General features: G+C 45.9%; 1 protein-coding gene across 1 annotated transcript; it reads left to right on the top strand.

Annotated features, from left to right (window-relative positions):
* The first annotated feature begins 3,980 nt into the window (after window positions 1-3,980).
* LOC147706984 (cytochrome P450 2K1-like) lies at window positions 3,981-237,267 on the top strand. The gene is made up of 9 exons (XM_086926216.1): window positions 3,981-4,276; window positions 51,734-51,896; window positions 55,618-55,767; window positions 106,923-107,083; window positions 130,271-130,447; window positions 142,845-142,986; window positions 156,763-156,947; window positions 174,024-174,165; window positions 236,988-237,267. The coding sequence occupies exons 1-9, from the start codon at window positions 4,091-4,093 to the stop codon at window positions 237,167-237,169; spliced, it is 1,488 nt and encodes a 495-aa protein (XP_086782342.1). The 5' UTR covers window positions 3,981-4,090; the 3' UTR covers window positions 237,170-237,267.
* Window positions 237,268-242,594: the final 5,327 nt, after the last annotated feature.

Raw genomic sequence — 242,594 nt, 5'->3', positions numbered from 1 at the left:
TGAGCCCTTCCTGGGGCTTGGGGGGAGCAGTGTTTGAGAATATAGGTCCAAAGCAACAAGAGCAGTGGGGGGTTGAGACACAAAGTTGTTGTGAAATGCATTCTGTGGATCCTGGGCTGCAAACTCCTGAACATGGGCCGCAGTAGGAAAGGAAGAGGCTCACCCACAGTAGAGGCAAACAAGCTCCCCCAGTGACCACCACAGACTGTCTTACAGTTCTGTCAGCAGAAAGAGAATTTTGGGGATCGAGGCTCAGGGTGCAGTCGAGTCAAGAGACCTGGGTTTGGTGAAAGGAGGTGCAGGTGAGTTTCCTTCCATAATCCCCTAATAAGGGTGGATCTCTACCAATCCTTTCCACTCAACACTACCCACGAGGTTGATTGTCGAACTATAGAGCAGCAGGGCAACGTAACACCACACAAATGGAAATTAACTCTATATCCTTAACCCTCGATCCAGTCCTAACCTATGAGCTTAGCTGTTAGTAGATCTTCTATGACCAACGAAAGCATTTTTAGGGACCCAGCATATAAGCAGGTGGACGCTTCTCTGAAAATGGTTTATGCTTGGTCTCATTTGGCACTTTTTGGTGGAAATTATGGAGCTTATACTAGTCACTCCTTGTTGTCCAACTTTACAGAACTGTTTAAGTCTATTCAAAAGGGTATGCCATGCCCAGATTTATTAGAGAACATGGAGAAGCAGGTGCAATTTCTGTTGGACATTTCTTTCAATACTGTTTGGATATCTGCCTTATCGTGTGGAATGTCTGTAACTGCTAGACAAAATCTTTTCGTGAGAGACTGGAACACTGACTCAGCTCAGAAGTCTGCTGTTTTGAGAATGCCATTAACGGCTTATAGACTGTTTGGTTCAGAGTTGGAAGAGAAATTGCATAGGATACTTAAAGAGCAGAAACGTTAATTTTCCTTTCACAAACAGAACCCATCTAAGAGTTTCTACCAATATAAAGTGACATTCTCAGTCAGCCTTCTAGGAGGCAGCAAAATGTTGAGCAGGGATCAAGATTCCAGAATAGATCATCTTAATTCAGGTTCCAAAACATGATGAAGCAGGATCCACAGAGTTCCAATCAGTGCTTCTGACTGTCACTAAATAGAGGAAGTAGATGGTTTCAAGTACGACATTGGTGGAAAAATCCATTACTTCATTACTTCCTACAGGCATTGCAATTAATGACTTTCGGACAGAAGGGTTCTAAAAATAAGGAGTATACAAAATTGAATTTGCCTCTCCTCCAGTTTCCCTGGGGAACATTCATACTCCTGTGCACAAATAAATAGAAAAGCAGAAGTCATTGAAGAAATTCATTCTTTCATTGGTTCAGAAGAAGGCCATTATTCCTGTCCCAAAGGAAGAGGAAAGAGAGGGGACGTACTAAATTGTGTTTCTTGTTACCAAAATTCAAGGAGGTTTTTGAATTGTCATAGACTTGAAGGCCTTGAACAGGTTTGTGGAAAAAATACCCTTCAAGATGGAAACACTTCAGGAGACTATTCCTCTAATAAAACCGAATGCCTTTGTTGCTCATCTTGACTTGATAAATGATTACCTTCATGTTCCAATCTACAAGCTGCACCAGCAGGTCCCACGATTCTGTGTTTGGGACAAACACTGGCAGTACAGAATTCAACCATTTGGGTCCCTGTGATCTCGGAGGGTATTCACAATGTTGGCAGCCCCGCTAGTGGCCCTCCTTCATCGCAAGGGTATCTCCATATTTCCATAGCTTGACGACTGGTTGGTACAGGCTCCTTCAATACAGATTTTGGAGCAGCATCTCTCTTTGAGCATTTCTACTCTAAATCATCATGGGTTTCTGTTAAATAAACCAAAGTGCCAACGACTTCCTTCCTCTGCAGTTAATAGGTGCACAATTCAGCACTACACTGGGTAGAATCATTCTCCCTATGGAGAGGATTGTTCGCCTTCTGAGTCTGTAAAGGATATACTGTTATGCAAGGAAGCCAAGCTGCTCAAATGGATGGCAGTACAGGACCATGTGGTAGCACCAGCATTTACTGTAGCATGGGCAAGATTATATTTGAGACCACTGTTGTGCCATCTGCAAAGCCATGAGCCCTGTCAGTCAGGAATATGAATAATGTAATTCCTGTCTACCAAAATATCAATTACTGTCTGCAGGGGTGGAGGAACATAAACAACCTTTTCAAGGGAGTAGTGATGCGCCCAGACCCAACAGAGGTTTTGACAATGGATGCGAGTTGATTGGACTGGGGATCTTCACTGTGACGCTTGACAGTCCAAGCAAAATGGTCTGGGAAATAGGAGAGACTTAATGGCAGTCTTCCAGCCTCTGCACTACTTCCATCAGCATTTGCACCACCGCAATGTGCTGATAAGATTAGACAACACAGTGATGGTGGCATACATCAATCATCACGGGAGTACCATTGCCGACCCCTGAACTAGTTGGCCTGCAGTCCGGGTCTTTCCTTACTAACAGTGCACATCAAGTGTCTGGACAATGTATTTACAGGTCGCTCGAGTCCAGATATTCCCTATCTCAGATCTTGGAACTGACCAGGTCCACCTTCAAGGCCATTTGAAGGACGTTCGGCACTCCCTTCCTGTATCTGTTTACCTCCAAGAACAATGCTCTTCTTCTGAGGTTTCGCTCCAGGTTTCCAGAACGGGAAGCTTTGGGTGTGGATGCACTGACTCTGGATTGCTCTCAGAGACTCCTATTTGCCTTTACTCCATTTCCTCTGATACAAAATCTCCTCTGTAGGATTAAGCAGGAGAAAGCCCAAGGCATTGTGTGGTTCTATACTGGCCTAGAAGACCTTGGTTCCCACTTCTGAAGCGCATGGCATGTTATTCTCTGCTGACCCTCCCTCTTTCCCCGCTCTATTGGCAGCTGGTACCCGCATGTATAGGTGTGGTACATGAATGCTAGCTTAACTGAAGTGCGTCAAAAATACACCAGTTATTGGAGCATGTTGATGGAAAATAGAGCAGGCCGTTTATTTTGTATATTTACTAATTTGTGCTGAGCGTTGAACGGGCCATTCCTTGAAGAACTTCGAAATAACTGAGTAAATGTTGAGAGGGACTCGTTTATTTATAAAATTATAAACACTACAGCGCACTAGCTATTGGCTATGCTTGAGACTTCTCTGCGCCTCAGCCTGAGGCTTAATGTGTTTAAGGTGCTTTACAGTACTTTAAAGATTTTTTTGTTGCGCAAAATTAATTTAATGTATGCTTTATTTTGCTCGCGAAAAAGTGTCACTCTTTGCCATGAAACTGTTACTCATAATCACACTGAAATTATGAAAATGTCACACATAGCAATATGAAACCTTGGCAGCTATGGGCCCCCTCTATGCAATGTGCTTATATGTACCCTCAGGGTGTTTTATATATAAAATAATGTACACATGTATGTGAACAATGAGTTCAAGATAAACTTATTGTGATACATACTCAATTACATTACGAAACCACAGATGGTTCAGGCAATCACTCCAGATGCCTGTGTGTGTAACCAGAGAATCACAGAATTGCTGTCAGTTCAAAACAGTGGGCAGTGGAGGAATTGTAAGTTTGTTACTTTATCGTGTCTCAAGGTCCTAAGGCCAGAATGTCATAGAAAGCCCTATAAAAATGAAAGTCATTATATGAAAAAGGTATTACACACATTATGACAGATACACTTTCAAAATAAAATAAAAATAAAAAATATATTTTAGTAAAACACAGACTGTACCTAACTGAAACGTTTTTAGAAATGTTCATTAAAATGCACACTCTCTCAAAAAGTGATTATCACTATGCACCTTCAAAGGACTCCTTCAATTAAGTCCTGTACTATTTTACAAGCAGTTTTTACACTCGCTGCAGAAGAATGAGAACTTGATTAACTTGGAAAACAAACTTGGCCACGTCCCTTGCCAAACGCCCCGCCCACCCTGCCTTCTGTACGTCGAAGCAGAAAGACGGGCATGTAAAAGGCATTTCATATGCGGATCGCGTTTCCACCGATAAGTGCGATTCGTTTCAGCCCCCGCGGCTCCGCAACCCTTCCTTGCCGTTTGAAAAGGACATGTATTTTCCAGATCCCGTTGCTGCCCTTCTTGCCTGTGTTTTGGGCGTGATTTTTGTTTTAAAAATTATAAACGGACGGAAGAGAGACAAATACAGCAACTTTCCTCCCGGACCGAGGCCGCTGCCAATCATCGGTAACCTTCATATCCTCAACCTGAAGAGACCTTACGTGACATTTCTCGAGGTGAGCGAACGAGACGACGTTTCGTTACCACACAGATGTCATAACAGTCAAATATGTGCGCCACAGGCTCCGATTTCACCTAAATTGAAGTTCGTTTTATACTGGGTACACAAAGAAGTAGGGTGGGCGTGGGCGTCACCAATCCCAACTCCTCCTTCCCCCACTTTCAGTGCACAAGAAACAACAATGAATAAGGGGTGAAGATCTGTGCCAACTTAGGGCCTCATTAGGATGGCGGTGAATCCGCATCCTCCAGGCCGGCGGAAGCCACCGCCGGCCCGGAGGATGCGGTTCACTGCCACGGCAGCAGAATGCACACACCGCCAGATTAGGATGGCGGTGGGATTGCGGTGGGACCAGCGCCGGACGGCAGGTCCGTCCGCCGCTGATCTGCGGGGTGTGGGGGCCATTTGGTGGCGGTGTCTGCAAGAGACCGTCAGCCAAATTAGGATGTGCATCGTCACATGCTTTTCCACGGCTGCTTTTCTGCCATGGAAAAGCATGTGGTCTTCGGTGTTTGGGGGCCGTTGCTGGCCCCCAGGGTGTGGTGGTGGTTGGGGGTGCACATGGGGGGTACCTATGGTACCCCCCAGCATTTACATGCACAAAGCGGCAGGCACCGCGCGGTGCCTGCCGCTTTGTGCATGTAAATGTTAAAGATGCATTTTTAACCTTGCAGCGGCTGCGGCTTCAAGCAGCACCCGCCGCAAGGTTAAAGATACAGGATGTGACCGCCAGGGTGGCGGTCACATCCGAATTGCACCGGAGGGACCGCCGCTGCCCCTGCGGACGGTCCCTCCACCTCGGGGCGTCCGTCCGCCATCCTAATGGGGCCCTTAGTTTGGAACTGGGGAACCAGGTTCAAGTCTCGGTGTCAGCTCAACATCCTGTGATTCTCGGCAAATCTCCTTTTTCCTATAATAGAACATGAATGTGTCCTTCTGGAATGTAACTGGTGCTCCAATACCTTCTAGGCGAGTTCGCGCTATAAACTGCAAACAAGCATTTGCAATGCAAAAGGTCTCGCATTAGAAAAGCTTGAGCTATTAGTCTTGTAAATGACAATTTTTTTATTTATGTGTTGGTTTTGAAAATAGCAAAATTAATAGCTTTGTCATTTACAATGCCAATAGTTTTAACTTTCGCAAATGTGACACCTATAGCATTTGTAATGCAATATGCATTGTATTTACGTGACTTAGATGTATTGATATTACAAATAACAATGGCTTTTCATTTTTTTAAAATAATTAATACTCAAATAAAAGTTATTGTAATTTATAATGGCAATAGCTTAAACTTTTGTAAATAACTTTTGTGAAGATTATGTTCAGTGTATTTTATTGTGACAAAAATCCAAGAACAGAAGTGAAATATTAACATCTTTTTGTGACACTTGTAATACAGCTTGAAACATTGAGAGAACATATTTGAACCAGTTGTTTGTGAATGGTTGCACAGATTGATGGTGTGGTAGCGCTGAGTGATGTTGTGGTGGTGACGAGTGATGCTGTGGCATTCAGTGATGCTGTGGTTGCGCATAGTGATGTTGTGGTGCCCCTGAGTGATGCTGTGGTGGTGCTTAGTGATGCTGTGGTGATGTGATAGATAGATAGAGTGAGTGCGATAGATAGATAGAGTGAGGGCGATAGCTAGATAGAGGGAGGGCGATAGATAGAGGAAGGGCGATAGATAGAGGGAGGGCGATCGTTAGATAGAGGGAGGGCGATCGTTAGATAGAGGGAGGGCGATAGATAGATAGAGGGAGGGAAATTGATATCTAGAGTGAGGGCGATAGATAGATAGAGCGAGGGCGATAGATAGACAGATAGATAGATCGAGGGCAATAGATAGATAGAGTGAGGACGATAGAGTAAGTGCGATAGATAGACAGATAGAGTGAGGGCGATAGATAGATAGACAGATAGAGTGAGGGCGATAGAGTGAGGGCGATAGATAGACAGATAGAGTGAGGGCGATAGAGTGAGGGCGATAGATAGATAGATAGAGTGAGGGCGATAGATAGATAAAGGGTGATAGATAGATAGAGTGAGGACGATAGATAGAGTGAGGGCGATAGATAGATATATAGATAGAGTGAGGGCGATAGATAGTTAAATGGAGTGAGGGCGATAGATAGACAGATAGAGTGAGGGCGATAGAGTGAGGACGATAGATAGATAGATAGAGTGAAGGCGATAGATAGATAAAGGGCGATAGATAGATAGAGTGAGGACGATAGATAGAGTGAGGGCGATAGATAGATATATAGATAGAGTGAGGGCGATAGATAGATAGAGTGAGGGTGATAGAGAAATAGAGTGAGATACATAGATAGAGTGAGGGCGATTGCGAGATTGAGCTATTGGCATTGTAAAAAGCAATGCCTTTTATAATATTAAAAGGCATTGGCATTTACAATACCAATTGGTCAAAGTTCGTTAAAAGCAAGACCTTTTAAATTGCAGAGTGCGGTGTCCGTTAAGCGAGCGCCGTGCTCACCATTAAAGTAAAACAAGACACCATTTTCATGAAAATAGGAGGGCATGCTGTAAATTGGTGATAATGTTTCAATAATGAAGCCACTTGTCAGTTTTAAAAAGAACACAAGCGTGTTGAAAAGACATCCAAAGAGTTATTCAGACCATGTCACGATAATAAACAAGCCTTGTAGTTAACGGCACAATACAGCCTTGTTAACGTACAGATGATGTTTTATAAATTTGTGAAGTAGTTACCTTGGGCTCCAAGAAGACGGACGCCAAGCTATACAGCTACTTTGAAGTTATATGTTTCTTCCTGCCAGTAAAGCACACGATGTGAAGAAGACCTGTGAAGTACTTGGGTGTGAGTTTAACACCAAGCCAAACATCAAGGATGCAATGATATGTTTGTATTGTTCAGTCGTTGATGCAAAGACACGGAGGAGGATTGTTTTAACATTTGTGCCACAGCAGCTTTTCGTTATTAATCCGGCCCTTAACCTGCGTTACGTAACAATTATTAGGCAGGTAATCTTGTTATTGTTTGCGAAAGTACAGTTACCAAAGTGGCCTATTAGTACATAAGTCAGATTGCAAAATACATACCCATTCCAAAACATTATAGGGCCTAATACCAGTTAGGTATTAACATAAGTATGAAAATAATATTGACAAACAACCAGCAGTCTGCAATTACTTTATTTCCACTTAGTAACAATAAGCAGTTGTACATCAAGGGAGGGGCTGTAGCTGAAACGAAAACAAAAAAATCGCCTCGCGATAAATGCTAAGTAGTTGATGCAGAGGCACGGAGCAATATGAATGGGATGTGGCAAATGCGGGGAAGCTGTGGCTAAGACGAAGAACAAACATATTGCCTCACATGGAAAGCAAACCTGTCGCTGCACAGTTTTGTAATAGGAAACACAGCTCAAAATTAAGCTACCGATCATGAAGCAAGCAGCAATGAAAACAACGGTGTAGCTGTAACTGAAACAAAAACATTGCCTCGAGCGAAATGCAAAAGTAAAAAAAGCTTGTTTTTAAGTTCGCTGCGGGTCTATAAATATGAAAATAACATCGGAAAACACCTAGCAATCTGCAATAACTTTATTTCCACATAATCAATCAATCAATCAATCAAAGCATTTATATAGCGCACTACTCACCCAGAGGGTCTCAAGGCGCTAGGGGAGGGGGGACCGCTACTGCTCGAACAGCCAGGTCTTGAGTTGCTTCCTGAAGGCGAAGTGGTCCTGGGTCAGGCGGAGGTGGGTCGGGAGGGAGTTCCATGTCTTGGCGGCGAGGTAGGAGAAGGACCGCCCCCCTGTGGTGGCTCTTCGGATGCGGGGGACGGCGGCAAGGGCGTGGCCGGTTGATCGAAGCTGGCGTTTGGGAGCGTAGAAGTTGAGGCGGCTGTTGAGGTATCTTGGGCCTTGGTTGTGTAGGGCTTTGTGTGCGTGGGTGAGGAGACGGAAGGTGATTCTCTTGTTGACCGGGAGCCAGTGCAGGTCTCTCAGGTGTCCGGAGATGTGGCTGTGACGGGGGATGTCCAGGATGAGTCGTGCTGAGGCGTTCTGGATCCGCTGGAGTCTCTTCTGGAGTTTGGCGGTGGTTCCGGCGTAGAGGGAGTTGCCGTAGTCCAGACGGCTGGTGACGAGGGCCTGGGTGACCGTCTTCCTGGTCTCTGTGGGGATCCACCGAAAGATCTTACGTAGCATGCGCAGGATGTTGAAGCACGACGAGGAGATGGCGTTGACTTGTCTGGTCATGGAGAGGGAGGAGTCCAGGATGAAGCCCAGGTTGCGTGCGTGGTCTGTTGGTTTGGGTGTGCTGCCTAGGGCGGGGGGCCACCAGGAGTCGTCCCAGGCGGAGGGTGAAGATCCCAGGATGAGGACTTCCGTCTTGTCCGAGTTCAGTTTCAAGCGGCTGTTCTTCATCCATTCGGCTACCTCTTTCATCCCTTCGTGAAGGTTGGCTCTGGCGGTGGCGGGGTCGTTGGTGAGGGAGAGGATCAGCTGGGTGTCGTCGGCGTAGGAGATGATGTTGAGGTTGTGCTGGCGTGCGATGTCCGCGAGGGGGCTCATGTAGACGTTGAAGAGGGTTGGACTGAGCGAGGAGCCTTGAGGAACGCCGCAGATGACTTCGGTGGCTTCTGATGTGAACGGGGGAGGCGGACTCTCTGTGTCCTTCCGGCGAGGAAGGAGATGATCCACTCCAGTGCCTTCTCCTGGATTCCAACGTTGCTGAGGCGCTGCACTAGTGTACGGTGGCAGACCGTGTCGAAGGCCGCGGAGAGGTCTAGGAGGATGAGGGCTGCTGTTTCTACGTTTGTCAAGCAGGGCTCGGATGTCATCGGTGGCTGCGATCAGGGCGGTCTCGGTGCTGTGGTTGGCCCGGAAGCCAGACTGCGAGAGGTCGAGGGATCCGTTCGTCTCGAGGAAGGCGGCCAGCTGCTTGTTGACGGTCTTCTCGATGACTTTTGCAGGGAATGGGAGCAGCGAGATGGGGCGGTAGTTCTTGAGGTCGGTGGGGTCGGCTGATGGCTTCTTCAGTAGAGCGCTGAGTTCGGCGTGCTTCCAGCTCTCCGGGAAGGTAGCGGTGTCGAAGGAGGTGTTGATGATGTCCCGCAGGTGGGGTGCGATGACAGCGCCGGCCTTGTTGAAGACGTGGTGAGGGCAGGGGTCGGTCGGAGATCCGGAGTGGATGGAGTTCATCGTGCGGATGGTGTCTTCGGTGCTGATCGGGGTCCAGGCGCGGAGGGTGGTGGTGGGGGGCGGTGGTTCGGTCGTGGCGTGCGCCGGTTGAGTGCTGAAGCTGTTGTGTATGTCCGCGATCTTGTTGTGGAAGTAAGAGGCGAGGGAGTTGCAGACGTCTTGCGAAGGGGTGATGTCGTTGTTTCCGGCGTTGGGGTTGGAGAGCTCTTTGACGATGTTGAAGAGTTCCTTGCTGTTGTGTGCATTGTTGTCCAGTCGTTCCTTGAATGCAGTTTTCTTGGTGGCGTGGATCAGTTGGTGGTGTTTTCGGGTGGCGAGTTTGAGGGCAGTCAAGTTGTCCGGTGTTGGGTCTCAGCGCCAGGCTCTCTCAAGGGCTCGGCAGTTCTTCTTGGAGCTCTTGAGTTCGACGGTGAACCATGGGGCTTTCTTGCTGCCGCGTCTGCTAGGCGGGGTCCTCAGGGGGGCAAGGTCGTCTGCGCAGTCGCTGATCCACTTCGTGAGGTTGGTGGCCGCTTGGCTGGGGTTCGTTGCGCTGGTGGGTGGGTTCTTGCTCAGGGAAGTCGCGAGCTGGTCGGCTGTGATCTTGTTCCAGCTTCTGCGTGCAACCTGTTGCTGGTGGTGGTGGATCGTGGTCCTTCTGAAGCTGAAGTGGACGCAGCTGTGGTCCGTCCAGTGGAGTCCGGTGGCGTGGCTGAAGGTGATGTCCTTGCTGGATGCGAAGACGGGGTCGAGTGTGTGTCCAGCGTAGTGGGTGGGGGTGGTCACCAGCTGCTTGAGTCCGAGGTTTGTGAGGTTGTCCAGCAGGGTGGTGGTGTTGCGGTCGTTGTTGTTCTCCAGGTGGAAGTTGAGGTCCCCGAGGAGGATGTAGTCAGCAGAGGGGAGGGCGTGCGGGCTGATGAAGTCGGCGATGTCTTCGCTGAATTGTGTGCGTGGTCCTGGGGGTCTGTAGATGAGGGTGCCTCTGAGGGTGGTCTTGGGGTTGATGTGGACCTGGAAGTGCAGGTGCTCGGCGGGTGTGAGGGTGTCGTCGGTGTTGGTCGTGGTGCGGATGGCGTTCTTGTGGATGATGGCGATGCCTCCTCCAGTCTGGTTGATGCGGTCCCTTCGGATGATCTTGTAGCCGTCTGGGATGGCGATGGCGATGTCGGGCGCTGAAGAGGCGTTCATCGAGGTTTCCGTGAGGAAGGCGACGTCTGGGGCTGTGGTGTCGAGCAGGTTCCAGAGCTCAACGGCGTGTCTGTGGACGGAGCGGGTGTTGAGCAGGATGCACTTCAGGTGGCTGCTGCTGTTGCTCGTCTTGGTCTTGGTCGGTGCTGGAGTAGTGCAGGTCCGGATGCAGGAGAACTTGCAGGAGTGGCAGCAGAAGGGTCCGTGGGTGCGTCTCGGGGTGGCTCGGTAGCAGCCCGGGATTCGGCCGGCGTTGAGTGCGTTGAGTTCAGTGGCGGCGTAGGTCCGGCTGGGGTCTGTGGGGGCCAGGGGTCCTGGCGCTGGGGGCGGTCCAGGCGCGGACGGGCGCAGACGGGCTTACCTTTGGCGCACCTTCGGCGCTCAATCGGTGCTCCCGCTGCGCGCGTCCGCTGCGCGGTCGCTCTGGGGGCGTCATAAGTAAGGAGCCGGGAGGGCGGGTCAGCTGGGTGGCGGGAGCGGGGTGGCCAATGGGCTGTTGGTGGGCGGGCCGCAGGGAGGCAGCGGCGGGACCTCTGGACGGCGGGCATGACCTCTGGACGGCGGGCGGCTGTACCAGGGTCAAGCGAGGGAGGCAGGGGGAGATCCGGGCGGCCCAGCGGCGGCTGGGTCGCACAACTGTAGAAGGAGGCAGGCAGCCGCAGGCGTGAGAAACGGGAGGGGAGGTCCGGGCGGCTCAGCGGCGGCTGGGTCGCTCAAAACACAGGAAGCAGGCAGCGGCAGGCGTGGGAAGCAAAAGGGGGTGGCCCGGCCTCGTTAAAGGCGCAGCGGTCACATAGAAACAATAAGGCGGTTCTACATAGGGGGGGGTGGGGGAACAGGCTGTAGCTAATTCAAAAGGAAAACAAGTCAGTTGTTCGCACCATGGAGAGCGAAAAATTCCCACCCCTTGCAGGGCAGGCAGTAGTAGTAGTAGTAGTATTTCTTTATTCGGTTTTTGGCATAAAAAAACATAAAAGCAGATTACAGTACAAAATTCATTTCTGGTACTAAAATAATCAATACATTTCCTAGTACGAGTTTAAAAAAGATGCCAAATATAAAAACCTTAAGAACAAAAGCGTAAAGAGGGGCAAACCCCTGGTTAGTTAAAAGTACATTTAGGAACGATTTAGGCCATTACAACGTATTGTCTAAAAGGGCGCCTTGACATAAAAGAGTATATATATGACATAGCAAAGAATTTGTTTATGGGAACTACAAATTAAGACGATGGCGGCGGACACATTTTAAAAATGTTACTATGTACTTCGATGACCATTCATTTGTCAAGAACTGTAATGCTAATAGGGCTGGACAACAACGCCTATATCCCATTACTTTCAATAGAGGAATCAGCCACATTTTCCTATGCCCACTATAATATTTACAAAAGAAAAGTGTATGAATCGTGGATTGATTAGAAGACCAAGCCTTTTTGGAAACACACATTTGTGCTTGATTAGAAGACTTATCACACGGGCAAGGTGTTAACTCTGTAGCCCAGTTGTTACTTTCAGGGAAGGAGACTAGTCGATGAAACATGTTCAATCGAAACCTAATCAAAAGAAATCTTTCGTATGTAGTGAAGTTGTGGGTTCAATAGGGCTCAATTGAAAGGGAAGTTTGTACAGTTATACAGTGTTGAACTGATGGTTTATGAACTTCGTCCATCAAACGTCGTTCTTCCAAGTGAGCAAGTTCAATGTCTTTTAGTTTCTTTCTCGATATGGAACTGGCCGTGGGCGGTTCCCAATACAGTTTTTCCAGACCCAGAACCTTAAAAAAACTTTTTACATAAGATAACCACACAATTTTTTCTGAGTTTTCCAGGCCCATACAGTCTAATATAATTTGTTTAGTGAGATTGTTTTCAACCGTCGTCCAGATACGGTGCCATAGGAGTAATGGCTGTATCTTGGCTAGGTCTGATGTGTATGGTAACCCCAATTCCATATGGCAGGCTAAAGTTGATGCAGTCCTAGGTAACGCAAGCAGAAATCGCAAAAAGACATTTTCCGCTGTTTGTAAATTTTTTGTGTCCGCATACCCCCATACTCCTGCCCCATACAGGGCTACTGATTGGCACTTTGCTCTATAGATCTGTGTGAGCTCGGTTGGGGGTCGCTTTCTCAATTTCTTTGATAACTTTACTAGAGCTGTATTTGCCCTAACAAGGTGAGACTTTCTTGACTCTATTGCGGCTTTCCAGTTAAACTTTTGATCTATTATGATACCTAAATGTGGGTATTGGGGAGTTGTTAATACTTTCTCATTATTTAGATAGAAGCCCCTTGTCCTTTTTTCACCCGGGCACGCGTTCATCACAAAGGTCTTTTTTATATTCATGTGTAAGTCCAGATTACCCATATATTTAGAGTACCTACGCAAAGCCTGCTGGAGCTCTAGGGGGGTGCGGGCGAGTATCACAGCGTCGTCCGCATAGAGCAGAGCGGGGATTCGCCGTTGTTTAATTTGAGGGAGGTCCTGGCTCCCTTCCAACATGGCTCATTCTAAGCCATTTGTATAGAGTGTAAAAAGGAAAGGAGCCAGGACACATTCCTGGCATACTCCCCTCTCTACCCGGAACGACGCAGATATCTCGCCCTTTTTCCCGTATCTCACCCTTGCTGATGCTTTTGTGTATAATTCCTGAACAAAGTTTAATAGCGGTCGATCGACCCCCATTTCTAGTAAGATGGACCATAGTTTAGCGTGCGACACACAGTCGAAGTCTACATACGCCATATATATACTACCTGCCTTGGCACGCACATATTTACCGGCTATTAAAGTCAAATTTAATGCCTGCTCAACTGTACCCAGACCCTCCCGGAACCCAAACTGGAGATCAGAGAGGATCCCACGATCGTACGCCCACTGCTGGAGGCAGCATAGAATGATCCTCCCCGCCACTTTCCACAGTGAGTCCAGTAGTGAGATCGGGCGGTAGCAGGATACCTCCTCTCGGTTCCCCTTTTTAAAAACTGGTACCATAATTGACTGTGACCAAGACTGCAATAAGCCCTCCCTACAAGCTGAGTTTACTACTCTGGTTAATACTGGGGCCCATAGATCCATATTTGATTTAAAGAGGTCTATGGGTACCCCGTCAGGGCCTGGTGCTCTGCTATTTTTGCTGGCCTTAAGGTCTAGGAGTACCTCGTTGTTGTCAGCCTCTAATGCTATTGGGTACGTGACCTCCGGAAGTTGCTGGTGTATGGGTTCCTGAGCAACTGTGTCCACCAAGCCTTTCTCAAAGATTTTTGAGAAGTGTCCCACCCAGGTTACCTCATTGATTGCGACGTCTAGACTTGGACCCCCTTTATCACTACTCAAAAACGGTGATTTTACTATGGCCCAAAATGCAGCACTATTTTTAAGGCCACAACTTTTGTGTAGTTGATCCCACAATGTTTGTTTCAATTCGTTCTTTCTATTCTTTAATGCCAAATTATATTCTCTTCTAAGGGTTGCTATGTCATGGGATGCCCTATCAGGAGATTTCAACGCTAATTTTAAGTTTTGGAGCGCTGCCGTACATGTGTTTTTGAACCAACCTACCTTTTTATCTTCTGTTGTTTTTATTTTGACTAGAGGAGCCTCGCTTATTGCTTTGAGGATGACGTCAAAGTTACTTAGGACATCCTCATCCGATGACTCTAGGTCCAAGCATTTGATCACCGAGGGATAGGCCATTTTAACAACTTTCCTTGTGATTTCCAACGGTTCGACCGTAGTCCATTTTATGGTGAATCCGTTGGTTTTATCTAAGCATACTAAATTTTGTTTTAGGGTACTTGCTATGCTAACACAGTCACAACCCTGAAGTAGATGAAATCTTAAGGTTAGTGCACTGTGGTCACCTAACAAATTAACCAGGGTGGCAAAGTGCATAGCCCTTCTCTCAGCTGTAGCTGATATCAGAATAGAGTCGACAGTGGTTTGTGTACCCATAGCAAAGAATGTAGGATCCAATGTCTGGGTTAGAGGGTTTTTGGCATTTACGACCTTAATGTCTAGCTTCGAAAGGATGTCATTTAGTTGGTCCCCAATACGGGAGTGTGAGAAATGAGTAATAGGGTCTTCGTTTTCATCTACAAACCCACAAGTTTTCTGACTACAGCGTGGGCAAGGATGTAGATTGAAATAGCCCCCCCCATATTATCGTAGACTCTAGACTTATCCCATCCATGGGGGAAAGTTTTTGTCTCCCCTTACTAAGGAGAATTAGGAGGTCCGCTTCTAATAAGTTGTTGTAGAAATTCACCACAAGCACTTCCTTAGCTTTATTGGCTTGAATGCGAATTATCTGATAATTTGATTTAAGTTCTATTATCTTTATTTTGACCCCCCCTATTGTGTTAGATATAAATGTCGTTAAACCACCCTTTGCCCTACCTGACGCTGACGGAATTGCAGGGGAGAAGTAAGTTTTATAGCCTGTTATATGGATTTCAGTGGTCATCCACGTTTCTTGAAGACAGATTATACTATTGTCTTTCATAAATTCCACTGCTGTTCCATTTTCTATCTTGGATCGGAGTCCCGCAACGTTCCAAAAAAGGAACGTTAACACGTTCCCATCCTTGACATCAGTTGTTACAGAAGGCGTTCCCTCCTTACCTATATCTAAATTGCCACATGGTCTAACTTCTTCTTGCATCTTTTCGTTTGGAGGAAAGCCATCCCCCCCTTATCTAAACTACAAATTGTCTTGTCTACTATGTATGACCCCTTATTCTTTTGAACCACCATTTGTCTACCTGTTTTAGTTAGTGATGGAGGATTTACACTGCGCTCAGTGACTTCGCAATCTCTATACAAGCAGTCATTTGATTTGGGGGTATCCCTCAAATCCCAGCAATTAAGTCAATCCACCCATTCCATCCCTGCGAACATAGAGTAATGATTGTATGTAGGTAAATTGAAGGCTGGGTTAGTGGAAGTATATCCACATATGGGGGAGGACGAGGGTGTCTCCACAATAGTGGCTGAGGATAGAAGTAGGTTAGGTCCCGTGTTGTTATACCTTCCACACCTCTTATATCAAACCATTCCCCTATGTGTTTAGTTACTCTGTGATCTTTAAAGTTCACTATGATTACATTCCCCCTAACGTCCTTGGGTCTATTGCCCAACCACCCCACTCGTCTGACACTGGGTGGTAACGGGCGGTTATTGACCAGCCAGTACACCACCTTGTTTTTTAAAGCTCGATCATCTTCCCATGCTCCTTCCTTTAGTTCCGGTACCCCCGTCAAAATTACCACATAGGGCGCTGCTTGGGGAGGAAGATCTACATTCCTGTGGTGTACCCAAAGGCTTCCAGAGTAAGCACTTTAATGAACAATCAATCATGCAAACTCTGTCTATGAAGCCTCTGGGGGGTGGTGGGTGTTGTTCAACTACGTCAGCAACTAAAGGGTAAAAAAAGCTTGGGAGGAAACATTAAAAAGATCATAGGTTCAAGTGTCCTCTACACTCATAGAGGAGTGTGAACTCGCTTGAGGATAATAATGTACTGAAGCGAAAGGGACAAAGCACTGGCAAAGCCAAAGGGTTTGGCCTTTTAAATTAACGCAAAGCATTTGTTTTTGTTATTCTAAAGTATAATCGTGTTTGCTATCCTTTGATATTAATTTATTTTACGTTAGCACCCGTGGGGTACAGGACGGTACTCCTTTTGAATGCTTTAACACGTTACTTTAATTGGGTGTTTAAGTGCTTTGGCTTCAGGATGTATATTTCCGTTTGTGTGTGAGCAAACAAATCATTGTAGAAGAGTAAAAATGATAGAAATAAGACTTCATATAGCAAAATACAAGGTCTATGGTGGAGCAACATACAGATGGAAAAAAACAAGCCAGTATACACACGCGTGGCCTCCCTATCCTCAATCGGCCTTTCACTATTTGGTCACATATGATACAGCGATAGCCTGAGAGCACAAGCCGGTAGGAGCAAAATAAAAAGCCTTTGAATGTTAATATGTATGGGTACCAGATAGGTAGCACTCGATTAGTTTCGGTGCCAAACTGCAAGGGTGCCATTTTGTCATTTTTTGCATTTTGGTTAGTGTGCCACCTAATTTACCAGTGCGAACTGGAGCCCGCACTGGCAGTTTTTCGAAAGCCCGTAGTCACACACATTTTTTTTTTTGACCAGAGGAGCCCTAAAGCCAGAGGCTACCTTTGAATGATCTGGAGGCTTCAAAGAGCATGAGGCAAGAAGCGTGCCACACCCAGAGAGAAACCGCACGTTCCTTTCAAGAGGCAACAGTCCGGTGAGAAGTTCCTCGCCCAGATGGTGCTAAATGCAACTTAAACAAGCAATGGCAAAGCCAACATTGACGCGATGTAAATTTGAAAAGAAGGGGTTTACAAACCCTAGGTAAAGGGACATCTGTACACTCTAGGAGTGGAGGCGGCAAATAACACCTATTTATTCACAGTATGACTTTTCATTATTTTATTCTCAAAGATAGGAGCTCTTTGACATTCAATTGAATATTTGTACCCTGAACTGCGACTCTGATTCCTTCCAGTCACGGAAAGATTAAGCGAATTAAAAAAAGTCAAAGTACATGTGGACTCACGTCGCTGCAGGCTGGCCTGGTGGTGAAGTGAAGGGCCGTTCAACGCCCACGTTTAGCTGCCTGGTCTGACCGAGGGGAACAACCTGCTTCATGTCACCTGGAGGAAACATATAGCGCACTTGAAACTTAAAACCACTGTGAGGGCCACCGGGTCATAATATTCAATTAAAATGTGAAATATGCAGCCGTTCCCAGGCTGAGAGGTGCCAGCTGTGCGCAGGGCGGGGTGGGGGACTGCGGGGGGAGTCCGGGAATGGAGGGCGGCGAAAGTGAGGGCTGCAGGGGAGCACGGGATGCGGGGAGGTGAGCAGGGTCCGTACGAGTGCGCGCCAAGAAGCAGCAAAGGGGAAGGTATATTACATAAAATAAGAGCGACAGGCAAGTTAACTGTGCATTGAGAGATCATGAGGGGGGCCAGGAGGAGTACAGGAAGAGCACGTAGGGAACTGGAGGGACATGGGGGAAAAACAAAGTGCGGACAACATTAACAAGCATTGGCTGCGCGGCAGGGCCGCAAAGAAATAATAAAAACAAGTGTCAGGCACTGTCAATGAATATACTGTACTTTTTTAATGCTTACTTCGTCTGAGTCAACTCAATCAAAGGTTGCCAGCCTAGTAAGGATTTGGCGAACCCAGTTGAAGCTTTACTACTGCACAGGATTACATCATGATTTAAAGACATTTTCAGTGGAACTTGCGTTATGCTATGTAAACATGAGGAGTCAACAAACGGTCGGGAGAAGAGCACGCAGTGTAAACAAAGCATGAACTGCCGGAAAGTTAAACAAGCTCTCTGCATTGGGTGGCGGGGGCGGGGGAGCGGCATTGTGGGGCGGAGGAGCAGATTCCTTTGAAGTCTGATGCCGAGGCTCAGACAAATGGTGTGCGATGTGTGATGTAACTTGCGATGTGCACGCGCCTTGCTCACATGCACTGTACCTAATCCGCAGTTTGGGTAGACTTTTGAAAGCCTTACTATAATCTCACCAAACAAGCATTGCTAAAGCAATGCTGTAGGCGAAACCTAAAAACAAAAGGGCCAGATTTCCAAGCCCTTTGCATCACTTTTACGCTGCCAACGGCGGCGTAAAAAATGGGCAAATTTACAACGTGATGCATCTAGGGAGATGCGTCACATTGTAAAGCCCTGCGTGACATTATACCTATGTCAGGTATAATGTATGTAGGGTAGGCATTCCAAAGCAGGAAAGCCTCATAAAAGTGTGGATTTCACTGCGTAACTTTTAGGAGGCCACTTCATCAAAACCTTATGCTTGCTTGAAGCAGGCATATGGAGTGACGCAGTGTATTGGGAATAAGCTGCAACACTCATTGCTGGAGTTGCGTCGTGCTTGCGACACAACTCCAGCAATGAGCGACTTTTCCGCCAACAGATGCGTCAGAATTTCTGAGGCATCTGTCAATCCTTGCGCCATAGTGCGCTGTATTGTAAGTACGGCGCATCTATGGTGGCACAAGTGTTTTTCATTCAGGCGCAGGGAAACTGACGCATCTATACAGATGTGTTTGTTTCTTGTAAATCAGCCCCAAAAGTATTTATTGTACTGCAGCTATTTATGCAGTCTCAAACATCTTTAGCTGAGGTCACCGGGGGGCATAGCTAACCAAAATATGCAAGCTTTGGTAAAGCAAAAAAGCCTGAGTTCTTTTTTACCCATATGTTTAACAATCTTCTTCACCAACTAACTACGAGTTTGTGTGGTTGCGTGGATGGGTTGGGTACGTTGGTGGCTTTAGCTAAGTAATTGCTTGAAAAATGGAAGGAGCACGCGTGGGTGCATGGGTGTATGAGGGAGAGCTGAGTGCATACTGTACAAAAAGACGTGGGCATGTTAGCAGAGCAGTCACAAACTTTTGAAGGGCTTGGGGCAAATACTAGTCTCAGGAGCAGACCCAGAGAACCTGGTTCACCCAGGCTTCAACTTCACCAAATTGTGTGACCCTGGAAAATTATTTTCCTTGCTGTTTCCTTTCAGTGACCGTCTCTTCTGAGTGCATCTTGAAGTAATTCAGTTCAGGATGCACACAGCACAAACCACTCAGTTGTGTTGCTCCTGAGTAATTAAGGCATTGTAAAGGAGGCTCTAGACAACTGACTTGCCTTTTGGGCCACTAATTAAGTTTTAATCTTAGCAGAAAGGGGAAAGTATGAGATTGCTTATGCAGTCCAGCCACTGCATGGCAATCAGGAAAACTGGTTTCAATCCTGTGTGACCCATACATAATTGCTTTTCTTAACTGTGCCTCCTTTTCCAAGATCTTCTCATATGATACCCTTTTATTTTGAATTTTTTTTTATTGAGAGTTCATAAAAACAAGATCAACATTACAGAATACATTTGTAAAAGCTTTAGTACAGTACATGGCATATGAATATAAATAAGTAATCAGCATTCAAGTATCCACAATATGATTATAAAGTGCAAAGAATAATTATAAAGTGCAAAAGTGCATAAAAGTGCATATAAGCAGACTGGTGGTTATGAAGATATATTTTACAATTCAAACACACTCCAAAACATTTCATATTTTTTGAGCGCCCCTGATCTAAGCGTGTATTTTCTTTCCCTGCCCTGGATTCGTAATAATTTAGCCTTCCGTGCCTGAAAGGTCGGTACTTGTTTGGTTTTCCAGGACTGCAGCACAAGCGATTTAGATATTAGAGAAGCTATGAAAAGAAATTCGTCGTATTGGGTGTTGGTCGCTGAACAGCCTAGAACAGGGACGAAATCATCGAATATTATAGAAGCTTTAAGCTCAAGGGAGAGGTATTTTTCAATTTCCTTCCAGAGTGGCTGAATTTTAGGACATTCCCAGACAATGTTTTTCCAATTCCCTTTTTCCTCACAGCGGAAACATTTGTCGGGAACTAGGGGGAAGATATTATGGAGATAAGAGGGAGTTCTGTAAATCAGTCATTTATTAAAAAATTGCATGCGTTTAAAGTTAGCGCCGCGGAAGATTGTTTTGTTGAATTTATTTATTTTATCCCATGCTTGTTGATTGATTTCAAAATCCTCCCTCTTTTTCACCTCTCAATAATCTTACTAGTGGATTCATGCTCCTTGTCCTCTTTTAGTATTTTAATCCAAATACTCATCTTTTTTAGAGTTTTATTATTCAACGCTGTAGAGATAGTTTCCTTGAAATAAAGATTTCCTATATCCAGCTCCCTGAGTATTAGATTCAGCATAAGAAAAGACCATTTCAGAATGGAATAAGAATGGTTCACCTGACTGGCTATTTGATCCCATGACTTCCACCTGTTACCGACCAGGAGGTCCTCAATTTTCTCAAAGCCATTGTCTTTCCGGAGGTTTATTATTTTACTGTCCATACATCCCTCTTCCCCTAGGTTAAAGTTATTCAAGTCTGTTGTGTTACTTATTCTAGGAATAGAGTGGAATTTCAAAAACAGGGTTTTCTGTCTAAAAATCCACTGAAGGGACTTGTAGCGAATTTTCTTTGGGTCTTTAGTGGCTCTAATCGGATCAATTATTTTTACCTCTGGCAGCATCTTCTTCATAAAAAAATTGTCTGCCTCATTAGTGTCTAAAAAGAAAAACCTAAAACTGTGGTGAGCAAAAGACGCAAAATAATATTCTCTAATATTTGGGAGGGATAACCCTCCTTGTGCAGATGGGAGATATAAAGTGCTAATGCAAGCCTAGGAGTCTTTTTGGCCCAAAGAAATGAGGAAATCAGGGCATCCATTTTTTTAAAGAAGGAGACCTGGATAACGCAAGGTGCTGCATTAAATAGAAAATTAAAAAGAGGTAAAATCGACATTCGTATCAGTGCTGCTCGGCCCATTATAGACAGGGGTAATAAATTCCAACTTTCTAAAAAAGACTCAACCTTTTTTAGCAGCGGTGAATAATTGAGTGAGAACAAGTCGTCTAAATTGTCCGATATAAATATTCCCAGATATCTCTTCGGCGTTGGGTTGTAAATTTGCCTAAATTCTGGTATTAACCCCTTCGCTGCTGATGACGAGCTCAGCTCGTCATCAGCCATGGGTGGCGTGTGCTGATGACGAGCTGAGCTCGTCATGTAACGCGGTAAAACGAAAAAAGCCGCACAGCGCAAAAATCGCCGCAGCAGCGATGCGGTTAAAGTGTCTACAGTGCAGTTTAATAAAATAATTTCCGTCTTGTTGACATTAATTTTATAACCCCCTAGTATTTGAAAGTCTGAAAATATTTTTAAAATTTTCGCTTGACCTAAGGGGTTAGAATCTAGAAAAAGGGCAATATCATCGGCGTACAATTTTATATTAGTCATGCCAGCTACCGGGACTGTATTCGTTTGTGTATTCCTAATCACAATCGCCAGAGGTTTAATATATAATGCAAATATTATTGGCGACAGGAGGCAGCCTTGTCGGGTACCTCTAGTGACCTTGCATGTCCCAATATTAGAATTGTTGATGATAATCTGTGCCCTAGAGTTCAAATATAGTTGTTTTAAAAGAGAGATAAAAACATTCGGGAAACTAAAACTGTGCAAAATAGCAAAAAGGCAGTCCCAGGACACTAGATTGAAGGCTTTCTCCGCGTCTAGGAACCAGATTTGGGCCTTCACTTTATTAGTTTAAAAAAAATCTATTTCCTCCAATACGAACTTTGTATTTGTATGGAGGTGCCTGCCTTCAATAAAACCGCACTGATCATTATCTACCAGACTTTCCACTATTTTATTCAGTCGGTTTGCTAAAAGCTTTGTAAAAATGTTATAGTCTGTGTTTAGTAGACTTATAGGTCGGTATGAATTTATATTCTCCCTATCCTTTCCCTTTTTTAGAATACTAACCACCACAGCTGAGTGGAAAGAGTCCGGGGGGATCCTCCTTGGAGTAAATCATTTACTAAGGTTAAAAGTTCTTTACGTAGAGTTCCTCCAAATTAAAAAAAAAATCAATCGGAAGAACATCGTCTCTGTTGGCCTTACCATTAGGGAGGGAACCGATCACCTCGTCTAATTCAGACTCTGAAAAGGTCTCAGTGAGGCATTTCTTGTCTTCATCATCTAATTTGGGAATTGTAAGTTGAGCTAAAAACTCCCCTATTGAATCAGATGAGGCCTCTTCTGTTGTTTGATAGATTCCCTCATAATGTTTCAGAAACCACTCACCACTGAGGCTGTGGTCTTAGCGTGTATTTTAGTGATCGGGTCAGTTAATTGATCTATTCTGTTGCAAGCCTTTTTTTCTTTGGCTTGCCAGGCCAAGAGCTTCCCTGTATACTCGCTCTCCTCGTACATCCTCTGAGCTTAGAAATTTCTATTGGTTTCGCCCAGGGCGTAGTAAAAGTCACTCATCCTACTCTTAGCCTCAGAGAGTTTTTGCCTAGAATATGTTGACCTAACCCTGTAGTGTTCTTGGGTTGCCTCTGTAAGATCAATTTGTAATCTACTTTTCTCCTCCTTTCTTGCCTTATGTTTTGGTATATCTTTAGATGTGATTAACTCCCGTAGAGTGGCCTTAAATGCATCCCAAGTCATGTTTAATGGGGCTGTACCTCTATTTCGTGCAAAGAACTCCTCAATGAATTCTTCAATTTCTGCACACCATTGAGGATCTAGGAGGTTAGATTTATTGAAAAACCATCGTTTTATGGGGCTTATGTCTTGTGGTCCCAGATTTACCTCCATGGAGACTTCCGCATGATCCGAAAAAGCATTAGGTAGATGAACATAGTTATGTAGCTTTAACTCATGGGAGGTTAGAAAAAAATCTAATCTTGAAGCAGAATTGTACTTTGCCGAAAAACATGAATATTCTCGTTTGAGAGGATTGTTGACTCGCCAATAATTCATGATGTCAAGGTCTAGTTTACAACTTTGAATCGCCAAAGCAGATTGGGGTTTATTCTGACGGCGATCTTTTTTGGACGAGTCCAATACAGTATTTTGCAAAAAAGTAAAATCACCTCCCCATACTATTAACCCGGGAATGGCCTGTTATAGCATTCTTTAACTGTAGAATTGGCTGAAATCGTCTAAGATGGGGGCATAGATTGTAGCAAGAATTATGTTTACATTGTGTAATTTACCATGAGCAACTGCCCATCTACCTCTGGGGTCTGTGGTTGTACCTGCCAGAGTAAAGCCTAGATGTTTTCCTATCAATATACATGCTCCTCTCTGTGTCAGTCCAGCTGAAGAGGATATCTTATGGCCAACCCAGCTCTTAAATATTTTATCTGCATCGACCTGGTCTCTATGATGGGTCTCTTGTAAATAGATAATGTCAGGGTTTAAATTTTTTAACCAACATTCGATGGCGGTTTTTTTATGAACATTGATCAGACCATATGCATTAAAAGAGATTAACTTCAGCATGCTATTTGTTTTTTAAGAAGGCAATGGTTAAAAAACATGCTTAGGAATGACTATGATAAATACGTATGCTAGAAGGGTTTTTAAAACTCAGCCTATACCCATGGGCATTAAGCACAGTATTTATATAATAATACATTTGTATAAAAGCAGCAAAATCGCTCTTTGTGCAAATTATGCAAGTATGAAGAAAGAAAAACCTCTCTCTGTGCAAATGAGCAAATGGGCAATGCAATTGTACATAATAGCAAACCCTTTCCTTGTACGAAATAAATCAATAAATACTGCAGTTATATAACAATATAGTAAGTCGACAATAGAGTTGTGTGATAGCAAAGCCTCTCCTTGTGAAAAAAAACTCTCTATGTGCAAATAGGCAAGTGAACACTACAGTAATGTAATAAATATCAAATACCTTTCTTTGTGCAAATAGGTAAATAGGCAAAGGCTCTTTGTACGTCAATAGACAAATATTCAGTACAAATGTAATAGCAGCAGATATAGGTAGCAGCATACCCTTACTTTGTGCAAAATAGGCAAATTAGCAGTGCAAATATTAAAGGCAGCAAACCCTTTCTTTTGGCAAACTAAGCAGATGAGCAGTGTACATATTACTAGCAGCAGTCTAAATCCTTCCATGTGCAAAAACGCAAAAGCGTGATAAACAGGGGCCTCTGCCATACCCCTTTTGCGTAAATGCTGAATCTTAGATTTAACCTTGTCCATATTAGAGCTATGTTAAAGACGGATAATCTTGTCTATGCCATGTCTGTGCTGATCTTAATAATAGAGCAAACAATTCATCAATATGTGAACTCTCTATTTTCCCCCTGCAACACCTCCCTTCACCACCCCAATCCCCCTCCCCCCCCCCCCCCTAGAGTGTACGGAACTCCCCCGTGTTCCACTTCCATCCTTCTCTTGTGTTTCTTCTTTTTGGATGCCATTGCATTGCATCCTTGTGTGCTTCCTGTCATCGCCTTACAAATCAGAATAGAGATCAGCTATAAGCTATACTCCTAAACCTACTAAAAAATACAAAGTAGAATAGAGATCAGCTATAAGCTATACTCCTAAACCTCCTAGAAAAGTCTGGGCTTCATGTATGATTGTAAAGATTAAAAACTTCCCTTTGGCCAGTACTTTGAGTTTTGACTGCTGCACAATCATCGCTTGGGCTCCCTTGCTTTTAAAAGAGCCAATCATTTTAACAAAGTCCCTGCGTCTGTGAGCAATAGCCGCCGACATATCTGAAAAAATTCGAAAATTATTTACACCTTCCGCGTTAAATGATTTCTCTCCTTTACCCTGAAATCAGAAAAATTAAGCAAAATTGTGCGTGGGTATTTCAAATTATTGGGTTTATATGCCGGGACTCTGTGTGCCCTTGTAATTGTTAAATCCCCTTGGAGCTCGGGTATGGCTTTTTTCAGGAGGGACTCTGACCGCTTGACTACATCCTTATCTTCCAGACCTTCTGGTATGCCTACCAGTCGTAGGTTCGACCTCCTGTTATAGTTTTCAAGGTCCTGCATTTTTTCTGCTAACTGGGCTCTTTCTCTATTGGCCACCAGCAGGTCTTTCTGCATTGTTGATAGTGAATCCTCCAAGGATGAAATCTGGGTTTCAGCTTTGGTGACCTTTAAAGGAAGATTCCCAAAACATTCTTCCATTTTCATGAGCCTACTGTGCAGCTGTGAGATCTCCTGAGCCTGGGAATGTTTAAAATCGCTTAACTCCTGGAGGATAAACCAAGCAATATTTCAATGGAGTTCGTTTTTGTAGTATTTGGAAGGGAAAATAACCCGTCCTCTTGGGATACCTGAGATGCCTGTAGGCTTAACTCTTGGCTAGGAGTTTTCGTGATACGCTTGTGGCTTGTGGCTTGGGCTGTTATCTGGAGCCGATGTTATAGGTGCTATAGGTGCTACAGAAATTACTTCTTCAAAGTCCTCCTGGTCTGCCCCTGCCAATAGTGTTGTCTCCGGTAACTCAGGCGTTATGGAGCTAGTTAACACCTCTCCAGCACTCAAGTCCTCTTGCACCAGTATGCCGCTTTTCCCCTCCTGATTTGTCCCCCCACCCCCGCATGGGGGTGCTCGAAAGTTTCCCCTGTTGGAGGAGGGGTTTTGAGAAAAGAGGGTACTGCTTTAGTTGGTTCCCAGTCCCATGGGCTGAGGATGTTTTATAGACCGCTGTGTCGTTCTGGCCCGTCTTAGCTCCTTTGTTATTCCCCTCCATATCCACCTCACCTTTCTCACCTTGCCCAGCGCCTTTCTCAGCGTCAGCTGTCGGGCTCGATTCTGTTGAGTGCTCAGGAAGGGACTGATTTTCAGCATCTTCGTCTCCCTCTCTCTCCTCCTGGTCATCTTCATTGACCTCTCCATTTTCTTCATCTTGTTCTCTTAGAACATTATATTTGTTTCTGCCTAGTTGCATATCTGCGGCCTTCTGTCTCAGGGCGTTCTTTTGCTGGGTTTTTTGTTTATTTTTTCTTTCCCCTTTGGCTACAGGCGGGGTTTTATTGATCGACTTCAGCAATTCCTTTACCTTCTAATGCTTGGCCTGCTTGCCCTTTGTTCTTGCCGACATAGCTGAGTATCAACTGCGTGGTAATTACCATTTTATTGGGCACCTATCTCGCACCGTAGTTGCTAATAATACCTGCAACGTCTCTGGAAGTGTCTTATAGATGCCCAGGAGGGAAAAGCGGCCATGGGTGGTATGGGTCGCCTAAAGATATCGCTTAGCAGAGGTTTTTTGATGTGGGTGGATGGGCGGGTGTAGAGTCCCAGAGCCTTCTGGACGCTGTGATCCCCCCGCTCGGCGGCCGCTTGGTGACTGTGTAGGCGGCGGCGGGGGGGGGACCAATCCAACACCAGAGGCACACCTCGCCGTGCTCGCAGGACTAGGATCGGCAGTGGAGTGACAGAGTTCACGACAAGGCACGCGCTCACAGTGCAAAAATCAGGCAACAGGGTGATGAAATTAGGAGAGGGCTCCACAGTTAAAGATAAAGGTGAGTTGAGGCAGGGTAGGTGCTGCGCAGAAATGGACAGGACTGTAGCATATATTCAAGGTTTATGGCTTATGCTTCTGCGGGAGGGTGTAAAACCAGGAAAACAGGGCGCGGGAGCCGAGAAGGCAGTGAGGAGAGAACTTGTAGATGAAGGAAGATGAAGCGGAGCAGAGCCCTCGGTACCTCCTCAAACTTGCTCAGGCTGTAGATCGTCGTCCCGTCCAGCCGTCCCGTCGTCCCGTCGTCCCGCAAACCCTGCAGACTGATTTGGGTCGTGGCAGCTTGGAGTTTCCGTAGCAAAGAAAGTACAGCGTTTGATCAACCGTTAAGCAGCGAAACGGAGCGCCAGCGTCTCGCCCGGCATTGCCTTCATAGGCGGGGCCTCAGCGCAACAGGAAGCACAACGGCGGCGTGCATGGATCACGTCAGCCGTCCATCTGCCAAGAATACCAGCTCATATGATACCACCTTGAAATAATTCAGTTCAGGATGGGCAGTGTACAAAAATCAGTATTGTATATAGTTTAATGACCATACTTTTGCTCCATCTCTCCCAATAAGAGCTTTTATAGGACAAGACAACTGACTTGCCTCTTGAGTCGTTATTAAATCGTCAGAGCAGAGGGGGTGTAGTGACTTATTGTAATAGAGGCCACTCAGTGTAGTGTTCTCTTTTAATGCACTAAAGTAAAATAGTCCCAAATGCCATATTCTTAACTTAAAAGTACTTACCTAAATAATGCCACAATCAATCAGTGACTCTTGCACCAAGATGGGGTTCCCATGCTGAGCTACGAGCTCTTCTTTTCATCCTCCACAGCCAAACTGTTGCAGAAAGATGTAGCAGAGGTTGGGCAGTGGAGAATGTTGGGATCTGTCCGTCAATGCTTCTCTACCACTGCCTTGTTGGCACTTGTAGTGAGGTGGGAGAACCTTGGATTTTCGGCAACGTGGTCCCAAGACCTCTGTATGTCCGCAGCCACAACCCAGTAAGCAGTGAGTCAAACCCAGTTTTACAAGGTCCAGGGATCCCAGTCCTGGATGGTTTTGCCCTGTATAGGTATAAGTAAGTTTGGAGGAGTTTCACTCAAGGCACTGGATCTCTCCAGCCTCAAAAGTGTAACTGTGGAGTATTATTTTGAGTGTGTGCCCCTCGTAATTTTTTTAAGTTTGAATAAGCAAGGCTGGTGCAGTTCTAGCAATGTGATCTCGAGAATATTTTTAAAAGCAAGGATGTAACCTTTCTGTTGGACCATACAAAGTATATATAAAAAACATTTTAAAAAACAGCTTTTTCTTACAAAAGGACTTGAGATTTCTCCTACCTTTATTCAAACTTAAAAAATTAGGGGGACACATTCAAAATTATACATCATAGTAAGCTGTGAGTGCAGTTTGTCAGCACCGGTACTGCCCATTTCATATCATGTGCTATGATTACAGTGACACACTGTGAAACATGAAATCAGTGCAGACAGCCTGGCCCATAGCACACCAAAGGGCCTCCCTGAAGGAGGGTGGTGTGGGGAGAAGGCCCCTACCCCCACCCCATTTTGATCATGTTGAGTGTTAATCTGACACCTTGCCCTGAATGTTAATTGTGAAGAGATTCAAGAAGGAAGCTTGGTGTACAGCATATCTGGTGTGAGAGATATCCTCTTTTGAATCCAGCAGCCTTTCGATCTCTGTAAGATGTAAACCACAAATTGCAATGTTTCAACAGACCTTGCTCCAATTCAACCTGCAAGATGAAATGCAGTTACACATGTGTAATAAAATGGACAAGTTATTTATCAAAAAAGCCAAAAAAAACTACTACACAAGGAGATTCTATAATGCAATATTCCCCAATAAAGAGGTTTTGTAAAATGCTATCATTATTTTGCAACCCTAAAAGCATCCAAGAAACCCATTCTAATTCTCAGGACTTGATAAACTGACAACTCTTTATATAGCAAAAACAGATATGTTGGATGCATGCTCGGGGCACAAAAGAACAACTGCCCCTAACCCACGTCAAACAAACGGTACCAATGAAAGGGTAACACCACCCTAAGTGTCTTTCCAAAAACTGTCAACAAGAGAATTATTGTATCTTGTGAAAGCTAGCAAACCACTCAGCTCCCTCTCTGACCCTAGTCCCTCACAAATCTTCAAGTCAGAAAGAGAATCAACAGCTCCTTAGCAACAGAATTTTTCCCACAAGACTTAAATAAAGGCATACATTTGCCCATTACAGTCTCAAACCCCCAACAATTACAGAACAATAGCAAAAGGACTATTTTTGTCCAGGTTATAGAAAGCAACTTTTTCTCAAATGTAAAAATGTATTGGGGATAACTCCAAACTCCGGACTTTCCAAACAGGACTCCACCTTGGAAGAGGCACCAAATCAGCCCCAATCACCATCTGAGATGACCTTTGAAAACAAAGTATAACAAAATGGGGCTGCTTCACTACTAACTTTGGCCAGTTTTGACTTCACTTGCTATGACTACACCGACGAGATACTTATGCCTGCGGCCCCTCTTGCTGTATATGCCGTCAACCAGAACTCTTCACCCATCTCTGTCCTGGTATTTTCCTTCAATCTGGAGCTAGTTGTTACCCATCTCCTTGTAGTCGGCCTCGAGGCCTCAAGCCAGGTGTTTCTTGCTTTCCTCTTTTCCTTTTCCCTTGAGGGTTTCAAGTCACAGCTTGCTTGATGTGAGCTTACGGAGGGTGTCACCTATCCAGTATCAGCATCTTTCATGATTTCTTCTTGAGCAGGGAGTTGGAAAGGCTGCTGCCATTGGTCTTTGTTGCTGATGGTGTTTGGCAAGCTGATTTGGAGGATTTTCCTCAAACAGGTGTTGATGAAGATCTGGACATTGTCAGTGGTGGTCACTATTACCGTCCCAGTTTCTGCTCCATACAGAACGACCAATTTTATATTGCTGTTAAAAAACCTGATCTTGGTTTGCAGCATTGGGTACTTAGAACCCCAAATTCTCTTTAGTCGAACGAAGGCAGCCCTCTCTGATTCTGGCTTTGACTTTGGCTTCTGTGCTGCCTTGCTTGTCTATGACACTGTCGATGTAGGTGAATGCCTCAACTCGTCACATGCATTGCCTGGAAGAGTGACTGCAGTGGGATGGCCATGTTAGCCTTCAGGGTCTTGATTTTTGTGCCTGTGGACATTGAGACAAAGCTGTGCTGAAGTGGCTGCCTCATTGTTGATCTTCTTTTGCATCTGCAGATGGGTATGGGAGAGTAGGGCCAGGTCATATGCAAAGTCCAGTTTGTTGAGCTGTATCCAAGGTGTCCATTGGATCCCATTTCTTCTCCTTGCTGTGGATGTCTTCATGATCCAGTCTATGGACAGCAGGAAGAGAAAAGTTTAGAGAAAACAACCCTGGAGTACTTCGGTCCTTACTTAGAAGGCTTCTGTGAGTTTTTCTCCATGGACTATCTTGCAGGTCAGTCCCTCGTAAGGTTTCCTGATGATTCTTACAAGTTTATTCGGCACACCGTAGTAGTGCGAGGAGTTTTCATAAGGTCTCTCAATTCATGCTGTCAAATGCCTTCTCATAGTCGTTGAAGTTGAAAGAGTAATGCAATTTACATTCGCTCGGCTGGTCAATGATGACGCGCAGTGTTGCAGTCTGGTCTGTGCAGTATCAATCTATGTGGAAGCTAGCATGCTGATCTCGTACGCGCATGTCGACGTGTTTCTTCATTCTGTTCAGGATGATTCTGTTGAACACTTTACCTGGTGATGATAGAAGTCATTCCTCTGTAGTTTATTCAGTTACTTAGGTCACCTTTCTTGGGGACCTTGATAAGATATCCCTCCTTTCAGTCTAATGGCAACTTTTCCTTTTCCAAGATCCTTCCAGACATTGGGTAGAGCATGTCTGCAGATGTTTCAATGTCTGCCTTCAGAGCATCTGCAGGGATTTTGTCCTGTTCTGCCTCCGACCCATTTTTCAGGTGTTTGATGGCTTGCCCTATTTCTTCCTTGGTTGGTCTGCTGCAGTCTATTGGCAAGTCCTTGTCAGCTGGCTGTATGTCTGGTGGAGACTGCAGCACGGGCTAGTTCATCAATTCTTCAAAGTGCTCCACCCACCTTTGTTTGTGGCCTACGTTATCCATGATTGTCTTCCGAGCTTTGTCTTTAACAGGTCTTTCTGTATCTCCCAGAGAGTTTCCTTGTTATGTTGTAGAGTTCTTTCAAGTTTCAATGGCTTTTTGCTTCCATGGCAGACCATTGATGAATCTTTGCTTGGCTGCTGTTAAGCTTCTCTTTGCTTTCTTGTTGTTTTTGGTGTATTCGCCTTGAGCTTTTGCTTTTTCCGCTATTTCTGACTGCAGCTTTCTTTTACTTTGTCTTATGGATTTTGCAGAGAGTGTTGGTAGAGATCCATTCTTTATGTTGGTCTTTTTTGGGATCCAGGACTTCCAGGACGGTTGATGTCACTGTTCCTTTGATCTTTTCCAACGTACATTTTACAGGGTCTCCGTCGTCCTTTTGTTCTTGTAGGACTTGAAACTTGCAACTAAGGATGGCTGAGTATTCACTCTGTTTCTGTGCATCTTGCATGAATGGCTTTATATTGCTGGTGTTGTTGTCTCATTTCCATCCATGCTTTCTTCATCTTTAGCCTGGCAACAGCAATGGTCTCATCTCTCTGAATTTCACCACAAGGCGTTATAGCTCTCTGTGAAGGAAATTCCTCTCTCATCAAGATTGGAATGCCTCTTCGTTTTTTGGTTGACATGTCTGTAGCTAGGATTGTTTTACATGGTGGGTAGCTCGCCCCATGCATAACCCTCCTCCTTTCGCAGCTGGACTAGGGACTGGCGATGGCGGAGGTGATGCACAGATACTTCTTAAATTGGAAAGCCCCAAGGGCCCTGGAAACTCATAAATCTTTGGTTGCCCCTTGACTAGTGGATAATATAGAATCACCTCAAATTAAATACCTCCAAAACTGAGACACATACCTGTAACGACTGAGAAACATGTTATCCTCCATGTGCCTGGCATGACAAACTAGAACCAGAACCAAAATTCTCCAACGACGTACATATCTTGGAATTACCGTAACTTCAAGCAGTCTTACAATGCCCAAGTGGATAATCTATCAATACCAGTATTTCTTACCATGAAAACACTGCTGAACATCTTCCGCGACATAGGATATTTCTTCAAAAGTTTCAAGCAACAATCTTATACTAACAAAACTAGACTACACTAGCTATCTACACCATGGCTCATCTCCTTTCAAAACTGAGATTACAGAGAATTAAGAACTCAGTTGATGGAAAATTCTTACATGTAAAGCCACTAGCACTTAACACCCCTGCCTTGAAAGCCCTTCACCGGGTACCAGTTGCCAGAACATCCACTTTCAAGTGCTTTGTATCACCCTAAAGGGAATAAATTCTAACAGCTCAATATTGGTCAGGAAGAAAGTCACCAAATACATCAACCGAGTAAACTACATCCCAGACTGGCACCCCTTCTCCCCAATCCCAGGGTACAAGCAAAACATTGGTGGCACAACTTTCTCTGTCCACGCAGAAAACTATGGAACTAGTTACCAGCAGAAATAAAGTCTACTGAGTTCCACTTCACTTTCAGAAGACAGGTTAAGAGCTTGCTCTTTTGTATATGATCTCAAGGCTCAAAAACAACAGCTTAAGAACAGGAAGAACAAGGTACAAACAAATCTTGCAGCTTAGGTGCTAGACCACTATCAGACTATGTGACACACCAGATGGGGGGCATCCCAGTCATAGAAAATCAAACCAACCTCATAAGGAACAGACTACCCCAAACACCCGCAGACACCCAATGGCCCAGTTTCATGGAAGGAGCACACACAGTTCCGTTTACAGAAATATATCTGTGTTTGTTTTGTGTTTGTGTTTGTTTTGTGTAAATAAACAATATATGTATCTTGACATGTTATGTACGCATAGTTATGCATAACATATACATTACCCAGTGGCAGTCTTAGTTATAATTTGGTCAGCTGTTCCATAGGAAAAGGACTCCCTGCCCCCCCCCCTTTCCTCTTGGACCTAGCAACCCGAGGCCCTACACGAACACGGACGCACATGGTCGTGTTTCTCGTATTCATCAAGACTGCCCAACCTGCGGCTTACATTTTACCCTTAAACCGGGTCGTAATTATCACCGGTACATCGATTCACGCACTCCGCCATTGCAGCCCTGAAGAGTCAAAGGTAATGACCTGGTGACGAAACATGTGTCGGCTGGCGTTGTTTTCCTTCTAAGAATATCATCTACATAAAACAACATTCATTTAAACTACTGGTGTCGACTTTCGTATTAACTACTTCACAGTATCTAAACTGTTTAGCCTATACGTGTGCCCAGTACCTATTGTGTGTTTGTAATGTAATGATGTCTTGTAAAGCACATGAATCACCCCACATGGGGTATCTCCGCGCTGTAGACCGCTGGGGAACCCGTCCTGGCTTTCCCTGTGAGATGGACCCTACTGGGTATCTCCAGGGTGAAACCAGGCATCCACGGCGTATGTGGGGGGCCGTTGTGGAGATGAGGCAAGCTAATGCCCAGATTTTCCGAGTGTGATCCATGGTTAGAGTAGGCACCGAGGCGAGAATTATCGAGTCCGCTGACCCTGGTCCACGACCCTGTCGCGTCGGGAATGGAACCCTGGTCCCGGGCCGTCCTCTGCTTCCGGGTCTGCCGCCTCTAACCAGTGAGCCACACCACTCCACTGTGTTTAAAGAAAATGAATTTGTCAGCATTTTCTATGTGATTGTAATAATACAGAATAGTGGAGGCCACCTTCTGAGTAAAGAAAAACACCACATGTGCAGGTATAGTAGTAATTTTCTTGGCTTAATCTCACCTGGTCTCACATTTTTTGGAAAATTGTATGGGTATCCGTTTCCATTGAAGCAGATTACAGAAAGCAAGAGTGTGTCCAGTAAGCAAGTGGTGTTTTAAGCAGACAGTCCCGCCTACAGTTAGTGTTTAAGTACTGCAGGCATAATTTTTGCAGCAGCAACAATGATTGGCACACTTTTTGAACTGTGTCATTTATTTCAACTAAAGAGCAGGATTTGGTGAGTGTCAACAGCGATTAGCATGCTTTATTCAGCAATATGTGGCATTCTCTACTGTTAAAAGCAGCACTTGCACAGTGTCAACTGCAATTGTCATGCTTTATTCTCAACTTACGAGAAGGATTTGGCGAGTGCAAACAGCGAGTGGCACGCTTTATTCAGCAATACGTGACATTCTCTGCTGCTAAAAAGGCGTACTTGGACAGTGTCAACAGCGATCATTATCACTATCATTTCTTTTGAAAAATACAAGGAATCTTGGTTATTACCACTGCCTTTGAGAGAAGCAGAATTCATCTGGTAGGGTATTTCTGGGCAGATTTAACTTTTGATGACACAACTGTTACAGGAAAGGTGTATGTAGCTCATAATGGCTTACCAGGATGGGGGCATGAGGCGGATTTTGGCATGATCATTAGACCTGGTCAGAAATGTCCGGCTTCACTGGTTGAAAAAAGAGCCAATCATTCCTGAAGAGAGAGGTTTCCAGAAGTCTCAAATAATGAGGTAGGCCAAATTTAGAAACAAAGCGCATACTATTAAGGTAAAAGAACAAGTTCTGCCAGTGAAACATAGTCTTCGCAATGTACCACATAACATAAGGCATGAATTAATGAAAATTCTGGAAGAAATGCAAGACAGTCGCATTATAGAACCTGCGGATGCCACGCTAAAGCTTTTGTCAATTGTTCTGGCCAAGAAAAAAACAGTATTTGTGCTTTTGTGTGGATCTGACTATTTGGGTTGAAAATGAGGCATTACCCCAAATTAAAGATCTTATCACAGCTGTACGTCAGTCAAAATCGTTTACAAAATTAGATCTACGAGCAGCTTACCATGAGGTGGTATTAGATGAAGAGTCACACCATATTACTGTCTTTTAACACATGATGGTACATTTCAATTTTGCCACATGCCATTTGAACAGGCCTCTGCTGCTTCTGTGTTTCAGAAAGTTATGTCTAGAATGATTGCTGACATGAAACATGTAGTGGAGTTCCAGAATGACATATCAATTCATGCTGGCACACATGAAACATATGAAGAAGCTGTAGAGGATGTGTTATCTGTCTTATAAGCCAATGGTATGATTCTGAGACAAGACAAATGCATTTTTGGTGTTAATGAGATTGAATATCTTTGGTCATGTGGTATCAGGTGAAGGAGTCATGCCCAAACCCAGTATTACTGACGTTATTATCAAAGCACCTCATCCAAATGATCAGGACAAGATAAGCAAGACACGAGACAGAAGGTCAGGGCACTCAGAGCCTTCTGCAGTCAGTTTAATATTAGATAGTTTGGGCAAGGATGGTGGTGCAAAGAGCTAGGAACATGACCTTGCTATGTCCCCACAAGTTTGGAAATCCAAAAACACAAGGTACAGGATGGCTCAGCACACACCTATTGTCAAAAGATACAGTAACAAGGACTACAATATAATATCCTGATTAGTGATTAATGAACAAGAAAAGATCTCTCAAATGAATCGAATGAGTCTTCAGAATACTTGAAAAAATATCCTTCTTTTATTTTTTTATATTGTTTTTCTTCAGACTTTGTTTGTTTTAAAAACACAATACAAAATTCATAGCCGACGCATCAAGGCTATAAAAATACATACAAGACATATATTACTAGTTATATTTACATTGAAGCTTAATTTCGATACATGCACAAAAACATTAGTGTATAAAATACAGAAAGCCACAATAATTTTTAAAACCTATTTGTACTCTCAATTATCGGACAAAAGAGTTTGGTTTGTGATGAAATAATTTGAATTTACAATATGTGCATTTTATTCTTAGGGAGATATCTTATTAGTAAAACTGAAACAAAGAGATCATAAACGTTGGGGAGATCTTTATGCTAATAGGAGATAAAGCCTGAAATATACATAACATACATATATAGAGTCAAGATATAAGTCTAAGAATAGAAACACAAACTTATATATATCATTGGAACACATTGTCATTGTATATAAAAAACACATCAAAGAATTGGAGCCGGAACAACGCTCCTGTACCGGACGCACAGCTTTTGATCCGGAAACTTTACAAAGATCCAACAAATTTATGCACTTTAAATCCATTTTATTCCTGATGATCCAAAATGTCATATTGTTAACCCCTTCGAAGCTAATGACGAGCTGGGCTCGTCATGGCGCTTACCTGCCGTGCGCTGATGACAAGGCCAGCTCGTCATAAAACAATGAAAAATAACAATTTGCAGCACAGGACGGGAAAACGCCTAGCAGCCATGTGGTTAATGTCACAAGAGAGACATCATGTATTCTGATATTTCTGATACAGCAGATATGCCCATCCAGGCCTTTTTCTGAGGCAGGAATAATACATGCATCATCCTCAGAGGTCGATATTATACCCAATGCATTTTGGGCTTTTTCATAGCCCTTCGTAAGGGGTTCACCAAAAGTTATAAAACATCAACTTTAGAATTTTTGTTCAGACTGCAATACATTCAAAATGCTACATAATACATCACAGAGTTCATGCCTGCTTTTAATACTGGCCCCATGGTCTGCGTTTTCCCTCTAACTGCGTGTCCTTACGCTGACACAAAAATGCCCAAAAAGGTTACTCCCAAACCACATAACTATCCCTTGTTTTTCCTCCACATTCCTTTAGAAACACATAGTAACCCTTCCCCATTAATACTCCTCCAATTCAACCTGTCCCCGTGAAGTAAAACATCAGCGTTCCCCATACCTTCATCAAATGTCAGCATAATCTCCTTCCCGACATACTCTTTCCTTTCGAAGGAACAAGGACTAATAACTAATTGGAGCTAGATGGCGTCTGAAGTAGTGGGTGATTGAAATTGTAGGCATGAGGAGAAGGGATGTGCATGTAATTGGTTCATTGGAATGGGTGGGGTTACATCTGAAGAGTTGAAAAGGGAGCTCTGTGCTCAAGTGAACACACATTGAATGAGGGTTAAAAAAAGACAGTACAAGATGTGTATTACAGATAGGCAATGGAACAATGTAAAATGTTGTTGCCTGCACTGCTTGAATCATATCTATCTAGACAACAAAAGAGCCTGTTTAAAGGGCAGTTCAATTGCCACATTTGTTTTGGGCGTTTGACCCACTATGATTAATGTGTCATCACCAGGACTTAACATTTATGAAGTAAGAGCCATATATTATATGTGTGATGCTTGATATATTATGTAGTCTCTGAACAAAAGTGAAAGAGGTGTTCCAGGGCTCTAAACTCATGTTGCTCAACATTTTTAAATGGATTTTCAGAAAATATTTTTATTGAGTGAAGGAATACCATCCAAGCTAATCTTTCATCCCTGACCTATCTGTCCCATGAAGGTATAGCCGTTTCTGTTCCTTATACCAGGGCTTTTCAACACATTTGTAATCATAATCATGAATTTGTTTCAGATTCACAGTTAACAGATAGGTTATTCAACCGGAATATTTGCCAAACCTTTAGGAATTCATTTTTAAAGTAATTGAAGAAGAGCCCTCTGTTCCTGCAGAAAGCCCCCAGGTGGATGTCTACACTATTGTAATTGTTGAGACACACCTTGATTACGGCAGTGACGACTGTTTATTCCCACTCCTTGGCTATTTTTTATTCCTGCACGAGACCAGTAAGTTTCATAAATATCCACCACAATACAATTTACCTCTTCTATTACAAAACCCTTCTAATCTCAAAAACAGCTCTTATACTCCGAAACCCCCAAAAAGTAAGAACTCTGTATGTTTCCACCTTGAACTATTATGGTGCTGGTGAAGGAGTGCCCATACAATGAAGCATGCCACATAACATGTGGGAGGCTTTGTATCCTATTTAAAAAAATATTTCTTGGTTAACCTATGATTCCCATGAGAATAGTATGATTAGTGACTACTCCATACATCCTCAAAATAGACATTTCACCATATTGATGGTAATTCTTGACATATGATAGATACTCTTGGTATGACAGTAACCACCCTTAACATATTGATTTTACAAGCATAATGGCGGCGATAAATGACATTCTTGGCACAATAGTGCCATCTTTGGTGTACAGTGCTATACCTGCATTAGGAGCAAATCTAGCCCCAGATCTTCTCTCTTCTTCCATTCTTTCACCTCCAGAAATTCTCCTCTCCCAGTTTCTGCTTCAAATTCTGACACTCTGTATTACCATTCACCCTTGTGCTCTGACCTGCCCTCTGTCTCAACTCTTTCCTAGCTCTAGCTCTCCTTCCTCAACTTACCTCCTTGTTCTATTATTCTAACATCTCCTTTCCCCACCAATATTTGTTCCCTTCATCTGGCTACACATAAATATGTTCCTATTGACCCCTCTTCTTTCCGCTTCTACCCCTACAACCTTTCCGCTCCATTGAAATGCATTCCTCTGACACCTCTAAAACACTTCTTTCTGCTTATCACCTTCTCACCTCGTTTTGCTGTGTTGAACCCCACTCTCCACATTAACCCTACCACTCCCCTAATTATATTGCTAAACGGTTACACAGTGTTAATGTGATAGATAATCAGTGCTTGATTACGATTTTGGTCGGAGTTGCCGTCTACCGACACTATCGCAGGACCAACCGACCTGGAGTCGGCGGTCCAGAAACCGCAATTAGAATGCAACTGCACATAATGTGGTTTCATACTTCCATTTCTCTATGGGAGCCTGCGCTGTGGCCGTTAACTGGCAGCAGTACAAGCTCCCATGGAGAAATGTGAGGTTTTGTTTATCTTTGCACCGCATGGGAGGCACCTCAAGGTGCCTGTCACACAGTGCTAGGAATCCCTTGGCCCCCAATCTGGGGCCGCAAGGAGAAGGGGACCCTGCTAGGCAGGCTTTCCAAGTCAGAAAGCCCGGCATGGAAACCCTGTCTGAAACCGAGCATCGTAATCCCAACGTGGGAAACGCCGTCCATTGGGATTACGAGTGGGCCTCCTTGAGCCTGTCAGAATCCAGCCGGAATGATCATCCGGTTTCAATTCTGACCACCTAGATTGTGATTAGGCGTTCGGATTTGAAACCGCGATGAGGCCCTCTGTCTCCAAAGGCTGATTACTATGTGAAGCACCCTCTGCATCAGTGGAGTGCGCTAGAAAAGATTGCAAAATAAGTAAACCAAGTAGAAAGTGTGTTGTATCTTGACTCTAATGTTATTCTTGCCCTCTCTTTGGAACCTTGCTATGATGTTATCCTACAGAATGTTAGGAGTCAAATCTTCACAGTTGACTGGGCTGAGCAGCCTGCTGGCTGCTCCTGGTGGGATCTATTGTACCATCTTGAATAAAGTTACTTAAAACTCTTCATGCGTACCTGACTCAATCAATACAAGTTTTTGGTGATGATCCTGAAGTGAACCTGCTACTGTCACCTCTTCAAACCTATATCAACTCTATGGTACAGACTCTTCTGTAACTCAAGCTGACCATCTAGTCAACTGGCATCCTTGACCCCACCAGTGACCTACCACCTGTCGCCCATAGCAATCTGCCAGTTGTTCCTGTACGTCTGGGGAAGTGCTACTTAAGGAGCTGCCCATCTAGTTAAGGGTGTCTACTCTCCAGAGTACTTCTCTTTGTTTCTGAGAAATTCTACGTCTACTTGTGCTGTGCCTTCAGCGGGGGAAGCCTGCTTGACTGTCTTCTGCTGTCAGACATCAACGTCTACACTGTCTGGTGAAGAAGTGTGCCTTTTCACGTGTGCGCAAGCCAAGCTCTTTCCAGTATCATCCTCTTCTCACATCTGCACTGTCTACTCTCAGCGAGGTAATCGGACTGCCTGATTTTGTGTCCTGATGCGGTGTATCTCACGGACTTTCGTGTGGCTCCTTTCGCAGAGAGCTTTTTCTACACCTTATATGTGTGTTTTTGAAGTGGTGCTTCAACTGAAACAGTCACAGCTTTAAACGGCCCTTGGGAACTTTCTCAGTCATTTGCTACATGAGGAGCAACATTTTGGGTAAGTGCATGCTCGAATTTGTGAGGGCAGAGACTGTGTGTTTTTCTTTAATTGGCCCCACCATGATAAACGGCACAGCATTGTTTAAATTCAAACCATATGCACGCGCACCTCACCGTTCTTTTTGTGCCGCACGGAGCATAGGTGAATCCTTGGTGCCATTATTCCCCTCTTAGTTGCATGATGACACCCTTCTCTCCTTGTTCCCCTTCGCTGCCTGGTGACGCCTGTATGCACCAGCATGGCGTGTGCCACCCAGCCCCGCATCAAGAAGCGCACCACCATCTTGTGCTTGAACACAGCATATCAACATTAAGGTGTTACCTAGCATTACCACCCTTGCCAACAACGTTGTCATTAGAGTTTCCTCAAAGGGTTCCGGTCCCCTGCAATTTCCTTCCATCTGTCTGCAAGCCCCGCAGGCCTTCCGCCAACGTCGCTCTTCAAGACATAAAGATGCTGAAACTGATCTACAAAACAAATTCAAAGCTGTATAGTCAAGTAGAGCGCCGTCAGCGTATGCATCCATACGTAAGCAACCTTCGCCGTCGTTGAGGGATTCCTTTGGTCTTGCTCCTTTGACAATTATAAGGGCCTTTCTCGTGCTGTTTGGTTCCATTGTGGGGCACCTTATCCTCATCAAAGCAACACTTTGCCCTTTGACGGCCTGCGTTAATTTTATTGTTTGTTCCGTCATGAAGCTCTAACTTATTTTGTTTTGGAGTTTCATCGTGTCAAGGGGGGCAGTTTAATATCTACAGCATATCTTTGGGTCTTCGTTTCTTGGCATGTTTACGTTTATTTCCCTTAGGCAAGGGCATTTGTTGGCTTGTAACGCTCGAGTGAGCAGTCGCTCACCGGTGATATCTCTTGAAGTTCCCATGTGGGATGTTACATGCTTTCTGTTTTCTGATGTACCTTGAACAGGCTATTTGTGTTTGTTTGCAATATGCTGTTTTATCCTTAACAGGATTGGACTTCATGTTTGTGTGTTTTCCCAATTGTTTATGGATCCTAGGTATACACCTTGTAGGTACACACCGTCCGGGTACACTCCGTCAAGAGACCATTGTTTCTTTGGTGTCTAATGCATACTATATGTTTCCCTACACTTTCAGTTCTCCCGTTTACAGGGGATCCATGCAAAGGTTTCAGTCTTTTTGCATTAGTACGGGTTCCTACTCACTTTCAGTTGAAGGGTCTCCCGCCGGTCGTCCACTCTACATGTTAGAGTCTGTCTGGTTTCCCATTAGTTTATGGAACTTTGGTTTACACCATGTAGGTACACGCTATCATGGTACACGCCGTCAAGAGTCCATTGTTTTCTCTACTCTCTCATGCATGATATAAGTTCCCCTACACAGGAATCGCAGTGGGTTTTAGTCCTATCTGCTCATTGTACATTCGTACATGTCTCAATTCTTTTCGCATTATTGAATGGGTCCCTATCCATATCTGTTTGTTGACATCACTCAACCTCTCTTAGTTTTCACTATGCGAAGGTTTCAGTTGTTTTTGCATTATTATATGGGTCCCTATCCATATCTGTTTGTTGACATCACTCAACGTTTCTCAGTTTTCACTATGTCAATATTACAAGGACTATTGTTTCTATGGGTCTTAGTCCCATCTGTTACCTCTTTTATCCCTTATCGTTTTAGGGGTTGCTGTTGGGCTATAGTCCTCCCAAACGTCCCATAGGTATGTTTTTACATTATATTTTTCTTTTGAATTGATGATGGTGTTTGACTTGGGTGAGGATTATTCTTTAGTTTTCTTCATCTTCCTTGTTTTCTACCTGCATTTCCGTTCTTTGTGTGATGTTTTCTTCTTATTTCATGTGTGGATTCTGAGCTTTCCTCTCCTTTTCTGCTGTGCTTTCTTTCTCTGTGTTTTCCACATCCTGTAGTCTGTAGTTTTGTTGATTCTTTCCTCTTCTGCCTTTTTACATTCCTGTTCTGACCAGTGGGTGTGTTTTGGGGCAGTTGTCTGTGCTTTTCTTTCTTCTCTTCTCTGATCATGTTGTTTCTTTCCTTTGCTGTTGTTAGTAGAAGTGAGGATGGTTCCTATGTTTGGTTCTTATATTTTGGTTTTCCGCTCTTCTTTGCTTTTCCTATCCTTTTCCGTTGCTCTCTTCTTTCAATGGTTTCATGTTTCTGATTTCCTCTGTTTCTCTTTACCCTAGGTTCTTCTTTCATGTTCCTTCATTGTTGTTTTTATTATATATAGAAGAAAGGGGGATATGTTGTACCTGGACTCTAATGTTATTCTTGCCCTCTCTGTGGAACCTTGCTATGATGTCATCCTACAGAATGTTAGTAGTCAGATCTTCACAGTTGACTGGGCTGAGCAGCCTGGTGGCTGCTCCTGGTGGGCTCTATTGTACCATCTTGAATAAAGCTACTTGAAACTCATCATGCAAACCTGACTCAGCCACTACAAAGTGTAATAAATAAACTTTTTTTTGCTGTGGCCTAAGACTAAATAGGTTATTTAGGCTCTAAACCAACAAAGCTTGTTTCAGGAGAAAACATATCCCTTCTTCCGGGTTTCACTGGAGCAAAATGTGTACATTTGATGTTTGTATTTTTAAATTTTACATTAATGAAGATGTCTAATTTGTTTTTAGACATCTTTGCAAGTAAGTAACAGGAATTCCATCACATTTCTCCTTAGTATTCTCTTTTTAGGTCTCTGCCTGATCCAGCGCATGCGCTGATCTGGCCGAGACATCTAGTGGGTGCTCTGGGAAATGCTACTTTGCGGCAATCAGCTTAATGTCACGCGCACAAGCACGCGCGTGACGTGTACAGCTGCTATCGTAAGCACGCACGCGCCACGTTTCCCTTCACTTTAAATTGGACTTGGACCTGGATATATAAAAATATAAAAAAATATATTCATGAAAGCCCGGTTCGGAATCCTGCCCGGAGAATCTCATGCACTGCCATGGAAAAAGCTTGAAAACAATATATCATGTCGGCTGTGTAATACAGGAGAAGAAAATATCATACATCTATTATGCCTCTGCCCAGAACTAAAAAATGAAAGATTAACACTATTAAAAAGGCACTTTCACAAAAGATCAATAAGGACATGTAGACAAGCACTAATCCAGTGTCTTTGCTTGGAAGATATACATATTAACTCTGCTCTCTTAAAATTCCTAACAAGTGCATGGAGAAAACTGGAATTTTTAAAACACTAATTATTATACTGTTTATAGTTCTGAATTTTTAACATTATGAAATTATCGCTTATTTTTTAAAATTATCGCCCTTTTACTGTATTCTATAAATGAAATGTTATATTGTGCATTCTCTTTTGGTAAAGATTTTAAATAATCAATCAATAAAACATTATCTATTTATCTATCTAACCTTCACTTTAGCGGCCCCGTAAAGGCGTGTGCAGCGATCATACCAAAATAAAATAAATTGTTTTATTTTCTGCTAACATTGTAATTGGAAGTATCCTTCATACATTTTACCATTTCTGTTTATGTTTTATATTAGTGACAAGATTAGAAAGAAGTGTACAGTATTGCGGCTAATAAACAGTGGCAGCATGGAAATAATGTGCTAGGTCGAAAATCCTCCAAGTCACCCCCGCTAGTCAGAGCAGAGCTCGGAGTTTCAAATGTTTCCCTTGGCGTTTTAGATGCAGGACAGTTGGCAGTTTCCCTTCTGCTGCAAATGTTCACAAGGATCTTCGCTGAAAACCTCAAGTTTTCCGCAATGCGACATTATGCACTTAGACCCCGGGGGTAATCCCTCTAGGACCCCCTTCATGGGCCAATGTGTACTCCTACCCTGCCCCTCTATATGTTTTTAGGTCTTGCTGGACTAGCGCTTCGCTTGCGGTCACTCACGGGTGCACGCGCGCAGCCGCCAGCTTTCAGCGCCCGATTAGGCACCATATGGAGCGCTATCAATTTCCTGCGCGCACACAAGTCCCAGGCTCCGATTGACGTGGTGTAGTTAGACTCTGGGAGGGTGATGAAAGCTTCCCTGTGTCAGTCTTTTATAGCTGGGGGCTCACATGGCAGCCTCTGACCACCGAGTAGAGAGGGAATGCGTAGTCGCTATCCGACTCCTCAAAATCCCTTGAATAAATTGTTATGTTGTGAAACCGGGCATGAGGTGCCTTATTTTACACACGTTCCTGATATTTTTACATGATACCCTCATTGCGATTCAGTTGGGCCGCATATCTCCTGCTTTTTGTAATCTACATATTTGAGAATCCTCACGTAGTGTAAAAGCAGAATCTATTAGACTGGTTTTAGTTTGCCTCATTGGCACCTGCGTGTTTTGAGGCTGCTTTGAGTCGCTTGTTGGTATTTGTCGGAGTGCTGGGGGTTCTTTCTTATCTATCACATAAGGGAAGTCTAAATGGTGAGGCAGCTGGTAACCGCATGTATAGGTGTGGTACATGAATGCTAGCTAAACTGAAGTGCGTCAAAAATACATCAGTGATTGGAGCATGTTGAAAGAAAATAGAGCAGGCCGTTTATTTTGTATATTTACTAATTTGTGCTGAGCTTTGAACAGGCCATTCAAGTTGAACGGGCCATTCCTTGAAGAACTTCGAAATAACTGAGTAAATGATGAGAGGGGGTCGTTTATAAAGTTATAAACACTACAGCGCACTAGCTATTGGCTATGCTTGAGACTTCTCTGCGCCTCAGCCTGAGGCTTAATGTGTTTAAGGTGCTTTACAGTACAGGTTTTTTTGTTGCTCAAATTTTATTTAATGTAAGCCTTATTTTGCTCGCGAAAAAATGTCACTCATTGTCATTAAAATGTCACTCATAATCAAGCTGCAATTATGAAAATGTCACACATAGCAATATGAAACCTTGGCAGCTATGTGGTGGACTGTTTTACACATGCTTCAAGATTAAGGTTGCATTGCATTTTCCCTTATGAATTGCAAATCCAGGTTTGGTCTCGGGGGTTCTTAAATCTTTGCTTTCATTTCGCGTATGCAGGTTTGTACCAGATGTTTGTCTAATTCTTACTGGTGCAGTTTACCTCCGCCCTCTCCATAAAAAACTGAAATTTTATGTTGTGGGTTCTTGTAAGTTCTGTAGGCTACAAGGAAACAGTAGTTACTAATTACGTACGGTTGCATAGTCCAGATTTCACAATGGACTTTATATTTGCTTCAATTTAGCGGCAATAAAGCTAGTTCAACAGCGTTCAGAAACCATTGTGTGACATCTAAGTGCTTGCCGTCAGAGTAGCTTTATTCATCAACAGTTAACACCAGGGGTGTGGGATTTTATGAAATATCTGCTTGTTCAGAAATCTACTTTTTCTGTAAACAAGTCAATTTATCCCTTTCGTTATGTAGTTGAAACATATGGCAGTGTTCTCATCCATAAGCTCTGATAGCCTTTCTGATTATGCGTGAGGTTACTTTTTTGTACATTTTATGAATGGATAGCAATTCAGTTATTTTGCCACCATTCAGACAGTTTACACATATCGCATGGAAGCAGGGTTAAGACGTCCCGTGGGTCTGCGCACATCCACAAAATAACATGTTCAATAGTATTCACCATCCTCTCTCCAGTCTGTTTGCGCCCTAAAAGGGGGTTGAAAATTACTCCTGACAAAGGCTGCAGGAATCAACGTTTTTCCATGGTTGGGATGGGGGAGGGGACCAGCATCGGCAAACTCAGCTAATTTTATATAAGTAGCCATACGCTTATGTGCTCATACAAAATTGGAATTCACTGAAAGTTTGCAAGGAGTAGTTACTAAATTGTTGTGAATTTGCTCCAATGCACAGATATATGCCTGCAGGTGCACTTTTGTGACTTCTTTAAACACTGGACCCCCTAATTCATTTTCATGTTGGTATAATTCTCAAACACAATTCTGTCATGTCCTCACAATAATGACAGACAAATATCTTATGGGTATAAGGGAGCTTTATTCTATACGTCCATCTTTGTCCCTGTCCCTACTCTAACTGCCCTAGTTCCTGTCCCCAGCTCCTCCCGTTCCTGCTCCTCCCTTTAACTCCACCTCCCAACCACTAGACTACATCACACACTCCTACATCTCCCCCTTTCTTAACAAAATGAGCTTAATGTCCTCAGTGTTCGCAATTCTTCAATCCAAAACACGGGTCGGCGGACAGCCTGTTCTTCAAGCCTCAGTAGTGTCGAATCAGTGGTGGGCTTGGCTTTGGTCAATCTTTCCGTTGTCTTAATCAGGGCATTCTTGACCACGTTGAGTGTGAACTGTTTACTCTCACATTCCGCAGTCATCATGTTTCCTTCCTGTGGTGTAACTGCTGTTGGTTCAGATGCTCGATCTCTTTCATGAGTGGATAATGTTCTGGTCCTCTTCCGAGCACCCGCATCTACTTTTACTTCCTTTTGTCTTGTCCGGTTGAGGGCAACACTGCCCTCCAATTCAGGGTCATGTATACCAAACAGTACGGTACTATCTGACGAGACTGTCTTGGTTTGGTTCGGTAACTCATTCCCAGCCTCGGGTTGTCTGGCGAACTCGTGGGCTATCTGTGCATAGGCATGTTTCTCTCTCATCAGATGATGATCTCTCTCTACTGACACGTCCGGCTTTCCTTGCGGAGTGACTGGCTGGTCCCTTCCCATCCGGTGACTAAGGTCCACTGTCTCTGTTTTCTTTTTGTAGGTCCTTTGAGTCAGCCTCGCGGACCCCTTCAGGGGTGACGGTGTATGATCTATGTCTGGATATACTTGTGACTGACATGACAGGTTGTCTTGTGGAGTGACTGAGTATTCAGAGACCTTAGTGTGTGACATGTTGCTCTTGACGGGAAGGATGTCCTTTGGTTCCATGGTGCGTTCGGGTGGTTGACGCCATGGCTGTTGTCGGGACAATGACTCGGTCAACTCACGGGATTGAACAGACGTGCTTTCTGAGTCAGAGAAGTATTTTGTCGACTTCCAGGATCGGGCAGACGCGCTCTCTGAATCAGAGGAGTTCCTGGCCATACTCCTTTTAAAGGATCGGACAGACGCGCTCTCTGAACCAGAGGAGATCCTGGCCACACCCCTTTTAAAGCGTTCCTTTGAGAGTGTATCGAGTAATGGATTTCTGAAATGAGTAGGCTGTGACACGTTGTTCTTTGACTCAGGGTTGTCTTTAAGACGCTTCTCCGGGCGCCTTCGTCGACTTGTCTTTGACGTTGTTTCATTTGAGAAGTTGTTCAACAACCATGTGCTTGTTCTTTGTGCTTTATCTCGAGGTTTTTCATCTTTGCCTTTCTCACATATCAACAACTTCTTCTCAGTTTCTTCGTTGTCCCGGGTGCCATTGATGCGTTGGTCTTTTCCTGTTCGTTGTTGGGGAGGATCAGTTTGTCTTATGCGACCTATTTCTTCTTCCCACTTATTTGGTGCTCGGACACCCATGATACGGGTGTGATGTGTTCTCCTGCTGGATGTTCCCTCAGACTCATCTTCACAAATTGGCGAAGAGTGTTCCTGCGCCGACTTCCAGTTTTGACCATTTTGATCTATTCTTCTATAGTTTGTCTTCCTTACTCTCTTGTTGTGCAGGTTGCCATCTTGTCCAGGGGTGCGATCTGTCCCACTTGACGCTCCCTCCTCGTCAGACTTTGAATGACACCTTGAGGGTGAAGAACTCCTTGAGGTTGTCCTTTGACTGATTGACTCGGAGTACTCCTTGTCACTTTGTCTCTCCCGTTGTCTTTTCACTGGTCTGCCTTCCCTCTCTCTCCTTTTTGTTTTGTGTATTTTCAGAGTTTCATCAGTCCAGGCATCTTGATATTTTGCCTTCAGAGGCAGGTCCTTTGATCTGTCTCTTGCCTTGACGTGTATTCCAATTTCAGCCTTCCTAATGATTTCTTCTAATGACCAATTCCCTCGCAAGATCTTGAGCTTTGTGTCGGGGTTTGCGCAGCCTTCAATTATCCGGAGTTGAACTGCGTCCTCATTCGTAAAGGTGTTGAAATGGCAGCCTCGTACCAGGTTTTGCAACCGAATGATGAAAGTTGGCAATGGTTCGCCTGGTTCCTGCCGAGCTGTGTTGAAAACGATGCGATCATGATCCACCTCTGCTTGTGCGGAGAGACGGGCACATAGCTTCTCTTGGAGTCTTTCATAGATTTCTGTGTCTTCTTTGGAAAATGTTCTGATTGGGCATCGGCCCTCAGGACCCACCAAATGGAGGAGCAGCATTAGACATTTTCTCTCTCTTTGTTCACCATAGGCGTCCAGGAAGTCACCCAATGTTGCCAGCCATTGGTTCCGTTTGAGACACAGACTCCAAGTATCCGTTTACACCCCTGGGGGTGGTACTTCAATGCAGGGATTGAACCGTTGTGCTACTTCTTCCCCCGCCATGAGAGGAGGATTCTGATAGATTATATTCGCAGGGCACGGGCTGTTCACTCGTCTTCTCGTCTTCTTAGCTGATCCTCTTTAGTCGAGGCCTTCGGTCTGGTCATTTGCTGGGACGTTGATAATCTTTGCAACCATCACAGTATGTGCCAGTGAATCAAACTTAGATTTCTTGCGTTCCGAAGTGTCCACCACCCAGCTGCACTGTACTAGACACAGGGCGCCTTCTCTTTCGAGTCGCATGCTAGTGGCAGGAGGTTACCGACTCTTCCGCGGTGATGCTGGGCACGTTTGACATCTTTGTTCGTTCGGGCTTTCCCTGTACACTAGCGCATGTCCTCCAGTCACTTCAGTGTATGTTGTGCTTGTTTCTGGGACTGTCCTTCGCAGTCTTGCCCTCTTCTGGACCTCGTGCGGTTCTGTCCAGCAGCTCCTCTCCCTTTTACGCTCTTCGGTATGTGTTCACCATCACCTTTACCCGTTGCTTGCGTTTGCTTATGCTTGTTTGCTTCTTCTCTCCAGTGCTTGTTTATGTTTCCTTATTACGCCCCTTGCGTTTGCTTGGGCTTGTTTTCTTATTATACTCCTTGCATTTGCTCATGATTATTTGTGTCCACTTGTCGTTTTTACCTGGCTCTTGCATGCGTCTGTGCTCGTTTCTTTTCCTCACTTGCGTTGGCCAATGTTTGTTGCATCACCTTTGTAGGTGCTCGTGCTGGTTTGCTGTTTCTCGCCAATGCTTGTTTATTTGCTTTTATCAATGCTTGTTTATTCGTTTTCGCCAATGTTTGTTTGTTTGCTTTTGTCAATGCTTGTTTGCCTCTTTCTGCCAATGCTTGTTGAAATTGCTGGATGCCTGACTTCAAAATGGCCGCCCTATAATCACTAAGGGGTCTGTCTCGAAAGGTGCCTGACTCTAAGATGGCCGCCGCCACCGAATTCTCATCTCTCACGAGGCTTCACCTCCAGCCATTCACTCTTCTGGACTCACCGGCAGCTGATCCCCGGGGGCAGCACGCTCCAGATTCTGGGTTCCTTCACAGCTGCCGCAGTCAGGTGAGGCTTGGGGTGGGCTCCCACTGCGCTTTACTAGGTCCCGCACTCACTCTGCGACCGCGTGCCAATGCTCACGCATCGGGAGTGAGGTTTCCAATGCCGGGACTCCTCGAGCTCCGTCTTGAGCTCAGCTTACGTCGCGCTCGTTGGCGCCTGCCAGCAGATCCTCCGGGGGCAGTCTCCTTTACCTGGGGCACTCTTCACCACTTTGGGGTGCAAGGCAGAGTCGGGGTGGGCTCCCGACTTCTGTTCTTTTGTGGCACACCAAGTTGCACACATCCGGCGTGAGTCGCGTTTTTGGCGCGATCGAGCATTTCTTTCTTCGGACGCTCGGGCGCTTGTTCACTCGGTTCTTCTGGGCTCCCTCGGCCTCCTGGCTGTGGGGAGAGGGTCTCTTGCTGCTGGCCTCTTTTTAGGCGGCACTTCCGCTCCACACAGCAGTGTTCTTTTCTTCTGGGCACTGCATGGGACAGGGTGCTCTCAGGAGGTTCTGTGGGTACTGGGCATGCAGATCCCACCCTCGTCGCCAGTTGTCATGTCCTCACAATAATGACAGACAAATATCTTATGGGTATAAGGGAGCTTTATTCTATACGTCCATCCTTGTCCCTGTCCCTACTCTTAACTGCCCTAGTTCCTGTCCCCCGCTCCTCCCGTTCCTGCTCCTCCCTTTAACTCCACCCCCAACCACTAGACTACATCACACAATCCTACAGATTCTCCCATGTTAACCTGCATCAAACTATGTTAAACTGTCCAAAAAAAACAACTCACATGTCGAGCACGGCCCACTTTCTAACGAAATCTATTAAACCTACGATAGCTTCTCCATAGAGCTCTTATGCAGAACTACAGCGCCAATTTTTGCAATACATGCATACACCCACCCATGCAGGTCGGATACACATGGGCACAAATTGGGACTTAGGTAGTTTGGTCTGGAGCTGTCTGCGGGACATAACGTTTTTCCACTGTACTATTTCATTTTAGTCTTTTGCCAAACTTTTATTTTGATGCAATAGAGGCATTTTTTATAGGTCCCATGTTTAAAACTGTTTGAAAGGGAGATTTTGTTTTTGCAGAATGTAAGGAAAATTATATAAAAACATTCAAGTACATATTTATTTTGCAAGGCAATGCATCTACCTGTTATAAATACTGCATGTATAGTTAAAATGGACATTCAGGCTTATATGGGTCACCTACAACGTAGACATAAAATTGAGATAGTGAAATCACGCTTTGGTACTCTGCATCAGTTCCACCAGTTCAGTTCAAAATCTTTATGCGCTCTTTAGAAAATGATCATAAAAGTACATGATAAAACAGCAGTACATTATAGCTTTAAAAAGTGTTGTCATAAATAACAGATAATCCAGCATATAACATCTACATTATGTACATATTGGAAACCATTAAAAACCAGCTGAAGTCCATCTATTTATACATGTGGACTCCAAATAAAATACATGAACTCAGCAAACGTCAGGCCTGCCCCCCCTAACTCTCCTCCAAAGACTTTCTGCAATGGATGGCCATGTTCAGAAAACAACACACATTATAACCAATATCTGGGCTATTTAGCATTTGAAGATAGATTAAATCCTCACTGCATTTCTGAAAGGCTAGCTTTTTCAATGTGAATTTAAGACAGCTGGAAAAAATTGCCATAAAAGTTGCAAAAAGAAAGTAAAATGCAACAGATTGCTATGCCATAACATTTTAACAGGGCCGGACTGAGAACGACAGACGGCCCCGGCAAAGTGCTCGGCCAGGCCCCCTCCCCACTCGGGGGGGGGGGGGGGGCTGCAGGTGCCGCCGAGCTCCTTGCCAGGGCCGATTTTAGAACAGGGCCGTTTTTGCTGCTAAATCGGCCCTGTACCAAAATCGGCCCCCAGGGGCCCAAAACCGGCCCCCACCCGTGCGGCGCACCGGAGGATTGCCCCGTGCCCGCAATGTCCTGTCCGGGCCTGCATTTTAAGGGCAAGGCGGAATGAGCTATCCTCTACCTTTGCCTTGCCAGAAAGGCAGGTAAAGTGCTAGATCGTTCCGGACTTAAATCTAAAGCATTGGCATAGCCAATAGGTCTCGCCTTTGGGACATTATATGTGTTTATTTATCTAGCACAATATCTTTGGTGCAACAACATCAAGTGTTGCATGGTTAAACACTTTTAAGGTCCCAAAGGCGAGACCTATTGGCTATCCCAATGCTTGTTTTAATTTGTAATTGCCAAAAGGTTTGCTTGCCGAATCTCGAATTATGTTAAAATTAAAGGGATTTGTATTCAACACAATTTACTTTGCCTTGGCCTAATTACAAAGGAGGGCTGCCTCTCAGGGGTGGAGCAGTAAGAGGGGAAGGTCATAGGCTCTCATGTAAGTCATATTACACTTTGGTCTCTAGAGGTCGCTATCAGTGACAACTACAGAATGTATTCGCTTTTATCCTTTCATATGCCTTCTTTCAGACTACAACTGAAACCAAGAAATGAAGAGGAAGAAGTGAGATCTATAAAAGAAAGGGCTCATGGAAGCCATTTGATGTGAGCCCTCTGGTAGAATGTTTTGGAAGAGTGAAGAGTTTCAGTTTTGTGTTTCTTCCCTACAGCTCTCCAAGAAGTATGGCTCAGTGTTCAGCGTACACATTGGACTTCAGAAGACAGTGGTGCTGGCTGGTTATGAGACTGTGAGAGATGCTCTGGTAAACCATGCAGAAGAGTTTTCCGAGAGAGCCCATATTCCACTTTTCCAAGAGACTTCAAAAGGAAATGGTACGTTAGATTTCTGCTTGGTTTTGAAACACAGGACGTTCTGTGGGTGCTGCATTCATTGAACTGTACTTGCATTGATGAGATGAGAATTGAATGAATGCAAGCAGAATGTGAACAGAGCAGCAGATTTCAGAATCATCCATCAGATTGACTTTAATAGATTATTTATGTATACACTGAAACACTAACAACTCCGTAACAATCATGCAATGAGCCACGTATTTGGCTCATCTTGACCAATCTACACCAAATTTTCAGAAAAAAATAGTTGACCATTTTTAGGTCTGGACTAGATGGTGTACATGCACTGTCTCGAAAAGAGACCTGTTGCATCTACTTTCAGGGCTTCTGCCAACCTTTCGGCATGCAATTTGCTTCCTCCATTGTTGCTCTCCCATTCTCTCTCCCCATTTGTCCCTGGCATGTATTTGTCATGCCTCTTCCTCTGTTTACTCCTCCCCACAATCCCTCGATTTATTACCAATTTAAGGACTTAATTTTTCTTCATTTACCAGCCCTCCTCAGAAGTGCTGGTGCTCCAAGCGCTGTTTATTTATTTTTAGGTCAAGCATCTGGTCAGTTCTTGTTTGTTTTTTATCCTCTCTCCATCGCTTTGTATTCCCTTCCCCAGCCTCCTTTTCTTTCTGGACTCGCAAGCTCTCTCCAGTTTTTTTTGTGCTCTCTTCATCTCTTTTATTCCTTCCCTCCTCTTTCCTTCCTACACCCCAACACTATCTGCACTTTCTTCTTTTGAATGATCCACAACACAAAAAAGCCTGGAACTCGCCAGCCTCGGAACAACGCCTAGAAGCAAAGTCACTTGTCAAGAATGCCCTGTGCATAGCTGCCAAGGTTTCATATTGCTATGTGTGACATTTTCATAATTTCTGTGTGATTATGAGTGACATTTTAATAACAATGAGTGACACTTTTTCGCGATCTTGACAAATGTCTACCCCCCCATTCTCGTTACGGATTGGACTACTCCTTCTGTGCTAGAGCCCAGAATGCCACTTTCAGCTCCAGGAGGCGGGAGGCTGGCCTGAATAACTATTCCTCATTAAACGAAAAGGGCGAGTTGTTCCCACCTTTCCTGGGAGGGGAGTTTAAGGTTGGTACCCACTATCGGTTAGGTAAAAGACTTAACAACTTCAAAAATTTCCCTGGGATAGTTTCCTGCTTTCCAGATTTTGGCATTGAAGTAGAGTTTTTTCTGATAGTTAGATTTCTTTGTGGTACTTCCCTAGCACTACTTTGTATTCTGCTTTTGATTTTTGGCAATAGGCAGTCCTCCATTGCCTTTCTTTATGTTTACATTGTAACTTTTATATTTTGATGAAATGGGTATACCAAGGACTCGACTCTTTGGTGCCGCGTTGCTCGGTCCTTCTTTCTAGGGCTAATGCTTCGATAGCGGACTCAACCAACCTCTTTTTGTCTACCTACTTCTTCCTCTTTCTGCCACTCTTTATCTTTCTTTCTGAATGTCATCTTCCTCTCTTTACCTTATGTCCCTTTTCTATTCATCAATCTCTCTAGCTTTCGCAGTGCCATTCTTATTACCTCTCTGACCACTCTGTATATTCTGCAAGAGGAGAGGAGGGTCTAGGTAGGGAAAGAAAACTACTGTGACAAGCCCCAGATTTTACTTGATTTAATGGTGGAATTATTTGGAGTACTGCTCTGATTTTTCACTGTTAAAGAAAGTGCTACTTTTGAAAGGGATATATTTGTCATTGCAAATATCCAGCAATTAAAGTTGCACCCAAAGTAGCATGTGGACATGTTTCTTTTTAATATTGTTCTTTAGACCACTAAACAACCACCACATCACCCTTACTCTGTCTTTCTTACAATGGAAAAAGCAGACTTTTTTAACATCTACTCTCTTGCTTCTCCAACCCCCTTGATTAGTTTCCATTGTAACTGATAACCGTCTTCAAATGTGTACCAGTTGTTCTGCATTGTCTGGCCACAAACAGCTGTTACCTCCTGAACCTATCTCTGCCCATTCTAGGATTTGTTTACGTATATAACTATCCCCTTCTTAGGCTGGTCTCCACATTCCTTCTCGTCATAGACTCCGCTATTGCAATCTTGATTAATTGAGCCTTGGTTGTTTTCCATTATGCAAAAGTATATGATACACACAGGCATCTGTGAATGGCTGCCTATCGCCCATCCTGCAGCTCTTTTTTTATACAGTTATTTTCGCATTGCCTAGAAGTCACCAGATAATTCCACTCCACAACACAGTTCCCCTACACACAGCATACATCCAATCCACCGCACAGAATTCCACATCATGCCACAAAAGTCAAAACCACACCACATAATTAAATTCCACTACATGCCACTCCACGATACACAGTACTACTCCGCATATTTATACTCCATGTCAAACAATTCCACACCACATAATCACCTCAGACTCGTTACCACACAATTACAATCCACATAATTCCACTGCACATCACTCCACACCACTCAATTCCATGTTACACAATCTCAGCACAAGCATTTCCAATCCACCCCACATAATTCCACTCCACACCACATACATCCACTCCACTCCACTCTATAACATCTGAGAACAAACTAGGACATTTACAATGCCATTAGCTCTTGGATTGCCGAGACCTATTGGCTTTGCCAATGCTTGTTTCCATTTTGAAGGTGACATCGCAATATACCAGGTGATCACTGCTGCTGTTGTTTTTCTTGCTTTATCTAAAAACTGTACCTTTCCCAGTCACGCTGAACACGATGTACCTAACCAAGGACAACCTGTGTGTCCCAGGCTGTTACATATTATGTATCATCATGTAACATGAATAGACTCTGAGAACATCTGAATCTAATGTTCTAGTATTATGTAAGAGTCTTTGAACGTATTCTGTATTAAACTGTATCTTCTTGCTTGTTTCCCAGTGGTTCATATCCTGGTAACCGTGCTCTTTTGTAGTGAATGTATGAAACCCTTTGTCTAAAATCTTATGAAAGGATATGTTTTCTCTGCCTGGAGAGCACACCTTCTTCCTACTTAAAAGGCACATCTATGGTGGATTTTCTGCATAACTTTACTGTGTCCTTCGTACATTTGATTTATATGCCATTATGCTAAATGATTGGTGATCCAGTTTATGTACTTGTGCACATGTATGCTTTAAGTACATTTTTACACTTTAGCCTGTGTGCGCGCCATTCTTACTCAATGTTTCAGAGCTTTAATTCAGTGTGCTAGATTTAATAGAGTAGAGACAAGTCCAATCGAGGAGCACCAAAGTCCGTAGAGGGACTACACCACTCCTGGTCTAAGTAGTTGGCGCACATTGGGTTAGCAAATGAGAGACAAATTTGTGCATCAACAAATCTAGTACCCCTTGTACGCCCCTCCCACATTGCAATTCAGTATGGGTCACAGAATCAATTTTGTGACTTGAAAAAAAGTTTTTGACTTGCATTGGTAATGGCCCTTTGTGGTCAAAACGGTGTGATTTTGCGAATCATAGAGTTTGTGACTGCAAAAGAGATTAGTACAACTACCCTAATTATGGAAGTGCAGACACTCCTTGAAGCTTGTCAGTGGAAGAAACCAAATTCTGTTTTGTGATTTACTAAAATGTATCCTTTTGTGGCAGTGATGGTATTCACTATTACTATTGTCTGTCGATTGGAAAGTATAAAAGCAGCCTGTTACACATGTTATTCTATGTTGCAGGTCTTATTTTTTCTCATGGAGAAAACTGGAAGGTGATGAGGCGCTTTACTCTGACTACCTTACGTGATTTTGGGATGGGCAAGAGAACCATTGAGGACAAAATTACAGAGGAATGTGAATTTCTTTTAAAGAACATTGAAAGTTACCAAGGTAAGCAGTTATAGCATAATGTAGTTCTGTAGAGTTTGAGGCTTTGCCATAATTTATGACACACAGGTTTCAATTCAGTTGCAATACATGTCAGGAACCAAATATGTAGTGTCAAGCACTTTCCATCTGTCCATTTTATAGTACTCTTTAAATACGGACCCTATATGTTCTCCCCTTTACCTTGCTGTCATAGTTCCAGGGCTCCACTAAGTGTGACTGAGGCGTTCGAGATGTTGTGTCCGAGTTTTGCTGGCCTCATGGAATAAATAAAAATCATAAAAGAAAAATGCAGACTTGGGAGGACTGTGGGTCAGACGTGTTCATCTAGTGGTTTGTCCAGCTGTCATTTGCATTTTGTGTCTGCCTACAACAGAATACAGCATGGGGCAATGGGGCAACCCGCTTCAATTGCCTCCTCTCTTGCATTGTGGCAGCATTTTCCACATCCCACCTAAAAAGTGGTGCAATTCAGTGGTAAGGCTGGTGGACCAAAACTTTATTTTGTCCATTACCGCATGTTTATTTAATGTTTTTAGGTTACAGTAATCAACATTTATGGTAGTATTTCTTGGCACCATATTTATCTGCGAAGTGCATTAAAAAAACGTACAAGGGTTTCTATACCTGCTCCAAGTACACCATCCTTCTAGGTAGCACGCATACTGTTCTATTAAAGTTAAATGTAGTGGTCGTTTTTATTTAAAAATGCTATTGCAAGGATAAGGTTGCCATTTTTAGGCAGAGGCATGTTTGTTTACTTCCTTTTTTTTTCGTGTCATCTATGCTGCTATCCACCTGATCAGTTTACCAAAGATTTTTGATAGCATCCCCTCCATCCAAGGAAAGTCTACTAGTTCCCTGTACTCATTGAATTTACCTTTAAAGATGACTCTCTCACCTTCAAGGTTGTACTGTCAGACAGACCCTCACCTCATCTGACAAGCAAGATCTATCTCTTAGGTGAATTTATTAAAATTGAGACCAGAAAATGTGTGAAGGGTCATATATAATTACTGGCCTTTTCCTCATGTACTCAGATTATGACCTCTATTCATGTCTGGTTTTGTAAGACTCTTCCCTCCTTTGTTTTGACAAGGACCTGAAAAATCTTCAAAAAAATCAACTTCTCATAGGAGTATCAACGCCTAGTTTAACTGATGTGATCCCCATCAGGCTGCATAGCCTTTTCTGCACCTTTGAGAATACCCTTCTTTCCTTCCAGAACCATAGTTTTAAGCCACATCTCTTCTTCTGTATCACACACGGGGCCTTATTTATGAAGGCCTTGCGTCAGTTTTGCGCCGCCGGTGCGTCACTTTTTGTGACGCACCAGCAGTGTAAAAAATGCGCCTCGTTGCGCCATATTTAAAAAGTGACGCATCTAGGTAGATGCGTCACTTTTTAAAACCCTGCGCCACATTATACCTGCGTCAGGTATAATGTATGAATAGGGGTTGTTCTCCCGCAAAAAGCCTCGTAATAGTGACGCAGTGAAATCTATGAGATTTCACTGCGTCACTTTTAGGACGCTGTTGCGTCAAAATCTTGCGCCTGCCTCACAGCAGGCGTAAGACTGACGCAAGCCCTTTCACATGGGGCTTTCCCAATGTGAAAGGACGCATTGCTGGAGTTGCGATTTACTGCCAGTAGGGCGTCCGTGCCGAAAGGTCAGTGCAAACATCACTATATGGTGCACAAGAGCGCACGTCAATTTGAGTTCATTTCATAGCTGCTCTAGTAGAAAATCTACTCAAGGATGGGCCTCTGACCATGACGACCCGCGTTAAAATATCTCGCCAGAAGCCCTCCTAGTAACTGAAAATTGTGCAGGGGTCACCAAATCTTGCTCACCAGCTTGCATTTCTGGAGCCTCGCAGGATAAAAAATACTGCCATACAGTAATTAGCTGAATTTGGCCAGAACTCTACATTACAACAGTTATGCAGACTCACCAGATTATGACAATTCTGCAAGCAGAAAGATAGTTTTTGCCTCCCGGCTAGTCTGAATCCAGAAATTTCAAAGGAAAGGTCCTGTGCACTCGCAGGTGGTGTAGCACAACTCCATATATAAGTGTCTCCGATGGGCACTCCTGGCAATTTCTTTCATAATCCGTCTATGACCTCAGATATACAGCTAGCTGACCAACAGAAAAAACTGTTTGCAGAGTACAAAATTGGGTAACCATACCACATTTCGAGAAGTAGGAGGACAGTGAGGCATCTACTGTTAGATATTGAGCAGCAGAAAGACTGTTACTGAAGGTAAGTCACTTTCGTTATAGATACCAAAGCAGTAGGTGATGTGTCTGTTTAATGGCATCAAACTAATAAGAATAGTTGGACCAAGTAGGCCAAATGCTCATCTTGACACACTTGACTGTTGAGGAAGTAGTGCCTAGTCAACATGTGTACCACAGCCCACGTAGTTGCCTGACATATACCCAGGTGGGATGGGTATGCCCAGACGTGGGTCCCTTGCTCACTGTGCCACTGGATTCGAGCTAGCCTGGCTGAAGAAGGGTGACATACCCTGAAACCGGTCCCAGGATGCTTGTTTGGGTCCAGGGAGGACCTGGCTCGACAGTTCGGTCTGGAATGTTCCCATGAGGCACAGGGTCAAGACTGATTTGCATATGGCTGGGTCTAAACTGGGGTGACATGGTGAGCAGAAGAACAATGGATTTAACCCAGATCTCTTGACTGGGGGAGAATGTTTGCATTGTCAGAATTCCGTCCATAATTTGTTTGCTGTAACACATATACCCAAGAGAGGCCTTTTTGGAGTGAACTTGCAAACCTTCTGGAGGCAGGTTCCTAGCCAATGTGTAGCATTCCTTGATGCAGAGAATGATAGATCAAGTGACAGTCTGTTTCTGTGTTAACTTGCCTGTCTTTGTCTCACATAACCCCACGAAGAGTTGATTCTCCATCTGATGTTCCTTGGTGCAATCAGTGTATAAGTTAAGCCCTCTCTTGGGGTCCAAATGATTGAGTCTCTCTTCTTCTTCTGAGGAACGGGGCGCTGCAAGGAAGTTTTGAAGTGTGATGGCTTGTTAGGCGTTAAACAGTAGCACCTTTGGAAAGAACGCTACACAAGGTCTTAGCACCACTTTGGCCCGAGAAAAAGGTGGTATAAGAGGGCTGAACCAAGACAGCCTGAAGGTAACTCAACTGGCATGCAGATGTAATTGCCACTAGGAAGACTGTTTTGAAGGTGAGCAGATGCAAATAAAAATGGTTTGAACAAGGTACACATCAGAAAGGTAAAGACTAGATTTAAGTTCCACTGTGGCTTTACAAAGAGTGTTGGGTCAAACATTTTAGAAATAGTATCACAATGGGTAATTTGAATAAGGGTGGTTGGTCCAGTGAATGTAAAAAGGCTGAAAGAGCCAAAAGGTAATCATTAACTACACTAACTGCGCCCAGAGCCAAGCCATTCTAGGACAAAAGCAAAGCAACACATCTGACAGCTTTGCCTGCAATAACTCTTATTGCTGATTGCCACAAATGTGTCCTAGCGCACGGCTACCTTTTTTTGTCTACCCAACTAGTAAAACCGATATGGATTGTACCAAAGCAATTCTTGCATGCAAGTTAGTGCACGTCAATATGTACCAACGAGCCTGTTGGCTTTGCTAGTTCTAGTTTGTCAGGCAGCACAGTGTTCCATAATGTTCCTCTCTCACTTACCATGTACGCAAGCCCCTACTTACTGCATCAGTACACTCAATGTGAATCCGTGCTCCAGCTCACAAGCTCATCTTCCTGTTCCCTACCCTCCCCGAGAAAAGTACATGAGCGTACTGCCTTGCTCCCGAGCTGATACATTAGGACAAAAGTGGCTTTATACCACGTTGCAACACTTCTTTGAACACTTGCTGCCTCTTCAGCTTTATTGACTCAGCCCGCAACCAATTCCTATATGCTGGCTGCCTGCTATTAGACATTCAGCAAACATTCAACACCCTGGGCTGGGATTACATGCTCGCAGCATTGAAACGGTAAAGGTTCCCTCCTGAATATTGCTGCTGGGTAGAGTTGCATTACACTATGCCCACGGCCAGAGCTATAACTGGCCAAACATCTCCCATGCATATTGGATATTTCGAAGGACTTGCCAAGGGTGCCCCCTATCGCCGTTTTTCTTTGTATTGGCAATAGAGCCCCCCGCCCAGCAGCTTCATCACGCTATGAAAACTTTTGGAATACCGGTGGGCTCGGTTACTCACTCGATGACCTTGTGCGCTGATGACATGCTCTTATATCTCAGGGATCTTAGCCTCGACATGCATACACTGGCCTCCCTGCTAACACGATTCTGCACCCTCTCAGGATTAATGCTTAATGCCTCCAAATCCTGTGCATTTGTTTTACTACTCATACACATTGCCCAACCTACAGTTTGGTTGGGTGCAACTCGGTGGAACCGATCAATTTCAGATACGTAGGCATTCAGATATATAGAGACACACAGGATGCACTGGAAGGGAATCTAGTTTGCACACAAAGGTGGATCAATTGGCAGTGGCCAAAATGGTGATGCTGCCGAGATTGTTATATAAATTTGTCAATTTTTGCAATAGTGATCCCTGATTGGGTATTGAATTTCTTGGACTCTATTGATAGACCTGATCTGGGGCGAAGGTTGCAGTCGGACAAGCCTCTCTACCAGCAACTAGGGGTGGTATGGGGACACCTGACTTTATAGAGCATTGTATAGTTGGATAGCTTCAGTGGTTGGTGTACTGGCTAGCAGGTCACAATTTGTTTGAGATCGGTTACACACCCACACAACTGCGTCTAGGGACGCTTCAAGCTCTACTCTGCCCAGACTCCACGATACGACAGGCAGACCCATTACTGCTTAAGACCGCTATACACTACTGAAAAGTGGCCCTAAAGTACACCAACAAGCCCACCGCCTATGCCCCAAATATTCCCCTTTGTGGGCTGATTTTTGGGGTGAAGTTACGGTATGCTGGTCACATTTATCTGAGATAACCTCCTGGTTATCAATTGAATCCTGTATCCTGGGCTTGTCTCCACTTCCCCGAACAGCTAAAGTACTACGCTGCTTTACCGACCTCTCCCTGTTATTAGCTAAAAGTATGCTAACCCAACGTTGGAAATCCTACAAGGCACAAAGAGAGGGAGCATGGGGAGAGGAAGGTATATGTTGGGACACAGCAGAAGGTGAGGCCCTGAGGCAAGAGGAATGCAGAGTGCTTCTTGAGAAGCCTATCTCAAAGGAGTGGGCTCACCTGCTGGAGCAGTTTGGGGCATATACCTCCTACACTAAAAGAGCATAGGGAACAACTATTCTACCCACCTGACTGCCATTCACTGGGGCTCGCGCCTTCTCCTAGCATGTACACTATACACCTACCAGACCGCCCAAGCTAGTTGAGGGAGGGAGATAGCGAGGGGATGGACTGCTTGATCCTTTTGGTTCTGACAGTTTTTTTGTCTCCTAGTAAAATTGTGTACCTGCATATATATTAATGCCTTATGTCATAATCTTACAGGCCAATCTGATATATCTGGAGCGCAATGTAACTTATACGCCTATCTGGAATAGATCAACAGTATGGTTGGAATTATTGTATGTACTACTGGCAACTTAAAATCAATAAAATACGTTATAAAAAAAATGTTGTCCTCAACTTGGGCTGATTTTTAGGTATCGCCTGTGCTAGTGCATGCACCTCTCTGGCGAGACATTTACTGAGTGGGCCTTTAAAAGTCCAACAACAGCTATTTCGGTGGCATGGAGCGTGCAGGTATGCACACAGGCACAAGCAGAGGCGCCATCTTGCTTTCCTCTCGCTCTCCCAGGCGCGCACACGCACCACTTGTGTGTTTTTTTAAATGTTCTTTTTGCTTGCGAGTGCGCTCACACAACTCCCAGTCGTGGCCGCACGTCTTGCTTGTTGCACGGCCAATCCTCGTTTTAAACCGGTCTCAGGCCTCATCCGCAGCTGCCACTAATCTCCAGACTAGCACGAATCTTAGCCTGCCAGTTTGTGGAGCAGCCACTACAACACGCAGGAGAAAGGTTCTCGGCAACCCTGTATATGTTTGCTTATCTTCAAATGTAATTCTTGTTTGCCTTCAATACACTGTTGCAGAATATATTTTCTTTTGCCTCCAGTTTCGCTCTGCTTCTTTACCGGCCATAGGCTTGTTCTACGGTTGCCACCGTATTGAGTCGCTCCGTCTGCCATCTTGTGATGCGGCTGCCGTTACACACCGGAGAAAAGGCACAATAACAATGTGGCCACCAGTGCTGTGCCAACTCCTGGATCGCTGCAAACAGCCCTCATACATGTTACTGATGCCTCCCACTATTGCCAGCCACAGGTCTCATCCTCAGCTGTCTCTTTATTAAGCAGCATTGTCCACCATTTTATAGTACTACCACTACAACACATAGGAGAAAGGGCACAGCAACAATCGTACCGCCAGTGCTGCACCTCCCTCATATGACCGCTAACACACCCACAGTCCTCAAGCTGGTTAAATTGCTCAAGTAGGCATCTAAGAAGTCAGGATAGCGATGAATGGAGGAGTTAGGCGTGGAGCGATGCAGAACTCAACCTACTACATACATTGTATGTATCCTTTGCGCGTGCACACAACTCACAGGCTTGTTGGTGATTGCGGTGGTGGGCGCACATGTACCACTGAAAATCACTTGGATTTGCTTCCCACCATCTGTTCGTTTCATGAGGAGGAAAGAATTGCAACAACTCCCGGGGTCCCTGTTTAGTCCCTTACTCTCCCTCCCAGAACTCTTACATGAACCATCTGCCTACACCCAGCGCGGCCAATGCTTTTTTAATTGCGCTTCTAGTCCAGGAATTATGCCACTGAAAGAAGGAGCCTGGCTGGGCCCCTTTAACTCCGTCCTGCCAAGGAAGTGGCTAATCACCTCTGGATAAAGTTGAATACGCAGCTCCAGTGATGAAGTAAACTGACCTGCAAGATCAAGCGGTGTAAAAAAAGATAAAGCCAATACCTTTCGAAAGCACATTAGCAAACATACGGAAATCCTGTGATTTTTTTCTACAGGAACGTCTGCGTCGCTTTCTAATCTTTTGATCTCTGGCTCAACGAGCAGAGCGCGCGCACTGATTCCCGCAGACTTAGAAATACTTCATTACCTCCTCGTCCGTCATCCTCGCCACAGTAGTAACACGTGAGCCTCCGGCTCCCACAGAAACTCCAAGCAAACTTTTTAGCATTCTAGTCTCCCTCTCCCTCCTCCAAGATGGCCCCCAGTGGCTACAGCTTATCCCAAAAAGGGATACAGAAAACAGCCTAACAACCTGTTTTTTGGTTTCTGCACTACTCCGAGTGCTGTCTGCCTGGTGTACAGGTGAGTGGGGGGTGGGGTCTTGCTGGAGCAGCCCCATATGTCCTTCGGTATATGGAAGGGGGGAAGTTAGTGTTGTTGTGTGTTCCAACTGTGTATTTTAATTGTTTTAATGCCCCCCCCCCTCTTTTGCCTGAGCACTCCGTGTCCTGCCCTAGCGTAATTGAAGGAATTTTTTTTGGTGCAGAGTGGCTTTAGACTCATTTTGTGGGGTCGCGCCTGAGGTTCCTGCTTAGCGGGAACTTTTTATGTGTGCGCCCTTTGCCGACCGCGCGTCCTGCTTAGCGGACGTGGCGCGGTCGGGTGCATTTGTTATGCCGGTAACGCGAGTTTACCTTGTAGTTGATTCTGTTGCTGAGAGGCTACAGGAGGCACGTTTCTATTCATCATGCTGTTGCTCTTTAGATGGTGCAGGTCCGGGACATTACGGAGTGCGCGCAGGACTTCCTCAGCTTTTATTGCTGTTGTGTGGGCGTGCAGTGGAAGGTTTAAGTTGGTTGCTTAGCAACCTCCGGCCTCTTTTACAGGTCATGTGTTCGGTGAGTTGCTCACAGGTGATCTCAGGCCTGTGATGGATTTGAAGTGGGTGAATACTTTCGTTCCTCATCAAAAGTTCAAAATGGTTTCGCTCCAGGTGATCCTTCCTCTGGTGTCTCAGGGGATTTTCTATCCTCGATATACTTGAGGGATGCTTACCCCGACTCTCAGAAGTTTAACTTTTTCAAAAGATCACATGTAGTCTGTTGACTTTGTGTGACCTTTTGAAAAAGTTCAAATTTAGAGAAGAAACTCCTTTGTTTCAAGTTGAATACGCGCATTCCTTAGTGATCTACAAACCACTACATCCGTCATTTATCGAAGGCACTGCTCGACACAGTGCGACAAGAACAGCGCCAAAGCGAAACAGTCTAAGAAATCGTGAACACCCTTGTGCACAGAGATATCATATATTCTATGTCCGGAGGGTGTGCCATGTCCTGGAGCATCACGGATTCCTGGTGAATGTTCCGAAGTCCTCCCTGGTTCCTGCACAGGAATTGACTTACATTGGGGCTCTTTTCAAGATTCAGTTGGGGATGGTGTTCCTGCCCCCTGCTCGGATTCTGTCCCTGATGTCTGCTGTTCGTTCCCTGTTGTTGGGGCCCTCTCATCCTGTGAGCCTGTGGTTGAGAGTTCAGGGTCTGATGTCGGCATCTTTGTTGACGGTACCGTGGGCTAGCCTTCACATGTATCCGGTGTTGTTTCACATTTTGTTGCATTAGGACCCCTGTTCCCTAGATATGGATGTTTTGATCCCTGTGTCCTCCGAGGTTCGGGTAGTCCTGGGTTGGTGATTGGACGAGGTTCATCTGTCTCGGGGTTGCCCGTTTCTGGTTATTCCAACTCGGATTCTCACTACCGATGCCAGCCTGCTGGGTTGGGGTGCTACTCTGGGGGATTTGACGACCCAAGGGGTTTGGTCTCACTCAGTGATGTCATGTTCTTCCAACTACAAAGAGCTAAAGGCGGTTCTGTTGGGTCTGTTGGCCTTCTTGGATCTTCTTCTGGGTCACCATGTGCAGGTCTGGACGGACAATCAAGTGGTGATGTCTTATGTCAACCATCAGGGGGATTGCAGGGTTCTGTCCCTCAGTTACCTCAGCCGTCGGATTTGTTCTTGGGTGGAGTTGCACCTGGCATCCCTGTTTGCAATTTACCTGCCTGGTCGGGAGAACTCGGTGGCGGACTGTCTGAGCTGTGTGTTTCCTTCCATGGGGTCTTTGTGCCTGACGCCCTTGATGTTCGGGAGGTTGAGGTGGATGTTTGGGTCTCCGATTCTAGACCTCTTTGCTTCCCAGTCCAATGCCAAGGTCCGCTGCTTTTGCACAATTATGCCTTGCTGGGATGCTTGGAGAGTGGATGATCTGTTATTCCTTTGGCCGAGAGGCCTCTTGTATGCTTTTCCTCCTGTTCCCCTGATTCCGGGGGTCTTGCAGAAGATCAAGATGGAGGGGTCCTTTGTCCTTCTGATTGTTCCGGGGTGGTGTCATCGCCCTTGGTATCCTCTGTTGTTGGAATTAGCTGTGACACCGGGGTGGGACTTGCCATTTGTGCCTTATCCTCTGTTGGGCCCTCTACTTCCTCTGCCTGTGTTCCGATCCCTGGCTCTGCAGGCATGGCTCTTGAGAGGGATTCGCTGATCTGTGGAGGTTGTTCGTTGGCTGTGGCTGTGGCTGTGGCTGGTGTTATTCAACAGTCCCGGCGGCCTTCTACGCTGAAATCCCATGCTAAGCATTGGGATAACTTTGCTTCCTGGTGTGTTCATTGCGATCTGTTGGTGGCTTCATTGGACCCGGCTCGTATTCTTGATTTTCTGAATTATGGTTTTGAGTTGGGTTTGGCCATTTCTACACTTCGTGCGCAGTGGGCCGCCATTCGGGCCTTTCATGTCCTTCCTCTGGTTTCGGTGGCTCCTTTGGTGGCGAGGCTTTTTAAGTCTCTGTCTTTCCAGCGTCTCCTTCCTATCCTGTGTCCTCCTCCTTGGGACCTTCCTTTGGTGTTGCGTTCCTTGCAATCGGCTCCTTTCGAGCCTTTGGAGTCGGTTGACTTGAAGTTTTTGACACTTAAGGTCATCTTTCTTGTGGCTATTGCCTCTGCCAGGCGTATTGGAGAGTTGGGGGCTTTCTTACGGTCTGCTCCGTTTTAGGTTAGGTCTAGTGGCGTTTACAGTGCGAAGCGCTGTCGCGCCAGAGACCTATTGTGAGCGACTCAGCTTTCCAGGAGACAAGAGATGGCCACGCGCATCTTCCAAAAGCGAGAACGCACAGGCTTTGGCCATCTCCTGTCTCCCTGGAAGCTCGAACACACATACAGCCACACCTCCCCCTGCTTTCACACACGCATGTGCACACACAGAGACACACACATGAGCGCACATACACGCACGCACACATACATAGATACCCCCCGCCGCCGCCGCACACATACGACACGTGCGCACACACACACACACGAGGGCACCGAGATCCCCCCCTGCTACCCCACCTACAACTAAGGCCCACTTACCGCCACTCCAGACTTCTGCAGCCTCCGAGTGGTGATGACGTTGCGCCTGACTGAAATATGTTCCTTGGGCTCTCTACGTGCATATGAGCATGCGCAGATTATTAGTTGAGCCGCTCTGCTGCTCGGGCTTTCCGAGCGTCTGTGTTGACGTCATTCCCGTGGGCCATGCCCCCGGTCCCCGCGCTCCTAGCTCCGCCCCCGGTGCCTGCACAAGCGCGCTGGCTGACCCCCGGTGTTCGAGCTGCCGCGGCCGCAGCTCTAGTGACTGTCGCGAAACCCCCTTCACCTGACCCCCCCCCGCACTGACAGATAAGGCAGCTCCCCCCGCACACCCACCCCGTGGGCTAGGTCGAGCTAGGATCGGATACTATGAGCTGAAGCGGACCATCGGCATGGGTAACTTCGCTGTAGTGAAGCTGGCGACACACATCGTTACTCGCACAAAGGTAAGCCCCCTTGCAACCCCACACCCAAAGGTGGACTGCTTCCTACGTAGACCTTCGAACTTCACTTTCCAATCCTGGTACTCCTAACACAGATAGATGAGTACACTGGTTAGTGCCAAGATGAACCCGTCAGTGTACCCCCTGGGGTGGTGGAAGAGTCTGCAGTATGACCATTGCACTTCCTACAGAGGCATCCTGCTGTAGAGCCTGCCTGTACCTGGAGACCCTTGCTAAATGATCAATAGATTTATGCCCAGGTGGTCTTTTCCTTTTTTTGCTACCTGGCTAACACCTATGCACACAGACCTATACCAGCTAGCCTCCTGGGACAGTTAATTCGAACAGAGATGTGAAACTCCATGCAGAGACTCTGCTCCAGTCAGCCTTCTCTTCCCTTATTGGACATATTTCCATAGAGTGTTCCTGCAGTATATCTCTGCAAAGAGGTAGTAACAGAGACTTGTACCAACATAACCTCCTGTACCATGCTTGAGGTCGGTGGTTGTGAGGTGCGGGAATGTGAGGGATGGATTGGCACCTTGTCATATTGCCCTCTCGTATTTTTTCCTGCTAGCATCAATGACAGATATATATCCGTAGACAGGTTAGTGTGGAGGTGGGTCCCAGTCATTCCTACTAGATGTGAACATGTGAAGACACTGCCTTCACCCCACTCACTTCCGTGCATACACCTTGCACACATCAGCAGAGAACAGAGGCTCATGTGCGTGAGGTGCATAATCAGAGCTGTGTGAATAATAACAGCTGTAAGCCCGTGCCTGAGGTGCATCATCAGAGCTGTGTGAATAATAACTGCGTCAGCCCCGTCCGTGAGGTGCATAATCAGAGCTGTGTGAATAATACCTGCGTCAGCCCTGTGCTCAGGTACATCATCAGAGCTGTTTGAATAATAACAGCTGTGAGCCCGTGTCTGAGGTGCATCATCAGAGCTGTGTGAATAATAACAGCTGTAAGCCCGTGCCTGAGGTGCATCATCAGAGCTGTGTGAATAATAACTGCGTCAGCCCCGTCCGTGAGGTGCATAATCAGAGCTGTGTGAATAATAACAGTTGTGAGCCCGTGCCTGAGGTGCATCATCAGAGCTGTGTGAACAATAACAGCTGTGAGCCCGTGCCTGAGGTGCATCATCAGAGCTGTGTGAATAATAACTGCGTCAGCCCCGTGCGTGAGGTGCATCATCAGAGCTGTGTGAATAATAACAGCTGTGAGCCCGTGCCTGAGGTGCATCATCAGAGCTGTGTGAATAATAACTGCGTCAGCCCAGTGCGTGAGGTGCATCATCAGAGCTGTGTGAATAATAACAGCTGTGAGCCCATTCGTGAGGTGCATCATCAGAGCTGTGTGAATAATAACAGCTGTGAGCCCCGTGCCTGAGGTGCATCATCAGAGCTGTGTGAATAATAACTGTGTCAGCCCCGTGCATGAGGTGCATCATCAGAGCTGTGTGAATGATAACAGCTGTGAGCCCCGTGCTGAGGTGCATCATCAGAGCTGTGTGAATAATAACTGCGTCAGCCCCGTGCCTGAGATGCATCATAAGAGCTATGTGAATAATAACAGCTGTGTGCCCCGTGCCTGAGGTGCATCATCAGAGCTGTGTGAATAATAACTGCCGACAGCCCCGTGCTGAGGTGCATCATTAGAGCTGTGTGAATAATAACTGCGTCAGCCCAGTGCTGAGGTGCATCATCAGAGCTGTGTGAATAATACCTGCGTCAGCCCTGTGCTCAGGTACATCATCAGAGCTGTTTGAATAATAACAGCTGTGAGCCCGTGTCTGAGGTGCATCATCAGAGCTTTGTGAATAATAACTGCTGTGAGCAACAGCATACTCTTGCACACACTCTCACTGCTCACCAATTCAAAGTTTGCTAAAAAATTTATGCAACGCATTGTCATACACAATGCCAATAACTCAAACTTTAATGCTGCAAGACCTATTGCACTGTAAATGCTTTTTATTTTGTTGGATCGGGTGGTCTTGCAAACTCATCCTACTTTTGTGCCGAAGGTTAATTCCTTCTTTCATCGGTCTGCGGAGGTGGTCCTTCCTGTTCTGTGCCCTGATCCCTCCTCGGCTGAGGAGTGTCTTTTGCATCTGTTGGATGTTCGGCGTGCCTTGTTGGTATATTTGTCCCGCACATCTTCCTTCTGTAAGGTGGACAATTTATTTATCAATTTTGGTTTCTCCCGTCAGGGCTTGAAGCCTTCCTTTTCCACGGTCAGTCATTGGTTTAAGGAGATTGTTTTGTTGGCATATGGTTCTGTTTCCGAGGTTCCTTCCCTTCCTGTTCAGGGCCGTTCCACCAGGTCTGTGGCTGTCTCTTGGGCGGCGTTTAAAGGGGTCTCCATGGAGGATGTTTGTAGGGCTGCCACTTGGTCATCCCCTCATACCTTCATGTCCCATTACCGCCTTCAGGTTGGGGGTGGGGGCTCTGTTTCCTTTGCCTCTTCTGTGCTGACTGCTGGTGTTCCTTGAGGGGATTTCTTTTGTTTATCTGCCTCTTGTTTAATAAACATATGGTTTTGCTGCCTTCCTATTGTGAGCTGTTTTTCCTTGCATGAAGCTGCTGGGCTTTGGTATCGGCTCACGTGTTACTACTGTGGCGAGGAAGACGGACGAGGAGGTAATGCCCCGGTTACTTATCGGTAATCTTCATTACACCGAGTCTTTGTCTTCCTCGCCACAGTATAGTTTCCCTTCCCTCCCTGCCCTCTTGGTGGCTTCATGTCTGCGGATTGGTTTTCAGGTCGTTAGGCTGTTTTCTGTATCCCCCCCCCTAGGGGGTTTAATTTTTTAGCACGCCTGTGACACCATCCACACCTGACCTCGATCTCATCATTATAGAGCTTTGCCACGTTGTGACACTACCTGTCTGATTCTGATCCGGATGTACTTTATTTCTTTCACCCACAAGAGCTGCCATTTAGTTGTTTTTACTTAATTTTGTTATTCGTTCATCGGCTAGCATGTTGTTTTATACTTCCATGTGGTCAGCATACAGTTAGCTATGCTGTGACCGTAAGGACCGGGTGTACTTCATTTTTTAATTTTCGTTTCATGAACTTGTACTCGCCCCGGCCGATTCTTAGACAATTACACAAGTGCATTCCGTCACCTACCATGTGTTTACTTTTGTCTTCTTTTAGATACAAACGGAGGTACCACCGGCTCCATTTTCACTTATTTCAATTTTGTCTTCTCTTAGATACATTCTACTACTAAGTACCAGGGGCCTTATTTATGAAGGCCTTGCGCCGCCGGTGCGTCACTTTTAACATGGGAAAAAGTGACGCACCGGCGGTGCAAGGCCTTCATAAATAAGGACCCAGGACCCAAATCGATACTGTACTATACCGTTTTCTTCATTTAGTCTCTTACACTACCAGTGGGTTACTACTTGTAATTTATCCCCTCTGCATATACGCATATTTTTGTCTTCTTTTAGACGCAGCCTATGTCTACATGCCATTGCTCTCGCCATGTAGAGCTTGTGGCTAGTTCACTATCAGTGTCCTCTGTTATTTTCTGGTTCCCCATTTTTCATTCAGCCTCACATGGCCTCCTGTTTATTTAATTTTATTTTGAATTTAATTGTTTTCCACGTGTACCTGGGTTGGTTGTTCCCACGCAATTCTCACATGTGTCACTTTATTTAGGTGCTCTACACTTGTTACTGTTCCCGGTTTTCTATCTTCATTTATGGTCTCCACTTTTAAACCCACTAACACACATCGTCGCATTTTGCATTTCAATGTACATTGTTGATATGCAGTTTCTAACAACCCTACCGTCTCTCCTTCCCCAAGCCCTGATGAGTCACAGCCGCTACACGCTGTGACGAAACACGTGTCGGCTTCATTTACTTTTTGTTTACAACTTGCTACTTGGATGTACTGAGCATTCATTCCATGATTAAATTCTATATTATTACCAGTCATTTCAACAACAGTGCTCAATTGAGGTTTCCACCTGGAGACAACTCGATTTTTCGTGTGCACAGGACTTTGTTCACATTAGTAATTATCTTGTCCAGTTAAGTTTATGAAAATTTGGCTTTCTTCCAAAACAATGTATCATTAACTAAGAGACTAGTGTTCTTGTTAGGGTTGGTTGTGTGGAGCAAATCAAGTCAAAGTACAGTTAAAAATATGTATGTACTTAACTCACGCAATGCAGTGGGAGCTGTCAGCAGAATGACACATTCCTTCTCCCTTTTCCAGCCAATCATTGAAAGCAAATGACCAATTCTTGTTATTTCATGTCCTTTGAGCACTTCAGGGACTTTGGAAGCTGGTTTTATGCAATGAAGCTTGTCATCAGGAGGCAGTCTTCCCGGCCGCTTTGTTTCTGTAGGGTTTTTATGTACCAGTTATATCCATAAAACAACAATTTTTCTACCAAAATGAAAGCAATTCCAGACAGATCTGAGTTCGGCTTAACACAGGCCACACCGCTTTTAGGAGACAGTAGATCGGTTCTGTGCCATCTGTAGCAAAGAACCTGGAATCCAGCAATGTATATTTTCTGTATGTTCTTTATGGGTTGGAGCATTTTGATTGACAGCAGAGGTAAAACGTGGAACCGCTTTTTGGAGTAAAATGCAGGTTGATGCATAACTTTTCTTTCATTGAGAACGTTTACAGTGGAAGTGATTTGAACCTGTGTGTGCATCATTGGGTTGATTCTGCATTACGCATTATGCTACACCATGGAAAAAATGAAATACACAATATAAATATCCAATTTATTCATGAATGTAAATAATGCCTTTAGCAACGTGATCATTACATTATTATACATTTTAAAAATAAGAGAGATTATGACTAGAACTGTGTTTGTTCCCAAACTTGGAGCATTTTTAACAGAAACTCTAATAGTGTGGTTACCATCACTGGAACTTACGTTTATAAGTAGTGGTGAAGGATGGTTGCCTCAAAGAGAAAAAGAAATGGGACCACAATTCCTGTATTATATACCTTAAACAGAATTTATAAATCAATGCAAGGAAAATCAGGGGTAATGCCAACAAGAACTTCACATGGAAAGTTTCGGAGGGTGTCGTTGGTTTACACATGTTAAGGCAAGGCAAGGCTTCCATGCCATCAGAAACCCCAAGAAGGCAACAATGTTGAATTCTTATCCCATCATTTAGAAGTGTACACCAGAGTTAAAGGAGTGAGGGTGTAATGTAAAACTAACTGGAACAGAAATGCTGTTAGGAAACACAGAACTTCAAGGTCCAATACAGGGTCTTACAGAACAAGCATTGGCATAGCCAATATGTCTCGCCTTTGGGACCTATTAAGTGTTTAGCCATGCAACAGTTGATGTTGTTGCATCAAGGATATTGTGCTGCATAACTAAATACTTATAAGGTTCCAAAAGCGAGAACTATTGGCTATGCCAATGCTTGTTCTTACTGTGCTTGGTGGCAAATCTATCCCTTGAACTTTCTTGGCCTTTTAATTCTGAGGGCACCTGATTGAGGTAGACTGCTAAACCTCCTCCCAAGAAATGGGAAAGGCTTTGGATTGCTGAGATACCAATGTAGTTGGGTCCTTTGCCCTGGAACCTCTTCCCGCATTAACATTTTATGGAGCCTCATAACAATAATTTCCAGTTTCACCATTTTTCCAAACCACGCAGGGTAGATAGGAAACTATTATAGTGACTACAATAGCTGCACTTCCCTTGTTAAAAACTCCATGGCTCATAGTGGAAAAGATTATTTTTTTACAGCAATGGCACAATGGCCCTACCACTGGGACTGGGAGGATGTTGCCTCCCAGGGTATTTGGGTCTATGGGGATATCATTTAGTCACACACCAGTGACTAAGAATGGACCATTCCCACAAATTCTGCTGTACACTGATATTTGTAGGCCCTCTCTATTCACAGTGACACTTGTGGTTTTAAATAAATATGTTATGTTTTATTGGTGTTTTAATAGCACTCTTATTACCCTTTAAAGTACCCAGGTGCTCTTTATTAGATGTGTGAGGCCAGCCCTGGAGAGTTGCTTGAAAAGGAGGAGGCACTTATGAGTTGTGGGAGGTTTTTTCAGACTTAACGTGCCAGGTACTAGAAAGCGTGCCCCCGCTCTTTTTTTTGTGCATGTCTGGGGTGTGTGATAGAGATCAATGGAGCGGAGATGTCTGCAAGGTTGCTGGAAGAAGTGATTGTGGCTGTTCAGCAGCAGAAAAACCTTAGGAATCTGTATGTTTGGAAATATTGGTGCTTGTTAGAACTGGGGTCTCTATTTGGCTTAGGTAGGTACCTTAGGCCAAATAGGGACCCTTGATTCTAAGTCAGGGAAAGGAAGGACGCCTTCTCAGATAGCTCTTGCTCACCCCCTCAGTAGCTTGGCACGAGCAGCCAGGCTTATCTCTGAGGCAAATGTGTAAAGTATTTGCAGCTACACTCTCAGTAACTCAATGATGACTCCACAAATGGACTCAGCACAAGTTTCATAAAAAAACAAGTATATGTTTATATAAAAAGATATATACAATGAGACCACACAATAAAAATCCAACATATAAGTATTTGTAATATTCCTCCTGGCCGGTTATAAGGCCAGCTAGCCCTTCTCGGTTCTGTCGGTAATAATGAGCAATTCTAGATGATTAAATGCAGTCCTAATGCAATGGTATGCAGTTTGTAATGCAAGAATCAGGCACTTCGCAATGTAAAAATAATGCAGTTTGTTATGCAACAATCAAGCAGTTCGTAAGGCCAAAATAATGCACTGCAAAATGCAACAATCAGGCAGTTTGTTATGCAAACTAATGGAATGCTTAATGCAACAATCAGGTAGTTCGTTATGCAAAAATAATGCATTGCATACTGCAACAATCAGGCAGTTCATAATGCAGAAATAATTCAATGCGCAATGCAACAATCAGGCAGTTTGTTATGCAAAAATGCATAACGCAACAATCGGGCAGTTCGTAATGCAAAAATAATGCATTGCGTAATGCACTCCGGCACCGATCACAGTGCTTTAGGCAGTCTCTCTGCCACTCATACTGACTCGCGCCCAGCTTCCGCCAACATATGTCCCCAATAAGGGTATGGTGTAAAGCAAAGGTCAGCTCCACACTCCGGCCCCAGTACTGCCACTCCTCAGCAAGTACGGGCTGCGATACAAGCTTGAGCAGAGGCTCGCGCTGCAAGAATGGGAAAGGCCAAGATCGTCTCTCTCTGAGCCCTCACCCCATCCCAGGCGGTGACACACTTTACCTGGGGGGTGCGACCTTGCTCTTCTTGCCTCTTCTCGTGATTTGGGCCTTCAATGCGACTTGGTTGATTCCGGGCAGTGGAATATTGGCCCTCCCCCGACGGGGTTGGTTCGAGGTCCCACTCTGGCAACAGTGGGCTTGGGCCGGCAGCACAGCTCCTCTGGGGATGCCGGCCCGATGGCGATAACGAAGATCACAGGCTGCAACAAGGCACACGCACACAGCGTCGCTGAGACTCACTTGAGCTTCGGGTGTGCACAATCACACGGCAATCCTCACGAAGGTTTCAGGCTGCACGAAGCACACACACACAGCGTCGCTGAGACTCACTTGAGTTTCGGGTGTCCAAGATCACAGGACAGTCAGCTCAAAGGTCTCAGGCTTCACAAAGCACACGCACACGGCGTCGCTGAGACACACCTGGAAACTTTTGTGTTCCTGAGTTTCCATAACAGGAAGACAGCTCTCCTCTGGCCCTTGGGGATATGTTACTTAAGGACACAGCATACATCAAAGTCCTTTTAAGCAGGGGGAGACATCACACAGCAAAGTCCCTTTAGCCTCTCCTTTGTTAAATCAGCAAACTGCAGGACAGCCCCAGAACACACAGCAAGGGTCAGTCCTTTCCTTCAGTCTCTTTAGCTGTTTCTTCCTTGGCAGAGGTTCCTCTTGACCACGAAGTAGTTTCAATCCTTTACTGTCTTGAACATTTCCATTCCAACGTTCAGGGGTTTCAGCTCTCATAGTTATACCCCTCAATGTATTTGAAGTATTTATGTTCAGGGGGGGCACTGACCCCTGTCAACACCAGTTCTGAGTGTCTCCCTGCCAGTGACACCTTCTTCCTTTGATAGTGGGGGTCTGGATCCTCAACTCATTCAACAGGAGATGGAGCCATTGTTTTACAGCAGCAACCCAGGCCGCTTCACTTCCAGTTACTACTCCTCCCCCTACACTCCAGATGCTGGTAAGCCTGTTGCTGTCTCACCTCCTCCCACCAGAGCCTATGATATTCAAATCCAGACAGTCAATCCACAGCCAGGCAGAGACACACAGAAATGTTATAGCACAAAAACCCAGACACTTCTAAAAGAGTGGTTTCTAAACACACAATGCAAAAACCACCTTCACAAAAAGATGTCATTGAACTGTGAGTTCAGGCATACTAAACTTCACCTCTCCATCTTAAGCCTAGGGGAAGCTAGGCTAGGTTGGAAGCCTATTACACAGCCTCCCCATTCTGACCTATGGGTAAGATGGCCTTTTAACAGTGAAAAACGAAATGGAGATTATTTCACTTTTAGGACATGGTACACACCTCAGTGCATGTCCTACCTGTTATATACACTGCACTCTGCCCAGGGGGGTACCTTGTACCTACCATAGGGGTGTCTGATGTGCATAGAAAGGTAAGGGTAAGGCCTGACCCGTGGGTGCACTTGTCAGGACATTATGGCAGTTTAACAAACTGCGCGCAGGTACTGCAATGGAAGGCCTGAGTTCTCTATTTAGGGCTACTTGTGAGGGCGGCACAATTAGTGCTGCAGGCCTACTAGTAGCATGTGCATTATCAGCCCTGGCACACACAGTACCCTTTACTAGGGACTTTAACAGTAAGGCAAACATACCAATCATGGACAACCAATTGTCATTACACTTTAAACAGGGAGCACTTGCGCTTTGACACTGATCAGCAGTGTAAAAGTGCCCAAAGCATCTAAGTTGGGAACACCATGTCGGAAAAAAGGTCTGGGGGGAAAGCAAAAAGTTTAGGGACTTTAGCCAACAAGCACTAGCATAGCCAATAGGTTTCGCCTTTGGGATCTTATAAGTGGTTAGTGATGCAGTGAGGGTAGGAGAGAACAGGGGCAGTAAGTACGCTCAGGTACTTTTCTCGGCGAGGGTAGGGAGCAGGTAGATGAGCTTGTGAGCTGGAGCAAGGATTCACATTGAGTGTACTAATGCAGGAAGTAGGAGCTTGCGTACATGGTAAGTGGGAGAAGAACATTATGGAACACTATGCTGCCGGAAAAACTAGAATTAGCATAGCCAACAGGCTCGTTGGTACATATTGACGTGCACTAACTTGCATACAAGAATTGCTTTGCCAATGCTTGTGTCTAGCTACCAGCTGAGCTCTGATCATAGTGAACCAGGAAAAGAGTGTGGTATTTATCAAACCAACATACTCTGAAACCATAGTGTTTGGCATGGAGGAATAGCGCCTCATACCGAGGATTCTGTGAGCGGATGTTAAAGTGAGACAAGCATTTGCAATGCTATAGGTGACTGCTTGAGTCAGGTGCCTTCATGTTTATGTACATGAGTATTGCTGTGTGTTGTGTTTCGGTTGTAGAGCCTGAGGTCGTACTCAATTTGGATACATGCCAACTGCCCCTGGGATGACAGGCATGTATCAGATAATTCAGTAATTAAAAGTTTCATCACGAAAACACAACATTCATTTCCTATTTGAACTGGTCAGTAAACGCGTAACTAAAGTACCATATTGTGCCTAAAAAACTGCCGGCTAGAATTGTCAAATTTATCACAAAAGGAGAGCTCCTAATATGACGTCTGCGAGCCTGACCATCAAGCTCTGCATAACCTACTCCACTTGACCAGCCATTTGACAGTGACAGCTCTTTTTGCAGTAATTTTGCTGGAGATAGAATCTTCTTAGGGTTCTGATTACCAGAAGTAAGGGTCAGATGGCGAACTCTGAGCAGGCCAAAAAACGTTACTTGGAGCTAAGTTTAAACAGCCCAGAAGGGTGCACAGTGCTGTGAGAAATGTCTTGCACAAACGAACCATGAAACTGAGGAAGAAAAAGGTGCACACCGATATAGGAGGGATGATGTGGCGTAACGGCCAGAGCAGCCGACTTTGGAACGTGGGAACCAGGTTCGAGTCTAGGCGCCGGCTCAAAACACTTTGATTCTGGGCAAAGCACTGTGAATGTGTCCTTGTGTAATGTAACTGGTGCTCACGTAATGTCTTCCAATGCCTTCGGGCCAACTTCCCGCTATAAAAAACTGCAAAAAAAGAAAGAAAACATGCGTCCTCGGTCCCAGTGACCTCCAGTGGCTGAATTTAGGAAGTCACTCATTCAAAGGCTACCTAGCATGAGTTGCTACTAAAACAGGGTTCCCCTTTGAATCTCATTGATTCCACCAGGGTTGACGCGCCAAGCGCTTGTGGGCTGCCTTGATGCAGAACTAGCAAACAGGCATCCTACCAAAAACAAACATTGCATAAAAACCTGTGAATTGAAGAACTGCAGCTCATTTCATTTGGAGAATGGCTCTGGCGTGTTCAAATCTTTATTAACTGAAGCACTGGTAGGAAGAAACAATATGGCTTTGGCACTTCCAACTGGTAACCTTGTCAAACAAGCCGGGGCGTGGTGCGCATGCGCGCTAAACGGAATTTTAAAAAAAGCCCGGCGAAGCACTTGTGCTTCTGCTGGCATCCACAAGAGCGAGCAGCTGCGCAAGAGCCATATGTTTTCAATTACCACACGCGCCTCTGCTCAGTCCCGCAAGGCGGATGCCAGCAAAAGCACAAGTGTGCTTGAAAAGGAGCAGACCGATGTCAAAAGGTCATCTCCAAAGTAGCGCATGCGCGGTGCTTAGGCAAGACCTAAAAAGGGCTAAATCCAACAGTGCTCATTCATGAATCTAGTCTAAGTTGCAAATGTATTAATCCTGAGCAGGTTTTATTTACTAATAAGAATATACTATATACATTTTCTGAATGGTATGAGATCAAGATAGGTGCCAAAGTTGGTGCTTTTTCAGTGGTACAGATAATGTATGAGGTCTTCTTAAGAGAAGGATTACCAAAAAAGTAATCACAGACAATGAACCACAATTCTAAAGAGGTTAAGGAATTATTTTATAGAAATGGGGTGAAAAGTAATTTCTCATCAGTGTATCGTCCCTCTGAAAATTGACATGGAGAAAGATACAACAGGGTTATCATTGATGGATACATTTCCATCAAGTAGGGTGCGTCATGGACAATGTAGTTGTGGAAGCTGGTATATGCTTATTGCCTCACACTTATGATAACAGAGCTTTGCCCTTTAAAAAGTTTGAGAGGTTGTGAACCTTACACCACGTATGATTTGCATTGGTTGTACAAGCAAAGGCTCAGAGAAAGGTCTCTGACCAGTGTTAGTTCAATTATCAAGTGGGCATAGGATGTTTACAAGCAATAATCTGACTAAAACCATGAGTTGTCCAGTGTTAAGTGAACGGTGGTAATCTGTTGAAGGTTACGATTTCCAGAGTATTGACTAACAAGAGTTGCAAATATACAGATCCTTTTGTTCAATTTCAGAATCTGACAGTGGGAGTGATAAACTTTGCACAGTTTCTCTTTATGGAAGTGGAAATAGAGTCTCTCCTGTGGTGATGATGTGATGCTGAGAGTAAGGATACTGTGAGTGGTAAAAGAAGAGAGATAAGGGATAGCAAAAGGAAGAGGAAGGCACTGAGTGGGCGGTCTGTATTATGGCCAAATAAGATGAAGACCTTGGTGTGTCATGTATGCACAAGGATTTTCTTCTAATGGGAAATTAAAATTCAAAGGTTTTACTTAGTTAAATAAATATAGTGCCGCAGGAAAAGTTTTCAACAAAGAAAAAATAAATAATTCCTATGTAGATTTAATTTTTGTTTGTTTAATTTAAGATGGTAGATGCGTTGTGTGGGTAGGACAGGGAAGAATGTGAGCACCCCAGAATTCCTCCGTGATGATTGGAGGAGGAAGGTTAGCGAGGACGAAGGCAGGGCTGTGTTGCAGAGCAGGATAAACAAAGAAGACTTGCTATTTCGCTTGCCTTGAGACTTACTTCGCTCTACACTTTCTACTAGTGATTCTGCTTGGTTTCTCAGATGAGCTGGTGGCATATAGGTGTGAGCAAAAAATTCCACTCCGCTGCTGGAGTTCATGGAGTCTTGGAGTCTGCCCGAACCACCCGAAATTCCTCAAAACTGCAAGTGACACAGAGCGGAGGTTTTTCTCTTGAGTGGCTCGCCAACAGTAAGTTGACGAGCGCTCGTGAGAAAAATGTACGCGCTTGACCTACACCCAGAGATATTTCTTATTGTGGGCTATAACTGCAGGTCACGGCCTCTCATGGTGAAATTTTTTCCATTCATGTTAAGAAAGCTGTGGCCTGAATAGAATGTGTACTTGAGCGGGAGAAAGCAGCAGCCTCCTCTGCCATGAAATGTAGCGCCTTTCCCACAGATATTACACTGTGTGACAAAGTCCTGCTGCTAAAAATCTGTGTGAGCAGCACCACTTACCAGGCTCCGTCACTGGCGGAACTCTGCAGAGCACAGTGGAGTTTTTCTGCCACTTCGCAGAATTTCGCAGAGTAAAACTCCTCAACCTCCCCCCAGCCCTAGTGGTAGCTCCTCTCGGCGTCTTCGAAAGTGTCTCTTTCCACTTTACCTTTGCTGATTCTCTATTTCCTTTCCAGTTGTTTACAGTGTTGCTTCGCAATTTTGAGGTCTTCTGTGTACCAGCTGGCTTCAGTCTTGTTTTAGCTGTGTTGCTTGGATGTACGTCATTACAACGCATGCTTTTACAACGCATGCCCTTACGACGCAACTTTTACAATGCAAGTCGTTACAACGACTTGCTTTGGGGGGCGCTGGATTGTGAATAGTTTAATTTACTATTCCAACTCCAGTCCCTGTGGATAGTAGGGAAGGTGTTGGATAGTAAATGAAAACTATTCCCTATTCCAGAGCGCCCCCCAGCGCAAGTCATTGTAATGACTTGCGTTGTAATGGTTGCGTCGTAAAGGTACTGCGTTGTAAAAATTGCGTTGTAAACGCTGTTCCCCGTGTTGCTTCATTTCGTGGGGGCCAGATTGTTGAGAGTTTCAAAAGTTCTGCCAGACACAGCAGATTCAAGCCCATTGTTCCGACCTTTTGAAAGTTAGAGGTATCTCTACTGCTTTGCTTCATTTACATGTTATTAAACAGTTTGTTATGCTTTGTATGAATTCGACTTGCCTTTCTATATAACTTCACCGCACTTGGCTCTTTTCACTTGTCCTCCTCGGCTCCTGACGCTGGCAGTATTTCTTCGGCCAAACCCACCAGGGGCAGACAATCACAGTGAGCGGGGGTGGAGCCCTTAAGCTGTTTCTGGCTGTTTAATGGCGACTGCAGCACGGGAGCAAGTGTTAGAGGTATTGCTGCTGCTTTATTTCATTTACATGTTTTTAAACATTTTGTTATGCTTTGTAGGAATTTAACTTGGATTCCTTTTTAACCTCTATGAACTTGGCACTTTCACTTGTCCTTCTCTGTGCCTGATGCTGGCTGCATTTCCTCGGCCAAGCCCACCAGAATTAGCCAATGACAGTGGGCGGGGATGGAACCACTAAGCTGTTTCCAGCCATTTAATGCCAGCTGCAGCGCTTGAGCGTAGCAGACACACTCAGCGCAAGGACCAGGCCGTCTGCGCCCATCCACGACTGTCTGTGATAGTCATCATGCCCAAATTTTAACATATTTATTGCCCAAACGTAAACAATGGTACTCCAAAGATTATCCACTCAACCCCACCCTCCGCGCCACACTTTTTAATCTAGGGATTATAAATTCTCGGGATTTCCTCCCTGAACTTAAACCACTGTTTGCTGTTGGAAACTTTCCCCAGAGAAAGGACAATCATAATCCTAGGACATCTGAACGACAGGGGCGGTGGGTGAGATTTTAAAGTGGCGGGGCGCAAAGTGATTTGCATACAGCACCGTAGCGAGCGAGCGAGCCCGAACCCCAAAATGGGGGTATGGGGGGGTTCCCCCTCCCCCCCTCCCGAGAAAATTTTGAAAAAAAAGAAGAAAAATCGTGCATTTTCAAGCCAATTTGAAAAAAGCAGGAAGCAATTGTGAAAGTGCAGTTATTACATTAATAGATGGCATACCATCGGTAGCTGCTTATTCAGTATAACCACAGAGCTTCATAAATTCCGTCCTATTATGCTCAGGTGCTGAATTCAGACTATAAGACTTTCATGGAAATCTCAGCTCTATGAGTAGAAGAAGTTGCACAGCAGTGTAATGGTTGCCAGGCTCGTTCCGCAGGAGCGTCAGGAACTTGAAGAAAAGTCCACAGTCTTCCCCTACGGCCTTCCAACTCTATTAGACTCTAGAGGCACGCTCAAGACCTGTTTTTCTTCCCCCGCCTTTCCTCGTTTTGTTTCCCTGTTTTCCCCTTGCATGCATTTCCCCTGGCATGCAAGTGGAAATCAGGGAAACAAAACGAGGAAAGACGGGGGAAGAAAAACAGGTCTTGAGCGTGGGAACCTCTACGTGAATTCTTGAAGAATAGGCACTGGCAGGCTGTAAAGGAAGATGTTACACTCTATTCTTATCTATACCAGAGAGAGTATGAACACACTTGTATATACAACCTACACAGCTTTCAGTCTTGGTTCTAGTAGACAAATGGCCGGTTAACATAGGTTGTACCCCTGTGCAACAGAAGGATATGATTATGAGCACTATGGTCCAACACAATGTCAGTATATACAATGATAAGGTATGTATGGCTCACCACTCTATTCCCAGAGAAGAGTAAGAGGAGTGCGTATTCTTCTGTAGGTTATACGTTCAAAGTGATAATCTGCCAGGAGAGAGTGGTCATAAAGGTCACATGAAAGTCTTACAATATACTGAATATAAAAGAGGCAGCGCAACGCGCTGTTACTGTGATTCTGGTTGAGCTGAGCTTTGTACACACACTTCACATAGGTCCACGCAAGTGCCCCGAACATAAATGGTATAAAAGTTTTCGCAATTTGCCAAGGGGACCAGTTTGATAGGCAACACAAGCAAAGAATCGTTCACCCTGCGGGAGACAGGTCCGGCCAGTGAACAAAGGTGAGCAAATCTGTGTAGTCTCCAAATAGAACAAACACTACAAAACTTTTAAAAACAGAGATAACAATGCATTTCTTACCTAAATCAGAATTTTTTGTATTCAACAAACAAGTAGCAGCATTCACTTTTTGTAAATGAAATCAGCACATCTGTCTTTCAGTGTAGCAAACTTGCCAATTACTTTCATGTTGAAGACCGGTATCTTTTGGACTTGCTTGCTCTCTACAGATAGCATCGCCAAAGCATTTAGTCTTTCCTCTAGCATGTGTTCCTGAGGAATGTCTTTATGCGCTTTAAGGCTGAAAAACATTGTTCAGCTTCTACTGTTGTCATTGGAGTCGTAATCACAATTTTTAGTAAAGACACTGTCTCTGTAAGTGAGTTTTCCATATGCAGTTTATGAATTAAACTCAGCAAAGTCAAGGCGCTTGTGGCCTTCTGGTACACAGGCATTCCGTAGAGTACAGTTAACTCAGTTCTCAGCTGCTCTTTTTTGAGCATAGGATATGCTTCCACAGCCTGATTCAGAGCACGCTCAGGGAAGGATTCATCATATTGTGCAAACTCTTTACTTTGCAATAAAGTGGCACTCACCAAATGTTTTGTGAATGAAAAACGTTCTTGTGCCTGCACAATTACAATGTCACATATCTCCTTTCCAATTCGAACCAGAGAGGTGATGTTTTGTCTGCGGTTTGCAAAAATAGAATGCTCCAGCAGTTTGCTCTCTAAATCGTCAACCCCATCTCTCACTTTCATAATCTTTTGTACAAATGTAGATGTATTGGCTTTCACAGAGATAGTATCTATGTCTTTTCTTTGCAACTGATCTTATAACGCATCACCATGACGCATTATGTCATGAAATAAAAACAGTAAGAACTGAAACTCTTTGTCTTGTAGTATTCTAATAAAGCCATGGGCTTCATTGTGACTTGTGTGATCAAAGTCTTCTCTGGATGCTATGGCGACAAAACATTTCTCAAGGCCCTCCCTCTGTTCAAAGATTATGTTGACTGTACGAATGTGAAAGTTCCAAGGAGTTGAGGATCCCCTTGGTACGCTTTTGTCCACAATCTCATGAAGGGCATCTGTTCTTTTGGGGGAACGTGTGAAGAATGCTGCTATGCCTCCAATATCCTGAAAGAAAACTCGTGTCTCTCTGATCTTTGATACCGCCTGTTGCATAATAAGATTGAGTTGGTGGGCGTAACAGTGCAAAAAATGAGTATTAGGGTACACATCTCTAATTCGTTTCTGTACTCCACTAAGGCTACCACTCATTACGGACGCACCATCATAGCTTTGTGCGATAAGTTTTTGTTTTTGAGGCAGGTCCGGGAAAATTAAGTCCAATTGACACAGTATAGCTTCAGTGATGGTTGCTGCACTAGAGTCTCTTAAATGTGTGAAGCCATAGAACCTCTCCACAACGTTTCTGTCACTGTCAAGGTACCGAAACACTAACACGGACTGTGTTTTAGTGGCCACATCATTGGTGTCATCAGCCTGAATAGCCACAAAGTCTGTGTTTCGCAACTCTTGCACAATATGGCTTCTTATAATTTCGAGCATACAGTCAAGGAGTTCATTTTGATTGTATTAGAGGTGCCCTTAAAGACTGTTGCACGTGCTAAATGTGTTTCCAAATCCTTGTCTATGGTTGACATTAAATCCACTAGGCCTAGGAAGATCCCAGGTTTTGAGGAAGTTTCTGATTCGTCATGGTTTTGCAATACCAGTTCGAAAGCACCACAGAAACGAATGCAATCAATGATCTTGGATAGATTTTGTCTGTTCTTATCAACAGCTTCATTGTGTTTTTGAATGGATTTGCGATATGCATCATTTATCTGCTGTTCAATTGGTGCATCTTCCCCCAACATTCCCAGTCTTGTCAGGTTTTCCAGATGATTTCTTGTGAGCGCATGCTTCTTTATTTTTTCAGAAATATGCTGCAAGTCAACTATTCCTTGACGTGTCCAAGAAAAGTCACCACCAAACAGCAAGCAGGGGAAGCAAAACAGAATCAGCTTTTGTGTACCAGGTGTGAGAAGTTGGCCCGATATGCAGCGTTCGCTATTCTAGCGACCGCTATGTATCGTTCCAAACGACCCTTATGATGATTGGTTGTAAGTCAACCTAAAGACCAGCTATCCTAGTAGCGTGGATACGAGCAGTCTAAGGCTAAAGACTCGAGAGGGCGTGTTAAGCCAGCTGTTTACCACACATGTACCCCTTGAACACCAAGTGAAAGGACACCACACAAGTGTTATGAAAATAAACAGGATATTTATTAAGAATCACAACAGCCCTGTACTCTTTATGAGGACAGGGTACTAAGCACAAACCAAATCTCTTAGGAAAATACTTCAAGTGCACAATAACAAGTGTCCGAGGACACGGAAAGTTTAAGATCTCGGGCGGACCCGATAAGGCAAGTCGGAAGCGAGGGACTCAGGACCCTAGAGTAAAGAGGCTATGCAGGCACCGAAATGCCGAGTTACCTAGCCACGAGGGCTGCGGCTGCACAAGTCTTACAGGCGTCGGGGTCTTCGCTGACGAGCCAGGAGCCGGAAGAAAAGAGTTGCTGGCCGGCGACCAGTGATGAATAGTTCGTAGAGATCCAAGCCTGGATCAGAGATCGTTGATACCTGAAAGCAGAGGGGACCAAGTTTGTACTACTAGCCAGTAGTCAGAGGGTACCAGGAGGGCACCGGTTGGCCGTCACCTCGACCAGGTGAGTGGGCGACGCTAGGCTCTGCAGTCTCACGGACCAGGAGGCGTTGTCGGCGACCACGGTGGAGGTGCGAGCTGTCCCACGAAGGATGATGCTGTCGGCGTCGCTGGGCCCAGGATGGGGCAACAAGCCTTGGCAGATCTCAGGGCCACGTGGTGGGCCTAAGATGGCGTCTTGAGTGGACCAGGAGGGTCCGGGGGGCTTCTCTCAAAGATGGAAGCAAGGGCCAGTCTGGAGCAACCAGACTTAGCAGTGTTGATTGTCGGATGTCGTCACAGAAGGGCACAAGCCAGCGGCTAGTGACCAGACAACGTGCTGAGCAGCGAGCAGAAGGGCCCCACGCAGATCGTGGAGATGCTGGGAGACTGCACTTCGGTGCTGGAGCGGCTCAGGGTCGGGGCTTCTCGGACCCCAGAGCACTCACCAGGGAATTACTTCGATGGTCGTGCTGTTTAAGAAAGCGTGCAGGTTTTGATGATGGCCGGTCCCTCGAGGTCTCGTCGCACCCACAGATCACAGCTGAGCTGATGACGTGGGTAGAGGTCAGAGGTGCCAGGGAAGCCGGTTCTCGTCGAGCTGGGCCGTCGGATCCTTGAGGAAGGACTTGCAGCAAACCGCAGAGTTCTTAGGTGGTGCCCGCTGATGCAGGGTGACTACTCCTTAGTCACAAGGGAGAAATCTTGAGAAGAGTCTTGAGTGTCCTTTCGTAGAAAGTAGTTCTTGATTCAAAGATGATCTAATTTGGAAGGGTCCCCGCTCCGGTCTTTATCCTAAAGAAAGGGGTGGGTACATGACTAGGTCCTGCCCTAAGGGTGGGACCAGGAAGGGGGGTAGTTACACCCCTCTCCCCTGCCGGACTTTCCCCAGGCCAGGGCTGGCGCCCCTGGAACTGGTTCTGACCGGCAGATGCGTAGTGAGCACCGGGGTGCCACTCCGCAGTCACCTTCTCGCAAAAGCCCTACCTACCCAGAATACACAAACCCTGTCTGGGACGGTGCGAACACCGCCCTCGACAGGAAACCCTTTGTCCAAGCTCTCCTCGCTGGAAGGACTCCCAGCAGCAGGAGGTCAGACTCGTGTCTGTGGTGGCAGCATCCATTTTGTGGAGCTGAGGCTTTAGTTAACTTTAACCGGGGTTCACAGTTACGTACATGTCATGTCCCTCTAGAAGGGCGGAATGCTAACCTCGTCGCCAGAATTGGTGAGGGGGCAGCCTCCCGATTCGTATGACACCTTACTCGACATGCCTTGATAACGCGACACCGAAGTTACCGATGTGGTACGCGTTATCATGGAACAGCCATTGGGTCTTGATTCCGCAAGCTGCAACCGGGCTCGGCTCGGGCCAGAACCTAGTTCACACGAGCCCACGCACTCTGCCTTCAGGATTGTCAAGGCCTGCCATAGGAGTGACTGATAGGAACTCGGGTGTCCATTGTATGGTTAGATATAGAGCTACTATACCTAAAGCAAAGGGTGATTACACGACTTTGCCCCAGCTGTCATGCAGCCAGTTGTGTCAAATTTAGGAGGCCAGCCAGGGGTGGCATAATACATGCTGCAGCCCCTGGCGGCCCTGGGTACACCTATGCCCTGCGTTACGGGGTCTGATAAGGTGGCCCAGTACCAATTGGAAATGTACCTAGGGTACATGGAATCCATGTTAAAGAGAGAGCAGTAGGCCTGAGGTCCTGATTGGCAGGGTCCCAGGTCGACTATGTCCAAAACCAGCTAAAACACAGGGCAAAAAGTTGGGGGCAACCATAGTCAGGATGTACCTTCCTACACAACCGCCCCCCCCCCCAAACGAAAGGAGATAAGGCTATCCTTGTCCAGGTAAGCCTCTTTTACCTAAGTGGCCATATAAGGAAGGACCAGCTCTGGCTTGGTTTCCCCCTGTGTCATGGTCCACTAGGCAACCCCTCACCCTAAGGGTATCTGAGGGTCTCCACCATAGGGAATCTCTGTCTCTGGTGTGTCTTGGGAAAGAAGAAGGCTGATGCTGGGATGGAGTACTGAAGTGAGGCTCCTCTACCTTTGGGCTCAACTTCCTCCCATCACCATCCATCATGTGTGCCTTCCTTTCTTTAGCTGAGATGCACTGAGCTCTCAGGGTCAGCCTCTGGCTACCTAAAGCTGGAGGCTGAGTCCCTCTGTTTGGCTTACTGGGGGGACAGGTCAGGTCTGGGGTTTTTAGGCCCCATGTTTGGCTGTGCCCAACAGTGTCCAGCTGTGGGAGTTCCCTAACTATTTTTAAGGGGGATCCCTCAGGAGTCTGTTTCATTTTCACTTGGCTAGGTTTACCAGCTTCAGTGATCCTAATCTTCTGATTAAGGGGTTCTTTTGGACAGGGGGCCCTTTGGGGTCCACCACTGGCCTCCCTGATCTCTTCAGCCCTGGGCTGACTGAGGCAGGGTAGAGAGGTGCAGGTTACCTGCTCCAGACGGGGTGCCACCTGGGAAGGGTCCACTGCCATCAGGGGCTCTGCCAGGCTAGGCCTGACTACCTCTGGGGCAGTTCCTTCAACAGGGGTAGAGTCAGTTCCCTGAGGAGGCTGGCTCTCACCTAGTGTCTGGGAGGGGGAAGACTCTTCTTCCTCCTCAATGCTCTCTGTTTGAGTGGAGTGATCCATTGTTTCAGGCTTCACAACCTCACTATCTGTTTGAGTAGAGGCTGAGACCATTTCAACCTTGCCAACCTTTTCAGGAGGGCACTCAGTTTGTGTTTGGGCTGTGACTGTCACAGCCCTCCTATCCTGCTCTGGAAAGTCTGTCTGAGCCTGGGCAGTGGCTACCACTGCCCTTCCAACCTTTTCAGGGAGGAATGGTGCTTGGACTGGGGCTGTAGCTATTACTGCCCCACTAACCTGTCTGGATAGGCCTATCATTCTGGAATGAGTTTCTTGTTCCACCTCAGCCCATTCTGAGAGTTCCAGGTCATTCCCCAGTAAGCAATCTACAGGTAGGTTATCTGTCACTGCCACTCTCATGGGTCCTGTGACATTACCCCAGCTGAGCTTGACTACTGCCATGGGATGCCTTCTCTTCATTCCATGAATGTCTGTCACCTGATAAGTAAAACCAGGGGTCAGTTGAGCAGAGGGGACCAGATGGTCACTCACCATGGTGAGGCTGGCCCCGGTGTCTCTGAATGCCTCAACTTTCTGACCATTCACTAAAACTTCTTGTCTATACTTTCCCAAAACGTGGGGTCCAGTAGTGAAGTTGGCAAACCCCATGCCAGTCTCACAGACAAGAGTGTGGTCAGGGAACCTGGCTAGGCCATGGTCCTCCTGTTTGCCCAAAGTAATGCCCACCACATTCTTGGGGGCACTCCCACCACCTGGGGGATTACCACTAGTGGTAACAGGAGGTCTGGGAGTGTTACTTGGGGGTATGTTTTCCTTATTGCTATTTTTAGGGCACTTGGCATCACTTTTGTAATGGCCCACCTGTTTACAGGTATGGCAATAAGGTTTCTTCTGTTCTGAAGGAGTGTTCTGGGACCCACCACCCTTGTTGGAGTTTTGGGGCCCTTGGGAAGTCTTCTCTGTGGATTTATCCCCACCCTTCTCTTGAGGCTTGGTTGATTCCTTTTTCTGGTCACCACCCTGGTTTTTAGGCCTAACCCTGGTTCTGACCCACTTGTCTGCCCTCTTACCCAATTCCTGTGGAGAGGTCAGATCAGAGTCTACCAGGTGCTGATGTAATAGCTGGTTCTGACAATTATTTAAGATTTGCTCCCTCATAATTAGATTATACAATCCTTTAAAATCAGTAACCTTACTACCCAGTAGCCAGCCTTCAAAAGCCTTAGTGGCACAATCAACAAAGTCAGACCAATCTTGAGACTGCGTTTTCTGGGTATCCCTGAACAGCATCCTGTATTGTTCAGTGGTTAAACCAAACCCATCAACCAGTACATTCTTCAAGATTTGGTAATTGTTAGCATCCTCCACCCTTGTGGTGAGGAGCTTATCTCTACCTTTACCATCAAAGGAGAGCCACAAGATAGCTGCCCACTGACTTTGGGGAACACCCTGCACAGTGCAGGCTCTCTCCAACGCAGTAATCCATTTGTGGATGTCATCCCCTTCTTTAAAGGGGGGCACTATCTTATTCAGGTGCTTTGTATCAAAACTCCTTTCCCTATTGCTAGGTACAATGCTGCCACCAGTGGGGACTACCCCACTTAACTGTTGCTCTCTAGCAAAGGCAAGCCTTTCTTTGGCCAGGGCAAGTTCTTCCCTTTCGATCCTCAGATTAGCTGCCCTTTCCTTAGCTTCGTACACTCTCCGCTGAGGGGACGTCATCCCTCTTTGCGAAGAGTTGTGAGAGCCATTGGTTTGAAGGGATCTGCCAGAGTCTCTTGACAGAGATCTGGCTCGTCCATTCCCAATGTTAAGCTGACCTGATAGCGGCCCCAGGAGTCCCCCAGTACCACTGTCATGTTTGCTTAAGTTGGACCTGCTTAGTCTTACGACTTCTACCTGTCCCTTATCTGCCTCATCCCCAGAGGGATCCTCATTCTCATCGTCCTCTACCTCGTCAGTCTCAGTGGAGAGGTGGATGAGGTCAGGATCGCCTCTGGTTCCCTCGAGGGGAGGCATGTCTCCTTCTGGATTAGAAGAGCTGGGAAGGGTCTCAGCTTTTCTGGCATCATAAGTCTCCAAGAGACCAATCAGAAAGGACGTTGTGGGGTTAGACCCCTGCTTGATCTTCCTGGAGTGACACACTTGTCTTAACTCCTTGAAGCTCAGCACAGTATATCTCGAAGGGATGACCTGTGGAGGGTCAACTGACACAAGGGGAGACTCAGAGTTTCCTCCTTTGTCCGACATACTGTTTCTAGTGTGGTGTAAGTGATGCACCTACCTACACTATGTGTTTACCTACTGTTCCCTTGCTAAGAGTTGCAGCCAAGGTGTGCTAAGCCTTGAGGAGCTGCAACAGCTGGTTCAGTAGAACTCAGAGTATTCTAAGCTTTAGTTATATGTACTAACAGTACTTATGTGATCTTTCAACAAGATATTCTTAGGATACGTGTGGTAAAACAACAGCAAGCTCAAATCCCAACCGCTGCTCACCAATGTGAGAAGTTGGCCCGATATGCAGCGTTCGCTATTCTAGCGACCGCTATGTATCGTTCCAAACGACCCTTATGATGATTGGTTGTAAGTCAACCTAAAGACCAGCTATCCTAGTAGCGTGGATATGAGCAGTCTAAGGCTAAAGACTCGAGAGGGCGTGTTAAGCCAGCTGTTTACCACACATGTACCCCTTGAACACCAAGTGAAAGGACACCACACAAGTGTTATGAAAATAAACAGGATATTTATTAAGAATCACAACAGCCCTGTACTCTTTATGAGGACAGGGTACTAAGCACAAACCAAATCTCTTAGGAAAATACTTCAAGTGCACAATAACAAGTGTCCGAGGACACGGAAAGTTTAAGGTCTCGGGCGGACCCGATAAGGCAAGTCGGAAGCGAGGGACTCAGGACCCTAGAGTAAAGAGGCTATGCAGGCACCGAAATGCCGAGTTACCTAGCCACGAGGGCTGCGGCTGCACAAGTCTTACAGGCGTCGGGGTCTTCGCTGACGAGCCAGGAGCCGGAAGAAAAGAGTTGCTGGCCGGCGACCAGTGATGAATAGTTCGTAGAGATCCAAGCCTGGATCAGAGATCGTTGATACCTGAAAGCAGAGGGGACCAAGTTCGTACTACTAGCCAGTAGTCAGAGGGTACCAGGAGGGCACCGGTTGGCCGTCACCTCGACCAGGTGAGTGGGCGACGCTAGGCTCTGCAGTCTCACGGACCAGGAGGCGTTGTCGGCGACCACGGTGGAGGTGCGAGCTGTCCCACGAAGGATGATGCTGTCGGCGTCGCTGGGCCCAGGATGGGGCAACAAGCCTTGGCAGATCTCAGGGCCACGTGGTGGGCCTAAGATGGCGTCTTGAGTGGACCAGGAGGGTCCGGGGGGCTTCTCTCAAAGATGGAAGCAAGGGCCAGTCTGGAGCAACCAGACTTAGCAGTGTTGATTGTCGGATGTCGTCACAGAAGGGCACAAGCCAGCGGCTAGTGACCAGACAACGTGCTGAGCAGCGAGCAGAAGGGCCCCACGCAGATCGTGGAGATGCTGGGAGACTGCACTTCGGTGCTGGAGCGGCTCAGGGTCGGGGCTTCTCGGACCCCAGAGCACTCACCAGGGAATTACTTCGATGGTCGTGCTGTTTAAGAAAGCGTGCAGGTTTTGATGATGGCCGGTCCCTCGAGGTCTCGTCGCACCCACAGATCACAGCTGAGCTGATGACGTGGGTAGAGGTCAGAGGTGCCAGGGAAGCCGGTTCTCGTCGAGCTGGGCCGTCGGATCCTTGAGGAAGGACTTGCAGCAAACCGCAGAGTTCTTAGGTGGTGCCCGCTGATGCAGGGTGACTACTCCTTAGTCACAAGGGAGAAATCTTGAGAAGAGTCTTGAGTGTCCTTTCGTAGAAAGTAGTTCTTGATTCAAAGATGATCTAATTTGGAAGGGTCCCCGCTCCGGTCTTTATCCTAAAGAAAGGGGTGGGTACATGACTAGGTCCTGCCCTAAGGGTGGGACCAGGAAGGGGGGTAGTTACACCCCTCTCCCCTGCCGGACTTTCCCCAGGCCAGGGCTGGCGCCCCTGGAACTGGTTCTGACCGGCAGATGCGTAGTGAGCACCGGGGTGCCACTCCGCAGTCACCTTCTCGCAAAAGCCCTACCTACCCAGAATACACAAACCCTGTCTGGGACGGTGCGAACACCGCCCTCGACAGGAAACCCTTTGTCCAAGCTCTCCTCGCTGGAAGGACTCCCAGCAGCAGGAGGTCAGACTCGTGTCTGTGGTGGCAGCATCCATTTTGTGGAGCTGAGGCTTTAGTTAACTTTAACCGGGGTTCACAGTTACGTACATGTTGTGTCCCTCTAGAAGGGCGGAATGCTAACCTCGTCGCCAGAATTGGTGAGGGGGCAGCCTCCCGATTCGTATGACACCTTACTCGACATGCCTTGATAACGCGACACCGAAGTTACCGATGTGGTACGCGTTATCATGGAACAGCCATTGGGTCTTGATTCCGCAAGCTGCAACCGGGCTCGGCTCGGGCCAGAACCTAGTTCACACGAGCCCACGCACTCTGCCTTCAGGATTGTCAAGGCCTGCCATAGGAGTGACTGATAGGAACTCGGGTGTCCATTGTATGGTTAGATATAGAGCTACTATACCTAAAGCAAAGGGTGATTACACGACTTTGCCCCAGCTGTCATGCAGCCAGTTGTGTCAAATTTAGGAGGCCAGCCAGGGGTGGCATAATACATGCTGCAGCCCCTGGCGGCCCTGGGTACACCTATGCCCTGCGTTACGGGGTCTGATAAGGTGGCCCAGTACCAATTGGAAATGTACCTAGGGTACATGGAATCCATGTTAAAGAGAGAGCAGTAGGCCTGGGGTCCTGATTGGCAGGGTCCCAGGTCGACTATGTCCAAAACCAGCTAAAACACAGGGCAAAAAGTTGGGGGCAACCATAGTCAGGATGTACCTTCCTACACCAGGCATTTAAGAATGTATGTTTTGACATTTTTCCTCTGTCCTGGGTAGTGAGCTGTAGGTTTATTTCAGGCTGATGAGGTCCTAATTGCTTTATCTGTAGTTTTTGTTCAAGTGGCCGTGACTGGAATGACCTTGCAATCAGCTCTTGTACTGTATTCATGATGGTGTGTTGCTGGCCTTACCAATATATATATTAAAGAAACCTGTCAATAATCAAAGTACAACGTATAAGGTGCAGTGCAATAATATCAAATTTCAGTATAAATACATTATACATATATATTGTGCATTATCGTAATACATCTCAAATGACTGCAAAAAATAGAGCCGTACTCGCTCCTGCCTCTCTGTGCGATAGTGGTTGCTGAAGGCACTGAAAGACACTGCTTGAGGGCCTTGAGAGTGACCACATACATAGGTAGCCCTAACTCCCATGTAAAAAAATAGCATCAGTTTGCTTACCTTTAACACTGGTGTTTGCTGGGTGGTAGCCGGGGTGAAAGAGCAGCAAAGGAGGGTGGGGTCCTCATGTTGTTTGCTGAGAAATTGCCCCAAATGCGGTAATGTTTCAGGTTGTCAGGTGCTGAAAATGAAAAGATAACAATTTATTTTTGAAACAGTAGGGTAATCAAACAGACTGTGGGGAAAAAACATAACGCTCCAATTTTTTCCTTGCAGTTTGCATCCAGCTCTTAGATGACAGGTAATAGCTCGCTGTTGTATGTTAGGATTGTAACTTAGAAACTGCAAGTAATAAAAGGATCTCTCTGACAAAAGCAGTCACTCACCGACCTATTTACACCATTTGCTCCAAGCGGGGGTCAAAATAAATTCTCCCTGAGGGTGTTTGGCAGCCAGAAAGCTGAGCTCATTTCATTTTTGAAACCCACGAGATACATGGAGTATGTGGCGGGCTGACTAAATTATGCTGCAAGAAGAGGCAAATTATGCTGTATGTGAGCGGGAATGCCCTTTGCAATGCAATCCATGTACTAATAGGTTACATCGTAAATAGTACAATCACAGAGTGTCGCAAGATTACCTGCCTAATGAATATTAATGAGGCACATTGAAACCCCTTATGATTGATGGCAAATACAGACTTCAGTGAAGCACACTTTAACTTTGACCAGATAGCTAGTTAATTAATTGCAACAACATTTTACATATTTCCCAACACCAGCTGAACCTCACTGGGAATGCAAAAGGATGGAATGCTCATGATAGCATGAAAATGTAGACATTGTCACTCTGCGGCAGTATGGACCAATCTCCCTAAACTAGTCAAGAAACACTGGTCCTGTTGACCAACGGTTCATGGCAATAGCGGTCTCCAGGGAAGCAATTCCATCAGTGTAGCTCGACCATGGGTCTGCATCGAAGGCTACTCTGGGGATGTTAGAGGGGGCTTTCTGTGCGATTGCTGGCATGTCTCAGACACTTGTTCGAGGGCCATCAGATTCAAACCCAAACAGTATGATGGATCCTGTTGACCAGGTGCAGCTTCTACCATACATGAGCTGTACATATATTTTATCATCTGCCTCAGACGTTGATGTATACTCCGTTCCTGCAGATACAGTGAACTCTACTCCACAAAAACATAGAAATACCTGCATTAAGTTCCTATGGGTACATGTGAACTGATTTTCTATGACTATTATACAATATAAGTTAATTGTGTGTGCATGAATCAATCACCCCCACCGGGCTATCTCGGCGCACAGTCAACCCAAAAAACTGAACGCAAGATCTAAAACAGTGCCGTTTTAATGCTTTCCTAAATTTGCTCTCTCAAAGGCGGGAGCCCAAGGCCCACAATGCAGTTGGCGCCTCTTGTGGCATGGTCATGAGACACAGGAGTAGCCAGGGGGCAAATCTAGTCTCAAAGAATTGTGGGAACATTTGCTTCAAATGACGTATTTTTCAGTGCCTTTTACCTAAGCATCATTAGAAAGAGCATAGGTTTAAAAGCGGAGCGGTAAAGACATAACCATGCAGCTACAACGCACTAAAACAGCTCAAAAAAGCCGTAGATACGCACACATACAAAGCTCAAAGAGATATCAATCACATACACTGTACATGCACAGACGCGGGCACATTACAAAACACAGACATAGGCACACAGACACAACACACACCCAGACATGGTAAAACAGACAGTGAAAAGACACAGTACACATTCAGACACAGGCCTGGCCCAGCACACTGTACACACTGACATGGGCACACCGCACACAGTGCACAGACACAGGCATACGCCCATGATTTTACTCAAACACACGCTGCACACAGGCATACCACGTAAAAAGTGCATAGACAGTAGACACACAGACTTGGGTACACAGAAAACGCACACATATAGACATGATCCCACATGGCACAGTAATATATCCAAGGTCTAAAATGCATATATCCAGAGACATAGTAAGACACAACAGCTAGACACAGGTCACATAAACATGGGCGTCACAAATGATTCAAGGTTTCTCTTTTTACCATGGTGTGCTGCAGGAAGTTTCCCTGGGTCCTACTCCTACATGAATTTCAGTTGGCAGTAAAGAGCTCGCTGTGATATGATACTGCGGCAAGTGGGCTTATCCTAGTGCAAAAAGAACAAACAAGTCTATGTGACGATATGATGTAACCACCGATTTTTCTCCCAACTAGATAAATAAGCTGAATCAAACATTTGTGAACCACCTCTAATTAAGGGAGAGGCACAGAGGATTTATGAGCCCACTTTAGGCACTGCTGCTCCGCTTTGACTTAAGGTGACTTTTGCTGCACAAAAGGGCAGTAAGTATCTACTCCCCCCCGATCGGCGATGTACATCGCCAATCCAGGGGGAGTAGATATGGTCTGAGAGCTATTAGACTAGAGAGGAGCTTAAGAAAGTTTCTTGGCTTTATAAAGGCTCTGTGAGGGCTTTGAGTAGTAGTAAACTTTTAAAGACGGAGCTTTGGGTGCGTGTGCACTGAAGTTAAATTTCGAGGTGGGCCATAAGTATGGAAATGAAAAATCTGTCCCCACAAACAAAATATCACCAGTACGCTCCCAAGCCACGTTTTGGCTAGTAACTACACACAAACCTTACAGGCCCCCATCTCGCCTGCGCGCCCTGAAAAATCCGGAGACTTTGCTGGAACTGCGCAGAGTAAGTCTGTGGCCTTCTTTTGGGACAAGGTGAGCCCCTTTCTCTATTTCTGATTGCACAAGTCGATAACACTGTCACGGCACTGGGCAGGTGTTACTTCCGGGAGAAAACATTTCGTCTCTGTGGCATTGCACACAATCGTCAATCATTAGCCTGCAGGGGTTGGAGCCAACAGGCCCTGTACAAATCCCTCCCACGCCTACAGACAGCAAGCAGTGCGTTCTCGTCGGAGAATTCAAACAAACGACGGATATGGTGTTGTAACTGAGGACAGTTTTGCATGTCCTGTGCCGGTGTACGCTCAACTTCGGCTCCGCTAACCGCACTTCAGCCTAAACACTAGTGAAAATGACACAGGTAAAGGGCGGTTCTTGTTCAGCAACTTCTTCTGCCATATGACTCATTCCCGTTGGTTGACAATTGTCATCAGCTTCCAGCAACTCAAGAAGTAAAGTAAACCATGCAACAATTAGGGAGAAGGGGCGAACGTTAAGGGATGCACGTTATAAGCAGTTTCTCCTCTACAGACGCAAATCAAACAGAGGCAATGCCAATAGGTCTGTGTTGCATGTGCGAGCGTGAAATTATATGCTACGCACGTGCACGGTGTTTACATTTGCATCCTAATGCTGCATAGGAAATAGACACAAGCGTATGTCAAAGGTGCCTTCCCACAGTCGGGCTTTAAAAGAGTGTTATATAGTGCTGCCTGTGAAGCATTACAAGCAGAGAGCAAGAAAATCGATATGCATTAACTTGGAAACAAAACACTGTATTAGTGTAAATCAAAATGTCAATCATTAATTGCCCAAGGCCCAGCCTAGCCAGACCTAAACATTCATGTAGGATAGTGACTGCCCTCTTACCATCTGTTCTGCTGCCAGAGAACAAAATCCTAAATTATATTGTATTCTAAGACAATTTAATAGAATTACCATGTGTGCGCCCCTGAAAGTCCAACCTCAGGCAGCGAGATAAATAAAATGCTCACAGCTGAGCGGAAGGCAAGCACTTTGTTTGTGGAAGCGCATAACTTCCGCCCAATCAACACATGCACTCTTAAGTCCCAACATGTGAGCTGGGCGAAAGTCTCCAACTGGCGATGCTGGCGATGCTCACGAATTGTCTGGCGACAGCTGAGCTCCTCTGCACCCATTCATAAACAGGGGCGGTATGGCACTTTGATATGTGGCGTGCACTACAAAGAGGTATTTCTTTATCAAGTGGTCCAAGAGGACAAGAATGGCGAAGAAACTGCACAATACACCCACAAGGAAAGCCACCAGTTTCACATCCAGTTATCCGGTGATATGCAACGTTCAGTGACATCTATAATCTTTCGCCTCTAGCAGCTGATGCAATGTTGTTGAAGGTTGATCGCACGAGCGTCTTTTAAATGTTAGAAATATACCTCTCCATTGTGGGGAACCTGTTACCTGCTACAGAGAAAGTGAGAGAACTTCAACTTGCATGAGACGCTTGTACTAAATAATGGAGGAAGCTGAAGTATGCTAACACTAACAGTGATCAACAGTTTGAGTCGCACGATCAGATCTCACTCAGTGGCGGCGAGGTAGGGCTTGAACCTGGTGACAGTACTGGGGGCAAGGGGGTAGCGATACTGACGGCGCCAACCAACCAACAATTTTAATAAACAAACCACTACTAACCAGCACGAGTGACGTGACGGTCTGACGGACGGACAACTGAACAAGGAAGAACTCAGTGCTGCTCTGCTGTGTCAGAGTAGAGAGAGAGTAGACTAGAGAGTCCAGTGAAGTTAGTCAAGTACTAGTGACGGTCTGCTGGCTGCTGCCTGGCCTGCGCACACGAAACAGAGAGGGAGCCCCCGCCCCCTACAGAAACTTAAGTACAGTGCAACTAGTAGGAAACGTCACGGCGCACACCGACACACGTCCCCGAATCATGGCCAATCACTGAATGGCTTCACATGCCGCTGAAGTCACAGTGATTGGCCATCATGCCATGACTGATAAAGTGCTGCTGAGCCTGCCCCAGTGTCCCACCCACCCACGCGCAGCATCCAATAATAGATTGCCTGTATTTCGGCGCGGTGGACCAGCCAATCCTGGCCCTGCATAAGCGCCAGGATTGGCTAGGGGGGCACACAGTCTACTCGCCCTGGCGCCTTCTCAAAGGACGGGGTCCAGCCAAAGACACACACCCCTGGCCCCTTCGGTCCCTCTCAGTCAACTTGACAAAGTTGACGGCTAAAGCGCATGCGCGGGTAAGTTTCCTCCTGAATTCCTCATGCGCAGCAGAGTCAGTCAAGTCAGACACTGATGTTGTTGTAACCCAGCCCCACCCCCTGCGCACTACCTATTCCATCGGGTCTGTCCTGGTCGGAACACCCGATTGAAGCGCTGCATTTTTTTATTTAGGTGCTCTCTCTTATTTAGGTGCTCACTCTCTGCTGCAGCCTCAGGTGCGTCCACCAGGCTTAGTGGGGCTACGCCCCTACGCCCCAATGGATGCACCGCTGCTGTTGAACGAACAATGGTATATTTGAATACTCGGTCCCTTGTGAGAAATCAACAGGAAATATTTCACCTCTTGAACTCCGTAAAACTAGACATCTAGACATTTTAACTGAAACATGGCTCTCCCAGGAGTCAACCCTGAAATCCTTGCCAGTCTCCCTAGCAACTACTATATTCTTCAGGCCAGTCATCTCTTAGGGAAAACAAGGGGAGGGGTGGCTGTCATAATTCATCAAGAGTTGAAGTTTACCACCCTTATAGCGATAGATATCCCCTCTGTGGAAAGCCTCGTTATTAAACTAAACTCCACCCTGACCCTCCTGACCTGTGTGCTGTTGTATAGGCTCCCCCATAAAATGCCTCTCTTCACGCAGTTATTTGCTGAACAAATAGCCCATTTAGTAGTCCATCATGCCAAAATACTATTAATTGGTGAATTTAACTTTTGGGCCAACAATAATATGTGTGGTCCAATTCTCATTAGAACTGACTTCTGTTCCACGGGCCGTACAGGCACGAATGGACTCACACTCTTGGCTTTATTGCGACGTGGCATCCTGTGTGGGGGCAGGTCCAGTGTTTCCAACCCAATCAACATGGCTTCCCAGTCCAGGGAGATATCTTGCTTCCTCAGCCCCCTCTCCTCCTCTCTCCGGAGAACAGCTCCCTCCGCCCTACCCCATTGGGGCACGTCAGCTTGCCAGACCGTGACCGCCGGGCATCTGGGGGACTTACACCGCATAGTAATCACCCTAATTGCCAAGATAAGGGTAAGATCCACAAACTTTAGTCGCACCTTCTGAACCTTGGAATACCTGCGAAGGCCCACCAGGCAATACAGGGCGTCTTCCGGGACCGGTAGTTGTGTCACTGAGGCTAGGGAGTGTCGCACCCCCTCCCAATAGCCCTGCAGTCAAGGACAAGACCTTAGCATATGGATGAAGCCCGCCTCATCTCCTCTACATCTGGGGCAGCAATGGGGGGAGTCCGGGAACATACGGTGTATTCGCTTCTGCGTAAGGTACGATCTATGCAGCACCATCGCCTGTATGAATTTGAGCCGTTCATTACGCAACACTTTTTTGGGATGCTGCAGTATATGTTTCCACACCTGGTCTGTAATCTCCACACCGGAGTCCGTTGCCCATTGTTCCCTAGGGGAGGTAAGAGCGATCGCTGCATTTGCCCTCACTCCAGTATACAACCAACACACCAGATGTCCCCCAGATCCCATGTAATAGAGGAGATGTACTAGGGTATGTGCGGGGGTTCAGTCTGGTGTGGGGCCCAAGTGGCTTTAATGTAGTGCGTGATAGTGGCATATAGCAGGCAGAGGCGTGGCGGCGCCCCAGTGGCCTGCAAAAAGGACTCATGGTCCATCAATGTACCATCCCCGAAAAAAAGCTCCCACCTCTTCTATCCCGCTGTGCGTCCAAGCCTGAATTCTACTCTGTGTGAGTCTCGCGTGTGGAGTGGGCATGCCCAATAGCGGTATATTCCCAGCGTATGGGGTTGCCATAGATGTGTAAGCCAAAGTCTTCCTCCAACATAGCAGGGTAGTCCGCAGTAGGGGGGCAGTCGGGAGGAATCCGGGCCCTCAATAACAACAGGGTGTGTAGTTCCCCTCTATCTAGCCTCTGTGGTGTAAATTCAATCTCGCATAGGTTCCTCCCTGTGGTCCAATATGACAGCCACTGGAGTTGGCTAGTGTAGTCGTAACCCCGGAAGTTGGGAAACCCTAGGCCACCACTCTGTGTCCCAAGCTGAAGTTTCCGGAGACTTATGCGTCTCCGACCCGCGCCCCAGATGAGGGTAGTCAGCATTGCGTTCAGCGTATTAAAAATGAGATGTGGGAGAAAGACCAGCAAATTCACAAAATAATATAGCAGACGAGGTAGCATCACCATCTTTGAGATGGCAACCCGCCCCATTACTGAGAGGGGCAAAGAAGACCAGAATACCACACTGGCACGGAGCCCCGTTATTGCCCGCTGGATTTTGCCTTCTATCTGGTCCTCTTGCGTTCTATATACATAGATACTGAGGTATTTAAAGGTAGCGGGAGCCACCGAGAAGGAGTAAGTGCTAAATTGCAAATAAGTGATGTGTGGTGTTTCTTGGAAAAAGTAACTGGTTGATTTGTCAGGGTTTATAGCCAGACCCGATAGACGTTCAAAGATAGTAAATATATCCGGAGGAGAGGCGCATCAGCCGTGAGCTCTCGCAAGTATTCAAAGCATGTTGTCTGCATAGATAGATAGTAAGTGATACACACCATCGACGCAGATACCAAGCTGGGCCGCCGATCTTCAAAGAGCCAGGGCCTGCGGTTCTAATGCCAGCACAAACAACAAGGGGAACAAAGGGCACCCCTGTCTTGTGCCACAATGGATATTATATGTATCAGAGATATAGCAGGCTGTACAGGCCCTAGCCATCGGGAATGTGTACAATAAACGGACCCATTTTAAGTATGTGTCCAGAAACCCAAAGCATCGCAACACTGCAAACATGAAATCCCATGAGGGGGAATCAAATGCCGGCCTACGGTCTAGTGCAATACACCCAGTGCGGCGGTGGGCCCTTGGGGTAGCCGCCATTACCGTGTGTAACCGTCTAGTGTTAAGTGAAGTACTGCGGTTTGGGAGAAAACCACACTTATCACTGTGGATAAGTGCGGGGAGGTGCGGTTGTATACGATTGGAGAGGGCCTTACTCAATATTTTGTATTCGGTGGCTAACGTAGAGAGGGGACTATAATTTGACATGTGCAATCCGTCCCGTACCGGCTTGGGTATAGACATGACCAGCGCCTGCATTGTGGGGTCCGGTAGTCGGCCCGTCTCCAGAGCCGTCTTGTAGACGGTCTCCAGGGTAGGCACCAAGGACTCCGCGTATGTAAAGTAGAACTCAACAGGAAGTCCATCCAAACCAGCGTTTTATCACGATTTAAACCTTTAATTGCGGCACACATCTCCTGTTGAGTAATAGGACTGTCTATGTTTTTCTATACTTCCTCCGAAAGGTTCGGGAATGGAAGGTCTTGAAAGAAGTCGGCAATGAGAGAGCTGTCCACCAAGAAGGGGGGGGTGGGGTGCATAGAGCTTTTCTAAGTGATCATGAAAGGCGGTATTTATTTCGGCTTGTGTGTGGACCACGTGCCCCTCCATGGTGCGGATACTAGATATGGTCGGCGGGTCGGGTCTGTCTCTAACCATGCGAGCAAGCAGGGTACCGGCTCTGTCCACCTCCACATGTTTACGCTGAAGAAATGTTCTGTAGTCTATTGTCCACAATGTCTCCAGAGTTTCTGCGTGATCTATGTGAGTGGATTGTAACAGCACTCGCTTGGAAGGGTCTGATACTGCCTCCCTCTACGGTACGTGTAACCTACTCTCAATGTCCTGCAGTCTCTGGTGTGTTTCTTGTCTAGCCCCCACTATCTGTCCTATCGTCGCCCCTCTGACCACTACCGTCAGCGCATCCCATTCACTCAAGCGCAATGTCGCAGTGTTTCAATTTTCGGCTAGGTAATGGGTAATAGTGTCGGAGAGTGTTGTGCGAAATGCGGCGTCTTCAAGCAGGTGTGGGTGTAATTTCCAGGTGGGCACTGGAGTAGGTACCATGCCCCATCAAAGTGTGAGCTCTAGGGGACTGTGGTTGGAAAAGGTCTTAGCTAGATATGTGGAGCTGTGGACCTTCGCGAGAAGTGAACTGGAACAGAGGAACCTATCAAGTCTAGTATGGAGGCCATGGACCGGGGAATAGAAGGGGTATTCCTTATGTGTCGGGTAGAGACAGCGCCACAGTCTGAGAGTATCCACCCGCTCGCCCATGTAGTGAATTGGTCCGCGATCTTACTAACAGTTTTACTGTGTAAAGGGGTGTGTGACCTATCCAGGACAACATCCAGCACCGCATTCCAATCCCGACCCAATCAGCCAAAACCCCACTCAGCTTACTCAGAAAATGGTCTTGATCAAAATTAGGAGCTTGGATACTCCCAAGGACAACCAGGGAACCATCAAGTGTGCCCTTCACCAGTATGTACTGTCTCTGATCGTCTATCCTGCGTTGAAGTGCAACAAAGGGAACCCCATGCCGTACCCAGATAGTTGCCCCTCTAGCAAAAGCGGAATAATCCCTGGAATAGATGGTACCCCTCCATTTTTTTACAAATTTTCTGCGTTTCGGAATCAGTCAGGTGAGACACTTGAAGGAATGCTACCTGTGTCCTACGTCTAAAGAGGAATGCATGTATTCGATGCCTATTCTGTATTGCTCCCAGGCCCCTTACGTTCCATGTAATCAAGTTGTACAACCCTATTGTGGCAGCATGCCCCGTCATTGTCCCATGCAGAAGCAGAGCTCAACTCCGCGTGACACTAGCAAGGCAGTACCGACCAGGAGCTCCTTTACCCTAACAGCTTGAACAAAACTTGGCACAACGTCTAAACTGCGCTGGGCCCAACAGTTGTGCACAAATTGTATATAACAAATAACGGTGCATACGCCATGTGGAAGGTAGCCAACCTTATGTCGAAACATGGTCCTCAAATGGCCTAAGACTCAATGGCTCAAAAGTGCCCAGTCTCCCGGTGGGGGGGTCATGTACTTCAGGGTGAGTGGGGTGCTAGCAGCAGCATAGCAAGAGTAACATTAAATAGCACAAAGCCCCCCATCAAGCATCTAGATCTCTAGGTGGCACACAATCCTGTGAACACAGTGGCAGAACTCACTGCTAGCATCTCTCATAACAATAATCGTCCCTACTAGTACACCCGTTCATACAGTGAGCTATCTCTTTAAAAGGATACAATAGTCTTTCTGTTGCTGGGTGCATGCTCGTCTTACAGTACAGTCAGTAGCAGGAGTCCCAAGTGCCGAGCCCCAGCTGCTCTCCTTATTCATCAATCAGATCATCTGCTGTTCTCGGCGTGATGGTGGGGAAGAGTACGACACTATGGTCAGAGTCTGAATGTACCGTACTGTCCTCCAAATCCGTGGCAATCTTGTTTGAGTCTTCGCGGAAGGAGCCGTCCACCGCCAGTGCCCCTTCCTGGTCCTTCTGCTGCTGTTCTCGTGAGGGTCCCGCTCCGCCTTTCCCTCGGTTAGTGCCCTGTGTTCTTCTAGAGGTCCGCTTCGGGGGCGCTTCCGAATCCTGTGAGGAGCCCTCCAGGCGGCTAGCCTGACTAGTACCGATTCACATGACCTCCATCCATTCTTCCCCATCCGCCGGGCTTTCGAAGAAGTGAGTCTTCCTGTCATGCATCACCTTCAGTCGGGCAGGATATAGGAGGGCGTACTTGAGTTGTGCAGTCTGTAGCTTTTTCTTCACCGCCTGATAGAAAGACCTCTGTCTTTGCACCATCACAGTGTAGTCCGGATATAGAGAGACACTGTGGTTTTCATACTGGATTCACGTCTTTTCTCTAGCTTTCGGCAAGAGCACATCGCAGTCCCTATAATTGAGTATTTTTACGATCAGAGGTCGGGGCGGCGCTCCAGATTTGGGTTCTCCCGTCCGTATTCTGTGTGCCCTCTCAACGCAGAAGTAGGGGGAGAGTCCCTCCTGAGCCACATGTTCACGGAACCATGGGGCATATTACCAACAACTAGCGATAATTTTTGTCTCTAACTTGTTTAGAGACAAAAATTATCGCCGCACATCGGCGATTTTTATCGCAGATAAACCTTGCTATTAACAAGGTTTATCGCAAATGCGATAAAAAACGTCCGCAATGCATGAATATCGCTGAAAAGTCAGCGATATTCATGCATTATCGAGCAAATGCTCTTAGCCATGTTATCCACCTCCCATTGGATAACATGGCTAAGAACTGCTCAGGGCAGGTGTTAGCTTTTGGAGATATTCGCGCTTAGCGGGAATATCTCCAAAAGTTGGTAATAGGAGATAGCGATGTTAGGGACTGTTTCCAGTCGCTAACATCTTGGCACGCCCACTTTGCATGTCATTAGTGATAAATATCACTGACATGCAAAGCAAGGCCCAAGATGGTCGCTATCTCCTATTAGCTGTCACTAACTGGTGTTAGCGACAGCTTGGTAATAGGGAGATCATTTTATCTCCGCTTTCTTGGCTTTTAAAGCCAAAAAAGCGGAGATAAACCCCCTTGATAATATGCCCCCATGTTTCCTTGAAGTCAGCCGCCCTATTCCCCTCGAAGCGGTCCGGCAGACCTATAACGCGGATGTTGCGTCGGTTTCTCCCCTCCGCATCCTCCACTCGGTCCATGAGGGAGGTGACCTGCTGCTGAAGCTGCTGTAGGGAGGAGGAGTGGTCCGCCACCATAGGGACGAGGTCCGCAAGGGATTGGCCGTGGTCTTTAACTGTATCAGCTAGTTTGGCATGGTCCGCCTTCAGCAGTGTCAGTCCCGTAGTGAGCGTACCCATCTGCAGCTCCATTGCGGCCCTTGAGTCCCGTATCTCCTGCAGGATGAGATCCAGTTTATCTTGCGTGCCCTCCGTGTGGTCACTCAGGGTTGCCCTGGGGGGGAGGTCTGCTAACCTGGTCCGACATGTTGGAAGGGGGGTCGGTACTCCGTTGTCCCTCCGCTGCCTTTGCCCGGTTCCTGCCCATCGCCCGACGTCACCACCTGGCCTCTCGGCGGGGCATCCCCGCAGTTGGTCCTAAAGGGGTAACGATCCCGCTCCTAGGATTAGTACTGCGCAACTGTACACTTCTGGTATGAGCTAGTGGGGGGTAGTCCTGTCTCTATAGTGGTCAGAGCCCCAGCCAGGTAGTGGGGCGCAGCGCTAGTGGGTTGCAACTCCCTCAGCAGAGTATCCAAGTACAGTGGCTCATGGGGCCAACCATATCGCAATCCGCTCGCCTGCTCTCCTCACAAGTCTCCCCACGTCCCACTCGTGCCAGCACCAGTGTTCACCAGTCGGGTCCCCAGGGCCCAGTAGTTGTCTCTCAATCCGCAGCACCACGTAGGAGGGGCCTTCGGCGTGTACGGTCTCTGGGGGGAGGGTAGGAAACGGGGGGGCCCGACCAGCCAGCTCAGGGCCCCTAAATCACAGACGGGTCCCAGGAAACTCCTGCAGCGCTAGCCAGCCAGACAGCCTCGCCCTCCGTACTTCCCACTCCACCACCAGCCCGTCTCCACTACAGGGACGGTGGCTGTTGCAGGCATCCAGGGAAAAGGAGTCACAAAGTGCCCCAGGCGTGGCTCCGGCAGCCCCTGCACCACTCAATCCACGGGGGGCACACACATATGGCGGAGCAGCGCCGAGCGGCCGTCCGGCCCCCAGCGCGCTCCCTCAGCGCTGCGCCGTCTCTCCTGCTCCGCCCCCCGGCCGCTCACCAGCAGGTCGTATCTCTTCCGTGAAGCCTGCCGCTGCCCAGTAAGTCACCCCGGTCCTCGGCAACCACTCCGTGCCTCTCAAAGGGGTCGATAGCCGGAGCAGGGATCCAGGAAAAGGAGTCGCCGCCCCTCGGGTCACTGAGAGGCCAGGCCCAGCAGCCCCACTCACCGGTGCACTCTGCAAACCAGCTCCCAGCTCCCTCCGGCGTCACGGGACAGGTAGGCCCAAGGCGGTGCCAGCCTCCCGGTTACTCTGCAGCAACTTTCGAGACGCCACCACTACTACCGGGGACTAAGGGCATCCACACCAGCAAGCCCACATCAAATGCGGCCGTGGAAATGGAGTATAAATGCAAATTCCCACTCCCCCCCCCCGTAGGGTCCGGAGCTCTACTGAGCCACGACTGCCATCGCCGGCTGTTAGCCATGCCCCCAACTTTGAAAGATAAGGAAAATTAGCAGACTCCTTAATACAGAAGCTGTTATTCAGGTTGTTCTTTCTTAGGTCATTTCTCATATTGACTATGCTACCTCAATTTACTTTGGCCTCCCGGGGTATTTTACAAAAAGATTAAAATTGGTGCAAAATCAGGCAGCTAGACTGACCCATCACTAGCCGTGATGGCATCATGCCACTCCGCTTATGAGGAAGCTATATTGGCTCCCTGTAACACAAGGCTGTGTATTAAGAAACCGTATGGTGTACATGTGCTCTATAAATATTCTTAACATAACATTATTTGTAGCAGTGCATGATATCCTCTCTGCATTCTTTTGTTGCCTGCTGCCACCTACTATACAGCTGAATCTCAGGTATTTAATTTGAAATGTCCTGATGATGAGCCTTACATTGTTAAAGGATTGAAAACTCGTCGACCACACACCCTGATCCTTTATTCTATATGTAACTTGACAGGGCTCATTTCTAATATTGTGTCATACATAGAATAATGTTTATAGCTGCCCCTTAGTAATTAGAAGTAAAAGAAAATGTATTTGATGCTACCCACTATCTTTGATTGTCAATAAATATGCTTAAAAAAATTTGAGATGAAAACATTGACTCATAATTAAATTCATTGATGTCATTTGAGATTAACTGTGCTTTTGTCAGGACAATAATTCCTTTAAAGTAGCATGTACCCATCGTCCCTATGTGCCCTTGGGTTTCCATAGTTTTTTGTAATCTAATAACATGCATGGCACTACCCTCTAGTTCCTGCTACTCAACAAAACATCTTCCCTACGTCAGCCTTCTGTTTTTGTTTCAGGTGAGACAGCAACCAATACTTCACTATATCTTTACTCTTCATTGCATTGCCAACCCTCCATTGCTGTACTTTGACAGTTGATTCAATTATTTCAGAGTTGCGTCGCAATATATACTTCTATAAAGTGTTCTTTAAACAGCTTGTATCATGTACTGCCTAATAATATTTAAATTATCATTTACTAGTCTTGTTCGTACTTGTAATTTGAAAGCTTTGTGTGGTCTTATTTTTGCCTAGAAAATATACTGTTTAATTCGTTGAGGTAATTATTTTTTTCTGCACTATTCTGTTTGGATTCCATATTACTAGGAGTATTTTGTTTTCATTATTTCACCAATTATTTACTCATTGAAGCTTAAGTGTTGGGCTACAGTACCTACTTCTCTTTCCTCATTCAGTACTGTATAGATGAATGCACTTGAAAGCCCATCTAGAAATACTCCGTTATTTGGTTGTTTACTTCAGTGATGCTAAAACTGTTGAAATATAAAACCCATAACTTACAATTTCTTTTCTAACTATACTTTTCAGGAAAACCTTTTAACAACACAACGATCATGAATGCTGCTGTTGCCAACATTATTGTATCGATAGTACTTGGACACCGCTATGATTACGAAGACAAAACTTTCCTGAGGCTCCTAAGTTTAATTGCTGAAAACTTCAGGGCTTCGGCTAGTCCCATGGCTTCGGTAATTATCAATAATTATTTAATTTGGTCAAGCTAAAAGTAAAAATATATTTTGATTAGATTATTCTTTTTTGTCATATGTTATGTACTGTGTGTTGTAAACTTTACTTTGTATTTTTGCTACTTTTATATAGTTTCAATATTTTGAGGATTAGCTTATAAAGGCTTCTTATTTTGACCACTGTAGACTTGATGTAGGGATGGGATTTAAAAATAAATTTTGCGGATTTATTTTTCTATTTTATTTGGACTGCTTAGTAGATGCTGAGGCCCTCATTCGTAGGACTGTTTAATGTAATGAAAATGATTCCTAACTATCAGTATGAAAGTTTCAGTTCTAGTAAGGACACAGAGGCAAGGATTATGCTTTTCTCTCTTCACTTTTTATTACAGCTGCCATTTTGAAAAACATCTCAACAAGTGTAATTCCTTGGGAGTGGTCTCGAGAAACAACCAATCATACAACATTAGTAGTCCAATATAACATCCAATCAGGCTCTTCTTATATCTGTAAGAGTCATCACTTTCTGTTGAGGTCTCTCTTTCATTGCACGAGTCATGCCTTAAGTACTTCTTCACTGATCCTGCTTACCACCGTCTGATGCTGCAACCAGAGAAACAAGCATTTACAATGCAACGGTCTCGTCTTTGTTAAAGTTAGAGCTATTGGCATTGCTCATGACATTATTTTCATTTTTAAAACATATAAATAAATGGCATTGTCATTTACAAAGCCAATAGCTTAATCTCTCGCAAATGCGAGACCTATTGCATTTGCACCCACACACACACACAGAGCCACACACACCCACACACACACAGAGCCACACACACCCATCCACACACACAGAGCCACCCACACACACACAGACAGAGCCACACACACACACATACAGAGCACAACACACACAGAGCCCAACACACACACACAGCCACACACAGAGACACACACAGAGCCACACACACACTCAGAGCCACACACACACTCAGAGCCACATACACACACACAGAGACACATACACACACACAGAGACACCCACACACACCCACACACACACACACAGAGCCACACACACACACAGAGACACACACACACAGAGCCACACACACATAGAGCCAGCCTACACTAGCTGAGACCTAAAAATGTCATGGCAAAAACTATATTTGCAGTGGCCCTAGGTGTAGACCGTTATTCACTACCACAGTTCAGGGAAGGGAGGGACATCATGACCCTCTCGAGGCTTTGCCTCTCCAAGCCCCTCCCCCACTTTCATGGTCAGATTATCAACATTGGAAAGATGACAGGATGAGCAGACCAACTAAGAACTGAATCTGTGACCACGAATTGGAACCTAGATCCTGAGAATAGGTGTATTAGTACAGTGAGACATTATAAAGGATCCAGTCCTCGTTTTTAATAGAAAAAGGAATTAAAATTGATTGAATACAGCTATGAATCTAAATAATAATCATAAGGTAAAATGTACTTCAGAGGACATTTCAAGTTGGAACAACATATCAATGTCATCATCCTCACTTCCACCGGCTGACTTTTGAAAGCAGCATGCTCCAGGAACTGTAATGTGATCTCAAGGCTCAGAGGTACACAGGAGGGAGGTTACAGGCTGTTAGTCCAAACGTCAAATTTTAACAGAACACTGCAAAACTCCTTCAAAGTCCTCAGGGCCATGGCTGCGGCAAAAAAGCGATACAACTATTGTAAGGTATGAAACTGGCCCCAGTGAGCGAGACTTGTGTTATATCTGTTCATACTTATGGCTTTTGCACAACATGTTATTTGAACTTCTTTAAGATCATACAGACATCATTAACAAACAAATAATACACTTCAGGAGCGTTAATGGGGATTGAACGCTGCATTAAATGCTGACAATAAAGTATAAAGCCTGGGACTCCTGCAGAAGGATGCTGCTGAGAAGAGCAGATTCATGTATACGCAACTTGGTATAAGTACAGCAAAACCATAATTAAAGAGCTATTAAAGGAGAGAGAGTCTAGAAGCAACAGGACAGGTTCATGTCAAAAACGCCCTTCAGCTACCTCACTACAGAGGTGAGGGGACCTGGATTAATTTACATGCAAATAACAACACCAGGCAAAGGATAATCTACCCCAAAGAGATGTCGCTGCAGAATGTGCGCTTTCCAATCCCCCAACCCCCACAGCATTTCCTGCCTTGAAATTCAAATACCTGAGTACAGAGTCCAAGAGGGGAAAAAAAGGCATTTCTTTCTTTCAGCCGCACTCCCCGTCCCACAGCTATCCCCTTTCCAGACCATTCACCACTCGTGAAAAAACGGAGGCAAACCAAAACCAGCTAGGTAAACAAGCCAGGGAACCAAGGCCGGTCTGCACAACTACCAGGCGAAAAAAATGTTACGTTCAAATCAAGCCAAAACACCTACTGTGGGCACCATGGCTCTATCTCAGGCGGCGGATTACCTTCCTATTTTACAAATAAACGCTCCTCTCGGGCAGCTCCGGACAAGCCCCGGGCTGCATTCCTTCCTCTGCGAGTCTGTGACATTTCTCCCCTCTGCCCCCGCCACTTCTCGCGCGCTTTATCCCCTGCGCTCGCAGCCTAAGTCGCAGCTACAAGCACCAAGTCCGGGAAAGCGCATTGTTAGGAAATCAGAGGCTGCCTATTTAATTTGCACACGTGCAAGCAATGGAGCGTCAAACATTCGTGCAACTTGGTGTCAAGAATAAGATGCACATGTTTTTCTATTTCCCGTGAACATGCGCCTTGTGGCTGCATTGCCTCCACGTTACCCCGGCGTGTTCAGATCCCCCCCTCTCAGTCCACCATGAAAGCCACCTACCTTCCCAGAGAAGCGAAGGCACTGCGCGGCGGCCTCCTCAGCCTGCAGAAAACACTGAACGTTAAGCAGATGTGCATTAACGTGCCTGGCGCAAGGGTCCAAGGCGGAGGGAGGGAGGAAAACTGTGTAACTGGTGCGCTCTCCGCCGCCCTCAGAGGGAAGCTGCTGCTGGCCGTGCCTTGCCGTGCCGAGCTCTGGTGGGACTTTTAAATCTGCCAAACCCAAGCAAGCCAGAGAAAATGTAAACATGAGGGCGGAGACGGGCTGCAACCAGATTTAGTGAAATCTGAACTCCTGCGGCCTACTCAGTCTACGCAGGCAGAGACCTAAACAAGCCGTGAGCGTGCATGCCCCCGAACTTCCGGTTTCGGGATGTGCACGCTCACGGCTTCTCGTGAGGCTGGAGCGTGGCAGCAGGAGTGGCAGCAGGTGGCAGCAGAAGTCGGGAGTGGCGGCTGAGGCCACTGATGCGGTAAGTGGGGCTTGGTACGTGTGTGTGTGTGTGCGCGTGTGTGAGTGTGTTTGTGTGTGTGTCTGCGCGTGTGTGTGCGTGCCTTCGGCCAGCCTGCGTAAGCGCGTCCACAGACCCTGGTCGGCTCGTGCACCGCTCTATCTCCCTTGAGTGCAAACTCGGCGACAATAGGTCTCGCTGCCGAGACCTAAAAAGGGTCAGAGAGTTAAAGTATAATTTAAGGTAAAATCTCCTTCCTACTTCGTATGGTTTTGCATGCATGCCATTAGGAGCTAAGTGCTTCTCTTTGTGAGCGCATCCTGATCTTTTCGTAGTCTTTGTCCTCTGTGAGGAATAAGGCACTGAGCAAAGATCTGAAATGGCAGAGGCCAAGTCAGACAGGGCTGAACCAAGACCCCACATCACTGGCACAAGATAGTACATTGGTGATCCAATATCACTCAGTGCTGGCCTAAACCAGAGTAATGGCTCAAGATCAGACAAGGATGACTTTAAAACACAAAGTGCTGAGCCAAGAGCACACAATTCTTGCTAAAGACCACACAGCATAGGTTAAGATCACTTTAAGTGCAATGAGCTCATACATATTTTAGTGTATCTTAGCAGCAACCTGACTACTAATGACTATTCATGTGCTTTGCCGCATGTTCACAGGGAATCTGCACATATGGGAAAGTAGAAAGTACGAACAAGGACAATGCACTTGCAAAATGAATACTGAACAAATGGCAGAAGTTCCTTTGCATTATGTCCCACCGCTAGCCCGGCCCACAGCCCGCCCACTAGCCACACCCCTAGCTCAATTTGCTGAGTACCTGCACTTATTTTTTCCCATTTAAAGCACTGCACTACCTGCGCTGTCGTCCTTTTTGCAGCCTAGCGCTAATGCTGGCAACGTTGCACCATGGCGCAAGAGTGCCTGCGTTGCATGCAGGATTGTTTTTGTGAATGAAGGGGAACCTCCCAGCACAAAACAAATCCTTAGAATTCAGCACACATTAAAAGCGGAAGTAACATGGAGAAATAAAGCTATTTCTCCTCATTATGCCCTTCTGGGAAGGTGTATCTTTTTGGTGCATTACGTCAAAAACCATGGGAGCGGTGTGGGAACACCAACACAATGCCCATGGAACACCTGCCTTGCGCAGAGTAAGGCAATGTAGCGTTTTGCACAGCAATGCTTTACTCCAAATTTATGGAGCCACTCAGGGCCACGCAAAGTGGCCTTGCTTGGCTTTATGAATCTCACGTCAGGTTTGCATCACCCTTACTCCATGTTGTGTGGTGCAAGAGCAATGCAAAGTGGCTCGGAAATAGGCCCCCTACGGACCAAATTTATGAGCCCTTTAGCGTCGATCTTGCACCAAAGACTGTGGTGCAAGCGTGCCGAAACTTAAAAATGAGATTTAGGAAGCTACGCAAGGCCACCTTGTGTGGCCCTGAGTGACATTATAAATCTCGAGTAATGCAACACAGTGCAAATTTCTGTGTTGCATTACTCTGCGCCAGAGAGACATTTTCGTGGGTGTTGCATGTGTGTTCCCATGCAACATCCATAGATTTTGATGTATTCCCAGATTTACCAGAAGTGGTAGACCTGGTAATGCCCCAAAAACCTACACCTCCCCATGAGAGGCATAACGAGGTGAGATATGTTCTGCTCAGTATTTTTCTCGTTCTATATATGCTGCATTCTGCATTCTACAGCACTCATAGAAAGAGAGAGAAAAAAAGCCTAATGGAATTGTTTTTGTGCAGAAATGTGTGCCTTCTGCACAAAAACAATCCTCCTTACAACACAGGCACCCTCGCACCTTGGTGCAAGGGTGTCTGCATTGGCACTAAGCTGCCAGAAGGGCACCAGTGCAGCAGAAAAGGCATGAATGCATACTATTGACTTAAATACTCTCACACAATGCAGCGCACCAAGGTTACTTGCTGCGCTGCACTGGGTGACTTGGCCATTTATTATGGCCCTTAGTGTTCTTAGGGCATTGAGCCAGGTTGCTACCCTACCCCTTCGTGGCTGTTGAAGAGCAATTCTAGGTTCAAAAGTATGTCGACAAATGTTTCCGGGGTGTCCAACTTCAGTCCACAAGGGTCGAGAACCTGTCAGACAATTAGGAGGACGGTGAGTATGCAAATTACTCCCACACCGAATCTTTGTATGTAAATGTGTCACAAGTGGCGACCTTGAAAGTCTGTGAGGGTTTCTACGTGGAACCCACCCGCCCCCCACCTCCACACACACACACACTGTGCCCAATGGAGGGAAGGCGTTGTAATGAGAGGTTTAAGGAAGCTCCCGGGCGGCCGCTTAGCGGGAACATGGTGAGATTTCTCCTAGTGGATCCGGGGCTAGCGGACAGAGTCTGGGAAAGGCCGCCAATGTATAAGTAACTGCAAAAAATGTACAATTATATCGTTCATGTACGAATTTTTATAATCATAAATTACAAACCTGAATAATATTTCATTAACTGTAGTTGGTATCAATTTAAAACGCGAGTTTTTCTAAACGTGAATTGTAACAAACACGAACTTTAGTAGTTATAAAACAATATATTTTTTTTCAAAAGTGAATTTTCTCCAGCTTGAAATTATAGTAATCATTGTTTCGAAACCCGAATTTTAAGAACCACGAATTAGCACCTCAAATCTAATCAAACCCGGATTTTAGAACTAGGGAATTTTAAATCAGAATTTTAGCAAGCGTGAAATTCGAAACGAAAATAGTTAAGCTTACAGTGGTAATGCACATTGTTACTAAAATGAAAAACCGTGTTTCAACGGTGTCTCAACGGTGAACTCTAGAAAAGCTGTTTACGAGAATTACTTCTCTGAAACTCCCAGTATATTTCAAATATTCCTTTACCTATACGGAATATGTATAAAATAAGAGTACATTCTTTTTACCGGATAATTAGCCTGTGTCTGCCGTGAAAAGCCAAACATGAAATCAGTTTAGTAATCCCAGATGTGACATTGAACAAGCCGGGGATCTCCATTTTCAAATACAGATCAGACTCCAAGCATCCTGGTTTCAAATAAGGCAACAAACACTTCTCGCTCTCCACTCTCGTGTAATCAAAAACAAAAATTGTAAACAAATATCGTACCTCGTGGGGCTTTGAGTCAGCCCTCTTCATCCATTGGTCTGTCAAATGCATACACGTTTTGCTTCTATCAACCAAAGCGTAAAGAATGGGACAATGGTCAGCACACTCCAGCCATTGGCTCTCTTGCACTTTGAGTGACAGCTTTTATGCTACCCGATCACACGGTGACCTATTTCTCAAAAAGACATACACTCAGTGCCGGGCCCCTTGAGACAATACTATGTGTTGAAAACGTATTTCCGTTCAATTCTTTATTCTCATTTGTGTAGGCATGATTGTGTTTCAAACCTATGTCTCCAGGTTACAGTAATTCAAAGCTACTAGTGTTTGTGCAATAAAAATAATATTTCCATGAGTTGTTTATTAAAACTTAAAAGGGTATCATTATAAATGCGTGTAAAAATACACCTTTAAGCAACGAAGCACCTTTAAGTTGTGTTTTTTTTGTGTTGTTGCAGTTTTATGTAGCGGGAACTCGATTCGAATTTATTGGAGTATTTTGAGCACCAGTTACATTAGACAAGGTTACATTCATTTTTTTTTTTAGATACGGGGTGTGTTATATCCTGATCATCTCCTTCCCTGCTGCTCAGCCTGTGTGTGTGTGATGTCATTGGAATGTTCCTGTGTGCATGGTTTGAATGTGTGGTCAGTTTGATTGAGTGGGCTGAGCAGCTGGATGCTGCTCCCGGTGGGGCCTTCTCCCTTACTCCTTATTACCTTCCTTTTACCTATTTTAACTAATAAATACCAACTTAAGAATACCAACGTCTACTGGATCTACTTGCCTGATTAAGTATTTTTTATGAATGCAACAATGGCGACGAGCGAGAAAGAACTACGTGTGCAGAAACTACATTTGAAACATGGAACTACTGTCAAGAGAAGTAAAGATTTTAAAACAAGACAAGCAACGCTTTTGATGCCCCACCGGTGTCATGTCACATCTGACAGCCTACAGGAAACATCTATAAAGAGGTATGTTTCAAGCGTTGGACTTTGTGTAGCTTATTTGAATTTTATAATTACAGACTTATTTACAAGAGTGTCAAAATTTCAAGTTAGGACTGCTGTCAGAGTAAAACAGTGGAAAAATTATATATCTTTCGTGCTGCGATGTTCAGAGCCCAAGTTAAAATGACTATTTATTTTTCAAGGGCAAAGATATGAACCTTTCAGCAATTTAAAATGACCATTTATATTTCAAGGGAAAACATGTGAACCTTTCTGCAATGTGTCTGAAGCGACTGTTTTCATTTTATCTAAAACCTTGAAGATAAAATAAACAGATAACTGCCCTATTTCAAAGTGGATGGTAGCGACGCTTTTAAGGAAAGGAAGTTTATTTTTCAATTCATTGCCTGCAAGCTGCGACTTTTTTCCACTCTGAGGCTTCCGTTTTCATTAAATGTAAGAAGTTAATTGCAGCAGTGTTTACAGATAATTGTGTGCCAGCGCGCTCAATTTAACGGAGCATGTCATGTAAAACTCCGACCCTTTGAAGTAAAACTCTGACACTCACCGTCCTGTTGGGGATGGCGGTTGAGTTGTCAGTTGGTTTCCAGAGATCCTTGCCTTTCCCCTGCTTCACGCTGTGTGATGACGTCTTCAGAGTGTCCCGAGGAGTTGGCGAAGGGGAGCTCTCCTCGTGCTCTATTTCCGTGATGTCAGCCTATGACTCACCGCCTTTGTTAAAGCACATTTTCTCAGCCTATGAGTCATCGTCTTAGATCAAACACATCTTCACTGTGAGTCATCGGGCGAAGACATGACAGCGTGAAGGTTGCTGCGTGCCATCATCATTTTCCAAGAGTTTTCCGATGTAAAAGACATTTAATGCGCTAATGTAGTCCTGGATCGAGCCTTTCATTCCTACAGCGTTTCTGACATGAAGCTTTTCCTTTCTGGGTGTCTGCCTTCGTTTTCATCATCGTGTCACAGCGATTGGCACTCTAAGTTATTTTAAACCCTGCAAGTCCCTGAGATGTTTTCATTTATATTTCAAGAGACAAGGTACTGTTTTTCTATTCAGGTCTCGCAATTCACAACATCTGATATGACAACGGTGACTACTTTTATTATTTTAGTTTCTTATTTTCCATCAGTCACTACTTACATATATATTGATGTACATGTTGTGTTCTGTGTAATTTATGGAACTGCTGAAATTGATGAATTAATTTATTTATACTGTTTGCTTTTAAGGTCGATTTTAATTGTTAAGTTTACTATGCTGAGTTCTGGCAATGTTTGAATTTATTTATGGAAATGAACCACATTGTGCTCAATTAATTTGAGGAGTTCATTACGTTTTGATATTTGTTTAAGCTGATTTTTGATGAACCACTTATGTAATAGTGAGAGGAGTTCACACTTTATTGCGATTAGTTGTGCATAGTCTATATTTATTGCTGAACTTTGAGGAGTTCAATGTTGGTGTGTATTTTCTTGAACTGTGAGGAGTTCAATTTGTGTATTTTCTTAAACTTTGAGGAGTTCAATGCTAAGTGTGAATTTTGATGAACTTTGAGGAGTTCAATGGTAATGTGTATTTTGATGAACTTTGAGGAGTTCAATGCTAGTGTGTATTTTGAATTTGTTGCGGAGCCACATTAGTGCTCATGGTTTGAGGTGCTCCATTTGTTTATCAAATTATATGAGGATGAGTCCTCAGTTCTGTTTATTCTTGTTTTATTTTTTCTGAACCACGCAAGTGCTCTATTTAGTTAGAGGTGTTCAGTTTTACAGAGAGTCGTTAGGTAGCCATGTACCCCATGCATTAGGTGTTATGCGCTCTGTTCTTTATACTTTATTTAAGTGGTTTTGGACAGCGTGGTAACTCCTACGTCCTAAATTTGTTATTCTATTGGGACGCTATTTTGTTTAGTTTGATTCCCTAGTATTGCTTTTCGTGAAAGTCTGGCCAACTGGCATGATTGGTAATATTTTGGGTCTTTCTTTGAGATGGGGGATGGTTGTATGTGATTTCTCTCTCCGTTTGGTGCGAGAAGATATTATTCCTGGTTTTGTGCGAAAAGATATTTTTCCTCTCTATGTATCTTTCATGATGATATATTGCTATTTCATGATATTATTTACAGTTATTCATTTTCTATGTTGACTCTTCATTTCATGATATTATTTACAGTTATTCATTTCCTATGTTGACTGTTTATTTGAAATCCTGATTTTGTCATCATCAGGACTTACTGTATTTAGTTTCATCCTCTCTCTTTTGTTTTCATTGTTTTAAAAGAGGGAGATGTGTTATATCCTGATCATCTCCTTCCCTGCTGCTCAGCCTGTGTGTGTGTGATGTCATTGGAATGTTCCTGTGTGCATGGTTTGAATGTGTGGTCAGTTTGATTGAGTGGGCTGAGCAGCTGGATGCTGCTCCCGGTGGGGCCTTCTCCCTTACTCCTTATTACCTTCCTTTTACCTATTTTAACTAATAAATACCAACTTAAGAATACCAACGTCTACTGGATCTACTTGCCTGATTAAGTATTTTTTATGAATGCAACAGGGTGGTTTAAGTGATTTGCTCAGGATCACGTTCAGGTGACGCCAAGACTCGAACCAAGTTGTTCCCCAGCTTCAAAGTCTGCAGCTCTGGCCCCAACGGAACATCCTTCTATTAAGCTTATATACGTAGGTTATTTCGTTGTAACATTGAATGTGTTTTGCAAGCATATGGCTTGTACGGATTTATGTTTTATTTTTGTTTTCCATTTTTATTTTTTCAGCATGTGCTTGCAATTCCAAAATAATAATAATAATAATAACCATCACACCAGCAGACGAAGACCATTGTGTTTGCCAATGTTTGTTTTATTTGTAGATTTTCCGGAAGTCTCAGTGGAGCAAGTACGTGTGGAACAAAGACTGTCATTTTATGTGGTCAGTCACCCCCGCTCCAGTGCGAGAGTTTTTTTTTTTAATGATAGTCCTAGGGAGGTTGCCAGTGGATGAGGCTGTAACTAAACTTCAAGCCATAATAATATCCAATGCCTCCTGCTGGGTTTACACGTCACAGCGGGCCATGAAGACTGCCCGATATTTGTAAGGTGCTCTTCGTTGTGTTTTATTGGGTCGGACTCTGGGTGTGTCGTGCCCCCTGTGGAGCTGTGATACTGTGAAACGAAGCGTGGGCACACGTGGTTTTCAGGTTTGCGCGTGAAGGGAACAGGCGCCTTTGCTGTTGTTGTGGCTACTGTAGGCGCTAAACAGTCACACACGTTTACGCATGTTTGTGCTTAATGAGCAAAAGGTTCTCACTACTTTCGTGCCTGTACGCATTGGGCAGTATGTATCATGAAGAAGTGTGGAGAATAGACTGGAGCCAGGGTCTGTTTTATGATTTATTTTATATATTTCTTTGAAAATATTTTCTCCTAAGTTTACTTCTAGACACGTTTGATTTCGGTAGGAAGGAGATGTATTTTGGACTCAACTGTTTACATTACAAAAATGGTGCTAGCTCCTCGTGTACAACAATGTCTGAATATATTTCACATGCTTTTGACACAAAAAATAACTTGCCAATATTACCTAGCTTATTTCAAAGACCCCATTGAAAAACTACCGAATAACACAAACGAGAAGGTGTGTGTGCGAGCTCTGATTGAACAGCTCACTTGCTTCGACCTCTATCCTCTCGTCTCCCGATCGGGTTCAAATCTTGAACAATTTTGTTTTATCTCTGCAAGGTGAGCCGATGCGCAGATGCATAATAATAAACATAACTCTGCTGCATAACAACGTGGGACACGATGGGTGCTCCGTGAGTCGGGTGGTCTGAAGCAGAGTGGGGTTAAATCTGCCAAACCCAAGCAAGCCAGAGAAAATGTAAACATGAGGGCGGAGACGGGCTGCAACCAGATTCAGTGAAATCTGAACTCCCGCGGCCTACTCAGTCTACGCAGGCCGAGACCGTGCACACCCCCGAACTTCCGGTTTCGGGATGTGCACGCTCACGGCTTCTTGTGAGGCGGGAGCGTGGCAGCAGGAGTGGCGGCAGGTGGCAGCAGAAGTCGGGAGTGGTGGCTGAGGCCGCTGATGCGGTAAGTGGGGCTTGGTACATGTGTGTGTGTGCGCGCGCGTGTGTGTGTGTGTGAGTGTGTGTGTCTGCATGTGCGTGTGTCTGCTCGTGTGTGTGTGCGTGCCTTCAGTCGGCCGGCCTGCATAAGCGCGGTCACAGACTCTGGTCCGCTCGTGCACCGCTCTAGCTCCCTTGAGAGCGAACTCGGTGACAATAGGTCTACGAGACCTAAAAAGGAAATATAGAATGGATCTTTTCTTTATAAAAGGAAAACAAATACATCTTTCTTACAAGGATTAGAGCTAGCAGACTCATTAGGGATTACAGAATACCAACAGTATAAACATTTTGAAAGTGTTTTCTTACTGTCTAGGGAGGGATCCCTATCGGGAAGAATAATCCCTGCTTGCCGGGTGGGTTAATCCTCGCCTCTGTGTCCTTAATAGAATTGAAACTTTCCTACATGATAGTTGGGAAAAATTGTAATTCTATGTCGGGACCGAAGGCGAGGATTATGCTAGTTTAAAGTTTGCTCAAAACCAGCTGAGCTATATCCAGCGCCGGCTTGAAGTAAAACCTCTTCAAAATAGAGTCTGAGGACCAATCCGCTGCATTCATGATGTCGTCTAATCTCGCTCAAAGCAAAAAAGCTGTGGAAGCCATTGCTCCTCTAGCAGAGTGCGCCCCAAATGTGGTTGGCTATGTATTGCTCCGCCTTGTCACAGGGGACCAGGGGCCAGATGTAGGTAATACCAAATTACCGAATGGTGAATACCGAATTTTACTGATTCGGTATTTACTATTCGGTAATTGCTATGTAGGTAAACAATTCAGTAAAAATACGGAATCAAACCGATTCGGTATTTTTACTGAATTGTTTACATTGATTCCTATAGGCCTTGAAGCCCATAGGAATCAATGGGAAATAATGAATCGGTATTTACCGAATCGCTAAATACCGAATCCTGCAAGGGTGCAGGAGGTGTCACTTTGACACCCTTTAGCACCCCAAGTACAGGCTTGTGTGACATGTGACCCACATACATGCCCTAAGGGCTGTCTGTGTGCCACATGGCACAGGTGTACATGCACAGATGTGCATGTACACCTGAATTCGGTATTTTACCACCCAATCGTATTGGGTGGTAAAATACCGAATTCTGAAGGTCTGTAGCACTGTAAACAGCGCTACCTACATTTGGGATTTACAGAATCGGTAAAATTACCGATTCGGAATTTTACAGAATCTGTAAATTTACCGAATCAGTAAATTTACCGATTCTGTAAAATAAGGGCCCCTACATCTCAAAAACCAATTACCGGCTGTAACGGCCGAAATCGGCCATTACCGACCGGTAATTGGGGACCTACATCTGGCCCTAGTCCGCAGAGCGTGGGTGAAGAATTTGATCGGGGTCCAGCAAATCTGATCCTGCCGTGGCACTTCACTCGGTGGGGCAGGGGAGGGATGCCACAGTCTAGAGGAACCTGCTTCCTTGTCTGAGGGTAACTCATCATCTTGGTGGTGTAGGAGGGGTAATGCAGGAAGGTCCTGCAGTGTGTCCAGTGGGAGGTTCTTGAGGGGCCGGGGGTTCGGGACAAAGAAGGCCTGTGTTAGTCAGGCAAAAGCATCCAGATCAACTCCCTCCTCTCTAGGTAGCTTCGCTGGCTGTGAACACTCACCTGGAGGTACTGAGGGAGGCTCTGGCATGCCTGATGCTGCCTGGGGCGTTTTTGCGCATTCACATGCAATAAGCTGCATAAGGCAGTCCTTCATGGACCTCATAGCTTCATCTACCACCGGTAGATGGAGGCATACACTGCACTATAAAAATCATCATCCCAAGGCAGGAACCCCAAGGGATCCTCTTAATCTTCTCCTGAGTCTTCCATGTGTGAAAGTAATGGGTACTGAGGACCAGCCAGATGCTACTCCTGTGAAAGATAAAGAGGCAAGGACAAAACATGTTATCTTGTGGCTGCAAGCAGCGAAGAAAGAAGGAGCTCAACAGAAAGAAAGCACTCTTACAGATACAAGAGGAGCCTGATTGGATGTTATATTGGACTCCCAATGTTGTGTGATTGTTTTTTCTCGAGACCACTCCCACGGAATCATGGGACTGATGTATTTTAAAATGGCTGCTGTGGGGGCGTGACCAAGATGGCGGCAGAGAAGCACCATTTCTAAGAGGCTCCACTCACCGAGGGCGATCTATGGCATCTACAGGCTACAACGAGTCCTGGATCGGGACCACCTGAGTCCCTAAGCTGTGCAACTCACCGATAGTGCGGTGGACTGGTGAGCGGGCCCTGTCATCAGCAGCAATAGGCCGCGGTGTCCGAGGTGCGGCGGCATAAACTGAGTCAGCCAAGAAGCGCCCCGGGGGTCCCCGACTGAGGCGGACCTTGCTGTTTAGGGAGACTGGGAAGGCAGCGGAGGGCAGAGCAGTGTGATCGAAGGCCCCAGAGCATCCGCCGCCACATATTTAGAGAAGGAGGGCCCGTCCTGGGCCGGTGACAGGAGACCTCAAGGTGGCCATTTTGCGTGCGACCAGGAGCAGCGGTTGGGAGGCATCACCGTGGCCCCATCTGAGACTACGCCTGGGCCAGCAAGGGAGTCCCATTGGTCGTGAGGGTCCGGATTAAAACCATTGGCTGCGGTGTATGCTGCGCATTCAAGGCAGAAGGATGGCATCCGACAGTGAGACCTGTACTGGGTGGGTGCTCGGCCGGCTTTGTATGCATCCACACAGGCCCAGTGGCAGAAAGTGAGAAGGGGGAGGAACGGAGCCGCCTCTTCCATGTGGCTGGACTGTGCGAAGAGAGACGGAGGCCCGGCGTGAAGAGACCAGGGAAGGTCACAGGCCCGGATCAACAAGGGGGAGTCTTTGAGGCTGCTTCACTTCCACGGCCCAATTTCGTGAGAGGGCCTAGCCTGATCTGCATACGCTCCCCTCGAAGACAGCAATTTGGGGCTGCGCTAGAGCTAATCTGAGCTTAGTGATCTGGCCCCCCATCCATCACTCTGGTGCTGAGGGCCTCGGTTGGGCATAGATAGGAGCTAATGTCTACACCTTGGTGCCATTGATTGCGGGTGCGAAAATCCTGTGGCTTTCTTTGGAGGTGCCTGCATAGTGGGGGCAGTATCATGGGGCCCCTACACTTGAAGTGTGACTGATCGAGTAGGGGTGCTGCTGGGCCCTGGACGCGGTCGGCTCCCACTTTAACGGGACTCATAGACTCCCGACGTAGTTCGGCCCGACTTCTACGTGAGTGACAGCCGGCGGAGGCTCTACCCCTACTGCTGGTGTTACGGGCTCGAGACTGACTGGTGGTGGCTATGACCACCCCTCGAGCTAAGAGAGGCCCTATGAATAATGATCCCGCCATCAAAGACCTGCCCCAGAAAACGAGCGGGAAAAAGTAACGATCCAGGCAGGGACCCGGAGGCCAGTCATGCAGCGGATCCCTTCACAAAGGAGTTCAAGGAACAGCGCTTCAGTTCCCTTAGAGATGATTTTGCTAGCCTCCGTCAAGAAATGGCCTCTGATATCAAGCAGCTACGGACGGAGCACTGCGAAAATTGGGGATAGAGTGGACACCCTGGAACGCAAAGGAGACAGGCGAGCTTACGCTTCAGGCGAGGGAACTCATTGATCTACACGAAAGAAACAATGAGCTTTACCTCAAACTGGAAGACCTAGAAAATCGTATGAGGCACTCTAATATCCCCACTAAGGGTGTTCCACTTTTGGATAATGAAGGCAAATTGGAAGAGTGGGTCCTTTGTCTCTTTAGGCACATGGTCCCGGAGCTGTGAGATAAAGAAGTTGTGTTGAACCGCACACTCCATTCAGGGAGGCCAGCCTCGGGCCCCGGCCAACCACAGGACATCCTGACCTGCCTGCAATCCTTTAATCAGAAAGAACTCATCATGGCCGCCACGAGGGATCGCACAATGGTGGATTTTGAGGGCCTCCGAGTGGGTGTCTTCCAAGATCTTTCACCCCTTACCCTGCAGAGGCGCAGGGAGCTGCAGCCGGTCACTTCTCTCCTCCATGAGAAAGGAATCTGGTTTCGATGGGGGCACCCCTTCCGCCTGACTTTCGTATGGAACAACAAGATGCATGGGGTACGGTCCGTGCAGGAGGCGAAGAGCATTCTGGGTAACGCTCTGGTAGTGCCGGAGGATTCAGAGGGAGTTACAAGAGCGCGGGCGACCAGGAGGTGGCAGAGATCGGGCAAGAGACGGGGCCATAGGAGTGGCACTCATGCGAAACCCCCAGAGATAGAACTTCAGCGGGAACGTAATGCCCTGATTAGCCAAGTGCAAGGCCAGGAGAGCCTGAGATGAGCCACGGAGATTGAGGCTGACGAAGGTTCCAGATGTTTGATGCCCAGGGTCCTTATGCTGACATGTCGGGTCTGGTGCCAGTAACTTGTAACATCGGTCGTGGTGGTGGAGCCCCACCATCTGGATGGTGACGACCGACTGCCGGACACATGGACCCCTGCACGAGAGTGCAGTATGTTCTGATGTGACATTGTCACTGTTGTTCCTTTGTTTTCCTGTTACTCCTCCTCTGTTTTCTTCCTTCTGCTTTTCATGGCTTTTTCTCTCCACCCATGTGAGATCTGCGGCTCCTTTATGGTCAGGTAGGGAGCGCCTTCGATTCTGGGGGTTGGTGGGAGTTGTGCTTGGGGTGGATGGGAGCCTCAGTTGAGGGAGATTCTGTCGGTCTTTGGGGTGCGTTGCTCTTGCACCTTCTGGGCACTCCTCCACCCCGGGTACACTAGATGCCTTGCTAAGCTTCTAGGTTCTATCTTACGGCACACACAGTGGGGTGACCCCTCCAGACCAGGTGACACTGCGCTGCACAGCGTGGGGGGATGGGGTGTTTGGATGGGAGTTTGGGGGTGCCGCGAGGGGTGGGGGAGCGGGTATTCAGTCATCCCTGGTTTCTCTCTGTTGATGGCGAGGCTGGTGATCAATGGTTCTTCCTCATACTTATACATGACACGTCTTAAAGTAGTTATCTTGAACTTCAATGTTCTGGGCCTTAATTCACAGGCGAAGAGACGAGCCCTTCTTAACTTGTTGAGAGACGCAAAGTGTGGTATTTGCCTTTTACAGGAGAATCACCTTATGCGAGCTGATTGGCAGAGACTTCAATCTAGATGGTTTGACCGACAATACTTCTCCTCGGGTCCCGGGAAGAAGGCTAAGGTGGCGAGTCTCCTGGCTACACATTTCCAGGGGACTGTGATCGGGACTTTTGCAGAAGTCGCAGGACGCCTTCTTTCTATGCGGGTGTTAATTGGGGGCTGGGTGCACACAATAGCATTGGTCTACAGTCCTAATGAGCATCAGAAGGTTTTCCTTCGTGATACCCTGAATTTATTCATGAAAATCCCCGGATGAGGACTTAGTGATCGGGGGGGGGGGGCTTTAACATAGACCAGCCGCGGACCTGAACAGGTCGATGCTCAGGATGAGGCATACGGGCTCACTCTCGGCCACGACACTTCAGCGGCTGAGAGAAGCTGGTCTTACGGATGCTTGGCGCCTTCACTTCTCCTCCACACAGGACTATATAGTTTCTTTTCCGCGGCACATCAAAATTACGCCCACTTAGACCTCTCATGGACTTTGCCCAGGGTCACGGCTGTACCAATGACGTTTCTATTGGGGTAGAGGCCGTCTCGGACCATTTCCCGATAGTTTTAATGCTGGCTCTCCCAGGCAGCTCCCCAGGACGTCATTCCTGGCGTCTAAATCGCACACTACTTACCTATGACCCAATGTCACCGAATTGCAGGACGCCATTAAAACATATTTGGAACTGAATGACGTTGGTGCGGTTGAGGTGGGCATGCTATGGGATGCCTTGAAGGCAGTCATCCGCGGGCGCTGTATAGCTATTGCGGCGAGTCGTAACAAGGACGTAGGGTGAAGAAGGGGAGCTAGAGGCTCAGATTCGGGAATTGGAGGGGGTTCACCGCCGTAATGGGGCAGTTCAGTAACGGGGACTCCTTACGCAAGCGAGGATTTAATTACAGGCCTTAAACATGAACCCCCTGAAATATGCTTTGCTGCTCACAAAACAACGTTATTACGAAGCGGGGAACAAAGCCAGGAGACTCTTGGAGCATGCCCTTCGAGCTTAAACGGCGGCGCATCGGGTTGCAGGACTTACAAACTCCCGGGGCGAAATCTTGCGAACGGACCAGGACATTGCGTCGATTTCAAGGCCTTCTATAAGGTATTATATTCAGCCGAAAGTCTGGACCCCATTGCAGCTGAAGAGTACACACGGGCGGCACCAGTGATCCCACTGCTGGACTCCATTGCATCCAATTTGGAGGCAGACATCAGCTCGGAAGTCCTACGGGCTATTCAGGGACTTCCACTGTCAAGGCCCCTGGCGAGGATGGCTTCCCGGTGGACCTTTATAAAAGTCCAACCGGACTGGCACGACTTTTCAACGCCTTCAGCACCATGGGGAGACTTGCCCCCTCAATGACCATGGCTGAAGTTGTGATCCTACCCAAACCCGGGAAGTACTCCCTGGAGTGCGCTTCATACCGTCCCATCTCCCTGCTTAATGTGGACCTAAAATTGTTTACTACCATCTTGGCGGCTCGACTCGCCCCATATGCAAGGTATGGTGGACCCGGACCAGTCGGGGTTTATTCCGGACCGCAACTATGGGGATGGGACTCGATGGCTGTGCCACTTGTTAGAGAAGATGCAACGCACCTAACTCCCGGCGATGCCAACACCCTGGCGATGCTTTTGATGGTGGATGCCGAGATGGCATTTGACTGGGTCCACTGGCCCTATCTACATCAGGTCCTATGCCGATTCGGCCAGCGGGAGCGGTTCGGAAATAGGTGAACTGTGTTTATCAGGGGCCGAAGGCCCGGATTAGAGTCAATGGAGTGGTCTCCCAGCCCTTCCTGATCAGGGGTGGCACAAGACTAGGGTGTCTGCTATCCCCTCTCCTCTTCGCACTCTAAATGGAGCAGTTTGCTGAATGAGTTAGCCAGCTTCCTAGGTCACCGGGATTCGGAGCACAGGATCTCGCTGTACACGGACAACATGCTTGTTATCCTGCCCAATCCGCGGTCATCTCCCCCCCCCCCTTTTCTGACGGAGGTAGCTGCCTTCAGCGCTGTGTCAAGGTTCAAAATTAATTTGCAGAAATATCAAGCGTTGTGTCTCGCACTCCCGGCGGCAGACCCCCTCCAACTGTCACAACTCTTTCCATTCTCCTGGGCAGTCAGTGACATTACGTATCTGGGGCTTCCGATCTTCTCGACCATTGCGAAGATGGCGCAGGTGAATTACTTGGAAGCGCTAGCTAAAGCCTGCATTGATCTGAGCAACTAGAAGAGGCTTGCTCTTTCATGCCTGGGCAAAATAGTGGCCGTTAAAATGACAATCTTACCGTGTATGCTATACATTATGCAGACGCTTCCCTTGTGTCCACCATCCACGGTATTGATCCAAATGCAACAACTAATTGATGGATTCATTTGGGGTGGGAAGAAGACATTAATGGCTCAACACCTTATGTACCTGCAGCAGGAGGACGGAGGTCTGGGGGTCCCTCATCTGGCCGGTACTATGAAGCGGCGCAGTTGCGCTGGATGGTGGAATGGTACCAACTGGAGTCCAGAAAGCACTGGTGCTTTATGGATCGGGCGTAGCGGGGCTTCACATCTGGAAAGTTCCTTGGCTCCCGTGGCAACACCGTCCTCCGTGTGCGTACCTCTCGCTGGTCCTGCATGCTACCATGACAGTATGGGATAAAGTACAGGAGAGATGTCAGCTCTCTACGACTATCTCACCCTTGACCCCCTTCATTGGGAACCCGGACTTCCCCCCGGCTCTCACTCGGTCTGCTTACTTAAAATGACTGCAGGCCAACTGTAAATGTATTGGTGATCTTTTTGATCTACAAGGCATTATGGACTTTCCCCAGCTGGTAGCCCACTATGGGATTCCCAAGGAGGCATATTGGCAGTACCTGGCACTGCACCACTGGGTCACGCAACCTCAGATTCGCCTCAGAACTTCCTCTCGCCTGTCTCCGTTGCCTTCCAGGGTGCAACCTCAGATTCGCATGCAGGCCGTCTCCTTACGAAATTTAAGATCTGGTTCATTACTCGCACCTACAAAATTCCGTCCCTTGTCAGAAATCTATACCTTTCTCAACAAGGTTAGGAACCACTCGAAATCTACCAATGTTACGTAGGTGCGAATCGGAGCTGGATAGAGAATTCTCCCCTAAAGAATGGTCAGACATTGTACACAGAGCACGAGCCTCCTCATGCAGCACATCAGGGAAGGAGATGCTCCCTAAAATTTTGCACTATTTGTTCTATACCCTGGCACGAGTTGCGAAGTGGAGGCTTGGCAGCAAAGACTGTTGCTGTTGCAACTGCAGTCAGGTGGGCACCATGACTCATATTCTCTGGCACTGCCCCAAGATACAGTCATTCTGGGATTCCATATTACCTCTAGTTGTTCGTATATATCAAATGGAACTTCCTAGAGTGCCCAGCTTTATTTTGTTGGGACTTCCATACTGTCTCTGCTCATGTAGAGGTAGGGCAATCACTTTAGCACTGGGGGCAGCCAAGCAAGTCCTCCTGGTAAAGTGGGGCACGAATATTATCCCAACCAAGCTAGATTGGTCACACAGACTGTGGGAGGTGGTCGGAATGGAATGCATTACTGCTGGGATTCACCACACTGTGGAGTACCTCTTCTCCGAATTTGCTGAGCTTACATGTCCCCGATATCTTAGGGTCCTGCGGTTTCCCACATCTCTCCTTGCTGCCCCTCCCTCTTCCTCGAAGGGACCTTGGGCCTGACCCCCTACCAGACCTTAGCATGCGCAGTGGGTGGATTTCTGTGTCTCCATTTCTCAACTGATCTCGCGCTAATCTTTGCTTCACTCTCCTCTTCTTAGACTCTTCCTCTGTCTCTCTCCTTTACTTATTTCTGTGTTGGCTTTAATCAAATTTGAAGCAATGTTCCCTGCCAGCCAGAGGTTGTAGGTGGGCGTAGTGTTATCATTTCCAGCAAAATTCAATAAAACAATTTAAACCATAAAATGGCTGCTGTAATAAAAAGTGACGAGAGAAAAACATAATCCGTGCCTCAAATCCTGATGTAGAATTAAGTTTTTCACCCTCTGATATTTCACCAGTTAAAGGGTGGTAGAATTCCATAGCAGGAAATACCTACAAATGGAGAATTGCCAGATGAATCATGTGACGTAAGATAGGTCCATGGGGTAATTCTCCATTTCTCAGTCAACATTCAGGATACCAAAAGCAATAGGTAGGTGTTCTGCATTGATAAATACATTTCCGAAGTATTAGTAATGTTGGGTGTGAATTTACCAGTGTGGAATTACTGCATAACTTGCAATAGATTTTTTCATAGTATAACTGGTACAACTGGTTCCAGACATAGACAATGAAGAACACGAGTTCTAAAGTCAAACTCGTTTGCACTCCACTCGACAAGTGTGCCAGCAGAAAAGCAACCACTGCAAATGGGGAATCTATTTGACTTGAAGAAGTATGGTAGGTTTGTCTAAGAAAATGTGCATTTTCTAAGTAATGATCCAACCAAAACACAGTGCTGCATTCACTCAGGGTAGACTCTGTGCTTCCTCAATGAAGCATCCTTTTTGCAAGTCTTTTCCCGTTCAACATTTTCCTCACTCTTGCTCCCCCCCATGCGCACAATGTAAATAGTGCTGATGTACACCAACATAATGATTTTACCAAGCCCAAAAATGATGATTAAAAAGTGGGAAAATTGGGCAGAAAGGACATTGTGGCACGTAATCTTAATGCACAGGGCCTTTCAACAACAAACACACTGTTACTAAAAACCAATGCACACCTTCACACAACATCGAGTAGTAATATGTAATAAAAGTTGAGGGAGAAGACAGGGGCATATCTTCAGGGAGAGTGTTTGGGATTGTGGTATCCCCCCAATAAATGCGTTCTTTGTTTGGTAGTAGGCTCTTAGGGCAATAGACCAGGTCTCCTATGTCTTTGTTGGTTTTCCTCGGCATTCTCATTTTATTAAGAAAATAGGTTTAACTTGTTTTTGATCAGAATCTTAAAGATATAATGACAGTTTTTCCAAAATGTAGTACATCTGCAGCCACAGAATTACACCTTGAATGGGTACAAATGTACTACTTTTGGGAATCCATAAAAATTGGCAGTAGTGGACTTGGAAAGCTGCACCAGTCGCAGGTTTCCAGACATACTGCTGAGAATGTCATGTGACATTTTTGTCACATGATATTTTTGATATTACTATTTCTGAAAGGCAGATTGTAGAAACAGTACATTATTTCATTGGAAATAGGTCATTCTGCAGTATTACTTTTTTTTCTAGAAAGAGAAAATATTATTCTATTTAGAGAAACCCCTTTTTCTGCGCCCCCACGAATTATTTGGGGTATTCTATTTTCCTTCCTGCACTAAAGGGAGATTTCCTCCAGTGCATTGCTGGAGCAAGTCTCAGACAATTTTAAACAGAAGAAGGGTCAGGCAGAAGTTTGAGAATACCCGTAAATTAAAATGTTGGTGAGCTTCTACACACTCTTAAATCCGATTATGGTGGATTAACTAACGTCACACTCCCTACATTGGGTGCCCTACTGCATTATTGTATAGTTTTGATGAACAGTTATGTGAAAAAGTGGTTTATTGGTTGTGAATTGAGTTCCTCCACAAGAAATAATCGCACTACATTATTATGCCTAGTTAAATGTTTCAATAATGTAAACCTGTGCGCCAACCTTGGTGGCTATTGCCTGAGCAGACATGCTCAATTTATAGAAAATGTGCAATGCATTTACAAATATCAAAACAGTTGAAAAGTCACACGTAATGCAATGATCCCACTCCAATGTATATAGAGTAAAATTATTGAACAAAATTATCCCAGAATTTCAAAAATTCAATAAGGGTAACCGGAAATATGAATTGTTAAAGATTTAAGGACAAAAACACTAATGGTAGTCAATAGTTGTGGTAGACCAGGACCGAGGCACACTTTCAGGCTGACTGCTATGCCTCATGGGTAGGATAAAGCAACCATGTATGACCTCGTCGGAGGTTTTTTTGGGGGTTTTTTTTGTAAGCTAGTTCGCATTTTTTCACCTTTCTACTGATATCTATGTACCCGTATTTGAACTGGCTCTACTTGTAGGGAAATATTCATGTATATTTTATTACATTAGTAGAGGCAGTTATACTTTCAGGAGACGGCAAGGCACATGGAGAGACAGATGCTGCTCCCCAGCCTCTTTAAGAATATGACAATAATGTGCAGGGTCTGAGGCCCCTATGAAACACTGACACTTCTTGTGTGCACTTTGGACATGAACAGGTCCTATCATACATAGCAGCATGTCTAACCTGTGTTAAGCTTCACTTCTTGTGGACTGAGACATACAGCTACCCCCTTGAGATCAAAAATGAGATTCACAAATATAAGAAAAAACGTTGGGTATTCATTTAACTCTAATTGGGAGCTTTAATATAATACGCAAAACTTCGTTGATAAAGTATTGCATATTCACGTTACTCTAATGATGGTATCAGCATTGCGTGCCTGTTCGTAAGTTTGAATAATTCTTTATTATTTTGAAAAACTATATTTCAGCTTTTTAACATGTACCCGACCGTAGTTGGATTCCTACCTGGAGGTCACAAAGTGATGATGAAGAACATAAGGGAAATACAAACGTTTATCAGAACCACATTTGTCCAGTACCTGAAAGACTTAGACCGAAATGACCAAAGAAGTCTCATTGATGCCTTTCTTGTAAGACAGCAAGAGGTAACAAAATTAACTATTTTTGATTGACAGTAAATCATAATTATTTTAGAGATAAGTATGTCTGTGGCGCAGGCTATGAGAGGGAGGGAGAGAGAGGGACAGAGAGAAAGACAAGGACAGAAAGAGAGATAGAAAGAAAGAGAGAGAGAGAAAGGGACAGAAAGAGAGAGAGAGAAAGAAAGAGAGAGAAAGGGACAGAAAAAGACAGAGAGAGAAAGGTCACAGCCTTCAATGTGTGAATCTGCTCACACATTCCAAAGAAGTGCCAAAATAAGCTGCTATCACTAAGAGTGAGATACACTCACCTCGGGTAGCTTTGCTTGAGGAGCACAGGATGATAATCCCCAGAGAAATTGCATAAGCAGTGCGTATGAGAAATCAGCCTAAACCATAATAGTCAGACCTAAAATGCACTATTTTAATTTCACTAGGAGTCGCAGCACATATAGCCATTTCTACCATTTCTGCTGACCTTGGCAATACAGAATGGGAATGTGAAAGGGGTAGTGGCAGACAGAGCACAAAGGCACATGCACCCGTGTGAAGTACTGGAAAAAAAAAAGAAAAAAAACTTTTCACTGATGCCGGCTGCAGAAGGATACAAGCCATCCATGAAAAATATGATAAGGAAAGCGTGCTCACACGGTTGTCTGACTCAAAGCCCGCTCTAAGTATATGCATTGTATTCGATTGATCTTTAAACAATCGACAGTCAAAAGCTGTTAGCAGGCAAAGCCACAGAGAAAGGGAAAAAGAGGCCAGACCTCTCAGAAGTATCATATATATAAAGATGGAGAGCAGTCAATATTGTGGTTTCTATACAGTTTATTTAATTCATAAACCATAGACCCACAGGAGCAGCAGGGCAAACATCGCAGCTCTACCAAATCCAACCGTTTTCTCCTCAGAGAGCAAACCTCAATAATTCTAAATTACATCATGGAATTCTGAAGATGACACAGTAAAATTCTACATAACTTAACTTAACTTAACTTAACTTGTTGTTGTGATTTATGCTACTGCGCCCGCATATACAATTTTCTTAACTTGGTAAGCCAGCTCACCTCATTATCCTCGCTCCGACCCTGGTCCGCCCCGGCAGTGTGCCGTTTGTGCGGAGGGTCCTTTCTACGAGCGACACTCCCTGCTCGACTCTGCACCACTTCCGCCCTGCCTCTCCACCGTGCAGGTGAGCGGTCTAGTGGCTGCTGAACCGTACCTATATCTCGATCCCTGATTGGCTTCGCATGCAGACAACAGTGGCGGGCAGGCGGCGGGCGTGTTCCAGCGCTGCTGACACTTTTAATTTACACCTCAGCTGACTACGAGCTGTTTTGTGTACTTTTAACTTGTTGTTGTGATTTATGCTACTGCGCCCGCATATACAATTTTCTTAACTTGGTAAGCCAGCTCACCTCATTATCCTCGCTCACGACCCCGGTCCGCCCTGGCAGTTTGCCGTTTGTGCGGAGGGTCCTTTCTATGAGCAAAACTTCCTGCTCGGCTCTGCACCACTTCCGCCCTGCCTCTCCACCGTGCAGGTGAGCGGTCTAGTGGCTCACGTCGGACGGCATAAATGGCGACCTGGAGGAAGCACAGCGGGAGCGCCGACTTCGCGCCAAAGTCGCGCACAAGTCAAGCCCGTCTGCGCGCGTCCGCGGCCCGGGGCCATGCATGCTGCCCGTCGCATCACCTACTCCTCCCAGGATCTCCACTCCCTCCATTGCTCTGGCCCTCTTGCCCCCCACGTAGCTACTATTGCCCAGACTTGTGGCATATTGTCCTTCCATCCTTCCTGTATCCCTCCGGCCTCTCTTCCTGCCCCCTCCCTTCATTGTAACACCGCCCCCACTACCACCAGGATCAGCCCCCCAGCCGCCTGTTCCCTTTCGATTGTTTACCTCAATACCCGCTCACTCCCTAAACATCAACTTGAAGTATTTCAATTACTGGATAACAATAACATCAATATCCTGCTCCTCTCAGAAACCTGGCTCCATGAGGACTCTCTCCCAGACATCTTGGCCGCCATCCCCACAGGGTTCTACATTCTCCAATCCAACAGGACCTCTGGCAGACCGGGTGGTGGTGTAGCCGCCATTATCCGCTCCAAACTACATTTCACCTCCCTTACAACTACTCCCATATTACACTCTGACTTACTTACTTTAAAATTCCTGTCCTCTAAATTTTCCTTCACTTGTGTTTTAGTTTACCGTCCCCCCGCAAATATGCATTTTTTCTCGTCCTTATTTGGTGATCTTATTTCTCAGTTGGTCATTAACTCCGCCAGGATTTTAATCATAGGCGATTTTAACTATTGGCCACTAGACCCCCATGAAACCGTCTCATCAACCGAATTTACAAATCTATTACTTACAAATCTTGACGCAATAAAATATTCCCCTCAATACTAAGTTCATCAGCAATCTGGGCAAAACTTTTCAAACCATCTTCCAAGTTCTTAATGGGAGGCCAACCTTCACCAACGAAACACCTTGACTTTATTAAGCACCAAATCCTTGTCCATAGCTTCAATCCAATCCTGCTCAGAAATGCTCAACTCAAAAGAACCTACAGCATCGACCAGAGCTACAAAACATTCATGCTCATCCAAAATCTCATCATTATCTTCTTCAGAGGGAGGAAGCCTAGACAAACAATCAGCAGTGACATTTTTACCACCAGGGATATGTTGCGTCTCAAAGTTGAATTCTTGTAATCTAGCAACCAACCTAACAAGTCTAGATGACGCTTTACTACTCCTGACACCATCCATCATGAAAACAAGCGGTTTATGATCAGTAACAAGAACAAAAGGCCTACCCCACAAAAAACTACTTTTGAACTTTTCAACAGCCCAGACACAGGCTAAGGCCTCCTTCTCAATGGTACTATAGTGCTTTTCAGCACCACGAATTGCCCTGGAAATGAATGAAATAACTCTTTCTCTACCATCCACAATCTGAGTAAAAACAGCACCAAGGCCAACAGTACTCGCGTCCACAGTAACAAAGGATTTACCCTGGGGATCAAAAGTCTTAAGACCAGGTGCTTTGGAAATAAGTTTTTTGACACTGACAAAAACTTCATCATGAATCTTGCTCCAAATAAATTGAACACCCTTTCTAAGCAACTGTCTGAGAGGTTCCACTACTAGAGCATATCCTTTCACAAATCTCGAATAGTACTCTCCCAAACCTAAGAAAGAACGCAAAGAATCTTTGTCTTTGGGTGTACAAATTTTATCCAAAGTATTGACTAAATCTTCTTTAGGAAAGATGCCATCAGCCGTGATCTTGTGTCCTAAATAATTAAGCTCTTCAACCAAAAAGTGCACTTTTCCTTGCTGACAGTCATGCCTTTAGAACCAAGAATGTCAAGAAACTTATTGAAAATGACATTGTGTTGATCACAAGTTTCAGCAAAAATTAAAATATCATCCTGGAATGACTGAACACCAGAAATACCATGAAATAACTTCTCAATAAGTTTTTGAAACACGCTGGCAGCTGATGCCAAACCAAATGGCATCCTTAAAAATCTATACAATCCAAAAGGCGTAATAAAAGTGGTAATATCCTTAGAATATTCTTCCAGAAGCACCTGATGATAGGCAGATTTGAGGTCTATAATAGAAAAAAATTTGGCACCATTCACAGCTGACAACATATCCTGAATGCGGGGTAAAGGGTGTGTGTCAACAACAATATTCTTATTAAGAGACCTCAAATCCACACATAGCCTCAAATCTTGATTCTTTTTGAGTGCCAAAACAATAGCCAACACCCTTTCAGAACTATCAGTTGACTCGATGATACCTTCTGAACATAAAGTATCAAGATGGGCTTTCAATTTCTCACGCATACCAAGCGGAACCATACGTACTTTATGTTGAATGGGAGTTGCATATTTCTTTAGCTAAATTTTATGCATATAGCCTTTAACTTGACCAACAACATTTTTGAAAACATTTGAGTGTCTTTTGAGAATCATTTCAAGACTATATTTGTCCATGTAAACATTGTTAACATCAAAATCTCTAAGTTGTAGAGGGCGTTCAGAACCAGGACACAAAATTACGCCCAACCTACCTAAATCAAACCACCCAACAATATTCTTTCCATCGATGGCAACATAGATTTTTGTAAAGATTTTTCTGGATTCAAACTCTATTGAATCTTCAAAGTAACCTAGCATGGTAATATCAAAGTTACCAAAAGCTTTGGGATTAATATCAGAATTACGGAGATTTACATTTTTCCAATTTTCCTTGAAAAACACATCAGACAAAATGGTAATCGGTGAGCCTGAATCAGCCATGGCTTGAAAAGAAATATCATCAACCAACACAATGCCCAAAGGTGCCTTAAAAGGTAGATTGATATTGTTCACAGAAAATGCGAAAATATTGTCATAGACAGCTAATAACATATTCTGCAAATCTTCTTCAACAAAATCAACATTAATAACACCAGAATTCGAAGAACTAGAAACCTTTTTTTGTGCATGGCAAACAGAAGAAAAATGGCCAACTTTACCACAAGTGACACATTTTCTCTTAATAGCGGGACAGTTGGCATTATTTGCTAAATGTGTTTTGGAACCACATCTGTAACAGGCAAATGTATTATTAGAAACTTGTTTAAAACCAGTCTTTCCTCTGTTGGGAAATTGCACTACACAAACAGGTGAAACAGCAGAAGAATTGACAGTTTTAGAACTCTCAGCAAAAATCACTTTTGAAGATAAAATGGATCTCTCAATGCCTTTGGCTAAATCAACAGCCTCACTTAATGTCGGATTGCGACAAGCTAAAAGTCTTTCCTGAACTTTTTTAGATTCACATTAAAAAATTAATTGATCTCTAATACAATAATCAACAGCTGCGCCATAGTCACAATTAGCAGCTAAGACTCTTAAGGCAGCAACGTATTCTTCAATGGTCTCATCAGGAAATTGCTTCCTTTTGTGAAATGCATGTCTTTCAATAAGAACATTAGGCTCATCCTGAAATTGTTTCTCAAGTCTGGCTACAGCTTCTTTGTAAATATTCCATCCTTCACCACCGCCACTAGGTGGAGAAATAGGAATTAAATCCTCGTCGCCAATATAAAGATGGAGAGCAGTCGATATTGTGGTTTCTGTACAGTTTATTTAATTCATAAACCATAGACCCACAGGAGCAGCAGGGCAAACATCCCAACTCTACCAAATCTAACCGTTTTCTACTCAGAGAGCAAACCTCAATAATTCTAAATTACATCATGTAATTCTGAAGATGACACAGTAAAATTCTACATATGAGCTAATAATATACAGATGAAAATAGACATAAAAGAAAGAAAAGTAACCTACTTCCACAATATATCATGTATACTAGGGAAACAAAATGATACCTCATTAACGTTTTAACAAAACAGGAGAGGAATGGGGATATAGGCAAATCTCATGCACAACTATTCTTTACCCCATGACTGAACTTAATGGAGGCTGTCCACACTGATCCTATGAATTGCTTTGGATAGGCACTGGACTCAATTGTGAAAATCGAGAACGTCTGTGCAAGGTGGCATCCGCAGCAGGAAAACCACTAAAATGAAATGGCAAAATTAGCATTTCTAAAACTTGAGCAAGAACTGACTCTTTGGAAAATAAAGTATAATTTCTGGAAATACCATGATACGCCTGCTTCATAACAACTCTTCCTTATACTCCATTTTCCTGGTCACATACTCTAGCAAAAAAAAACTCCTTTTTAAAACAGACTGCACTGAGGGAATTACTCAACACATATTTAAAGCAACTCAAACAATTAATTCAATGCAATTGTGATACTGGGAAAAATGCACACGCAGTTTTTTCAGGTAAAAACATATCCTGGAATAGTTACCTAATCCGTAGTACGCCCTTTCCTTTAAACATTAAAACTGTTTGATACAGTTTGAGTATGATGTATTCTCAAGGAAATATCACAACTTTTGCAAAAAATGTGGGAAATAGATATTAGATTTTTAGTTCCAGCAATTTTCAACTATTTTCACTTATTGCAAACGATATTTGCATCTTGTTTGAGCTTAGATAGATGAAATAACTGATCAACCAAATCATGCTAAAAGGAGGGTCTGTCGTAAAAAATTATGCTCTTGCATTGTTTTGCGCAAGTTAGTATTCACTGTGCCATTTTGTGACAGACGCCATTTTGTATCATGATTGTAGCTAATTATTTGTCATTTCCGAGAAATGGGCTATCCTGGGTTATGTTACTTCGGAGATGAGGTTCTGCCACATTAATACATGCACTGTCCTTATTAGCACATTCCTTCACTTTAGATGTAAGCCTTCTCCTACTTGTCTAGCGGCGGGCACAGGCAAAATGACCTTGAATAGTAAATAATGTGTCCCCGGCCTCAAACTGAAACTTCTTTGTAATTTACTGTCCAGCTGATACTCTCTGGAAAATTCAATGGTGGGCGTGTCTTTGTTCATTCTGAAATGTACATAATGTATCGTTATGATTGCTGATGTCAGTCCCCTCTGCAGCACTTTTAAGCGGCTGGGCAGATGGGGCTCTGCTCTGAGTGTATTCTAAATAAACTATTATTAGTTTGTGTTCTCTACTGTCTGACTGACTCTTCATTTTAGTGGAAGGCTGAGAGGTGGTCATTGGTGACCCGACTCGGGCGACTTCCTTCATTTGTTAGGGCCCAGCTAAAATTAATTCGGGCAGGAATGCCCAGTCACAACTTAATAGGTTAGCAGAGCTGTGTAGCCCCCTCATCGGAAGATTTTAACCCCTCCCGCCTGGTTCGATTTTGCCCCAGGGCCTGGCCACTACTTCCTGGGTGCCCTGGAGCCCACCATGCATGGCTGCGGGCAGGGAAAGAGATGACAGCTCCCACCAGCTGGAACTGGAGTGTTTGCTTTTGCTTCTCCTGCCTGCCCCTCTTCACCCAAGCTAGCTTGAATCCTGTAGCAAAGTGAGCAAGGGGCTCACTGCACCACTGGATTTAAGCTAGCATGGCTGATGCGGGATGATGCCCCGAAACCGGTCCCAGGATGCTTGTTTCCAGTCCTGGGAGGAACTGGCTTGGCAGTTCGGGCTGGACTTTTCCCATGAAGAACATGGTTTGCATATGGCTGGGTCCAAACTGGAGTGGTGTGGTGATCAAAAGAACGATGGATTAAGCCCAGATCTTTGTGACTGGGGTGAATGTTTGTTCAGCGTTCCGTCCATCATTTGTTCCTTTTGCTGCCCTAAGTGGGAATAGTAATCCCAGACATGGATCCTGTGCTGACAATGCCCCTGGATTCAAGCTAGCCTGATGCCCCTCTAGGTGGGACCTAAGTTGGCATTTCGTGCTGGACAGTGTGCAACAAACTAGCCCCGGTGAAACTATGAACCCCCAAGCATTCTCAGCCATCAGTCCCCTGCTTTTCTGAAGAATTGAGGAAGAAAAAAAATGCTTGTAAGCACTTAGAGCGCATCTGCAGAAGAGACTATAGTAACACTGACAAAGACATAGAGGCAGAGCCTTACCCTTTACAAAAACTACTATTTAATACCAAAAGGACGTTTTTCACAGAGCAAATCATACAGGCAAAATCCTCATCCAAAGAACTCCTTAAGACAGTAACCAAACTGACTGCCCCCCTGTATCCCTAAAATTCAGAGTAGTCCTGAACTATGTGAGGAAATAGCCACCTTCTTTCTTCAGAAGGTGGAAGTCATCTTTTCCTTGTTTAAGCTCCCCCAGACAGTGGAGACAGGTGTTTCAGCCGCTCTGGCAAACAGTACTATGAATCTCGAACAATTCTGGACAGATTTGCACGACTGGAAGAACGGGATTCTATTAATCTCTTGGCATCTATCAGATTCGGATCACCATATGACCCTTTCCCAGTGTCCGTGATTAAACAAGTACCAAAGCTTATTGGCACGCACTCACCCTTTCATTCAATGCCATCTTTGAGTCTGGGCAGTTTCCCAAGAGATGGAAAATTGCGTCCATTCTTCCACTACTTAAAAAACAAAATCTTGACCTAAGGACCCTAATAATTACCGACCGATCTCTCGTCTCCCATTGCCTGCAAAAATGGTTGAAAAAATCATGAATACTGAACTCAGAACATTCCTCCAAGTAAATAACATATTAGACTCCGCTCAATATGGATTCAGGACAGAACATAGCACAGAGTTGGCCTTGATAAAATCGACAAAGGAAATATGAGAGACTCTGGCCTAAGGAGGCAATGCATCATTAATTATGTTAGATCTCTCTGTGGCCTTCAAATGATGCTTTGATCAGCCTGTTATCAGTAATCGGGGTTTAAGTAATGCTTGGAACCTCCTGAGATCTTTCCCCACAGAAAGAATTCAAATGGTGGACTTCGATAAAGTCCGCTCGAAACTTTCTCCCTTCCGTGTGGAGTACCGCAGGGTTCTTCCCTTAGTCCCACATTTTTTAATGTCTTTATGACACCTTTGGTAGCTTTGATCAGATCCTGAACAAGAGGCCGAGAAAGGAAAACATTTTCATGACTGCATGAAAGCGGTCAGGCTGACCATGAACTGTTTGAAGCTAAACTCAAGCAAAACAGAGGTCCACAATTTTGGTAATAATGCCCGATTACTGGGACTCTCCATGAGCCAACTAGGAAAGCAAAAAACTGGGGGTCATAGTGGACAACAGACTCACCTTCGAGGACCAGGTATATGCGGTTGTCTCTGTGCTACCCTACAAATCCCTCGTCAACATCGGACCCAAATACCTCAATGGAAGAGTCTCCTTCCACGTACCCAAAAGGAACCTCCTTTCTGTGGACCTCGCCCTCGCAGAGACCCCCCGCATCTGCAGAACCAGAGCAGGAGGTAGAACCTTCTCCTACGTCGCAGCCAGAGCCTGGAACGAGCTACCAGTCACCATCAGACACTCTCCGACCCTGCACACCTTCCGGAAGAACCTCAAGACCTGGCTCTTTGACTGAACCGGAGCTGCACCCCCTCCAACGCCTTAAGACCCTCGCGGGTGAGTAGAGCGCGTTAATATTCCCTGATTGATTGATAGCTTTTACCTTCACGGCTAGTGTGGCTCCTAATCAAACTACAGATTCAATTCAAGTCCCTGTGCACGGTCTTCAAGGCCTTCCAAGGAGCAGGTCCGGACCATATGAAACAGTGTTTTCAGTGGTAAGTCTCCAGAAGAGCTCTTCGCTCCACAGGAGCAAAAGGAGTGATCATACCCACAGTTAAAAAATCCAAATGGGGTGGTAGAAATATCATCCTGTGTGCCGCCAAGGCCGGGAATGAGCTCCCTTCCCACCTCCGGAACACCACTGAGCTCATGACATTCAGGAAAGGACTGAAAACCTAGCTTTTCGCCATATAGGGCATCACACACCTCTGCAATCGATATGTAGCAGTCAGAGCCAGGACACCCTTGGGTAACCGTTGTGCTTAAGAAATTAAATTAACATAACCATTCCCATGAGGAACAGGGCCAAGACTGATTTGCATGTGGCTGGGTCAAAACTGTGGTGGCATGGTTAGATGGATCAAATCCAGGTCTTTGTGACTGCGGGTGACTGTTTGAAATATTCAGCATTCTGTCCATCATTTGTTCCTTTTGCTCTTGGACTACAATTCCCACAGTGCACCTAGCCAAATCCTTAAAAAGTCCACTGGACGCACTCAAGGATGGGAACCCTTTGTGGATATGATGCAGGTGGGCTCTGTTAACCAGCTGCTTGCAGGGAGTCCACTCCTTAATACTTCTTGAACCAATGGACAGTCCCTAGGGCTGTAGTATTAGATTGTGCTGCAGGCACAGTATGTCAGAGTTCAGGTGTTTGGGTGCAAATCCAGATTCCAGCAGGGCAGTCTTTCCTCTTCTTGTAGTTTCAGGCAGCAGACCTGAGAGACTATGCAGCTCTCACATATTTATTCAGTGTTCCGTGGTGGCAAGCAGTGGGGTACCTCTGTCCAATGAGATGCTGGGTGCGACCCAAAAGCATGACAACTTCCTCCAAAGTGTGGGACCTTCTTCTCCCACATCCACTACACTTCCAAAATCCAACTTAAAAGATTTCTCTCCAGAGTAGTAAAACCAACTCACATTGTAGCTAATTTCCATTAGCTCTCCCCCCTGACCTCTGTTAATTGATGTCCTATGCCTGCCATCTAGCTGAGGGCATAGGATGTGGGGGGTAGGTACCCCAGGCATTCCTCGCTGATCTGCTCTCTCTTTGAGCTCAGTTTGATGTGCCCAACCCCCTCTTTATAACCTATCGGCCACAGCTTCAGAGCGCTCTCCATCAGATAACTCCTGTCTATGCGGACAGTTATCACCTAATCAAGATAGCCTGGCTAACCTGTTAAGGCCAACCAATCAGCAAAGACTACTTGAAGGCTGGATTTTGGCTCACAGAAAAGAAAGAAAAGAATTTCTTTTCTGTACCTATGTTAAATTCAACAGTGGCAAATTGTTGGATTCATCAATATCGATCTTTTAATGTCAGATGTCCTTTCCTAGCATTAGTTAAACTTAAATATTGCAATGTTTACCTATAGAGCTAACTACCAACAATGGGTAAAACATACAATTGCGAGTTTTTCCCTCACGAGGGCATAAAATACATCTTTTATAAGGTATTGTCACTTTTAAAGTGCCCATACCATCACACTCTAATTTGCATACATTTTACTTCAAGCAATCTGCAAAGCCAGGTTGCCTTTAAAATGGCAGCAGGCACTCAGCACTGCACAAATGCAAGTGCAGGAAATATGCTGGTCCTTTAAACTTCCATGTCCTATAATATACTTGAGACTTATAGGTAGTTTGGACTTCCAAGACCTCTGATAGGGACTTATAGGGTCTGTCAATGCCAATTGTGATCATTTACTTTTAAAGACAGGACTGCCTTTAAAAGGACAGCTGCTCACACGTGCAAGTGCCGTAAGTCTGATGGGCCTCTAAACCTCCATGCCCTATTATATACTAGGGACTTCTCGGTAGATTGCACCCTGTGGTCCTACTATTTACTAGGAACTTATAGGATCTGTCATTGCAAATTGTAAGTGTACTCAATTACATGTAGTTTTTAAACATAGCACTGGCCCTGGGCCTAGTTAGCAGAGTCCATGGTACATTCAGTCAGTTATCACCAGTATTATTCAGGAAACAGTAGGGGTGAACAGGGCAAGAGGATGACTTTTTTAACAGGATGTAAATCCGTCCAGTGGTTCAGGCTGCAGTCGTGTTCAAAGCTCCTGTGTGATTTCAAATGGGAAAACACACTTTTTTTTACCCCCTTTTTTCTCGGCCCCCGCTTGACAGTTCACCCCAAAACTTTCCATGCACACCAAGACCTAACTTGTAACTTTTTTGAACATATTTTGTGAAGAGTCATCGAATGACGCCAAAGAGATATATTTATACACACACTCTCACAAAGGTGGTGCTAGCACCTCTGTATTTATGGTTAGATCAGAAGTTACATTGTAAGGCATTGTGTTTTTTTATCTTAATTTCTTTTCCACCCATAATTAAAAAATAAATGCTGAAACCAATAAGTGATACTGCATTCACAGCCTGTCTCATCATAGCGTTAAGGGTAATGCAATATAAAATTTCATCTAGGAGATTATTTAGATATTTGCAATTGCATCTAATACATAAAAGGAGATATCAAGAACAATGCATTTTGTGGGCAGGGTTTGTATTTCAATTGTGTACGGTATAGCACTGTAGCCCAATTCAATGGAAAGTTGCATGTAAAATGGAAAAGGCTTTGAAAAACATAAGTCAAGAGACTTTTTTCCAATGCAGTATATGTTGCCAAAACATATACCAAAACATATATTTATAGTTTTCTAGACAGATTTATGTTTCATTATGACCTTCCAAGTAATAGGTGTTCATCAACTCTCACAGGTAAACCCACCATGGCAGCCCACAAAGTGATGAAACCCTACAGCTAATTTCATGACTGGTTTGTATGTGCAAATTCTATGTAAGAACCAGAAAACAGGGAATGGGTTCTGTTCTTGTAAATTACAATCTTGATTAATCTAAGCTAAACTGTAACCACAAAAACCTTTACTAATAAGGTCCCTTGGGACAGGTTAAAAAAGTCTGGATGGTAAATAAATGCTGCAGAAATGCAAGTGCTTTTAAATGGTTCACTATATAAACAAGCTCAGAAGGAGTTGAAAAATGTAAAAAAATAAGAAGGAGAAATTTGATGTTTTGGTATAAGACAGAAGATATTAAAGCATTACGTTTGTCATGAAACCCCTGTTTGCCTGACTGCTTTGACCCATAGATGTGCCTTTTTACATTTGTGTGTTATGACTCTCTGTATGGACCACAAAGACATTTCACTTTTACCTTTTTAGGAAAATCCTGATTCTCATATATATTTCCATGATGAAAATTTAACATGTCTTGTAAGCCACCTGTTTGCTGCTGGGGCGGAGACCACTTCCACCACACTCCGCTGGGGCCTACTCCTAATGATGAAATATCCAGAGATCCAAGGTAAGAGTTCAGACATTTACCTAGTTTTAAAATGGCTAGAGTTTTACTTCAAACTGTCATATTTACTTTTATGTGTGAATTGATTGGTATTGTATGTCAAGTTGAATACTGAAAGGTAACTTACAATTGATCACAACTTTCATTCATTGACAAAATCATTTTGTACCTGACTTTATGAAAACTCTTGTGAGTGAGGCTGATCTGCTATACTTCTTTGACTTCTGGAAATTTTTAGGGGGCAGAGCTTTCCCGGCCTGAAGATGGCCCCCATTTAGGCGAGCTCCTTTAATGGCATGTCAAACCACAATCATCGAGGTGCCAAAAGGACAACATCAGGCACCTCTCGGCATTGAGCCCCAAATCTTTGTGAATAGTAATACCTGGATGCCTGGAGCTGCTGTTCGTTGGACAAGGGAAGGCTGCAAGGCGTACCTGCTGTGAGTGAGAGCCGAACTGACCCTGATGCTCTCATAGCCTGGGGCCCGCTGGCTGTGTGGTGGTCTCCATCACATTGCAGATTTCACTTGGGCGTAGTATACGCTCTTGGCTTTGTGGCTGATCTGGCTGGTCTTCGTGGGCCAGAGTCACCTTTGAGCGCAAGTTAAGTGCATGGAACTGAGGCTACTGTGGGGACAGGATTGTGGTGGCTACACCGCTGCAGGCCAGAATGCAGTGCTGGATGCTGCTGCCTCCTTGTTGGTTTGCAGGTGCAGCGTGGGCCATCGGAGAGTACTAACCATGCAGAGAGTAAGCCTTCCCCTGCAGGGCCTCATGCTTGGATCGGCTTTGTCGCGGTTTATAATGAGCACCGCTGGCCCCTACCAGACTTGTCTGCAATGAGTTACACTGCTGGAGGACTAGTGTGTAGTGTATAATTTACATTTCATAGCGGATCGAGGTTGCATTTGACACCCGTTCTTGCTGTGCAGCCTCAGGCTCATGGCCTAACAGTGCTGTGTTGGCTGGTGTCCCAGGCCCGATCCGCATGGGGACCAAGTGAGCCCACTGCAGTGGCACTGCGGCCCCTGAAATATTGAGAGGGCTGTCCTGTGATATCGGCAGACATTGACTTTCTGACTTGTCCTAGCATGCTCACTTGTGCTTCGTTAGCAGTGAGGGGCATGCTAACGTAGGGACATTTTGTCTCTTGCTACACCTATTCCCCACCTTTGTGCATATAGTGACTTTATTCATATGGAAATTAAATATATGACTAGGGAATTCTTTTAAAGAAATACTTAATGGGTGACAATGCTTTTTAAATTATTTATTGAACTCCAAGTATTGTTTTAACGTGGGGCCAGTTAACTTAAATGGTTTCTTTTCTGCATCAATTATAAAATATGTATATTGTTAAATATATTCAATGATCGCTGGTAGTGTACTTTCATTTTATGAAAATTGTGATGTACTGTGCTTTGATGGTTTTAATTTTAACAGAATAAAGCTTTCATTTTCTTGACTTGACATTTTGACTCTTCTGTGGTCAGTTTATTGAGGTGACAGTGCTGCTGGTGGTACCTCTTGCCCGGGGGCAGCTGTCTACAATGCATACAGTGGGAAAAAGTGATAAATCACAAACCAAACTGCAATCTGAGCTCTAGACGACTCACAAGCCTCATAATGAAGGGAGAGCAACGCTTGAGGCTGGTCAGGCTGATGCAGGACAGGAGATGGGTAGCGAGCATTCTCACCAAAATCAACAGCAAGATCAATGCGTTTTCCTTTTGCATGGATTGAATGTCAGAATGCCTAGAAAAGCATACAGAACGTCTTGACATTATGGAGAGGCGTGTTTCGGAGGTCGAGGATGAACAGGTTAATGCCCCTGTACCCCAGAAACAGATAGAGAAGGTTCTCTCATCCCTGCCGGCTAAAGCAGAGAATTTTGAAGCCCTATTGTGTCGAAACAATTTCTGGATAGTTTGATTAGCTGAATCCTCAAACATTGGCAACATGGGGAGGTACGTTGAACTACTCATTGATCTGCTGGGACATGAAGCATGACACTTGATTGATCTGGTAGCCCCCCAAGCACTTTGTGCATGTAGGTGTGAGCTTGATTGTGGTCCAGGGTGCTAGAGATGGCAGGTCTTGGGAGCCATTGCAGGTATCCTTTTGTGGCTTTCCCTTTGTCAGAATAGTGTTTAATCCTTGCGGCTTAGTTGTATGAGTCATATTGAATTGGCTTTGGCACGACTGTGGTATTAAGATTCAGAAGGATGTGTTTGTAGATGCAAGTGGCCGATTTGTGGTAGTGCACTGTCACAAGGACAACTTGGCTGTGCTACAAGCAGGGGCGTATGGTTCCAACTATGATGACCTACAGTTTTATCATACCCTACGCGTTAGGCTTGCATAATGTGGCAATCTACCCTAGATCTGGGGAGGTAATTTTAATTGTATTTTATGTGTCGACAGGCATTGTTCCCTGTGTGTGCTGTGGCTGCCCTCAGCTGCAGCCCATTCCCTCAATGGTATTGCTGAACAATGCTGTCTGCTGGATATATGGCGGCATAGGTCCTTCAAGGGTGAGGGGTACACTCATTATGGTGCATTATTATTCAATAATTTTATCCCAGAGTCTGAGGTGGACATTCTGTGCCCTTCTGCATTTTCCTGGCACTTCCCCCATAAATATGTTTTGGATACTGTGTTACCGAGAGGAGCTTGCAAAGGCGATTGCCGAATAATTTAACACTAACATGGGTTCTGCGGAGCAGTTTGCTATGGTCTAGGAGACCTTGAAGACCTATGTCCAGGGGGTTACCATATCCAAAAATACTGTCATGCTTTGGTCGATGTGGAGCCGGCTGTTGCCACTGTCGGTAGATCTGGCAAGTGTAGAATGGGCACATAGAGAGATGGCTAAGCAGAGTTCGCTTGGTGATATTAGGGCTCAGTTTGACTAGCACAACAACGTTGTGCAGAGCGAGGTCACTCATCTGTGGAAGTATGCTACTGCAAGGGAACATGGCGTGCATCCTGGTGCCATGTTGTTGGTGCTTGTATGTCCGTGACACAAGGCCAGGGTGGTGTTGGCAATCAAAGATGACCAAGGTATTCCCCTTTATTCAACAGAGCAGGTAACTGATCGTTTTTACAGTTACTATACAGGTCTACATACTTTGGTCCTATTATGCGATGAGCAAACCACAGCTGACCATTTTGCCCACATCCCTATGAAGTGGCTGACTGTGGCGTATAGGGCTTGCCTTATGGCACCACCCCACTCCGTGGCGATCGTGGCAGTGCTGAAGGATATACTGGGTCGGAAAGCACCGCCTACGGATGGGATGACAGTGGCCTTCTATAATGCCTACCAGGATAAACTTGTCCCGCACTTGGCTAACTTTTTTGAAGAAATAGTGACGGAGGGGTGCATGTACCCTACGATGCATGAGGCATTATTGATCACTACTGAAGCCGAGAAAGGTGGGGGACAGCTGCTTGTCCTACAGACCATTGTCACAGTTAAACACTGACACAAAAATATTCACAAAAATCTTGGCTCATCGCTTGGCTCCACTATTTCCAGGCATCATGGGCACAAAGCAAGTTGGATTTATATGGAGTTGATCTCTGATATATAACCTTGGGACCCTCTTCGGCACAATCTCTCATATCAATCAAAATGTACATGCTACCACCCTGTGTTTGGATGTTGAAAAATAATTTCATTCAGTTGAGTGTTTTTTTAATTATTTTAATTAATTTACCATAAAATAAAACAGAACAGGTAATATCTATTATAACTGAAAAATCAAACAATAAAAACAATCACAGTATGCATACATGCTTCTTCCAGAGACATACTCCTGCATAGTTCGCAATATCACAGGACTTTACAGTAAGCGGTAATGATCTATTCAGGGAGACGTTTACAATCATCGGAAATAAGCAGTAATGATATTTTATAAGAACTCTATGTGGCGTCAGGTCCCAAGAAGGTTCCACGCCGACTACCCTTTGGAGCCATACACTGAGAAGTCTCTCAAAAACTATGCCCACGAGGGAGACCATTTATTACCCACCCCTGCCCCCTGCCAGGCCCCTACATGGAGGGAGAGAAGGATTCCACAGTAAACTGGTTATGTCTTATTCATCAGATAGTCTTGGTATAGAAATTCCTGGGACGGCTCCGGGGGGAGCAGTTCGCTATATTATTCAGTTTGTGTATTACAATATAGCAAATCTAAGGACCATTGCACTATAGTGGTGAGGGGACCTCTGGCCCAATGCATTGCCACCACCCTCTTAGCTAACCGCAGTCCCTTAGCGACCAAACGCATGATACCTTTGCAAATGTGTTTGGATAAGTTAAGCAGAGCTAGCAGCGGGTCAGGAACCAGAGTCTCTCCAGTAATATCACTTACTTTCCGGAAGATGAGCATCCAGTAGTTGCCCACCTCAAGGCACAACCAAACCATGTGGATGAACTCCACAAAGTCCAGACCACACCTCTCACATCTCGCTGAATCGCGGAGCCCATATTTGTGGAGCTGGAAGGGAGTGTAATATACTCTATTGATACATTTAAAATGTATAAGGTGATGCCGCCCCTTCAGGGAACATAACAAAAGAGTATGCCAATACTGATATGGTGACTCGAATGGCAAGGACAGACCGAAAGAAAGAGGCCTCTTTCTTTCGGTCTGCCCTTGCCATTCGAGTGCTGATCTGTACTGCACTTGTGTTGATTTCCTGTACACAACCCCTATAAAATATATGTCTTTGATAGAAATTACTGTCATGAATCAACCGGAGTGTACTGTTTTATAGAAATTATTGTTGTGATTTTTTTGTTGGATATAGAGCAGACCCCCTTACTTCTCACACTGGTACACTGAACCTTCCAGTTTGTGCGGAGTATTTTGTATGAATGTGTGAATGTGAGCGGAATGACTGTGATATGTCTGATTAGTGAAGGTGTGTTTGAGCTTTTATCGTGCTGTGTCCGTTTCTTCTACGTGCATTTGCAATACTTCAATTGAAATGATGTACTAAGTACCATATGTTGCATTTTTCATATATCTATGGTTGAATAAACAGCTATTTATTAGCATCACCCAGCTTTGAATTGACTTTCCTCCCTGGATGCTACTTAGTGTATGAAATCACCATATCCGTATTGGCATACTCTTTTGTTATGTTGTCTTATAAGCTCAGCCTTACTGATTAGAGCCAGCTCATTTTTTTACTAGCCCCTTCAGGGAGACATGTGTGGCCTTGCAACATTAACTCCATGCATCGTCATCCAGCACCCTCTTTAGATCAGTCTGCCAGTTAAGCCTGGCTTTGGTGAAGTGATGTCTCAGGAAGTCTAGGGTAAGAGAATAAATATTTGAAACCACCTTACGATTTTGCTCCCAGCAAGAGGGAAAATGGGGCAACTTCCGGCGGTTCAGACATTTCTTTACCCAACATACCACAAAGTGCTTGCCTAACCCTCTAATAGTGGAATATCGTCAGAGAGGTGACTTCCCGCCCGTCCGAGACAATGTCTTCTCATTCCCGCCGAACTCCGTCCACAAAGAAGTCTTCAATATGCTTAATGTCGAGTGCTGTTGGTGCGCGCAGCACCTCTGGTTCAGTGAGGACCGGCAACCAGGACCACCCATCTACTGGGGCTAAGGGGAATATAAAATGGTAGATGCCTGCTTCTTCAGCATGTTGTACCATGCATGTGTAGTAGCACTGATTGAATCAAGTATGCCTCAGCGTTAATAAGGGGCGCAGAACAGAAATTAAGTCAGTGTAGAAGGCGCAGCCACGACCCCCTTTATATACAAATGAGGCGGAGTAACCTGCTGATGCAGCCAATAAAAAGCAGACAAAAACTGTGCCGCATAATAATAAAGTTCCAAGTCCGGAGCACCCAGACCTCCCATAGAATAAGGTAGAGTTAGAACATCCCATCGGACCCGCAGTTGCTTACTGGCCCAGGCAAGTCAACAACGACTTAACATGCTTAAAAAAGGGAACAGGGAGTATCATCGGTATGTTGCAAAACAGGAATAAAAACCGAGGAAGGACTACCAATTTCATTAAAGAGACTCGGCCCATAATGGGTTAAGGGCAAGCGTACCCATCTCCGGACATCATCTTCAAGTCTGGCCACAGCCCTACCATAGTTTTCATTGAACACCACTTCTGAATTAGTGTGAACTTGTATGCCTAGGTAACGCACAGGGTTAGTAGTCCACTGCAGGGGGAAATCTAGCTCAGTGGGGTCTAAAGGCAGCGTATGTGGAAAAATGGCAGACTTAGTCCAGTTAATATGTAAGCCAGAGAACTTGCCATAACGCACCACCTCCCTCAAGACTGGAATGCGGTTAGACTCCGGGTCTCTGACGTATTGAAGAGTGTTATCCGTGTAAGTAGAAATGATTAGGTTATACCCTGAAAAATGGAGCTCTCAGTGACTGGGATCCTCCCGAAGAGCGCACGCCAAGGGCTTAGCCACATTCGCATAAAGGAGGGGCAACAGCGGACACCCCTGTCTAGTGCCCTTGGATATCCTAAATGGGGGTGTAACCACCCTAACCCTGGCAGTTGGGGAGTTGTATAGGACAGACAAGCTGGAAAAAAGGTCGCCCACACCCATTCTCCCCAGGACTAACATCAAAAAGTCCCACTCAACCAAATCAAAAGCCTTTTCGGTATCCAAGAATATCACAGCTGCCTTGACTTCAGGATTGGTATGTTGGATAGCCCCAAAAACTGTGCACAGGTTATAGGTGAGCTTGCATCCCGGCACAAAGCCAGCTTGTTCGGGACTTACCAGAGTCAGTACCAGTGGGGCCAAGCGATTTGCGAGAACTTTAGCAAACAGTTTAGTGTCCACATTCAGTAAGGAAAACGGTCTATACGATGAGCACTCATCCGGAGGCTTACCTGGTTTCAGGAGGGTGACCAGCAGAGCCTCCCGCATCAATGGCGGCATCAGCCAGCTCTCTCCCATCTCTTCGAATAAGGATATCAAGGAGGGGACCAGGAGATCTCTAAACTCCTTGTAAAAGGCTACTGTTAAGCCATCTTGCCCGGGAGCACTTCCTGCTTGCATAGATATAAGCGCCTCATGAATTTCCTAGGCCTCAAGTGGCCTCATCAAAAATTCCCTGTGCCCGTCAGCCAGCCAGGGGAGCCTAATGTGTTCTAGGTAGTCTTCACCTCAGTCACCCCCTCCCGAAAGTCTGGACTGATAAAATGAAGACTAATAATCCCTAAACCTGCCAGCAATGGCATCAGGGTCATGTAGGATTTCACCAGTAGTATCTGCGCAGAGTTCTGCAACTCCAGTCATCTCCCGCCTGCCCTTAAGAATTGCCGCTAGTGTGGCACCTGGGCGCTCTCCCTTACCATACCATTTGGCAATGGCGTATTTACCTAGAAATTTAATCTCTCTATATGCAGTTTTGTGGTAATCTACCATTTTGTCCTTTAATTCTGCTGCCGCCCGCTCGTGCCCCCCTACAGAGATTCTCGCTGAAGAAGAATAGATCTCACTCCTCACAAACCTGCAGTGCTACTCCTGAAGTGTCGAAGACAGGAGGGCGCGCTTCGTTGCCTTCTGCCCCGATTATAGTTCACTATCTTGGCGGGGTTTCCAGAGATCCGGCCACCCCCACACGCGAGAACTGGCAGCGCTGATTAGGATCACTTCAATGTGTCTAATGTGCGATATCCACCAGGGCACCACTCCACAGCACCCTCAGACAGTAAAGTCCAGTCGCTCAAGACCTAAGGGATGGAAAGCAAGTAGAAATAGGGTCTTTTGAGCAGCAACGCTAGGTTGGACACAATATTATATGACAGGAGTCTATGCGTCACAGCATGTAGGAGACCGCTCCCCTTCAGCAGCAAGGACAGAGTGTACACAAGTCAAAAAGCAGGGAACCTGTGCGCCACCACAGAATCAATTACCCACAGGTAGATATACAGCAGGTTAAGAACAAAGTCACAAGAGTAGAGTGCATGTGCCTTCATAGAACCTCAAGTGCTGGCCGCCTCACCTCCACAGATAGACCATGTGGGCTCACCACCAATCTCTATACTGCAATGCCCAGCAGGCACTGCCGCAGAACGACACGATAATCCAGTATCGAGGGCACAGCAATGGATGTAGGCTGGTTGCAGGGCAGTCAGGGGCAGCGGCAGCAGAGCCAAGGGTGAAGGCAGGCTCACCGCACACCTCCCGGTGCAACCGCCGCACCCCACCTCTATGGTCGAGACGTGACTGGGCGAGGCCCCCTGGCCCACAGTCAGCCACACGGTCCACACTGCGCACCGCAAGGCAAAGCAGTCCAGAGCACGCCAGCAACGCACTGACTCCAGACAAAGCCTTGCCGCTCGCGAGCAAAAGCCGCCCCCCCCGCTTCCAAGCCACAGCCGCTCCAAGCCATGTACTCTGGCGAAACCGCCGCTGCCTACATCTGCAGCTTTTCGCGGGCTTCTCTATGTTGCAAAGGTCGCTCAGGGGGCCGCCGGTATTCCAGGTACTCCAGTGCCGTCCGGGAGGCCGCGCAGCATCCAATCAGCAGCTCCCGGACAGGCGAAGGCGGGGGAGACGATAGGTCCGAGCGTCACTGCAGACTTGTACTTAGGCCCCAGCCAGTTTCGGAGTCTCAGGCGCTCTAATCTTGACGATCTAATTGCAATCGGTGCTGCTACCTCCAGTCGTCTCTCGTCGTGGATAGGAGGTTGAAATTACAGCATGGAAGCTGGATAATTGAAGGATAGGAGCGATGGCTATGGGGAGTTCGCTCAAAGTACAGCCATCTTTGGCTTCAGCAAGCTCCGCCCCCCCTCCCCCAGTTGAGTGGAGGTTTATGCTTTCTTTGTTGAATGGGCGTAGGGGTGGGAGATGTTTTCCTACAAATGATCCAGGTGCTTTATACTAGGCCGACCACCTGTGTCTGAGTCATCAGATTGATTTTGAGTCCTATAGATATCATAATAATAACAATAACCAGCATTTGTAAAGCACGCAGCTACCTCAGGGTAGGTGTCCCGGTGCTCAGGGCCAACGGGAAGATTAAGCAAGCTATTGTCCAGACAATAACGGGTTGGATAGATGCAAACCAGGCGGCGATGGCTCTTCAAGATAGTCTTAATAGAGCTGCTAATAGGATAGCACCTGAGAGACTATTAAAATCTCAGCAGAAAAGAGCGTTGTCACCTTGGTACTCAACAGAATTAAAAACAGACAACATCAAGTGTAGACAAAAAGAGCGAGCCTGGAGAGCACATTATGATGTAGGTCGTAAGAAGATTTACTGTGCGGCACTCGAGGAATAAAAAAGCGTAATCATTCAAACTAAAACTGTCTACTACTCAAGGAAGATACACGATGCTGTGCATTCTGGAAAAGAACTGTTTCTAACAGTCAATTCTTTGTTGAAATGCCAACTGGATGTAAATTTTAGTCCAGATCAACTTTTTACGGATAAACTAGCTTCTTTTTTTTAAAATAAGGTACAATCAGTATACAACGATCTGTTAAACGTAGTAAAGAGCACAGAAAGCAACCAAGCTATGCAACCTGGTGTTAGCAACACTCAGGTGGGCCTGTCTCGATTCTCTCTACTTGATGAGGACACCGTGGCAGATCTGTTGCTAAAAACCAAGTCAGGATCACCTATGCATCCGTGTCCGCCCTATGTTCTGCACATTGCTCCAATAGAGATTAGTACTTTATTAACTCCTGTTATGAACCAGGCTCTTACCTCGGGAGTTTTCCTGCTAGCTTGGAAAAAGGCATGTAACCATCCGTTGTTAAAAAAAATGAAGCTAGATCCCACTGAGGAAAAAAACTATCACCCTATTTCCTGCCTACCTCTGCCAGCCAAACTATTGGAGAAAGCCATGAACTTAGAGCTCTCATCTTATCTCGAGATCAACAGCGTTCTCGATAATACTCAACATGGCTTGAGTGGGAAACACTCTACGGAAACGGCATTGATCATGGCAGCAGAGGAGATACGGAAGGGCATGGACAAGGGTGGCAGAGTTATTTTGGTCCTGTTGGACCTAACAGCAGCCTTTGATACCGTAAACCATGAGTTACTGATTCAAAGGCTTCGGGACACGGATGTCAAGGCCGTAGCGCTGGACCTCCTCACCTCCTTTCTGTCAAATATAGAACACTTTATCTTCTGGGATGGCTATCAATCGGAAAAACTCATACTTCCTGGAGGAGTCCCTCAGGATTCTGCATTGTCGCCCACACTGTTCAACATCTATATTGCCCCTTTGGCAAAACTAATTAAAAAACTAGGCCTTAAGCTAGTGTCATATGCTGATGACAATCAGCTGATAGTGTCAGTTTCTAATTCAGTGGAAGCCAAGGCAGCTGATTTTTCCCTCTGTATGTCTGAGGTTATGTCTTGGATCAATCATAACTTTCCAAAGCTGAATACTGAAAAAACCGAAGACCTTGAGTTCGGCCATAAAGCATTCATTTGGAATTAGCTCTGGTGGCCGAGATCTGCAGGGGCCTGTCCAATTCCAGTGGCTACAGTCAGGAACCTTGGCATAATGTTTGATAAAGACATGTCTCGGAGGCCACAGATAAATCAAGTGGCCTCTGCAATTTTTTTTATGTTAAAAGGACTGAGAAAGAAATTACCGTTTATTCCTTTTCCCCTTAGGAAAACAGTTATAATCGCCACTATCTTTTCTAGAATTGATTATAGCAATGCCCGATATTTGGGAGCTGTTACTGCTCAACTGGCCAAGCTGCAATCAGTTCAAAATGCAGCAGCGAAAGTACTTCTCAAATTACCTAAACACCATCCTACTTCTCACGTAATCAGGCAACTACACTGGTTGCTAGTACGACGGCGGGTGGACTTCAAAGCATTATGCTTGGTTCACAAGGAGATGGGGCATACGATCTCAAATCCCTAATCTCCTGGTACCAGCCAACCCGACCCCTGAGGTCTGCCTCTCAGGGTCTGGTCAATATCTCCAAGATACAAAGACTTTGTTGGGGAGGCATGGCTTTCTCCCACTTGGCTTAGAAACTGTGGAATTCAGTGCCGCTACACATTAGACTGATCCCTAACCCGAGGATTTTCAGGATGGAAATCAAAACATGGCTTTTCACTCAATGATTCATTGGTTAGCACCTGGTTCAGCTACTTCTCTCAGCGACAAGACGCCTCAGCAGTAGTGCGCTTTAGAAATATCATCAGTCAGTCACATGTAGCTGGGCTAACCTGCCAGCGGCACCGGAGATCAAACCGTGAGCCCCCCAGGTTCCGGAGTCAGCCGCCCTGGCCATTGCACCACATCTCTTCCACCAGGCATGGCTGCCCCCTGTCACCACTATTGTATGCCCTGGTGGCTGAAATTAAGACGATACTAGGTCCGCTCCCTCAATTAACTGATGCTCAAGGTTGATAACAGCCTGATGCTCTGAATGCGCTCGCTCTAATCATGAAGAGGCATACAGCGCTAACTGGTTTCCCCAGGGAACAGGGCAGGCACATCATGTGCCAAAACATTCCAGTTTCTTGAAAGTGATGGCTTTTGAAAGAGAAAGCGTTTGCGGGGGCTCAAACCTACCAGCCGACCCCAGGTTGAGGCTCTACGGCTCAGTGATCCGGTGCACAGTGAAAGCCCCTATGTGTCACCTGCATGGACACAACACCTGCGCAGAGCAAACACTGTACCAGGGCCCATGGCTCATCTTTTAGCCCCAGCGTCATGCCCACACCCGGGCTCCGTGCTGGTATGACGTTGTCCCTGCTCGGCACAGTTATCCTGGAAACGCCGATCGGCTCCCAACTTCTTTTGGGCTCGCTCTCCGACTCTTCCCGCGCCGCACGCCCCGATCCAGCTGCGCCGCCCATTTGTTTGCGTAACTTCATGCGTGGCGACATGTCCTGCGACAATCCGCTGCCCCGAACGATAAGACCTGCAAGGGAAAAAAACAAGAAAAAGAATTACAGCCTCCTAGAAGCTGGAGGGGCAGGCCGCGGCACACGGAGTCAAAGAGGCAGACTCCCACGCTCCACGGCCTTCTAACCCCTCTTCGGCCAGGCTGGATCTAACCGGCCTGGCCTTTGTTCCATGGTGACCCAGAAGTGATTCAATCACTTCCGGGTCACCCCGGGACCTGGGATGCAATATACGCTGAGGCGCGCTCAGCCGCGTCATGGTGACGCGATGGAGGCGGGCCCCAACAGCGCTAGCGGGTAGCAGGTGGGGGCCAGTGCGCCCTGCCATACCTGCGGCAGGTCCAATGTCAGCCCTGCCTTTCCTTTACTGTTTGGTCCTCCGGACTGTCTCTTTAAACAGGCAACACTGGTTGGTCCACTTTAAGTATATTAATCGAGTGTATTACACGCTGGCTCGTCTTTCATTCAAGATTTCGGGACAGGTCTTGCTGCTGCCCTTGTAGGGTTGATGGAGCGGGTTTTGCTTGTGTGGCTTGATTCTGCTGTTATTCAGCTACAGTTTTGGCTACAACAGAGAAGTCCCAAAGACCTTGAAATGCTTAGTAGCCCTTGGGTTGCGGATTGCTAGGTGCTGGATAGCGATGCACTGGGCTAAGGGTCCGCTCATAACACTGCGAGAATGGTACGCAGACATGGCGTATTGCAAAACTTAGTCTGCTGCTTATCATGATCTGATGGCGACCTGGCTACCAGGCATTTCTCTAGCATACTAAACAGACTGGGCCTGTTGCTGATGCGGAGGGTGAGGGGATGTAGGGAAACTGGCAGTGGGCTAACAGCTCTCTATGAGCCTATAGGATGGATGGACTTGTGAAGATTATGCTTCATAGTGTGGCCCCCAGTAATGTTGCTAGCACTTGAATGATCCACTGTACAGTGGGTACTGTGGAGGGGGGTCAGCTGCTTGGTGTCTGGGATTGGGAGTCACAGGCATTGCAGGACTATATTGGTACTGCTGTTACTCTTCCTCCTTATGTATCGTGCTATGCTGTAGCTGATAACTCTTGTAAAGTATGTCACTCACCACTGGTTAACGTGCCATTATATGCTGTATAGTTGTGGGAAATAAAAATTAAGATTTAAAAAAAAAACATTTAACATGAGAAAAAAAACAAAAAATATTTAACAATAAATGCTGTAGATCATTGCAGAGAACTTACCCATGGGAGGCATGCCAGATTTGGCAGGGAACATAAGCAGTGCCCTTAAAGTGTATGGATAAAACTCCCTGCTAGATCATGCCCGTTGTTTTTTTCTTTTTTCTCAAACAAACTCCTTCGGTTTCGAGGTCTGTCTAAAACAAAAAAGTAAGGTGAGCTGGGCAAAAAGGTGTCTCCTGCCTGGCAGTCTTGCTTTCTGAAATGTGGTGTAAATGCCCCTTATTCAGACCTTTACAGTATCTAAAGAACCACTGACTTCTGGAGGAGGTGCTGCAGTGAGCGGGAATGACACTCGCAATTTTAAGGATGCTTAAAGATACCAGGTGGCTAGTATATTGTAGAAATGCAGTGCCATCACTATAGCAGCACAACATTTCAAAGAAGAGTAGCACTTTAATTGGAATATCTACTCTCTTTACAAATATTTTGCTCTCCTCCATACTCCTATTTTGAATGCTGCTCCTCAGGCAGATGAGTATTCTTTTTTACTTTTCTTTAAATTTGATAATTGAAGTTGTGATGTTTGGCCTTCTAGGGCAGCAGAGGCCCGTCTACCATATTTGAACCTCTCCCTTTACCTAAAGCATCATAGTTTCAAAATCAGCTTGCATTAACGTCTTGGCTCACTGTTCTGCTATATTTTTTGTCAGAAAATGTTCAGAAAGAGATAGACCGTGTGATAGGTGCTGCAAAGCCACAAAGTGAACATCGAAGGCAAATGCCTTATACTGATGCCGTCATCCACGAAGTTCAGAGATTTGCAGATATCTTACCAATGAGTTTGCCTCACGAGACGGCGATGGATGTCCATTTTAAAGGCTACTTTATTCCAAAAGTGAGTATGTGAAATGTTTTTTTTGTTGTTCTGAATCCATCATTGTGAAACTTTTCTTTTGAAGAACTAACCAATAAAGATACAGTGATCCAGGGTTTGTTTTCAGTTACAATTAGAACTATAAGAGTAGTCTCTAGATTTCAACAGTTTTTTGTAACTAAGTTGAATTTATTTATTTATTTTAGCTTTTTTTATAGCGCAGGAATTCGACCCCCGAAGAGGTATCTCCGCGCTTTTGTTCTTTCCGTGTGCTGAGCCAGACAGAGACATCTGTGTAACATTGGTGAGAGGCTACTAGATCGAGAATAGGTGCGTCTTCAGGCATTTCCTGAATGCAGGCAGATTAGAATTTAGCCTAAAAGTGAGGGGCAGGGAGTTCCAGAGAGTGGGGCCTTTGTATGATAAGGCTGGGCCTCCCTGTCTCTCTCTTTTAATCCTAGGTATCTGGAGCAAGGCTTTATTTTTTGGAGCGCAGGGTTCGACCTGGCTCATAAGGTTTAAAGATTTCCGTTAGGTACCTGGGGCCAACTCCGAACTAGCATTTATGGATGATGCAGCATATCTTAAATTTCACTCTCTGGCGAATGGATAGCCAGTGTAGCTTATTTAACAGAGGACGAGAGGGGGATCTGGCTGGAGCATTTAAAATCAGCCTAGCAGCCGTGTTCTGGGCTACTTGTAGCCTGCCCAGCTGTTCCTCATTAGCAGAGATGAGCAGCCCATTGCAGTAATCCAGTCTGCTGATTACTAGGGTCTGCACCAGCGTTTTTCTGTGATGGTCTGCTAAGTAGGGGAAGAATCTCCTCAATAGGACAATCTCCCTCAGGCAAGTTCCTGTAACCTGTGTGGCATGATCTTTGAGTACCAAGGACTGATCAAGCTTAACACCTAGGTTTTTATACAGTTTCTTTTGGGCATAGGGCCGTATCTAATTCAGGAGGCCACCACTCAGGTGACCAGAGGAGCGGGGCATCTCCAAAGAGCATGACCTCCTTCTTGCCTACATTACACTGCAGGCAGTTGGAGGCCATCCATCCGTTATTAATTAAGTAATTACCACTTAATGAAGGTGGAAATTGACCACCCTCTAGTGTGGCCCAGAGCCCAATGGGAAGTAACATAATGGGGGAAGGACAATTAGAAGCTGCAAACACCTTGCATCAAGTAGGCAGAGGGGCTATTACAAAAACATGTATTTATGAATAAAACTTTGCTTATAGAAATGCTGTGAATACCAACGTGATGGAAGATAGAGTTATTAGTGGAAGAATGGGTACATAGAGAGGTGGTGATAGTTTTTGCTTATGAGTTAGAAAATACATTACAATGGACATAGTCACATTTTTGATTTTAAGATATGGGAACATAGTGAATGGCCAATATTTACATGATTATTGGCCTATGTTTGGTCTGCAGTTCCCTTCTTGTCTTTGTTTCATTTTAATGTTTTCATTAAGATGAAAATGAGGGCTGGGCGTTGTGCCACTACGCACACTACGCAGAATTTTGGAGAAAAAAAAAGTGGAAAACGGGGGCACTTCCTAAGGGTCCGTGTGCCCGGGACAGGGGTCCCTCGTGCCTGGGCAGACTCCCTGATCACCCCAGGCCGGTTGGAGGCCGGGAGCCCTGCAATCCCCGGAGCCCTGCAGCCCCGGAGCCCTGCAGTGCCCGAGCTCTGGAGCCCCGGAGCCCTGCAGCCCCGGAGCCCTGCAGTCCCAGAGCCCTGGAGGCCCGGAGCCCTGCAGTCCCCGAGCCCTGGAGCCCCGGAGCCCTGCAGTTTCCGGAGCCCTGCAGCCCCCGGGCCCTGCAGCCCCCGGGCCCTGCAGCCCTGCAGCCCCGGAGCCCTGCAGTCCCTGAGCCCTGGAGCCCCGGAGCCCTGCAGCCCCCGAGCCCTGCATCCTCAGAGCCCTGCAGTCCCCGATCCCTGGAGCCCCCGGAGCCCTGCAGCCCCGGAGCCCTGCAGTCCCCGAGCCCCGGAGCACTGCAGACCCCGAGCCCTGCAAGGGCAGGCGGGAGCCCTCCCGCAGAGGCTCGAGGCAAGCAGATTGGCGTCATTTCGGTCCCGGCCATCTGGTCGCCGCTCTCGCCTCGGCCATCTGGTCGCGCCCAATGCTTTCCTATGGGGCAACCAGAGGGCAGGGCTTCCCTGGAAGTCCCGATGAGGTGCCATTCGCCTCCTGAATCTCAGGAAGGGCTTCAGGAGGTTGGGCACGTTTGCGCCCTGGGACCCTCTGTTACATCGAGTGCACGGATTACAAGAAAGGGAGGTAATTTTCCTCCGGATTACTAGGGGCAAGGGTATGGCCGGACACCCTCCTGGGGCTGGTGGTTCCCTGCCGGGGACCAGATGGGCTGTGTTCCCGGGAAACACCTCCCAGGCGTCCGGGGCTCCCTCCTCCGGCCCGCTGCGTGGCAAAGTACCCGGGACGGGCTCCATGGGTCCCGGGCCCTGCAACCCTGGAGCCCCGGAGCCCCGGGGCCCTGCAGCCCCAGAGCCCTGCAGCCCCGGAGCCCTGCAGTCCCTGGAGCCCTGCAGCCCCGGAGCCCCGCAGCCCTGCAGCCCCGGAGCGTGGGCAGGCGGGAGCCCTACCACGAAGGCCTCGGGATGGGGAGTTCTTTCGGTCCCGGCCATCAGGTCGCCTCTCTCCCCTTGGCCATCTGGTCGCCCACAATGCTTTCTTATGGGGCAACCAGATGGCCAGGCTTCCCTGGAAGTCCCGATGAGGTGCCATTCGCCTCCCGGACCCCAGCCAGGGCTTCAGGAGGTCGGGCACATTCGCGCCTAGGGTCCCCTGAGCCTCGCGGTGCGCACTTGTTTCCAGAAAGAGGGGTAGCCTTCCTCCGGATTACTAGGGACAAGGTACTCTGGGACCCCTCTCGGCCTAGCGGTCCTCAGCCTGCAGCTGGCTGGGCCAGGATGCCACCCCAGCCCGGGTCCGTCTCTGGGCCTGCTGCATGGCAGGAAGCCCTGGATTGGGTCCAGGAGGGCCGGGGATGCGTCCTCTGTGCCTCCGGGCTCTCGACTGGGGCCAGGGGCCCGGCCAGGCCTTGGGTCGGGGGCCCCGGCTCTGGGCCCTGTCACTTGGCCTACCGCACTGCCAAAGGCCCGGTACAGGGTTCCGTGGTGCCCAGGGAACCTCCCCTTGCTCGGCTAGGTTCAGGAGCTCCGTCCAGGGCCCCTGAGGGGCCCCGGGGAGGGCGGCCTCCCCCTCGGGGCTCCGTCCTGGGTCCTGCTGTGTGGCAGGGTGCCTGGGACGGGGTCTGGAGGGCCCGGGGTAGGCTTCCCCTGCGCCTCCATCGATGGCTGAGGAATATATACACTTTGTGGTAGGTGTAGCCCGACCACCGGCAGTCCCATTAGACGCGATCAAGGAATTTGTCAGGAAATACAAGCTTTCCGACATGTCAGTGACGAGCTGTCAACCACCTCAGAGGGGCTCCTGCTGAAGGACCATCGGATTGTCATCCCGAGGCAGCTATGTCAAGGAGTAGTCAACCTCGCGCATGAGGGTCATCGGGGAGTTGTTGCCACAAAGAGAGCTTTAAGGGAGAGAGTATGGTTCCCGCAACTCGATCAAATGGTTGAGCTCACCTTGAAAGACTGTCCCCAATGTCAACTGGTGAAATCGGGAGAGCCTCCAGCTTCTCTTCAAATGACTCCATTACCGGAAGGGGTATGGCAGGATCTTGCCATGGACTTCTATGGACCCCTCCAATCAGGCCTGTACGTGGTGGCTATCATGGACGAATATTCAAGATTCCCGATAGCTCAGTTTGTGCCTTCCACCAACGCCTCCAGCACAATTGCTGTGTTGGGTGAAGTATTTGCTGCATGGGGCGTTCCCAAGGAACTCAAAACAGACAATGTTTCTCCTTTCAATAGCCATGAATTCAGTGAATTTGCAAAGCATCTAAACTTTCGACATCGAAAGGTTACACCGTTGTGGCCTCAAGCCAATGGCACCATTGAGAGGTTCATGGCCACCTTGAAAAAGACCTTTCAACAGGCCACATTAGAAAAGAAAGACTTGCAAATAGCTTTGAACGAAGTACTAAGAGCGTATCGGACCACTCCGCACGCCAACACTGGAAAATGTCCTACCACACTTATGCTAGGGCGACCCTTCAGCACAAGGATCTCGACGTGGGAAGGGGCTCTGGCACCGGTGTCCCCAACACGCACCCATCGAGAAACAGCAAGGGCTGACCAAGCGGAGAAGAACAGGATGAAAACATACGCGGACGCCAGACGGTGCGCAAAGTCTCCCTCCCTTCAGACAGGAGATTGGGTAGTGGTCAAACAAGAGCAGACCAAGAAAACGGATTGTGTAATTGTTACTCAGCACAAAGGCACCATGATCACCGCCGAGTCTGAGCAGAGAAGGATTACCCGAAATGTGTCAGGCATGAAAGAAACACTTGAGAGGGACACAGCCCAACGAGATGTTGGCGGACTAAGTCAACCAAGTCCAACCCTGAGACTTGACAGGCCACAGGAAGATGCGCCTACAGATGTTGGAACACGTCTCAGACCACGAAGAGACATACTCAAGCCAAAGAGACTGATTGAGGAAATGGATTAGGAATAGCTCAAGTTCTTTTGTTAACAAAGGGGGAGATGTGATGTTGTACACGTTCTAGTAGTTGGGATGGGAGGAGTTTCGGGGTTGGAGGAAGAGAAGGGGCAGTTAGAGTAGGGACAGGGACACGAGAAGCAGCACAGAATAAAGCTCTTATAAATATATGCATTTGTCTGTCATCATTGCTGCCACGACATGACAGTGACTTCATTTTCCTCATCAGATTTTAATTCAGAGCAAGAGAGCAAGGCAGAAAAGGAGAAGGAACAGGAAGCCAAGAAGAGTGGTGCAACTGATAAAAGCGGAGATGAAAAAGAACCTGAAAGACAGAGAAAGAAACGGGAAACGTAAGGAGGTGGAAAATGAGGCATTCCATGGAATTAAGACTAGCCTTGGCAGCTGGCAATTTAGGATTTTTGCTGCACTCTCAAAGGGCCCCTAACAAAAGCATGGGGCCCTTGCACTTAGTTTATATTTGAATTAAGAAATGCCTGCACAGAAGCTCTTTAGTTATTTTGTCACTTTACAGAGTTCTGTGTAACTGTGCAAACTGCACCCAGGCCTACTTCCAACACCCCACTTTAGGTTCAGTGCTCCGTTGCTCTTTTTTTTTTCTTCCGGTTTTATATATAGTGCTAACTCGACCCGAAGGTATTGGAGCGCTTTACACGATCAGCAATTACGTTACAAAAGTACACACTCATTTTTGGTAGGCACAGGGTGATTAAGTGATTTGCCCAGTATCACAGGATGTTGGTCCGAGATTCGAAACCGGTTCCCCAGTTCCAAAGTCGGCAGCTCCTCCTAGGTTTGTGCTATATAAATACTAACACATGCATACAAGCAAGTCTGATTCGGAGCATTTGGCTGAACTGTGGAAAACATGGGAGGCCAGAGCACGGCTGTCAAATGTGAAATATTAGTCAATGAAAGCATCCCGATTTCAATAAAAAGAACAGGAAATCGTTTTACATGTGCTTACACTAATCTCTGGCAATTAGACTGCGACAATTCTAACAAGTAGAGCTATGTATTTTCTTTGCACAAAGTTGTCCAGGAGGCAGTCATTAGTCTGGAATTGCGTCATATCCGTTTGCATGGCGTGGGTGAGAAAACATCATTTTGAGTTGGTGGTGGTGGTAAAATGGAGCATCCCCCTCGTTGCAATACATTGGGTGACACATGTAAAAGTGTGCTGTGTTCAGTTTGATGTGTAAATTAGGTGTACTGTGAGAGAAGTGTCATCATTGGGTTGGTAGTTTGAACCTGGAGGCATTGTGTTTTAAAGTTTTCATTGTAGTTTACACCGAATGTACAGGTGATGTAGTTAATTCATTTTATACCGCAAGTATCGCGCCTTTTTGCTACACCTGCATGCATCCTACAAATGTTTATGACCGAGGCATAATTTAAGTGCATAGTGGGTGCAGTGCCTGCCTTCAACACGGTGAGCGTGTGGACACAGGCTGGTGTTGAGGTTGTAGTTCATGACACATGACTGTCTGATGAGGGATGCTTTCCAGTTGGTCCCTGAAAAGGCAGTGTTTCTTTAGGTTTTTGGACCGTGATATTGGGAGTAGAGGACCGGCACCTGGCTCTTTCTTTCGTGTATTGTTCGATGATTTGGGTGGTTGCCTTCAACCCTGGTTTCTAGGAGGCGGGCGAGCCTATGTACGAAGAGAGGCCTTTGTGTCTTGGGGTCCTGCATTCAGTACCCAGGACTAGGACTTTGATCCTCTGTTCCATTGGGAGTCACTGTAATGAGTTTTGTTTGGGTTTGAAGTTGCTGCGCTTGGTGCCACATGCCATGGACCGATGTGCGGAATCGTTAGTGACTACACAACCCAGGGTGGTGACCCAAACCAGCTAAGATTCTACACAATTCGGGGATAGATAGCCTCACGAATAAAGAGCGTGATCCCGAAAGGTAATTTTTTCCCAGTCTCATCATCTCAGAACGGGAACATTTTCAATATTATATATAACAAAACCATAGCTGTTGCATAATTATCTTAGGCAACTAAGAACCATTGACAAAGCCAATAGTCCTGGCTTGTTGTAGGTATAATGTTGCTTGTATCCTAAAGCTGGATGTAATGACCGAAACAGCAAAATGCCAGTCAGGTGGCAAACAATGCTAAGCACACAATTTTGGCATGCGTGTTTTTAAGCCGTGCCTTAATCACTGCGGCCACGCCCCGTTGAGAGCCCCCTCGCAGTTTTTTCCTTCCACTTAAAACCATGCATAACACAAAAAAACACTTTCCTTTACGAATGCGCCCAAATGTATTAATTTACAGCCGAACATATGGACAGTTGTCTGTATTCTTTGTTGTGTATACATGGCAATTGTGAAGTAGCTATCTGGCTCCTGAACATTTAGTACTATTCTTCTTAACATTAAAAAAATAAAATGATCAAAGTGGAATGCTCATACAGTGCTCCGGACATGATGGTGCTTTAAATTAAACGCTTGCTGTTAAAATATGCAGCGATCCTTAAGTTACGAGTGAAATTCTAGCAAGTTCTACTTGGCTTTCCATCTAGTCAATGTTATTTGCAACGCACAAAGATAAAGAAGTTACAAATGAAACTGTGCAAAAGCAAGTTACTTAAGTATGAATTGCGTTTAAGATACATTATCGCAGAAGGCGTAAAAACAAGACCAGTACAATTTCTTCCAAAACTCCTTAAAACCAAAAACTTTATGGAAATCAGCAGTACTGAAATACTTTTTTGGAAGGGTAAGAATATGTATGACTCTGCAACATCTGACAAATTGGACTTGCCTGTGGCCTCGGATTGCGGGAATGAAACATTAAATGAAGAATCATCTCAATCATTTAACAGAAGGTGAACGGAAAAGGCTTCCCGCGCATGGTCAAAATAAGAGAACTAAATGGCGCATTTCTGTAGTAGGGGATCTCTGTGTATAGTCATAATCTAGTGAATAGTCCCGCCCATGTGCGTGGACCCCGGAGCAATCAAAAATAATCTCTTACAGTGTCAAAAAATGCAGAAATGCATAGACACTTAAGAGAGAATTTAAAGACAGATAATGCAGCCTAAAAAGGCTACACTGTCCAGTACTTCAACTAGAAATTCCACCATAAAATCCACAAAAACAGCAAAGCCTGTACAGATTTCCCTTGCTTCACCAGCAAGATCCCTCAGGAATGATAGAGAGAAGAACCTGGACAGACAAGCCCCATAGGCTGCCATTATGTGGCTTAAACAGGATACTGTGCCTTTAAGGAAACCTTCCAGAAGCTTCTCCCAGTATCCCAGAATGCATAGCAGGTCCAACTTACTTTCAGTTCTTTTTTCCGGCTCCTGCAAGCAGGACCCTGGAGCATTGAGCTCTCCCTTTTCAAGGGTTTTGTTGGTGTTTTTTGCACTAATTTCGATTTTGTGTACCTTTAAAGTACTTTGGTGTCTTCTTCTTGGTCTTTTGCACACTTTAGTTGTCTATAATGCCTGCATTATTTGACAAATGCCCGAAGTGCTCCAGGAAGAAGGCCAAGTCAGACCCCCATGAGGTCTGTATCCTCTGCCTTCCTTCTTCCCACATCCCAGAGGAGTGTGAAATCTGCCGTGGGTTCACTGGCAGGACCCTAAGGGACAGGATGAAAATCAGACTTCAGGGACTCGAGGAGAGAAGGATGAAGGCACAAGGTGGGTCTGGTGGCGCTTCTTCTGCCCATGCTGAAGCCTCTGGGGGGGCTCCCCAGGGGCAGGAAGTCCAGCAAACGTCATCTATCTCCGTCTGGGTCGGTGGCTCCTACCACGACATCGAGAGGAATGACTGCTATCTGTTCCCCTTCTCCCCAGGGCTCTGGGTCGAGACAACGTCGACCGTCGACGTCGAGGGATGTGGACAGGCCGCCGTCGAAGTCTCCGGTGGCATCTTCATTGTCGTCGGTGTCGACGTCGAGTGATCGCAGTCGTGGGGCCCGGCGTCGGCGTTCGTCGTCGAGACGACACCGCCGGCCGCCGTCGGCGAAGAGGAGGCGATCGGCGTCGAGGCATAGAAGGTCGCCGTCGAGGCACAGAAGGTCGCCATCGAGGCACAGAAGGTCGCCGTCGAGGCACAGAAGGTCGCCGTCGAGGCACAGAAGATCGCCATCAAGGCATCGACGGCGCAGAAGGTCAGCGTGGAGGCATGGATGATCGACGTCGAGGCGAAGGAGACGTGCGACGTCGAGGTTGTCTCGCTCGACGTCGAGGAAGCGCGACTCAACCCTGAGGAAACGGCGCTCGCCGTCGGGTCGCCGTTCTCCTACTCCCAAGAGGCGCGGAAGGAGCGCTGACGCCAGGAGTCGCTCTGGCAAGCGTCAGGAGGCTGTGGATGACTCTCCTAGGTCCCAACCTAGTGAGGGGGGAGTTTCACTGGGTTCAGCGCACTCTGCTGTGTTCACCCCTACTAAGCCTAAGTCGGTTACTCCTCCTCCTCCCCTACCGAGAGGGCCTCGTCCTCGGTCCCCTACTCCACCTCCACTGCCACCTCTTCCACCTCCTCAAGATCCTCCGTTGGAGAATCCTCCTCCAGTACCTCCGAGGACCTATTCGTTGCCAAGGTTCCCTACTCCTCCTAAAGGGACCCCTCGGCCGGGGGCGCCACCCAAGCCTAAGTCTCCTGCCCCGGTGGCTCCAGCAGGGCGGCCTAAGCCCAGGAAGTCGCGATCCCGCTCTGGGCGGAGAGGGAGAGAGCGCAGTCGGCACCGATCCTCTACGAGATCGAGGCGGCGCCACAGGAGGCGAGAGTCGCGGTCCCGCACGGATTCCTCCGGGACCAGATCTTTCTCCCCAACTTTGTCGGACTCGCCAGGGACAAGGGTGTCCCCAGTGGAAGATATCAGTACCTTTCAGGACGTGCTCTTGAGGGGGGCGGCGAAGCTCGGGATCACGGTGACGGCTCCAACACCGACGACGTCCGTGATCTTTGAGACGCTTCACAAGAAGCACCTGTCCCGCCCTCTTCTGCCGCTCGTGCCAGGTTTGGAGGAACCAGCGAAGGAACTGTTCCTTACGCCTGCAACTACGAGGGCCGCTCCGTCCCGCCTTCTTAAGAAGTACAGGGCTCCGGACTCGGACCCGCGTTTCTGAGAACTGACCCGGTGCCAGACTCCGTGATTGTGACGGCGGCCAGAAAGCAGCACTCGACCTCCCCGTCTTCTACTGTACCTCCGGATAAGGAAAGTCGTTGGATCGACTCCAATGGGAGAAAGGCCTGTGGGACGGCCTCTACGTCCATGAAAGCCGCTAGCGACACGGCCCTGCTGGGACGTTGTGATCGGGTACTGTGGGAGTCCCTACAGCAGTCTGCGGATCTCCTTCCGAAGGATCGGAGGGAGGATTTCCTGGAAGTCCTGAAGGAAGGGATGCTGGTCTCCAATCAAATCATCAGCGCGGCTGCTGATGCCTCGTTGCTGGCAGCCCATGGTTATTGTCATGGGGTTAACCAGAGAGGCCATGCCTGGCTTAGACTGACGTCCCTCAAGCCGGAGGCCCAGCAGAGAGTTGCTAATCTGCCCTTCTCGGGGGAGACCCTCTTCGGGAAGCACGCGGACGATGAAATGGCCCGCATGAAGGCGGAGGCGGAGACCTTGACGGCGGTGGGCTTGGAGAAGCCAAAGGACAAGAAGAGCTACCGCCCGTTCCAGAGGAGGTTCGGGGCACAGGGCAGAGGGCGAGGACAAGCTGCGGGTCAGCAACAGCAGCAGCAGCAGCAGTACCGCAGGCCCTTCCAAAAGCGCCAGAAGGGTAGGGGAGGCCAGCAACCCTCTACCGCGAACAAGGGCGCAGCAGGGTCTCGACCCTGAGCTGTTACATCCCCCTCGTCCGTTACCCGCTCCGGTGGGGGAAAGCATTCAATCTTTTCTGGCAGAGTGGAGAAAAATTACTCAGGACAAGTGGGTGCTGAATATTGTTTGCAATGGATACAGTCTTCGGTTCACCGGCCCGGATCCATCGATCACTCCGGTCAGCTCACAGTATCAACTGTGCGAGCTCCAGGCGGAGGCCGACGTCCTCTTGAGGAAAAGGGCCATAGAAGACATGCCTCTGTCTCAGAGAGGAAGAGGTCTGTACTCCCGATTCTTTCTGGTCCGCAAAAAGGACAAGAACGAGTTCAGGCCCATTCTGGATTTGCGACAGGCAAACAAGTGGATTCGCAGAGAAAAGTTCTGCATGCTGTCGTTGCATCAGATTTATCCTCAGCTGCACCGGGAGACTGGCTGTGTGCCATAGGCCTACAGGATGCTTACTTCCATGTGCCCATTGCACACAAACACCGGAAGTTCCTGCGATTCCAAGTCGGCGCCAATCACTATCAATACACAGTGTTGCCGTTCGGACTGAAGTCTGCACCCAGAACATTCTCGAAGGGCATGGCGGTGGTGGCCGCACACCTGCGGAAGAACAAGGTGTTTGTCTACCCGTACCTGGACGATTGGTTGATCAAGGCCTCCTCCTTCTCGGAAGCTCAAGCGCACTTCCAGAAGACGTGCGTTCTCTTGAACAAGCTGGGGTTGCACATCAACATGTCCAAGTCTGTCCCGACTCCGGTCCAGTGCATACAGTACTTGGGAGCCTCAATCGATACGCTGTCAGCAAGCGTGTCTCCTTCGGAGGAGCGACGGCGATCGATCCTTCGGAAGGCTCAGGCTCTTATGACCGCTCCATCTACAACAGTGAGGACGGTGTCTTCTCTACTGGGGTCGATGGCCTCTTGTATCTTTCTCACTCCCCATGCAAGACTTCACATGAGACCTCTGCAGAAGTGCTTGGAGGACCAGTGGGACCAGAGGAGAGGATCTTGGGACGACAAGATACGACTGCCTCTGCATGCTCTTCAGTCTCTGAAGTGGTGGTGTTCAGCGGAGAATCTCCTCAGAGGGGTTCCCTTCCACAAGGACATTCCTACTCAGACGATCGTGACGGATGCTTCTCTCCACGGCTGGGGAGCGCATTCGGGAGACTTACAGATTCAAGGTGCGTGGTCTCCGATGGAGTCCACTTATCACATCAATTTCCTGGAACTCAGAGCTGTTCACTTGGCGCTGAAGGCCTTTCATCCGTCCTTCCGGACCAACTCTCTGCTTGTACAGACGGACAATACTACCACGATGTATTACCTCAACAAGCAGGGGGGGTCGAGATCGCGCGACCTGTCTCGGGAGGCGCAGACGATCTGGCATTGGCTTCTGGCAAGAGGATTGACGATAACGGCCACCCATCTGCCAGGTGTGCAGAATGTTCAGGTGGACGCACTGAGCAGACTGATTCAGGAAAACCACGAATGGGTCATAAACGACGACGTGCTAGGAGAAGTCTTCGAAAGGTGGGGGACTCCAGACGTAGATCTGTTCGCCACCGCCGAAAACAGCAAATGCTGAGACTTCGCCTCCAGGTACTACCAGCAAGGGACGCTGGGGAATGCACTCTGGATCAACTGGTCGAACAGCTTTGTGTACGCTTTTCCACCCATTCTCCTGATTCCAGCGGTGCTGATCAAGCTGTCCCAATCCAGGGCGCGGATGATCCTGATTGCCCCAGAATGGCCCAGGCAGTGGTGGTTCACGGACCTTCTACACCGGTCTCTCCTTCCGCACATACGGCTGCCGTGCAGGCCGGACCTTCTCACGAAGTTCGGGGGGCAGATGTTGCACCCGAACCTCTCCTCTTTGAGTTTGGCGGCATGGCTCCTGAGATAGTGCAGTATGGCCATTTGAATCTCCCAGACGATTGCATGGACATACTGAAGGAGGCTAAGCGACCTTCCACTAGGACTTCCTATGCTTACAAGTGGAAGAGGTTCTGTATCTGGTGCAATTCTAAGAACTATGACCCAACAACATGCAAGGAAGAAGTCATCCTTCCTTATCTTCTACATTTGGCGTAGTCTGGCCTTAACGTTCATTCCATTAAGGTTCATCTCGCTGCCTTGACTGCCTACAGGAAATGCCCTTCACAGACTTCCTTCTTCCAGATCCCTGTGGTCAAAGATTTCTTGGAAGGCTTGAAGAAAGTTTTCCCTCCTGTCAGGCTTCCTTCGCCTTCATGGGATTTGAATGTGGTGCTGTCCAGATTGATGAAGGAGCCTTTTGAACCTATTCATAAGGCTTCGTTGCAGCACCTGTTCTGGAAGGCGGCGTTCCTCGTGGCCATTACATCGGCCCGCAGGGTGAGTGAAATTCAGGCGTTGTGTTGCAACAAACCTTATACTGTATTTCATGCTGCTAAGGTTGTTATGCGTACTCACCCTAAATTTCTTCCCAAGGTTATTTTTGATTTTCATATCAACCAGACTATAACTTTGCCTACGTTTTTTCAGGATCCTTCATCTCCAGCGGAAAGGTCTTTACATTCCCTGGATGTCAGGAGGGTGTTGAAATTTTATCTGGATAAAACCAAGGATATTCGTAGGTCAGACCAATTATTTGTCAATTATGGATCTGTCAGGACGGGTTTTGCTACCTCTAAGCAGTCCATCTCTAGGTGGATTGTGTCCTGCATACAGCCGTGTTACCAAAAAGCTAATAAGACCTTAGGGGGTAAGCCTAAGGCTCATTCCACCAGAGGTAAAGCTGCCACGACAGCTTTTCTCCGTAATGTTCCGATTGCAGAGATCTGCAAGGCGGCCACTTGGAAGTCGGTTCATACCTTTGCTAAGCATTACTGCCTGGACACTGATGCCAGGGCAGACGCTCAGGTTGGGCAGGCTTCGCTGCGGAATTTATTCGCACTATAGTGGTTGTTTCTGTTTCTCCACCGCCGCTTTGGTGTGGGGATGGGCTTGCCATTCTATTCACTAGATTATGACTATACACAGAGATCCCCTACTACAGAAGGAGTAGTTTCTGTCCTGTAACTCCAGTTCTGGAGTAGGGGTATCTCTGTTATAGTCATAAGCGCCCTCCCGCCTCCCCGGTGGAGAATTCTTCATGTAAATAATGCTACAGGTCTGGCGTTTTTTACGCCTTCAAAAAGAACTGAAAGTAAGTTGGACCTGCTATGCATTCTGGGATACTGGGAGAAGCTTCTGGAAGGTTTCCTTAAAGGCACAGTATCCTGTTTAAGCCACATAATGGCAGCCTATGGGGCTTGTCTGTCCAGGTTCTTCTCTCCATCATTCCTGAGGGATCTTGCTGGTGAAGCAAGGGAAATCTGTACAGGCTTTGCTGTTTTTATGGATTTTATGGTGGAATTTTTAGTTGAAGTACTGGACAGTGTAGCCTTTTTAGGCTGCATTATCTGTCTTTAAATTCTCTCTTAAGTGTCTATGCATTTCTGCATTTTTTAACACTGTAAGAGATTATTTTTGATTGCTTCGGGGTCCACGCACATGGGCGGGACTATTCACTAGATTATGACTATAATAGAGATACCCCTACTACAGAACTGGAGTTACAGGACAGAAACTACTCCTTCTGTCTGTTGGCCTAGATGTTCCCCAACTGAGATATTGAGCGGCCCCTCTATTCCTTAGTGATGACCCATTTTAAGTAAACTGTATAAGGGGTTTTCTCTTTCTCTGTTCTCTTATTATGCATTACACGTTTGACCAATCTTGCATATATGATCAAGTGAGCGTTTTCTATAATTTTGTTGTGATGGTTGGTGCTTATGAGTTCATAGGGGCTTTTTTTGAAGTACTGTGGATTATTCAGAAATAATGGAATAAGGGCTTATCATCATTTCTAGCATCCCCTCTGTTACTAAAAACCTGCCCAAATCATTCCTTTTGGACCCTCGAAACTGCTAAAGGACCTTTCAAAACCTTTCAAACTGCTAAAGGGGGCAGTAGGATCACTGCCCCCCTGGAACACTTGTTTCTTTGTGTGGTGTACGGTCAGAGGTTTGTCTCTATGCGTGGGGTTTGTCTGGGTTCTCTCTCTACACCCCTCTCTTTCTACACCCCTCTCTCTCTACACCCCTCTCTCTACACCCCTCTCTCGATACACCCCTCTCTCTACACCCCTCTCTCGCTACACCCTTCTCTTGCTACACCCCTCTCTTTCTACACCCCCTCTCTCTACACCCCTCTCGCTACACCCTCTCTCTCTACACCCTCTCTCTCTATACCCCTCTCTCTCTACACCCCTCTCTCTCCACCCCTCTCTCAATACATCCCTCTCTCTCTACACCCCTCTCTCGCTACACCCCTCTCTTGCTACACCCCTCTCTCTCTACACCCCTCTCTCTCTACACCCCTCTCTCTACACCCTCTCTCTCTACACCCTCTCTCTCTACACCCCTCTCTCTCTACACCCCTCTCTCTCTACACCCCTCTCTCTACACCCCCTTTCTCTACACCTCCACGTCTATACACCCCCCTCTCTATACACCTCCCTCTACACCCCCTCTCTCTACACCCCCTCTCTCTACACCCCCTCTCTCTACACCCCCTCTCTCTACACCCCTCTCTCTCTACACCCCTCTCTCTCTCTACACTCCCCTCTCTCTCTACACCCCTCTCTCTACACCCCCTCTCTCTACACCCCCCTCTCTCTACATCCCCCTCTCTCTCTACACCCCCTCTCTCTACACCCCCCTCTCTCTAGCCCCTCTCTCTACACCCCCTCTCTCTACACCCCCTCTCTCTACTCCCCCTCTCTCTACACCCCTCTCTCTCTATACCCCTCTCTCTCTCTACACCCCTCTCTCTACACCCCTCTCTCTACACCCCTCTCTCTCTACACCCCTCTCTCTCAACACCCCTCTCTCCACACCCCTCTCTTTCTACACCCCTCTCTCTCTACACCCCTCTCTACGCCCCTCTCTCTACACCCCCTCTCTCTACTCCCCCCTCTCTCTCTACACCCCTCTCTCTCTACACCCCTCTCTCTACACCCCTCTCTCTCTACACCCCTCTCTACACCCCTCTCTCTACACCCCTCTCTTTCTACACCCCTCTCTCTCTACACCCCTCTCTCTCTACACCCCTCTCTCTCTACATCCCTCTCTCTCTACACCCCTCTCTCTACACCCCTCTCTCTCTACACACCTTTCTCTCTACACACCTCTCTCTCTACACCCCTCTCTTTACACCCCTCTCGCTACACCCCTCTCTACACCCCTCACTCTACACCCCTCTCTCTCTACACCCCTCTCTCTCAACACCCCTCTCTCTACACCCCTCTCTCTTTACACCCCTCTCTCTCTACACCCCTCTCTATACCCCTCTCTCTACACCCCCCTCTCTCTACTCCCCCTCTCTCTACACCCCTCTCTCTCTACACCCCCCTCTCTCTACACCCCTCTCTCTCTACACCCCTCTCTCTAGACCCCTCTCTCTCTACACCCCTCTCTACACCCCTCTCTCTACACCCCTCTCTCTCTACACCCCTCTCTCTCTACACCCCTCTCTCTACACCCCTCTCTCTACACCCCTCTCTCTCTACACACCTCTCTCTCTACACCCCTCTCTCTACACCCCTCTCTCTACACCCCTCTCTGTACACCCATGTATTTTTCTTTGTGTGCGTCTCTATCTCTGTGTGTGTGTCTCTATATGTGCATTTATCTCTGTAAGTACGTCTCTTCTCTGTGTGTGCATCTTTGTTTCCATGTGTGTCTGTCTGTGTGCGTCTCTATATGTGTGTCAGTCTCTATGTGTGCGTGACTGTTTGTGTGTCTCTGTGTGTATGTTTCTATGTGTGTGTCTGTCTCTCTGTGCGTTTGTGTGTGTTTGTCTCTATGTGTGTATCGGTGCATGTGTCTCTGCATGTTTGTCTCTGTGTATATATCTACTGTTAGCCTCACTGGCAATGTAAACATGGCATGGGAACGCTATAATACACATACTTACTCCACAGATACATACAGACCTGCCATTCCCTAACACACACAGTACACAATCCAGCAAACATATCCAGCTAAATATAAACAATTCCAAATTCTCCAACTCTAACTAATGCGAGACCTGTTGCATTGCAAATGCTTGTTGGCGAAGGATCCAGTAGATAGGCCTTGGAGTCTCTGAGACCCCTCTGAGAGAGTCCACTGCGTAATAGGGAACCTCTTGCAATGGAGAAAGGGGAATGAGGCGACATCAACTGGGATCACAGTTTACTGGACTTTGGACGCAGCTATTATGCATCTACCGCTTTGTGCCCCCGTCACCCTCACCCTCTTCTTTCTTGCTTTGTCTTTCACCCTCCCCCTCATCTTTCCCCCTTCTCTGTCTACTTCCCCTGCTCCTACCCCCTCTCCCCTTGAATATCTCCCCTTGCCTGCTTTTTCCCTCACATATATGTCCTTTTTGGTTGTCTCAACCTAACATGTAACTATGTAGCTATGCTTTAATAACTGTGTAACCTTTGTAACGATGTAACCTGCAACTATGTTCTGATTCTCATGTAAAGCGCTGTGATACCTCTGGGTCTAGCCAGCGCTATATAAAACCTTTCATATACAAAACAAATAAATAAAACCTTGTAGTGGAATTAATTATTTTGAAACCACTGAATCCCTTTGACCTCTTTCATCGCAGGGCACTTACGTCATTCCATTACTTTCATCTGTACATAATGACAAGGCTCACTTTGAGAGACCCGAAGAGTTCAACCCACAACATTTCTTGGATTCAGATGGCAACCTTCTCAAGAAAGAAGCTTTCATGCCATTTTCTGCAGGTAATTGATTTTCATTTATGTAAGGTATATAAATGATTGTCAGCTCCATTAGTGGGTTGTCAAACCTAGAAACAAGGATTTATAGTGGTGGGAAAAAGTGAGGAATGGAGGGAAGGGCCTGTTTTTAAGAAATGTAAAAGATGATAGCAGTGCGTAAATTTACTTTTTAACATTGGAACATATTGTCTCAATTAAACAGTTCAAGGAAAGTCCATAGCAGAGTAGATTGGTGTTCTTGTCTGCTTATGAGGGGTTAGATTTCAGGCCCAGTTACTAATAGGTGTATTTTCTCCCATTAAACTGATTTATTTGCTTTTGGCTGCCCTTTTTCCTCATTATGCACTCTCACTCTTGACTTGTTCCTTAATATGTTCCCCTTTCTTCATGGATCAGCACATACTCCTGTAATACTGCATCAAATTTAGCCATACAAATCAACTGCCTTAATGACGTCAGGTATTAATTATCTCCTCAATTTGCTCAAAACCATGTTATTTGCAGTCTAGGAAATTCGACTCCAGATCCCCAAGTTTGAAAGTCTGCAGCTCAGTCACTAGATCACTACTCTCACTTTCTGACAATGTACAAACTGGATTATTCTGAAATGCATTCGAGGCGGAGACATCATAAGTTAGAAGTCTGAAATAAAACATGGTTATGTGAATCATCAGTTACTAATCTGTATTTTCACATATACGTTTGCCCATTTTTGTTTCATGATCTTTATAAAATCTGTTGTTTCCAGTTCAGTTTGAATATGCATTCAAATGTATTTGCATTCAAATGCTTCAATGTTAGAACATTCTGCTTTGATCAGGATGTTCTGATTGCTGTCATCATATAAATTTAGATAGCTTGGAGTGCAAAGACTTTAAAGCAAAGAAAATCTTGAACTATTTCTTCAAAAGTTTCTTAAAATGATTTGTCACAAGTCCCACTCAGGGCCCAATTCCGATCTCAGTCGGAAGGGCTCCGAATTAGATTCAACTTTGCCAAAAGTGATCCGGAGCCCTTGTTTTCAACCAAATTATTCACATTTCTGAACTACCAGGTACAATGCCAGGAAACCCTTGCCGCTGACCGAACCGGTTCCGGAAGACATTCTGCAAGATAGAGCCTTCTAGAGCCAAATCGTGCAGCTCTATGGGCTAGGTTTTCCGAGCAAGTACGATGAATGATTTGAGCAGCCTTTCTGATTCAGTTTGCCCGGAAAGAAAAAGGCTGCTGGAATCGGTCTTTGAGGCCCCTTAGCTGGCCCCCCACACCTGTAGCCCTCCGAATTGGGCCCTTGAGGGTACCCATGGGTTTCCTCCTCCCAACCATGCACAGTGTGGCATGCACCAAGTGGTGCCCGCCACAGGGTGCACAATTTACTCTAGTCACCCCTTTCTTCAATGCGAGCCTTTGTACGCGTTTGGCACACAGGCTTGCATTGTAGTCAATGGGAGTCTGACCAACTTGTATCCTGATGCATTTAAATGCATCCTATTCCTTCGGTTGGACTCCCACAATCCAAGTCATACGGAACCGAGTCAATTGGTATGCTTTCCGAACGAATTCGGAATCTGGCCCAAATTTGGGATTGCTGCTAGGTAAACATAATGTGGATATTCATTGCTTATTTTTGCATTCTAGAGATATTTTTTAGATCTTTTCAAAAGTGTATAATTGATTGAAAAATTTGGCACAGGCGAAAATGATCCACAACTATCTTCCCAATACAGATCAAAGTACGTGTTTATTCCTAGATCACATTTTGAGCAGTAGGATGTTAGAAAAAATTACGTTTTAGATACCTCTTTGCACTGCAGTGTGGGAATTGTTTGGCATTAGATGCTGCATGTCTAAAGATAATTTGGGTTGTGAAGCACTTTCTGCGGATGCCCCAAAACTACTATGATACACTGTTCATTTCTGAGATTAGTCATGATGTCTATTGAGGCATGCTCATTCTCTTATTACTACCGTGCCTATGAACCCTTAACTAGTGACGCTACTGTATGATCTGCTGATGTATAACATAACGTGTATTTGTAAAGTGCACGTTCACCCAGAAGGGTATCTTTGCACTGAATAACAGATATTTATTGTTACCCAACTCAATGGTACTCCTTTTACCATCCTCAGAAGGATAATAGGCTAAGTGGACCCACCAGAGTTTGAATCTGTGACCATGAGGTCAAACACAAGCTCCAGCAATGTGCGCTGTAGTCCATTAAGCTATCAGACCCGGCATATAAGATAAATGTCCCATCCGATTATCCATGAACATGTTTATTAATTACCCGACACTCATTGCCAGTTCAATTACTTTATCTGCTGTAAATGATCTGATGTCAGTATCAGTAGTTTGTACTTATTCAAGGATAGAAGATACGTGCAACTAGCATTGTCGCGCCATGAGAGAAAACATTTGTATTTGACAATCAGCTTGAAAAAAGATTTCCAAAACGACAAACCCAATTTAGGAGCACATGGTTCCATGAGGCAAATGAATGAGTTCATTTCCAGAAATCTCTGGCTACACCAGAGAGATAAGGTTTCATTTAAAATGTTGTCTCATAAAACATCCTCTGAATTATCAAGTATGTTTTAGTAGTGTGTGCTACTACAGGCATGTTAAAGGAAATGTTCAACGCTTGAGAAAATAGAAAAGCCCTCTATTAGTAAAAATGTATTGTTCTTTGAAATGTTATTGAGCACAATAATATCAAAAGTGTGCCATGTTAGCACCAGATGTGCACTAAAATCTGTGCTGAATTTTAGAATGGAACTGGTTGTTTATTTTTTATCAAGTATTTTGGCAACACATCTTTGCTCAAGTAGAAATATGAAGGCAGATTGTCAGCACAGTTCAAACCACCTGAAAGAGGAACCAAATGAAAGAGTGTTTGAAAGCCTTAAAATCATTAGAATATTCTGGCATTCTAGACCATAGCATACGCAACACTTGCATTTTCTAAAGCGCTTGCTCAATATACATACTACAAATGCATTTAATTGAAAGGCTATGGCATACAAGTTATTTTTGATTAGACTTGCATTAGTGTTCAGTGCTCTGAAGCCAAAATGCAGGCTTTTAGAACACTCATTGTATGGTTTTGCGATTCCTTATTTGCGATTTTTAGGGAATCGCAAATAAGGAATCGCAAAATGGGATGCATGATTTTAATCGCATAATATTTGCGATTCGGTAAAAATCGCAATTTTTACCGAATCGCAAATATTATGCGAAGTCTAAATTGCGATTTCGCTATTCCCATTGATTCCTATGGGCCAAAAGGCCCATAGGAATCAATGGGTAGGCATTGACATTTTGAAGGATCTAAATCTCTGAAGGCCGGACTACACTTACCGATAGTCCAGGATATATATAAATATATCTATAATCACAGAATAACAAGGCAGTCGGCAATGGAGAAGGTCGAATCGTTTATTGAATCAAAATACAAGCCCTGACAGGGTAGCCTCTGTCTACACGACCCATGGAGGGCGCAGAGGAGACTAACGAAATACACATAATACAAAGTATATATAGATTTTACATATTCTGGTTCACACCCAAAAAGGAAGTACACAAGTTGTCCGTTTGTCAACAGGAACACCCATTTAAGGTTCTTACACATTTGTCAATAGCTAAGCTAAAAGCTATTCCGAGGGTAGGTCAGTGAGGTGCCCTTCTTGTCTATCTTAGACCCGAGGAGTACAGAAACGGACCCTGCTAGAATGTATGCATCCTACGAGAAGGGCAAGTATGACCTTGGGTTTCCCTGAGCCATGTTCGAATGAGAAGAGAAGCAGATTCAGCAATTTAGCCTGTTCTCGTATCCTGCGTTATACCATGTAACTTCTTAGACTTTATACGTAAATGAAGGGAGATGAAACAAGGTGGCCCTGACTATATCAATTGGTCTGAACGAACCTTCATAACCTATTATTAGGTTATCATACAATATTTGTCTCTTCACGATTATGAATACGTATATGCGGTTATATGGTACATAGTGGGACAATCATGATTATGTATGATTTTATATTCCAACAGACGGCCCTTTTGGCCCACGATGGCCAATATAACTACGCTACTCTACTCTACAAATACCCCTTCATCTATCTGCATAATATCTGCTTCTTCCTTTTGAATCATTTGTTTTTCTACCTTCTTTTGTCGGGCCTGGGTCAAAGAAAACGTTATTTTGGTAGCACAGAAGGTACAGCATGCTGGGCCACAATGAAGGCATAAGCAGCAAGTGAACATTATTCCAAATACCCCTACTAAAATCATAAATATCTTCCATCCCCATGTAGCTAAGAGGTTCCAGAACCACCCACTGAGGGACCAGGTACCATTCTCTGTAGTTCGTTAGCTAATAGATGCAATTTTTTAATAGCGAGGTGTATGGTAGGGGCCGAATCAGGAATGTAAACACAACAAGAGCTGCCGATCACATGACAAGCTCCACCCCTATCTGCCAGGATGACATCTAATACCATCCAATTTTGAAGAGAAACAAGTCTCTTAGCCTGAAGCTCTACAGTGATGTTAGCTAATATTTCAGTCGTTGTTTAGACTACATTTTCCACAATTCTTGACAAGCGCCTTATATTCCGCTATTAAAAATCGGACCCCAAAATGGAACCAGGCCCTTTGAAATATCTTCGAACTGTTGTAGCGAGGTATCTGTCTGGTCAGTTTTATCAGTATTATAACTTCCAATAGTCCTATTAGTCTCTAAGTCTCTTTTCATCAGCTGATGAGTCTTATGGAAATTAGAAGGGGCAACATAAACAGGAGGGTAAAGGAAAGACAGATAACATCGTCCTGCCCATCCCGGGGGAGCCAAGTATAAGCATACTCCCCACAACCGAAATACACATTAGGGGGGATGATCATCGGAGGAGTACTATCAGTTTGCAACGTGTAGGTGTAATTACAGGTACTACTCCCTAACTTAATGTGACCTTGCCCCCTAATACAAAACAAAGAAGTGGAATTTATAATGGGGACTGGCAGAGCTCTATCATTTGTAACATTGCGTTCATTGAAATGTTGAAAATAGAAAGTGGAATTAAAAAGCTCAAAGTCCTGCATCTCTTCTTGTAACAAGGTTTCATTTTTAGAGTCCGTATATACATTCATGCAAGCATTTGGATCTAAAGAACCCTGACCTTTATCTCCTTCAGCGTCGAATCCTTGGTGTCTCTCTATATATTTTAGGATAGCTTCATAATCTCTTTCAGAATATATTTTGGGATTTACAACATAATGGGAATACATCAATGATAACAATTGCCACCATGCCTCGCAACTAGCTAAATACGATAAAGGGAGAGATATAAATAATTCATGTTGATGCATAACTGACGGCAACAAACCACAAACCCAGCAGATAATTTTGTTTGTAGTACTGTGAGTCTGGTGTAACATCTCTATGAATACGTTTTTTGAATAAGTCTCCCTATGCCTAGCCTTATGCGGGGGCAGAGAATAAAATTGATGTTCCTCTGGGGCAGGAGTAGGTTTCAACAATTTACGGACTGGATATTGAAATTCTAAGTATACAAACACACACATCATAATTACAGTAATTAGGGCAATTAAAACAACGAATGCCACCTTCACTCTGGTGGGCCATCCAGAAAACAATTGCATATCATGAATCAGGCGCCGAGGGGCCAGCGGTCTTTCATCCTCCATCATAATTCGACCAAAGGGAAACCTACTCTCTAAAAGTCCAAATCTATCTCGGTCCCTTGCTAGAAGTCCAAAACTAATCTTTGTATCCACAAAGCACGCCAACCACCAGAGGGTTTCTTCTTCCCTGCAAGGGATCTTCTCCCTGTGTCCGTTTTTTTCCTTTTAGAGCCTCACAGGCAGACTCCTATTTCTTATCCAAAGAAAAAGCAAACTTTCAAATTTCCAAAAGCACGATTGCGGCCCTTATTTCAGTCTTTCTTTCTGAACAGAGCTTTTACACAATGTTCCCAGCTCTCTACGAGTTCAGTCCAGTATCTCGCTGAGCACCCCAATCACTCTGCTCGATGTTTTTTATCACAATGTCTCGTTCTATTCTCCTTCATTAGCGAGTGGGGTACCGCTCTGTTTTCGGGGCCGCAGATCGTATCGACAACGGCCAGGTTGCTCTTGGTCAGAAAATAATTCAGTGGCATGGGTAACAGGCCTGGTCACCTCTCGTGCTGCCTCGGGATTAGCAGTTGCTTTTGATTCAGCTATTTAACCTTCCCCTTCAGGCAACACAGCACTCGATCGCCCTTTCTCTTGAGCATCTGAAAAGGGCACAAAGACCCGAATCAGTTCTCCTTCCTGATTTGGCACTCCGTCTTTGTCCTGTCGATCAGAAGGCAGTGGTAGTGGGAGGCGCTTGACGTGGCTCGCATGTATTCAGTGTTTGCGGCCCTGCACCTTCACCGCCGTCCTCGTTACCAACAAAATCTGGTAGAGACCAGACCACCTGGGCTCCAAACTCGATGTTCGCTGATAATTTTTCACCAGTATCCACTGGCCAAGCCCCAATCGATGTCCAGGACCCTCCATAAGTGGCTGCAATGTGTCCGATACCTGTTGATGAATAGAACACAGATCTTTAGTCAACTCATAAAGATAATCTGTCATCAATGGATAATCAATATCTCTAAAGGATCTAGGTCTAGGGACTCCCCACACGTTTGCAGGACGGCCAAATGTGATCTCATAAGGGGACAGGCCAGTCCTTGAATGAGGAGTTGTTCTAAGAGATAGCAGGGCTATTGGGAGAGCATCAGGCCACTTTAGTCTAGTGTCTGCACAGATTTTGGCCATTTTAAGTTTCAGTATGACGTTATATTTTTCAACCAGCCCCGCAGATTGCGGGTGCCTTGAGGCATGAAACTTTTGTCTGATCTTCAGGCCATCACAAACACATTGTACAAGGTTAGCATTAAAGTGGGGTCCATTGTCCGACCAGATAATTTGGGGCAAAGAAAATCGTGGAAAGAATTCCTTAATCAGAACTTTTGCAGTGGTAATCGCAGTTGCTTCTTTGGTGGGGTAGGCCTCAACCCATTTACTGAAAGCACACACCACCACCAAGACATACTTTAATGTATTTACTCGTTCCCTTTGTATGAAATCGATCTGTAAAACTTCAAAGGGTAAGGATGGCGGAGCAATGCTGCCACTCAAAACAGATTCTCTACCTCCAGGATTATGTTGTAAACACACCGGACAATATTTCACAATGTGGGCTGCTGTTTTAGCAATATTAGTGTTATTCCACACCGGATCTAGTACTGCGCTGATTCCTTTACCACTGATATGGGCCGGTCCATGTGCCATCATAACTACTGCATATACCATTGCATTAGGGAGCAACCATCGCTGTTTCTCAGATCGGTCTATCCAGCACCCTTTCTCATCTAATTTCCCAATTTCCTGTTCCCACTTCTGCATTTCTTCAGGGGTTGCTTCCTTCTGCAATTGTTTTACACTTTCAAGAGTATTATCAAATAGGGATGTTTCAGTGGGCCATTGGGTAGATGCACTAGAAAACATAGGACTTCCTTTAGTCTGAGCTGTCTCTTTTGCTACTGAATCAGCAAAGGCATTCCCTTTTCCAATAGAGTCTACAACCTTCTTATGTGCACTATACTTAATGATGGCTACCTTTTTTGGCAAGGTTAAGGCAAATAACAATCGATCAATCAAGGGACCATGCTGAATTTTCTGGCCATGAGTAGTAAAGAAACCCCGCTCCCTCCACAGCCTTCCGAAACTATGGGCGACGCCAAATGCGTACTGGCTGTCTGTTAAAATATTTACTCTTAAACCTTCACTCATTTCACAGGCTCTTAACAAGGCTATTAGTTCAGCTGCCTGAGCTGGGTGATGTGGAATCCTTGCTGTTTCCACTATGGTCTTCAGAGTAGTGATGGCATACGCAGCTGTCACAGTGCCATCTGGCAGCTTAAAACAAGAGCCATCCACATATAATTCTCCATCTGGTTCAAGTGAAGGGGTGTCGGTTAAATCTACACGTCCTTTTGTTTCTTCTTCTGTTCTGAAGACACAATCATGGACATCAACTCTTTCATCTTTCTCAGGGAGAGGCAATAACGTGGCGGGATTCAAAGTAGTGCATCTCTTAATTGTAATGTGAGGGGCAAACAATGTCAATTCATATCCTGTCAATCTAGCACTCGTGAGGTGTTGCGTTTTGGTCCTGTTTAAAAGAATATCCACAGCATGCGGTACCATGACTATGAGATCATTGTTAAGGACTATTCCTTCCGACTGTCGGATGGCTAGTGCTACTGCAGCAGTGTCCCTCAGACAGCTTGGGAGGGCTCGTGCTACAATATCCAAAACCGAGGAGAAATATGCACAGGGTCTCTGTTTCTCCCCAAAAGTCTGTGTTAACACTGATAATGAACAACCGACTACCTCATGCACATAAAGTAAAAAAGGTTTCCGGTAATCTGGTGTTCCCAACACAGGTGCAGAACAAAGAGCAGACTTTAAAGATACAAAGGCTTCTTGACATTCATCCGTCCAGGGCAGGGGTTCATGCATATCTTTGGTTGTCAATTGCAACAAGGGTTTAGAGAGAAGTGAATAGATAGGTATCCACTGGCGACAGTAAGAGGTTATGCCAGGAAAAGCATGAACATCACGTTGTGTACGAGGGACAGACATGTTAGTTATTACAGATATTCACTCTGGAGTCAATCGTCTCCCCGCTTTCGACAGAAAATGACCTAAGTAGGTCACTTCCTGTCGACAATATTGAAATTTGGAAAGGGACACTTTATTTCCTTTCTTGGCCAAATGGTGTAACAATTTTACTGTGGCCTCCTTGCATCCCTCCTTAGTATCGGAGGCCACTAGTATATCATCTACATACTGGATAATGGAATTTCCGGCTGGCAGAGTCAATTCATCAAGGACTGCTTTTAATGCTTGACTATAAATACTGGGACTCTCAAGATAGCCTTGAGGAGCGCATGTAAATCTGAAACTTCGGCCAGCTAATGAGAATCCGAAGATATGCCTACTATCTGGATGAATCGGGATGCTAAAGAAGGCATTTTTCAAATCAATTACCGAAAAGTACTTGGCCGTGGAAGGAATCATAGTTAAAATAGCAGTGATATCAGGTACCACTGGATACTGTGGAACCACAATCTTATTAACTGCTCCAAGATCAATCACAAAACGGTAGGTATTCTTATAATCTGGAGCACAATCAACTGGTGTTTTCTTTAAAACCGGTAAAATCGGGCAGGTACAAATATTAGCTGCTGTTTCTTCTACCACCCCCTTTTGAATAAGGTCCTGAATAATGTCTAGCATAGCCCGTTCCCCTTCAGGTGACATTTTATATTGTGGAATGCGAGACAGCTGCGCATTAGGTTTTAGAGTAATGGACACGGGGGCTATTTTTAACAGACCTACATCAGTGTCCCCTGTCGCCCACAAGGTCTGAGGAATTGTAGAGAATTCTGGGGGTAGATGCTCATTCTTGGCAAAATATTGAGAATCCTGAAAAGAAGGTTTCTGCATTGTCAAATATACACCATCCGGTGAGCAGTAAATCAGAGCATGTAATTTTTTTAAGATATCTAGACCCAAAAGGTTCTCACCACAATTAGATGTTAACAAAAAAGGCAACTGTATTGAAATAGGTCCTATAGTTAAGGGCAGAGGCTTAGAAATGGGGCTTACCACTGGTATTCCAGAGAACCCTACTGATACATTTTTGTGGCCAGACAGAGCCGCCCCTGGGACCATGGTATGAGCAACTGATCTATTCATTGCTCCAGTATCCACTAGGAATTTTCCTGATGCACCCAACAGTTCCCCTTGTACATAAGGTCCCTCTTGGTCAATTGGTACTGTAATGTGACCCCCTCTCTGTTCTTGGCTGTCTCATGCATAATCTTGTTCATCGTATTCATCATCCATGAAATTCTCATTATAGTACTGCCTGTTCTGTGGATTATCAAAATAATTTTTCCGGGAATCCTCATCTTGTCTCCGCATGCTATTTCGATCAATATTTCCTCGGCCCCGGCCTCGTCCCCTACTGGGAACATTTCTGGCCATTAACAACGGGCAGTCCGCTCTCCAATGCCCCTCTTGTTTACAATATGAGCATTGATTCAAACCAACATTCGGGGGACCTCCTCGTCCTCTGCCGGTCCTTCTTTGGAAGGAACTGCGCCCACTTCGTCCTGAATTCTGTCCTCTACTAACTTGTTCAATCAATCAATCATAGACATTTATAGAGCGCACTACCTACCCGTAGGGTCTCGAGGCGCTGGGGGGGGGGGGGTGCCGTTACTGCTCGAACAGCCAGGTCTTGAGCTTCTTCCTGAAGGAGAGGTGGTCTTGGGTCAGGCGTAGGTCGGCAGGGAGGGAGTTCCAGGTCTTGGCGGCCAGGTAGGAGAAGGACCTTCCTCCTGTGGTGGCTCTGCGGATGCGTGGGACGGCGGCGAGGGCGCGGCTGGCAGATCGTAGGTGGCGTTTGGGAGCGTAGAAGTTGATTCGGTTGTTGAGGTAGCTCGGGCCTTGATCGTGTAGGGCTTTGTGTGCGTGGGTGAGGAGCCGGAAGGTGATTCTTTTGTTGACGGGGAGCCAGTGCAGGTCTCTCAGGTGTCCGGAGATGTGGCTGTTCCGTGGGATGTCGAGGATGAGTCTGGCTGAGGCGTTCTGGGTCCGCTGGAGTCTCTTCTGGAGCTTGCCGGTGGTTCCGGCGTAGAGTGCGTTGCCGTAGTCCAGTCGGCTGGTGACGAGGGCCTGGGTGACGGTCTTCCTGGTCTCCGTGGGGATCCACCAGAAGATCTTCGGAAGCATGCGCAGGATGTTGAAGCACGACGAGGAGACGGCGTTGACTTGCCTGGTCATGGAGAGGGAGGAGTCCAGGATGAAGCCCAGGTTGCGTGCGTGGTTCGTTGGCTTGGGTGCGGTGCCCAGGGCGGGGGGCCACCAGGAGTCGTCCCAGGCGGAGGGCGAGGAGCCCAGGATGAGGACCTCCGTCTTGTCTGAGTTCAGTTTCAGGCGGCTCGTCGTCATCCACTCGGCTACCTCTTTCATCCCTTCGTGCAGGTTGGCTCTGGCGGCGACGGGGTCGTTGGTCAGGGAGAGGATCAGCTGGGTGTCGTCGGCGTAGGAGATTATGTAGATGTTGTGTTGGCGTGCGATGGCCGCGAGGGGGCTCATGTAGACGTTGAAGAGTGTCGGGCTCAGCGAGGATCCTTGAGGGACGCCGCAGATGACTTCGGTGGCCTCTGACTTGTACGGTGGTAGGTGGACCCTCTGTGTTCTTCCGTCAAGGAAGGAGGCGATCCATTCCAGTGCCTTCTCCTGGATTCCGACGTTGCCGAGGCGCTGTACTAGGGTGCGGTGGCAGACCGTGTCGAAAGCCGCGGAGAGGTCTAGGAGGATGAGGGCCGCTGTTTCTCCATTGTCCATCAGGGCTCGGATGTCGTCGGTGGCGGCGATGAGGGCGGTCTCGGTGCTGTGGTTGGCACGGAATCCGGACTGCGATGGGTCGAGGGATCCATTCGTCTCGAGAAAGGTGGCCAGCTGTTTATTGACGGTCTTCTCGATGACTTTGGCTGGAAACAGGAGTAGAGAGATGGGGCGGTAATTCTTGAGTTCGGTGGGGTCTGCCGTAGGTTTCTTGAGTAGAGCGCTGAGTTCGGCGTGCTTCCAGCTCTCGGGGAAGGTGGCGGTGTCGAATGAGGTGTTGATAATGTCCCGCAGGTGGGGTGCGATGACGGCGTCAGCCTTGTTGAAGACGTGGTGGGGGCAGGGGTCGGTCGGAGATCCGGAGTGGACGGAGTTCATCACGCGGATGGTGTCTTCGGTGCTGGTCGGGGTCCAGGCTCGGAGGATGGTGGTGGGCGGCGTTGCTGTGGTCGTGGCGTGGGTCGGATGGGTGCTGAAGCTGTTGTGTATGTCCGCGATCTTGTTGTGGAAGTAGGAGGCGAGGGAGTTGCAGAGGTCTTGCGATGGGGTGATGTCGTTGTTTCCGGCGTTGGGGTTGGAGAGCTCTTTCACGATGTTGAAGAGTTCCTTGCAGTTGTGTGCGTTGTTGTCCAGTCGGTTCTTGAAAGCCGTTTTCTTGGCGGTGCGGATCAGTTGGTGGTGTTTCCGGGTGGCGAGCTTGAGGGTGGTCCTGTTGTCCGGTGTGGGTTCCTTTCTCCAGACTTTCTCGAGGGCTCTGCAGTTCTTCTTGGAGCTCTTGAGTTCGTCGGTGAACCATGGGGCTTTCTTGTTGCCGGGTCTGCTGGGCGGGGTCCTCAGAGGGGCGAGTTCGTCTGCGCAGTTGCTGATCCACTTCGTGTTGCATCAAGACTCTAGTTTTTAAATCTTTCGTTTTCTTCTCCGTCCTTTCCTTATTCTCATTCTCTCTGTGCTCATAATACTGAGCCATACTAAGGATCACAGATGGGGTGGACATAGTTCATGTACTCTCGGCCGCCTGAAGGCGTGCCATAATCTCTGGTAATAAATTTGTCACAAATCTATTTACAAACAACTGTATCCCCCATCCGTGGATAAATCCTGCCCACTAAAGTCTATAAATGTTTTCTCAAATTTAGTGAAGAAATCCGAGACACTCTCGTCCTTCTTCTGTTTACAAGCAGCCAGCTTATCCCAATCTATTTTCTTAGGAGGCAGGAGGGTTTGCATATACGTAATTATTTTTGGTACTGCTAATATTTCATCCCGGGGTTTTTCCCCAGGCTTCCGCTCCTTATCCCAATTCTTTAATTGAACCCACATTCCTCCTAACTCGGGAATATGATCCGTATCATGTATCTGTCTCCAGATATCGACCGGGATCAAAAGGCCAAAGAATAATTCAATGTCGGGTATAGTCATGATCGCAGAGTTAGCAGCTTCGCCCAATTCTTTGTAATAAGCAGTGGGATTCCTACAAGGGTCAGGGAGCTGAGCTTTCAATGTAAGGACCTTGCTTCGTTTCCAAGGGGTATAAACCCATTGTTCCTGAAGCCTTGCGTCCTCCCTAGGTCTAGTTACATTGCCCCTGGCATCCCTAAGTTCAGGTAATTCTGGAAAGAAAAGAGGATGTACTTCTCTCATAGGATTCTGTGTTCCCCAATTGGCACATCTCCGATGCATTCGCTCTCGATACTGTGAAGAGAGTTGCCACATTCTGATATACTTCATCGGCCTGTAGGTGGAATTTATGGGCTCTGTCTCTTATATCCTTTAAAATCTGTGGGGCGAACCCCTCCTCAAAACACTGTTCCCATAGCGAAATCAAACGAATTGCCATGTTTTCTAACGCTAATTGTTGTGCAACAGGCTGGTAATCTTTCATAGTACTCCAAATATCCTCCATTGTGTAAATAGCTTTCAGCATCCATTGGGACGCCTGGTTTACTATAGTTTTTCGTTCTTCCATACCCAGCGCAGATCTGATATAAACCCGTGGGTCACTCAGATCCGACCCCAATCGTTTAGGGGTTGTGTCTAGGGTAGCCAAAGCTCAAGGATCTATAATGCTTTGAGCCGGAGGGGAGAGAAATATTGGACTTGATATAGATGGTACAACCGAATCCGGTTGTAATGTAACCAGGGGTGAAGTAGAGGGTCGGAGCGAAGGAGGGGGAAGCAGCGCATCCCATACAGACCCATCTAACGGGGCCGTAGCCATTGCTCCTACAAGATTTCGTATGGGAGGTGCTGGCGGAAGTTGGGGCGCCGGCGGAGGCGCAGGCGCAGGCCCTTGGTGAGCCAATGGCACTGCTGGGTATAGACCCTGTGGGCATAAGGAGGAGGTGGACGAGCTTCTAACAACCCTTCTAATTCATCTCCAGTATCGGGTCGAGTCACATAACTTTTGTCTGTTCCTAAACGAAACTGTCTATCCATTTGAGCAATATTTTCCTCCAGTTTTCCTTTATCATAAGCTATAGCCTTTTGAGTTATGGTCTGTCCAGATTTAATCCTTCCCAATTTCTCTTCCCTTATTTGTCGTCTTTTAGCCTCCTTTAACCATAGGTTCAAGGAGTCAAACATGGACTGGCGACTTTTCTTCATAAACATTTTAATCTGTAAATACGTTATTTTATTTACATCAAACGACCCCGTGAGGGGCCATTGCAATTCAGCATTATCTCTTGTATACTTATTCCATAACGTATTAAATAAAATTGGTGTAAGACCATGTTTAACATACATATCAAAACTGGGGCATCCTTCGGGAGGGGCAGGCTGTCTTTCTTCCAGCCGAGCACCTCTCCGACAGCAGCACCCAAAACATAGTTTACTAAAAGAAGGCATATTAACAATATTATTACAAATTTTATAAATGTTTCAATCGCTTCTTTCATACGGGCGCGCCCTCTTCACCTTTCACTCTCTTATACTCTTCCTTTTTCTCTCATACAAAGCGTCGCAAAAACTGCAGGGTTCCAAAAATGAGCTCTACACAAAATCAAATACAAATGACATGTCCTTTAATACGAACGGAGCCCGTCGACTCCCGTTTGGGGAATCAAATTCCAAAGAATTCCAGCAACCACAGATAAGCCTCTCGGTAGGAAGACCACAAACTCACTTCTTAGATATCTCCTGGTCGTATTCTGGTTGGGCCGGTGTCTCTGGGCACAAGGCTCCAGAACCCCAGCTGCTCCCAGGGCTTCTCCTGAGTGAGTTGTGCCGAGTGAACACCCCGTGCTTTGCAAGGTACCAAGTGCAATTTCGCAAAATCAAGACAAATCCCAAAAGGTGTTTGCCCGTGCAGCCCCTGCACCGTAACGCCAGACCCTTTTCCTGATTCCCTCGTGGTCCGGCTTCCCCGGCCAACGACAAACAAACAGTTACAATTTCCAAATGGACACTTCCTTCAAGTATCCGTTTCCAATCTTAATCAGAAGATTCACTCACCTGGTGCACTCAGGTCGATCCCGACTTCTCCACTGCCGATTTCTAGTCAGACCGACACAGTCTGTGTTTTTCATGGGTTAAGCCCGTAGGACTCCGGCGTAGGGTCTTCGGCAGCTGGGAGGGATACTGGGTTAAAGGGCGTACTCTCCACTAACGAGTGTTGTTAAATAAATACTTCTCGTCCACTCATCCGGCCAGAACTCCTCCCTGTCCCTTCTACTCCTGATTACAGGAGGGGACGACCCTAACACGGAGTCCTGGCGGAGTCGCCAACTGAAGGATCTAAATCTCTGAAGGCCGGATAGTCCAAAGATATATATAAATATATCTATAATCACAGAATAACAAGGCAGTCGGCAATGGAGAAGGTCGAATCGTTTATTGAATCAAAATACAAGCCTGACAGGGGAGCCTCTGTCTACACGACCCATGGAGGTGTGCAGAGGAGACTAACGAAATACACCTAATACAAAGTATATATACGTTTTACATATTCTGGTTAACACCCAAAAAGGAAGTACACAAGTTGTCCGTTTGTCAACAGGAACACCCATTTAAGGTTCTTACACATTTGTCAATAGCTAAGCTAAAAGCTATTCCGAGGGTAGGTCAGTGAGGTGCCCTTCTTGTCTATCTTAGACCCGAGGAGTACAGAAACGGACCCTGCTAGAATGTATGCATCCTACGAGAAGGGCAAGTATGACCTTGGGTTTCCCTGAGCCATGTTCGAATGAGAAGAGAAGCAGATTCAGCAATTTAGCCTGTTCTCATATCCTGCGTTATACCATGTAACTTCTGAGACTTTATACGTAAATGAAGGGAGATGAAACAAGGTGGCCCTGACTATATCAATAGGTCTGAACGAACCTTCATAACCTATCATTAGGTTATCATACAATATTCGTTTCTTCACGATTATGAATACGTATATGCGGTTATATAGTACATAGTGGGACAATCATGATTATGTATGATTTTATATTCCAACAATTTTGCGAATTTCAATTAGCGATTCACAAAATGTTTATGCATTCCATGGGTGCAGGGGGTCCAAAGGACCCCCCCTGCACCCCTGAAATGTATTTTAAAGTGCATGTTTCACACACCCATGTCCTAAGGACATGTGTGTCTGTAACATGACAGTGTGTAAAATGCAATTTTGAGCATTTTAATACTTTTTCGCAAATTACCACGAGGGTCACCCTCGTGGTAATTTGCACCCCCTAATTGCGAATTCGCAATTTTAAAAGCAATCATGCATTGCTTTTAAGGAATCGAAAATTTGCATTTTTGGAATTCGCTAAAAATAGCGATTTTGCCAAAAATGTTTGTTGCATCCCAAAAACTTATTTTGGAATCGCAAACGGACGAATTTACCGATTCGCACCATTTTCACTTCCTAAATAGGTTGATGCATGTGGCCGTTAGTTAATTAATAATTGAGAACTGTATGACAGTCCTCATGCATATCATGTGCATAGCTGTCCCATTTTGCACATCTACTGCTTTTTTAATACACATCCCCTGAGATGTACTCAGTGCTTTAAATGGGAAAAAATAAGTGCAGGTACTCATTACATTGAAATGGGGCAAGGCTAATGGGCAGGGTTAGAGGCAGAGTTAGACATGAAACAAAAACACTCCTATTGAGTATTCATGTTGTCCTTGCATTTATAGTGGTCTCAAACTTTCCATTGTGTAGATTAACAACTAAAACCCTGAATGAGCCAAGCCATCAACAGTACTTTTGGCACTTTCAGGCTAATAATGTGCTCTAGGACAAGAGAGACTCTGACACTTACACCTTTTTGCAGGCCAGAACAAAACATGTGAGAAAAACAAAATGTGTTAACTTGTTATATAAAATGAAGTGAAATACCAAATGTTCATGTTTTCTTGTTTTGTAATATTTGTAGCTTCTTAATATCATAATATCATAATATTTCTAATGTTCCTACTTGGTTGCATTTGGCGCAATCCTTAAATATTCAAGGGTGCTCACACACAAGCAAGCATTCCACGCATTTCTTGTCAAATACCTCCTGAATCTGTTCCTCTCAAACCCACACTCTGTTTTCACATCTCTAAGCTCGAGATACCGCCCGCACTCTCCTCTCTCCACTCTTGTTACCCCAATTGAATCCTATCACTCTCTGTCATCACTCTTTCTATTTCTAATCTGTCCTCTCCACGCCTCGCTATCTCTTTCCATAACCGTCGGGTTGCCTTCAACATCTCTGTCTGCAATTACCCGTTCTGCCTCTGTACCTTTTCCTACTTTACACACTCTGCTCCTCCCTCCTCACTCTTCACCTTCACGTACCCCCATTGTTCGTCGTCTCCCCTCAGCAGGAGGCCCCCCACCTGAGAGCTTGCACTGGCAGGCAGTGAACACTTCAGGGTCCAGAGTATGTGCAGTGTCCAGCAGGGTAGAGGCCAGGGGAAGAACAATACTGGCCTCCAATGGTAACGTCAGTTGACCTCCCCCACCTCACCTGGGCCCCAGGAGGCTGCTTAAGCCATCCTCACCACCTCATCCCCGACCATTATGGACTCAATGTCCCAGCAGGCAGGGTGGAATCGCAGGGACAAGTGAGTCATGTGAAAGACAGTCAGACAACAGTGGGAGGCCAAGGGGTGAAAATAGCCCTTTGTGCCTGCGTTCCTCCACGGACCCAGCATCAATGCTTGGCAGCCAGGTGATGAGGACAAGGAAAGGGTCCATCTGGGTAGGAAGTGAGCAGAGGCCCTCTTGCCCCTGCAGCCGGCCTCCAATAGGCTGTTCAGGGCCCATCGGGCTGCTATCCACAGCCGAATAATACATACAGCAAAGTCCAACATTCTGCTAAACAAACGGCACGCAGCTGCCTTCTGGCACCAGTCCAGTGCCCAACTTATTAGTCCGACCCTGAGTACCGGTACTCTCCTTGACAGTGGAAAAGTGCTGGTACTCGGCTCAGTAAATTTAAGAAGTGCCGGTACTCAGTACCGGTGAGTACCAGCCCATTTAAAGCACTGAATGTACTGTGATCACTCGTGAATAGAGCAAGTGGCCTGCTGATGTCTTTAGGATCTTACCCCACCACTCAACACATACTTGCGACCACAATGCTATGAAAAACATTTTACAAAATGAAAACAATTATTTAGCTGGCTTTGGAAAATACTAACCAAGTGGATAGAAGCGTTAGGCGGTACTGGACCACATCCCTCAAAGCTTGTACAGGAGCCATTAGCTAGTTTAGAATATGCCATTTGTAGCCATTGCTGGCCTGGCACCATCAGAATATAGAGCAAAAAAAAAAAATCTGGATAGGCATTAGATTTGAGAGAGGAGCCATCAGTTGTAGGACAGGAGCATGCAATGGGCAAAAAAGAGCCCGCAAGTGCTGAAAGGGAACCCTCTTCAGGTTGGGAAGAAGCACATGTTTCTGGATACGAACACTCAGCTAAACAATCCTGCCATCTGTAGTTTTTATTACATTGGGTAATATCTTGACTATCTTTATGGGTTTGGTGAACTTTGACAACTGGATACACTGTGTGGGAGCTTTGATCCTTATCCACTCTACTACCTTGAACTCTTTCTTCAGCCTACTTACACTGTGCATGGTGCCATTTGTGCTGATTCACTCTACTGCTTACAGAACTCCGCGGAGCATGGCTGAGTGTTTTGTCACGTCATGCAAACTCTGCCTAGGCCTAATTATTATGTATGAAGGATAAGTATCACCTGTCAATGGCCCAATTACATTGATAGCTAATTCTGTCCAGGGCAGTCTCGGCTGCTGCCTTCTACCCGCAGTGGGGCAATCAATCAATCAATCAAATCATTTGTAGAGCGCGCTACTCACCCGTTAGGGTCTCAAGGCGCTAGGGGGGGACTAGGCGCTGCTATTGCTCGAAGAGCCAGGTCTTGAGGTGCTTCCTGAAGCTGAGATGGTCCTGGGTCAGTCCAAGGTGGGTGAGAAGGGAGTTCCAGGTCTTTGCTGCCAGGTAGGAGAATGACCGCCCTCCGGCGGTGGTTCTGCGGATTCGTGGGACGATGACGAGGGCGAGGTTGGTGGATCGGAGCTGGCGGGTGGGGGTGTAGAAAGCGAGTCTGCTGTTGAGGTATTCTGGGCCCATGTTGTGGAGTGCTTTGTGTGCGTGGGTGAGGAGTCTGAACGTGATTCTTTTGCTGACGGGGAGCCAGTGGAGGTTTCTCAGGTGGGTTGAGATGTGGCTGCGGCGGGGGATGTTGAGGATGAGTCGTGCTGAGGTGTTTTGTTTGCGATGGTTCTGAAGTTTGGCGGTAGTTCCAGCGTAGAGCGCGTTCCCGTAGTCCAGTCGGCTGGTGACGCGGGCCTGGGTGACTGTTCTTCTGGTTTCTGTGGGGATCCATCAGAAGATCTTTCGGAGCATGCGTAGGGTATTGAAGCATGAGGGTGAGACGGCGTTGACTTGTTTGGTCATTGTGAGCGAGGAGTCTAGGATGAAGCCCAGGTTCATGCGTGGTCCATGGGTGTTGGTGCAGTGGCCAGCGCCGAGGGAACCCAGGAGTTGTCCCACGCAGAGGGAGATTGCCCGAGGATGAGGACCCCCGTCTTGTCCGAGTTGAGCTTGAGACGGCTGTGCTTCATCCAGTCTGCTACCTCTTTCATTCCCTCCTGGAGGTTTGTTTTGGCGGTGGCTGTGTCCTTGGTGAGGGAGAGTATCATCTGGGTATCGTCAGCGTAAGAGATGATGTTGATGTTGTGTTTTCGTGCAATGGCGGCGAGGAGACGCATGTAGATATTGAAGAGTGTTGGGCTGAGTGATGATCCTTGAGGTACAACGCAGATGGTTTTGGTGGCTGAGGAGCGGAAGGGGGAGGCGTACTCTCTGGGTTCTGCTGGTGAGGAACGAGGTGACCCATTACAGGGCCTTCCCCTGGATTCCCGTGTTGTTGAGGCGGTGTACTAGGGTGCGATGGCATACGGTGTCAATGGCTGCTGAGAGGTCTAGGAGGATGAGGGCGGCTGTATCTCCGTTGTCCGTTAGGGTTCTAATGTCATCTGTGGCTGCGATGAGGGCAGTCTCGGTGCTGTGGTTTGCTTGAAATCCGGACTGAGAAGGGTCGTGCGAGTTGTTCTTCTCGAGGAAGGTAGTCAGTTGTTTGTTGACGGTCTTCTTGATGACTTTAGCTGGGAAGGAGAGAGGTGAGATGGGTCGGAAGTTCTTGAGGTCCCTGGGGTCTGCGGTGGGTTTTTTCAGGAGGGCGTTGATCTCTCTGTGCTTCCAGCTCTCAGGGAAGGTAGCTGACGTGAAGGAGCTGTTTATGATGTTCCGCAGGTGGGGTGCGATGGTGGTGATGGCTCTGTTGAAGATGTGATGGGGGCATGGGTCGGAAGGGGGATCCGGAGTGGATGGTGCTCATGACGTGGATGGTATCTTCGATGCTGATGTGGGTCCAGGCGTTGACGGTGATGGTGGGGTTCGCTGTGCTGGTGTCCGGAGGTGGAGTTTGGGGTCCGAAGCTGTCGTGTATGTCTGCGATTTTGCGGTGGAAGGAGGTGGCGAGGGAGTTGCAGAGGTCTTGTGAAGGGGTGATGTTGTTGTTGCTGGCGTTTGGGTTGGAGAACTCTTTGACGATGCTGAAGAGTTCCTTGCTGTTGTGGGTGTTGTTGTCTAGTCGCTCTGTGAGCGATGTCCTCTTGGTGTTCCGGATCCGTTGATGGTATTCGTGAGTGGCGAGTTTGAAGGCTGTCATGTTTCCCGTTGTCCGTTCTTGGCGCCAGGTTTTATCGAGGATTCAGCAGGATTTCTTTGCGGCTTTGATGGCGTCTGTGAACCATGAGGGTTTCCTGGTGGTGGTCTTACTGTAGGTGTTCTTTAGTGGGGCGAGGTCATCGGCGCAGTTGGTGATCCATTGTGCGAGGTTGAGCGCTGCAATGTTGGTGTCGAGTATGTTGGTGTCGGCAGGTGGTTTCCGGCTCAGTGATGTGGTGAGCTGGTCCGTGGTGATTTTGTTATAGCATCTGAGGGGGATCCGGGGCATGTGGTGGTGGGATGAGGTCCTCTTGAATGTGAAGTGTACGCAGCTGTGGTCGGTCCAGTGTAGTCCTGTGGCGTGGTTGAAGGCGATCTGGTTGCTGGCTGAGAAGATGGCTTTGAGGGTGTGGCTGGCGTGGTGCGTGGGGGAGTCCACTAGTTGCTTGAGTCCGAGGCAGGCGAGGTTGTCGAGCACGGTGGCGTTGTCGTTGTTGTTATCCAGGTGAAAGTTCAGGTCTCCTAGGAGGATGTATTCTGGTGAGGCTAGGGCGTGCGGGCTGATGAGGTCGGCAATGGATTCGCTGAATTGTGCACGTGGACCTGGGGGTCTGTAGATGAGCGTTCCTCTGAGAGTGATCTAAGGGTCGGTCTGGATCTGGAAGTGTAGGTGTTCGGCGATGGGGATGGAGTCTTCGGTATTGGTTGTGACGCTGATGGTGTTCCTGTAGATGATGGCGATCCCTCCTCCTGTTTTGTTTATGCGGTCCTTCCGGGTGATTTTGTAGCCGTCCGGGATGGCTATGGCGATGTCGGGGGCTGAGGAGGCGTTCATCCAGGTTTCCGTGAGGAAGGGGACGTCAGGTGCTGTTGTGTCGAGGAGCGCCCAGAGGTCAATGGTGTGCTTGTGTACGGAGCAGGTGTTGAGGAGGATGCACTTGAGGTGGTTGTTATTGCTGCTTGGTTTGGCCGGCGTGGCGCGGGTTTGAAGGCAGGTGAATTTGCAGGCTTGGCAGGTGAAGGGTCTGTGGGTGTGCTTGGGGGTGCTTGGGGGAGCAGCGGCGGGGAGCAGGGGGGACACAGACCGGGAAACAATCACGGGGAGAGCAGCGAGGGGGCAAGCCTCAAATAAGCAGTGACCAGGAAAAAAATACAGTAATCAAAACAGTGGCACAAACAGAATTAAAAGGGCACAGAGCAGAGAAATGCAGAAAATACTCAGAGCAGAAGGAGCAGCGGCGAACTCGCGGCAGCAGCATTGAAGACCAGGACACACACGGGGAGCCGTGCGGTGAGTGGAGCGACCGGCACTGTGAACAGGGTCAAGGGTCACAGCTCACCACCATGCGGTCTCCGCCATAAATGGCCAAGTGGGAGGGAGGAGCTGCTGGGAGGCAGGAGCGGGGCGGCGAATGGGGAGCGGGATCGGGTACAGAAGACAAAAAGGGGGCAGGGGAGCAGTGGCGGGGAGCGGGGGGACACAGAGTGGGAAACAATCACGGGGAGAGCGGCGAGGGGTCAAGCCTCGAATAAGCAGTGGCACAGGCAAAAAATACAGTCATCAAAACAGTGGCACAAGCCGAATTAAAAGGGCACAGAGCAGAGAAATGCACAAAATACTCAGGGCAGCAGGAGCAGCGGCGAACTCGCGGCAGCAGCGGTGAAGACCAGGACACACACGGGGAGCTGTGCGGTAAGTGGAGCGACCGGCCCTGCGAACAGGGTCAAGAGTCACCCTTGACAGGGCAGGTGGGGAGAAGGCACAGGGGGCGGGGGAAGGGGTTGAGGACCCAGTAAAAATATCACTTATCTCCCATCTCCTCTCCTGCACCCTTTTCCTTGGTAGAAACAGGAAGCACCGGGGCTCCCATGCTCCTTGCAGCTAATCGCAATGCAGCGTTGTGATTGGTCTGAGCAGTATGATTGGTCTGAGCGCTGTGACACTGCTAGGGGCTGGAGGAGTGGGCATGTTCTCCATGCAGGCTGTAATGCAGCCAACTCGGAGAACAGAGAAAGTGCACATGACTATTTTGGGCGGCCAAAGAGGGCTGACCAATCAGTCATTGTGCACTTAGGAGGGTTGTACCCTCCTCCCCTACTCTTCAACCCGCTCCATCACCTCAGCAAGCTGCCGCAGCAGGAAGACAAAATAAAATGATAATTACATTAGTTATTATCATTTTATTTTTTCCTTTCTTTCACTGCATCAAGACAGTGGGGCGTCGCTGCTCTGCCTTAGCGGACGAGCCGTCACTGGTCCTGGGTGCCTCCAGTAGGTCATGAAAACCATATATGGTTTTCTCATGAGTAATATTTTGATGCTGTTGTTACCCCTGGCAGTACAAAAGGGGGTGGTGATGGATGGAGCATCTGAATCAATCAAACACTCACACCCAGTCAAAAGATCTGGGTTTAATCCATCACCATTCTTTAACCCACTCTGCCACCCCAGTTCAGACATGGCTATATGCAAATCAGTCTGACCCTATGCCTCATGGGAACAGTCCAGCCCGAATTGCCAAGCCATGTCTTCCCTGGACCGGAAACAAGCTTCCGAGGACCGGTTTCTGGCATTCCAGCTGTCTTCAGCCCTGCTTGCCTGAATCCAGTGGCAAAGTGAGCAAGGGACTCACGTCTGAGTTACCCCTGGAACACACTAGCTAATATTTCAATTTTCTTGCCAATTCCTGGCCACCAGAAATCAAGTCTCAATCTTTCTTTTGCTTTGCATCTTCCTAAATGCCATTCATGTCTAAATAAATGAGATTTCCTTTCAAGTTTTCAGATGGAATTAATTTTGTACCTCTAAACAAAAAGTTATTCATCACAACCAATTAATTTTTAATCATCGAAAATTGTCTAACTGCATCTCGATCCTCATTCCCTCTGATCCATTTATTCATTATCATATTTTCTTCTTTCCTAAGAATTTTGTCATTGGCCATTCTCTCCATACATGCATGTCCTGAAAGTGCTCCCTCTGTAATCACCCAAACCTCTCTTTTTTGTCCAATCCTTTTAATAATGTTTATTTCTCTGTATCAGTCATTTCTCATCTGATAGCCTTCATCTATTTGTGACATTACTACTCAACACCCTTTTTTGAGCCAGCATTGATGGCAAAACATGAGATTCTTACCAGATAAAAAATACTCCTACTTTATGGGGCATGTGCTAAGGAATTCTATAGTTCGCTGGACTCATTTTCATATGCCTGGATACATTCAAATGTTGTCTTGTATTTCAATTGTGTTCTCATGTAAAACACCAGATTAGGTATGAATTTGCTAAAGAATTCAGCCATGCCAAACAAGGATCTCAATTCATCTTTGTTTTTGGATGCAGTTAAAATTAAACTTCTGTCCAAAAATTCCCTACAGGGGTAATTTCCTTTTTTCCTTACTTTGTGTCCTAAGTAGTTAATTTCCTCGGGCCTAAATTTGCATTTTTATGTATTTCATTGTTAATCCCTGCTCACTTCATTTCTCTCACTATCATGATGTGCTATACCCTCTCCACTTATCAAAACGTCACCTTCATAATAAAATAAGCACCAGGTATTGATACTATCAAGGAAGACATGACTCTGAAATACTGATGCTGCTGAAACACGCTCTAATGGTGTTATGAAAGCTGTTAACTCTTGTAAGTAAGGATGTAATCCTACCTAGTGGTAAGCAGAGGTCAGATCAAGTGTTGTAAAATATTTTGCATCTGCTAATGTGGGTAACATCTCCAAAATGTTGGGTAATGGAAAACAGTCAATAGCGGTCTCCTTGTTGAGGGCCCTGAAGTCCATACATAATCTGATGATTTGATCAGACTTGTGTGCTACTGCAATGGGTGCAAGCCACTCAGTGGCCTCAATAGGCTCTATGATGTCAAGTTTACACAACCTAGATAATTCTTCTGACAGCACCAAGCATGTACATGGGCAACCTCCTGACTTTTGCAGCCTCAAGTATAGCATTTTTTGAGAACTTGATCTTGTGTATGTAGCTTTTTAGGCAATATAGCAGATCGCTAAAGAGGTTCTGGAAATTCCCATTCAAAACGTACATTTTCCTATGTGATTTGAATCTGAACTTGAAGATTGGGATTGGGATCAATGTATACTCCCAAGTCCATTTGTACTGGCCTTCTAGAATATTATACCCTCTCACAGATACATACACTATGTGGAGGGCTAATCTATTTTTGTACTCAATCTTCCCTTGAAAGAAACATTTCATCTTGATGGTTCGTCCTCCATTCCCCTCGGGTCGTATATCCATATTGTGGAGTTTCATATTCACATTAAACATTTCCTTAAAGTTTTTATCTGAAACTAGCTGTACCCGGCCACGCATTGCTGCGGCTCAGTCTGGTTAAATGGCAGAGAAAGAGAAGAGTAAGCGCACGTTTCTAATATGTTTAATTTCACAATGCTTGTGGGTATACAATATGTTTTTGTGACTATTGTCTCTATGCGTCTCTTGTAGTTGTTAAGCAGCAAGCAAATCAATAGGATATATTCGGCCTTTCGATTAAAACCACGCACGTATTGTACATGCGCGTTTTCGAATCCAACGTTGTGTATCTATAAACATGCGCTAATGTTGCAAAGTGAACCAACTCCTCCCCCCTCCCACCACCCACTTCCCGGTCTGCCATCCTGACACCAACTGCCCATCCTAATATATGTAGACTATTGTCTCTATGACTCCCTTGTAGTTGTTGCACAGCAACCAAATCAATAGGGTCTGTTCGGCCTTTCGATTAAAAACACGTGTATATTGGACACGCGCGTATTCGAATCCAACGTTTTGTATATATAAACACGCGCTAATGTTGCAAGTGAACCAACTCCTCCCCCCTCCCTCCACCCACTTCCCGGTCTGCCATCCTGACACCAACTGTTCATCCTAATATATGTAGACTATTGTCACTATGCGCCCCGTGTAGTTGTTGTGCAGCAACAAACTCGATAAGGTCTGTTCGGCCTTTTGATTAAAAACATGCGCATATTGGGCACGCGCGTATTCATATCCAACGTTTTGTATATATAAACACGCGCTAATGTTGCAAGTGAACCAACTCCTCCCCCCTCCCTCCACCCACTTCCGGTCTGCCATCCTGACACCAACTGTCCATCCTAATGTATGTAGACTATTGTCACTATGCGTCCCATGTAGTTGTTAAGCAGCAACAAACTCGATAAGGTCTGTTCGGTCTTTCGATTAAAAACATGCGCATATTGGACACACGCGTATTCGAATCCAACGTTGTGTATATATAAACACGTGCAAATGTTGCAAAGTGAACCAACTCCTCCCTCCTCCCTCCACCCACTTCCCGGTCTGCCATCCTGACACCAACTGTCCGTCCTAATATATCTAGACTATTGTCTCTATGCGTCCTTTCTTAATGTTGCAATGTGAACCAACTCCTCCCCCTCCCTCCACCCACTTCCCGGTATGCCATCTTGACACCAATTGTCCATCCTAATACATGTAGACTATTGTCTCTATGCGTCCCTTGTAGTTTTTGCGCAGTAACCAAATCAATAGGGTCTGTTCGGCCCTATCGATTAAAAAACAAGCGCGTATCGGACGCACGCATATTTTAATCCAATGTTGTGTATATATAAACACGCGCTTAATCGAATCCAAACTTGTGTAAAAATGTCAAATCAATCAGTTAAGAACTTTCGGAGAGTTAAGATTTTGAACAAACGAACATTGACATTTTTATGTGTCTGTTCGGGCTTTCGATTAAAAACACGTGCGTATTCGACACGCGTATATTGGAATCAAACATTGTGTATATAAAAACACGCCCCTATTCGAATCCAACGTTGTGTCAAAATTTCAAACCAATCGGTGAAGAACTTTTAGAGATTTGCGATTTTGAACAAACGAACATTTACATTTTTATTTATATAGATGATAGTCAAACTTCAGAGAGAATCGAGTATGGCTTCTATTTTGTTGTCCTCCATTGTTTATTTAGAGATTACCTGCAGTATTATCACACATCTGTAAAACTACCTCATCACATACTTCTTTGACATCTCTAAAGATGTTTTTCTTATTAGTTTTGTAGCTTATACAACATTCAATGTAATTACCTCTTTTTCCACACCTGTTCCATGTGGTTTTTAGAGCAGGACCCTCTTTAGAATGTGCCATGTACCCTTCTTGACCACATCAATAATAGCTTCTTTTAAATCTAGTTCACTACTTTTGCCTAGTTATGATTTTTTTCTCTAACAATACTACATCCTTTTCCACTTGTTTTGCAACAATTAAAACTTCTCTCAAAAGGGAATAGTCTTTAACCAAAACTCCTCTCAATCTTTTAATAATACATGTGAGGAGAATTTGATATCTTGTGTGTTCTTCGTTCACTGGACCAAACGTGCATGTAGCAGCTAGCTTCCTTAACGCTGAAACAACATTCTCAATAGATTCACCTTCCCCTTGTGACCTTCAACCAAAGTTGTACCTTTCAAATATTGGGCTAATGTGTTGTAAGAAGTGCATGTCAAGTTGGTCCATCCAAATTTCAAACACTGTGAGCCCTCTTGCATCCTCCTCACTCAATTCTGGTAATTGTTATAACATTTCTTGCCCTTCCGCTGCTAGATAAAGTTATAATAGAGCCACTTTCCTTTCTATCTCTAAATTTTGCCTAAACATATTCATGTCATTGATAAAAACATTCTTCCACTTAATTCATTTCATTGGAGGCTTTCCAGGACCGGATAAGGATGGTGGTGGAATAACAGTCTGCATATTTGCTCTTTTCAAATGTTACCAAACTACAGGAAAAAAATAAAAATAACACAAAATACCTAAATACAAACACATCAATACATTCAATGCCATCATCGGACTGTATATTTTCACAGTACTTGGTTAGTGAAGAGCTGTACACCATTGGAATATGTCCAGAAAGGTTCTGACATATAGGGGCGGCTCCTCCGTAATGACAGAAGAGAGGTTTCCCACTGCCAGCAGGTGATAAATAAAACAATAATAAAACATTGTTATTATCATTTTATATATATCTGTCATTTACAAAGACAGATGCTTAAAGAGGAGTTACAGTACAGCACATCTTCTATGTCATACTTCTTATTATTAACATAATCCTGAAATGATTATTCTAAACTCTATATAAAATGGCAGCATATGCAATGACCATATTCATGAAAACCTTCTTGAACAGCCACTGTTGACCAGTATATTTTTTTTTATTCATAGTGTTGCTTGGGTTCACGAAATCCTTACGGGTCTGTCCCCTTTTGTAAACAATGCAGGGTTTCTCACTCACATGTTTAGTTAAGTGAATTTCCCTTTTCAATAAATACCAATATCTCTTAATAACCTAATATCTCTGTTTTCTTTTCCCTTTTGTGTAGCTCATAATCAATCTCACCCTCTGCTCTTTGATTTGAATTTGAATTTGAATTTGAATTTAAAAACATTTGTATAGCGCACTTCTACCACGCGGTTTCTTGGCGCTTTTAGATTGCGAGGAGACAAACAGGAGCGGAGGGAATCTAGACATTATAAGCTCGGGAGAAAAGCAGAGTTTTAAGACCTTTCCGGAACTCAATGTAAGAGGGTGTCATACGGAGTTCCGTCGGGAGGGAGTTCCAGAACGCAGGAGCGAGAACTGCAAATTTTGTTCCGCCCGCCTTTTTCTTTCTGAAACGGGGGGTAATTAACAGGGCCTGATGGGTGGATCGGAGCTCTCTACCCGGCGTGTAGGGCTTGATGGCGGAGCAGATGAACTCCGGGGCGGTGCCCATTTTGGCCTGAAAGGTGGTACAGCCAAGCTTGAACAAGGCTCGCTCTTTCACCGGCAGCCAGTGCAGGGCCTGCAGTAAAGGAGTAGCTCGGTGGAATTTGGGCAGGCCGTGAATCAGGCGGGCGGCCTGGTTCTGCACTAGCTGCAGACGGTGAATGGCGTAGGCTGGGGCGCCATTGTAAATGATGTTGCCATAGTCAAGGCGCGAGAGCACCATAGCCATCACTATGATCTTTAGGGCAGGTAGAGAGAAGAAGCGACAGATCTTCCTGATGGTTCTGAGGGAAAAAAAGCAGGAGGAAACAACCGAATTGACCTGTGAGTGAACGGAAAGTGAAGAGTTCAGGAAAATACCAAGGGTTTTGACCTTGGGAACAGGGAGCGGGGGGACACCAAGTGAAGAAGGCCAGAGGGAAGGGCACCAGGGACTGCAAACACCTCCGGTCAAGACTAACTCCGTCTTGTCCGGATTGAGTTTGAGGTGGTTGCAGTTCATCCAATCCTGGATGAACAACATGACGGATTGGACGTTCAGGGAAGATGAGGAAGAGTGGGAAAGGTTAAAAATTAGCTGGAGGCCATCGGCGTAATTGAACACCGTGACCTCGAGCTGCTGTAACATAAAAATAAGAGGGTAGATGTATAAATTAAATAAAAGAGGGGAAAGTGAGGAACCTTGGGGGACTCCACATACAACCTTACGAGAGGCAGCAGTGAAACCAGCTAGGTGGACCGCCTGAGCCCTGTCACTCAGGAAGGACTCAAGCCAGGCGAAGGCCAGGCCCTCTATGCCCGCCGCCCTGACACGGGTGAGGAGGATGGAGTGGTCCACCGTGTCAAAAGCGGCGGACAGGTCTAAGAGGATGAGGGCCTGCGGGAGGTTGGTATCAATGCCCTCGCGTAGGCTGTCCATCACTGAGGTCACCACCTTCTCCGTAGAGTGGAGGGGGCGAAAGTCCGCCTGCCGGGGGGAGAGGCAGTGGTTAGTTTCCACGTAGGTGCTCAGGGTGCTGGTTACATGGGTTTCTAGAACCTTGCCCAGGTAAGGCAGAAGGGAGATGGGACGGTAATTAGAAGGGGATGAAGGGTCGGCACCGGGCTTTTTTAGGATGGGGATAACAGCCGCAAATTTGTGAGCAGTGGGGACCACTCCATTGCTAAGTGAGTCATTCAAAAGTGTGAGGGGAGGGGTAGGGCAATTTAGGAAGATTTCTCTCAGGATGTGGGCAGGGGCAAAGTCTAGGGGGGAGCCTGACTTTACCTTTTGGAGCAGGGGAAGAAGCGTAGCCTTAGTCAGGGGGGGGGTGGAGGTGAGTTTGGAAGTGACAGCGGGTGGGGAAGGGTTGGTGAAAGTGGGGGAAGGGAGGGGGATGTTGGCCTTGATCTTTGCAACCTTATCAACGAAGAAATCGTTGAGTGAGTCGCAGAGCGGTTGGGAGGGGGGGATCGAGGCCGTGGCTCTATTAGATGAGGCAAGCTCATGTACTGTAGCAAAGATTTCTTTGGTTTGGGATTCTGCTGCCAGTATCCTGTTAGAATAGAACAGGGTCTTGGCATCAAGGATGCCTTGCTTATATGCCTTGAGCACGGAGAGGTAAGTGGTTTTTTTGGCGGGGCAGTATTCTCTTCTCCATGCACGCTCTGCTCTGCGTGCGGCCAGTTTCTTCTCCTTGAGGTCAGGGGTGAACCAGTGGTTAGCAGCATGGGCTCGCTTGACCACGATCCGCCTCAAAGGGGCAAAGTCGTCGCCTGCCTGGGTCAGCCAGCCATCGATAGTGGCCAGTTGGACCGGGGCGGCGAGGCCTGAAAGGTTGGGGCAGGAATTGGCTAGGGATGAGCAGAAGGATGGCATGTCTGCCTTATCCCATTTTCTGACCCAGGTGTTCTTGGGAAGGGGAGGTTTGGTCGCTGGAGCTAAAGCAAGGGAGAAGGAAATTAAAAAGTGGTCCGACCAGGAGCAGGGGGAGATGGTAGGGGGAGTAGTGGAAATATTCGAGGTCCAAACCTGGTCGAGCGAGTGGCCATGCACGTGGGTAGGGCTATGAACATGGGGGGTGAAATTGAGACTGGTCATAAGGTCGGTGAAGTCTTTGGATAGGGGGATTTCGGCAGGATCGTTGGGCCAGAAATTGAGGTCGCCCAGGACCAGCACTGACGAGTTGTTGACGACCAGTGTTGCGAGAATGTTCTGGAGGCTGGAAACAAAAGTGGGAGTGGGGTGGGGGGGGCGATAGATGAGAACAGCGGTAAGGGGGGCCGAATGAGAGCTAGCGCGAATTATCAAGCAGTCGACTTCAGAGATGGGGGGAAAAGGAAGAATCTGAAAGTGGAAGTCAGTATGAGCTATCAAGGCCACTCCACCGCCTCTTCTGCCCTCCGGTCGAGATGGAGTATGAGGGAGGAAGTGCGGCTAAGACATTGGGTAGGGAGTCGGCCTTAAACCAGGTCTCTGTTAAAAACAAGAGATCCGGATTGTGGGTGTCGAGGTAGTCGAATAGCTCATACTGATGACTGACTGCTGATCTGGTTTTAAGAAGCGCAGCAGTGGTGTTGAAAGTCGGCGTGTGGGGGACAGGAGGAGGGGAGAGAGTGGGGGAAACAGTGCAGGGCAAGGGGGAAGAACTTGGTATGGCGGCAGGTGGAATAGCCGGAGGTCTCGAGAGGAGACTTAGGTTTTGCAACAAATTGGACACATGCGAGCTGATGGTACCTGGGATCCAGTGGGAAAGAAGGTCAAGGGAAGAGTACGTCAGCGGTGAGACGTAAGGATGCGCCCCTTGCCCCGGCCTGCCGCGGACGGGCGCAGACGGGCTGGACTCTGGCGTGACTCCGGCGAGCCTACGGCGCGCCCGCTGCGCTCGTCCGCTGCGCTGACACATGGGGGACGTTTAAATGGAGGAGCAGCGTGGGGGGAGTGGCGTGGGTGGGGTTGGGCAAACCAGCCCAATCCAAGATGGCAGCCACTACCGCTGGGAGCCTAGGATGTTATCAGCTGCCAGCCAGCCCGGCTGAGCCCCTAGGAAGCAAGGTAGGAAGTTAGGGGTACCTGTAGATTTTCAGTGCAGGTTAGACACGAAAGGATCACAATTTAAAAATTAAAGCGTGTCGCCGCTTTTAGTCAGCGTGACAGCGCGCTAAAAACCAAAGTGCTCAATCGCAGCCCTCAGCTCCTGCAAGCAAGCCCACTGCCACCGGGCTGCTCGCAATCGCTGGGGAGACGTCAGGATCACTCCTAAATGGAGGAGCAGCGTGGGGGGAGTGGCGTGGGTGGGGTTGGGCGAACCAGCCCAATCCAAGATGGCGGCCACTACCGCTGGGAGCCTAGGATGTTATCAGCTGCCAGCCAGCCCCGCTGAGCCCCTAGGAAGCAAGGTAGGAAGTTAGGGGTACCTGTAGATTTTCAGTGCAGGTTAGACACAAAAGGATCACAATTTAAAAATTAAAGCGTGTCGCCGCTTTTAGTCAGCGTGACAGCGCGCTAAAAACCAAAGTGCTCAATCGCAGACCTCAGCTCCTGCAAGCAAGCCCACTGCCACCGGGCTGCTCGCAATCGCTGGGGAGACGTCAGGATCACTCCTAAATGGAGGAGCAGCGTGGGGGGGGTTGGGCGAACCAGCCCAATCTAAGATGGCGGCCACTACCGCTGGGAGCCTAGGATGTTATCAGCTGCCAGCCAGGCCCGATGAGCCCCTAGGAAGCAAGGTAGGAAGTTAGGGGTACCTGTAGATTTTCAGTGCAGGTTAGACACAAAAGGATCACAATTTAAAAATTAAAGCGTGTCGCCGCTTTAAGTCAGCGTGACAGCGCGCTAAAAACCAAAGTGCTCAATCGCAGCCCTCAGCTCCTGCAAGCAAGCCCACTGCCACCGGGCTGCTCGCAATCGCTGGTGAGACCTCAGGATCACTCCTAAATGGAGGAGCAGCGTGGGGGGAGTGGCGTGGGTGGGGTTGGGCGAACCAGCCCAATCCAAGATGGCGGCCACTACCGCTGGGAGCCTAGGATGTTATCAGCTGCCAGCCAGCCCCGCTGAGCCCCTAGGAAGCAAGGTAGGAAGTTAGGGGTACCTGTAGATTTTCAGTGCAGGTTAGACACAAAAGGATCACGATTTAAAAATTAAAGCGTGTCGCCGCTTTTAGTCAGCGTGACTGCGCGCTAAAAACCAAAGTGCTCAATCGCAGCCCTCAGCTCCTGCAAGCAAGCCCACTGCCACCGGGCTGCTCGCAATCGCTGGGGAGACGTCAGGATCACTCCTAAATGGAGGAGCAGCGTGGGGGGAGTGGCGTGGGTGGGGTTGGGCGAACCAGCCCAATCCAAGATGGCGGCCACAACCGCTGGGAGCCTAGGATGTTATCAGCTGCCGCCAGCCCCGCTGAGCCCCTAGGAAGCAAAGTAGGAAGTTAGGGGTACCTGTAGATTTTCAGTGCAGGTTAGACACAAAAGGATCACAATTTAAAAATTAAAGCGTGTCGCCGCTTTTAGTCAGCGTGACAGCGCGCTAAAAACCAAAGTGCTCAATCGCAGCCCTCAGCTCCTGCAAGCAAGCCCACTGCCACCGGGCTGCTCGCAATGATTCTTTCTACCTAGCTTGGTCCAGCTGTGGGAGGGAACACTGTTGGTGTAGGATGGCAATGCTGCCTCCGTGTTGGTTCAGGCACTCGCTGTGTTTCATCTTGAAGCCCCTGGGAATTGCTGTGGTGATGTCTAGGGTAAATGTGGGGTTAGCCAGGGCTGCATGATGAAGGTCACTTCGGGGGCGTGGTGGAGATGGTGTTCAGATGTTGCTGTTGTGTTTGCAGAATGATCGAACATTGACCAGGAGGCAACTGACTTGAACCAGTGGGGTGTCGGCATCAAGGGTTAGCGTGGTGTTTGATGTGGTGGTGACCAGTGTTGGGGTGCTGGTGGTGAATCAGCAGTGGATGCAGGTAAAAGGTCTCGCTGTGGAGCGTGGTGATGTGAGCCAGCAGTTGTTACGTGTGTGGTCCAGCGCGTTGATATGAGGCAGTAGTTGGTGCGTGCATAGTCTAGGGTCTGCAGTTCTGCGGCGGAGTACCTATGGGAGTGCGGCGGGTAGGATTTCTAGTGCTGGGTGCAGTCCAGGTGCACACTGGTTTGCATTTGACATTGCAGCCTCCATTAAGTAGACATGGAAGGGACTGTCCAAGAGGAGGGGGGGGCAGAGAACTTAGGCGGCGGGAAAAAATGGTGAGGGGGGAAAAACGGAATGAACCGAAAACAGGAAGTGTATTACAGTGGTGAAAACAGTAAAATAGAACACTCAGTATCAATGCTCTTTCAAGCAATCACGCAGTTACACGCAATTTCAAGCAGTCACACAATAAACATTTTGCTTTTCCCAATGTTTTATTTTTAGTTTTATATAGCGCAAACATGCCCTGAAGGTATCAGAGTGCTTTGCATGAGCACCAATTGTGTTACAGATGGACACATTCACTTTGTTAGGCACAGGCAGATTAATTGATTTGCCCACAATCACAGGATGTTGAGCGTCTCTACCAAGACTCAAACCAGTTTCACCAGCTTTGAGGACAACCACTCTAGCTGTTAAGCCACATCCTCACACAGCAGATCTACAAAAAGGCACTTTTACTCAGAAGAGCACATCACATGAATGGGGGACTTGGGTTTTAACAGCGGTACAGGGGTAACTGGAGGAACAAGACGATTCATATGTCCTACATGATTTGCGGCAGGGGAGTGGTAAGTAAGTCTTAGGAGGTGGAGTTACCAAATGAATAACCCAGTTCTTGTTTAATCCTTCAAAATATCAATAACAGTTTGCTTTCTTCTATAGCACATGATACTATATTTCAGCTTTTTCATAGTTGTCTAAATACATTTGAGTGTTCTCATTTTACAAACCTCAGGGAGATTCAAGTCTCCTTTTTATTAACCTCAGAAGGATGTAAGCCTGAGTCTACGCGTCATCTTTGCTCTGCTCACATTCTCCTTCATTCCTGTCTTGGGACCAGATTCTACCTAAGCACTTCCTTTGCACCCACAAGACAATTTAGAATTAGGAATGTGGTAACTATTGCACACTCACTTGCTTTTCTTCAAAGCCTTTCTGCAGTTCATTTTACAATCAGTCACTCTCTTTATACTGTTTTTGACTAACTTGTTGACGCAATCTACCAAATTGTTAACTTCTCCATATTGTTCCTAATGCCTGAATGATTCAAGTTGGTCCCTGTTGTCACTAAAACATTACCATTTGGTAATAATAAAAAAAACATCTTCCAGAGCGCAGTGGTAACACCAGACAGTGCGTCCCCGTGCTGGTAGGCTTCCTTAACAAAATTGTCATCCATGAATCAATCTGTAAATCCATATGTAATATTGGTTGTGATCCGCCTCTTTAATTTTTAATAATTCCAACAATAAAAGAGAATCAATTAGAATTAGAACAAACTTGGGTGCACTATCCACGGAGGTATATCTGTCACTCCTATTTCTTTTTTTTTAAGTTCAAGTTTATTGAAACCAAGCATGAAAACATACGGAAGCATTACATCGCAGATGTATGAATATATAATAAATCATAACAATATAATACATAAGTATAATGAAGCGGAATCAATAAACACTTAGCTCTAATTCAGGAAATAAAAAAGAGAGAAAAGGGGATGAAACGAAATCACATAGTGAAGGAAAATAACAAAAGCAAGTATAAGTAAAACATTGTATGCAATAAATACAGCAATAATAGAAGTATCAGGAAGAATAAATAGCAATTAGGGGATAAAATGACAAAAAAGCTATTTAAAAAAGACAACAAAAAGAGACTCAAGGTGGTTTACGGACTTCGTCAGAAGAGATGGGACCAGTGCTAATGATCGGAGGGCAAGGGGGGGATAGTGAGGATAAATAAGTTGTAAGAGGAATCCAAAGTAGATCTCTCTTAATGGTGAGGGAAATAGGGGTAACGTAGTTGGTGTCTAGTCTGTGATTAAAGCAAATAGCATTCCACCAGGCAGAGTAATTAAGTTTTGAGGAATCTTTCCAGTTGGAGGTAATCAAGTGGAAGGCCACAGCAATAAAAAGGTCTAGTAACTTATAATGAGAGGGAGATTGGGGTAGATCCGGCGAAAGCGAACCAAGTAGGACATTGGAGGGGGAAAAAGGGAGCTGAAGATTGAAGATGATATTTATATGTGACCAAACAGAACGCCAAAAGGAGTCAATAGATGGACAGTGGAAAAGCATATGGTGTAAGTCAGCAGAAGGGGAGGAACAAGACCAGCAGTTAGAAGAGAGGTCAGGAGAGAAGGAAGCTAATTTAGCTGGGGAAAATAATAACCTCTGATAAATAAAATAGAGGGTCTGAGTAGTATTGGCTGCACGTGATGTTTTGTGAATTTTTAGCCACAGCTTATTGCACAAAGAAACTGGCCAGGAGACTGATAAATCCTGCTCCCAAGCCAATTCAGTTTTCGTTTTAAGTCGTTCAGAGGGGGTTAGTAAAGAAGAGTAAATGCAAGAGGCCGAAGGAGAGGAAAACAACAGTGGAGAAAGATGCGAATAAAGGGGAGGAAAATCAAGAGAGAGGGGGAGAGAATGAAGATATTGAAGGAGTGCAGGAAGTAAAAGATCATATTGTTTCTTAAAACTATTGGGAAGAAGAAATTGAGACTGAAGATCAGCAAAGGTAAGGGGAACTTTATCAAGAAGAAGCTGGGAAATCCACATTAAACCCTTAGACCTCCAGGACTTCCAGAAAAAAGAGCCATTTTTAATTCGGAGTGACTTATTGTGTCAAATGAGCTGTTGGGATAGAGAAGACCAGGAAGGATACGTAGAGGATATGAAAGGAGTCAAGAGGTGATGGGAATGAGCAATGACAGGAGAATGCAAAGAAGAGATGTTAGCAGTGGGGCGCTAGAGGGCGCGCGAGCTGAATGGCCGCACCTCAGTGAGGCTCCAGCAGCCTGGCATTTATATCCGACACTAATCCTTCATTTCTGCTCCCACCCGCCTGAAAATCCCCACGAAGGAGCGACAGGCGACACTGCACACTGGGTGCAAGTTTGGGAACTCTGCATCCTTTGGTCGCGAAGATAGCACCGGTTGAACAGATGACCGGGGTGCGTCCTGTCACAGTGAAGCCCGGCGGCGGCTACGGGAACTACGCGCCCGGGGATCACCACGAGGCACGCAGGTCAGCAGGACGTAGGCGGACAGCGCTGCTCGTCCCGGTAGCGGAGGCGGACGCTAGCTGACATCGGAGGGACTACCGGTGAGAGACACTATACGGGTGTTGATAGCGGCGCCTTGGGAAGATCCTGAGCGCCGCTGAAGCTACTTTACCCCGGTGGCTTCTGAACTGCAGTTTCGACAGGCGCGAGTGCATAGAGCCGCAATCGGCCTGCTGCTGCCTCCATTGAGGGAATTCCAAGCCCTAGCCTGCCTGTGCTTCATATCCGAGAGTACCGGCCAAGATCCCTGTTGCTGCCATTACTCCAGACCTGCGCTGCAGAGCCGGGCACGCCCCACATGACCTGTAATCCTATTGTGGGCCTCGGGGCACTACATCTTGCCCTGTACTAGGGACCTTGCGGCGGCGCACTTGACTCGAGTGCCTGGAGCCCCGTGGACAATACCAGCCCTGATCCACGCTTTACTGCTCCTTGGAACTCCACAGTGGCCGCCTACTGAGTCTTCCCTTCTACCATTGAGGCACGTGTGGAGTGTTGAACCTACTGGATAGCGCCACATCAACAGTGAGTAGCCCTCTTCACCTCACATTCCACCAGCCAAGGTGTACATAGCGTTGGAACGCGCCCCTTCTCCTTGCCACCATGGGGAAACCGGATAACCGGCAGCCCAAGCTGCAGTTTGAACCTGCAACGCAAAAGAAAGCGACTAGACACACGGGCGAGAGCGGGCAGCCTCGGAGTCCAGCAGTGGAGGTTTCCACATCGGCCCACACAGCCCCGGACATTGGCACGATGCTGCAGGAGATGCGCCAGGGCTTTGCCACTGTGGTAGAAGAGGTGGATAGGTTCTCCGCTAGAATGGACGGCATAGTCCAGAAAATGGATGTCCATGAAGAGCGCCTTACGGAGGTGGAGCGCCGAATATCCGAGAATGACGACACCACGGCGGCACATACTTCAAGACTTTCCAGAATGGATAATGTATTGCGGGTGATTGCCGCCAAAAATGAGGAGTTGGAAGCGAGAAGTCGACGGAACAACATACGCGTCACGGGCATTCCAGAATCGAACAACACAGGGAAGATGGAGCTATACATCGAAAAGCTACTTACAGCGGCAGTGGGGGCGGAAGCTCTCTCGAACCAGTTTATTGTGGAGCGCGCTCACCGTTCGCTTGGTCCCCAACCCAAGCCTGGCGCCCAAACGCGGCCCATTATTGCGCGCCTGCTCAACTATCGGGATCGAGATGCGGCACTACAAGCGGCCCGGGCGAACCAGAACCTCACATATGATGGAGTGCCCTTCTCTATATATCCTGACTTTACCCCGGTGGTCCAAAAACAGCGGCGGACGTTCCTTACTGTTAAGAGAAAACTTCGAGACCTGAACATTGATTATGCCCTTTTGTACCCGGCCAAATTGCGAGTAACCCACCAAGGCACGCAACATTTCTTTCTCAACCCCCAGCAAGTTGAAGACTATATTAAAACTTTGCCTAAACGAGGTAGGCGACCTGCGGATGCTGAAGGCCTACATGACTCTGGTTCTGAATGAATGATCAATGGCCCTGTATTGTTCTAAGTTTATGGTCTGCTGGATTATCATCGCTGTCTCGCTGCATGGCGAAGGATATCACTGTGTGCAGTGGTTACGACTGGCTCCTGGGGTGCCGTGGACGGGTGCCGGACTGCAGGTGGTAATGTATGCCAGGCCCCCACCCCCTCTACTCCCTCTCCCTTCCGGAAAGAGACGCTAAGGGAGGACTTGCACGGAGCGGGAGGACTGGGGGTGGTAGGACGTGCACCTCTGATGGCCCCGATTGGGTGTACTCCAAGGACCTTGACTTTTGCTCTTTTGTTGTTCAATTGTTTTGGTTACTATGTGGGTGGGGGGTGGGCGTGGGATGCTGGCGAGTTGGGGACGCTTCAGTGGGAGGGGGGTGGCGGGCGAGAGACTTTGCATGGTAGGAATGCAGTTGGCACAGTGCGGCTCACCTTAGCGGCGCCGAGTGGATGGAGAGACCATGGTTGGTTGTTAGATGCTACTGGTAATTTTGCATGCCTGGTCCTTTCGTTGGGATTCATTGAAGAGGGGGGTCAGGGGGGTCGATTTGGGAGACCTGTTTGTTTTTGGTTCACGACATGTGCGTTAGGTATCAAAGAATCGTTTCTACGTCTTTGTGAGGGGTGGGAAGGGGTCTACTTTGGGACTCTTGTTTGGTTTTGGTTCATACCATGTACATTAGTTCTCGTAGAATTGCTTCGATGTCACGCTGGGAGACGGCTGGCTAGTGGCCAGGAGAAAGATGGGTCTACTTTGCGATATGTGCAATGTAAGTTGCTAAGACACAGTACTGGTAACGGGGGAGATGCTCCTGGGCAGCAGCTCCCATTTCCCCCAGGTATTACAGAATTGGCGAGATTTAAGAAGGGTATGCACCTTACTGATTGTGGTTACGCCTTGATGGATGCCTTGATTCCTACTATATGTATCCAATTGCACCCATGGGGGACACACACCTGAATGTGCTCGCGTGGAACGTGAGAGGGCTGGGAGATCATAGAAAGAGGAGACAGATACTGGGGTACCTTGATCGCCATAAAATCCACGTTGCTTTCATACAGGAAACGCGCTTTGCGCCTAATAGACCACACTCCTTTGGCAACAGGTGGGCCTCGTATACTGCCTTCTCCTCATATCCCTCCTATGCACGTGGTACAGCTATTCTGATCAAAAGAAATACGCCCTTCTATCTAGCAGGCTCAAAGACAGACCCACAGGGGAGGTATTGCTTAATGTGGGGCAGGCTAGGACGTATGACGGTGACGCTCGCCTGCTGTTACGGACCTTACGTAGACGATCCGCAGTACTTCACTGCCTTATGGGCAGCGATAGTTGAGACGGGGTCACAACACATCATATGGGGGGGTGATTTCAACGTAACCTTAAATCCCGCCTTGGACAGATCACACCCCGCCCCACATCATTACACTAATGGGAGGGAGGTCTTACGTGCGACTATTGATGACAACCATCTCATAGATGCATGGCGTTCTCATTGTGGGACGAAGGGGGAAGGTACTCACTTCACCGCACAGGCAAAATCATGGGCTACACTTGACTACATACTCCTGACATCCCACCTCTACACATCACTGATACACGCAACGCACCTCCCCAGAACATATTCTGACCACTCTCCGGTTCTTATCACATTGAATGGTGCTGAATTGGCCCCCCTGTCACGGCATGGCGCATGCAACCCTCGATGCTCCTAGATATGGAGTTCCAGGAGGAGCTTCTAGAGGAATGTCTAGACTTCTTTAAACGCAATAAGGACTCAGTTCAAGATGTTGAAACTATATGGGATGCATTTAAAGTCACGCTTAGAGGCCTCTGCATTTCGAAGGGCTCGGGGGTACTCAAGAGCATACTGAATAGATTGAGGTCCCTGGAAGCGGACCTCGGGCGAGCGGAAGAGGCCCTCCGAGCGAACCCGGGCGGCAATACATTGGCTGAGATACGGGAAAAGATATCGGAGTATACGGATGAGGCTGCCCAGGAGGTGAAATTCAGAAACAAACACTGGGTGGCACGACGGTATGGGGAGGGCGAGAGACCTGGGAAAACTCTGGCTACTACAGTTAAACTTATGCGTTCGCCCACTGTTATACTTGAGTTGGAGACTGCTGAAGGGTTGCTACTTAGGGGCACCACGCAAATACTGAATGAATTTGTACGACATTATAGTACACTTTACACCTCAACCAGAACAGGGGAACGGACGCTAGAGGACTACCTGGCAGATGTATCATTGGGATGGCTGAGCGACTCCCAAAGGGCATTTTTGAGTGCCCCATTTGAACTTGATGAAGTCAGGGAAGCTATCATGCACATGAAATCGGGCAAAGCCACTGGGCTGGATGGCATCCCCATTGAATTTTATAAGACATATATAGACTTCATGGCGCCGGTCCTGCGTGAAGTGTATGAAGATGCGTTGGAGGTTGGTCACCTTCCCGCCTCCATGAGAACTGCTCTCATCACGTCCCTGCTTAAGCCTGGGAAGCCCGCATCGCACTGCGATTCCTATAGACCCCTATCATTGCTAACTTGTGACGTGAAGATCCTCGCTAAACTAATTGCGGCGCGCATTAGTCTCCTACTACCAGACCTTATACTTCCTGATCAGGCTGGGTTTGTCCCAGGCAGAGCGACGTCACACAACCTTCGCACCTTTTTCTCAGTCTATGATTCTGTCCATGAGGACTTGCCAATGGCAGCCATCTTCTTAGAAGCCACTAAGGCGTTTGACTCGCTCGAGTGGGATTATGTATTCCGTGTGCTTGAGCGTATGGGCTTCCCTATTATTTTTATCTCCTGGATCAGATTGCTATATACACGTCCTGTAGCCAGAGTACTTATTAACGGGCAGCTGTCCCCAGAATTTCCTGTCTCCAGGGTGACTAGGCAAGGATGCCCTCTGTCCCCGCTCCTGTTTGCCATAGCCATGGAACCCCTCGCAGCTAAACTACGTCAACATCATCGGGATCGTGCATTGCGGTGCTTTCAAAGGCAGATTCTCATTTCAATGTACGCAGATGATATTACACTCTATGTTCGCCACCCGGGTGAGAATCTACACCCCATACTTAGAGAATTCATCCGGTTTGGGGCTCTCTCTGGAGTGCAGATTAACTGGAGCAAGTCGTGCATTTTTCCACTCACTGCCTCGACACGTAAAATTCCACTGGAGTATCCACTTACCTGGTGCGAGGGGGATTTCAAATACCTGGGTATACATATAGAAAAGGATAGGGAGGCGCTTATTCGTGCCAATTATGGCACGGTGATGGATAAAATCAGTGATAATATTTCCCGGTGGATAACCCTTCCCTTGTCCATGGCAGGGAGGGCCTCACTAGTTGGTGATACTCCCTCAGCTTCTGTATTTATTTCTGAACATACCATTTCATCCCGGAGCATACTTTTTTAAGCTGCTGCGCTCGGAATTGCTCAAGCTGGTCTGGGGTGGGAAGACGCCCAGGCTCAAATGGGAGGTCCTTGTCAGGCCTTACTCGCAAGGTGGTTTTGGGGTTCCGGATTTCGAACTCTATTACCGAGCTGCCCAGGCCCACTTCGCCTATTTCTGGGTACGACAACCTAGATACATGCCCCAGCTGGCGGCTGAACATTGTCTAGCGCACCCGACACCGATCGAAGGAGCGCTCTACTCCCCAGTAGAAGGTAGAGACAAAACCCCAAACACGGTCCTCAGTACAGTGACGGCATGGAATCATATTAGTTCGAAACTTGACTTACAGCTGATATACGCCCCACTACTTCCCTTGACGTACCACCCGCAATTGCCGCTACTACAGGAAGCTGGCTTTCAAAAGTTATTGACAAAAATCCATGTTCGAACATGGGGAGATTTGTACAGAGATGGCACTTTCCGTACCAAAGACCAACTCTATGAAGGGATACAACCGACGCCACTAGAGGTATTTTACTATATAAGGCTCCGACATGGCTTGCAGGCAGTTACACCTGATTTCCCACACGAACCTCCTGTACTTCTCCCTCTACAACACATACTTCAACTCGATAACCCCACAGGCTTGTGTCCACGCTGTATAGGTCGATCCGTGTCAATTTGGAATACGCTGAGTTGCCTGCTAGGGAGAGGTGGGACCAGGAACTAGCCGTAGCCCTTACTGACAAACAATGGGCATTTTGTCTGCAGCAAACTGAACGCATTTCATCCAGCAGTAGATACAGGATCATTCACTATAAATTAATTCATAGATTATATTATACACCTGCGCGTCTGCACAGATTCCAGCTACGGTCTACTGACACTTGTGACAGGTGCGGGGCTCCAGGGGCTGATTTCCTGCACCTTGCATGGGGGTGTGCACAGGTATACCACTATTGGGATCAGGTCTTTCAGGCACTCTCCAAGATGATAAATGTGGCAGTGGAGCCGTCTCCGTTATTGGCACTGCTGGGCTATGTTGAACCACTCCAGGCAGCCCACCGCAAATATGTGGCGATGGCTATGCTATTGGCCAAGCGTAGAGTAGTCTGCAAGTGGGGAAGGGGAAGGGCACCCAAATTCAAGGAGTGGATGCGAGACATGGTGTACTGCCAAGAACAATTACATACTTACTCTGAACTGTTGCCTGCTACTTCCAGGCCCACTGACATATGGGCCCCACTGCACTGCTATTTGATAGCGGAATCTCTGATGGCTGACGATGATTAAGGTTGGATTGCTGGGACGTTGCTTTGATGTTCACTAGACGTGGGAGGATGTGGGGATGTATCAAGCTGCTGTGAGTTCAGTTACTAATGTTATAGAACCCCCCACCCCCCTTCCCCCCCGCATCCCATACTCCAACCGGTGAACCCCTCCAATTCCCCTCTCGTTGCACTACCTCAGTGGGTAGCGACATAGGGCCCGATGTAGGTAAATCCCATTTACCGATTTTGAAATACCGAATCTTACCGATTCGGTATTTCAAAATCGGTAAATGGGATGTAGGTCCCAACATCTGGATTCTTTACCGAATCCTTAAAATTCGGTATTTACCGATTCGGTAAATACCGAATCGGTATTTGCTATCGAATCCTATGGGCCTTGAAGCCCATAGGATTCAATATCAAATACCGATTCGGTATTTACCGAATCGGTAAATACCGAATTTTGCAAGGATGCAGGGGGTGTCACTTTGACACCCTCTGGCACCCCTGTTTTAGGCTTGTGTGCCATGTGGCACACATACATGCCCTTAGGGCATGTATGTGTGCCATGTGGCGCACATACATGCCCTAAGGGCATGTATGTGCGCCTATGCCCTAAGGGCATGTATGTGTGCCACATGGCACAGGTGTACATGCACAGATGTGCATGTACACCTGAATCGGTATTTTACCATGCAATTGTATTGCATGGTAAAATACCGATTTTCAAAGCCCTGTGTCAATGTTAAAATTGGCACCTACATACCAAACATGCATTTTCGGTAATTTTACCGACCGGTATATTTACCGATTCGGTAAAATATACAGAATCGGTAATTTTAACGATTCTGTAATTTTACCGAATCGGTAAAATTACCGATTCGGTAAAATTACCGAAAATGCATGTTTTTTACCCCCTACATCTCCATGGCCATTTACCGGTCAGTAACGGCCGAATTCGGCCGTTACCGGCCGGTAAATGGCCAAAATCTCCCACCTACATCTGGCCCATAGTGCTAACTGCCCTTTGCCTTGGCCGTAGGGGTTCCTCTGATCATCTCATGAGACATGATGACTTAGTACAACCTACTTGTGAACCTCATTCCATGTATTGCACGGTATTTTTTTTTTGCTTCTCTTTTCTCTTTCTTATTTCATGCAGACTATGGATGTAGTCATGCCATCATGCTGGCGCACGTGCCTCTCCCTCTATGTGACTGGGTTATCGCACATGTTTAAGTTACTAAAAAATGTAAAAAATGTGAGACGAACCGATATGCTTATATTACGGTTGTGCTTGTCAATGAGTTGATGTGCTAGCTATACAGAAATGCGTATGCTGATTTTTGATTGTCTTTTCTTCTCCTGCTGATTTGCACCAATAGCGGCCGGCCTCAGGGTTGTAGGCATAAAGCTGTGTATCCTTGACAGTACTCAATAAACGTCTTGCACAAAAAAAAAAACAAAAAAAAAAAGAAGAGATGTTAGCAGAAAAAGCTAGAACCTCAGAAAAGTCAAAAGGTGAAATAAGAGATTTTTCCATGGACAACCAGATCGGAGGGTAAGTAGGAGTTTCCGTAGATAACCAACAAGAAGCTTGTTTAAGGATACATGAAGAATGGTAGGATTTAAAATCAGGAAATTTAAGACCTCCAAGAGATTTGTCTTTTTTAAGGAAAGACAGAGCAACCCGTGGAGTTTTATTCTTCCAAAGAAACTTTGAAAGAATCGAGTCTAGTTTTTTAGAATAATATCCAGGTATTCGGATAGGTATCATTGAAAGAGAGAATAAAATGATAGGTGCCTACATCATTTTAATTGAGTCCAGTCTTCCCCACCAAGAGAGGAAAAGAGGATGCCATTTGGTGATAGAATCAGATAATTTTTTAAGAATATATTCAAAATTGGTTTTTAATGTGTCTGAGATAGAAGGGGAAAACCATAATCCTAAATATTTAATTTTAGTTGAGTTCCAGGAAAAACCAGTTTGATCAAAATAATGACGAAGGCATAAGACATTAAGAGGAAAAACTTCACACTTATCACGATTAAGGCGGTAACCGGAAACAAATGAGAAAGCATCAACTTGGCGCTGAAAAGAGGGTATGGTGGATTCAGGGTTGGAACAATAGAAAAGGATATTGTCCGCATAGACCGATAATTTGACTTGATTGGGACCTGGATTATAACCAGTGATATGAGCGTCCTGTCGAATTTTTGTCAGAAAGGGTTCTAGTGCTACAATAAATAATAAAGGAGATAGAGGGCAACCCTTTCGAACCCCCTGGAGAGAGAGAAATAATCAGAAATGTTTCCATTGGCAAAGATGGAAGCTCTAGGACCGGAATACAAAAGGGAAATGAGGGAGATCAATTTAGGGGGAAAGCCAATCCAATTAAGGGCACGAAACATAAAATCCCAACTAATACTATCAAACGCCTTCTCGGCATCTAAGGCTATGGCCGCTAATGGATATTGTAAGGAGGAGGCTCTGCTAAGAACGTTAAAGAAAACCCTTGAGTTGTCGGAGGACAGAGGACCTTTGACAAAGCCAGATTGTTCAGGGCCGATATGTTCAGGTTAAATGGGGTCGATACGTAGAGCAAGCAACTTGGCGAAGATCTTATAATCCGTATTTACAAGGGAAATGGAGCGGTAGTTTTTTACAAAATACGGGATCCTTGTTGTCTTTGGGGATCAAGCAAATCATCGCCTCCTGAAAAGTGCCCTGGGAAGAACCATTAGTAATAAAATAATTAAAAAGTAGAAGCATATGTGGAAGGAGAAGTTTAGAAAAGTGATTATAAAACTCAATAGTGAAGCCATCCGGACCTTGGGCTTTACCTCGTCTAAGGACCGAAACTGCATGAGAGATTTCTGATAGAGTTATATCTGAATCAAGTGAGGTAAAATCAATATGGGAAGAGGGAGGAGAAGCGAGTGACTGAAAATAAGAGGACAGGTCGGAAGGAAGAGGGACGGATTCAGGAGTATAAAGTTGATTATAAAAAGTAACAAATTCCGGTAAGATATCAGCAGCTTTGAAATGGGAAACGCCAGCCGAATCTGTTATCGACGCGATTCGAGTTCTATCCTGACGAGTCTTACAATAATTAGCCAAGAGTTTTCCCATTTTATTTTGACCCCCATAACAGCGAGCACTACTCTTTAATAAATAGGAGGCCGCAGCATCAGTAGAGGATTTATTGAAGGCAACTTTGGCCTTAATAAGGTCTTTCAGAGAAGTTTCAGAAGGCGAAATATAGTAGGAATACTCTAATTTTTTAATCTTGGCAAGAAGAAGAGAGGATTGTTGCTCAAAGCCTTTTTTCTTTTGAGAAACGTAATTAATTATAAAACCCCTAGCGGTAGCTTTAAATGAATCCCAAATCATAACTGGAGAAGCGACAGGAGTAGTGTTAGTAGAGAAAAAGTCAGCAACAAAAGAACTGAATTGACTAGAGAATTTGGAATCAGCCAGAAGGGAGTTATTAAAGCCCCATCTAACAGAGGAGGGAGAATAGGGGATCAGGTCAAAATCAACAATAACAGGGGCATGATCAGAAATCAGGATGGAACCAATCTCAGAGGAAAGAACACATTGGGTGAGGGACTTAGTAAGAAAGAGATAATCAATACGGGATTGTGTCTTATGGGGGGGGAGAAAAATAACTGTATTCTCGGAGGTCCGTAAGGCAGAGCCTCCAGATATCCGTTAGAGATTTACGTCGTATGATAGAGGTAAATTGAGTGTGCATCTTGTACCTAATGAAAGTAACTGGGGAGTGCCTATCAAGGAAAGGATCAAGAACTTGAGTACAATCACCACCATATATGATATAGTTGTCATTTAGAGAGACTAATTTGTCCGAAATAAGAGGCCAGAAGGTAGAGTCAACAGATACTGGAGCATAAACATTGAAAATAGTAATAGGTATATTATCAACTGACAATTTTAAGATCACCCAGCGGCCATCAGAGTCAATTTTGTTATGAATAACAGAAACATTAAACTTTTTGTGGACTAATATAACAACACCATTCTTTTTCCCTAAAGCTGGGGAGGAGAAAACATGACCGACCCAAAGCCATTTTAATTTAGAAGCTTCAGCATCATTAAGATGGGCCTCTTGTAACAAAGCAATGTCAGAATTTATTCTAGCCAAGTGAGATAACACTCGTTGTCTTTTAATGGGACTATTCAAACCTTTAACGTTCCTGAGGTAACTCTGAATGTAACACAATAAAAATATACATTTCATAGAAAAAGCATACAATGCATGAAACATGTTTAAAACGATATCTTGGTGCAATTGAAAGAAGCAAATTAGAACTTTGAGAAAGAAGAAAAAGTATTAGAGAAAAGGATGTTCGAGATAAAAAGAGAAGTGCACGAAAAGGGAAAAGATGAAGATAGAAAGGAAGAGAGAGCAAAGAAGGAAGAGAGGAGATAAGGAAGAGATAGGAAGGTTGAAAGAATAAAAAGAAAAAAGAGAGAAAAAGGGCAAGTTCAGGAGACAGCAAGGAGAACAATAAGGGAAGAATACAAATGAACAACAAAAAGTGAATATGAACTGAAAACATACCTTACAGGAGGAGAATTCAAGGGGATGAGGGAAGGGAAGGAACCAGACGGGGCGGACGGGATAACCGGGACCAAGCAGAACGAGGGGCCGGGTAACATCACGTCAAGAGGAGGAAAGAACTATGAGAAGAAAAAACAAAAAGGATACATAATACATGAGTATACAGACGAACCACAAAGGAATAAAAAGACAATCAATAAAGACCACATGGCGGTAAAAAAACACATTATAAAGGATAAAACGAATAGTTAACCAGTATTTGAAGAGGAGGCATCCATTGGGCCATTGGGTCATTGTGATGAGAGTTTATGAAACTCTGAAGGTGGAGCGGGTCCTCATAAGTTGTCGTCCTGTTGTTATAGGTGACTCTGAAAAGACAGGAATGAAAAAGTATATATTGAGCGCCCATAGCGCGAAGGGCAGGTCTCATGTTGAGGAAAGCCTTCCATCTGCTCGCTGTAGCTTTAGAATAGTCCTGGGCGAAAAACAAGGTAGAACCAGACCAGGTAACACGCTGAGAAGACTTGGCAGCAGAAAGAACTTTTAATAAGTCTGTGTATTCTAAGAAATATAGGATCACCCCTCGTGGTTTATGTGAGGGAGAAGCAGATGAGGAAGGGCGCCCCAATCTGTGCGCTCTTTGGATGTTAAGCACGGTGCCCTCCGGCATATGTAGAACTTTAGGAATGAAAGACTTGAAAAACGTTAGGGGGTCGGACCCCTCCTGTCCTTCTGCAAGTCCGTAAATACGGAGATTATTGCGTCTATTGCGATTTTCAAGCTCCTCGACTTGGCACTGAAGAGTAGATACTTGAGATTGTAGAGAAGAAAGCTTGTCACAAGTAGCAGTAATGGATGAGATAGATTGCTCGACTGCAGTGACTCTAGTATCAAGTTGCGTCCAAGTGTCCATGAGGACCTGAAGTTTCGTATTAGTTTCTTCGATAAAAGGGCGTAATGCCCTAATCTCTTCTAATAAGATCTCCAATGAAACAAGTGACGATGCTTTAGGCGGAGATGGTGGATTTTGCTTAAGACATTTAGTCAGGGAATTCCCTAAAGACGTCAAAGCGGGATCGGAAGCCGCCATATCGTCTGCCAGAAGAGACGTAGAAGAGACTTTTAGATGAGAGAATTCGATGCGTTTAGTAGAAGGCTTCGAAGGAAGAGTGCCTTTAGTTCTTCCCATAAAGAAAGATAATAAGAGAGCGAGGCCAAAAAATGAAAGGATTGTTAAGAGGAGGGAAACTCAAAATGGCCGCCGCAAGTCACAAAGGCAAAGAGAAAAATCCGGAGACAAGCAAGGAAAAACTAGACGATATCCATGAGGGAGCAGGCAACCAGAAAAAATAAAAAGCGTAGGAGCAAAAGTACCATAGTCCTTCAGAGGTGTATCCAATTCGGCGAGTCAGCGCTGGTGAAGAAAACAAAATGGCGGTCGCGAAGCAGCGACAATGACCAAAGAATTCACATTGTCTATAAAGTTGGTTTTTCTCATCCAAAAAAGACCGCAATAGTCCAAAGAGGAGGAGAGAATGTTCCGACAATCTCACATCGCGGTTTCAGCGCTGAAACAGCACAGGAAGATAGTAGTCGCCCGGAGTCCCCGAGGAGCTTCACCCAGGCAACGCCATTCTCGTCGGGCGCCAAGCCACGCCCCCCAAACAGCACAGGAAGATAGTAGTCGCCCGGAGTCCCCGAGGAGCTTCACACAGGGACCGCCTTGTCACTCCTATTTCTAATGACATGCTAGGTAGCCTTCGTGACCATTATCGTAACCTGCTGCCTCGCATTTGAGAGGTGGATTTATGGTCCTCAAAACGCTGTTCGGTACTGACTGCTTTATCGCAGGGTTCCCACAGTACTGCAACTTTGTCCTTAATTTTGCCATTTGCTGTCTAATAGCATTCTACCTCATGTAATCTTGCTCTGCTTACACATGTCTGTAGCCACTTTTGAATTGGCCCTGATTTATGGGAAGCTCAGGTAATTTCAGGCAATGTTGGCATCAAGATATCACTCCTGGCCAAGGACTGTGTACAATTTAGAAGCCTTTGTATGATCCACTGTGCATAGTTCCTCAAATATGTCCCAAATTTCAATCTAGCTTGATAACATCTTTTGTTGCAAGAAGAACTCTAAGATTACTTGTTAACTTGGGCTCTTTCTTCTTTTGATATTTTTAGCACTCCTAGTGCCAAGACCTCTTGAATGGATGCACACTTGAAAAATAAATAAATAATTATAATGAGTGACCACATTGTCCTCAACATAGATGTAGTAGTGGCGACAGAGAATAAGGTTTTGTAACAGCATTCTGAAGTTGGAAAATGAACCATTGTTTTAGAGCAAAATCGTACAATGTAGGCAGCCATTTATGAAATATAAATCAATCTTAGAAATCAATTGACATGTTTTTAAGGAAAAAAATAAGCATCAGTAATAAATAACATGGAAAAATCGCACTTCATCAACATTCCAAGGTTAGTGTCCATTTATCCTTAAAAACAGGACATTATGGAACACATTCAGGCCTCACAGAGACCAGGCCAATCTGAAGGTGTTTGAGCTGCAGTTTAAACTAATCACTCAAAGAACTTGCACATTCTGCCCTCCCCAAAAATCCCCCACATGCGAAATCAGCAATTGGCCAAATCTAAATAGCATATTTTCAGACAAGTGGAGGGCAGAAAGGCATCTTCAGTGGCTATTGTCTGGCTTGGGCTTGCAAATACCCCCCAAATAATCCACCTTGCATAATATTAGCTTTAGTCTATTCTTCACTGTACATTCAGGTATTCTACCACAATATTGTGGTTTTAGTATTGTCAGTGCTCTGATTAACTTAGAGAGTTAATGTACAAGATCGGAACAGTCTGCGTCTTCATTAGACTTTTTGAGTCTTTGTAAGACTTAGCTGGAAGCAAATAAACAAATCCATGTGAGAAAAGGATGCTAGGTTAAAACGTTGTGGGTTTGTTCCAAAATAGGATCATTACAGAAAGCAAAAAGCAATGAGTCAATTAGGCATAAGCTTCACAAAAATATTCAAAGTATGATTTTTAAAGAGGACTAACGTACCGCTGAAGGAAACCCAAGAACGAAGTATAAAGCAAATAGACAGGCTGACATAGTCTGCTCAGTCGAAAGTCCAGGAAGGCTCTGGCTCATCTCCCAAATAAAGCTGTTTTTGTAATGTTTCACAGTACAGAAGCCATGTGCATTTCATGTAAGATTTCACAATGTTGCAAAGGCATAAACCAGTCAATATTTAAGGAATCATTATCCTTCTAGAGAGACCTACTATCAAAAGTATCTCATTGGCTAGGGTATGCATAACTAATTAAGGAAGAAAATTGAAATTTTTATGTAACACAGCAATACAATGACTTGTCCTTGGAAAGATTTATATAAAAGAACATCTTGAACATTACTTAATTGTAGGAGCACAAAATATTACATTAATTTTGCTTCTTTTCGATGATTTTACTAAAATGGAAAAACGCATAAGCATACAGCGAGAGAAAGGCTTGTTCGCGTAAATAAGCATGCAATATTATTCTGCAGATTTGAATAGCTCTCATTGAGGTCTAGTCATTCTAAATGAACCACATCTACATTAGACATCAATTTCTAGTCAGTATAAACTAGCCTATAGTATTGAACTGTTGAAATGTCATATCCTCGATATTCACTATCAACTTGTCATTCCAAATAGATGTGGAGTTAAGAATAGTAGATGTGCCTTGACAATAAGTTGGTAGTTCATTTTGTTGATACAATATTTTGGCAGGTCAATTTAAAAATCACAATCATGTGACACACATCCCTAGTGTGCATGCTTAAAATCATGTTTATATCTATACAACAAGAAGCCTTGGAATCACGTTCCTAACACCCCTAGAGAGCACTTAACTATGTCCTAGAGACCACTGTTCAAGCTTCTGCAGTTGAATTTCCTCTTTAGTACAATTTCTTGAGACTTTGGTGGAACATTACTCAATTCATAACAAACCAGCATTTGCAATGCACTAAATCTCGTGCTAACCAAGGTTGAAGCTATTGGGAATGCAGTAGCTTAAACTCGTACAAAAGTGAGACCTATTGCATTGCAAATATATATATTTTGTACTAGGGCCCATGCAACGCTTTCACATTTATGAAGACTGCACCCCTTTCTTTAGACAAGCTCCGTCTCAAGAAAGGAGCGTGTCCAACATTAAAGTGGGCGACGTGCTGCGTGTTATTGGGTGGGATAGCTGAAGAGCATTAAATAAAATAGTGTTCGATGACTTCTAAAGCCGAGCAGGTAACCACACCACTAAAAAGTACAGTCGCTATGGGAGGTAACAAATACATACAAGGCGTTACCAAGGAGGGACTAGCAAGCCTAATAACGACTCTGAAGTCAGCATATACGAAGGACGACAGGCCAATGAAAAATATGGGTGGGGCTTTAAAGCCTTACTTCACTATTACATGCCTCGCCGAGCAAGCAGTGCATGCACACTGCAGCTATGCTTGACCTAAAAACTTAACTGCAGTTGTGGGATGAACTTCTGATTCTGATACAGGAAATTTTAAGGATGCATGTAGGAAGATACATATAAAGGGGGTCCTCGTAAGTAGGGAAGGTGTATTGTGAGTTACATACACTGTAATTATTCGAAAAGCACTAAAGCAAAAATTATTTTAAGCAATTGTGGGATTGGCATATATTATTTAATAACCAATACTACGTGATTGTACATTACAGAACAAAGTCATAAAAATTATAAGCCCCAAAGGGGGGGGAGGGAAGAAAGGGGAGGGAGTAGTGCTCAAGGAAGTGTAAGGAGAAAGTAACACAGTATCAGGAAATAACAATACAAAATTTGAGGACAGTTATCATAAACAGTTATAATACAAAAGCCAAATTACAGGGCAAAATTCTTGAACTCATTTGATAGTGAGAATTCAACGGTCACATCTGAACATTAGAGAATTGGGGGTTGTGCCGGAAAATCAACAAAAAGAAAACCGTCAACGTTTCGACCCCTATCCGTAGGCCAATTAAAGTCCTTTCACGGGGTCTTCATCAGGACGTCACACAAGGGAAGGAAGAAGTGTGGGGCCATTCTGTGTGAAAAGAATTTGTGAATTATTTTACTATAGTTCATTCGGGGGACGCAGATAATCGTCCTATCTAATGATTAGACACGGAAAATTGTAATAATTAACAAAATTACCATGGTGTACGACCCAGCTGGGTTCTGTACAAGGACAACGGAGCCACGCTAAAAGTCGTGGGCAATCTCGTGGAATGGACAACTCAACTAAGGAGGAGACAAATAATCAATAAGATTCAGGAAAAATCAGGACACTTGTTATCACTGCAGTATCAACCACAGAAGATACAGACAAAAACATCCTTGACCCTGCAAACCAGGGCAGCTTGAATAGGGTAAAAATTTGCTGAAAAGACTACATAAAATCTACATAACATATGGCTACATGGAGAAATAAACAATACCTCTTAGTCGCTAAAAATGCAAGGAATCTGAGGTTCTTGGCACAGTATGTGCACGATTAACAGCTTCTGCACTTAGGATACTGTGGTAAATCAGAGAAAAAAGGTAATGTTTACCAATTACGCGAGTTTTATGTACAACCCAGAATGTGGCATTGACAGCAAGTTTGTATATACTTACAGCTCAAAGAGCGTAACTGCACCGTATACAATGGGGCAAGGCCCGTGGGATGAGTGGTTCGACAGTCACAGACCAAAAAAGGGATAGGGATTTCCTGTTTGTTCCTACGATTGTAAACAAGGAGTGTTTTTACACAGGGCAAGATTGTAGGTTAAAAAGGATCCAAGCAGGATCAAAATCTTACTTACAAAAGACGGGTCGCCTTGACGGCAACGCTCGATGCGAAGGATTAAATGGATATGGCACCTGTCTGTGGTTTAATCCTATAGTAGATTATACGGGAGATCGTTTAGCCAGTAGCGACACTCAAATAGCAGAAATTCAGAAAAAGAAGAAGCCCACTTCACGTACTTACAGAGACAGTAGACGCAGCCGCGTCTGCTCTGGTCACGAAGTCAGCGTCGAGTTAGTATTATCTCGGATGACTGATTGGTAGTCCTACGGTAAAATAAGGATTATTTACCGAATAGCAGGACTAAAGTATTAGCGCGTTCAAGGCAAAAACTGACTTGAAAATTGCTTACGGGATAAGGCACAAGTACCAGCGTCTAGTCGGGTCCTGAACGGAAACTCCGCAGTGTGTACAACGCGGAGTTTGGGGCGGGGCTGAATTAAAACTACCAACAGTTAGCATGGAAGAGTTACTACCGCGAGCCACTAGACAAATTTCAGTATGGATGCAGTTAAATTGCGGCTGTAATACAGTTAGTAGAGCGGGGTCTAAAACCGGTGCTATATCAAATCTCAAAACAGTTAAATACCCAATTTTTTTAAAAAGTGTGGTCGAATTGAGACACACTAGTAAAATTCAATTCAATAGTAATATTGGGTAAGAATATGGTGCAGCTCTCACGCAGGAGGCTGAAAACCAAATTACAGAACAATCATAATTCCCTCCGACTCTTAACACAGAAGGTCGTAAAGGGAAAAGCATGGTTATATAGAGACATTACTCACAAATGTAAATTATCAAGAGATTATGGGAAATTCAGCAGTTATACACAATTCAACGGTTATGTTGAATACAGTCTAATGCAGCTTTTAGCCTAGGGGCTGAAGGACAGTCCACACAACCTTAGCGAAAAATTAGCATAATATGTTTGTCATCATCATTGTGTAGAAGACATTAAAGGCAACGCGTACACTTCTCAGACATGAGGGTGTAATGAGTCTGGCTAGAATTTTAATGAAAATAGGCTTGTAACAGAACCAGGATTCTTCTAACCGAGAGCTGCCAATTGTGCTATACTGCTATCCTGCTCATTTAGACCATTATTAATGGAGTCCAAAAGAGACATCCATTTGGACTCTCGTGTGTTTAATATTGTGGGGAGATTGCCACCTCTTCTGCCCAGAGAAACTTTCTCAATAACAAACCAACGTAGGTCTGTTACAGCATGTCCTGCTGTCCCCCAATGGTCTACCAGGGGCGCCCCTGCCACTTTGCATCTCAATCTGCTAGAGTGTGATGAGATCCTAGATTTAATTTTCTGTTGAGTTTGCCCTACGTATAACTGGCTGCATGGGCACCGAATGATATAAATAACTCCAGTGGAGTTACAATTTGTGCAATGTTTCAAGTTATAAGTTCTTCCACCATGTACCAATGTTTTTGTCTGGATGGTCGTGTCGCAAGCAGTGCATGTGCCACATCTGTAATGCCCCACCATCGGGGGTAGGTTCCAGAGAGATGTCAAAGTGGGTTGACTCACTGACTCCAGATAGGAGTGGACCACCATGTCCCTGATATTTTTGGCTCTCTTAAATGAGTGTAGAGGTGGTTCTGTTTGTTGAATCACATCTGCGACCAAAGGCCAGTTTTGATTGATAATTTTTTTAATGTCATTACTGCATGTAGAGAAAGTCGTAACACAGATGACTCGATCAGCTGAGGTTCGTGGCACTGTCTCTGGGTTGAGAAGGGAGTCACGTGGATTATACCACGCCCGTTTTGTAGCCCGTTTCACCATCCGGGATGGATATCCTCGTGAGATTAGATGTTCACTCAGGACTTCGGACTCTTTCAGATAGTTGGCCCTCGTAGAACAATTCCTCCTGACTCGAAGGAATTGTCCGACCGGCAGGTTGTCCTTGGGACCTCTCCGGTGATGACTCTGATATTGCAATAATGAATTGCGTTCTGTTGGCTTCCTGAACCACGTTGTTTGTAGGTGATCTACTTCCACATAGATGGAGATATCAAGAAAAGGTATATTTGCATTGCTGGATTCCATCGTGAACTGGATATGAGGATTCCGGGAGTTGAGCCAATCATGAAAATCTTTAAGCTGGTCTGAATTGCCTTCCCAAATGCAGAGAACGTCGTCGATATAGGAAGATAGCGTGTGCCAGACAGAGATGAACACATGCACATGGACTACTGAGGTCAACAAAAGCACATATACAGTGCTTGAGCAACAGACTCCGTGGTAAATTTGTAAAAACAAATATATATATATTACCTACTGGCGGTAGCCAGTAGGTAGTTATAGTTAGGATTTTTTTCAATGCAAAATCTCAAAATTCTATTGTGAATAACTGTGGCGCCGGTTGACAAATCTGCCTGAAAATATTCTCAAATTTGCCTTGCGGAGCTCCGGTCCTTCCTTAAAAGTTTGGGGGGGATTCGTCAAGCGGGGGCCGAGATAAAAGGGGGGTCCCAAAACGTGTTTTCTCCATGTTATTATCCATAGGGCGGTCGAACTCACTTTTAGCCCGAACGGCTGAATGGATTTCCACCAAACTTGGCAAAATTGTAGGGACTGGTAGCCCGATGTGCCTTTGCTATGTCTCAAGATATGTGCTCCAGTGGATTTTGAGTAATTTAGGTTAAAAAAAAATATCTATCTATCGCACCGGGGAGAGCAGCGGGCGCGACACGCGAGGTGTGCACGGAAATCTGATTGGCTGTCGGGTGTCTGTACACATTCTAAACAGTCCGGAGCGGCCGCCATCTTGTGTCTCAGTAGGATCGAGACACAAGAGGTGGCAAAAACAAAGAGGGGAATGATCAAAAGGGGGCAGCGTAGACCCCCCCTGACCCCCTAGGTTTGATGTGGGGGCCATAAAAGGGCCCAGCGGGGCAAAACATTTTTTTTTTTTTCGATTTGCGTGAGGGGAGCGCCCGGTACGCGTACCGGGGAGCGTACCATGGGGAAAAAAGAATGACAGAGTTGTTTTTAAATGTAGCCTTTTTTTATAAATTGGAGGTAGTTCTAAAAAGAACTGTTTTTGTTCTTTTTGTTTTATATTTTTTAGTGTTTTTGGAACATTTTGTACTTTTTTTGGCTTTTATGAACTATTTTATATATATATTTTTTTATGGGGAGAAACGAAAAAACAGGGAATTGAAAATGGCTCAACTGGAGCAAATAAAAAAATAAGAAAAAATTAGGGTTTTTTGGGGCATTTTTGGTTGTCCCCAGCAAGGACGATGAGCTTTATGCTCAGTTCACCATAGGAGATGGTCTTACCACAATGAATACATGTTATTCGGAAATCCACAAACCGTGGCTGAATGCAAGGGATCGTCTCTCTTGCCTCTGGTCCCGATGGAGTGGGTTGCTTTCTTTTGGAGCTGGTGCTTGAAGATTGGGGAGGGTTACTGGCCAGTTCCCTCATCTCTGATGCAGAATAGTTGATCGGATGCCTGTGCTGCATGTGGCTAATCATGGTGTTGTTTCCAAAAGATTATTTTTTGTTCAGGTTCCCCCTTGAAAGTTCCTTGCCACAGATTAGGCAAGTCACCTTGGCTGCATTGACTTTTTTCTTGCCCTCTGGGATTGAAAAAACTCCCATACAATGTGTGGTCTTGGCTGGTATGGGGTATTGTGTTCTTGCAGCTACCTTCTCCTCCCCTCCTCCTCCTCCTCCTCCTCTTGTTGAACACCAATGTAATCTTGTGGTGGTCCTCTTGGTGGTTGTGGTAATGGTGGTGGTGCAGATGCTCCAGCTGCTGCTGCTACTGTAGCCATTTCAAAGTACAAAATATACCTCAAAGATTGCAAAACAGGTCTTCCTAAGTCAAAGGACAAAGTCAGAATAAGGAAAAAAGGTGGGGTCTTTCATCATTTGAAAAAAAAAGGCCTGAACCAATGAGAAGTGTTATTTTTAGGTCACAAGACCAGGGATTTCATCATTATGAAACCAAAACTGTTCTGCACCAATTAAAAGTGTTATTTTCAGGTCACATGACCCGATGCGCTAACGCGACGCGCCCCTGGGCGCGCTCCGGGTCGCGTTGCGTAAGTGCTTCGGATGTTTACGTTGCGCGATCGTATTCGCTCGAGTGTTTCCGGGTGCGCTTACGCTGTGCATATCACGTGGACGTGGCTACGCGATACGACACGAAGATGTTTTCGTTTGCGGAAATAGCGCTAATGGGACGCTCTCAGTAGCGCGTCCTGTGGCGCTTCAAAAGACTCCGCTTTCTGGGGCGCTCACCGGGGCGCGCCCCGGGAGCGGTATACACCCGTTACAACGCATCTTTTACTCCGCACTACCATTACAACGCGACTTTTACTCCGCATACCATTACAACGCATTGCGCTGGGGGGCGCTCTAGGATAGGGAATAAGTATAATTTACTATCCAACACCTTCCCTAGAGTCCACGGGGACTGGAGTTAGAATAGTAAATTATACTTACCACTATCCAGCACCCCAAAGCGCTATGCGTTGTAATGGTATGCGTTGTAAATACCGCGTTGTAACGGTATGCGGAGTAAAAGTATGCGGAGTAACATGGTACATCCCCGGGAGCACTCCAAAGCAAAAAATATATATATATATACATTAAAAAAATTGGTTAAAATACAAATATAATATAGGATTCATTCATTTTCAAAAATATTACATTTCATAGCTATAGACATTTGCTATTAACAAAATTTTGAAATTCAAAGAAAAAACATAAGTTTGGGGCCTTATATATAGTTAGGAACTAGCATTTAAAAAACCTATGAAATTCACTGAAAAAACCATTGGTTTCACACCAGTTATAGTTAGGAATTAGCATTTAAAAAACCTATTAAATTCACTGAAAAAACCATAGGTTTCACACCAGTTATAGTTAGCTGGAAATTTTACTGACATAAAACCATTGGAATTCCACGTTATAGTTAGTTGGACTCACTATAACTTGTGCGCCTGCAATGCACTGCTGATGACGTCACATAATACATCACTCATGACATGGTCAATGACATCACTCATGACATCATAACTATAACTGGTGTGAAACCTATGGTTTTTTCAGTGAATATATATATATATATATGTGCCAGGGTTCTCGTCACAAGGCAGTTTACAACAGCCTAAACGAAAACCATGAATGTGAGGGAGAGGGTGTGGCACAATGGCCAGAGCTACCGGCCTCAGAGCTTGGGAACCAGGTTCGAGTCTCAGTGATTTGATATCCAGCACAACTGACAGGAGTTGACTGGAGTGCTTGGAGAGCATCAGTAACAGCTATGGTCTAACTACCCATGGTGCCAGCCAATGTCATTGGGGTTTTGTCAGTCTTTGTGGCATACTATTGTGTGTGTGGCCGGATTCTAGTGCACTGTGGGATAACTGTCTGTGTGGGTAGCGGCGAGTACAAAGACACATCAGTGTCTGCGCCCCAGTGATTGAGGAATATGCCCTTCTGCAGAGATCCTTCGCATTTTCAGCCATTTTCTGTTGTATCAAGCTGGGCTGTCTGCAGACCTCAGAAACCCTGGGTGGGGGACAGGTAGTACATGTCCACAGACCAATTACAAAAAAAACTTGGGTCCCTGACTCCAAATGCCAATTCAGTGAGCTGAATGGGCGGTGGTGCCCTGAGTTTCATGTTGTTTACACCCCACAGCCATTGTTGCACTTGAAGGGGAAGGGCCAGCTACAGGAGTAAATGAGCCCAGGCTTAGTATCCCATCTTCGTAATCGGGGAGGAGTTCCCAGTAGACAATAGTGGGACTATTGTGGTGGCTGTGAGTCAGTTTTCTGCAGAAAGCACCATGGTTTCTGCTTAATGTGAATTGTTCAGACAGCAGATATCAGTAGGAGTGCACCTGCCTCTGGAAGACCCCGTCTGCAATTGCATGTCTTCAAAGATGTCAGGAGGGGGCACAGGGACGAATGCCATCAGTCCATTGAATTTGAGAGCGTACCATGATGTTTAGAATATCACTGCCGAGCAACAGGCATATAATTTGTTGCATCCCATTCGGCAAAACTCATCAGGTGGTGGTTGATTGGCTGGGACGAAAGAATGCCACACAAACGGTCATGAGCCACTAGCCGCTCCTCTTGTGGTTTCTCTGGCACCGCTCATCCATGTATTTTTAGGATCATGTGACATGCATTCCTGGAAATAAATCAGGGTCGGGATCATATGAAGTCACTTTCTATGATGTAATTAAGGTCAAAGGATATGTTATGTCACATTTTTTACAACAGGCATTTGATGAATCGAATATAGCGCGTTAAAACGTGTGCTTTCACAAAGCGGTCTTTTACAATGCAGTTGGTACAACAACCACATTGTTACCACACGTGCCATTACATCTCAAGTCAAATCAACGACTTCCTGTAGGGGGCGCTGGACTTAGGAACAGTATTAATTACTATTCCTGCTCCAGTTTGTTCAACAGCAGGGAAGGTGTAGGATTTAAAATCCAACACATTCCCTGGTGTTACACACCTCCTACAGCAAGTGGTTGTTATGACTTGCAATGAAATTGCACGTGTGATAATACGTTTGTTGTAACGACCACGTTGTAAATTACTGGCTGTGTTTACAGCATTGTAAACGCTGTTTCCTGATGAGTCGATACCCTTGTCCCAGGATGTTCTGCACAGTTGGTCAGAGGATCCAATATTTATATCTGGTGCCAGCCTTTGAAGTGGGGTATCTTGTAGGTTACCCTCACATTTGATTCTGACAATAGGGTGTGCAAAGTACCTATATTAGCTTCATGGGTTACCGTCTTGTTAGCTTGTCTGCGAATGGAGCATGGGTGGTTGTGGATGTTTCTTCTTTTCGCCACTTTGTACCGACCTCAAATGCCAGAGAGGGTAGTCTGACCACGTTTGACACTTCTTAGTGACTTTTCTTTATCTTTGCTTCCTTGCTTTGCTTGTCCCCTCCTGTTGTGTGTGGGGGAACCTGGAATTTGTGTATGGTGAGTTTGCTAGGAGAGGAAGGCCCTGCTTGACTATTTCTATATTTGAGCATTTTCATTATGTGAGCTTCCTCATTTTTCTATGATGGAGCCTTGCCTCTTCTGGGTATGTTACTATTGTTATGGCTAGATCGTGGAGTTTTGATATGCGGAACTCTGCGAAGTGATAAAACATATCTGCAGAGTTCCAGAAGTGACAGAGTGCAGTGCGAACTGCTGTTCGCGCTGGTCTTCCTGCCGCTTGGGTAGAATTTTACTCGAACTGCAGCTTGCTCTCGCGAACTTAACGTCCGCGAGCGGGAAGGGACTCTGCTTCACTACACAGAGTGGAGTTTTCTGAAATCCGCAAGCTTTGCAGAGAGCAGAAAACACTGCAAACTCTGTGAACGGAGCGGAGTTCACCACCCAGGCCTAATGGGTGCTCGCTGTATCTTCATTATGTTATTTGACTTTTGCTGTCATGTCTCTTAGTTAAACCTTCCTGCATTTATGTTCTTGTATGCATTGCTTTGTTACACCGTGTTGTTAAAACTCAATAAAAACCTATTATTTTAAATCCCCAAAAGACTGGTGTTACATTTCTTTGTGTGTGCTGTAGGCAAGCCCTTTGAAAAGCAAGTGGGGCAGGGATAAGCTCCCCAGCCATCCTAACAATATTGTTAAACCCACAAGCCCACTATTGTCTGTCTGGGCCAATATGCATTCTTAATGGGTGACCCATTAGCCGGTCCAGGCAGCTGGAAACTACTAGAAAGCCTTAGAAACGTTTGAGCTGGAAAATGCCAACTGTCAATAAAGTGGCACTTATAAAATTGTCATCTAAAATCGGATTTTAATATTACAGGAAATTTTAAACAATTATTTGATTCCAAACTTGCTATCCTTATCTGCTCTCAATCAAAGGTTGACATATATTAAATATAATAAAGTAACCCAATGTTATCCAATTGCAGAGATGGACCTTACAAAAGTGAAAAAACTAATTTAGATTTTTTTTTTACTACCAGGACATGTAAAGCTTAAGAAAATGTGGTCTATCTTTTACATACAATTCTCTCTGCCATATCGATTTTTAGATCATACCTCAAGAGTGACTTGTATGTATTAAAAAGGGAGAGGTTAGTTTGGGCAGGTTAAAATGGCACTTTGAAACTGTACTACAGGCTGCAGTAGCAATCCTGAAACATGTTTTAAAGGGCTATTTTAGTGGGTGGCACATAAAGTGCTGTAGGTCCACTAGTAGCATTCAATTTAAAGGCTCTGGGTCTTTGTAATACCACTTTACTAGGGATTTGCAAGTCAATTACATGTGCCAATCAGGTGTAATCCAATTGTACCATATTTTAGGGAGAGAACACAAGCACTTTAGCATTGGTTAGAATGGTAAAGTGCACAGAGTCCTAAAAGTAAAAAAAAAAACTGATAGAGGAGGGGAGTGAAGACAATAAAAAAACAAGTTTGGGTGACCTTGTAGAGGGCCAGGTACATCTGTAGCACTGCTCAGAAAAGTTGCAACTTTCAATGAAGAGTACATCATTTCTGCTAGAAAGCGGGAGGAAGGTTGAGGAAAAATATATCAGCTCTGCAGATAAATTCTGCCCCGTTAAATAAAGGTATGACCTCCATATGGAGATTTGTTGCTCAAATCGATGAACCGTTTAACAGAGCTGAATATAAGTTTTTAGGTCTAGCTTGACATGATTACTTCTCGAAGAACATTTATCCTAGCTAGACTATCAACTGAAACCTTAGCTCCTTTGCCCTCCCACTGGTAATCCCAATCCCCGATTTTTAGCCCAATCCCAAATCCTCTAATGGGGATGCATGGCTGCCATGTGCTTAACTGTTGACAAGCTCTAAACTCTTTGTAGTCATGTGGCCGAACAGGTGGGCTCAATTAGGCCCACTGTATGCACGTCTGTCCAAAAATATTTTACTGCAGCCGAGCTATTTGTTTTTTATGTTGTATTTCTGCCCATGTCTTTATATTCACTTTCAAAACTATTCCAGTTTTTATTGCTGAATATGATAAATTGTGCTTAAAATGTACAATCATCACATATTCTCCTACATACGTTATTTTGGAAACCTCCTGCTAAGTTATCATATTTGCCTCCTGTTTTACTCCATGCTTGAGGCCTACTTCGCTTTGAGATAAACAATTTTCACAAATTTCCACAACTATATATTGTACTAAAATAGAACAAAAATCAGAAATACCATGAATTGCAATATGTGTTTTACTCCTCAAATATTTAAACATTTTTCTCAAAAATGGAAAAACTGCCTTTTAAGCAGCAGGTTGCAGTTTTATGCTGTTAATTTTGCTACAGGCATATTATGATTCTATTTCAATACTAGTAAGCATTCTGGTGTTCAAATTACATTATTAAGTTTATCATTATTGTTTTTCTTATCAGCTTTATGCATTTACCCAGTTCTTTATTTTAAAAATGCGGGTGACCACGAATTGAGCTGAATTCACCTAAAAAGTTCTATTTGTTCTAGGTCGACGACTCTGCGCGGGTGAGACCCTTGCCAAAATGGAGCTATTCATTTTCTTCACAAACCTGTTGCAGAAGTTCACTTTCTCTCCTCCTGCCGATGTAACCAACGTGGACATCAGTCCTGGATTTGGATTTACAATTCCTCCACTGCCTCACAGAATGTGTGCTGTATCACGATATTAAAGAGTCAAAAAAATCCCTGTATAATCGTTTTGGTGAGGTATATTATAGAATGATTTTAACAAAAATCTGTACATTTAATAAAGTGTTCTCCAGATCTACAAGAAGAGTCAGCACCATTGTTTCACTTTTATATTTAAGAGAATGTGACTCAGTAACTCCTTCTTTAATGCATAAGTGTTACAGGTTTTCTCATTTAATTCTCTCTATCAAATCACTTCTTTACCCCTCTTAGCATTGGATGTCAGTAATTGTAGGGTGCAGGTGGCACCAGTGTGCAAAGAAACACTACACAAGTGCTGTTCAATAGCCTTCATTGTATGAACATCACCAAATGTTAGGTGTATATCAATAGCATCAGATTCAACAGAAAAAGTTGTTTGTTCCAAATAAAACATTTGGGGGCATATGTATGAAGCCCATTTTCCGTTCGCAAATGTGCCGATTCTCAGAATCGGCCCGTTTGAGAACGGGAAAAAGCCTTTTGGGACTTTTCATTTAAAAAGGCCCTCGCAAAATAGGGAATCTCAAAATTTGTGATTCCTTATTTTGCTAAAGCATTTAAGGAATCGCAATTTGCGATTCCTTAAATGCGATGTAAAAAGCACCCAAGTTATGCGATTTCTCCTTAAGAAATCGCAAATTACTACCAACTTCAAGTTGGTGGTAATGTGCGATTTCTTAGCAAAATGCTCGTTTTGGCATTTTTCAAAGTGCCATGTAGCGCACATACATGCCCATGTGCACACATGTACATTTCAGGGGTGCAACAAGGTGTCTTTTTGACACCCTGGCACCCTTATAATTGCATTCTCCATTTGCGATTCTCTAATTGAGAATCGCAAATTGAGAATGTCTTCCCATTCATTCCTATGGACCTCTATGCCAATAGTAATGAATGGGAGGTTATTTGCAAATCCTACATTCATAGCGTCTTGCGATTCTCAAAAAGTGATTCTCTAAAAATCGCAATTTGAGAAACTCAGGTGTATCCTTTGATACATATGCCCCTAAATCGGGTTAGGAGTTCCTTCAGCGCCCCCTACAAATATCAATAAACAACAAACAAAAACATATAAACAAATAGAGTACACACTGTGACTTCTGACCTATGGCTTTTAGCCCAACCAATACTTAGTTATGTTGCTTTTGCTTTGTTTGTTCATTATAGTTGTTTTGAGAAAGTGTTTATTAGTTGGGACAGATTGAGGGGCATATTTATGAGCCCCTTTGCGTCATCCTTGCACCACGCAGTGCGGTGCAAAAGTGACAGCACTCTAAAATGAGATTTATGAAGCCATGCAAGCCCACATTTCGTGGCCCTGTGTGGCTTCATACATTTTGAGTAAAGCAACGCAGCATAAATTGCTGCATTGCCTTACTTTGCCCTAGGCTGGAATTCAATGGGCGTTGTATGGCTGTTCCCACACAACTCGCAGATTTAGCAGAACTGGTAATACTGGTAAGGCGCTAAAACATACGCCTTCCCAAGAGAGACGTAACGAGGAGGAATATCTTTATTTCTCCTTGTCACTTCCTCTTCCTATTTGTGCTGCATTCTGCAGGACACAGACAGAGGACTTTACCTCTCAGGATTGTTTTTTTGCAGGAAAAACAATTCTGCATGCAACACAGGCACCTTTACACCCTGGCGCCTGCGTTGGCACTAGGCAGTCAAAAGGGCACCCGCGCTGGGAAAGAGGCATTCTTTTAAATGTAGTGCATTCCTGCCCTTTCCCTGTCACGCAGCACAGCAAGGTGACTTGTTGCTTTGCACTGCGTGGTAATGTCATAAATATGCCCCTGAGGTTCATCCTAATCAATATAGTAGCTATCCTGTTAGGTCCAGTGAAAGGTTTCAGTAATAAAAGCTGGATCTCAGCCCTTACTATCCACAGCACAGAGCAGAAAGGCTTAACTTAGAGAAAATATGTGAAGCAGTCAGTAATACAGAAAAAGTTACACAGTCGAAAATGTAATAAAAATACCATTCAAATTTATTAAAATAGTGAATAATTTTATTCGCAAAATTACACCAAAATGACAAAAATCAAATAGGGGACGTAAAAATATGAATTAAAGTTTAAAGTATAAAATCACCAGATAGTGCAAAGTGTCAATGGTCATGATAGTCCGGGACTAAGGCGCGATTTCTTGCCAACCACGATGGAGGGCAGTCTGTATACTTAAACGAAGGTTGACCCGTACAGTGGTTTTACCTTGGGATCTAGAGCCAGATGTGTGTACATAGCATATTGTGAATCTGAAATGCTATTTTTACCGAATCGCTATTTTGGAAGCGCAAAATGCTATGTGTGTATGAATCGCAAAATACTTTGTGGTTCCTTAATTTTACCTCCTAGCGATTTGGTAAATAGTGAATCTCTATTAGGTGATATGACTCCATTCATTCTAATGAGCCTACAGGCTCATAGAAATAAATGGTATTGCATTTGCTAATTTGCGATCCCCAAATTGGTAATCGTAAATTAGCGAAGGAAAAGCCAAGGTTGCCCGGGGGCCTAAGGCCCCCCTGTAGCACACCCAAAATATACATGGTGCACATGTACGGGCATGTGGGCGCAATATGGCACTTTAAAAATTATATTTTTTTTGCCTTTTTCAACATTCGCACATGGTTGCCATCAACTTGAAGTTGATGGTAATTAGCGTTTCCTAAATGCACAGTTAGCATTTAGGAAAGCCCTCTTACGAGCGAAATAGGGATTCGCAAATTGTGGCTCCCTATTTGCAGTCGCAATTTAAGTAATCGCAAAAAATTGCGATCACCTAAATTGTGAATGCCAAAGCCTTTCATACATAGATAACTGCCATTTTACTTTCGCAAAGGGCTGAATTGTTTCGATTCACACCGTTTGGGAATGCAAAATGGTTTCATACATCTAGTCTTTTTTCTGGAAGTCAAACTCCTTCATTGGGGCAACACAGCAGGTTGGATCCGAGGTTGGATCCATGAGGTCAGATACGTGTTGGATCAGGTCCCAGTAAAGTCGTTGGTGGTGAAAGGAAAAACTCAGATGAGGGGAAGGGTATTCAAGTATTTTTACATCTTCGACTAGTCAAGATTTTTACCTTCAGACTTTTTCACAGCTCAAAATCCTCCAGCAGGGCAATGCTGCAGGCTGTGACAAGAACCCACTGAACTGGATTTGCTGGTGCGGAAAAGCTCTAAGCAGGGGTGCGCTTTGGATTGATTGGCTTTGCAGATTTGTCTTGGTCCTATCGATATCTCCAAGACTAATAGTCTTCTAGATCACAGGTTTTCAGGAGTGATAGGGGAAGTCCAGTTAGACAAAGCAAAGGTCCCAGGGCCTCAGGAATATCACTTGGGTGTTAAGACTCACTCCAGTAGAGGACAGGTCATGTCCAGTTGGTACTGGTAAGTTGAGCAGGAAAGGCATCTTGTGACTTGTGTGTCCCCGCAGCTTCAACATGAGGTCAGCCTTATTACCCTTAGAGTCCTGCTTTGTATCCTGGGTACAAGAGTGAGAGCAGGTCCAGTCCCTCATTGTACTTCTCAGACAACAGGTTCAGTCCTCTTCTGAATTACTACAGGAAAAATGTCAGCCAACTGCCTCCTGAAATCCACTTCTTTGTCCCGGGTACAAAAGGGAGCAGGCCTAGCCCTTCCGGTCTCATCACAGGTCTATAATAGCATGCTCAATCAGTCTTCTGTTTTTCAACAAGTCTAGAGAGGAGGGTGCCAGGGGATGCTCATTTACGCTTGTTACTCCCTAACCAATAAGGTCAAAGTTCCTAGGAGTAACAGGATCACTTTTGCAGCAATTCCTGTGTACCCTACTGCAAACAATCCCACACTGTCCCTCACTCACTAAATCCAATATGGAGAAACCCATCCCATTTGTGCAGAGCCTGTGTGACCACCCAGAGGTGTACCCTGGGTCATGAGCAACTCCCTCCTCCGAGGTAATTGCAAACCAGAGTTTAGGGCATCTTCCACCAACTAGGTTTAGTGTCTACCTGACTGAAGGGATAAATGAAGGTCCCTGACATCGGCTTGTCAAAGGGACGTGATTTAGGTTCCTTGCACAACCCTAATGGTCTTTTTGGCAGGCGAAAAGAAAACACTTCCCCATACTTGGTCGGAAAGCAATATTCACACATCAACAGGGCTATTCACCAGATGGGTGAAAGTTGATGGTCAATGCAAATTAGCCTCTAGGTGATTAAGGCAGGAAAAATGAAACTTTCTAAAAGTCATTTTTCCTTAATATTTATCATAAATTAGAATTCATTATTACATAGGCTTTTAAGTGGTATAAAAAATATTTAATCATATTTTTAGCTGATCCCTAGCCTGAGATAACAGAATGTATATTTAATATCACTTTCTGGTCTTCCTCTATGGGACAGGCTGCCTTCCTACAGTTAGAACAAAATTCGGGTGCCAGTGAGTGCAAGGACATATTAATTTAAAATATCTACATGTTACACTTTTAAATACCATGCACCCTGCCATGTGGCCTACAAGTCCTGCATAAGGGCGGCTCATTAATATTTAAAGTGAGGTTTTCTCTTGTAATAAATTGACATTTTGACAGCTCAGGCTGCTGTTTTAAAACTGCAGCAGCCAAACTACAGTGGTAGCCCTGGAGTCATGTTTGTCTTGTCACATTAGTGAATAGCAATGTAGTGATGTAGTCCATAAGTGACATTTTAATTTCCATCCCGTGGGTGTATTTTGGGACAACTTATATTATGACATTATAGGAATGTTAAATAGGCCAATTTGAGGAAGCCACCTTCAACGTGTTTTAGGGATCAGAGCTCATGGATTGGGGCCTGGTTAGCAGTGTCCCAGTACATAGAATAACAAACACAGCAGAATTAGCCCACAAAATCTGGGAGTGATCGATCAAATAGAGGTACTTTCTCACATTTATATATTTTGAATGTTTTTGTACACAAAAACTGCAGTGTGATGCTTCATTTAGACACACATTTGAAGACGTATTATGGGGCTCAAATTCACAACATACGTCAGCATCACAACATAGTTTTTCATTCTCTTAATGCATAGTTTATGGCAGATAGGATGACTTCCTCTGTTTTCAGTATGATTTCCATGGAGTATCAGCACTGCAAGGACTTCTAGCTGAGAGAGTCTGCTACAGACAGTGGGCTACGCTAATGTAAGGCAGCTTCTCTGTGGCACTTGCTGGGCTCAAACTCTTACAATGGCAGACTTTTTAGTTGGTAATAATTAGTAAAAGATGCTTTCTAGTGAGAAGAAGAAATTACTACTTATATCATGATGACCTTCTACATACCTCTCGTGTTCTTTGGTTTCCTGTTGCCAAAATAAGACCCATTTTGGGAGCTGTCTAGGGCATTATCTCTTGAGGAATACTGCTCTGGGCAAACATGAGTGGTCCATTCTTTCATT

The sequence above is a fragment of the Lissotriton vulgaris genome, chromosome 6 (assembly GCF_964263255.1).
Source record: "Lissotriton vulgaris chromosome 6, aLisVul1.2, whole genome shotgun sequence".
Taxonomy (NCBI): domain Eukaryota; kingdom Metazoa; phylum Chordata; class Amphibia; order Caudata; family Salamandridae; genus Lissotriton; species Lissotriton vulgaris.
The sequence above is the reverse complement of the archived record's forward strand: the minus strand, read 5'-3'. Positions and strand labels throughout refer to the sequence as shown.

Excerpts from the sequence above, each read along its gene's own strand:
- LOC147706984 (XM_086926216.1), top strand. The coding sequence starts at position 4,091 with ATGTATTTTCCAGATCCCGTTGCTGCCCTTCTTGCCTGTGTTTTGGGC. Across the intron at positions 4,277-51,733 it reads CTTACGTGACATTTCTCGAG|CTCTCCAAGAAGTATGGCTC; the intron begins GTGAGCGAACGA and ends TCTTCCCTACAG. Across the intron at positions 55,768-106,922 it reads GAACATTGAAAGTTACCAAG|GAAAACCTTTTAACAACACA; the intron begins GTAAGCAGTTAT and ends TATACTTTTCAG.